The sequence below is a fragment of the Camelus ferus genome, chromosome 20, assembly GCF_009834535.1.
Source record: "Camelus ferus isolate YT-003-E chromosome 20, BCGSAC_Cfer_1.0, whole genome shotgun sequence".
Taxonomy (NCBI): domain Eukaryota; kingdom Metazoa; phylum Chordata; class Mammalia; order Artiodactyla; family Camelidae; genus Camelus; species Camelus ferus.
This window is the reverse complement of record NC_045715.1, coordinates 23862400-24110753: the sequence shown is the minus strand read 5'-3', so window position 1 is coordinate 24110753 and position 248354 is coordinate 23862400. Positions and strand designations below refer to the sequence as shown.

Below are 248354 nucleotides of genomic sequence, written 5' to 3'. Positions count from 1 at the left end.
TAATCATGAGGAAACATCAGGCGAACCCCAGCTGAGAGACATTTTACAAAATACCTGACCAGTACTCTTCAAAATGGTTGAAGTTACTGAAAACAAGGAAAGTCTGAGAAACTGTCCCAGACAAGAGGAGCCTATGAAGACATGTGGCATCCTGGATGGGATCCTGGAATAGCAAAGAATAGATAAAAACTAAGGAAATCTGAAAGTATGAATTTTAGTTAAAAATATATCAACATTGATTTATTAGTTATGACAAATGTACCATACTACTGTAAGATAATAATAAGGAAACTGGGTGTGGAGTACATGGAAATTTTCTATACTCTCTTTGCAGCTTTTCTGTAAATCTAAAATAAAAAGTTTATTTTATATATTTAAATAAATACATTTTAAGGTACAGCTTGATACTAGACAGAGAGAAGGATTTTTGGAATCATTTTATTCCTGATTCTGAAGGAGGTGGCTGAAATCGTGGTTTCACTGTAAAAAAAGGACGAGAAACAGGAGAGACAGGTGTGGACAAAGGCAGGCATACTCCTGGATGGGCAGAGAAGGGTGCCAATTAGTTGGAACAATGAAAAGGTCTCAGAGAGAGGCAGAGAGACCCGTATCTCATCTTACCTGTTTCTAAAAACTCATGCCTAAGCTGAACATACTAGAAGTAGTTGAACAGTGGGTAACTCTGGCTTTAAAAAGGAATGAAAAGAAGAAAGAAAGGAAGGAAGGAGGAGAGGAAGGGAGGGAGGGAGGAAGAAAGAGAAATAGGAAGAGAGAATTTCCATTTTACAAAATTCCTTACTTAAAACAACTTTGTGGAATGTTAGCAGTATTTCACAATGCAGTCATCTCATTTTGGCAGCTTGATTGATTTCCTGATTTCCAGGAAAACTGAGCCATCATCTGGTTCCTACTTGGCTGTTTACCAACATGAATACGCAGTTCTCACAAAATGTGAAATGGCTGCTGAAAAAGTGAAATTTAATTCTTTCTGACATATTGCTCCAAGCCCTCCACTGGCTCAAAGATGAAGAACCCAGTGGAGAAACTTTGCTCCTCTCCCCATGAAAAAGAGAGCGAAGGTTCATTTCTGTGGGAGTTTTCACATAAACTGAAGGTTCTGAGCCAGTCTGTTGGGTAGTAGCAGATGCGAATAAGCACAGTGCCCCTCCGGGGTTTTGTATGATTCCTCCACAACTCAGCCACGAGCTTGAGAGCAGCCACCATGGTGTGTACTTCCCGGTACTCCCAAGAGGACTGTCGTTGTCAATATGTGTTCTGGGGTACCTCCTGGTACAACAGCTAGCATTTACTGTGCACTTTGTGTGCATTACCTCTCACCAGGCTCTTCTATTATTCTGTTTTAGAGAAAGAAAATGAGGCTTAGAGGAGTAAATACCCTGACTCCAAACACACGGTGTGATGGTTAATTTTATGTGTCATCTTGGGTGGGGCTGTGTGCCCAGTTGTATCATTAGCCACGAGTCTAGGTGATGCTGGAAAGAAATTTTGTAGATATGATTAACATTTGCAATCAGTTGACTTTATATAAAGCAGATTACCCTCTGTAAAGTAGTTCTTATTCAATCAGTTGAAGGCCTTAAGAGCAAAAACTGAGGTTTCTTAGAAAAGAAGGAATCTGCCTCAAGAATGTAGTATGTATAGAAATTGTGCCTGAACTTCCAACTTGCTAACCTGCCCTACAGATTTCAGACTTTCCAACAACTCCCCACCCAGTCACACGAGCCAGTTCCTTAAGTCTATCCTCCTCCTCTCTCAACCCCATGTCTTTTTGCATGCAAAGCCCACATTCTCAACTCCACACTCTGCTGCTTCCCAGACCCTGCATGAGAAGTTGCAGATACTGGAGTTGAAATATAAGCTGTAATGTAAGTGACTGGGACTAGATCCCTTGAGGACTTATCAAGAGATTTAACATGAAGGAGACCAGGTGAGTGGAGAAAACTGCTGTTGAGGAAGAGGAAGTGAAGATGTCAGGAAGATTGGGTAATCAAGGAGAGAAAAGGATGTGGTAGAGAAAATAATTTAAAATAACAGTTAATGCTTGGTGAGCACTTCCCATGTGCCAGGCACTGTTCTCAGTTCTTTCCTTATATTAATTTCTTTATTATTACTATCCTCATTTTATAGACAAGGAAACTGAGACCCAAGGTCACATGGCTGGTGAGTAGCAAAGCAGCAGGCAGTGTGCCTGCAGAGCCCAACACTTAACTACCTTAGTATACCACACAGGGAAAGAACAGGGTGAGGCAGAGGTGCCAGTCCACTGATGGAGAATAAAAAGGAGGGGCTGGATTAAACCAGAGTTTCTAAAGCCAAGGCTCCTCCTGCTTGGCTGGAGGAGATTCAGCAAGGGTCTTTACTAGGGTTCCTCCTTGGAATTACATAAAAGTTCTGGGATCTTATGGACCACACAATATGAAGAAAGCCCCCTCCCTGATCAGTCAGTCTATACCTAAAACCACTGAGATGCTGCATCAGTTAAGAATGTGAGGGTCATCCTTGGGGGAAACCCTGAATAATAGTGGCTTAAGCTGTAAAAGTATTTAGTTATTTCACATAACAAGGAGTCTGGAGGCAGGCAGTCCCCGGAGTGGTTTCACAGCTTCTTGATGTCTCCAAGGAGTCAGGATCTTTCCATCCTTACATTCTATCATCCTCCGTGTGTGGACTTTTTATCTTTAGGTTTGTTTCCTCATGGTCACCAAATGGCTGCCAGAGCTGCAGTGCTCACAAAACCATCTTCAGGGCAGTATCAGGTACAGACCGCTTGGATCTCCTTCCAGACTTCCCCCAAGTCCTCTTGGTCATACTGAGTCCTAAACCAATCACTGGCAAAGGGAACTTGAGCTCACTTGGTTTAGAACAGTCATGGGTCTCCACCTTGAGTTACAAGAGAGACCTACCTTCCTAGGCGAGGTGTGGCCTGAACAAATTTGGGTTATTTAAGGAAGAAGGGAGAATGGCTGATGAGTAGGAACCAACTGTGTCTGTCACAGAAGACCACTGTCCCAGTGCACAGGGCTCTTTCAGGTGCATGGTTCTGCTGCCCCAGAACACACTTAGGATACAGAATTTCAGCCAAGACCAGGAGCCCTGTGCTTAGGGTCCAGTTTTCTTGAGTGTACCCAGCAGCCTTTTCTTGAATTTTTCCAGAGTGTTGACAGGCAGCTGGACACAGTCCCAACAGAATGTGGGCACTAATGTTCTTCTACTTCCTTCTGGTCAGGAGAAACCACCTAGCTTCTCAAATGCACCTCCCCCTCTCCCAACTTTTTTCTCTCCTAGTGTTCTAGCAAAATATTCTCAAGAGACATTTGGGAAAACCGAGAGAAACAAATGTCTTTCTGGAAGTTTCTTCTCTTGGCCAGTTAACACAAACCTGTCACAAAGGCCCAGCTACCTTTGTACCTGTGGTGGTTGAGGGGACAGGGGCAGTAATGTTGGGAGAAAAGCACACATTGATCTCAGTATGTGATCATGCCACTGTTGCAGTGGGAAGAACAGTGTGGTGGTAAATAGGAGACTTGGGCCCCAGTCTCTAACTCTGGGCCCAAATGTCTTCATCGGTAAAATGGTTTAGAGGTAACACTGTGGAGTAGGGAAGGGAGGATTCCACCTAGTTGAAAACTAGACATAGAAGCCTCAGCAAATTCCCTAGCAAAATGCCCCAGTTTGACCTATTCCTACCTGGATAGCGAGGTTGGGAAACACAGGGGAATGGTGGATAATATATGTTGTAGGTGTCCAGGTACAGATCTGAGCATTTCCAGCCTGTCTCTATCATCATACAAGGTGGGGGATATGGGCACAGATTATGGTGCAGTGAGGGTTGGTTAAGAAGTAGCAGAGATAGCAGCACTATTTGCAATAGCCAAGACATGGAAACAGCCTAGATGTCCATCAACAGATGACTGGATAAAGAAGATGTGGTATATTTATACAATGGAATACTATTCAGCCATAAAAACCAACAACATAACGCCATTTGCAGCAACATGGATTTTCCTGGAGAATGTCATTCTAAGTGAAGTAAGCCAGAAAGAGAAAGAAAAATACCATATGAGATCGCTCACATGTGGAATCTAAAAAAAAAAATAAATAAATAAATAAATACAAAACAGAAACAGACTCATAGACATAGAATACAAACTTGTGGTTGCCAAGGGGGTTGCGGGTGGGAAGGGACAGACTGGGATTTCAAAATGTAGAATAGATAAACAAGATTATACTGTATAGCACAGGGAAATATATACAAGATCTTATGGTAACTCACAGTGAAAAAAATGTGACAATATATATATGTTCATGTATAACTGAAAAATTGTGCTCTACACTGGAATTTGACACAACATTGTAAAATGACTATAACTCAATAAAAAAGTGTAAAAAAAAAAAAAAAAAAAAAAGAAGTAGTAGCAGAGGATCCCTAAGGTCACATTTTAGTATCTGAGACAAGGGTTTTTAACTGGGGTCCATAAACCATAGACTGTACATTGGAATGTCTAAGTTCAAGGTCCATGAACTTGAATTGGAAAATACTACAACTTTAATTCCACTCGCCTCCATTTCCTCAGTTATGAATAAAGGCAGCAAACTACAGTTGCATTCACAGGGCCAGTAGAAAGCAGGGCTTTTCATTTCCCTTCACAGTTGATGCAGATATCTTGAAACATTGTTTATGCTCATTTCTACTTAAAGTTCACAGTAGTTTATTAGGCTCACCCCTTGATCTTGTTATTTTAATGTGTTAGTAAAGAAACCCATGTATTGCAACATCACACACTTAAATATTTTCACAACTGTATTTCAACATAACTAGCTTCCTTTGTGATCCTGTGTTTTTTTTGTTTGTTTGTTTTTAATGCATAAGAAAATATTTTGAGAAGAGATCCATGGCACCAAAAATTTCAGGAGCCCATAGCCCAGGGGGGCCTTGTTGACACTCTGGCCCAGTGTGAGGGCAGCTGCCCAGCTGAGCACATGGCCCCACAGGAGGAACCAGGTGAGAATCCTACCAGGCACCACTCTTACCTTAAATCACAGGGTGGTTTAGGGATAATAAGGACAGAGGACTGAGCTCACTGTAGAATAAAGGGAGGGGAGCACCCAGCATTGGTTCTTAGAGAATTGTTTCAGCTGAATTTAAGGACAGAAAAGCCAAGTGTGGGGAGAAGAGGCACAGAGGGATTCCTCCCTCCCCAGCTCTGGCTGTAGCATGGCTCAGGGACACCCACACCGTCCTGGAGAACAAAAGCTATTTCAATGCTCCAGGTGAAAGTTGAGCCAAGCCCTCTTTTAACGGAGCCTCTAGCCTCTCAGGCTCTGATAGCCATGCCTCTCTTTTGTGGGCATTTCCTCCATCTCTACCCTCCTGTGTGCTGCCCCTCACTGGGAGCAGCGCTGCCCCCATTTCATACCAGTCTAGCCCTGCCCCAGGTGAGCTCAGAGAGACCGGCTAGAAGTGTGGGAAGGCAACCCTTGAATCCAAGTTTGGGTTGAGAGCCTTCGGCACAGAGGCTGCTCTGGTTCCAATCCTGACTTCACCACTTTGTAACTGTTGGTGTCTGCCATGTCTCTGTGGGGCCTCAAGCTTTTTCTTTTTCTTCTTTTTTTTAAATAGGCATTATTTTTTAGAGCAGGTGTATAGAAAAGTTGTGCCAAAAGTACAGAAGTTTCCATATACTCTCTCCCTCCCAACCTCCACCTCATGGTTCCCCTAATATTAAATATTAACACCTTGCATTAATATGGCACATTTGTTAAAATCGATGAACCAATATTGGCACATTATTATTCAAGAAAGTCCATGGTTTACTTGAGGGTTCACTCTTTGTGTTGTAAGTTCCACTAGTTTTGACAAATGCATAATGTCATGTATCCACCACTACATCATTCAGAATAGTTTCACTGGCCTAAAAATGCTCTGACAGCCTCAGTTTTAACGTCTCTAAAATGAGAGTGTGAAGCTCATCTGAAGCCCCTCAGTCTCCCATTGTAGGTTTCTAATTTAGGCCTCTTGACAAATTAAGTGGTACTGAAGTCCACTAAATGTTTCTCTAAATGTGGTTTGATATTAGAGTCACTGGGCTTGTGTTGAGGTGAGGAGGGAGGTCCTCATTCAAACATTCTAGGGTCTCAACCCCAGACCTGCTAAATCAGAATCTCAGGGGTGGGGCCAGGAATCTGCATTTTAACCAGAGCCTGGTGCACAGGGAAGATTGAGACCCACCATGTGCTCAGGGCAGGGACAACCAGGCCAGGCTCCTGACTGCTTGTGCACAAGAATTTGTTCTACTAAAGTTTTCAAACCTAAACCAAAGGATCCAATCCATTGTCAGGTTAAACCTCAGGAGAGATGTACAATTCCCAAAAGGGAAAGGAGCAGAACCGTTTTCCTGGAAAAAGCCTATTTCTGCCTTCTGCAGCTCCCAGTTAACAAGCCTGCTGTTGTTTCATATCTTGATTGCTGATCACTCACCCAAAATAACCTGCATGCAGTGTCTCACCAGCTGCAGCTCTCTCTGCAACTCCCTTAATTTAGCAGTCAAACCCATTTGGCTCCACAACAAAGAGGCCCTGGGAAAAGGCCCCTCCCTCATGGCCATCTGTAGTGGGTTGAATAGTGTGCCCTTAACATATACGTCCACCCAGAACCCCAGAATGTGACTTTACCTGAAAATAAGGTACTTGCAGATGTAATTAGTAAGAACTGAGATTATACTGGATTAGGGTGGACCTAAATTCAGTGACTAATGTTCTTATAAGACAGAGATACACACAGAAAAGGCTGGCCATGTGAAGACAGAGGCAGAGGTTGGGGTGAAGCAACCATAAACCAAAAAACACCAAAGATTGCAGGAGCCACCAGAAGCTAAAAAGAAGTCAGGTGGCAGAAGACCTAAACAGACATTTCGCCAGTGAAGACATACAGATGGCCAAAAGGCACATGAAAAGATGCTCAATATCATTAATTATCAGAGAAATGCAAATCAAAAATACAATGAGGTATCACCTCAAACCTGTCAGAATGGCCATCATTTAAAAATCCACAAATGATAAATACAGGAGAGGGTGTGAAGAAAAGGGAACCCTCCTACACTGTTGGTGGGAATGAAATTTGGTACAGCCACTATGGAAAACAGTATGAAGATTCCTTTAAAAACTAAAAATAGACTTTCCATATGGTCCAGCAATTCCACTCCTGGGTATGTATCTGGAGGAAACTCTTAATTTGAAAAGATACATGCACCCCAGTATTCATAGCAGCACTATGTACAATAGCTAAGACATGGAAGCAACTTAAATGTCCATCTACAGATGGCTGGATAAAGAAGTTGTGGTATATTTATACAATGGAATACTACTCAGCCATAAAAAAGAATTAAATAATGCCATTTGCAGGAACATGGATAAACCTAGAGATTATTATACTAAGTGAAGTCAGACAGAGAAAGACAAATACCATATATCACTTATATGTGGAATCTAAAAACATGACACAAATGAACTCATTTAGAAAATAGAAACAGATTCACGGACATAAAAAACAAACTTATGGTCACCAAAGGGGAAAGGGTAGGGGAGAGATAAATTAGGAGTTTGGGATTAGCACAAACTACTATATACAAAACAGATGAACAACTAGGTCCTACCGTATAGCGCAGTGAACTATATTCAATAGCTTATAATAACCTGTAGTAGAAACCTATAAAACTGAATCACTGTGCTGTACACCAGAAACTAGCACTACATTGTAAATCAACTATACTTCAATTAAAAAAAGAGAGACCAGGAGGGATTCTTCCCTAGAATCTTAAGAGGGAACATGGCCCTGCCAACACTTTTATTTCAGACTTCCAGCATCCAGAACGGAAGGAATAAATTTCTGTTATTTTAAGCCACCCAGTTTGTGGTGATTTGTTACAGCAGCCCTAGCAAATGAATACACCATCATTGCCAGAGACCCCTATCCCGCTTTAGCCCACTCCTCAGCCCCACTACCAGCATGAAGGAAAGGACCCCACACACGTGCTTTTCTCCAGATGGGTGCTTTAATGTGGCTGGTTATGATTAGAGCTATTTTCTCCCAATCAACAACTCTGAATTCTGCCTGTTTCCTGCACAAGGACAAGGGCCTTCTGTCCTCTGCTTGGAAGGCTACAATCCAAAACGGGTTGAAACTTTAGTAGCAACAAATAAATACTGGTCCCAGAGGCAGTGCCTGGCAGGTAGTGCCATGTGGTCATTGCCGGGCTCAGCGAGGGTCACTGTAGCTTCATGCCACTCCGGCGCCGAGAGTCCTTCCGGGCGATGGGGCTGAAGTTCACAACCTCCTTGTAGATGTGCTCTAAGAAAGGCAGGGTGGCTCAAGGTGGGTAGGAACTGGTGAGGGCAAGAGAGAGACCTCCCACCTCAAACATAGTGTGGAACAGGAATTCAGCTCAGCTCAGGAAGAAAAAAGTACACACAAGAGACAGTATCGGCTCAGAGAAGGAGGCGATAGTTTCCAGGAGAGCAGTGGGGCCGGCTGAGGCCAGGCAGGAAAAGGAAGGAGGCAGAGGAGAGGGAGGCTGCAGACAGAGAGAGGAAGGAGCCTGAGACCCCCAGCTCTTACGCTTCCATTCATCAACTGTGAGTTTCTCATGTTCTAAGGAATCATCAAGTGGCTGCTGAGCCTCTGTCTCCTCCTCAGGGTCCCGGAAGGGTTCAAAGAAGGGGTGGGTGAGGGCCTGCGAGGCCGTCAGGCGCTTGTCCACATCCAGCTCCAGCATTTTCTCCAGCAGATCTACAGCTGCAGTAACAGCGTGTAAGCCTCACATTGGAAATGGGAGAGCCTACCCGCTGGGACAGACTGCAGGCCCCAAGACTCACCCTGGGGGCTGGCACGTGGGAAGAGCTGAGAGAAATCCTTCTTGGGGCTCTGTGGCAGGGACTGGATATAGGATTTGGCCTGGAAGACGGAAAAGCATTGAATAATCCCCAGTTGTCAGCCCCTCAGGCCATGGGGTATAAAGCAGGGATTCCCCCAGAGCGGGGCAGATGGCTCAGGTCAGAATCCAAAGTGAGATGAAGGCAAGAGCCCTTGCCAGGGCAGAGGGGAGGTGCAGGTGGACCCACCGCCCCAAAGGTCTACAGCCCACCTGACCCTGATCAGCCTGGGCCCAGCTGCCACTCACTGCTTTGTCATTCAGCTTCTGCACAAACTCAGCACCCGGCACCCCGGTCACTTTTAGGATCTGGGTCAGCTGGTCCAGGTCTTGACATCAGGTTAAGGCTCAGCCTTACTCCTTGGGGGCAGGTCTGAAGGTGCCCTTCCTGCTGCCCCTCAATCAGGCCCACCCAGCACCGTGGACCATCCAGGCTGCAGACACTCACCTCCCCCTTCTTTCAGGAGGGGAGGTTCATCCTTCAGGACTCAGATCTCTGGAAGGCTTCCCACCTGCCAAGCTGGGTTAAGGGTCCCTCCCCACAAATGCTCCTGGACGTGCTGCCTTCCCAGCCTCATCTCACTCAGTCACTTCCATCCATTTCTTCGCATCTTGCCCCTCACATTCTGAGTTTGGCAGGGCAGACCCCACATCTTCTCAATCCCTGTGCAGCACACACAGGTGCTCAATGCCTATATGTGGTGCTAAAACTTCAAGTATTTTCTACATAGTGGTGGAATGACAGGTGACTTGTTTTCATGATTTTGCTTCTCTGCATTTTAAAATTGTTCCACAGAGAGCAAGTATCACTTTCACATTAAGGGAAAAAGAGATTTAAATAATAAAGTGTCTGTTGAAGGAATGAATCCCTGGATGGAGTATGGCTTTTGTAGCAAAGGATACAATCTTTCCCCTTGAACAGAGTTTTCCCTGTCAGCATCTCTGCCATGATACAGCCCACAGACCAGATGTCCACTGCAGAGGGAGGGGGAAGAAGTGTCATCTGGACCAGCTGACCAGGACCCAGCAGTCAGTCAACCCAGAATCACCAAGACGGCCTTGCGGAAGCTGTCAAAGAAGACCCCCCTCCCCCGGGCAGCTGACCACTGACCAGTCTGGTTGTAGCGCATCCAGCTGAGGATCACCTCAGGGGCCCGGTACCAGCGGGTCACCACGTAGCCAGTCATCTCCGCGTCTGCATGCCGCGCCAGCCCAAAATCCAAGATCTACGACTCGGGGGACATAGGGAGAAGGAGCTTGCTGAGGAGAGGAGGCTCCCGGAGAAGCTTCTGGGGCTCCCACAGAGAGGGGCCCACCCCATGCCCAGGCTAACCTGCCTGGGCCCGCTCACCTTCAGCTCACAGTCCTCATTCACAGCGAGGTTGCCTGGCTTCAGGTCCTAAATGAGAGGAGAGAGCGAGCACTGGGCAGAGGCAGAGATGGGAGCTGTCCCAATCGGCTGCCACCCAGTGTGGGACCTCAGCTGGCCCCTTTCCCTCTTTCTAGGTGTCAGTCTCCTGTGCAGAATGACGGTTGGACTAGGTGTCCTTCAGGGCCCATCCATGTTGCTGACTCTTGGAGCCTGAAATACCCAGCTCAGGGCTTTGTTTGCAACATTTTCCCAGAAAGTTCCCCAGAACACTGCAATTCTTCTGAGTAGACCTTCCTAAGCCAAGGTGGAGCCTGGAAAATCCACATTCCCTCCATTTCTCCCTGCCCCTGTGATGTGGAGAACCCTTCTAGGGGTGGGTGGGGCCTCTGAGGATGTAGCAGAGAAAGCACTCACCCTGTGGATGACCCCAGCTGAGTGGATGTACTGTGTTGGGGAGAGAGAGAGAAGGGTGAGTCCAGGTGAGCACCAGGTGTTGCAGGCTGACCCAGAGAGCTTCTCTGCCCTGTCACAGTGTGCTCTCCAGCCTTCAAGGCCTGGCCTCCCCAGACCCCAGATCTCAACACCAAGCCCCCATTCTCTGCCATCTTCCAGGGTCCCACCCACCTTAAGACCCTTGAGCATCTGATACACCAGGTACTGAATCTTGTCCTCACTAAACTCCATCCCCATGATCTTCTGCAGGTCCGTCTGCATGAAGGGCATCACCAGGTAGCTGCAAGACACAAGGGCTTCTTGAACAGTCCCAGCCCTACCCAGCCCCAGGTCGGAGCTCAGAGGAGGGGTGAGGGCCTTAGAGATGACCTCTATATATGAGAAGAACCAGCCCCACCACCAGCAGCCAGACTCCCATGCAGCGGGCCTCCTGGCTCCTGGCTCTCAGCCTGGCCCCAGAAGCCTCCCAGTTGGCAGAGCTTAGAGTATTTCAGCTGGAGCATGCTCAGGAAGACCAAATGGAGCAGTGTTCATCTCTTCAAAGGTGCCCTCTCCTTGCCCTCCTCCAAGCCCCACGGAAAGCCATGCTGTGAGTTAGAAACATCTGCCAGTATTTCTGCTTCTATACAAATATTTTCTCTCCCAGAGGGTCATGCCCCACTGAGATGGCTCCTCGACCATCTAAAAATGTCTTCCTCCACCCCTCGACCCCCCCGCCCCGCCACGAAAAAGGTCTTCCTTCCAAGAAGGAAACAATAAAACAGTTTCCAGGAGGGTGCAAGAAGGAAGGAGATAGCTGAACCACTGCACCCTCTTAATAGGATTGCAAAACAGATCAAGGTCAGCAAAATGTAACTGTTACTCAAAGCAGTAACAGCAAAGTCCAGAACAAAAAAGATAATGATTTTTAAAGGAATTTAAAAAAAAAAAAAGGATATGGAGACCATCTCTATGAGCCTGTCACTTTTGAAGTCTTCTTCCACCTGACCTCACCCTGTCCCCGATGGACCCTGTTCAGTCCCCTCTCCACCTCTGAGTTTCACCTTTACATGGACCCTGATTCTTTCCTCAGTTGACAAACTTGCTGAAGTCTCATGGCGCTATAACTACCTTCCTTTGACTTTGTTTCTTCAAGTAATCACTCCTTCTCCCTTTCCCTCCCTGATCAAACTCCTAGAAAGAATGCTCCTCACCTGTGACCCCACTGCCTTAACTTCCAGTCCCAGTCCTGACAATTGGTGTCTGCTCCTGCCCCACCGCCAGCGCTGCTCAACTAAGGTCACACACATGCACACACATGGCTCTCTTTCTACTGAACCTTTTGCAAAGTCTGACAGTCCCTCAAGATTCTCTGCTCTGCCACTTCTACCACTGATCAGGCCCTCTCACCTCTCCACCTGTTCGTCCTCTTGTATTTTCTCTTAAATATTGTTGTCTTACAACAGTATAGCATCATGTTCTATACTAACCTGTTCCTGGGCTTCGGCTATCATCCGTGGGTGATTATTCCAGCCCAGACCCACATCCCTAGCCCAGACCTTCCTTAGCTCCAGATTTATTTGCAATTGCTGATTAAACACTTGAATGTTCATAAGCTCTTCAAAAATGAAGTGTCCAAAATGGAGTTCATTATCTTTCTCTCAGGATCTGTTTGCCCTCCACCTAGTATTCCAAGCAGGAACCTGGCATCCCCTGTTCTAAGTCACCCCTCCCAGCCACTGCATCCCAAGGGATACAACATTCTGACAGTCCTGCCTCTCAATGGGTCTCAAGTCTGCTCTTGGTGTCCCATCACCTCTGCTTTATTTAGATCAAGGTTTGGGTCTCAAACACTACTCTCCATGTTCCCCACCTCCCAGAGTTGCTCCCCACCCCTTTCTCACTGCTGCCAGAGTGCATCCCCAAAATCTAATCTGACTACATCAGCTCCCTGCTCAAAACCTCTGTGGACTTAAGGCTGCCTGTAGGACCAAGTCCGGACTCAGCCTGACCAAACCAGCTGCTGGCCTCCACTAGCCACACTGAACTTCTCAGGATTGCCCAAATGGTCCAGTCTCTTTCATGCATCATGGTCTTTGTCCATGCAGTTCCTTCCACAGAATGCCGTTAGCCCCTTCTACCTCAGGCAAATGTCTACTCATCCATCAGGACTGAGTTCTGAGTTGCCTCCTCTCTGAAGCCCACTGAGGCAGCTTGCAATTCACAGCTCTCCACCCAGACCCAAAGCACTGACCACCAGTGTCGTTATTCACCACTGCCAGCCTCTAAAGGGCTGGTCCACTTTAAATTTCCAATGCTAAGCACAGCAGCTGGCATCATAGGAAAAATCTCCATTTAAAATCATTGCATTATATTGTGTGTGTGGGGTGGGTGGGGGGTGCATCCTAACAAAGAGACCTGCAGCTGCATTTGAAATAGGATTGGAAAAAAAAAAAGCCACCTTCCCAAAGGTTCCTAAATTTTAGACCACGTACTGCACTAGCAAAGCCATGGAACTAAAATTTTCCTTTCTTTGTGGCTCTGTCAAATATCACATCAGCCAGAGGCAGCCAAGGCTTCCTGATCCTCACTTTATGCTAGGGAAAGCCCAAGGTCCAGACCCACACCTGCGCCCCCAGGGAATGGTGTGGTAAGTTGACGCAAACCCTGTGGGGACTGGCAATAATATCTGGGCAATAAAGCTGGGTAAAGCAAAGCAGATGACAGACAGCTCCGTATCAGGCAAGCACCCCACAAGCCCCTCCCACTTCTTCCTCCCTCCATTTCTCTCCACCCTTGGCTTAAAGAATCTCTCCACAGCCCAAAGGCACAGGGACTCCTGGGGCAGGAAGCACCTTTACCCAGAAAAGAGAATCTGGACCCTCTCCTTACTTGCTCCCCAGTGGCAAGTAAGGCCTGCAAATGTCCTGGAACCCACGGCAGCCCGACTCACAAGTCATGGAAGTTGCGCAAGGAGGAGGCTGGGGTAAAGACATCCAGAAGCCCGATGACCTGGGGAGAGGTTGCCAGTGAGGGCTAGGCAGCTGCTGCTGCCCTCTGCTCCCCTCCTCTGGGGCCACAGCCCTGCACCTGTCCTTTCCAAAACACCATCTCCAGCAGGAAGCAGGTTCCCAGCCTTGGAAGCAATAAAAGGGGCAGAGGTGGAAGAGGAATTCCCCAAATTGGGAGGGAGTTTGCAGGGCACAGTGATGGAGAGTCAGGCTGGGGAGAGAGGGAGGTGGACATTCCTGTGCTTACTACACCCAAGTCTGGTGGTCAGGACAAGCAGCACAAACCCACTCTCAACTCAGGCTGAGAACCACAAGTGAAGAAGGGAAACAAGGAGGGGCTTTCCAGTCAGCAGGCTGCCTGCTCTGGACCTTGGGTATCCCACCATATCCAACCATGCCTGACAAAGGGCTGGTTTGGAGCTGGGGGCAAAATTGCCCCTGGCTGGAGGACATGGAGAGGGGTTTGCTGAAGAGCAATGGGACTTAAAATGTACACAATATTTTGAAATCATTATTTTGAATGTTTGCCTTCCAATCTAGGTATCCTGGAACAAAGCCTGGGTGCCAGGCCCAGCACTGGGTCTCTAGTTTTCCTGGCTGTTTCAATCAGATGGGACAGTCTAGAGGTTAGGCACTGAGGCTTGCTGCCATCTCTGCCACTGACTAACCATATAACCTGTGAGTCTTTTTGTGCCTCAGTTTCCCTATTGAAGTAATAGTACTTATCTTATGTGATATTGTGAGGATTAAACAAGTTCGTTTATGCAAAGTTCTTAGAATTGTGCCTGGCACAAAGTAAGTGCTCAATAAGTATCACTGTATTATTATTGTTGTTAACATTAACAGGGCCACATGTGAAAACAATATTAACTAGGATTCCAGCTCTTAGATCTAGAACAACTACAAAGTTCTTCTGTATCCATTTCCTCATAACAGTGAGACGGTAAGTTTGCACCTCACAAAGCTTGTTCTGCTCTCTTGCCAAAAATTCCCTTTGCACCCTTTCAGGTCCTGGCACCTGATTGTAATAATTAGGTGAGGAACAAGGGCCAGAGGAACAGGGAGGAGACTCCCCTTCTGCTGGCCCTGTCAGGAGCTCCCTGTACCCTTTCAGGCCATTTCCCACACATACGGAGGGGCCTGGTCAGGACCCTTTCTGGGGCCACCCTCGGCTCCCTGCCTCCCCAGAGCAGCTCCCAGGCCCAGCCTACATTCTCATGCTGCATGTGTTTCAGCAGCAGCAGCTCTCGATAGGCACGCTTGGCAAAGATCTCAGACTGGAAGGGCCGGCTCAGCTTCTTGATGGCCACCTTCTCCCCTGACCGCTTGTCGATGGCAGAGCTGTAGGGGCATAGGCAGGTCAGCAGGCAGCGGCTTCCTCCCTGGCAGCCCAGACTCCAGATCCTGGGTGGTATCTCCCAGGCCATCTGGGGAGTCACGGCCACCCTTACCCCAATCCCTCTTGGCCAGTCGGCTAGGCTAGGAAGAACTGATGCCCACCACCTGAAAAGTGAGGGAGAAGCTGAAAGCACAGTGGGGGGAGGAGGTGGCAGAACCTGAGAGACGTGCAGTGCACCAGGATCAGACACAGGTTAATGCCAACAGGATCCAGAGTCCAGAGGGAGTCTCACTCTATGCAACTTGGTGAATCACTTCTCCCTGTTTGGGCCTCAGTGTACCCATTTGTAACAAAAGGGATTCACCCGCATGAACTCTGGGGTCCCTTGTAAGATTCAAGTCCTGGAGAACCAGATCCAGTCCTAATTCAACCCACAGAGATCCTACCAAGCCGGTGAGAAAAGTGAGATCGCGCCTGGAGCGGCCCTGGGCCAGCCTGCACAGTCTGAGGCTTCTCGCTCCTACTCTACTTCGATGCCCAGCTTGCCGCCTCCTCCCAGCTCCAGGGCTCATCCCGGAAAAGCCTCGCGAAGTTCTTCCAAGCCCGCAGGGCTCTGGGCCTTAGGGTCCTCGATCAACGTGGGAGGCGCACGGCCCCGAGCGCCCAGTAGGAGAGGGGACACCGGAGGCGGGTCTGGGAAGGGGGCATTAATCGGGCCCCAGATCTCCGGGAGGCTCCACCGGCGTCCCGCCAGTGGTCCGACCCGACGCCCCGGGCGTCCCCCCGCCATCCCCAGCGGGCGCGCAGGCCCGGGGGTCTCACCACACGGCGCCGTAGGCCCCACTGCCTACGTGGGTCAGGGACACGTAGGTCTTGGGCAGCTCCCAGGCGGTCTTGTTGACGTCCTGCTTGTAGAAACCCCTTTTCCGGGTGAGGCTCATCCCGGGCACCCAACCTTGGCGGCCCCAGCACAGTGGCCGCGTTCGAGGCCCGCCGCGCTCCCAGCACCCGACCCCCGCCCGCGGTCCCCGCAGAGCCCGCCCCGCGCCGCGCTCCTCCCCCGCGCGAGGGCGGGGCCCCCGGCCGGCAGCGCGTCCCACCTGCCGGCTCGCCCAGGTGCGCCGCGTGGCCACGCCCAGGCCTGCCCAAAGGCCCGCGCTGGGGAGCCCCAGATTTCCGCCAGCCCTGGAGTGTGGGGCCCGGCCACAGACCAGCCAGCAGCGGCAGGTGCGCTGCCCTGCAGGAAGGGGTGCTTCCCTCCCAGTGCTAGAGTGGGGCTGGGGGCTGATAGACCCGAGGGGCTCCCGCTGAAGGCGGAGGACTAGAAGACAGGGCCTCCTAGCTCCCTCCTGAGAGGGACTCAGTAGGAAGAGCTCCTGGAGATTTTGAAGACAATTCTGGGAAAACAAAACAAAACCCCACAACCTTTGGATTATGGAAAACTTCAAACATGTACAAAAGGAGACAAAACAGCCCAGCGCTTCTCAATTTGGATGTGCATACGAATCCCCTGGGGATTTTATTTTATTAAATGCAGATTCTGATTCAGTAGGTCTGGGGTGGAGCCAAGATTCTGCATTTATAGCCATCTCCCAGGTCCAGAGGATCACACTTTTATAGGGAGGTTCTAATGACCCTGCATGGTTCCAATCCCACAGCTTCAACAACAGTATCAACTCTTGGTCAATTTTGTTTCATCTACATCCTTCTTCTCCCATTATTTTAAAGCAAAGCCAGGTATCAAATCATTTCATCCATAAATATTTTTGTATCTCTAAAAGATAAGCATTATTTTAAAAACATAACCACAATATCATTAAACCTAAAATTAATAACAGTAATTATGTAATAGCAACTATCCAGTCTAGGTTCAGATTTCCAATTTTGAACATAGTGCTTGCTGCTGGCTTCCTAATGCCTCATGAGGGCAATGACAAGCCAAAGCCTTCTGCCACCTGTTTCTGGTGACTTGTGCAATCTGAAGAAGATTCTGTGCTAAAATTGAGTCACAGATTCCCCCCCAGGAACAGGGTTGGGGGCAGAGAAGGGCCGCAGGAGGTCCAGATGCCTGGCCTGGTTTTCTGACCCCTAGCTGGCCTGGGAATGGGTTTATGAAAGGAGTGGGGACTACTTGCTTCACTTTGTCAGCAGGAGAGGGTGTCTTCAATAAGGAAAGGAACTTGCCTGTGGCCTACAGAAAGCTGGGGGCCCTCACTAGGGAGTGTCTGGAACCCGAATCCTGTGCCACAGCCCCTCCCATGCTGTGCTGCAGCATCAGGCACAGACTAGAAGATCACTGGGGGATGGGGGTCCAGGGACCCCACAGAAATGCCCAACAGGCATTGTAGGCAGGGAATCTGTCATATTCATATCTGGCAGGCAGTAGGATATCAAAAACTGCATGGAGAATGAATAGAAGAGTCTGCCCATTAGAAGTGAAAAATTCTTATTCAATGAGCACTTGTGTTTGCCATGTGCCGGTCATTATTCCCAGTGTTTTACATGTACTACTCCCCTAATCCTAGTAAGAGGTAGTAAGAGGCCTCTGAGTCAGTAGTAGTATTATCCTCATTTTAGAGATGAGGAACCTGAGGTACAGAGACGTTAAGTAACTTGCTGAAGGTCACACTGCTGGTTAGGGGCAGAGCTGGGTTGAAGAAGCTAGTACAGCCTGGTTCTAGAGTCCGCTCCCTCTGCTCTGAGGCTATGCAGCGTCTCAGGGTTGAGAGACATTGCTCCTCAAAGGAAGTAGCCTCCGTTTCATCTGCCTCACCCATCGTGAGGACATGACTACTGATCAAACCATGTCTCCCTCAGTACATCCTGCCCTGGGGATCTGACATATTCTCCACCCTCTCCCCGTCCCACCCCCTACTCCAGCCCTGAGACCCTGTGGGAGGAAAAGGGAAAGGACTACAAGCCTGGGAGGGTTGCAGGAGTTTTCGACCTTTAGGGTTGAAGGTGCCAGTGGAAGGCACTTGGATTCTGAAGTTGGGGTGGGATCCTGGAAGCCAGAGTCTAGGGCTGGGCACAGGCAAGAGAGTGGTGTCCAGGAGAGTCAGATTTCCTTCAGGGTTGAAGATCCAGTTCTCCAGGGTAGGGTCGGGACTTGAGCCTTTGTGTTGTGTCTCAAAAACCTGAGTGTGGCAGAGGTGAGCCCAGAAAGGTGAGAAATACCAGGGAAATGCTCATTGCCCAAGTGGGTGCAATCCTGCGAGGGCATGAGCTGGCCACTCAGGCTGTGGCTCTGGATGCCTCTTAAGCAACGGTCAGGAAGTGACTCAGGCCTCAGACTCTGCTGACATTGACCCCCTCCTCAGGCCTCAGCTGGACTGGTATTTACTCAGCAGCCAGGCAGCTTTGGAGAGATGTGCCATGGACGATCCTTTCTAGGGAGTCATTAATGGGAGAGAAAGAGGAAGGGGTCACTGAGGACATCCTAGGTGCTCCCCTCCCACAGCCCCAGGGTTCTCTTCTCTGAGCTCCAGGGCCCCTGAGCTCTTCTCCTGCCAGACACTGGCGTAATATTGTGGTGTTGGTTTCTGCCCTATTAACATCGAGTCAGGGGGTTAAACCAACTTTGGAAGGAGACCTGAATTTCCATCCTGCCTCTGCAGTACCAGTGTATGACCCAGGGCAAAGTTCCTTGCCCTCTCTGAGTTTCAGTGTCCTCCTTGTAAAATGGAAATGACATTAAAGCATGACGAGTATATTTGAAGAGTCTTGGGAATGTATCGTTCCAAGTGCAGTATAACAACAACACAGAGGTAGGGACTGTCAATGCCTCCAGCCAAAGATCCTCAGAAACACACCTGTGGGGAAACGAACTGGGTTTGTCATTCGTTGCACGGAGAAGAACATGCACACAGGAATCAGGGCACGTCTCGGTAAGAGGGTGTTGGAACGCACATATTATTAGATTTGGGCTTATGTTAGGTGACTTCGTGGAGGATATAAGGAAGCTGGACTTTGTTCTGGATTAGGTGCCATCAGGAAGTAGAGGTGATTCTCTGATTAGGTATCTTAATATATCTTACCTGGAAGGAGGGCCAACTAGAATGAGGAGAGAACCATAATTGGTAAAGTAGCAGCCTTCACTCAGAGTAGCTGCATGGGGGTGTTTGGTCATGTTTGTGGTCTGGACAATACTCATATTTTCTCTGTGCTCAGATGTGATTACAGAGTGTCTTGTTTTTGTCTTGATCTGTTGTGGTCACAGATGGTTTGTCTGCATTTAGCAGGAGCACGTAACATGAGCTGGGCCGGGCCAGCTCCGAGCAACAACAAGGTCCAGCTGATGGGACTGGGCAGTTCCTGGGTGTCAGGATACCACTGTTATCCTAGCACAGATGGAGACGCTGAGGCCCAGAGGCAATGACTAATTTGCCCAAAGTCATACATGACCAAGAAGGTGGTGGACACAGTCTTCAAACCTGGTGTCCTGCTCTAGAGTCTGACTGTTTAACCACCAGCCAGGCTGTCTGGGGCCCAGCAAGTGCCTGAGAAGTGGCTGTTCTTATAAGGTTGTCTTCCGAGTGAGGCTGTGAGCCTCTAGAGGGCAGGGACATGGTTCTGAGGATGGCTAACTAGCTTCTTAGAAACTGAGGCAAAAGCCCTACATGATGATGAGGCTGGCTGCCCATAATCCTGGCCACTGAGGTGCCATCTGGCCTCAGAAATCTGGCAGTTCCTCAAACACCACAGCCCTCTCTGTGCCAAACAGCCGGGCCAGCAACTCAAACTCGCATCTTCACTGGCTGTGAGACCTCTACAAAAGGAGAAATTATGACCTGCCTGGGGTCTCCTAGGGATGAAACAGCAAGGGAGCCCAAGAGCTCTGGCCCCAACTCTTGAGAGGTTCTCATGCTCCTTAGGGGTTTTCAAGACTCCACAAAACAATCAAAATTGTAAGGAGATGGAGAGATGCAGAGTGAGGGCATGTGGGGGCTGCTCTGTGGCTTGTTAGCCTCAGACAAGTTAGTTAGCCTCTCTAAGCCTCAGTTTCCCCATCTGTAAAATGAGAGTAAGTAACATTACCCACCTCATGGGGCTGTCATGAGGACTAAAAGAGATGACAGGAGAAGTGTCTGAGATTCAGGGCCTGGCACACAGTAGGTGCTCACCCAAGCTCCTTCCTCAGTGCTGTCCAGCTTTGCCCCCCAGGCCCGGGTATCCTGGCTGCTCTGCCCTCAGCCCCAGCCTTTTTGCTGTTCAGTCCCTGCCACAGCAGGAGCCCCTTAGTTGACTCCAACTCACATCAAACTCCTTTATCAAGTTTTTGCCAAATTCCCAGCCCAAGCATTCATCCACCCATTTATTCAACATTTACTGTGTGCCAGGGACTGATCTAGGTGCTGAAGATGTAGCAGAAATGCAACAGATAAAAATCGCTGCTGTGTGGAGCTGACATTCTAGTGGAGGAGGCAGATGAAAGACCAGTGAACAAACATAGTATTGGGTTGAACCCTCTGAAATTGCTGACATTTGACAATTTTATATGATTCAACCAAAGGTAATGTCAGGTAGTGTTAAGTGCTATGGAGAAAATACTGCTGAGTAAGGATATAAAGAAGGACTGTGAGTATGGTTTTAGGTGGGGGTGGCGTAGCAGGGAGGCAGGGAAGGTCTGTCTGAGGAGGCGACATTGGAGCATCTGAATTCAGGGCAAGGGAACTCTGGGGGATGAGCAGGTGTCTGCCTTCCAAACTTGTCCACTCTGTTCCCACATCTGACCTGCCTTCCAGTCTCATTCCTCCCATGCCACCCCCTCCCCCCAACTCCAACAGTCTCTGCTAAGTCCTCCAGCTCAGAACACCTGGGGCGGCTTACTGGGTCCATTTTTCCCCAGAACACCTTCCCCTTCCAGGGGACTCAGGGCCTGAACAGAACATCCATCCCAAGAGCAGAGTTATCAGGCGCCCTTCACCCTTCAGCTGTTCCCTCAGCCTCCCCGCCCTTTGCCTTGACCTGGTCCTCCCTGCCTGCCCTCAGAGTTAGCACCCCCTGGTGGAGGATAGGGGTAGGGACAGCTCTGCTAGAGCAGTACCTCCCAGCCAGCCTTCTTGGGACTCAGAATGTAGACCCCTCTTCCTCACATCCTACACCACCCCATCCTTCACACCCTCGCTACTCCTCCTCAAGACCCACCTCCTTCAACCGGCCTGCAGGACAGGCCCTCTGTCCTTGACCCAACCCTGTGAAGATGTGGCCAGGGATCCGTCTGGTGGAATATTCCAGCGATGTTGAGGCCTCTGCCCCCCTTTGATCTCTGCACTGTCCTTTGTAGCAATCAGCACGCTTTTAACTAGTCTGCGTTGCCCTCTGTGAGATGCCCATCTCCACCAATGAAGAAACCAGCTCCGTGAGGGCAAGGATAGTACCTTGGTCACTGCTGAGCCCCCGGCACTATTCTGGCTCACGCTGGGTGCTCAGCAAATATTTAGTGTGACCAAAGATTTTTGTGTCTCTTGTGGGTACAAGGGACAGTGCGGGGATGTGGTTTGAAGACACAAATGGTGGAAGTACAGGAACATCAGTGGGGGAATATGCTTGGAACCAGCCTCCTGGGAGGTGTCTGGGTTGTGTGGTCTTTGTCAGGTGGGCACCATCTGGCCTGGAGGTGTGGCTTCCACTTTCTCTCCCTGTTCCCTGAGGCAAGGCCCATGGGTATATGCTGTGTGTGCAAGTCTGGACCTGTGTGTGGTGGTAAAAGGCTCTTGGTTAAGAACCAGGGTGCACAACCAGAATTTGGGGAACTTTTTTCTCGCCAAGAGGTTGCACCAAACTTCATTACAAACAGGCCCCTCCCTGTCTACGGCCCTCACTGCTCCCACTGAGGTTCTGGATAAGCCAGACGCGCCACGCTTTGGAACTGCCCTTTCTTCCTGGTCTTTAAAGTTCAGCTCCAAACTCACCTCTTCAAGGAGGTGTTCCTGAGTGAACTGCAGACCTGCTCCCCTCAGGAACCCTGTACATACCCTCCCGACCCCAAGATCTTGGCTGCCTGCAGCCATACACCCCCAGGCTATGTGACATCCACGTTCTTGGATGGACTAGTACTTTGGTGAGCCAGAGGAGAGTAGCCGAGGACTGCGGGGCAGAACTGGGTTTGACTCTCACGCCAACACTTAGAGCTGTGTGACCTTGCACAGGTGAGTGCATGTCTCTGAGCTTCCTCATCAGTACAATAGGACAGCAACACCCACCTGGCAATGAGACTGTGGAAGCAAGGTTGCAGGCCTTGTGCATGGTGCTCCTTCCTGCCCTTCAGGACTGCCACACATCACCTCCTCTGAGAGTCCTCCCTGACCCATCACAAGCCCGGGCCCACCAGACTTTCCCGGCCTCACTTTCCTTCAAGCCATTGTGTATCTTATATATACACTTAACAAATGTCAGCTCTACAAAGGTAGGCATTTTGTCTATTTTGTTCGTTGCTGAATCCCAAGTTCCTAGAGCACTGCCTGGCATCCAGTGACTGATCGAATGGCAGGTACGTAGTAGGGGCTTTATAAACAGGAGCTACTATTATTACCGTACGTCTCTGTCTTGTTTGTTTGCAACTGATAGTTTGGTGGAAGTCACCTTCATGCCTGGGGCAGTGCTGGCTCAAATGACCTGCCAAACCTCGGTAATAGGGTCACTGTGCTGCCTGGGCTCCTGAGTGACCTGCCCCAGGCAGAGGCAGCTCTGTACCTGGAGGACACCTCAACAACCAGCAGTTCCAGGCCAGAGGCCACTGGGTCAGCCTTCTATGTACACAGCCAACACCAAGACACATGGATCAACCCCAGGAGTCCCATGACCTTTGTCAGGTCAAAGAAATCCAGACAAGACTAGTGGGGCTACCTGCCATGGCAGAGGCGTGGGCTCTGAGTCCAGCTCTGCCTCAACTCCCTGGGTGACCTGAAGTCACATTGCCTCCCTGCGTACTTCAGTTTTCTATTTTACGTGTTTAACAACTATTGACAGAGCACTAGTTACTTGTCAAAAGTTGTTCTAAGAGCTTATGTACATGTAACTCATTTAATCCTCTCAAGAACCCTTTGAGATGGGCTAATAATATCCTTCATTTTACATAGGACAAACATAAGTCACAGAGAGGTGAAGTGACTTGCCCAAGGTCACACAGCTAGTAAATAAATAGCAGAGCCAGGATTCAAGCCCAGGAGTCTCGCTGCAGAGTCAGTGTTGGTAACCGCTATGCTCAGCTGCACTGAATGGTGCCTGTGAAGGGCCAGTCTTTGCCTCTTAGGAATCTGGGTTTACTTCAGATGGTGGGTCCATTATTTGGCACACACTCATTTTCTTAAAGGTTCCAGTTAGCTTCCCTAAACAAGAATCTCCCCTCCTGCTCTTCTCCAAATTGAGTAACTGATTTCCCCTTACTTCCAGAAGAAAACAGCCAGTAGTGTGCCAGAAAACAGGGCTGGGGGACAGAAGACCCGATGCGTAGTTTGTCGATCTCTGTGGCATAAATACCCCCACCGTGGCCAAGTTCATGCTACCAATCTGATGTCACGGAACACGGAGTTGAGAAGAGGTGCACAAAATCAGCTCCCAAGAGCCACCACGTGCAGGCTCCAGCACGCCTCTGGAGCCAAGGTGCAGCACAGGAAGAAGTAAGGGCTCCTTGGGTACAAGCCACCAGCTGGTCCCCTTCACCCTGCCTCACAGGCCCTGCCGCCTTCCCTAACGCCACCCTTCCGCCCTTCCTAACCTGCAGGGGGCTGGGATTTAGCCATGGTTCCCTGGAGAGGGCGCACCAGCGGGGCACTTTGAGAGCAGAACTGGACAGGTGTGATGGGTGAACCAGCAGTGATTAATCTTCCTGGTTAGCGCAGCCTTGCCTCCTTGTCTTTTCGCTCCCGGCTGCCTGGGGGGTAAAGTTTAAACTTCTCAGCCTGTTGGACAAGGCTTGCTTTTCTTGCTAATCAGATCCTCCACGGAGTCTATGCACAAATGACCTCCATTCTAACCATCTCGCAAACATGCCTTACTCACCCCTGTCACCACACCTTTGAGCTGTTGCCCATCTGGAATGCCATTCCTCTGCTTTGCCAAGGATGGGGAGGACTCTCATGCCTCAAGACCTGGCTCAGTAGCACTTCCTGGGATCGGCTTTGCCAGGCTGCTCCTCCCCAAGTGCCCTCTCCGTCCTTTGAGTCCTGCAGGATCATAGCTCAGCAGTTGATTTTCTAACAAAACTAAACTAACTGTAGGTTTCTTGAGGGATGAGTGCCTTCTTTCTCTCCGTCCTCCATACCTCAGCAACGTGTTGTAAAGCTGTAATCCATTCAACCAAATTTTGCTGAGCACCTATCAAGACACTGAAGATACAAGGACAGATGTCATGTCCCATACCCTATGTCCCCAGGAAGCTCATGCCCTAGCGAGGGAGGCAGAGCAAACAAAGAAATCACAACATACTGTCACCTGCGGCTAGGAGTGTAAGTTGGTACGAGCTTTTAGGAGAACTGTTCGGGAATTTGTTATCAAAACGGTGAAAATGTGCCCCTCATTTCTCCTGATAATTCCATAGCTGTATATTTAGTCTACATAAAACAGCCACAGGGGGACACACTGTCACCGTATTGTTTATCTTTTGTATCAATAAAGAGGCAGTTCCAACATCATGAGAAATAAGTAAAAGAAAAAAAATAATGCCTGAATTCCAGATTTGGGAAATTGGTGCATATTATTCCCATATGTGCTTTTTACTTGTGCTACATATGCATGTATCTGTAGAAATGTCAAACTAGGTAATTCTGCGGTTTCCTTTGTCACTCAAGATTGTTGAGATCTGCCTGCGTTGATTTAGTCTAGCACAGGTTCCTCCGTCTGAGCACCAGTGACATTCACGTTTGGGGCCTGATAATTCTTTGCTTTGTGGGGAGGGGGATGCTGGGCTGTCCAGTGCATCACAGCAGCGTCCCCGGCCTCCACCCACTAGGGGCCAGTTGCTCACCGCCCCCTCTCCAGGTGTGAGAACCAAGAATGTCTCCAGACCCTGCCAAATGTCCCTGGGACACAGACAAAATCTGGGGGGAGGCAAAGTCATTCTACTTTATTTGTTCTCCCTGCTATGTACTATTTCGTCATATGAATGCACTACAATTTATCTTCCTATTCTCCTAATAATGGACTTTGAGGTTTGTTCCAGTTTTTTTTTTCTTCTTCTGCTATTACAAATAATGCTGAGAGAAAAGTCCCGGTATTCATTTCCTTAAGCCCATCTAGGAAAATTTCTCTAGAATAATTACCTAGAAGGAGAATGCAAGGTCATAGGGGTATATAGCTTCCACCCTTACTAAATCCTGCCTAACTGCTTCCAGTAAAGAAAGCTTTATCATTTTTGTGTAGTCAAATTCATCAGCCTTTCCGTTACGGTTTCCAGGCTTTGCAACATGCTTCAAGTGCCCTTTTCCATTTAAACCGTTGATTTGTCTGGAAAGGACTTTGGCTACAAGTGAAAAACAGATGTCCAGTTGTTTCAACACCATTTATTGACACAGATGAGTGAATAATAAGCATCTGTTTTTATAAAAGTTATGCATTTTTACAGATTTAGGAAATTTTCTGGGAGTTAAACCAACCTGTCAAGAGCTATTATTTCCAGGTAGTGGGACAGTGGATGTTACCTAGCTACACTGAACATTTTTTTCAACAATAAACACATTTTATTTGTATCATGAAAGAAGAGTAATATGTAGTTAGAAAAAGTAATGTAGTAATTGCTTTGACCCCAGTAATCTTGGTGCAAGTTACAGAAATACCCGGAGTGGGCACCTGACTCCAGCTGAGGCTGGGGAGAGGCTGGGTGGGGTGGGGGTGTATCCTAACTAGGGATCAGGATGAGGCTTGTTGGGGGCAGAACAGCCTCCTGTTGGGGACACTCCCCACCACAAGCACTTTGTCAGCAGCCATTATCAAATAGTCACTGCCTGTCACCCGGCAGAGCTGTGGGTGTGACCCTTCCGTCTAGGGCTCAGACCATCAGCTGTGTCATGCCTGAGCAGTGATGGGGCAGGAACAAGCCTTTGTGTAGTGGCAGCAGACGATGATTTCACACCTTACAATCAGAAACAGACGGCTAGTCGGCAGCCCTGCAAGTGGAGCCAGCTGATCAGGTCAAGGTAACACCTGGCAGGACACACAGGCCTAGGACTCCCACAAAAAATCCCACTCCCTCTCTGCCAGGCACCAGGGAGGTGAATCATGGGTGCATGTGAAATGGCCACCAGCACCGTTTGCTGAGGTTCTGCCCTACAGTGCCAGGGAAACAGCAGTCACCATTTACAACTGTCTCCCCCTATTAGAACATCAACTCCAAGAGGGCAGGGATCTTTTATGTTTTTTTCCCATGTTCCTGGTGTCTGACACATAGAAGTTACCCAATAGCTATATGTGGAACAGCTGAATGAGGCTGCAAGCTACCCTAGTGATTTCCAATTCACCTTTGTTTTCCCTGGTAGTTCCACTTTAAAATGGCAGATGGATGGGGGAACAGTAGGAACTATCTGGATCATGGCCATCAGCCACCATTGATAATCTTTTGACCCTTGTTTCAATTCATTAAATTGCTGTGCATCCAACTTGAATCACACAGCAAGATGGAGCCAAGAGATTCAACCTCTTAACACTTGTCTCTTCTTAAACTGGGAGCTTTCACACAACACCTTATTCTATAGGGTGGATAACCTGTACATATTTGGTTACTTTCTTTCTTTAGATGGTCTTTGCTTCTAAAGATTGTCGACTGTAAAAACAGGAAGCAGAGGACAAGATGATCTGCCAGTGATTAAAAGATGATAGTCACTCACTGACTCAGTCAATAAAGGTTGGATGCACGTGTGCCAGGTAGGTACCATGCTAGGTGATGGGGACAGGATAGTGCACAAGACAGTCTGTGCCTTCAAGGACGTACAGCCCTGAGCTAACACTTATCGAGCACTTACTGTATGCCACAGGCTTTACGTACGTTGACTCATTTAATTCTCACAACGACCCTGTGAGGTAAGTTCAGAGAGATAATTTGCCCAAGATTGTATCACTGGGAGATAGGCTAGGATTTGACTCAGATTGGTTCCTGAGCCTGCATTCTTAGCCTTCATGTTTTTTCTCTTGAGCAGGTGATAACAAACACCAGGCAATGACAAAGCAATGTGATAGGTGCCGCCTCTGGTCAACGCCAGCGGGTGAAAGCAGCACACAGGAGGCGCACCTAAAGCAAGCTTGGGGATGCTCGGGGAGGGTTTACAGAGTGACACTGGAACTTAGCCCAGAGGAGTGGGGGAGGAGAGGCAGGGCATCCTAGGCAGAGGGAATGTCACGCACAAAGACCAGGAGAGTGAGAAAGCAAGAGCACGGGGAGACACGGTGCATTTAGAGCCGAGCCATGGAGAGGGAGAGGAAGGGACGTGAAACTGCGGAGGGAAGCACTGAAGGGAGAAAAGGTGGCTGCCGCAGCCCCTCATCAGCCTGCTTCTCTCCAGAGGCCTGGAGGTGCATTTCTACCCCACATGATAAGGAAGCGGGGGGTGGGGGGATGCTGGGACCTGGGCAAGAGGCCCAGCGTGCGCTGAGCGAGACAAGGCACTAAGTGCCCAGTGGAGGCTGATTTGGACTTTGGTGCCCTTTTGACCCCTCTTCCTTGGCCAGCAGCAGCCAGCAAGTCCTTAGGGAAATGATGCAAAATAAATTGTTCAGCGTTTTTAAAAAAAGAGATCTATCAGAAATTACACAAAAAGTCAGAGCCTCCTATAATCTATCACTACCCAGAGATGGTTGCTAAGAGTTGGCCACCTTATTCAATCAAGTCCTTGTTGACACATACATGGGCTACTTCCAATGTTTTGCTATTACAAAGAATGATACTGAATAGTCTTACTTTTTCGTTGTGTACTTGTGAGGCCTCTAAGTTCTGAGAAGTATAGATGCTAAGTTCAAAGAGTATGTATATTAAAACATACCTGAACTATAAGTTAAAAGGTCTTCATTATTTGCATGTTCATTAGCCAAGTCCTGTCGCCATGAGACTGCATTGAGAAGTGAAAGTCATCACGTGGAAACCTTCATTAATGGACAGACTACTTATAAAAGTAGCCCCTCCTTGCTTCGTAAGTATCTGAACCCAGAGTGTCTGTCCTACCCATTCTAGGCTTCTGTTAGTCTCTAACTGATTATATTGTAAACATATGACAAATGACACATATATAATGCAGATTAATTGCAAATCTTGCAAGACAGTGGATCTCAAACTTGACAAATAATGCTATAAAAAACTGCTCAAATCTCAAGCAAACACACTGAAAAATGTGGACCTGGCAGACTCAGACGTTAACAATAAAGGGAGATGTGATAAGGTGGTCACCTAGAGATACTTATAAAAAAGAACAATGTGAATATCAAAAGGCTGAGGTCCATAAAGAAACTGAGGAAGATCTCAAATATTTCTGCAAAAATTCCCTCTAGATTATACTGCAAAAATCAAACAGTAAGGATACCATAGGATACTAAACATGGTTTCACTCAAAAGGCAAACGTGATTTTTTCTTTGTTCATTATAAGAATATATTGAAATTATGAATAAGCTTTTATAATTTCATTCAGTTTTCATGATTAAAGTCCCCATCAGACTTCCTCTCTCCCCAAATCCCCAACACACCCAATCAGATTCTGGTCCCCATTTTAAGTGGATTCACTTCAGGTGAGCTTTTCCTGGTGTCAACTCTCTCCTTGAGCTGAGCAGGCCCTCTGCTCTCTGAAGCCAGGTGGAAGGTTGCATCATGGCGCTGACTCCGTATGTGGAGGCAAACTATCTCCTACAATTGTCTGATCCCGACAGGGGCTGGTGTACACACATGACTGGCTCCCTTTTCGCTCATCCCCTTAAGAAGTCACCGAGGACAGGATGAAGAGCCTGTGCCTGGTTTGCCCCTATCCCTGCCATCACTCCCAGCTGCCAGCCGGAGACCAGACAACACAGGATGAAAACCCCCGCCGCACACTCCCTATACCCACAGGCGGGGGGCCTCACCACCCCCAGACACCTGTCAGCATGCCTGGGCCACAGAGAAAGGAAGGACACCAACACTGGCCCCAGAAACAACCGTGAGACCTTGTGGCTCTTTAACCTTGTGATGCAATGCAGTAGTTTTGAAGACGATTGCAAGGGTCATATGATAAAAGAGTCACCAGATACGTTTGCTCAGAGGTCTATAAACCACATACACAATCCAACCTTGTCTCCACAATTTTAACATAAAAGTCTAACTTTCTACACATAGTCTTAGAATGTCAAAGCTGAAAAGGACGCACATATATTTAAACAAACTTCATTTTTCAGATGAGTAAATTGAAATCTGAGGCCAGGGGTTGGCAAACTATTTCTGCCCCACCATAAAGTGTACAACTAAGGGGCTCTACAAATGTTTTCCAAATTTTAGGAGTAATATTAAGATCTGTCAGAAATGTATGCCAGGCCACAGCCCAAAGACCATTAGTATAATGCCATATTGTGCAGTAGATAAAAACAATAAAGAGAAAAATATAACAAATTTGAGAAACTCAATACTTTGAAAAATAGGCTTTATTTTACCCAGTGGTATTGTATGACATCCTATATGGCATAACTGATTACAGCCAAGTTCATGAATACAAATAAAATAGCATTTTCCCTCATTCTCTCTCTCGTTTTCTGTTCAGAGAAATCAGGAAATGGGAGCATTATGGTCAGAAACCAGGAAGCTCTTCCACAGGCTCCAGCTGAGTCCGGGCTCCTGGAGCATTAGGCCTCCTAACACGTATATGGTCTCATGTGCAAAGAAGACCTTTATGAAAAAAATATTCAGAGCAATATTTCTGTAGGAAATCACACTAGCATTTACAACAAAACATGGCTGATCAAATTCATCTTGCTGTGGATTATGAGGATGTGAACTGCATATAAAGGAGATGAGGCCTTTGTGTTCAGTTTCCTTTAAAGAGGGGGCAAATCTTGGGTGATGTGTGATCACCATCAGCTGCCTCCTTCCTTCTCGCTCCAGTTGACTTGGGGGTCCTACCCTGTCCCTCTGGAGTGCACATATCACTGCACTGTGACAGAGAAATGGAAACACCTTGGCCCAAATACAAGACTTGGACACACAGCCAACACTGGACGTGGCTCTATGCTTTCTTATTTCACAAAAGGTTTAACTATACGGGCCCTTATGTAGCACAAGATGCCTGAAATTCAGAAAATTATGAAAACAACTCTTCTCCACCCCTGAGGATATTTCATCTTTATAAAGTTGAAAATACAAAATATTAAAATAACTTGCCCTTTCTCCCCATCAAAAAGAATCACATTCTCATACGATTCCTGCATTATACAAAATTCTGAAATAAAATTTATTTCTCCCCAAACCAAGACCAAGAAGTCAATGTTAAGCTGCCAAGAAGACCCTTTTCCAAAGGGTGGAAAAAAATACCTCATTACTTCTTCTTCTTTTTTCTTTTTAATAACTATATTTAGACAAAGATGGCAAAAGGAGTTTCTGGCCTCATGAGCTTTTTATTTTTCACTTTGATTTTCAGCATTTCTTAGCATTGGTTATTGGACGTGACGAGAACTTGTTTTCCAAAGTCTGCGATATTCCTGGGAAAAACCCTGATCTTTTCCGGTTGACGGCTCCCCCAAAATAGTTTGTTGAAAACCAGATGGCAAGAATGAAAATGCTATACATCCATCTGTTTAATTTCTTCATAGTTTTCACATCAAAAGCACCTTGAATATCAATTGTGTTCAACACAAAATAGCACTGGGGGCTGAAGAGAGGGTGGCATCACCTGCCCACAACATCTGCCGAGGTGACATGGGTCCTGAACTACCCACGAAGTCTCCACTGGCAAACTCGCCTGGCACCAGGGCCTCCCGAAGGAAACAGGACAAGCAGCTGTGCATGCTCAAATAGCAAGACGTGCAAAACACATCCTCATTCTGCTGGGAATAAAGAACACACAGGAAGTACACAGACAGCAAGAACCAGCCTCCGACTATGCCAATACTGAAGGAACCTCTGCACTGAAGTGGGTGAGCAGAGAAATGGCAATGACACCTGGGGGTCGGGGCGTGAGGAAGAGAGAGAAGTACATATACGCATGCTCAGACATGCACACACGGTGCCTCCGAAGGCTCGCTGGTGACTTCGGCTTCACAAGTGGCCGTCCGACAACTGACAACTTGCCTGCCTCAGAACTTCATCTGCTGTACCCTCCTAACTAACCACACCTTCTTCTCTCTTTTAAGGCACAAACATATTTATAGTTTCAGGTACACCTGTTGAGTTCTGAGAGTCACGCTTAGCAGGTTCATCATGGACTAGTGCACAGAAGCCAGTTGGTCCTTTTTGGCTGATGCGTCACTGAGGGACGGCTTCAGATGTGAAGCAGCCAGAATGGGTGAGCCTTCTCCCTGTGCCACTCAGGGATGTGGTCAAGACTAACCCCCACCTTCAAGGTGGGGCCACAGGAGAGGCCAAAACGGCCAAAGCATGACTGGGGTCTGGGATGTTTAATAGCTTTTACTTTGCATTTAACAAACCCTAACACGATGGCAGCTCCTGCCTGCCCAGCCGACTCACACAAAGAGCAAGCACAGACTGCCACACAGAGACCTGTGACTCCAAGTACGGTCACCGTGATCACAGTCCGCTCATGTTCTCCTGCCCGCCTGCAAAGTCAGACACACACACGAACACACAAGAACACACACGCATCCACACACACACACACCCCTTCCACCACGGAGGAAATCTTTGCAACAAGAGGCACTTGGGCACTTGAATGATATTTGGAGAGTTCCCATGAAAAGGCCTTCCCCTCACAGTGAAGTGGGATCAACAGAACAGAAACCAGATACTCAAGACTCCATCTCTTCTTGGTCAAGGGGTGGCGGCACAAAGCTGATGACTTCATCATAGGTCAGGCCTAGAAATTGGGAAGGAGAAGCAGGATGTGAGCATTTATACACTTTGCTGGCAAGCACCCTAACTTCTAAGCTCAAGATCCTTCCTCCCTGTCTGGGCTAGTGGTTCGAGGGGCTACTTCAAATAACTGCCTCATTGCTTGTATGTGATGATGCCCTAATGAAACATGTGATTACAGAGATGTTCAAGGATACATGTAAGAGGGGAGGTACAGCTCAATGGTAGAGCATGCTTAGCATACACGTGGTCCTGGGTTGAATCCCCGGTATCTCCATGGATACATATAAAAGAACCATTTTTTCTTATTTCTTTCATCACTCAGGGCCTCCTCTACAAGCTCTCTGGAGAAGATGCTCAAGAGAAACAGCATTCCCATGCATTATAGCAACAGATAATCCTGGTTTTGGGGATTTAACTGGAATTCTAAATTTGCATTTTATGGAAAGAATATAAGATTGGGCCTGAGTTCCATTTCTGGCTGTGTCCTTAACTAGGTCTGAAGGAAAAATAGGTAAGATACAAACTCCCTTTGCCCCAGTTCTATCAATTATAAAACTGTAAAGATACCCTATTCCCTACTTATCTCAGACAGATGAAGTAAATGCAAAGATTCTGCGAACCTCAAAGCTCTATGCAGGCATGAGGGGCTATGCACTAAATCAGACCAGACAGAAGCATCTCAAAGGTCCAGAGTGTCATCATCTACAACAGACAGTTTTCATCAGATGAACATATTCATTCTGCATTAGAGACCCTAATTACAAGTTTTAATTTTTTCCCCCCACGGCTTCTGGTTAGTGGCTCACTCAGGGAAGATTTTAAAATCTAAGTTCTCAAGCTAGATGTTAATTCTGCCCTTATGACTTACTTTTCCACTCATCTATAAGGAGGTCCCTGCTTTCAAAAGACTGATCATAAGGATCAGCCACGGGTTCATCGTCAGGATCGTGGTACTGAGCAAAGTAGGCATGTGCCAGGGCTTGGGCTGCGGTAATCCTCTTATCTGAGTCCAATACGAGCATCTTCTCCAGCAAGTCGACAGCTATCAGCACCACAAGTTGGAAGGAAAAAGAAGAGTTTTTAACATGTTACCAAAAATTTAGGCCGTACTAACAGCAAACACACAGATTTGACCCTTCATACCCAAAGAACTCTCCACCAGAGCATGTGCGCTAGGCTACGTTACTCCTTTCCTCTTTTACACGTATACGTGTGTGTGTACGTGCAAGCCTGTGTGTGTGTATGCATGGATGGATGGATGGATGGATGGATTGATTTTGTATTTTTTAAGAATACATTACTAAAGAAGAATTTTTAAAAATAACTGAGATTGTGTTTGAACAAGCTTTTGTGGAATGTCAGTGTCAAACTGCTACCACTGCAGTCAAACTGTCAAAACGAAAGCTCGTAAGTAAAACGATCTAGAAGAGAAAGTAGAGCTGAGTTTTTTCGTTGTTGTTTTTTACCTTTTTGTCCCCCTTCACTGTTTACTGACTAACATAAGGCAAATAAATATTCATCAAATGGATCTTCAAATAATGAACTGAGGGTTTTATATGGGTGTGTGGGTGAGACATGGTATCTGCATAAAAGAATGAAAAATGTCAGTATACAGAACAATAGGACAGTGAATATGCATATGCCTACCATCCATATCCAATAGTTAATCTTCTATATTTATGTATATATTTTTTGCTGTCTATAATTAAAATTACAGACATGACACTTTACTGCTAAATATTTCAGCATAAAGGCAGCTTCCTATACAATCATAAAACTACTACTATATCTGACAAGTATGTAATTCCCAAAAATCATCTAAAATCCAGTTCATGTTAACATTTCACCGATTGTCCCAAAGTTGTCTTTTATACCTAGTTTGGTCAACCCAGGATCCAATCAAGGGCTATGCACAACATCTGACTGAGTTTCCTTAGTATCTCTTAATTCTAGAATAACCCCCCAACCTCTGGATGCTATTTTCCCCTAACTTTAACCTGAAAAGACCCTCCAGTGGTCTTGAAAACACTCATCATTAGGGATTTGTCTGATTGTTTCTCTGTGCTATTGTGTTATCTCTGCCCTTGTTTTCCTCTATCCCATGTATCTTCTGTAAACCATGTTGGATCTAAAAATTTTGGCAAGAATATTTCACAGGTGATGCTGTGTACTTTATGGCAAATTAAGGCCATCTGTCCCATTAATAATGATACTGAATTTGACCACTGGGTTAAGATGTTTCTTTTTTATCCCAAACAAGTAGCCTGTGGGAGACTTCAGCACTATGGTGAGTATCAGTTTCTTTCACTTATGGCTTTTACCATCCACTGGCTTTCCTTCCTAGCAAGTACTTCATTAGGGGTCACAAAATAGTGTTTTTTCTAATTCTATCTTATAAATGCTCTGAGTTTCAGAATGGTGGCACTTTGGGAAGACAAATACTGCCATGACCACAGTTATCACTTTGCTGAAACAAAGGCATCTGAGGCTTTACAAACAGTTCCTTAAAAGTGGAAGAGGGCAGGGATGGGTGGTGAAGGGGAAGACTGTTTCCTGAAAAGATCTATGCTGCATACACTGCAGGCTGTAAGAGACCCTTGTCCTGCAGCCTGAAATCCAGAGTAATCCAAAGGAGAGATGTAGGTTTCAGAGAGATACAGAAACAAAGTGAATATTTATGTGTCAAGTCAAGTACGTAAGTTTACACTTTAAAGCACTGGGAAAATCGCCTAGATGTACATTCTTCTCTTCATGAAAAAATAACCTTATCAGGTGTTGTTTGGATCATATGATGGGTCTTTGCCATCCCCAGGGTAAAAAGGACCATGTCCTTATATCCAATACCTTGATTAAAAAATAAGATCAGGGTAAGAAAAAGATTCCTCTAAGATCCTGACAGATACAAATACACAACATCAAAGGGCAATTTAAGTTTTATTTCATATCTTAAGAACAATGGTGAAACATGAAGTGAGTGACGGACAAAACAGAGCCATCAGTATTTACATCGTTGGTGCATTCCTGCTCAGTTAATATGCTGGGCACAAGTTCTTGGTCAGTAACACTGTGTTCTGCCTGCAAGAAGTGACTCTTTGTACATCACTGTCAGGCCTGTTTAAATTCTGAGAACTGCCGTGCTGAGCAGCAGATAGCCCAAAACCTCCTTCAGCTCACTCGCAGCCTATATTGCCAAGTGGTATCCAGTTCTTTTGAATGTTTACAGGTCATAATTCCAAAGAAGGGGGACATCTATCAGGATGGATGTGACCTAAATCAGCTGCTGGGACACACACATATTTCCCCTTCCCCAGAAAAATGTATGAACAAATCTCTCTGAGTTGGCTATCAGGAAGTCAGACAGTGAGCACTGCCATGTCTAAAACATGAGCTGATATGATAAAAAAAATTCATAACAGAATGACAGACAAGAAAGCTACCAGCATACAACCTAATTTCCCAACATCCTATAGTACCTACGATGCAAAGAATGCTTCTCACAGACCCCTGAACTAGATAATACGGCACAAATACATCACACAAAATCAATGAGAACATACCAGGGCAGATGCGAACCTAAACCAACCCCAGTAGAATTCTGTACTCCTCTGATGAGTTTGTGGATTTATTCTTAGATGTGAGAGTGACCCAGCTGAGATCTGACATACTCTCCACCTCCAAGGCCAGCATGGACTCATACATAAATGCCCTACACTTCAAAGAACGTGAGTGTGAGCATCTCTGCCATTGTAAGAATTATCACAGTAACACTGAAACCGCTCTCAGCAATCACTATGGATGAAGTACTCAAAAAGGTAAAGCCACTTGGCCCTCACTCCAACTTCTGAAGAGGCTGTCATGGCTGTCAGCTCTCAGGAGGATAAAACTAAACCTGGAGCACAGCTGCTGGGACCCTTCAGCAGAGGGATGATCCAAACTGGGATTTAAAAACATACCACTAAGATACAACCTTCAAAAAAGTGAGAAGGTTGATGGTACCATTACCATAGTGCTGTTCCCCTCCCCATCACAGGGAGGTCCTGTTCTGATTTTTCTGTCTCCCATGAAATAGCACTGTCCCTTGTGTTCTCCTAGAGTCAGGGAATTAGAGCCTCAGGCAATGCCACTTTTGGGGGACCAAATGAAGTACACATCAGCCCCCAGTTTTAAGGGATAAAGCAACTCCTTTTTTAGCCCAGGCAATACACCACCGAAGCTGCCACTGTCACGTCCCTTTGCCAAAGACCCTGGAAGTGATGGTGGGGGAAGGAATATGGAGCCATCCTTAAAGTCTGACCTGCCAAATTAGCTCCACAAAGAAGAGAGGATGGCTAAGTCTCTGAAGGGCCCAAGGAGAAGAAGCAGAGGGAGAAGTACATGAGGATGACAGGACCTGGGCACTGGGAAGCGCACTGCAGGGAGTGCCCCGGTGGGTCCACTGAATACCCACCTGTGCTTCAGTGGTTTTCACCCTCAGCTGGGACAAGGTACGAGTGAATGAGTCACAGGCTTTCCTCTGCACCTCTTTCTTCCTGTGCCCCTCAATCATTTCTCCAACATTCCCATTACTTTCTCCCCTGTACCAGCCTATGTCCCTATCAAATTCTGTGATCATAGAAATACATAAGTAGGTCATGAGATTAATGAACATGGATATTAAATGGCATTACTTACTACCTTCCAACATTTAATTAATGGCACTATATTTAGGGATAAAATATAGGGACTAAATAAGGGAAAAACTTCCTCAAATCCCTAGTTTATGTCATAACCAATTCAATATCCACTGAGATGAGGATATGGTCAACTTACCCAAGGGATTGGCACCAATAAATACATTTGCAAAGTTCATCTTCGGCATCTGAGTCAATGATTGAATGTAGTTTCTTGCCTACAAAACAAAGGGTTTTCAAAATGGCTCTTTTCAATAATATTACTGCTGTCAAAGAGTCTTGGTCCTGTCCAGGAGCAAGTGTTAACTGACAGAGTCCTGCAGCTTCAGTGTCTATGAATGTCTGATATTCATTAAAGACTCCTCTCTGACTGCCATCCTAACTGCCTCATTTCTGATCATCACCATTACTTACCCCTGCCGTTCTTCTCTCACAGTTACATCTCAAGTGAATGAGAATGCAAATCAATTAAGTTCCCTTTCATTGGCATTCTAGTCATAGGATCAGAAGTTTAAAAAAATGAGGCCAAGATATCTAAGGAGTAGCCCTTTCTGAGACAGCCTTCCTAAAAAAGCTGAAATTGGCATAGGGACTGGTGTTCCTAAACAAAGTCTAGGACCAACAATCTTTTTATGGTGCTAATCTCAGTAGGTGTTCTTAGTGTATCAAAAGGATATCAGTATTAAACCTTGCTAACAAAATGCTCTTGGTAACAAGAAAGTAAACATAAGCTTAGTATATTATTCTGAGAGGTTCGAACACATTTTTAAAAATACTAAACTAACTTAATAAGAGTAATTAAGAAGAGTGGATTATAAGTTACATGGCCTAGACAGAAATCCTTCCCCTATCACTTATAAGCTACATCTTCTTGGGCAAGTCTTAACTAGCATATCAATGACCTAACTGGTAAAGTATTAGTATTAGATCTTAGTATTTGGCTTGCCTATATCATCTGGTTATTGTGATATTCAGGTAGATAAAAATCATCAAAGAGTTTCCAACTAAAATTTTGAAACAAAAAACATTTATACTGCCAAAATAGTTTTTATAAGTTGGATCCCTGGGGTGGGACAGGCTTGAGTTTGAATCTTGACTCTATCACTTTGGGTAAGTTACTTATTTTAAGTCTTGAGTTTTTCATCTGAAAAAAGGGCTTTATCTATCTACAGGGCTGGAGTGAGGATTAGAGAAACAAACCAATACCTCCTTAGGACAGTACTTGGTTCAGAGCGAGATCAAGCCGCTATCTAGCTTCTATTACTGTTGCCTTTAGAAAGGGAAGCCTGCTCTCATTTTCTAAGGATGTTTCAACTTGATTATTTCTGAACTTCATTCTAAGGAACTTACAGTGCTAAACACTTTCAAGGACTGATAACTCTAACCAAGGCAAAAACAAAAAATGGTCTTGAGAATAATTGTATAAACACAAATGTAACTCATACATGCATGCTTCAGATATTAGGTATTAAACCATGTCTATGTGACCTTCCCTGTTTCAAAGAATAAACCCCACTATCAGTCCATCTGAGTAGTTGAGATAAAACTTCTTTGAATCTATCTTAACTACCTCTTTAAAATTCCTGTTTTTAATACAGCTCGATGGTAAAGATATGCATGTGTGTATATGTATGTATGTATGTATATATACACACATACAAGGTTAGGAAAAGTTATGGCTGCTAGGGCAACTTTACCTTCTTTATCCTTTATTTATATAAATTCATAAATGTATGTAATATAAATTTATATAAATTTTTATATAAATTTCTGATCTGAAAAGAAAGCTCTAGGAATTGAGTATCAGTATGGCTGTAATCCCTTCTTATTTGAGAACATAGATAAGAGAATGAAAGGAAAACAGAGGTAAGAGAGACCTGTCTCATGCAGAGAACAGTCATCCCTCTAATAAGGTAAATAAAAAGACTAGCTGAATACAGCTGACATAGAAACAAAGCTGCTGGGAAGGGCCTCTGTGTTGCCAACCTGATTCCCAAAAAGATTAAAGGCACCTTAAAAAGAAGTGCCCCAATCATCTCTGATGATAAAACTAGAGTTAGATTAAGTAGTTAATCACTGGTAAAGAAGGCACCTAACCTTACCTAAGTGTTCTTATGTCTCTTATATTATTTGTGTATTTTAAATACAGTACTAATAGCTTTGGATATTTTAATAGTTTTTTTTTTTTTTTAAATGAAGACTCCTCTTTGGTCATTAAAAAAAATGGCTGAATAGTAAAGCAAGATAAAGGCCATCAGCTAATCCAAGTCCAGCCAAAGGTGATTCGACGGTAGCATACCCTAACTGCAGGCATAGAACCTTAGGAAAACACGAAACTCCTCTTGAGCACTAAATTCATAAAGCTCACATATAAAAGTAACATCATTTCCTATGTACAAGCCTATAAATTAAACTCTCAATCCACAGGATTGGATGACATTTTATCCCAAATGTCAACGTCTTGTAATAGCACATAGGCAGTAACTGCCTTAGTAGCCCCCAAGGCACATGCAAGCATTCGGTGACATTAAAAACTGTGTTGGTTATACAGTGACAATAAAATGAGAATGTGGCCTTCTCAGTTAGATATCCCTGTACAGTCTATTTGTTCTCACCTCATGGCTTGGCATCCTGTTAATGAGATAAGCAGGGGGAGTCCCCGTCAGACGCATAATCTGCTGAAGCTGGTTAATATCTTTAGATGCCTAGTCAAGGGCATTGTTAAACACACAGTGCAAAATATAACTTTCAACTCAAGTTTTTAAAGAGGCCAAAAAGCCACCCCCAAAACAAACAAACAAAAGAACCCGACTCCCCACCCATCCCACCCACCCCAGGCCAGAGCCCAAGGCCACATGTTAAAGCATGCTTCTGAGAATGGCATGAAAGTTAGTAGGCATATAGCCAGTAAACGACCATGCAGAGAGGAAAAATTTTCTTTGGTTTTAGCATCATCTTTAACATTAAATATTTTAGGCTCCCTGGAAAGAGACTGCCCCTTGATCCAGGATGCCAGCCAGAGAACTGTTTTCAAGCACTGATGGCCAAAATCTGTTTGTTTGTGGGGTAAATGGAGATAATTCAGGAAATTTTGACTCAACTGTGGACAAAATAAAATGTCCAGTATATTCATTCAAAGGTACAGGTTAAATTTTTGTAGCACAGATTCTGGTGATTCCCCAAAGTACCACCCCTTCTAATGTGAGACCTAGGTGGGTGTGTGGGTTGATAAGACATTAGTAGCAGTACATTTAAAATACATGCCACAAACACGCAACGATAAGTGAAGAAAGGGGAGATGGGGGGAAAGTTAGACGCTAATGGCAAAGACAAAATAGAAGTCACCGGCTGCTGACTGTATTATTGCATGCCACAGTGATTTCTACCACAAGTCTCTTTAATGAGTTAACAGACTGACTCCACTTAACAACAGGTGGGAGGAAGCTGGCAAAACACCCTGCAAGATCTGACAAGGGCAGAACTATGAGGTCTTCCAAATATACAAGCATATAAGGAAGCTGTACTCCAAACCCCTCTTTTATAGCTGTCCCATCAATTTGAACACATCCCCCTTCTCAAACATTACAAGAGCTGTTAGTTTATTATGTGTTCCTATTAAAGCAGAAGTAACTGGATTTTTAAAATCCTCAACACAAGAACCTTTTCATACTCCTTCTTGTTACCTATTAATCCCTCCTTCAGTTGTAGATTCATCTTCAGTAAGTACCCTAATCAAGCAGTTCCACTAGTTTGTGGCTCCCCACAATAATCTTTCTACTTAGCTCATCCCCTGAATGCAAATTTCCTAGAGGCCAGATTACTACAAACACATGTTTAAGGCTGGCTCTGAGGAAAGGGTAGGGACCATGAGCTCCTCCCAGCCTTTCATGCTCCCTGGGCCCAAAGACAGAGCCCAGCAAATGCAAAAGGTGGTATAAAGTTTTTTTTTAACATTCTCACAAAAAAGTTTAGATTTACCTCTATGTAAATTACATAACAAACAGTACTTAGCATGCCCAGAGAGAGAACAAAAAGGGGTCACCAAGTAAACCAGCAATAGCTGAATACCAGTTGGGTTTTAAAATGTTAAAAATCCTGCCACCTCTCTCTTCTTTCCTGTGAACAATACCTTGGCTGGTACACTTTCTGTTATTGTCTCCTTCAGTCAAATAGATTACTATATCCCCTTCTTGTCAGGAGGTTAGGAAGAATATATTTCTAGAGAAGAATGTAAGAGTGGGTCAGTGAAAGGGCTTTTGCTTTCTTAATATGATTTTTTTTTTGTCCTTTCACTGATTACTATAGGTACTGAGTAACCAACCTAAAGAAAAAAAAAGTTCTCTCTCCTTACCCATCCATCATGACCCATTTATGCCCTTTCTCATGGCACATGGTAACTTGTTCTCAGTCTGTCCATCTATTACTGCAATCTATTACTCAGAACGTCCTACTGTTTTTACTGACTGAGTTTCTATCAATCAATAAATAATGGCATCACTTCTTCACTACTTCCCAGGAGTAACGAAGCCTACTGGCTTCCTCTGTTTACTACATTCTTTCACTAATGAATTTTTGTTTTAATTTTTAAAAGCTTTAAACAATTTTAATCATCTGGCTTTGCTATTTACACATCATGTGTTCCACACATCATGTGCTTCAAGATAAACTGGTATTTGGTATTTCACTAACATGAAATCAATTTTGTCTACCCCTTTGACTGTTTAAACTACTTTTATGCACTTGCCATAACTATGTAGGGGGGGAAATAAAACTCTTTTTCCCATACTCAAAACAATGTTATGTGAGTAAGTTCTGTATGCTGGTACTCAATTTTATTATGCCCAACTCGATACTAGAGCTGTTGAAATAGGTGATGTGCCTTATTTCACATAAGATATAGACATTTTATTATAAGGTCAGGCAGTTAGTGTTGTTTCTTTCTTAAAAATAAATGATGGATTAATGATAGGTAAATACTATCCTTTTACCCATACTTCTCCTTTTAGAAATTCTTGTGACTAACACACATATCTACAGGGCAGATGGTTGAGGGTGGGTGAGAAGACTGAGAAAGAGCTGCTAGTAGCCATCCCAGTCAGGGAATGGAGTTTCTATCTTGGTCTCATAAGCACCATCCATTATATTCATTACTAAACTGAGCTCCTTCCCAGCCCCACTATCTTGCCCCCATGTCCTCTCTATCAACCAATCTTTCTAAGCAAATGGATTTAAAACAAAAAAGCACTGTATTCTCTAGGCATCACCCCACATCTTCCTTGATTCACCCCAACTCAGCTTCTGCATTTCATAAAGCAAAAGAAAACACTCCTTCAGGCTGACATTGTGGTCAATAACTCTGACAATGACTTTCCAAACAGTGTGCGATCGCATCAGATTAACGTTTACCCCATATTATCAGAACATCTGGGATCTATGCTCAGCTCTGCCAAGTGACTCAGTCCATGACTCGGGCAAGTCACAGCCTTTCTGTGCCTTTGCTTCCTCATCTTAAATAAGCAAAGAAACAAAACAAAATAGAGCCAGCACATTTTCTTACATCTGCCAGAGTGGAAATTCCTAAGTATACTGGGTTTTGTGGTGCTTTTAAGGAAAGTATGTAACAAGATGACAATAATCTTTATTTTGTCAAAGAGATTATGAACTGTTCAAACTCACCTGCTCAAGCCTGCTTCTGGCTACTGGGCAAAGGGACCCCTTCAGTCAGAAATGCTGGGAGGAGAATCCAGGAATGCACAACTGGAGCTTGGCTCCAGAGCTCCTTTTCCCTTTTATCCAACTGCCTGGCAGCAGACAGAAGGGAAAAGGGAGAAAGACTGGGCTATTATGATCTCAGGTCTCTGGCTCAAGAAAATGACCAACAGCAGGAAATAAGAACCAGAGTAAACCAGAGTCACATTCCCATGGCTTTACAGGGATTTACAGTCCCACTCCCCTGGATCTGAGATATCAGGAGAGTGGGGCTGTTACCTGCAATAGTCTGGAGACTGGTAGGAGGGGCCCCTGCTAGGACTAGACACCTTACACAGGATGTGTGAGCTGTCTATTCTAAAACAATAAAAGGCAAGTAACTTCTGGAAAGGGCACTAGAGTGCAAACAACGCACATTTCATTCTTCTGGCGATAAAGCTTATACATGGTGAAGCTCATGCTCTGAGAACAAACACTAACCAAAAAGTGAAAAGAGCCTTTGAGCTTATGTGAAACTTTGAGAAAGATGAAGTCAGGGCTGGAGGATAGAGACAAGAAATTTTCCATTAATCTCTTGGAATGAATTAGAATCTCAAATCTCATTTATTAGAATACTATAACCCAGTACAAGCTCCATGATCTAGTATTACACACCCAGATAGAGAGGAAACAAAACACACTCATGCATGTGAGCAGGCAGGTAAACACACACACACGCACACACATACTCTTACACTTCATCCTGGAGGTCAGCACACAAAGGGCACACATGCTTACAAACATACCCAGGCCAAAGTACAGACTGACGGAAGGCAAGTGGCAGAGGCTCCCAACAGGGCAGATAATTACAATCAAAGCATTAACTCACAGACTCTGAGGAGATTTTCTTCAAAAGCTCAGCCCCTGGGGTTCCAACGAGTCTTAAAATGAGCTTCAACTGATCAATATCTAATGGTGGACTATAAAGGAAAATGTTGGGACAAAATAAAAATGAAAAACAACAACAAACAAAACAAACAAACAAAAGTACCCCAATAACAAAAATTAAAAACCCCAAACCAAGCCAAAATGGTGAATTCATCTAGGTCAAGGCTTCTGCAGGACGGTCACTTCAAGTAGAACATGCTCCTCCTGTACAAAGATTCAAAATGCTACCACACACATGTCTGGCTTATATTCATTTTGTGCATCTATCAACACCCCCTATCAGTAAAGTATAGCAACTGTAGCTGGGTACTTAGCTGCCAAAGACAGCGTGTGAAAACACAAAAGCTTCACACAGTCCATATGCTCAGCTCGCACCTACCTCCTCACCATCCACCAAAGCATCAGTAGCCAGTCAAGCAAAGAACACTGGTCAGCAGAGGGCCACAGAGAAGAAAAGAAGCAGAGAGCACAGGAGCCAAGGATGTACAAGCCTACCCGTGAATGTTCTCCTAATGCCTGACCTTAGGAGCCTGTAATATGACAGGAGTCTGCGAAGATCCCGGGGCCCAACCACTTGAGCATGTCCTCCAGAAAACCTCTCCATCTAAACTGGCTATGTAGGCAGAGAACTGTGAGCGACAGCCAGCCAGCAGAGGGCCCCACTACCCACTGCATCTGCACATTCTTTAGGAGCTCCATAGTAACACAGTTTGCATGCGGCTTCAACCTTATAAATGCACTGACAAACCTCACATATCCCCAAAGCTCTAAATAACAGGCCACGATGCCCAAACCTTTATTGTGGTAGTCAACGCTTCTATGTATATTAAATATGTGCATGTATTAACCAGAAGACACAAACTTTCAATTTGTTCTTACTGCTTTTAGACTTGCCTAAAAAGCTAAGAGAAAAAAATCTTATCAAATAGCTTTCAATATTCTCTGTGAAAATATGAATAGTTTGTCCTTGTCTGTATTGATATTCAGAGGGAAAAGGAGGAGAGGATGACTATCTTCTGATTCCTGAAGGATCAGATCCTTCTCAATGTCAGGTCTCAGCTTAAACTTCACCTCCTCAGAAGGGCTTCCCCACGACACTCTACAGAAGCACTGCCCTCCGGCTTGGCTTCCCTGCTGTTCTCTATCGCCACACGATGCTGGAAAACATCACCGTGCTCATCACAATCTATAATTACTTGGTTTGCTTTACTGTCTGTCACCTCTACGAGGAGACAGGCCACTCTGCCTGGTCACCACTTACCCTCAGTGTTTAGCCTAACATCTGGTACATGGTGGGCACTCAAAATATTTGAGAAGGTACAGCAGGATAGAGAGGGGAGAGAATGGAAGAACATATTTCTGTTTATGATTATACATACGAAGGCAGGACAGTGTAACTTAAAAATAATGGCCTCTGGAAGCCATAGTTGACTTAGTTACAGGAATTAGTTATGCAATAGTATCTTGCCCCAGATGAAATTGGCTTAAATGGAAGAAAATTCTAGACAGGAGTCAGCAAACCCCAACCTGCCGCCCATTTTGAAGATAAAGTTGTACTGGAACACAGCCACGCCCACTCGTCTACGTGCTGTCTGTGGCCGCTTCCATCCTACACCACAGAAATCTTATGGTTCCCAAAGCCTAAGATTTACTATCTGGCCCTTTAAGAAAAGGTTTGCAGAACCCCATCCTAGACCCAAACAACTTAGGCTCTACAGGAAACAAGGATAAACTAAAGCAAGTCCACTCACAGAACTTACTTCTGAATCAATAGTAGAGAATTTTGTCATCTGCAAATGGCAAAAATCAACGTGTCCTGGAGGTTAAAATGTCAATTTTAGTTCAAGGTGTTGTCAAAAAAAAGTTTTAAACTGGACCACTGAAATTCTCAAATATGTAGTTTGACAATATATATATCAAATCTAATCTCCTAGAAATAATGCTGTTGAGATTGGTACTCTTGAAGAGACTTCTGACTGCTGAAAATGAGACTCAAGTTTTATACTCCCTCTGAGGAAGACAGAAGACTCTGGGCTGTGAGTTTCTCAACTGCCTTTCTCAACTTTACCCCAACATACCCGAAAAGTATGCTACCCACCCGGGTCACAGTGGGCACTACAGCAATGATTTGGGGTACCCCATGTCTTTCTCCCACCTTAGCCAGTATGAAACAATCTCAGGCCTGAAGAATAAAGCACCAGTTCCTGAGCCTCACATTCATGGTCTTCCCTGATTTGGCATCAAGTCTCTTTTCTGACTCTCTCTCAGACTAGTATTCCTTAATGCACTCAGTCCTTCAACTCACACCAGATAATGCAGACAATTTTAAGCTTCCAACTTCTTATTTATTCAAGCAACAAACAGGAATACCCTCCATCCTCCCCTCCTACCAAATCTTTTCTCTTCTTCTTTATTCCTCAATGTTCTGTTCAAACAAGAACTCTCTCATGAAGTCTTCCTGGATATCTTGAGTTTGAATTATTCTCTGCTTCTTCTCAATAATCTATTTACACCTCTATTATAGTATTTTTATCACTCCATCTTGTTTTATGATCAGAGAGTAGACACTTGTTTAAGTAACTCCTAAAACACTTTCCACTGAGTATGATCATTCTGGTTTGGAGGACAGGTACCATCTTATCTCCAGTACCTTCCACTGAGTAGCTCAATAAATGCTGATTAATTTGAAAAGACTTCCGGTAATATGTGCTTTTCAACTCAGCTCCACCCCTCCGCCTTGCCCTCAAAAATCTAGAATGACTATATTGGAAAGTCTACATACAAAAAGAGAAGTCAAGAAAAGTTGTTTCATTTCATATGCAAACACTCCATTTGAAGTATTTACGCCATAAAGAGTGTACAAAATAGTGCAATGAGTGTGTAAGGGCTATAGATAAAGAGAGTTGGTACAGCATGACAGCCAATACTTAGGAGATTAGTAAACACACAATGCAAAATAAAAATCTACTCAGTAGTTAAAAGCACTTGCATGAAGGAAGTCAAAGCATGCAAACCTCAGAAGAAATCACCATAGGTTCTCCAAGAGCTGGCAAATCCATTGAAATACAGGTCAGTCTTCCAATAATACCAGCTACTGTAAGGCCACTACAATTTGTCCAGGCAGTTAAGGCCAGAAGGAGCTTCAAGTAGCTATATAAGCAGAGCAAAGCAAAATTTACCACATTATGACAATTAGTTATTTCCACAGCAAGCCATCGTTCTTTACAGGTTTAACCCTGTTTTTTCCTAGATAGCATATATTTTTACTGTTAGCTAAAAATGTGTTTTAATGATCACAATGTCAAAATTAAAATCATAAATCTCCTGATTCTTCCTAAAACAACAACTTAGGCCTAAGATTACTCTACAGATTAGGTCTTTTGTAACAAAAAAAGGTAGCCAGAAGGAGTTAGATGAGGAAAAAAACTTAAAGGTAATGGGTATTTAGAGGGAAAGTGAAAGAGGGATATTCTATTCACTTCTAAGTGCTCTAGGCAACTCCTAGAAAACCCCTGCAGGCTGGAGGGCTGAACATGGACAAAAAAACCATATGCAGAACCTGCCTGTGACCAATGCTGCCTGTGTGCAGCAGTTCTCAATTTAAAAAACCTACATGGGGCAAAGCTGGAACACTGACCTGTGGAGGGTTAGTAGACCTTCCTGGTGACAGACAGGATGGACTAGAATGGGACTCAGCCTACTTCCTTCTCTTTTTGCTCATTAAAACAGTCATTTTCACTGTCACACACAAAAAGATTTCTTAAGGTACTTTAGGTTTGTGGACAATCCTGAGATTTCTAGCCTTTTCTGGGGAAATATACTGTCAAGTTAGAGAAGAAAAGGCAAACGATCTAATAAAATATTTTTCTTCTCCAACATTTATTAGGACACTTGCTTTTAATGTGTGGAGTATGACTGATTTTTAAAAATAAGAAGAAATGGATAAAGTAGAATTAAGGAGCAAATTTAATACACAAAGAAAATTCCTATGGAGTAGGACAACAAGCTGATGGCAAGCGCCTCATGATCTTCTAGTTAATATCTCAGGAGTACTATTGCTATTAAAATGAAAGGAAAAAAATTTACACAAGAAGGAAATTCATTTGATTACCTAGAAAAGGAAAATAACAGTGAGCCAAGGCTGAGAACTCTGGAGGAGAAAACAGTATTTGATGTGTAACAGGGCTACAAAGCTCATTTTCTCTCTTCCTTAGCCTGCAGACTGTTAATTGTTAGTAATAACATTATCTAATTGGCTCATTCTTTTCAAAACCAACAGTTTTTGAAATAAGTTAGCACTGTACCTGAAGAGACATTCTGTATCCTCACTCTCTTCGAATGTAAAGCTCTCTCTGATGTGTCCACTTGATACACACACCCTGTCAACCAGACTTATAAGGAAGGGGTCTACTTCAAAAAAAAAAAAAAAAAAGTACTATTTTTGAGCTATGTGGAAGGTTTTTGCAAAGTTGCAAACAAGAATAATTTCTAACTTTAATAAATATAATTGGCTTTAAGACAAAAGAGTGTATCTCCAGGGGAACTCCAGGGATTGTTAACAACTGGTTAACAAAAGATTCCCTCGGGAAGACTAATCACAAAAAAATAAGACAAAGGTAGAATAAGAAGGTTGCAGAGATTAAAACTGCATGGTCTAATACCATACCAGTAATCACATGAGATTAAATTTAAATGAAATCTAAAGAATATGTAATAAAATTTAAAATTCAGACAAACACATGACAAGGCTGCCCACTTTCACCGCTGCTAATCAGCAATGAGCTGGAAGTTCTAACCAGAGCAATTAGATAAGAAAAAATAAATAAAGAGAAGCATCTAAATTGGGAAGACTTTCTCTATTTGCAGATGACATGATCCTACATACAGAAAATACCAAAGAATCCACAAGAAAGCTACTAGAGCTAATAAACAAATTGAGCAAAGTTGCAGGGTATAAAGTCAACAAACAAAAAATCAGTTGTGTTTCTACACACTAACAATGAACAAACCAAAAAGGAAATTAAGAAAGCAATTCCATTTAAAATAGCATCTTAAAGATGTTACGAAAATACCTAGGATATTATTTAACCAAGGAGGTGAAAAACTTGTCCATTTAAAATTATAAAATATTGCTAAGAGAAATTAAAGGAGACCTAAATAAATGGAAAGACGTCTCATATTCATGGATAGGAAGTCTTAATATTGTTAAGATGTCAATATTATCCAAAGTAATCTAAAACTTCAATGCAATCTTGATCAAAATTTCAACAGCCTTCTTTGCAGAAATGGAAAAGCCCATCCTCAGATTCACATGGAATTACAAGGGAGTCCAAAGAGAAAAAAAAAATCTTGAAAATGAGAACAAAGTTGAAGAACTTACACTTCTTGATTTCAAAACTTAAAATAAAGCTACAATAATCAAAGCAGTGTGGTACTGCTATAGGGATAGCTATATAGACCAATGGGATAGAACTGATCTTTGACAGGAGTGCCAAATCCATTCAGTGGGGAAAGGACAGTCTCTGCAATAAATGATGCTGGGACAACTTAACTTCCACATGCAAAAGCATTAAGTTGGACCCTTAATTTCATATCGCATACAAAAATTAACTCAAAATGGATCAAAGACTTAAGTATAAATGATACATCCATAAAACTCTTAGTAGAAAATACAATAAATTTTCATGACCTTAAATTTGGTAATACTTTCTTAGAAATGACACCAAAAACATGAACAACAAGAGAAAAAAAAACAGATAAACTAGAATTTCATCAAAATTAAAACTTTTGTGTATCAAAGGACATTAACAAAAAAGGAAACAGAGAGCCCACTGATTGGGAGAAGATATTTTGCAAATCATATATCTGATAAAGGCTTAATAACCAGAATATATAAAGAACACCTAAAACTCAGCAACAAAAAGACAACCAATTAAAAGATGGGTAAAGTATGGACAGAGGAAGGAAGGAGGAAAAAGAGAAGAGAAGAGAAGAGAAGAGAAGAGAAGAGAAGAGAGAAGAGAAGAGAAGAGAAGAGAAGAGAAAGGAACAAGTGTTACCAAAGCTGTGAAGAAATTGCTCATGTATCACTGGTGGGCATGTAAAATTTGAGAAACTGCTAAACAAAACAGTGACTGCTTCTCAAAAAGTTAAAGATAATAATATGATCCAGCAATTCCACTTCTAAATATATACCCACTAGAAGTTAAAATAGATACTTGTAGGCTAGTGTTCACTGTAGCACTATTCACAATAGTCAAATGGTGGGACAACACTCCCAGTATCTACGAACAGGAGAATCTATAAACAAAATGTGGTTTTCCCATACAGTGGAATAGTATTCAGCCACAAAAAAAGGAATGAAGTTCTGATACATGTTACAACATGGATGAACCTTGAAAACATGCTAAGTGAAATAATCCAGACACAGTAGCACAAATATTGTGTTATCCTACTTAACAAGAATAAGCAAATTCATAGAGACAGAAAGTAGAAGAGAGATAACCAGAGGCTGTGGGAGGGAAGAATGAGGAGTTTTTGTTTAATGGGTACAGTTTCTGTTTAGGGTGATGAAAATGTTTGGGATATACTCTGATAGTGGTTGCAAAATTTTATGAATGTAATAGTGCCACTGGACTGTATACTTTAAAAAGGTTAAAATGGTAAATTTCATGTTATGTTTATTTAACCACAATGAAAAAACAAAGTTAAAAATGGCAAATTTTATGTTAATACACTTTACCACAAAAATATTTTTAATTCAGTTTCTAAGTTCCACAGGCCACTTTTATTTTAAGTGCTCAATAGCCATATGTGGCTGGTAGCTACCAATCACCATATTGGACAGTACATACATAAACCATTTGCCAGACCACAGAAAGTTCTTATCTGAAGCTAAAACCACCAGTTTCAAATGCAAGATGAATAATAAATCAGGAGAAAAGGGAGAAAACTGTCCACTCAAATAGAGCCTGCAGCTGCATTTTTAACCATAAATAAGCAGTAGCTGCACGCCTTTCTGGGCAAAGGAAGACTGTGTGGGGCCAGCACATACTCCAGAGGTTTTAAGAAAAGGAGATTCAGAAATAGGAATTGGCAATATAGATATTGGAAAGAAACGTGACCTGGGTCACAGATAGTAGGCTTGTATCCATCTTTTCTGGGTTCTTACCTTCCTCATCTATAAAAACAGGGAGCTCGATTAGATGTTTTCTAATGTTTTTTTTAGGTCCCCAAGTGGATAGTTCTAGATTCTTAATTTTTCTGATCTCACTGCTACCTTTAAAAAAAAAAAAAAAGGAAAAATTGCTAACTACCTTTCCAGAATCAGCCTGAAAGGTTAAAACTAAAAGTCAACCAGGTTAGATTCTAGTTGTACTCAACATCAGGTGCACACTAGACTCAGTGGAGGATTTGAATACATCAAAGCCTGTGCTCTTGACACACAACCAACTGAGGCTGAGTCTCTGGGGTGGTACCCAGGCATTTGGAGTTTTTAAAGGTTCCCCAGAGTATTCTGATGCACAATGAGGGCTAAGAACCAATATGCTAGAATATAAGCACTTGTACACTTCAGGCAAGAAAAATATAGAAAACACTTTCCTCTCCCCTTGTCAGGCAATCAAAGCTACAGCCACACAGATGGCAACTGACAAGAAGAGAGTTATGTATAATACAAATACAAATCCTTGGAATTTGAGTTTTCTGATCCAGGAGAACATCTGTCTGAAAAAGAGCCAAGTAGAAAAGAAATGGTGTATTACTAAAATAAGAAGTTTGACATGAATTCTCATATATTAAAAAAAGAATCCCTCAGTAAAAAGTTTAAATGCTATTTTCTATCTAAAGCTCATAGAAGGAAAAGAAGTACACATAAAAGGGAAGAACTCTTAGAGGCTGAGAGTTGGCATTTTAAAAGGGCCAAATCATCTGTAGGCAGTTATCTTTGAGACAGGACCAGAGAGCACACACAATTGCTTTGAAACCTTTCTACCAGTAGCCTGCCAAGGGGATTCACCCTTTACTACCTGTTACAAAATTTAAATAAAACAAAAACCAGCCTTTATTGATTCATAAGTAGACAATAAAGTGGGAAGATGAAGGGAGAAACAGCTTCCCAAAGATCACTGACGAAGATGATGGTTAACATTTGCTGGCAGGCTCTGTTCTAAGATATCATCTCACTGAATTCTCATAACCACCTTGTGAGGTATGTACTGTTATAGTATTTTATAGTTAAGGAAATCAGAGACAGAAGTTAGACAACTTGCTCAAAGTCACACAGGTGGGAGTAAAAGAGCTAAGTCGGATCTAAACCCAGGAAGTCTGATTCCAGAGCATGTGCTCTGAAGCAGTATGCTCTACTGTCTGTCTCTCTCTCTGTGTCTATGTGGGTATGAATATCTATGACTGACTGAAGGCAGATGGAGGTACGGAAGAGGCAGGGGCAGGGGAGCAGAGGATAGCATCAGAGCAGTGTGCCCAGGAGGACAGACTAAAGAATGGGACTCTAAGGTATGCACCTGAAAAGAAAAAGGGAAATTACAGATTTCCTCTAATTCTCTTAGCTTGGACTGTTATGCATATGCCAAATTTCCAAGAAACAGGTATAAGGTAAAGGAAGCAAAGGACAAAGGAGAAACACTAGGCATTAAAATTAGAATCTGGGGATGAGGAGGAATAAGGTGAGCTAAGTATAAGGAGACTGTACTCCACATCAATCTGGGAATGTTCAGAGGGAAATACATGGCTTTCCCTGAGGGAAGAGGTTTTCAGTTCATTAAGAAAGTACATTTTCTCTAGTGGAAGATAGTTAGAATATGTGGATAGACAACATGAAAATCAGTCACCACTCAACTGTAAGTAAGTAAACTGACATTCAGATTTATAAACTCAGTGAGTTTGCTTAGGTGAAGGGCTAAAACAGCATTCAGGTCTCTGACCATGATAGAACACAGGCACTTGTGGCATCTCTAACAGCTTAACCAAACCCACTGAGGGCTAGTCAAATGACTTAAAAAACTCTTCACATCTAATTATAGACATATATTTCAAAATTATTTCTTGCCCAAACATCTTCCTCAAGTGGAACTGATGGGAGTTACAACAAACCACATTTTGATGGTATTATTACTAAAATGTGAAATAGGCATGCAGCAGACAGGAAAGGGCCATGAAAAAACTAAGAACTCGACAATAAATCTGAAAGTAAATTAAGGTCTGGCTACCATCTGGGATAAAAATAAAGTTGTGCTGAGGGGGAAAAAAGGTAAGCGACGGGGTAACCTTATCACTTCTTGCTTTTATTACATGTTGTTAAACAACAAACATAACAAGTCAGCAGGTATATCATTACAAGGTCCAAATACAGCCTTTTTAATATGTAAACTAAACATAAAAGCAAGATATCCTTGATTTATAAATGGGCTTCTTGTGCTCACTGAGATCAGTCATGGAGATCTAGAACTTCTCAGGAAGACATTCAGGTCACAGAACGGCTGTGGGAAGTTAATATAAGGGATTTGCTGCAAAAAAGATGGCATATGAAAGATTTAAAGGGTTTTCCAGATTGCAAGGAATTTTTCTGACTCACAAAAGTAAACTGAAGCCTCTCTCTTGGCAAGGCAAGATACTCAGCAAGAGGGCAGATCTCACATTGCATATCTGGACTCTAAAAGCAAGTAACTGAAAGCCTTCCTAGAGAAAGGTAAAAGTAATATACTTCCATGGACACTAAAATACAGACAAGAAACGGGAATCCAAAACTTTTTAAAGGATACGGTCTGTACCAGGAAACAATGTTCTTCCAGTCAACAGCTCAGCCATGATACATCCAACTGACCAAATATCAACTGGCAAAATTAAAGAGAAATAAAAGTGCACACAGTGTCACTATAATCAGACTTGGCTACAAATCAAACTATAACTAGGGGTGAAATACTCAATTAATATTTAAGGCATCTGAAGTTCAACAAACATACGCATTTTTATAGAAATACATAAGCTTATTAACACCTTCACCCCATTAAAGGGCTTCACAGGTGGGCTAAGTCAGAATAGTTATGCTGAGAGAAAGAAGCTGTTCACAAAGGGGCAAAGGTTTCTTATCAGTACAAATGGTGGATTCTCCCAAGCAATATTGAGAGGTTAGGCTCACGAACCCAATGTCTTCAGGTAAAAGTACTTGGAGAATATGTTGAAAATATGAATAAGTATAAAGCCGATTGCTAAATCACAAAATCTGAAAGCTGTACACAAAAACCCCATTTCTCTATCTGAGCAACTGACATATTTCCCATTTGTGGACTTCAAAAGGATCACTGAGGGAAGAAAAAAATGTTTCTTCCCACTCCTACCATCTCTACTTCTGAGAATCCCAAATACACCCAACACAGTATTAGTAAGGCCCTAAACAACAAATGCAAGTAGTACCTGTCTGGTTGTAATGCATCCAGTTCAGCATGATCTCAGGAGCCCTGTACCACCTAGTGGCCACATAGCCTGTCATTTCATCATCTGTATGCCGAGCCAGTCCAAAATCCAAGATCTAAGGGAGAGAAGAGAAATCAGGCTCTGGAATAGTCAACCTCCTAAGACTTACCAAGCAGGAGACAAAAAACTCTAGTGTCTTACAAAACAAGAGAACAACATAGCACTTTCATAAACATATTTCCTGGTCCATGCTTAGCATGCACACTGAACACAGCGAGAACTTTAAAAAATAAAATTACAGAAAGGAAAACAAAAGTGCCACTGCTAGACATTAACCCAAGAGCAATGAAAATACGTGTTCCACACAAAGGCCTGCACGTGAATGCTCAGAGCAGCTTTATCTAGCCCCAAACTGGAATTGAAGCACATGTCTATCAACAGATAGATGGATAAATAAACTGTGGTATAGTCATAAAATAGATCTACTCAGCAATAAAACAGAGTGAACTATTGATACATATAATACAAATGGAACTCAATATTATATTAAGCAAAGTCAGATATACATACAAAAATACTTTATGAGTCTATTTATATGAAATGCCAGAAAAGATAAATCTACTCTAAAGTGTCAGAAAGCAGATCAGTGGTTGTCTAAAGCCAGGGTTAGGACTAGAGGGGTAAGGACTGGCTAGGAAGGGGCACAAGGGAACTTTCCAGAGTGAGGGAAATATTTTTTATCATAATTGTATTGATGGTTACATAGATATATAAATTTGTCAAATGTACACTTAAAATGATGCATTTTATTATATGTAAATTATGTTCCCAAACACAGCCACACAAATTCTATAGGATGCAGCAAAAGTAGTCCTAAGAGGGAAGTTCATAGGACTTCCTTAAATTATGTTTCCAAAAAGTTGAGTAAAAAAATGAAATGAAACAAAGAGAAAGTTGCAGAGCTGCTTGCTCTTTTATAGACAATTATCTCTTATTTGAATTATTCTGAATGAGTGGGTTTCTGCCCTTTTTTTCTCCTAGAAATCAATTTAAACTAGTGATTATCTCTTGAAGAGGATTGCTTGATATTTATACTGTAATTTTCCTTTATTATGCCTAACATATTAAATTTTTAACTTAACTTTTAGAATGAAAACAAGACCCCTGATGCTACTACCTTCAATGTCAAACTAAAGCTTGCTAAATCTATGGTTTAAATTTCAAAGTCTGATGATATTCCTAAGGACAACATGAATTTTTAGATAAAAAAGTCATGGCTTTATAAACCCATTCCCTATATAAATTTGCCTGGTTAGTCAAACATAATTACATGGTGAAACAAACAATTACCACTGTCACTTCATCCTACCTTCAGCTCACAGTCTTCATTCACAGCTAGATTACTAGGTTTTAGGTCCTAGGAAGCAAGTACAGAGAGAATAGGATCAGCTTTATGGTGCCTGGTAAATCCTTCCCCTAAAGGTAATGATGAAGATCCAAACATCAAAGTAAGACTTCATCCAGCTATAAACAGACAATCTCCAACCTACAGTCACTGTCTAGTCCTAATTAACCTTAAATAGGTAAAAACTATACATCTTCTTTCTTTAACTGGTTTAAACCTAGAGCAAAGCTGCAATCAATCAATATTTCAATGGCTAAAATTAGCTTAGATTAGGATCTTGGCTAAATGCCAGTCTCCCCACCTTCACCCTCCCCAAAATAATTCAATAGAAACACAAAACATACCCTGTGAATTATGTCAGCTGAATGTATATACTGTGAAAGAGAAAAATGTCAGTTAAATAAAGTTATCTCCAACCTCCTATTGTCATATTATATGACATATTTGAAGTACATTTTCATGCATCACTAAGAAATGCTAGTATTAACAGTGTTAGAAATCATAACAAGTGATCATCAGTAGTCTGTACATTTATCATAACTATGATTTCCATACCATCAACTCTATTCATAGAGCTGGAGTATGAGTGAAATAGAGCTTTTAACCTATTTTCTGGTTGATGCTCTGGAGCACCAATAAGGACTCAAAGCTGCAAAATATCAAAGGTGGTTTCATTATAAAACACTATTTATTTGCCCCTGCCACAAATAAATTAGCCTCCTTGAGGATGTTTTTAAAGTTTCAACATGACAATGACCAGATATGAGACTATATCAAGAAATTATTATTGTGTAGACGTAACAATGAAGAGTCCTTAACTCTCAGATATGCATACAGAAGTATCAATGGGTAGAATGATAATGATGTCTAGACTTGCCTTAAAATAATCTAGGGTTTGGAGGAATACGAAAGAAACATGATTAGCCATGTATTGGTAAATGTGGTTGCTGAGTAAACACAGGGGTTCATTATACTATGGTTGTACTTGTGGTTTTGTGAGTACTTGAAATTTTCCATACGAAAAGTTTTGTTTTGTTTTTCCTTAAGCCCTAAATCTGAAGGGAAAGATGGGGAGAGAGAGGGAATTTATTCCTCGAAATTATTACTAATACTGTCTGTACCTTGAGACCTCGGAGAATTTGGTAGATGAGGAACTGAACGTGGTCATCCGTAAGCTTCTGACATTTCACAATGTTGTTCAGATCTGCCCCCATGAGATGGGTCACCAGATACCTAGAAATTAATGGAGAGTTACAAAATAATCCAGAACCCCTGAGAAAGCTCTGATCTTCCTAAGACTTTTAAAAGTTTTTAAGAAAAGGCCACTCAGTAAGTACCAAAGTGACAGCTAAAAGCTTAATAACTACTCATGGGGGGGGCCCTCATATAATCACTATTACAACTTTAGCATTTGCCATCTATTTTTCTAAAAGTTTTTATACTTGTTCCTACTTGACATCTTTTCTTAGATTCTCTAGAGAAAAGAAAAAAAAGCAAAGATGGAGATTAGACTGATACATGTGTTCATATCAGTTTTCTAAAAAATGTTATTGCATACGAAGTATACAGTATAACTAAATGCATGGCCATATTTTTAAATCCACTAATATAATTTCACCTCATTTTATACCCTCCAAGTTGTAGGTTCTACAATAGGAGTATCTTTAAATTTTCAAATTATAACTCTCTTTTCAGAAATGACTGGTAAAAGGATACACTTCACTGACAATATTCCTGCATTTGCTTTAAAGGAAGGAGGAACATATTTTATCTGTAAGCATGATGAGCAATTCTAGAACTTCCCCTCACAGGTGTGGTGCTGGTTACTTATCCTGTCCTTACATCGTAAGATTAGGGAATGATTGCATTCAAGTCCAACAGGTTCACCATGGATATTCTAGATGCAATGCCTTACCCACTTATTACTGTATTACATGGCTATGGGAACATAGAAACCACAATCAGTACTAAAGAGTGCGCAGTTTTAAAAATTAGGTTAGGTTTTATCTGCTGTAAGAATCATTACCCATTCCTGAGCCTGAATAATGCATATCAGCTTAGCTATATAAAATGCTGATTTCACTTCATTTCTATTTTTTTATAAATTTGGAGGAAAAGAAACCAAGACAGTAAATTTAAATATACTAGTATATATGTGTATGACCTCTCTTTATACATACACATCACTATATTTATTACTTTCTTTCCTCAAAGAAGAATTAAAATTTGTTTCTGTTTCCTAATTTTCCTTTTTGGCTGCTATGGCCAGTTCTCAATTTCACGAAGATCAATAGGACTTAGCCTAGATGTAACCATAAATGAGATTTTAGCACTTCCTATTTTTAAAACTTGCATGTTTATACTGCCTTGAGGAAAGGGTAAGCTCTAAATGTCATTTAGAGAGTATACCGGACTTGTTGAAATGTTTTCATAAGGGTTGTTCTGATTTAAGAGATTTTTCCAAGCTCAACATAGCATAACCATAGGCATTAGTGCTTATTCAATGCCATGCACTGTCTCCTATGCCCACGTCTCATATACTCTTCCCAACAAGTCTATAACATAAGTCCCATTAGTATTCCCATTTCATTGATGGGGAAACACAGAAAAAGGATATGTAACCTGCTCAAGGTTAAAACAGTGATAATGTCAGGGGTTGAATCCAAAACTGTTTGATCTCAGAGACCATGATCTTAAATCACAGCCTATACTGCCTCCAAATTCTTCCAGCTGACACAGAATTTAAATCAAGAGAATTAATTTTTTTTAATTTTATAAATGTTGCAATATTCCATCCTAATCACAGTCACTGTATTTTTTTTAACCCCAAACTGATACATAATCTGACAAATATGAGAATGTTGTGAATAACTGGTTGATACTGTGAAATGAGGACTTCCCCCAGAAAATCTGGGATAATGGTCGCCATATCCATTATACCAATTATGACAATTTGCAAGGATCGGGCTTGATGAAGATGAGGAAAGAATCCAACTTCTGTCTTTTAAGACTTCTTTGGAAATAATTACATTTTACGACACTGAATAGTAAAAGGATTATTCTCTCAAATTTCAAAAATATTTTTAAGGAGAAAAGGTAAACAAAGGAAAAATTGTTCTGGATGATTCTACCTAGAACCTATCTTGATTTGTCTTTGAAAGAAAACCTAAAAATCTTAACCCTCTAATGTCTGTGCTAGTTCACAAAGCTGTTAATAGTATTACAAAGGCAAACATATGAATTTCAAGACTAAGTATTGTGTTTAAATGGTTACCAGTAACTTAGGAAATCCTATACTGCCAGAAGACTACTGACTGCACGGCCCGAGAGTAAGCATGCTTTTAGTTAGAATTCTCCACAATGTGCAATCCCTTTCAAATCCCCTCCCCACCAGAGACCACAACCATTTTATCACTAAAATTTCCAGACACAGAGAGAGACTGGTAAGACATTATGTAAGTACATAAGATCAATCAGTCTATATAGTAATAACTATTGAGCATTGCTGCTAGGCCCCAATTAAGTCAACTGCACCACTACCATTATTCATGGCAGAACTAACCTAATCACTGTATGTTGTTTCCATGCAGCCCAAAGACCAATCCACGATAACTAATTGTCACTCAACACATAAAGAATTCTAAATAAATCTCGCAACAGCAGACAAAAGCAAGTATTGTGCAAAGTTACTGAATGCTTATGGAAGATATGTAACTTTTAAAAGTACTGAACAAAGGAGTGAGAGGAAAATGTACATGGGCACATTTTAAATAAGTCAGTCCCAAAAGGAGCATTAATAGATAGCCATGTAATTTCTACAGTATTAGTCTCTGGAAAGCAAATTTAATTACATTTCAGTAAAGACATGCCTATAATTGTATTCTTAACACTTCAAATAATTAAATCTGAGAACAGCTAGAAAGCTACCCAGTTCCTCCTTCTTTAAAAAGGAGTTAAGTAAGTAGGACTTTATTAGGCTAAAGGCTGAAAAGATGATTCCATAGCCTGATGATATAAATCCTGGTTTTCACTCTTCTTGTGAAGATGGTCTCCTTTAAATTTAATCAAACTGTAAAGGGCATAAATCATCATTACTCAGAGTGACTTCTATAAGTAAAACGGCAGTTTTATAAATGTACAGCAAAAAGGCAATAAGTGGTTTTCAGTACTCTACACAGTGCCCAATGTAGAGCCTCATTTATTAAGCACTTCTTGGATAATACCCAATTGTCAAGACTCCTACCTACTATACTGATTTCTTTTTTTAAGCATAATAAAATCAGAAAGAACCTATAGAGAGAAAAAAAAATCTCTTCTATATCTACAGTTTGGCATCTCTACTACTGTCAGTCCTATTTGATAAAGTAATTATCAAAAAAAGGCAAAAAATATTTCCATATTTAAAAAAAGTATTTTAAATAATCACAGGGATTGACAATTTGTAACCACACGTTTCTGAAATACATCCAGTGATCCTTGGGACTCACTACAGCCTATTCTGAAAACAGCAGACAGAGTGATTCTTTAAAAATGAAAAACAGATCATGTCACTCCTTGTCTTTGACAATGAAGACTTCTCATTTATCTTAAAGAAAAAAAACCCTTTAGTGGCAGATAAAGCCCTACATAATCCAGTATCCTGTGCCCAATTATTTCTCCCATTTCATCATCCATTTTTTTCTTCCCTGCTTTCACTTAGCTCCATACTGGCCTCCTTACTCCAGCCACACAGGCCTGCTTGCTGCAATTCCAATACAGCATGCAGTCTTCTGCCTCAGGACCTTTGCACTGGCTGTTCCTTCTGGCTGGAATGCTCTTCCCCAGATATCCACAAGTCTAACTCTTCTACTCCTTCAAATTTTTGCTTAAAATTCACCTTCTCAATAAGGCCTATCCTTAACCACTCTGTTTAAAATTGCATCTCTCCTCCTGCCTCCACACTCCCAACTCCCCTTCACTGCTCTACTTTTTCTTCTTGTCCATAGCATTATTGCCTGCTAACATACTATCTAATTTCCTTTTTTATATGCTTATTGTTTATTGCTATCTATCTGTACAATGTTCAGGAAAACAGGGTTCTTTTTTCTCTCTGTAGTATCTAAAGTACCCAGAACATTGTCTGGCAGATAGTAGGCATTCAATTACCACTGAATTGAATGACCCAGAACAACTCATATAGCATTACCAGTAAGACCAGGCAGGGATATACCTTATTGAAATACTCATGCCAAAAACGTTATCTGGTAAGCAGACCACTGTTCTAATGTAAGGGGTAAAAACACCATTCAGCAGCCAGGTAGGCAGCTTAGATGAGAGGAGGGCATATATCAACGTATAAACATAACAGAGCATGATTAGAGTTATAAAAGGGAACATCAAGGTGCCAGAGAACATAAGGCAAGGGCTCCAACCCAGACTTAGGAAGGAGTTAATCAAGGAAAGATTTCTTGAGGAACTCAAACTGGAAAGAGTCCCTGAAGCTTCTTTGTCTTTTTACATCAATTAACCTGAGAAAAGGGAGGCATCTGATTGATCACATTAGACAAAAACTGAATGGTATTTTCTTAAAAGATGTGTAATTTGTTTAGATTCTGAATATGAGTCAGTGACAACACCTACAAGCTTTAACAAGTCCCTATCCTCATTTCATCAGACCTCTCTGATAAGGAAATAAATTGAAAATTATAACTGTTAATAGTTAACTCATATATCTTTCAGCTAGACTGCTTCTCTTCCTGTATTACCTATTTTGAACACTCAACCTATTTCCAAAGAATTAGTGTTTCTGTAAGTCCAAACAAATGAGCTGGGAATTTCTTTCAGTGATGGAGGAAAGCATTATTTCCAAGCAGATAATGTCTCTTAAGAAAACAACTTTCCTCCACCCCCGCCCCCCAAATCATAACTTACTAACAAATTTTATCCAAGTACAAAAGAAAAATCAAGGGTTATCTACTCCTTTAATATTTTTCATTCCACACAAATCTCTTTCTCTGTATACTTTACACATTTCCTTCATTTCTTTGATTGTCTGAAATACATTTCAATCTCTACACCCCACCTTTATTTATGTTTTTCCCTTAGAAGCTTTCCTCCACTAAGCTCTTACATTCTGAGATCACTTAATACCCTGTGTATTGCTTTGACATTGCAAATTTGACTTAGTCCTTTAAGTTGTTTTAGGTAAGCATTTATGTTTCATCTCATTAATAAGACCATATGCAACTGAGGGCCTTTAGTTTTGATATCTTATGTAGAACTTATCAGTATTTACCCAATAAAAAGGATTAGTAAACTTTCAAGTAATAGTCATAGCTCTGGATCAAGAAAAATGTGATTAGAAATAAAGCCAAAAAAGAACTAAGATGTGGGCAATTTTCTATGTGGTATTATACGATTCAGTTCATCTCTCTTGACTTCTGAAAATTTCTAACTACTAAGGACTCAACAAGGAAGAAAACAAACTCCCTGCTCTAATAGAGCTTGCAAGCTAGAAGGAGAAGGTAGACTCAGTAACTGCACATTGTTTCTAATGATCAAAACTCACCACCTCTTTTTTGTTCCTTTTTCAAAAGTATAGTCTTACAATGAAGTATGCAGGATGCCTATTAATCGAGAAATGTAAAGTTCAGTAAAAACTTAAATTGTATGATAAATGAAAAGTGCTAACAGAAGCATAAAGGCACAAATACACATAACATTAAAAGCCAACTATAAATATGAAAAGCAATTAGGGATTTTGTTCATTAGCACAGAAAATTCCTGTTTAAAATTACTGTCTGCTCCAAACCTGGCAGCCTATGGATCGACACTAGTCTTCAGCTCATTTGATTTGGCCAGAACTAGTGGGTTTTTGTTTGTTTGCTTATTTTGTTTTAATGTGAATTTGAATACTTTTAGGAAGTGCAGGTATTCTACTGTATCACACTGAGCCTAGTTTATGTCATTTGTCTGGCCCTAAAGGTATTTAAATTCGCAAACCCTGCAATTGTAGCTAAAGATCTTTGATCTCTTAAGTAAATTCTAAGATGACTTTGGAAAACACTGAAATAACCATGGTCCTGGACAAGCACTACTTTTCTCTTAGTGATACATACCATAAAAAATAAACAATGAAACATTTTCCAAAAGGTAAACTTAGATTTATCATTCTATATTCATAGATTCTCTGGGATTGAAAACCACCTCAAACTTCGTCATTTTACAGGGAAGTTAACTGGGGCCCAGAGAGGCAAAGTGACCTGTCCAAGGTCACACGGCCAACTGGTAATTTGGTTACAAAAGTGCTCTGAATTATTTCCCCTAAAAAGATTTTTATTTCATCAGGGGGAAAGACCAGTGTTTCTGGTCATTCTGAGCCTGTTCTAACACTCTGCTCAGCAAGCATTCAGTAAGTAGTTACTGAGATTTGTTCCCAAGAAGTGAAGTAAGCTCTGGCTTATAAACAATCAGAACCCAAATTACACAGTGTTGTATGTCAGTTATAGCCCATTAAGCTGGAAATAAATAAGTAAATAAATAGTCAGAAGCCAGCTATAGTTAAGCAGAAAGAATAGATTCCTGCTTAGCAGTCATGGTATCTGTTGAATGAATGCAGAAATAAATGCAACTTCAGTTCAGTGAGTATGCTTGTAGTCGGGTCCCTTCAAATGGGTAAAAGGGGCAAAAGCGCTACAATGGATAAAACTTAACCTCTCAAAAGACACTGGCCTTAAATAAGGTCTTTTTATAAAAGATAAACAGGTTCATAATCCACGTCCGTATGACTGCTTAAGGCAAAATACAGCATCTGCTCAGGTCAGCAAATCATCAATTCCTTTCTTAAATAAATCCACCCTCGTTACACCTAAAATTTTGGGATATAGCTCAGACTTGATTCAAGTGTTTTCCAAAATAATTTACAAACCAATAACATCAGCATTTTCCCTACATTTAGGCAGAATATCAAAACCCATCATTCTTAGGGCAGTGAAAATATACTGTAAATATTATCATGATATTATGTCATTATCCATTTGTCTAAACCCATAGAATGTACAACATTATGGGTGAACACTAAGGTAAACTATGGACTTTGGGTAATTACGATGTGTCAATGTACGTCATTCTTGGTAAAAAAATATACCATTCTGGTGAGTGATGTTGATAACTGGGGAAGCTATGCACATATAGGGGGCAGGGGGTAAGCAGGAAACCCCTGTACCTCCCTCTCAATTTTGCTCTAAGCTCAAAGCTGCTCCAAACAAATAAAATCCTTAAAAAAATAAAAATTAATGAATTAATTTTAAAGAAAAAAAGCATTATTCTGCAATATTCCAAGTACAGCCTACAGTAGGGCTCAACAACTTGCCTGCCTGGGTAGCATCCAGTAATCTCTGAAAGCCTCCACATTATTGTGCCAAGTGGGGCTCAGGAAGCACAGCTGTTCTTAGTTATTGCCTTTTTTTTTTTTTTTTTTTTTTCTCTTTGCTTGTTTCTTAAACTTTCCTTAACAGGATCAAGGCTAATGTGGGTGGGAGTTCTTGCACTTAGACCAGATTCTCCTCTCTCATCTTCTACTCTCAGTCATATCATGTTCCAACTAAGTTCAAATGGTGGGGAAAATTTTGCTGCCTTTCCTCTTTCTCTTTCCATTTCATAGCCTGCATTTCTTTTTCTGTTCCCCTTTCATTAGACAGAAGGTACAAGTTCAAACAACCCTCCTGCTTGTTCTCTGGGAAAGGAGTAAATGGTGCTTGCACTTGGCCAAGGATAAGAGTAGGAGAAAATGAACCCAGGATAAGGGTGGGGAGAAACTGATTAAGTTCAGCACTGGGGACAACGGGGAGTAGAGGTTTAGGAAGAGCAGCCATAATCTGCAATTCTGTTCTGATTTTCACAACAGTCATCCTTTCCAGTTAGGAATGCCAAAATTTCAACAGGACACAATGTATCACTCTAAATTTAAGGTGTTCTGTCTCTCTTATGGTATGACGTATCTGTGAGTTGAGGATGGGAGGGAGCTATGCTAATTCAGACACCGGGAAAGCTACAGTAGAGCACTCATACATGCACAACACGTGCACAACATCCAGAACATTTGCTGGAATTTACCTTGTACTCACACATGTGCACCTGGGCATGTGAGGACATTAATCCCCCATGGGGCAACCCTTGCCAATGAAGTCAGGAGCCAGCGGATAAATGTTAGAACAGGCTCAGATAAATGAGGTGCATTCTGTACAGCTTCCTAGAAGATCCTGGCGGTTTTCAGACCAGCTGCCCACAAGGTGACCAACTTAATAACGCACCCTTGTAGCAACTTTCTCTCCCTCCCTGTTTCACTTTCCCGAGCCCCTGATTCTTGGTTCCTGAGAATCTCAGACTCTGCTTTCCAGGGGGGTTCCCAGGCTAAAACAATAGAGATGGTCACAAACCTAGAGAATTAACACTATCTGTCAGCTTTCTAAACATGTGAGGCCTTCCCCTTGTCACAGAACAGAAATCCAATACTTGGAGGCTCATAATACAGTTCTAGTACCATTTCCCACACACAGGTAGGATAAGAGAAAGGGAAGAACCCATGTGGAACCATGGCTCCATTACATTTCTCCATTTTAAAGTAACAATTTGAGAATAAAAATCACGGTCAAAACTCCCTATACTCTTCTCTATGGAACTAAGGACCAAGCACTGTCTCTCCAAATAGGAGACAAATGTGCCTGAGACAATGAAAATACTAATATACACCACACAGAATATACACCTTTGTTTGGTATCCATCCCCAATCCCCAGAAGAGTTGATGACAGGAATAAAGAATCTAAGTAGGATACTGCTAAGTGGTTCAGGAGTAGAAATGGGCTGCTAATCTTCAACCTCTAGCTGAAGAAGGCAAAGACAAATTTACTTACACATCATTGAATTCCTCCAAAGACCTTGCAGGTGTGAAAACATCCAACAGACCAATCACCTATATGAAAACAAAAATCAAATGATAAAAAAATACTGAACTTACTATAGGACCCATCAGGTCTTAGTCATTTTAATAGGAACTAATTCCAAATCCTGCTACCTTATTTCAATAACATTACATTATCATATACTTAATAATAACTCCAACTTGTTTTTACCCAAATTATGTTTTTGTTTTTTACTTGTTAAACATCACCTTCCATAATTACCTATTTTACTATTAAAATCTTACTAAATACCCTGTCAAATTTTAATTTCTTTAAAAGGGACACTTTTTATGAGATTAAAGCTACCCGTGTTACATCAAAGTATTTTTAATGTTTTATGGGCTTTTCCAAATATCCCTTCTCTATTGATTCTATTTATGGAGTACTAGTCATAAATATTGCAAGACAAAAAGTTTCCTAGCATTAAAATAGATCTGGGGAACATTCTACAATCTATTCATCTCTCATTTCTTAAATGGAAATATCCTTTTAATTCAAGTCATATTTTAGCCTATTTCCTTACTTCTTCTGCCATTATATGATTTCAGACATTTAAAAGTAACCCAAGAATTAAATATTTAGAAAAGACATTTACAATACAAATAATCAGCAAATCTCTCTGATGACTGTTCTACAATGATCCAAAAGCTGACAGACAGAAGTAATACATCTTTATTAAATTGGTATACACTCAAAAAAACCCTTTAACTCAGTGACCAGTCAAAGACAATATTTAATATATTTAACCCAAGTAAACCAAAACAATCACTTGGTCTATCATGGTAAGATTGAATCTAAGACTCTCAAGTAAAATTTATGAAAGGGTTCCCTTAATTATTTTAAAACTTTAAAATGTACAGATCTCTAGGCCCTTAACTAGGCAATATTTGTGGTACCTATTCAGACAACAAAAGGATGCAGCTAGCAGGCTGCTTCCCTTTAATCTTTCCTTAGAGCAGCTATTAATAAGATTAAGGTCAAAAGTTCAATCAGCAATGGACCGGACCAGCTAAGTTTGTTCAGAGAATAATTCTTACAGTCACAGAGGACATCCCCTAGCTCCTGTAACACATAGGAAAGTTATATATGTTATTTATTATCACTAATAAAAAAAATAACTTAAGATGAACGATGGATTATGAATCAGAGGAAATTTTTAGGTAAAAGATCACATGTGCATTCTGGCACCTAAAAAATCAATTTTTTTTACCAATTACTTACTTAAATTTTTCAAGAGTTTTAAGCTCCTGCTGTTGTCTTTGGAGGCCTGGCTGCAAGGTAAAAATTGGATAGTAGCCCAAAAGGAAAGAAGGAAGGAAAGGAAAGGAAAGGGGAAAGAAAAGAAAGAAAGGAAGGAAAGAATGAAGGAAGGAAGGAAGGAAGGAAAGAAGGAAAGAAGGAAGGAAGGAAGGAAGGAAGGAAGGAAGGAAGGAAGGAAGGAAAGAGGAGAGGAATTCCTCTTAAAATCCTCGGTCAAGCTTACTTGGAAGCCTTGGTTCTTCACCTGGCAAAAGTATTCTGACATTGTGTGAACCTAACAAGCATTTGTAGAATCAACCAAAATTCCAGAAATTTTCTACATTAAGTCTTTTGGCCCCGTTCCCTCTTCAAACATTTGCCAACACAAAACTATGAAACATTCAGCCACGTGCCTTCTTTTGTTCCAACAATAAATCACCAATATCTAAGTATAAGTGACTTTCTACATGGATACTGCGAAAACCTAAACATCTTAATATAGAAGAGGGGCTGCTACTTAGCAAGCTGCTTATAAAACAACTTATATAAAGTGAAATCCTGTTTTCCTTTTACTGTCAGTCCTCTTTTTATTTTTTTAAAGTCCTGCAGCCTTGCCTAAATTAAAACAATTGCATCCCATCACTGTGGCCTCTTGACTTCTACACATAAAGAATGGCCCAGATGTAAGCAGCCCAATATCATGTAAGACATATTTCAAAGTACCTCATCACAGAAAATTTAAATATGAAATACTAAAGAAGGTTGTTTCTGTGGTAGCTCACAGAGAAAAAAATGTGACAATGAATATACATATGTTCATGTATAACTGAAAAATTGTGTTCTACACTGAAATTTGACACAACATTGTAAAATGATTATAAATCAATAAAAAATGTTAAAAAAAAAAAGGTTGTTTCTTATGATTGCTAGAAAAGCCAAGGCATAGATTCAGATAATCTAAAATAATTTTTGCCCTAAATGTTGGCTTAAATTGACTATGAAATAAAAAAGCAAAACAATAAATTACAGTGTTAGTAACCTTCTAAACTACATGCTCTTAAATTGGCATAGGTAACATCAGGGGGACCCTGGGGCCTCCTGAAGGTGCTTTGGGGTTCCATAAATGTTTGGTTTGCATTCCATTTTCAAAATACTCTTTATATTTAAAAAGCTATAACAATGTCTCTGTCACATTTATTAATGTATAATGAAAAACAGCATACACACTCAACTGTGTTAAAAACCAAATGTAAACTATCAGTTAAGCTGACAGGCCATTGATTTTATGCAGACTTTGGAAGAAAAGTTTCTCCTGCCAGCTTTTCCCACATATCTCAACTTCTTATAAACATGTCACTGATTAGAAGCCTGCAGCTCTGCACTGAGATTTTAAAAATTCAGGTTTGCACATGAATGCTTAAATAAAATTACACCTAGGAATAGATGTTATCTGTGGAAAACAGGATTTTCTCAACAGTACGCAATTAAAACATGAAAATAAATAAGATGCTGCAGCTGTGATTACAACAGCGTGCATAACCCGATTCCAAATTTAAACTGCAATGCTATCAATTTAGAAGAAATCTGTACTTTGTGAAACAAATGAATGCTAATAAAGTATCACATATCTGTGACTTTTTTCTTACTATGAAGAAAAAAAGTTTAATTATTGAAACAAAGTCTAAATAGCCAAGTAATATATTTACAGATTTTTTTTTATCCACTCATCTTGGACTGCACTATCTTTATTTATTTTTATTTTTGTTTTTTGTATTTATAGATTTTTGAATTTTTTTCTAGACAGTAACCATTAATAGGGTCAAGTGACTAAAATCTCTATGGCCATTGTTTCTACAGTGCTACAAATTTTACAGTTCGTTTCATACAGCAGTAACATAAATCCTTTTTAACCTGATTTTGAAATTCAGGAAAATAAGTGTCCTCAGTCAATTGTTTTTTCACTTTCAGTTAATATTTCAACCGCATCCATTTACTTATGGTATTAGGATGTTTAAGCACTCCTTTGCAGGATGGCATTGTCTTAAATTTCCAAACTGATAGAAAAGAAAACATTGTATTTAACTTAAACAATGCCTTTGTCACATTTATTAAAATACCTGAATCTGGCAAAGCTGTCTTTTGAAAATTAAAAAGAAAAGTTGTAATATTAAATTATACATAAAATAATAGCCATCTTTGAAGGACATTCAGTGAATCTAAGGCACTCTTCCTCTAACTTCTCCACTGAACCCATAACACAAAATACCTTAGATTCCTATATTCTGATAATACAGCCTTAAGTAAACCAGGTAAAGAATATAAAATTTCTTTGTAATATTTTCTGTTAAAAATCCTCGCAGAGTTTGTATTGTATCTCATAATATATTCTTTTTTATTATAAAAAAAAAGTTTATATGCTTTCCCTCCGAAAATCTTTAAGTAAAACTTGAACTCCAGGAAGATGTACCAATTTCATCCTAAGCCTTTGCGTGGCTACCTGACATAACACAGCGGCCACTAGCACCCCAGTATGAGAAGGATGGTCCAAAGTTTGATGTACTCTAATGCATTTCCATTTGTAGTAATTACAACACAATTTTTTCCAGTCTATTCAACAGCAGAATTTATTCTTCCTTGAATTCATAACTTACATTTTCATGTTTCATATGTTTAAGTAACCGCAGTTCTCTGTAGGTCCTTTTGGCATGAATAATGGACTGAAATGGTCTTGATAACTTCTTCACTGCGACACGTAACCCAGTTTTTGTGTCAAAAGCAGCACTAAGGAAAAAAACATTAAAAGCCCATCATTAAATGTGCTCTAAATACATCAAAATTAGTATTTATAAGGCTATTTCATTTCCAAATTAAATGGGTCTATAACAAAATACAAAAAAGTATAAAGATAAAAAATAAAATGACCTATAATACCACTATCCAAAGTAATCGTCTGTTATTATTTTTGGTATTTTCTTCTTGTCTTTTTTTTTTTTTTTTAATGCATCTAAATCTAAGATCAGCAAACTTTTTCTGTGAAGGGCTGGATAGTAAGTATTTTAGACTTTGTAAGGCTTAGGATCTGTCTCAACCATTCAACTCTCTGGCTGGAGGTGATAAGCAGAAGATAATAAATTTTTAAGTGGATGTGACTGTGTCCCAATAACACAAAAACAGGCAGCCACCTGCTCTAGATGAGCCAATAGGCTGGTACACAAAAAGCTGGATTCTGTCTGTCTTCTCTGCCCAGGCCTCCCTGCCACCTTGCCACCATATGCTGTCTGATCAGAGTAGAGGCTTTGAAAACCACCATGTTTTCAGGACAATGAGTTGGCACAAAAATTTCTTGAGCATCTACAAATTTTCTATCACTTTCTAGAAGCTGAGATACAGTATGGAGTAAGTCAACATATGACTGCCCACAGGGGATGGGGGAAGAGGGCAAGAGCAAAATAATAAAATGATTTCAAATAGTGATGATTGCTATGACTAAATAAAACAGAATAATGGGCAAAAGAGAAAGCTGGTGGAGTTATGTTACATTAGCTAGGATGTCTGAGGAAGCACATTTGAGCTGAGACAACTGAATGATGAGAAAATAGCACCACTAAAGATAGAGGGGAAAAGAGCTTCAAGCAGAAAAAAAAAATTCATCAACATTTATTGAATCTTTACCGCATACCAGGAACTGTTCTAAGCCCTTTACATTAATTTTTTTAGTTAACTCTTTTATTCCCCAACACCCCTAAGAAGTAAGTATTATCATTCCCCAATTTACAAATGAAGAAACTGAAGCACAGAGAGGTTAAGTAACTTGCCCGTGGTCACAAAGCTAGAAAGTGGCAGAGCAAGGAGTCTGGATCCTGAGCTCATGCTTTTAACCACTTTGCAATGCTGCCTCTCAGAAGAGCAGGTGCAAACCAAGGGGGAAAGAAATGGAAGTAGAAAAAATAAGGCATGCTGGATTAACAGAAGAAACATGGTCTGTGTAGGTGAAGCATGGGGAGCAAGGGGAGAGTGGAAAAGAAAGGGGTCAGAGATAGAGGCTGAGGCTAGATCATACAGGACACGTACAGCAAGAAACTTGATGTGTATTTTAATTATGTTTAGAGACTGGGCTAATTCCATTATGCCTCATCCTCCTGTTTATCTTGGTCTCTAAAGGGCACATTCAAGACTTTCAGATCATCCATTATGACCAAACTATCTTCCCCATATGACTGTATTTGCTCCAGAAGTTCCCTTCCCTTTACCCCCAAATCCTTAAACTATGTTTCTGCTCTTCAACTCCTTTTCTGAAACTTTCCTCCACCTCTTTGCTTTAACAGAAACTAGCCTGTACCTTGAAGACACTACTTCTCTTATAGCCCTGCCATGAGAGTGGATATTCTCTCTCATATCCCAAGTACCTCATGGCTAGCAGGTGGGGTAGATGTCCTTCTTGCCAACCATTTCCACTTCCAGACCATCACTTTCCCCTTGATTTACAAAAGCTCCTGCTCATGACTGTTTCTGCCTCTTTGTGGCTGTTATCCACTGACCTGGAATTTTCCACCATTCACTGAAAAGTTAGTTTCTATCTCAAAGTCTCTCTCCATTCCCAACTTCTGTCATCATTCTTGGCAACTTCAACATCCAGGTGGAGGATACGTCCAACTTCCTGGCCTCTCAGTTTCCTGACCTCTCCAGGAAACTCCACCTTATCCAACCACCTCCATGGTCACACCCTGCACCTCTACCACCACCAGGAGCTGCCTGCTTACAAAACTGTGAATGCCAGCACTGGTTTTCCATCACAAACCTCCTATGCCTTTTAGTTTACTTCTAGCTTCCCTGTACCCTGACTACAACACTTCATTGACTGTTTCTATCCTTCAGCCCTCCCCTGTCCTCATTTCCGTTCTAGCCTGTGTGGGGGCTTCCTTATGCCCTCCCACCCTCTCTCTCTGATGTACTTACGTGGATAAAGTCCAAGTTTGGATGATCCCAACTATTTGATTCTCTTTGTCTGAATCTAAGAACTAACTCTGAAGAAAAAAGAATGCACAGTCATACAGGCTGGTTTCACTCTTAATTTCTGAACTTAACCTCAAATGCTCTCAATACTGCCACTTTTTTTTTCTATTAAGTTCACTTTCCTACTCAAAGTCATCATTTGACACCATCTCTTTCCTCAAACTTCCATTTGTACACCCTCCTTCTTCAGGAGCTGCCCTTGTCTTCACTGAGAAGAAAGAAACCATCAAAAAGGAGCTCCACCTGCCTCCCACTAAATCTGCAAACCCATGTGCACTTCGACCCATCTTCTCTGCTTTCTCTATTGCTGTAACTGAGGACACATGCCCTTTCCTTTAAAAATTCAATACCTCAATCCATGCTTTAGTGTCATCCTCCCTCATCTTCTCAATGACTTCACTCCTTTGTTCCCCTTCTCTCTTCTTTCTCAGCTTCTCCCTATTTCCTGGATTGTTCTCATCTAATTAAGTATGCTCTAGTTAGTTCCCACCCTCAAAAAAAACAAAACATTTCCCTTGAAAGCTCCCCATCACAGTTAAAATTCTCTACTGGTTCTCAAAGTGTGGTCCCTAGACCAGCAGCATCGATGTCATCTTGGGATTTATAAGGAATGCAAATTCTCGGTTGCCATCCCAGAGCTACTGATTCAGAAACTCTAAACTCTGTATTTTATCAAGCCCATCACATAATTCTAACACACAGTGAAGTTTGAGGACCACTAATCTATATCTCTGCTCCTCTGTAGACCAACAGCATTGGCATTATCTGGGGGCTCCTTAGAAGTGCAGAATTTCAGGCCCTAAAGTAGACTCTACTTTTTGAGATCTCCAGGTAATTCACATTTGTCTTAAGGTTTGAGAAGCACAGAACTACAAGATCCACACAACTGACTCATTTCCTCTGCTCCATTCTTTCCTCAATCCATTCCACTGAAGCTGTTCTTTTCGGGTCATTATTAACCTCTATTACCAAATTCAAATGGCCACTTTTCTGGATTAGCCACCGACATGGTTAACACTTCCCCTTTCTCTAAACACTTTCCAAATTGCAGTCCACATCAGCACATTCTACTGGTTCTCTATGACCTTCATGGCAGCTCCTTTTCTGTCTCCATCGCACGTGGTTCCTCTACTTGTGCTCTGTATGCTGGAGTTCTACAGGGCATGGTGCTGGGCCCTCTTTTCTCCTCTCTCCTGCATTCTCCTAGATGATCTCATCTGTACGCATGACTTTTAGTTAAATGCCATCTATATATTGAAAACTCCCAAATCTTTGTGTCTCACTGAAATCTCTTCTCAGAATCTGACTGCGTACATAGCATCTCTGTATCAAAAACATATAAGCAGCTTAAAATGAGCAAGTTAGGCCACCCAGAACTATTCCTCTCCCTGTCTCCTTTATCTCAAGAAATGGACATTTTATTCAGTTACTTAAGCTAGATATTTGAGTGTCATCCCTTATTTTTCCTTTTCTTCCAGCCTCCTGGAACCATCCAAATCTATCAGAAAGTCTTGTGGTTTCCACCTCCAAAATAGATCTCAAATTCAACTTCTCTTCACTTCACTGCTACCATACTAGTCTATGTCACCCTCATCGCCAGCCTGTTTTCTAAGACTGGTCTCCCTGCTTCCTGTTTTGTTCCCTTTTAATATACTCTCCACAAGCATTCAATATAATCCTTTAAAACTATAAATTACATGACACCACTCCCTTGTTTCAAATCCTTCAAGGAATTTCCTTAGCACATAAAATAGAATACACATCTCCTACCGCAGCCTACAAGGCTCAGGTGATCCGACCACCATGACCACTCCACCCTGCTCCTGTGCTACTCCTTCCCTCCCCTCAGCCACTATGTTCTGAATGTGCTGGTTCTTTTCTGTTCCTTAAACTTTTCAGTTTACAGGTAGTTCCTGGTTCCTGAGACGCTCTTCTGCCCCACTTCCATCTCTACTCCACCCCACAGATGAATCCTTATCCAAGCCTGGGCTTAGTCACCCCCTTCAGAAGTGCATTGAAGGGTTATTATAACTGCCTCAAGCTGTTATTCTGTCGTCATTTCCTTCCTCATCCTACATAAAGGGGTTCTCTCCCACTCCCCTTGTTCCTATAAGCCCATGAAATAGTAACTTCTTCCCTCTTGGAAGTACCAAGTACGTTCATATTCTTCTCTGAACCTCTCACTGCTCTAGTGAGTCTGGGAAACTGGCCACTGCTCCTGTGTGACCCATCCCCTTCAGCTCTCCACCTCACATTCTGCCTACCTCCTCCGCTGGTGAGCCTGCTGGGGTCTCCTGGAGCAAGGAATGTCAACCGGTTTCTAACTGACCTGCCTGTGACTGAGTGTGCAAGTCCAATTCAGTGTTGAAGAAAGAAGCAGCCTACTTGAGCCACCTGTCCAAGTCATTCTCCATGCCAGCTTTACAGTAATAAAGTACATATTTCACCTGTATTTGACCCCTGTATCTATTCAGCAAAAGCAGGCTAGGATTAATCAGTACCCTACAGATCCCAATAATCACAATTTATTACTATATGTTTATCTACTATTCAGCAGTGGTTAAATAAGGACTGAGGCTTTGGTGTTAGACTGTCTGGATTTTAATTCCAGTTCTGCCACTTAGCAGCTGTATAATCTTGAGGAAGTTAATTAAATTTGCTCACCCTCATATATAAAATGAGAATAATGTTTATATTTAATCTGTAGGATGTTTGTTAGGATTAAATGCAGTAACGTCTGTAGTAGGTTTACCAAAGGGCCTGTGGTCCATGGTAAAGCTCAAATATTTGACATTAATAATACCTGCCTTTCCCACTCATCATAAGCACCTTGAAGGCAGGAAGTGTCTTTTGTTTTATTCACTATTATATTACATAAGACTTAGCTTAATGCCTGGCACATGGCACATTCCTAATAAATTCTTAACAAAAGGAAAAAAGACTATTTTATAATGCAGTTTTCTGAAATATGAAAGAAAAAACTTCAGCTTTACCATTTGGCTCTCAACTTTTATAAATTCAACAGCATCAAACAAGAAAATGATATTAATGTTAAAAACTTACATTTGTTAAGTGCTTTTTATGGCTAAGCATTGGTTTTAGATCTTTACATCAATGAACATCTTTATCATAACTTTACAAGAAGACATTATTATTACTAGTTTATAGATGAGAGAACTAAGGCACAAAGTGGTTAACTAATGGGCTCACATACAGAAAATGGCAGAGCTGGCATTCAAATCCATGTGGTATGTTTCACAACTGAATTCTTTAACCACTAAACCATAACAGAAAATCAAGTTCAACTTAGCTAAAAGTTCAGCCCATTTTAAATATATTCTAATTGTATAGACCCTGCTTTTCTAAAATGTTTCCTACTATAATTATTTTTTATATGGAAAAAACTTTTTCCTGTAATCTTACACCAAACTGGGATAATATTAATGAAAAGTATTTCATGAGAGGTAACTTTCACTCAACATAAATTACTTTATTAATGGGAAGTTTCCAATCCCTGAAGTTCTACTACTGCCTATGAATCTAAAACACTAAAGGATTCAATGATGTAGTATCTCACAAATACCAAAATAACCACTTCCTTAGTACTTACTGAAATACCTTCCTCATGAGACTCTTTGTGGATACAAAAGAAACAGTAGACATAGTACCTGATGCCACAGAACTTACCATCTAACTGGGATGATGAAATACACATATATGAAAGCAAAGAATGCCCAATAATACCCTGCAACTACTATAGTTGGACACTTTTTTAAAAGTTGGGCTCAAAAATATATAAACTAAGTTTAAAAATATAAAAAATATATAAAGTTGGGTTCAAAATACATAAATGTTCACTGTAGCCTGTTCACAAGAACAAAACCAGAAACTGCCTTAATACCCAATACGGCAGAGTTTAAATTATGGTACATTCTCATGTACCATGTATCGCAGCCATTAACAAGAATCTCTACATACTAATATGTACATCTTATACTGTTGATGGGAAAGAGAACAAGTTTCAGAAGTAAAGAATGGTCCCATCTGTGGGGAAAAAAAAGTATACTCATCCAGGTATACACACATAAGCAGAAAAGAAATGTCTAGCATACTCAGGACTCTTAACATTTTTGCTTTTTTTATATTTTCCTATCCTGATTTTTTTTTTAAAAGTGAGTTTATATCTTTTAAAAAGTCACTAGTAAAGTCATAATCATAAGTCATCTGTGCTCTTCTGTTACCCTATAACAAACAAAAAGAGGCATGCTTTCTAACTTTAATAAAACCTCTATTAACAATTATATTTCCTTCAACTGATACTTACATGGCTATACTCAGAGTATATAAATTTGTATCCTCCATACCTAAGCCACAAGCATTTTCCATTCTACTAAACAATCATTTACAAAAATTTCATTAAATATCTGAACCACTATCTATACTCATTCTCACTGATGGACTTTAAAGCTATTCCATTCATTTACACAAATAATACAAATACTACTACAATGGACATCTTAATTCACATTGCTTCCTCCGTAATTGCATGGTTTCCTTAGAACACACTAAAAATTTTTACTTCAAAGTAGAAGTACACTCCCACCTTTTAAAACATATTTTACTTACCAAAGAGAACAAGCACGAATTGTTCAGAAAAACTGCTTTTTGCTTATTAGTTAGTAATCCTCATGGCAAAAACTGCTGAGGCAAAGAATATACGTTCCATCACTGCCCCCACCTCTTCATGTATTTAACTTGCTCCGATCTAGCCTCCTGTTTCTATCACTAATCAAAGCAGTTTTTGGAGAAGAAATTGTATATTTCATCCTAAATTGAACACTGTAATTATCAAAACAGAAATTCCTAATAATTTTTTAAAGATCACCTGATAAAACCAATTAAGGAGAAGAAACTTAACTTCATTAAACTACCTGATATTATGCCACATTATGTGAAATGTTTCATTTAATCCTTGTAATAACTTTGTGAGATAGTTATATTTGCTTTCCCAAATAAGAAACTAATGGTCAGAAACCTTATTAGCAAGTCACCGAAGGGCATATAACTCGTATATAGTGGGAGGCAAACCCAGATCTGTTTAATTTCAATGCTCACTCTTTTTCCAAGATACCAACCTGGAACAACCCCAGGACAACCCCAGGATCAGCTACTGGCTTTGCCTTTATTATTGTACTTACTAGTATTACCAGTTGGGAAGATTCCTCTTAATCACATTTTAAAAATTGTAACTACAAATTAAACCTTGTTTTCATGAACAACATCATGAAATGGAATTATCTTTATGATGATCAGGTTCTCCAAACTAAAATCCAGGACACATTGCTTAATAAGTTTTTCCCCTCAATTGTAAATTCACAAAGTTATAAAATTAATTCATGTTTTATAAAAACATTGCTATGGTAAAAAAAAAATTAAAGGGAAAGATAAAATTCATTAAAAGCAGATATTATATGTCAGAATGTCATTGTCACTAATTGATGCTGAATGTGAGTCCACTGCTTAGGACACCATAATATTCACTAAATAAAATTTAGTGTTTTGTTACACATTCACACTTTCCTTCCCTCTCCCCTGTCCTGAAAAAATTTGGTATACTAGATTCTTAACACCTTAATTTTAATTTCTAAGTTTACTTATATATACCCTGTTTTACTTCACAATGTATTTAAAGTAACTGAGAACTGTATATATACAATTTGACATAAGAGTAACTGATTAGGGGGAAATAAATAAGTAAGAAATTCTGTATGGGTGAGGATAGCACACAAATGCATATCATGAGGTCCTTTCTGAACACCCGTTAGAGGTGGGTCCCAAATTTGGCTCTGAGTCCACTAAAGCCAACACAAAGAGAACATAACCAGTTAAGACATGAGTCACAGGAACCATAAAATAAAAACAAACCAGGTACTCGGAGAACTGAAGAGAGGCATAATTATTTCTGTAGTAAAACTCTTCTGTAGAAGAGTTCCTCCTGTGTATGTTTATGAAGGAGACACTGTATAATGCAGTAAAAATGTCCTAATCAACATCCTTACACAATTATAATAGTGGGTTTCAGATGGTTCTTTTCTTAGAGCATCCATCAGTGGAGACTGTTTCCTAAGGCCAAAATACAATTCATTACTAGCAAAGGCAGGAGAAGACAAAACAGCATGGTGTGCTGCTCTCTGACACTTCTCATCCAAGAGGAAATCTCACGTGTTTTTAGAAAAATAGATAATAAGCTCCATATTTCTCAGACAATCCTCCAAAGGTGGTTTCCACCAACTGAGCTTTTGGTACGTATAGAGACATAGGGGCTTTGTGTTTATGTGCCATGACTGGCACCTTGCTTGGAGAGTGCTTATGTTGCAAGGTAGAAGCAAATCAGTATGCTTTAATAGCCAGCAGACTTGGTAGGAAACAGAAGAGAGAGAACTTCTTAAGAAAGGTGAGATGCTGCCTAACGAGGTCAACTGCCCACGTCCACAGAGCATAAGAGTACAAATGACTGCACCCACCAGGATTTTCATCAAAAAAAAAAAATTAGGTTTTCTCCAATAGAATGAAGAATGAGCAAACACCTGGCAATTAGCTGAGTAATTTCTGGGGGTCGTAAATGGCTTCACAATTTCTTTTAATGGTCATAGATGACTTCTCTAATCCCTGAATGATGTTAAGGAAAAATGAACCTTTAATAATGGTTAAGAAGACAATACAATTTTACTTATTTTTGGAAATTAATGAAAATATTTTAATGTATTAAAATCAGTAGTTACACTGAATTAACAAATTCTCATTAACACATCAAACTCATTTACATATCTACTTGGAGAGAAATAATCTGCAAAAGATGAAATCTGTTTTCCATATAATTTTAAGCTTTTTTACAATTGAATTCAGGTTAATTGATAACGGTTTTCAAAATGTGCCTTCTAAATAACTAATTCAGATGACTAACTTGGAACTTTCTCTCTACCCATAATACTTAATACAAATTTCAATAAATACCATACTGGAAATATTTTTGGCATACATCTCTACCACAGAAACCTACTTTTTCTTCCTTCTAAATTCAGACAAATGTGCAAGTATCACTGTAGTTTTGATGCTATGCTCTGCACTTCCATTTTGGAAATAATGTCATGAAAATAAAGGCAAAAACTAGAACTCAAGTTTTGACTTGGGAATTTCAAAAAATATGTTTCAGAGTAGCAAGGGACTTAAAATTGACTTTAAAAACTCAATATTTGAAATATTGGCAGCTTTCTTTTGGTATCTTCACTAACTCTCAAATACCTTGCTTAAGTATCTACTTAACAATTTGATTTTTAAATCAAAATGATCTGTTTGCACAATATAGTATTTAAAAACAGAATTCAGTTTCTTACAATAACTTTCATACTGATAGAAAGAACATCAGAAGGTATTGTTACAAGTATGTGCAATATGACCAATCCTCAGTTTCAGTTTCCAAAAATTCCTCTCAAAGAGGCTTAAAACATAAATGACACATGAAAAACCTTATCAATAGTTAAGTAGTCCAGAATGGAAAAATAGGAGTCACTTAATTGAAAACTTGCCTTGCAGAACTTAAAGTTCAAGAACTTTTATGCAAATTCAATATTTTCACAAAAACCTCATTCAGATAGGAAAATGTATTTGTGATAGCATTTATTAGGGACATTAGCCATGGGGTTGGGACTCAGAAGGACAACATATATGCTAAAACTTGTCATTCCTAGTCTGGTCCAATTCCTGCAGCAAAAGCTTCTAAGCTACTGGGACAAAAATCTTTTTCACAACTGCTTCAATTTTTACAAGGCTGATGAAAACTAACATTCAATAATGTAGAAATTTACTTGGTTTGCAATCTGAAAATCCAAAACCATCTGTGATCAAAATGCAATCAACCTTCATTTTCTGCAAGCTCCATTTGAAAAAAGAATGATTTTGTACACTTCTTCATTGAAGCTTTAAAAGCTACAGTGGTGTCAGTTAACACATTTCTTCGATTGCAAATGGAAGTATATATCTGCATCAAGAACAATGGTTTTCCCATATTGATTGCAAAAATATTATGCATGGATTATTTTATTTATCTTACAGGGGATTATTTTCTAAAGCCTTATTAGAATGTTTCCACCAGGGGTATATATCTTCTCTACTTTTATGTGTTTGAAAATTTCAATAAAAAAATGTTTCAGAATTAAATAATTTTTAACTCCCTTCAAGCAAACCTGAAATATTAAATAGACTAATCATATATTACATTCTAACTACTTAGTATTACCATCCATCAACTCTGCCTTGCTGCTACAATTAAAACTCTTTTACAGTAATAGTGTTCATAGAATTCATATCCAGAAAAGCACCCTACAAATATATGCTGTGAACATGACTATAAATGTACATAACAGGCATTAACATGTCTTCACCTGTTTTGGGTTTTGCTCAGTCTGCGACTCTCCATTTTATATGACATATATACATATACATATATTTTTTTTTTACAGTAACACATAGGATGATTAGTTATCTATTGTTAGATAATAAATTACCCCCAATTGTGGGTTAAACAAGATTTAGCATCTCATAGTTTTTGTGAGTCAGGAATTTGGGAGCAGCTTAGCTGGGTGGTTCTGGCTCATGGTCTCTCCTGAAGTTGCAGTCAAGACGCTGGCCCCAGCTAGAGTCATCTGAAGACTTTGACTGAGGCTGGAAGATCCACTTCCAAGACGGCTCGCTCACTTGGTGTTGGCAGGCCTTGGTTCTTTGCAATGTGGACCTCTCCATAGGGCTGCTTCAGTTGTCCTCTCAACATAGCAGCTGGTTTCCCCTAAGGCAGTGGTTCTCAACAGAGGGCAGTTTTACCCTCCAGGGGACATCTGACAATGTCTAAGATGTTTTTGGCTATCACAATTGCGAGTGTGTGGTGAGGGTGGGGGATGCTACAAGCATCTAGTGGGTAGAGAACAAGGATACTGCTAAATATCCTTCACAACAAATAACTATCTGGCCCAAAATGCCAACAGTAGCAAGACTGAGAAAATGTCCTAGAGCAGCTGATCTCAGAGAAGGAGCAAGGCAGAGGCCACAATGTCTTTTATGATCTACTCTCAGAGGTCATACTCCATCATCCTGCCACATTCTATACTTTAGAGAAGTGAGTCACTAAGTAGAGCCTTCACTCAAGGGGAGGAGAATAAAGCTCCACCTCTTCAAAGGAGGAGTATCAAATAATTTATGGCCATATGTTACATCATTACACTTAGCAACTTCATTTTTTTCAAACGTTTAAAACATCTTGCTCACTTTTAGGAATACTAAGTAAGAACTTTTTCAGTGCCCTAGGGAAAAAAGTCACTGAATTCCATCTAACAAAGCTGCATTAACAAGGCTACCGAATAGTCTTTGTCTGCAATATTTTGATAACCTGATCTCAAAAAACTCTGTTAAGCATAAACATAAGCCATCTGATATAGAGAAAAGTAAACTAGTAGACAACAAATTTGAGTTCTGGTTTCGGTTCTGGCACTTCTTGGCCAAAGCTTCTAAGAGTCTGTTTCCAAATCAATAAAATGGGGGTGTCACTAGCCTTTTTTATCTTACAATGTTGTTCTGAGGCTCAAATAAGATAACTACGTGAAAGTACTTTACAAACTGTAAAAAGCAGGTAGTAAATGTTCCAAGTGGAAATGAGTATGCTATTATATAATAGTTTCATGATCAGCTTTCAGCATGGGATTTATCACACAGTAAATTCTCAATATATATATTTTAGGTCTCTTGTTCTCAAATTTGAGGTTGAGTGTATGTTTGAAATAACAGTAAAATATGGCAGATTATTAAAATATAACCGAGGGTCCAAATCCTTGATCATCTGTTGTCATGCTATGGATAACTAAAATATAGTTTCTACAAGTTAAAGTGCACATTTATTCAGCAATTATTAGACAGGATTTAAGAACTACTATAATCAGGAAAATAATGTAGCCCATACTTTTAAACAATGAACTGAAAAAAAGGTATTCCTTTATATATTTGTTTCCCAATGTAGACTGTGAGGGAGAGCAGAAACTATAATTTATCTGTTTATCCTCAGAATCTAGCCCTGTGCTCAGAACATAATGCAAGACTAATAAATACACACAAAAGCAGATAGTTTCTGACCTCAAGGAACTGAGAAATCTAGCTGGGGAGTCAGAATGAATAGATATGCACATAAATTACTAGACTTTTTACAAAGGAACACATTTGCTTCCTCCAATCCATTCTGAAACACTCCAGTCAGACCAATTTTAAAACATTTTTCCTTGCTACTTTACAACTCAAGAAATTATAACAGCTTTCTATTGCCTAGAAAAATGCAGTTGCCTTAATCCTACCCCAGACCTAATTCTTAACTTCTGGGGGTAGGACCCAAGCACTTGTAGGTTTAAAATCTCCCCACAAGTGATTCTGAAGCACAACCAGACTGAGAACCACAATTGGGTTCACCTTATCTGAGATATTCCTCTTGTCAGGCCAGTCCATTTATATCTAATTCTCTTAGTTTTCTCATTATCTCAAAATATTCCCTTCTTTAAAAATGTTCCAAATACTACTCATCCTTCAAAATAATCTTCAAATTCTTCTTCCTCCATAGAATATTCTAACTACTACAGCCCACAATGCCCCCACGTCTCTATATACATCAGTACCTTTACATACATAGTTCATTAGTATTTTATGTCTATTTCTTTTATACACTGGTGGGCACTGAACACTGTCTGATGGATGGCCAACAGATTTCTTTCACTATAGCAAATCCAAAACATATGAAAATATACACACATTTCCAACTTTCAAAATTATGTTGCCTTAATACCTAGAGTTATAGAAATCTCCAGGCAATTGGCTCACTCGCTGATTATAATTTCCATGACCACTGTTATTCATCAGTGCTAATGATAAGCTTCCTTCAAATATCAGCTCCACATACTTAAGACTGAAGTACACAAGGTTATAACTACATACGGTAGTTAGTGCTACGTCTCTGAGATCCTCCTCTAGAAGTGTGTAGAAAAATAATCAGGAGAAAGCATGAAACATTACATTTCAGTAGACTTGAAATCCAAAAGGTTAGACATTCTTGACGTTAGCTTTGGAAGTACAAATGTGGATGTACAGTATATCAATGAGGCCACAGTTGACATTGTATTAGAAAATGAATTCAAAAGTAACATGCACAGAAAAGTACAGTGTTTCCTTTTGGAGGTGGAAGGTTCAAGTTATCCTATCTTGTTTTTACTCAGGACCAATCAATCCAAATATATAGGATTGTATAAGCAGTTCTCAACCAGGGGTGATTTTGTCCGCAGAGGACATGTAGCAATGTCTAGAGACATTTTTGGTTGTCACAACTGCTGGCACCTAGTGGGTAGGGTAAAGGGATGCTGCTAAATATCCTATAATGCACCAGACAGTCCCCTGCCCCCCCCAAAAAAAAAAAAAATATATATATATATATATCTCCACCGAAAATGTCCATAGAATAAGTAATCTGAGGTTATACTGCATTCGGGAATGTAAACACAGCTTGATAACACGTACTGTCTGCTTTCTTAAATTTGCTGTTTTTTCCCTTTTGCTTCCTTTGGCATCACTATCATTTAATTTATTGAGATTGCTAATTTCAAAACGGATCATTTGAAGCGTAAGGCATTTAGGACAATAACTGAAGAAACAGAAAATGAAACAAGCCAAACTTATAATGTCAAATGAGGAAATTATTAGAAGTACATCAGTATAAGATACCAACATCGATATTTCACTTCAATTTAATACTAAGATCATTAAGGAGTCATATTTTATTATACCAAATGAGAAAGATAACTAAGATTTTCACCAGCAGTGGGTAGCCTGGAGAAGAAAACATAAATAGAAACTACTTTTCAAAAGTCTAAGTTCGAGAAGGTTCAAGCTAGTTAAAGCCCTTGATGAAGGATTTGATGGAAGCAGGGGGAAAGAATTAGCTACTGGGGATATTAAGGATAAAGTAATTATTTCTGGGTATAAAGTTTTATCTACTACATGGATAAGGAAATATGAGAAAGAAGAGTTCAATTTACACTTGCATAAACCAGACACCTCAAACTGAGTGTCACAAGACAGACTAAGGGTATAATTATTAGGGGCACATAACTTGTAGGTGAGAAGACTGTCACAGCAGAGACACTACCCCACATGGAAGTTTAAGGCTGGTTTATGCCTGGATCCTTAACCCTCACAGTCCCTTTCTTCCCCTAAAACATAGCCTCCCTGAGCCCTCAGCAGATCAAAAGAAGTTCTGACCTCTTGTGGGCACATGCTGATGTCATCACTTTCTAGATCTGAATCAAATGGAAAGGCCTCTCTGATACAGATTTCAAATATATATCCTCCTACAAAGTGCTCTAGATGTAAAAAATGACCCGTATGTCACTAGATTCAAGAAAGAGACAGAAGAATCTAACAGACGATTTCAAGGGAAGTGCTAGAAATATATATGTAGATTTGAGATGGCAACTTAAGCTGAAAGAATGGAGAAGAGAAAAGCTACAGGGGACTTCGAAAGCAATCTCTGAGAAAGCAACATAAATATGTCCCTTCCAAACTGATATTTTCAAAAGCAGGAACCCTTCCTGCTTTTTTTGTTTTTTCAATCTTTGTAAACAAAACACCTACTACAATGCCTAGCACTGGCATTACCGAATTACGGAATTTAAGAAAACAAAGAGGGAAGTTGGTTTGGTTTGGTGTTTTTTTGTTTTTTGGTTTTTGCATAATGATGTGTAATGCCTGAACCATAAGCTTGGAAAAGCAATCAATGCATACTTGTGGGTAGACTGACAGTAAGACACACGCACTCACATACCTTCCTTCATGTCACAGGCACAGTGACAATACCACCAAGGCCTGAGAGGAGAAGGCTCTGAGGAAAACAAGGGAATCTGTAACAACATCACTCAAAGTAACAGGAGCCAGCATGCTCAGGATCTAAAGTTACTTAGGCAGCGGGCCTAGACAAAATAAACATTTGTTCTTTTACCTTTTTGTTATGTTGTCATGGGAATCTGTGTTTAGGAACACTTATTTTCTGCAACTAGATGATAGAGCAGTAAAAGGGGGGGTCACTTTCACAAAAGAGAGAAGCTTGTCTCTGAAAAGGCAGGGAAGACAATCCTACAGATTTTTATAAGGTTGCTTATGTGTAGAATCATTCAATCTATAAGATTTATTCAAGTTAACAGAGAAGTCATTGGGGGCTAACAGCCAAAACACTAATCATCCAACTGCTACTAAAATTACTGTAATGGGGGAAAAGTAGAGGAATGTAAAGCACTTATGGGGTCAAACAAAACAGAAAATAAATGAGATCTTAAATGTTGAAAAGAAGGTAAAAATGACTTTTTAAAAATGACCCAATAGTAAGAAAAAACCTAGAAGCCCAAAGAAGTTAGAAAACATCCAACCTGCCAGCAGGCTAATCTTCTTTTGTCAGCAGAAGTCTACAGCTAATCTCTTTGCTCCCTTCCTTTTGGCAACAGAAACTTGAAAAGTGAAGTAAGCTTCACATGTTATTTAAAGAGCTGGAGTACCCTGAATTTCTAGGGCCCACCAAAAGTACTGGCTCTAGTACTCTAAGCCTTCTGGAATGAGTGGTGAGCATGGGTCAAGGCTGTGCAATTCATCTGACTCCCTCACCCTACCCTCAACTACAGTTAGCACCACTAATGGGTAAGGAGCAGAAATGAAAAAACAGGGACCCCAGAGTAGAGTGATCTGTGAAAACATAAGTTAGATCACATCTCTCCTCCTCATAACCCTCCATAGCCTCCTCCCTCACTCAGAGTAAAAGGCACCATTCTGACAAAAACAAGTAAGATCTTTTATAATCCCAGGACCTCTGCAGCCCTCCACCCCCTTCTCCTACTATTATTTGCCGCTGCTTCATTCATTTTGAGCCATACTGGTCTCTGAGCTATGCTGGAGAACAAGGCCTTTGCCTTAGGGCCTTTGCACATGCTGATACCTCAGCATGGAATATTCTTCCCTCCCCATCCATGTCCAACCAGTGTTCTACATCACTTCCTTCAGGTCTTTGCTCAACTGTCACTTTATCGCTAAGACCCTGTTTACGCTGCTTAAAAGTACAACACAGTCATCCCAGTATTCCCTCTCCTTGCCTTACTTTATTTTCCCCATAGCACTTCTCAGCTGACACACAATAAATTTTAATTATTTGTTTACTGTCTGCTTCTCCTCGTCCACCCTTAGACTACAGTTTCTTATGGGCAGAAAATTGTGTCTGTTTTGTTCATACTCCATCTCCAGCACCTAAAGAGTGATCCACACACAGAGGTGCTCAAAGTATCAATATAACACACAGAGTCCTATCCTCAAGGAGATTAGCATGAACCCATCCTCCTCTCCCTTTGTCTCCACAATCTTACACCCTATAAGACTCCAAAGTCCAGATCTACCAATTGTCTGAGGCCGAAACTTAGGGGACATTCTAGACTCCTCTCTCTTCTGTACCTCTTCCTCCCCCACATCCAGCTTAGGAGCCAAGCATATCAGAATCCAGGATCTATTTGTCAAAAATGCAGAATTTACAGACCACCGCCTACTTCTTCCCCAGAATATATTATTAAAAGTCTAAAATGCTGGGAAACTGATTAATTTTATAAATCTTTAATACATATGCACTTAATTTATGCAAGCACAATGCAAAGACAAACTACTTCTAATACCAAAAGCTTCATTTATTAAAAAAAAAAAAAAAGGTTTAAAGAGATTTTGTTTTTGTTTGTCCTGAAGAAATAAAGCATGAGCACCACTTCCAAGTACATGGCAGCCACGAAATGAAATTCCTAGGTTTCAAAAATCAGGGGAACCCATTTTATAATATAGTTTTTTTAAGCATTACAGTAATAATACCTCTTGGATAAGAACAAATCAGTACCAAATTTCACAGTAAAGAGCAAGAATCCAATGTATTTTCAAAGGCCTACAGAGGCAGTTATTTCCACTTATATCCTAAACTAACATAACAGAATCACATATAGTCCCAAGTTTATAAAATGTGGACTGAAGAATTTCAAATCAACAGGATTCAAAAATTCAAGAATTAACTATTTACACTGTCTGATAATTCTTTGGGAAAAAATTTAATCTGGGCAATGAGTCCATTTTTGATTTGTCAATTCTGAGGAAGAGATGTGACTTTAAGAAGTCATTACCTCTCACATTAGCTAGGCTGACACTGGTGGGATTGGTTTCATGGAGTCATAGCTCTATGCTTTCAAGTGACCCAGCAATCCCTTCCTTCACAAAAGGAGGGAAAAAGAGAGGCAAACAGCACAAGAGAAAGTGCCCCGACACAATCCAGCAGCCTACGTGTACAGGAAAGGAGAATTCTAAAATGCTGAAACCCCAGGTCCAAAGCAGCACTGACAAGTATGCCATCCCTTTAATGAATGAGTCTGGCTCCTCATGTATACAACTAGGTTAATAATACCAGCCTTCATATACCCAGTGAAAATGGAATGACAATGATTTGAATGCAGGTACATTATAAAGGGTAAAATCTCATGAAAATGTCAGTTAATACTAAAGTGAGGCGGATCCAGCAGTGTATTCTTCTACCTTTGAATCCTAAGCCCCAGGGGCTCAGCATCCTCTGTACTGTTGCCCATGAAAGACAAAGTCAACACAGATCATCTTTGAGGCTGAGTTAGAGGAAAATCAAAAGCAGAGTAATCCTGAGTATCAAGAACTTAAACTGGCAGACCTGAAAAGCTAGAGGTTCAGAATATTCTTATTTTAAAATGGAAGCCAGTGGAGAAGTATCAGTGGAAAATGGGATCTGATAAAGTGTGACTTGATAGCTGACTTGACTCAAACTTTCTTAAAAGTCTCTATATATCAGTAATACAAACATTTGCCGTAGTTTTTAAATATTTATTGGTTGGCACTGATAACATGCAGCTAATCATCTTGCTTTTGGTTACAAATAAAAGCAAATGGGAAGAAAGATCAGCATGGGCCTATTATCAATACTAGAAAAACAAAGGGCACACCCCTCTCACTGATTAGGAGTCAAGAAAGTCATCTCTGCATAGTCAGTAATGACGCATTTTTATTTATTCCTGCCTGGCTCATGCTTAAAAAAAAAAAAAAACCCACACGAAAAAAAAAACCAGAAAAGAAAAGAAAAAAGAAAAGAAAAAGAAAAGAAAGAAAAAAATGATTTTAAATGGTGAATGGCCATTAATACTAAAAAAAATTTAGCATCACTTATTTTCATTATATTTATTTACATACAATCTTGTTCCACAAAGCATTTAGGAAGTTGGATTTGATTTCTTAGTAAATTTTGTCACCTTCTTACTAAAAGTCTTGTTATATGCTTTATATAACGATGATAAATAGAAACTGCACAGCACAATGCCTAGAACATAGAAAGCAACTCATAAAATGCAGTTATTATTCGCATTACGCTATAAATCGTATCAGGGAATGGACTGTCTTGCTAAGTCTTGTTTAGCACTCTATCGCAAGAAACCTCGCCTGCTATCTGGTCCACAGCAGGTATTCAATAAATACTGTTTAATCAATGATTGGATATGATTTAAGAATAATTCTCAACTCTCACCTATTTTATGGTTCCCAGAGCCCCACCTCCTGTAATCAATGGCAAGGGTCTGGAAAACTGATAACCCAGAGGAAAGGCATTTAAGTTCCTGTTTATATTTCCTTAAACTCACCACAAAGATTCTCCGCCCCTTTTGTCCCACAACCACAAAATCAATGCTTTGCAACAACGTATTCTCAAACGATTTTGCTTCATTTCCCCTCACAGACAGTGCACAAAGTTCCTTAAAATTGCAAGACTTAGTTTAGTTCCCTTTACACCTTAAAAAGGAAAGGCATATTTGCAAAACTATCAATTCCCAAATTTCTGGTCTGATTTCTTGATCTTTGATTCACAGTTGGTTATCCCACAGGTTACTACATTTTTGCTTTCCTACTATATATTCAGTACAAATTAAAATACTGAAAATCAGCTTAATATTTTTAAAATTTTGTAAGTTACACATCAAAGTGTATCACACTTCAGAACAAATTAGGAAACTGACACATTATTTCAGTAATGTTGTATTCCTTGAAATAATTTTCAGAGCTTTTTACAGAACAGACTTCAGATCCAGTTCTACAAGTCACACAAGAAATTCTGTGTCACTACTTTATAGTTACAACTCCTATCTGACCTAAAACGGTATCACCAACCTGACTGCCTAACCTTTTCCACCAGACTTGAGTCCAGATTCTGTAAATTATTTGGATTCAATTTGATTTTGTTATTTCCGGAAATTGAATCTGCTCTCAAAAAAATGAAGATGGTGAAAAATAACAGAGGTTACTGAATGGATTCTAAGAGAAATTAGAAAAAAAGTTTTTTACCACACCTGAAAACTACTACGTGAAAGAACTTCAAGTAACTACTCTGAATGAGAAAACACTTGTAAATCTAAATTCTGATATTTTCAATCCAACATGTTACATTTGTTTACTGTCAATTGTCAGATATCGGTTGTTACTTTACTCCATCGATATTAAAACAATCTCTGCCTGCATAGAAAGATACGAGAAACTTAACAGTGGTTGTCTCTGAGGAAAGGAATAGCAAGGCTGGAGACTAAGGAAAGACTTTTCACTGACTATCCTTGTATACTTTTTGAATTTTACACAATGTGAATGCATTATCTACTTTTAAAAACCTGTTTTAACAAAATCACTTCTAAGTGTCAGATACTGCTGAAGTCTATAAACCAGAAAAGTATAGTAGTAAAAAAAAACCAAAAAAAGTCATGTTCATTTTAATGGCAGTTTGCTGTAAATGTGGGTCTCCAGTGCCAGGGCAGTGTTTCACACCAGCAGCAGGAAATCTTGCAAGCAGTTCTTTTCAAGTTCACTAAGCTCCCCATAGTTGAGCTATTCTGCTGTATCACTCCATTAAAGTTTAAACATCATTGGAAATAAAAACTTAAGACTACAAAAATTAAAGTGTCAACTCAAGAATGAAAAATGGAGGTGAACTAATGAGCTATTAAAGAAGCAATGATCCAAGCACATTTTCCAAAACTAGTAAATCAACAGCACATGTACATATATGTATGGTAAAATGCTGCAAATTCCCTTGAAATATATAAACTGCCATACTATAAAAACGGGAAAAAGATGTCAAGCATAGTGCCATCAGCAACATAACTCAAGCAGCCTGAACTAGAAAATGCAACATGATCTGCTGCTGGACACAATTGCACAATCTCAATTACCCAGAAGATTCTACCAAACAGGAAATTCATGCTGGGACTTTAAGAAACACAGGAATTATATTTAAAGATTAACGCATCTAAAAGCCTGGAATTTGTGCCAGAACAAAAAAATAATATTGTAGACCTCTTCAAACAATGCAGGCACATGAATTATATGAATTAGCTTCAGATCAGGAGCTTTCAAATGACAGTAAACCTAAAATACAGTGTATAAAACTTTGGAAGTTACAGAAGTTAGTGAACTATTTCACGTCCAGAAGTTTTATGGTATCATTTAATTTAAAACACATTCACAGTGTGAATTAAAGCTGAGAGCGTCTCTTCCTTCCTTTCCTATATACTCCATATCCTTACGAAAACCACTGTGTACCTCAGCTTAAGTGTAAATTAAGTCCCCTGCAAACTCTCTAAGGGACTTTAAACACACGGTATTTCACAAGAATTATCGCAATTAAAAAATATTTACAATTCCTCCCAGCATTGTTAACTTTTTGATCTTGAGGGCGTCCAACGGATCTGAATCTCACTTGCTCCAAAGGAGAAAATTGTTTTGTCAAACAATACTTAAATGAGCAGTGGTATGTGACTAATCAGTGAGGCCGCCAGTTTCTCAAGCTGCCGTGTGTTTGCAGGCATTAACACCCACCCCCCACTCTATGAAAAGGAAATACGCTTTCAACTGAATCGGAAACACACCACTCAAACTGGCACAGTGCGCACCGAGATAAAGTCGGTATTTTAAGCCCTACGGATAGCTGCTAACTCAAGTGCGAATTCAAAAAGAACGCTTCTTAAAATGGGATTTCGACAGAGGTTTGCAAAAAAAAAAAAAAAAAAAAAAAAAAAGTCCAGACAGAACGCCCTTCGTCCTCAGTTCTGTTTAGATGACCGCAGTCTCCCAGTCGAGCTTTGCCCTTCTGCTTCTCCCGGTAGCTCCCCGGGCTTGTCTGCGCCGAAGGCAGGCTCCGGCGCCCAGGGTGGACGCATCTCGACAGTCTTTCTGCTTCATGCCAGCAGGGAGACCCTCAAAGAGAGCCCCCCGTTCTTGCCCCCGGAGCAGCAAACCCCACCTCCCAAGAAGGGAATGCGCAGGGTGCGAGCCAGGGCCGGGCTCCAACACCATCACCCACCGCCCACCGTGGACCTGAGTCCTGCACACAGCTGACCGTCGACATGGGTGTGCAGGGTGAGGCGTGCAAAGGGTACCTGGAGTGTAGCACAGGGGTCCTAGGCGCAGGGATGCCCTACCCCAAGGAAAATTCCTGCCGCTTGGTGCATTGCTGAGCCATGGGGGCAGGCCTGGCTCTGGGGTACGAAGGACCATCCAGTCAACCGAGGCCCCAGGCCCGATGACACTCACCACACGGAGCCATAGGCGCCGGAGCCCACCGGGGACAGGTTCTGGTAACGCTCGGGCACCTCCCAGATTGTCTTGTTCAGCTCCTGCCGGTAGAACGTGGGCCTCTCCTGAGACATCTTCCAGCGGCGGCCGTAGGGCAAGGAGGTGGCCCTGCGGGGCCCCGCCTGCGCCCGCAGCCGCTCCTCAGCCCTCGTCGCCCGCCGGGCCGGGCGGGGACCCCGCGCTGGCCGCCCGCGCAGGTGCGGCTGCCGCGACCCCGATGACTCCCGCGCGCGCGGCCCCTGTCAGCCTCAGTGGCTTGGGGCGAGCCCTGCTAAGAGGAGGGACACGCTCCGGGGCTCAAGGCTGCGCCCTCCAAGCTCTTCCTGCACCCTCTCCAGACCAGGCCGACTCCGGACTGCGCGGCGGGACTACGGCTCCAGCTGCAGCGCCCGCGGAGGTTCCAGTGGTCGCAGTACCAGAGCCAGCGAACTGGAGCCTCCCGCCGTACTCTCGCGAGAACAGCTCCCGAGACTCTCCGCGAGGCGAGATTTTACCCAATATGGAACCTGCCCAGGGGAGGGGGTTGATGAAGGGAGAGGACGGGAGGAGCAATTCTCGCGAGAAGAGAGCAACAGCTGGTGACCAGAGGTAGGAACGCCCAGGGACGCTCTTCTTCAGGGCGCGAAGGCAGACCCGGGAAGAAGAGGATAAGCAGACAACACATGCCGCTTGCGCCCCACCGTGGTCGGCGGGGCGAATGACTGGCTCGCTGGTGGAAAGTGACAGTGACAAATAGGGTGTCGGGAAAAGAGCCAACAGATCTTTGAACTGTGGGTGGTCACCGGCAGCCGAGCACCTGCTCAGCGGAACCCCCAATTTCTAAGAAATGCTTTCCTAAAAAAGAGAAAATTCCCTGCCAGAAAGTCGTTGCGGTCCCATCTGCTCAAGGACATATGGCTTACTCTTTGGAATTCTGACGAAGTCTGTCCCAAAGGTAAATATTAGCCCTGCATTAAGGTTGAGGTTTTCCACCCAAACTCTACTAGTAGTTCTCAAACTTTTCTAAGCAGAAGAATCCCCCGGAGAATTTAAAAATACAGATTCCCAGAATCCACAGCGAGTTTAATTGGATAGATCCGTGTTGGGCACCAAGAATGTGCATTTTTACAACACGCCCAGGTAATTCAGATTCAGGAAAATCCCTCATATCTCCCTTTGAGAAGCGTTTTTAAAACCATTACTCTGAAGATTTGAAATTGACTCCTACGTTGAAGAGCTTCCAGCGACGAGGATTTTAAGCATTTAAGTCATGCCTCTTGGAGTAAGGACAGTGCAGGCAGTGGTCTTCTGGCAGTGTCACATTGGGCAAGTCAACTGACCTTTCTTAGATCTTAGTTCCAGTTAATGCAAAAGAGGATTCCTGCCCTACATCCCACCTGAAAGCTGAACAAGATAATAAATATGAATGCGCAATGTATTATAACCCATACGTTCCTCCCCCCTCCACTCTTAACCTATTCCTGTGCTAAAGTTTGTTACAATAAGGAGAAGAATTTGATCCTATCTCATTCTTACTCATTTCTTTTAGAAATAGCTAAGTTCAAGCCAGGACACTTCTCGTTACTATCCGTAATTATTTTCTTTTGTGTTATGCAGCCCTTGGAGCACTCAAACTTTGCCTGTCTTGGTCCAGCATCTAGCATAGTGCCTTAAATATGAAAGGTACCCCATAAATATTTGTTGAACAAATTATGAACAATGACCACGATCTCAATTTAGGAGGTGGTGCCAGATCCTCAGTTCTCCTCAAGGATAATTAAAGCCCCAAACCAGGGCCATGGGTGATTCGTGGAATGCTTTCTTTGGATTCAATGTGGCTTAGCGTGGATTCTCTTGCCTATGAAGACATGTTGCTTGAAAATGTTCTAAGCCAACCTGCAGATTTAGGAGCTTTCTAGAAGTAATGGAGGTTGAAGGAGGAAGTGAGACCAAAAATACAACTCATTTTGCACAAATGAGGGGTGGAATGGGGAATCAAAGTGATGAGTCAATGGAAACAAGGACGGAAACTTGGAAATAAGAATTCTAAGAAATTCATATATTTATCCAACAAATTGGGATGATGAAGTGAGAGTGACCAAGGGGATAAAGATGAAGTAAGCAATAATTCACTCACTCATTCAACAAATATGTATTGAATGCCTACTAGGCACTTCTGATGGAAAGGTGATTAAAAAGCAGACAGTTGCTGCCTACCTGGAGCTTACATTAACAGAGGGGCAATCATTCAATTATTCAACGCAAATTTATTGAGCACTTACTATATATACCACATTACTCTAGGCACTCATGGTACAGCAGTTAATAAAAGAGATAAAAATCCCTGCCCTTGTGGAGATGAGACAAATTTTAAAAAGGAATAGGTAAAGTGAATAATATATTAGACGTTAATACAGTAATCAAGCGAGTGGAAAATTGCAACTGGGCCAAGTAGGTCTACAAGGCATAGTGAGACAGTGACAGGAATTGAGCTTCAGAAGGAGGTTAAAGGGTCTTGGCGGGGAGAGGGCCAGAGAGGAGATCTCGCCGGGAGAATGCCCTTCAGTGGGAGGAGCCAGGCTTGTGGGGTTGAGAGCTAGGGGCTCCTTCAGCTTCCAGTTTCCTCCGCACCGTCTGTCCCAAAGGGGTCGTCGGGAGTATGTGAAGTGCGGGGCGCGAGGCTGGCCTCGAGTAGGCCGTCAACTGAGAGTGGTCAAGTGGAGGGCTGGGCGACACAGGTAGGGGGCTTCCACGCCCAGGGACCCCTCTCCCCGCTCTTGTCCCCCGCCCGCCCGCCGGAACGCCCGCGGGTTCGGCCGCAACGGCTCGGAACCGCCGGCGTCCGCGTCCACAGCGCCGCCAGCCCGGCCGGAGCTGCGTCCGACTCCAACGGCTGCCCTCCCGCCCCAGCCCAGGAGCCAGGTGAACCCGGGAACCAGGGGAGCCGCTGCCGTCAGCCCCAGGTGACGAGCGGCGAGGCCGCGGCGGGCCCCGGCTCCGGCGTCGGATGCGAGGAACCAGTCCCTCGTTACCCTTGGGAGTCCCCAGGCGGAGGCTGCGGCCGTCACCGCAGGGCCAGGATCGTTGTGGGCGCTCAGTATGTGTTTGTGGAATGAATGAATGACGGTCGTCCCTGGGAGCTTCCCTCTCAGAGGTGTGGTCTCTACTTTTGAAATGCCGCGTGGAATGGCAATGACAAGAGATTGTGTGTACGTTTGGCAAGCTGAATCCTTCCACACTCTTCCTGTGGGTTGTTGGGAGCCCAGAGCTGGTCTGCTGCCCAAGCCTCACCTGACCACCCCATCCATCTCCTCCTGAGGCCCGACTGCCCAGACGCGCCTCTTCTTTTCAGACATCACTGCTTTTGTTCTTTCAGTTCCTTGTGACGCAGCCTCTTCTCCCACCTCTCTTGGCCCCTTTCTTTTCCTATCAAGTCCTGTTTATTTATCCATGTCCCCCGTGAAGCCACCTTCAACATCCCCACCCCAATAATGAGTTTCTCTCCAAGACGGCTCATTGGTAATACTCTTACCAGGTCGCATTAAAGGTAGTTGTCTGTGTGTCTCCTTGAGGGCTGTCCTCTGATTATTCATCCCCAGCCACCAGACAGAGTGACTGAAAGTTACTGAAAGCAATGCGCTTTTGCAGTGCCTTTTCTTTTTCCACATACATTCACCACAAAAACATAGGTAGTAAGGGGCAAAGGGTTGTTGCTTCTGATGGAATTAAAAATATCTATTTTGAAATTTTGGAAGTGAATTTTACCTTCCCATGATTATCATGATTATAGAGAACATATGAAAGACATATGAGGGGAAAGAGAGTCTTGAAACTAAGGTTCAGGATTTCACATCTATTGGGTTAGTAGTCATAAAATTGGGTTGTATTTAAATTTTTTATTCTATGCTTTTTAAATACTTTCAAAACATGATGTAAATGAATCAGTGGATGACTGAATAAATAGGGGTAGTATGGGGGATGAAGGAGCTGGGTCAAAAGTGCCCATATTAATAGTGCCCCCTAAGTTAGATCTGAAAGACTGACTCAACAAAGATAATTGGCTACATTTACAGTGGTCCAAATGCTTCACTGTGTATCAGAATCACCTGGAGGGCTTCTTAAACCAGACTACTGGCCCATCCTCAGAGTTTCTGATTAATTATGTCTTATTAATGGGGCATGAGTATTTGCATTTCTAACAAATTCCTTCATTATGCTGATGCTGTTTGTACAAGGACCAGATGTGGGCTCCAGAGATTAATTTTTATTAGTAAGTAGTGAATCCAGATGCCCCAAATTATATCACACTTGTAGAATAAGAAAATGAAACTTTAAGTTCTTCAGGCCATGGCCCACCCACCTAAATATTTTGTCTCATGGCAAGAAACATCAGGGAATTTGTAGGAGCTAGTAACAGATTCCCGCTTGGGTTGTATGTCAGCTGAAAGGTCATTATCCCATCAGTGTAGTTTGGATTACTTTTTTGGGAAATGCACCATCTTCTCCACGTTAAAGTACATCTACCGTAGCTTGTCAGTAGCAGCTTCTGATCATCATACCTTATAGAAAAGTGTCCTGCTAGTGCGTGAAAACGAATGACTGGGGTTTCTGAGAAGTCAAGAAAGACATAATGGAGCTAGAGAAATTCCAGAGATGACTACTAAAAACAAACCAAAACAATAATGAAATCATGTTTTTCCTTGCTGCCTTTAGCCAGTCATATGATGAACTCTTTGAAGGCAGCTTTCCACCTGCCCCTCCTAGCCATCCTCACTGTGGTACCATGAGTTATGACTTGATTGCCTCTACCCTAGACAACCATAATAGCAATGGGCTCCAGTTGATCATTTTGCCTCAGTCTCTCCCATCTCCAGCACTGTCCAAAAGTACTTTCTGTGACAATGCCAGTGTTTTATACCTGCCCTGCCCAGTATGGTAGCCCCTGCCACACGTGGCTGTTGAGCACTTGAAATGTAGCTAATGTGACTAAGGAACTGAATTTTTCATTTTATTTTAATTTAGTTAAATTTAAATAGCCACCGGTAGCCAGTGGCTACCATACTGGACAGCACAGCTCAAGACCATACCACTGACATGTATTATCTTGCCAAAGCACATCTCTATGCATATTACTACTCCTTGAACATTTTAAATAGTTTAAAAAAATCCACGTTCAACCCAACATTCAAGACCCTCCGGGAGTAGGCTTCAACCTACTTTTTGGGCTTGACACAGGCTTTACTCAGACCTATTAATTACTTGCCTTATATTATCTCTGTAATGTTATCCTGTTCTCTTCCTGAATATCTTTTATTTAAACCTTTTAACTCTTTAAAAATTTTTAATTATTTATTTCGTTAGGATTTTTTAGGGGGGAGGTAATTAGGTTATTTAACATTTTTTTATAGAGGTACTGGGGATTGAACCCAGGACCTCATGTATGTTAAGCATGCAGTGTACCACTGAGCTATACTCTTCCCCCTAATACTGAATATCTTATTCTCCTCCCTGCCTCTAGTTTAGCCAGAGGAGAGTTCAGATTATATCTCTCCCAGGAGGCCATCCTCATCCCTCTAGGTTGGGACTATTATTCCCGTTCTATAGGAGATCCCATGGCATTAGGATGTGGCATCTATTTTGGAATCAGAAAGACCAGGTTCAGATTCTGGCTCTGCCTTTTATTGTATGACTCTGAGGAACTCAACGCACCAGTAAAATGAGTATAATCATTATTGGGAAAATAATACCTATCTCTTGAGATGATGTGTGTGAAGAAGCTGGCATATGGCAGGCCAGTAATACATGTTAATTCCTGTCTTTCCCACCTCTAAACTCTTACAGCACCATATTTTGGTATTTTTATTCTACTAAATTGTAGAGTCTTTGTTCTTTTGTATCCTCAGAGCATCTAGAATTCAGCAAATTTTGTGGAACACTAAATTAATTGACCACAGATGAAATAGCATTCTTCAGTCAGAAGTGAATGAAGGCCAAGAGTGCATATGGTAGAAATTTGTAAAATTGTGAAAATAAAAGCAGACAGACTTATCAAATTCTAGTCTAAGAGATGGTGGCCACCTCTTGAAATTTAAATGATGCAGACTGAAGATAGTAAAATGAAATGCTTCTTTCGAAACGCAAACAGATGAGATACAATACCTCCAAAGGGTGTGACAACAGGAAATATAAAATGCTTTAGCTTTGAAAAAGAGTTAGAGAAATTCTTGGAGCATAAACTATAATTTGTGATGGAAGAAAATGAGGATATTTTGTGTCCTCAACAACAAGGCTCTTGGGACAGAGGTCACACACTAGTGGTTCACAAGTTGAATCTGGCCTGCAGAGATGTTTTGTTAGACGTGTACTGTGTTTTTAAAAATATGTAATGTAACTGACAACATTTAAAAGTCAGAAGATTGCACATAAAAATCTAGAATTTTGGCTTCTCTTGGAAAAGATCAGATCTGGCCACGCTGGGCCCTGCAAGACCCATGGCAATAATTGCTGCAGCTGAGCAGCTGCAGCTGCCTTTCCCAGTCCCGCTGTTCCCACCATGCCGTGATGTTCATAGGTTGCCTGCTTCATGCCATCCCTCCTTTAGTGCCACTTTCAGAAACAGAATGCTGGATTCTAGACCTCAGATCTAACCCAGGATGGCATCTTTTATAATTGGAATATAATAAGCAGGTTAATTAGGCTCTTTCAGTCGCCAGAAACATATACTCTAGTAATGGAAGTTTATTGTAAGATTACAGAGGAAAAGTAAGGCAGTCTGGATCAGTATTCCTATGAGTTGGGGAAAGAAAGCAAAAAATATTACTTATGTTTTAGTGTACAGTTCTACCTGTGGTTTTTTTTTTTCTGTAAAAGACACAAAGTACTATTTCTCTTCAGTAATACACTGCAAAATACCTCTTCCATCCTGTTCTATATTCCCCAACTACATTCTCACTTCTTTATTGAATTTGTGATCGTTAGTTCTTAAGTGTTATATAGCACATTTCTGCTACCCAATGCTTTGAGGATAAAAATACATTATATAACAATGGCCCAGTTACCTAACTTTTCTGAAGCCTCAGTCATATCGCCTGATGGGATAATAGTGGTACTAGAATTGCTGTCGGAATTAAATGAAATAACTCATGAAAAATACCCAGTGCAATGCTTAGTATACAGTAAGTGCTCTATAAATGTTAGTGGTGAAATGATGCTTGCTGCTTCTGATACATTATAATTCTGAAGGAAAACAATGTTGCTGATACATTTAACTTGTTTGCAACCTCACCTATTTGTGAAAGAACTATTTGTGTCATCTACAGAATTTGAATGTTTACCTGTATATGTACTGCATACACTTTTTCACATTTATGTGGAAGAATATTAGCGTTCATGCCTTTTTATTATCCAAAAACACAGATGATCAAAAGTGGTTATACTTTCTCCAGAGATGGATAAATCTCCATTCTCATTAACTCCTCCTTCTCAGTCTCTTTAAGAGCAGGATGATACAACAGATTTTTAAAGCTTGATGTGACCCTTAGAGGTAATATGGTCAAACCATGTCATTTTATGGACAAGGAAAGTGAAACTCAGTTCCTAAGAAATTTGCCCCCAGTCATACAGCTAGTTAGAGAAATAGCCAGAGCTGGAGCCACAGTCTCCTGATATCCTGTGCAGTGCTTTTTCTGCTGCATCATGATGCCACTAACTAGATACCTGACCATCATTTAAGAGATATTGAAGGCCTGCTAAGTGTCAGGCATTATTTTGGGTGGTGAGGACATAGCTGTGAACAAAGTCTTTCCCCTTGGACTTAAATTTTAGTGTGTGAAACAGACAATGAACAAATAGACAAATACTGGCAAGTGCTATAAAGAAAAGGAAAGGGTGAAAGGATAATGATGGAAGCTATTTTAGATAGAGAAGTTAGAAGACGCTGTGTTGACCCCTTAACCCTTAGCATTTTCAGTGAAAATTGGTGGTTATACTTTTACCCCTTAATCCTTCCCTGCAACATAGCAACATAATTGAGTATAAAGAAAACTAGGCTTCCTAGCCAGACGCTTGGGTTCTAGTCCCAACTCTAATGATTCAACAGCCAAGGCTTTTTAAACTTGTGGGCTTTAGTTTCTCCACTTGTAACATGAGAATAGTATATACTTTGCTTTCTTTTATAAGGTTGTTTCAAGTGTAAAATTATACAATAAATGAGAAAGCTTTATAAAACTGCAATGTGTTATGCAAATGTAAGATACCATTATATGGAAATTTTATTTCCATAAAAATGTGCCAAGGATCTAGATTTTATTTAAATTCTTTCTATTCATCCAGGAATGATGCAACCAGAGAGAAGCTTCCAGGGTTTTGGCTCTAGATTTAGGCAGAATTCTTTCCCATATGATGTGAAGCGAGATGTGTACAATGAGGAGAACTTCCAGCAGGAGCACAGAAGGAAGACTGCTTCCTCTGGAAACGTGGACATTGACATCACCACCTTCAGTCACCATGTCCAGTGCAGGTGCGTATGTGCCATCATTCAGCTGTCACCAGGCTGGCAGCCCCCAAACTCTACTTGATGCTTTTAGTGCCTACTCCTGTCTTCCTCTTTTGAATTCCTGTCATCAGAACCCTTAGCTTATTGTGTAATTTCCCTTCAGATTTTTTGTGTGTGTGTGGTTTGTCTTGCAGCATCTTCTTGATTGTAAACTTCTTGGGCATAAAGACCTTAGATGTCCCCCCACAATGATACTTAGTTAATACATTGTTTGATTAACCAACATTATGGTCTTCTAACGACACCAACAAAAAGCAACCGTGGTGGACTATTTAAAGAGCAGAATGACCATGCAGGTCCTGCAGTACAGGGGCTGTAACTTGTTTTTGTGCTGTGAACCTTTTAGCAGTCTGATAAAGCTTCTGAACCTCTTTTCAGAACATTTTTTATTGTGGTAAAATATATGTAACATAAAATCAGCCATTTTAACCATTTTTAGAGTGTACAAATCAGTAGCATTAATGACATTTATGATGTTGTGCAACCATTACCACTATCTGTTTCTAAAACGTTTTCATCACCCCAAACAGTAACTCTGTACCCATTAAGCAATAATGCCCCATTTCCCCCTCTCCCAGCCCCTGGTTACCTCTCTTCTACTTCTATCTCTATGAATTGCCTATTCTAGAGATTTCATATAAGTGGAATCATACAATATTTGTCTTTTATGTCTGGCTTATTTTACCTCGCATAATGTTTTCAAAGTTCACCCATGTTGTAGCATGGGTCAGTACTTCATTTCATTTTATGGCTGATGATACTCCATTGTATGGATATACCACGTTTTGTTGTCTGTTCATCTCTTGATGGACACTTGGGTTGTTTCCATTTTTTGGCTGTTGTAAATAATACTGCCATGAATTTTGGCATAGGAGTATCTGAGTTCTTTTAGGTATACACCTGAGAGTGGAATTGTTGGATCATACTGTAATTCTGTATTTAACTTTTTGAGCAACTGCCAAAATTTTCATAGAAGTTGCACCTTTGTGCATTCACATCAGCAGTGTACAAGTGTTCCAATTTATCCATATCCTCTCCAACATTTGTCATTATCCATTTTTTGGATTATAGCCATACTATTAGGTGTAAAATGGTGTTGCATTGTAGGTTGATTTTTGTTCTTTTTGTGTGTGTGTGTGTTTCCCTAATAACTAAATTTTTTTGATTTGTTTTGAACATTTATCTTCTTATTGCAGCATTTTTTTTTACAGGCCAGGCACTGTATTTAACCACTCTTTTTTTCCCCTGCTCTTAATTGTCTGTTTTAATGTGAACACTTCATTGATGACAATGTTCTCTAAACACATACTTGTATTAAAGATGATGAGCATCTTTTCATGTGCTTATTGTTCACTTGTATATCTTTTTTGGAGAGATATCTACTTCCTTTGCCCTTTTAAAAACTAGGTTGTTTGGCTTTTTGTTGTTGAGTTATAGGAGTTCTTTATAAATTCTGGATATTAAGCCCTTATGAAGTATATTACGTGCAAATATTTTCTCTCATTCTGTCTTTTCACCCTGTTGATAGTGTCCTTGGTGCACAACAGTTTTCTTTTGTCACTTGTCATTCTGGTATCATATTTAAGAAACTATTGTGAAATGTAAGATCATAGAGATTTCCCCCTATGTTTTCTTCTAAGAGTTTTATAGTTTTAGCTTTTAAATTTAGCTCCTTGATCCATTCTTAATTTTGTACATGGTGTAAAGTAAGAGTCCAACTTCATTTTTTTCCATGTGGATATCCCATTTTCTCAGCACTATATGTTGAAGAGTCAGTTCTTTCCCCATTGAATGGTCTTTGCCAGAATACTTTTAAATGCCTAAAATACATAGTATTATAAAGGAAATTAGTTATATTGGAATATAGTTATCAAAATATGAAAAAATCCCCAAATTATGATTTTTTTGAGTATCTGGAAATTGATTGCTTTTATTTTTTTAACATTTTTATTGATTTATAATCATTTTACAATGTTGTATCAAAATCCAGTGTTCAGCACAATTTTTCAGTCATACATGGACATATACACACTCACTGTCACATTTTTTTCTCTGTGAGCTACCGTAAGATTTTGTGTATACTTCCCTGTGCTATACAGTATAATCTTGTTTATCTATTCTACAATTTTGAAATCCCAGTCTATCCCTTCCAAAATTATGATATTTAATAATTGTAGGTCTAATAACTACCATAATTTGTAAGTACTGATGAATATAAGTGCTATTTTAAGATATCTGCAGCAGTTTTAATATAATGTGAAAATATTTATGATTTCTGTTGGTGACAAAGTCAAGCTCTGCTGATACTATCGTGGTTTGTTATCAATGTTCATGACAGAAGGAAATGCTAAATTTCAGTTAGGAGGTTAATAAAAATAAAGATATAATTTCCCTTAAGTTTATATAATCCCATGAATTCTATCTATAGACCCCTGGGTCATCCATAGACTTTAGGGTAAAAACCCTTTGTGACCTACATCATGATAGTAACCCTAATGACTCAAATTATCCTCACTTATGATCTGGATTTATTAGTCCCTGTCATCCTTTGACTTTATCACCCACAGTTGGCATGTGTTGGGTGACAAGTGAGGAAGGCCTCCTCATGGCCCTGTTGCAGGCCTTCCTCCCTCTGAGCCATCTCCTTTGTCCATATCCTGCCTTTTGCAAGCTGTGGTCTTGGATGTCCCTCCCCAGTCCTATATTACTACTCTCATTTTTTCTGCTCCAGGATGGGTCAGAGGTCATATGTCAAAGAGGGCATTTGGGGGCCACTTTGGCTTTGTCTCTACAAAAGGATAATCTTTTCCTGGCTTATACCTCATCATAAACAGGTACCACCAAAGAAATTTCAACTTACCTCCCCTCCACCTGCCCCACCCTTAGACACAAATCTGACCTCTGCTGCCTCCCATGGGCTTTTACAGCAGTTCTTATTCCCTGCTTCCAAACATACAGTTATATCCATTTCTGAATTTTACCCTGAAAGGTAGCACAGCACTGTGGTTAAGACTGAGACTCAGAAGCCAGATTGCCTGGTTCCAAATCCCAGTTCTGCTGCTTCCCAACTGTGTGACCCTAGGTAAGCTATTCCACCCTACTGTGCCTCAGTTTCCTCATCTATAAAATGGGGATGATAATAGCACCTACCTCTTAAAGTGGCTGTGAGAATTTAAAGAGCATTTGTAAAGCACCTAGCAAATAGAAAGCACTCTATAAGTGGGATTATTTTAGTAAAAAAAAAAAATCATAATCTTTTAACTCCATCTCTTTCTTTCTGCAGAAAACCTCATCTTTTTCCTCATTTTCTCCCTTTTAGTTAGCAACTGCAAATACTCCCTTTCTTGTAAAAAATCTCTCCTGTGCTTTCACACCAACTCTTATGTTCCTCACTTTTAAGACGTCTTAACCTAAAATCAAGATTCATGGTGAAGTGCCTATACTCTTCCCCTACCAGCTTCAATTTCTATCCCTCTAACTCCTTCCTTGATTCCCATCAGTCTTAAATCCTCATTATTCCATATCCATTTTTATTTATTTATTTATTTATTTATTTATTTATTTATTTATTTATTTATTTATTTATTGCCATGCTAAAGAGCTTTGATGACTCTCCTTAGGGTGGATTGTCATCCACCAGATGGAAAGGAGGGGACCCTGGACTGGATACAGGAACAAATTGTCCCAATGCCATGCTCACCCCTCCCCCGTAGAGAACCATAATTGGAGAGAGCACATTCTCTACACCTGCCTTACACCCAGGGACTCTCATAAAAATAGCCATGTGGTGCTATTTCCAAACCTATGGTCTTGCTCCTGGCCCCTGAGCAGCATTTGACAGCTGCCAATAGGAACTGTGGCAGTAATAGAGTGGATAGAACACTGAACTAAACATCAGGAGATCTGGTTTCTAGCCCCAGCTCTGCCCACTCTTACTACTCTGACCTTGACGAAGACATTTACACTTATCTGGCCTTAGTTACCTTAGGGAGAGTAATGTTCATAGCTGTGAGAGTCAAACATGTTGAAATTACTTCTTTTCTGAGCATACATTTTAGCCTTGCATACCCTGAAGTTATATTTGTTGCTATAGTCAAATCCCAATTATTCAGCTACAGCTCATACATGAAAAATCTCCATACTCTTTGCTTTCAGCCCATACTAAGATATAAATAGCAAACAGCAATTTAAAACCAAATTAATTTTATTGATTAATTAACCGATTGATTGGTTTACAATGATTCTGCTCTTTTAGATGATCTAAAGTTTAGGTTTTCTCAATCTCAGTACTGTTGACAGTTTAGACCATAAAATCATTTTTTGTGGCTGTCCTGTGCATTGTAGGATGTTTAGTGGCATCCCTGGCCTCTATCCACCAGATGCTAGTCGTGATAATCAAAAATGTCTCCAGATATTGCCAAATGTCTCTTGGGGAACACAGTTGCTTCCGGTTGTTATATGCTGCATAAAAGGATAATGAAAGCCTTATTTTTTTTAATCTTATTGCCTTTTTTTTTTTAACATGGCTAACTCCTTAAGCACAGGACCCATATTCTATATCTTCTATAAATTTCTTCTTGTTATAGGTCAAAGCCACATAGAGTTAATAATACTCAGTAAAAATTTTAGTATACAGGAATGATGTGAATGTGTTAACTCCCTGCCACCCACCAGTATCACATCTCAAAAAACTGTTCTTACCAAGAGAAAGTAGTAACAGTCCATTTTTCTACTGGAAAATTTTGGTAGGTTGAATTCTTTTCAAATTTCTGTTAAAACACAGACCTGATTTGTATGCTGACTTACAAGACTTACTTCTTGTCCTATATATGGCACTGGTTCTCAACTGGAGGCAATGTTGTCCCCCAGGAAATATTTGGCAATGTCTGGAGACATTTTGGTTGTCACAACTTGGTAAGGACATCTGCTTACTACTGGCATCTATTGGGTAGAGACCAGAGATGCTTCTAAACAGCCTACAATGCAGAGGGGAGCCCCACAACAAAGCGTCCAATGTGTCAAAATGTCAATAGTGCTGACAAGAAACTCTGCTGTATGGGAAGAAGGATGTGCTGTGCCTTTTCTTGACTACAGGTTTGTGGGTTGTGTTTTTGTTTTTGGAGAACCTTATCAAGTCTCTTCCTCTTTCTCACAGCTGCTCATGGCACAAGTTCCGAAGATGCATGCTTACGGTTTTTCCCTTCCTAGAGTGGATGTGTTTTTATCGTTTCAAGGACTGGCTTCTTGGAGACTTACTTGCTGGTATAAGTGTTGGCCTTGTGCAACTTCCCCAAGGTAAGGAAGATACGAAGGCTTTTCACCCACAGACAATATACATCATGCCTGGTCCACTTGTCTAGAGTAAACAATTGCTTGTACTAGATGAATAGAAAAAAGTGTGAATTCTATTTATATCACTACCATTTGTTTCCTTACCTGCCAAATTTCTAACTCTTGCTTGAGTGTCCTCACAATACGGCAACTGGCAGGACAAACTACATGTGTGGCACCCGGTGCAAAATGAAAATGCAGAGTCCCTAGTTCAAGAACTATCCAGAATTTCAAAATAGTCAGAGTGGAGCATTAAGTCAAGCACGGAGCCTTCTAAGCCCAGGGCTCTGCGTGAGTGCTGAGGTCACATGTCCTTGAAGCTAACTCTGATAGCTGGTGACCTGAATGAAAGAGACAGAGAGCCAGAGAGCAACCAAGGCAGAAGCCACAGTCTTCTGGCAACCTAACCTCAAAAGTGACATCTTAGCCTTTTTGTTGTAGTCTATTTATTAGAAGTAAGCTACCAGGTCCATCCTACACTTAAGGTTAGGGCTCACGCAAGGGCATGAATAGTAATTAGCCATTGCAGATCATCTTAGAGGCCCTCCAGCACTACAACCATTTATGAGAAATCAGGGAAACTTGAACATTGACTGGATATTTGATGATGTCAAAGAACCATTATTAATTTCTTAGGTGTGATGATGGTATTGTAGTTAAAAGAGGGTCTTAAAGATATATACTGAAATATCTACAGATGAAATGATTTAACATTTTGGATTTGCTTCAAGACTGGAGACTGGAGTGATTGGCAAGAGAGACCACATGCACCAATTTGGAGTCAAGTCAGTTGAGTGTGATTCTTACCTTGCTCTGCAGCTTTATCTCCAGTCCTGGAGGATTCCTAGGGCCTTCTTGTGCTAGACTGAGGGCGGAAGTGCTGCTGCCTCTGAGCTGTTGGAATTAAAGCTTTTACTGCTGTGATGTTTGCTTTCACTCACAGTGAAAGGTGTTTGAGCCTTTGGTTTAGAATTGAGGTATAAAAACATGTGATGAAATAGGAAGAGAAGCTGGAAATCAAAGGAGAGAGTAAAAAGTACGAATTAAGGGCTGTACACCTAGGGATACTGTTACCATATTCAGTCAACTGTGTACATGGATCATTTTTACTTTAGTCTTTACAGCTTTACAGTTTTTAATTTAAGGTGGCTTTTAAAAGCCAGGCCACTTTTGCTTACTTTAATTATCTTACTTTTCAGACCTGATGCTTAGTTTGCTGGCAAGGCAACTGATTCCTCCTCTCAATGTTTCTTATGCAGCTTTCTGTTCTTCAGTAATTTATGCAGTTTTTGGATCATGTCATCAAATGTCCATTGGTGAGTTCAGTGCTAGAACCACAGGAGGTGGATGAGGTCTCCATTCCAATCATTTGCTTATTACAGGAACCCAAGTTAAAGCTATGTTTAAGGCAGAAAGAAACGAGGCAAAAGAATCATATTCTATCTGTAGGGTTGGTGTTCAGATTTTAGAAATTGAACACTTCTTGTGTGTCATTAATAATGTCACCACCAGGCAAATAGGTCACCAAGCTGTTGCCCAAAGGAATTAAAGGACAAGAGAAATTACCACACATTAGATTCTGATGATCCTCAACCCAGAAAATCCAAAAATGATTTTGCCCAGACTCCCAGAATGGATGCACCTTTCAGCTGGACCCATAATAACAAAACTCCATGGGCCTGATTTATAATAATCATGTCAGCTTATTAGTTTGCAATGAGAAAATGCTGTCATAGTCATCAGAGTGCTCAAATCCACAGGATAAGCACTTTCCTTCCCTGAGTCAAAAGTCTATCTACTAATTCATAAATAGAAATGACTGTTAGAGGGACCATACTAGCTGAAGTTCGTGTTGTCAGCACAATTACTTCACCTAGGTGAACCCATATAGAGATCAAATCACAAAATGCCCTGACAGCTTTAAAAGAGCATCACCAACACTTATGCAGTCAAGTGCCTTTTCCTGAGCTTCCCCACTGAACAACAGATCAAGCAACCAACATAGACCATTCTGACTGGCACATGCTTCCTCCAGAAATGTTTGCATGTTCAGTCCGGTTGCCATCCCATTCTGCTAGACATGGAGGGCCCCTGTGCCTTTTTAAAAGGCAATATTGCATATCTTTACTAAAATCTATTATGCATTGATTCTACATTTGAACACCGAGAGAACTATTTTATTCCCATATTTCCAAGTTCCTGAAGCACATTCCAGTCATTTCCAAATACGGATAACAAGGGCTAGTAGAGTTTTGTTTGTCAGGTAATTTAAAGGTCAGATTTGCCTTTGCTCTCATGTATGAGTATGCCGACTTGAGGATGAAATTAAATTATGTTTGAAACCAGTTTAGCTCAGTGTCACTTTGCACCTAGTAAATCCTTTATAGGTATTGGGTATTATTTTTCTTCTTATTATTATTGATCAGCTTTGTTTTCTGATCCTTTCACCAGCACTTCATTTTTCACTGTTCTAAGAGCAGGCACAGTGGCTGAGCTTGATACACATTTCCAGTCAATTTCTCTTCACTCCTACTCTATAAGCCCAGGATGCAGACAGGTTAATACCTGGACCCCCATGACTAAATTTTGCGAACTGGTTACAGTATGTGGAGCCAGAGTTCTTTCCTCTGCTCTTTCTTACTTCTCAGTGGCCACTTTGAGATGAGAAAAGTTTGTCGGATCAAGGAGAAAACATTAGACCATGCCTTGCTTTTGTCAGGAACTGTCGGTTTACCTGGACTTAAAACCTCATCTTCTACCTACATGTTTTCTTTGACAGGTTCCTTCTTCCTTGTGAGTGCTCTGATGATCAATGTCCTCAGGATATACCCATTCAACAGTGGCCGCCTAGTGCTGGGAACTTTCATCAGGGACGATTTTTCTAACTTATCCTTCTTTGAGGGCTATAACAAGTCCTTGAGTGTGGTGGCGTCTACGACTTTGCTGACTGGGATTATTCAGGTAGGACCTGAGTCTCTGAAGAAGTAACAAACAAACCAAGGGCTACAAGTGGAACCTTTCCTTTAATTGCTCCTGTTATCTGTTGTGATATATCTGGAACTCTAGTGATTTATTTTTTGAAAACTTATGGGATGTGTGGATAGGCCATCTCCTCAGTGACAAAACTTCTGTCTCTTCAGAAATCCACCACCATTGTTTTAGGATGAGATACTGAACATTTTCATCAGTCCCTTCTGCTTGAAGACTAAAGAATGGTCCCAGAAACTATGGCCTAGACTTATACTCATGATTTCACATTTTTTTTAAAATTTTCTTTGTGTTCTTTTAAAAAGAACAGCACTCATGGACTCACATACTGTATTTTTGGTTAGTGATCATTAGAGTCAGACCTGGGATCCTTTTTCTGCAATGACAGGACCACAGCTAAAGGTAATATCAATGACTTGTTAATAATATCAAAACTTATTTTGGGCAGTGTCTTTCATTTCCTCTGAGAGTCTACCAGCTAAAGCTTCAACCACTGAACCAAAGTCACATATTTTAGGTCTATTTCTCTTTCTTCTCAACTAACCCACTCTCGAGCTAATTTCCACTGATCTCCCCTGGGATCATTTTTCATTAGGTAAGGATTTATTGGGAGCCCACAAAGGCAGGCTTTCATGGTAGGCTGACCCCAGCCCTGACAGTTACCAGCTGTATGAACTTCCTTAAATTATCTTAACTTTGTGGGCTTTGGTTTCCTCATATTTAAATGTGAATAATAATATTTGTTTTGCAGAGTTCTTGTGAGGATTAGTGAGAAAATGCACGTAAAGCATTCAGCCTAGAGCCTGTCACATAGTAGGCATTAGTAAGTTATAATTACTGGGTACAGAGAAATGAAATTAGTATTTTAACAGAGACCAAAATTTTGAAAAAATATAATACCCATGGTTAAAAAATTCAATCTTGTAGGAGAAGACAAAATAACAGGCAGTAAGTCAGCAACCTGTTAATCATCTAAGTGGCCTTGGCATGTTCTTTCCCCTCGCTTGGGTCTCCCTCTCTTTTTTTTTTTCCACATAATAAAGGAGGAGACATTCCATTTCCAGGAAGGTGGAATAGATGTACTTTTCCCTATTACTCTTGCTAAGTACAGCTGAAAACCTTGGAACGGTATATATAAAACAAACATAAAAAGACTCTGAAAGGTGGAGAGAAGACAAACAGGCTTAGGATCCAAGGAACAACACAGTGGTGACTTCCTTGGGTTTTCTTTTTGCCTCATATATCTCCAACTTGGTGTTGGAGAAGCCAGAAATCCAAAATGCCAACAGGTACAGGCTAAAAAAGAGGCCTAACAAAAATCTGCTCTTTAGAGCCCCAAGACAAGGAAAGGCTAGCAAGACTGAACACTTTTACCTGGTAACTTCTCTACTCCGGGCACCACCAGGAAAAACAAACCAAGACTGTGGTGTCATCCCTACTATGCCAGCAAAGGCCAAGTGGGGAGCCCAGACTTCTACCCTCACCCACTTGTAAGGAGGTACCCACCCACCCCGACCTGGGGTGTTATGAGAGAAGGCCAAGTAGGGAGTCAGGACTTTTCACCTGCACTGGGCAATAATGAGACGCCCTTCCTACTCCTTGCTGGGGTGGTGTCCGAGAAAGCCTAGTGAAAAGCCAGGTCTTTCACCACAACGTGGCAGTGGTGATGACAACCCCCTCTGTGGCAATGTCAGTGGAGGCCATATGGGGAGAAATAAAGGCATTCTTGTCTCTTCCAGCCAGGATGGTCTCAGTGGAGGCCTAGTGGGGAGTTAGAACTTCCATCCCTCCCCAGCTATAATGAAGAGTCCTTACTGCCTCAGGTGTCAGTGGATTTTTGAGAGGAGAACCTTGACTTCTGCCTTACCAGGCAGTAACAAGGTGGCACCCTCCCCTTCCCTTGTCTGCATTTTATCAAAATAAGCTAGCTAAAACAGAAGTTTTAAATAAGATCCAGAGTCTGATATCATAGTACCAAAATGTCAACAATTCAACTGAAAATCACTTGTCATACCAAGAACCAAGAAAGTCTCAACTTAAATGAAAAAAGACAGTACAAAGATATCTACACTGAGATGATAGAGATGTTAGAATTATCTGGCATAGATTTTAAAGCAGCCATCCTAAAAATGCTTCAGCAACCAATTATGAACATGCTGAGAAGGAAATTTATAGCACTAAAATGCATACAGTAGAAGAAAGGAAAAGTCTCAAATTAATAATCTAAGTTCCCATTTCAAGAACCTAGAAAAGTAAGAGCAAATTAAATCCAAAATAAGCAGAAGGAAGGAAATAATAAGGAGCAAAAGTAAAATTGAAATTTGGAAAGTTTACATCCTGATGACTCCATTTATGTAAAATCCCTGAAGTGACAAAATTATAGAAATGGAGAACAGATTAGTTGTTGCCAGGGATTAAAGATGGGGTGAAGGTTGGAGAATGGAGGTTGGGGTAGAGATGGGAGGTGAGAAGCAAGTGAGGTGGCTATAAAAGCACAATAGAAGAGATCCTTGTGCTTATGGAATTATTTTGTATCTTGGCTGTACTGATGTCAATATCCTAATTGTGGCATTGTATTAAAGGTGTGTAAGATGTTACATTGGGGGAAATTGGGCACACTGGATCTCTTTGTATTGTTTTTTTACTACTGCATGCCAACCTACAATTATTTAAATTTAAAAGTTTAAATTAAAAAAATTTCTGAATGTGATAATGTAGCTAACATTTATTGCTATGTGCTAGTGACTGTTCAAAGCACTTTACATGTTTTAGCTCATTTGATCCTCACAACACCCCCCTGTATGAGGATAGGTATTACTATGGTCCTTATTTTAAGGAAACAAAGGTATAGAGAGGTTAAGTGAGATGCCCAAGGTCATATAACTAGTAAGATCCCAAACTGGAATTGAGGCTCAGGTTGTCTACCTCTAGAATCTGTGCACTAGACAATTGTAAAGTGCAAGCTAGTATTATTAAAAGTGAAGAATTCATTGTCAAAAGAATATGAAGTAAAGGAATAACTTTTAGTTGGGTTGGAGTTGCCTGGGGAGGAATCAACCATTTATTGAGCCTTTCTTTCGTTCATTAAATACTTGGTACAGAACTTCCTCACTTCCTCGACTTATGATTGGGTTACATCCTGATTAAACCCATGGTAAGTTGAAGTCAAAAATAGATTTAATACACCTAACCTACCAATCATCATAGCTTAGCCTGGCCTACTTTAAATGCGTTCAGAACACTTACCTTAGCCTACAGTTGGACAAAATCATCTAACACAAAGCCTATTTTATAACAAAGGGTTGAATATCTCATGTAATTTATTAAATACTGTCTTGAAAATGAAACACAGAATAGTTACAGGTGTATTAGTTGTTTATCCTCGTGATCATGCGGCTGACTGGGTGCTATGGCTCACTGCTGCTGCCCAGCATCAGAAAAGAGCATCGTACTGCATGTGGCTAGCCCAAGAAAGAAATAAAAATTCAAAGTATGGTTTCTACTGAGCGCATATTCTTTTGCACTATTGTAAAGTTGAAAAATTATACGTTGAACCATCATAATTTGGGGACCATCTGTTCTTGCTTTCAATAAGGTTGACAGATAGGTTTCATGTCACAGACCAATTCTGATTGACGATTGATGCCTAGAAAATTATGTTAACACAGATTCTGATGCCACATCACAGCTGGGTAAGAAAGAGTTCTATGGTTAATTATACGTATCTGCCATTTACAAGGTGGAAGGAAGGGGTGGCGTGAAGAATGAATGATATGTATTTGCATCTGTCACTGTTTTCGGATTTGAGCTAAGTGTTTTACATATATTATGTAATGTAATCCATACGAAACACTGCAGGTTGAGTATTATTCATTTTATAGGTAAGAAAACTGAAGTTCAGAGAGTTTAGTAAGCTTGTTCGAACTCACACAGCAAGTGAATGGCAGAGCCAGCATTGAAATCAAGTTCTCCATCCCCAGGAATCATGCTCTTTTCACCACACCTACTGAAGGAGGGAAGTTTTATTGAGCTCTTGAAAGAGATGACAAACATGGATTGGCAGAGATTAAAAAAAAACCAAAAAAAGGGTTTGTACTTGAGCACAGGACTAGACATCAGCCAGTCACACAAAAGACAGGAAGCAGAGTGGCCTGACTAGAATAAAGAAGCATATTGGGCAGTAATGATAGAGGATGAAGGGAGACACCATGTCCAATTAACTGAAAGCTTTGAAACAAAAAGCTTTTAAAAGCTAACAGATTTATTCTTCCAAGTTTATTTTTCTAAGAGTGTCTACTGCAGTAGAAGATGAGGTGGTGACAAGACTTTTGTTTTTCTTTCCCTGTCTTCTTCAGTGGGTTGTGTCATTTTTGTTAACCTACCCTCTTAAGAGGATTGGGGTTCCCCCTCTATCCATAATCTTCTAATTGTTTTTCATTATAAAAGATAAACATGTATATTGCAAAAAAAAAAAAAATCTCAAATAATAAGAAAGTGTATGAATTATAAAATAGTGACCTCAACCTTTAATCCCATTCCCCAAAGGTAACTTCTGTTAATAGTTTAGCATCTATCCTTTTAGATCTTTTGTTTATTATGTAACGTTTAAAATATATATTTATATGTTATATATGTGGATATACATGCAAAATACTATGTTTTACATGCATTTAATCCTGAAGACATAAATTCAGTTTAATCTTTCTTCATAAAGATAAGAGTCAAAAGCCAAAAAGTTTAAGCTGGAACCCAGGTTGTTTTAATTTTTTCCTTTGTGAAAAACTGCATTCCTCCCAGGGATGTTAACATTTCCTGAAGAGAGCTATCAAAGCTTCTAATGAAAGGGCCTTTAAAAAGGCAGAGTCTTGTTCTGATCACTTTGTCATTGTTAACCCCACATCAACAAGGTCAGAAGATTCTAGGGCAAGGACTTAAGCTTATGTACTCATGAAGAAAGAAAGAATTGTAGTCTTGTGCCTGTAGGGGGTCTCTGAATCAACACCAAGGACCTACTTTATCTCATCAATTTCAGTTGATTAACAGAAGAATTATCAAAGGGGTCTAACCTAACTTTTTTTGTTGGAACCCCTCAGGAGATTGCCAAATTGGTGCCATTGCTGGTTTGATGACAGTCCTCCTCACTCTGGTTTTCTTTTCCATCTGAACACCCTACAGCTATCAATGGGCATGTTAGGTTTTGGCTTCATTGTCACTTACCTTCCGGAGGCTGTAATCAGTGCTTACCTGGCTGCCACGGCACTACACATTATGCTGTCTCAGTTGACTTGCATCTTCGGGATTATGATTAGTTTCAATTCTGGTCCTGTCTCCTTCGTCTATGTGAGTAATTTCTACCCTCACCCAGAGTTACAATTGCCCGCTCCCCTTACCTCCAAGAAGAAGTGGACCCCAGTGGAGAGACTTCTGCATAGGCAGCTGGGTCAGTCAAGAGGGTCCTAGAAATAATTCCATCTCTTCTAGATGTATAGTCCTGGTTAATTGCAGGTGCCAGTTGTTCCATGTTCTCAGTTACATTAACCACTTCACCCAGCCTTTTAAACTAACATGATTTACATTAAAATTTTGTCTTTAAGATACTGTATGTATCATAATTCTTCCTATTACATGCCTCATAACAGACATGTATCCTAAAACATCTAAATAATATAAAATGCAGAGTAGTCCCTGAATGCAAGAATGGTGTAGGAGCCAAGCTAAACATACATGGTCGGGGAAAATTGATAAAGAGGAAGCTAATAAACAGAACTCCTGGGTCCTTTCCATTACACTGAAACATACAACGTGTATTCTCTTCTGATTGGACATTATTGTCTTTCAAAATATCTTTTTCAACTTAAGGAAAAATCTATATACACCTCACTGTTGCTCTCATGTTCTAGTACTGCTCCTAAAGACCTCTGTGCCTAGGAGCACTGCCTTGGGGCTTACTTCCTTTTGAACTAATTTAGAGTGTCATTTTCTAGATTTAGGCAATTATTACGTCCCTTTCTAAGCCTCTGTAATTTTGTTTTCTTTCAGAACATTATTAACTACTGCATAGGTCTCCCAAAAGCTAATTCCACCAGCATCCTACTATTTCTAACTGCTGTTGTTGCTCTGAGAATCAACCGATGTATCAGAATTTCTGTCAATCAGTACCCCATCGAGTTTCCTATGGAAGTTTTTCTGGTAGGTGTTTTGATGTTACAAAGTCATGGTTCAAATCATTTTAAATACCCACCTTTTAAAATGAATGAATGAATGAATGAATGAATGAATAAATAAATAATAAATGGGATGTAACCTAAGAAGGGAAAGTTTCATGGGAGAATTGTAGAAATAATATTTTTAAAACATATATTGAATTGTGACAAAGCTGAACACAATGCATATAGTTTCACATGCTAGCTTATATTTGCAAAACATACTTATTTTTCAAAGTGCTTTTATCTATTGCTTCTTTTTCATGCTATTCGAAAAATAGGTGTTTTTTTCCCTCATAAAAGCAATACAGGCTCATTCTAGCAATTTTGGAAAACATAAAGAAGAACAAAAAGGAGGAAAAGAAATTCCTATAGCTGCACCATCCAAAGTCAACCACGGTTGATATTTTTGTATTTTCAGTTATTTGCACTTTGCTTCTTTCAAACAAACATATGACAGGCCTATGCTCAGTGTTGGTGAATTTCTGTGTTTTTCCATGTAGAAGTTTCATTTCTATTTTAATATAGCTGCAACCATACTGTTATTCAGTCTCCTTTCATCCTGACTGTGCTACAGTAAAGAAATTCAGGGACGAGATGTTAAACATATTACCTAATCCATGTCACTAAGGGGCAGAGCTGGGTTTGAGGCAGGGTGGGGAAGGTGCGTGCTTATGTATATGTCCTAAGTTTTCTTTTGACATCTTTTTCTCTAGATCAGTGGAAATGTTAAACTAAATAAATATGATTGTTTTTTCCTTTTTGAGAATATTTTTAAATGCTGTCTAATGATAACATTTCTTGTTTCTTTTAAGAAATCTGATAAAAATATATCTTTTGTAGTTATAGTTAACAGTTTTACAATAATAAAGACATTTTCATAAACAAAGCTCAGGTTTTTAAAGTCAGCATTTCTCTTATCAGGATAACTGAATCTTTGCGTGTCCATGAGAATTATTTTCCCTTTCAGAAGTGTTCTGTGGCAGAGATACTTAAAGCTCACCATGTGCTCCCCTGTTACTTCCCAGCTGGCCTTGTAGTTAGGCAGGACCATGTGAATTGGTGGCCAAAGCATAGGAGAACAGATTTGAGTTCTTTCTTCCCCTGCTGTAGTAATTACAGGGGCTATGTGTTGAGATGACAGAGTCTCTAGGTAGAATTAGCCTGCATCCCCAAGGCACTGTTTGCAAAAAAGCTGCCCTGAAGAGACACTGACCCATAGTGGACTTTGTGTGGGGAAAAAATAAACTTTCATATGTTAGGACACTAAGATCTCATGGTTTGTATGTTGCCACAGCATAACCCATCCTATGCTGACTAATCCAGGTCCATACTCCTCATGATTGAAAGTGTATGGGCGTTGCTCTGGAAACCGAGAGCAAGCTCTGTCTCCTAACTATTGTCTACTTCTTGTGGAGGTGCATATCCTTTCTTCCCTGGAGTAGTTCAAAAAGCTATCAATTCATAAAGGCCAGAAGGTGAAAGGCTGCTTTTACAAAAGACTTTCCAAAACACTATACACAAATAGTGGAGCCCTAGAGCCCAGGGACAATATGCATATGGAGTTTGGGGAGTGGTGTCAGAGGCACCCTCTCCTCATGGACCCCAGTCCAGCTCTGGCGTCCTAGGAAGCTGAGGCTCTAGAGTCACCAGCAGGTGGCATCAGCGCACTCAGATATCAGCACGCTGTCTCTGTCCCTGTCTCTCTCCTTGATTTTAGTTTTATTCAGGTATAATTAACATATAAAATTGTAAGCTATTTAAAACGTACACTGTGATGATTTGATATATGTATACATTGTGAAAGGATTTCCCCCATCTAGTTAACTAACACATCCATCACCTCATATATTTACCTCTCTTTCTTTTTTTTCCCCAGTAGGAACATTTAAATTGTGCTCTCTTGGCAAATTTCAATTATATAATACAATGTTATCAACTATGATCACCATGTTTTACAGTAGATCCTCAGACTCTATTCATCTTATAGCTGGAAGTTTGTACTGTTTTACCAATTTTTCTCAATTCCCCCATCTCCCAGTCCCTGGCAACCACTTTTCTACTCTCTGTTTCTGTAAGTGTGACTGTTTGGGGGGGGTTTTGTTGTTTTAAATTTTTTAGATTCCATGTACAAGTGATACTATGCAGTATTTGTCTTCCTTTGTGTGGCTTATTTCACTTAGCACAATGCCCTCAAGGTCCATCTGTGTTGTCATAAACCAACCCTCTCTTAAGAGCTACCAGCAGCAGGGATCATAGTGATGTTCCTTTAAGCAACCTCAAAGGTAATGAAAATTAACCAAGGGTTGCTCGGAAAGGAGAGGAGTAAGAGTTCAGAGGATCCTGTGGGTTGACTTATGGCTGACAGATTGGTTTGTGAGCCACAGTTAAGACATTCCTTTGAGAATGCTATAAATAATTAAGATGCACTGGAGCAGCCATGGTACAGCCCTCGCAACTGGCCTGTGAATAGTCCACTCCCACCCACCCTGTCAGCGTGCTGGCCCTGGCCGGCCAGCCGCAGGCAAGCTGTTCCTAGAACCAGAATCTATAAAGAGAGCTAATGATAATAATAGTAATAATGGTAATAATAATAATAATAAATAATAAATAATAATAATTAAGATACATCATGGAGTGAAGTTGGGGAGGAAACTGAGGTCCAGCAATGAAAGTAGATGGAGGCTTAGAATTATTGCAAATTAGGCATCAAACTTTCTTGTGACGTAATTTATTCTCAAGGGTTGTTGAAGCCTGAAATACATTGCTTATACCCATGTCAAGTCGAGTGATTCGGAACCCTTTCTGCCATGTAGCAGGGGTTAGAGGTGTAGTTTAGACCTGGAAAAAGACCTCCATGTTTGCCCTGGCAGAGAAGAAAGTGGTAGAGGGAGAATGAGAGCTGTTATGGTGTAGGAAGCAAAAAGCTGCTCACAGCAGCCCCAGAAAGCTACTGCTAACATGTGCTTGAGGGAACTGCACACAACTACCAGTCTGTCCTTTAGTGGTAGTCTCAAATATTAAAGGAAGTTTTCAAGGCAATATCTGGGATCCAGGTAAAATAAACTGACAAATAATTCAAGTTCGACAGATACGAAAACTTTTTTACATATTGTATGTTCACAGTTTATGTGTGTGTATGTGTATTTGTATATGTGTATATTTAAGCTGTAGAGCAAACACCTAAAAAGTGTCAACAGTAGTTGTCTTTAGGTGATTCATTTCTGCTTTTTAATTTTTCATATTTCGTTTATTTTCCTTTATGAGCAAGCATTGCCCTTATACTGGAAATAAGAGTTACTTGGCCACTTGCCACACTTCTTGTCCCTTAACTATACAAAGATCACAACTCTTCTCTGTTCATCCAGATCTTCCTTCCATTCTGATCTGTAGGCTTCCCAGGGGTCTTCATCTGATCACAGCATCACAGGTAAATGAACTGCTGTCCTGCTCAGTGTCTGGCTCAACTCTTAGAGTAGATGCTGGGAAACGACTTACATGTCAGTAGGGAGAATGGGATATAGCAACTATATAATTATTATTTTAAAACCTGGGCATTGAGTTCTCTTATCTCTGTTTAATTTGCTTTGGTGTAAGGTCTTTATAAGCTGCTAGGTTGTCTATTTTCCCTCTAGTTGAAATGGAAGAAGAGATTTCATTTTAAAAGGAAATGAAAGGGGGGAAAATAAAAGCAAGTAATTGCTTTGCTAAAGACCTTTTTTTGTGTGTGCTATCAAATGCTGTTCCATCTTATTAAGGTTATACCTCAACAATTCCCCAAAAGGCTTATTTATATTGGGACAGTGTACCTAGATTTTAAAACTTTTAAAACTGAGGCCTTGGCATAGCTATTATCCGAAAACATGTTTATATTTGGTCCAGATGTTTAAAGTTGGTGAGGAAAGAAAAGTCCAGGGCATCCATTTGTTCGTATTACTATGTCAGAGAGCAAGTCTGAAGTTGCTTTTCACTCTGGTTACAATGATAAAAAGAGCTTAGGGAACCAAAAGAGGACTTCTACATTTCTTGCTGCACTGAGCTGGCCCTGCCTCTTTCTCCGGGCTTCATGCATAAGGACTATCACATATTCCATTTCCTGTCCTGCTAGAGGCTATGGGCACCTCTGCTCTTGGAAGCAACACAAAATATTTAGATGATCATGTGCCTTTTCTTTTTAAACCCCTACAGATCCTTGGCTTCACTGCATTTGCAAGCAAGATAAACATGGCCACAGAAAACAGCAAGATGCTCATTGATATGATTCCTTATAGGTTGGTAATTCCACTTTTCAAGACTACTTTTCCCTTTTTGTTACTTTATCTTAGCCTCTGATGTCACAGCCTGATTGATATTGTTGACCAAAACAAATAGACTGCCGGTTATTGTTCCCAGAAAAGTGGGTTTTATTTGGGATCAGCAGACAATTGCAATTTGGGGTCTGCAATCATGACGAACCACATGCAAGTCCTCCCACAGCAAGAAAAGGAGTTTTTATAGAGGGGAACAGGAAATTGGAGGAAGAGGGGATATAATAAACAAAGAGTCCATAGCTTTTCATTGGCTGAGTCCTTTGCCAGGAAAGGAGTCTTTCTTCTTCCTGTTGGGCTCTGCAAAGGTCACAGGGCATGAGAGCTCCCCATCCTGGTCTCCTGAGTCTACTTAATTAGTTTCTGTTTATTAATTTTTTAACGATATTGTCTACTAACAGTCTCTAGCCACAGCCAAATTTGGGTCATGGGCTCAAATTCATTTTAGAACACAAGAGGTTCTGAAGGACAAAGCCTAGGACAACCCCTTGTTTCTTCTCTGGTCAGCCTCTGACTCTTTTCCCATGATTGAACTGGTCTCCTTACCCAAGTAAACTGTTGGATGCACTGAATACCAGAGAGACTCATGAATTTTTTTTCATGCACATTATGGACCTTCTCAACCTCCATACCTGTCTGATTAACTTCTGTCTGATGGGGCAAGAGATCTCTCTGTTTTCCTAGCCTCTCTCCTGGCGTTCAATGATCAGGAGATGAGCATTCCTTCCGTTTTCAACTACTTAGACTGAATTGGTGTCCTTGAGCAACATTATTTTCTTACTCCAAGTAAAAAGCTTTCTTCAAGTAGTCTGGCATATGGAGTTCTAAAGGACTTGTAATTAATTTGTATTATGATTCCTACCAGTGACTATGTGGCATCACTCTTGCTTCTGTTAGGGAATTATAATTTCTTTAACCTTGACCGGATGAATCACGTTAGCTAAGACAGGCAATATACTGAAGTTTCTTGATTCATGAGCATGCTTTTGAAGAGCATTGTTCATTTCCTCATGCTGTTCGATAGGAAATACTGCAAAGAGTCAATGGTATTGGATAGCCCTCACAAAACAGAGGCTGCTTTGATGCAACCAGATTGAATTAATCTCATATCCTACCAGTTCTCAGTGAAATCTGATGATGGCAAAATACACTTGAAATTCTGTTCAATTTTTTTGAAAGTGTAAGCAGACAACCTAGGTACCAGGGAATACAATGGTAAATAAGACTTGGTCTCTGTCCACAGGAAAAAATAACAAGAGCAACAATGGGATTGATGCTTTACATAATTATTTTATTTCATTTGTTTCTCGCAGTTAATACTATAAGGTAGATATTATCTTCTTCTTATGACCGAGGACAGTAAGGCTTACCAAGCTTAAATTACTTATCCAAGGTCATTCAGCTGGTCAGTGGCAGAGCTACTATTTGAACCCATTTCTATTTAATTCCAAAATCTATTATGATAACTCCACTATTATATTTACTCAATATGCTTCTGTTATCAAGGCTTAAAAACCACACAGTCAACCTTTGCTTGTACTTTATCACAAGATTCAAGGGTATAGATAGAGAAATAAACATTTCAAAAATATAATTAGGTATTGCATTGCACTTTTTTTATTATGTGTTTATCCATGGTTGCTAGGGATTAGAAAAATTGAACAATTTAGGTCAGTCCCTTCCACACTCATATCCCCTTTTAACCTAAACTGATAACAAAGAATTGAATGTTACAGAAAACAGCGGGAAGGAAAACAGAAGTTTGTGTTGTTACCATATTAAATGTTTAAGGTTTACTAACATAGATTTGGGCAATAAATTCAAATTCATAATAATGATGAGGAATGGGAATGTGTGTGGAACTATATCAAACTAAAAAACTTTCACACAGCAAAGGAAACCATCAACAAAATGAAAAAAACAGTCTACTAAATGGGAAAATATTTGCAAATGATATGACCAATAAGGGGTTAATATCCAAAATATATACACAGTTCATACAACTCAATATATTAAAAAAAAAAAAGCAAACAAACACAACCCAATTAAAAAATGGGCAAGAGACCTGAATAGACATCTTTCCAAAGAAGATACACAGATATCCAAGAGGTACATGAAAAGATGCTCAATACAGCTAATCATCAGAGAAATGCACATCAAAACAATGAGATATGGCCTCACACCTGTCAGAATGGCTATTATAAAAAAGACCACAAATAACAAATGTTGGCAAGGATGTAGAAAAAAGGGAAAGCTAGTACACTGTTGGTGGGAATGTGAATTGGTGCAGATACTGTGGAAAACAGTATGTACGTTCCTCAAAAACCTAAAAGTAGAACTACCATATGATCCAGCAATTCCACTCCTGGAAATATATCTGAAGAAAATGAAAACACTAATTTGAAAAGATACATGCACCCCAATGTAGCAACATTATTTGCAATAGCCAAGACATAAAAGCAACCTAAGTGTTCATCAACAGATGAGTGGATAAAGAAGATATGGTATATAAACACAATGGAATATTACTCAGCTATAAAAAAGAATGAAATCTTGCCATTTGCAACAACATGGATGGATCTAGAGGATGCTATGCTTAGTGAAATAAGTTAGACAGAGAATGACAGATACTCTATGTTATCACCTATATTTGGAATCTAAAAATAAAACAAACAAATGAATATAACACAATAGAAATAGACTCTGAGAGAGAACAAACTAATGGTTACCAGTGAGGAGAGGGAAGTGAAGGGCAAAGTAGGGGTATGGTATTAAGAGATGCAAACTACTATGCATAAAACAGATAAGCAACAAAGATATATTGTACAGCACAGGGAAATACAGCAATTATTTTGTTATAACTTTAAAAGGAGTATGATGTGTAAAAAAATATTGAATCACTATGTTGTACACCTGATCTAACACTGTAAATCAACTATACTTCAATTTAAAAAAGAGAGAGAATAGGAACGGATATACCAATAGTAGCCGAAATAAACTTTAAATTTAAAAAGAGACAAAGAAGGCTATTATATGTTGTAAAATGTCCAATGCAGCAAGAAGATGTAACAGTTATAAACATTTACACACCTGATGATAGACCATCAAAATATATGAAGCAAAACTTACAGAATTGAAGGGAGAAGTAGACAGTTCTATTAGTTGGCAGCTTCAGTATTCCACTCTCAGTAATGAACAGAACAACCACGCGAAAGATAAGTAAGGAAATACAGGACTTAACTAACATGATAGACCAGCTGGACCTAATAGACACATACAGAATACTCTGCTCAACTACAGCACACACGTTCTTCTCAAGTACACATGGGATATTTTCCAGGATGGACCACATGTTAGGGCACAGATCAAGTTTTCAATAGATTTAAAAAGACAGGTATCATACAAAATATCTTCTCTGACCACAATGGGATGAAGTTATAAATTAACAGAAATAAAAATTCACAAATCTATGGAAATTAACACACTCTTACTAAATGACCAATGGATCAAAGAAGAAATGACAAGAGAAATAAGGAAATACAAAGAGATGAATGAAAACAAAACCACAGCATGCCAAAATCTATGGGACCCAGCAAAAGTAGTGCTAAGGGGTAAATTTATCATCAAAAACATTTACATTAAAAAACAAGAAAGATCTCAAATCAACAACCTAACTTTACAACTCTAAGGAACTAGAAAAAGAACAAACTCAACCTGAAGGAAAGCAGAAGGAAATAAAGATTTAGAGCAGAGATAAATAAAGTAGAGAATAAAAAAACAACAGAGAAAATCAATGACAGTAAAAGTTGGTTCATTGAAAAGATCAACAAAACTGACCTTTAAGTAGATGGATTGAGACAAAAAGAGAGATGACCAACTCAGAAATGAAAGTGAGGATATTACTACCAATTCTACAGAAGTAAAAAGGATTATAAGAGAAATAAAAAGGATTTTACTATAAGAAACCTCCTCCTCCTCCTATAAGCAACCATATGCAACAAATTTGATAACCTAGATGAAATGGAAAAGTTCCTAGAAACTCAAAACCTATTAAGACTAAATCATAAAGAAACAGAAAATCTAAATAAACCTAAAGTTAGTAAGGAGATTGAATCGATAATCAAATATCTCTTGACAAAGAAAAGTCCTCAGGTGATGGTTTCACAGGTGAATTTTACCAAGCATTTGAAGGACTAATGCCAGTTCTTCTTAAACTTTTCCCAAAAATTGAAGAAGAGGAAACACCTCCCAACTTATTCTATGAGGCCAGCATTACCCTGATACTAAAGTAAGGCAAAAATACTACAACAAAAGAAAACTCACAAACACTGACACAGAAATCCTCAAAAATAACCAGGAAACCAAATTAAGCAGCATATTAGAAGTATTTTACACCGTAAATAAGTGGGTTTTATTCCTGGAATGCAAAAACAGATCAATGCAATATACCACATTAACAGAATGAATAGAAAAACAATCATTTCAACTGATGCATAAAAAGCATGTGACAAAATTCAACACCCTTTCATGACAAAAATGCTCAAGAAACTAGGAATATAAGGAAACTGCCTTGACAAATGAAACTCCTATATGAAAAATCCACAGCAAACACATTCAATAGTGAAAGCCTGAAAGACTTTTCCTCTAAGGTCAGGAACAAGGCAAGGATGCCCACTTTCACCCCTTATATTTAACATAGTGCTGGAAATTCTGGCCAGAGCAATTAAGCATAAATAAGAAATAAAAGGCATCCAAACAGGAAAGGAAGACATAAAATTATTCCTGTTTGCAGATGATTATTTCGTATGTAGAAAACCCTAAAGATTACACACACACAGATACACACACACACAAACTGTTGGAATTAAATTCAGCAAAGTAGCAGGATACAATGTCAACACACAAGTCAGTTGCTTTTCTATACATTAACAGTGAACAATCTGAAAAAGAAATTATGAAAAAAATTCCATTCACAATAGCATCAAAAGGAATTAAATACTTAATAATTAACCAAGGAGGCGAAAGACTTGTACGACGAAAGCTACAAAACACTGATGAAAGAAGGAAATAAATGGAAATACTTTCCATGTTCATAGACTGGAAAACGTAATATTGTTAAGATGTTAATACTACCCAAAGAAGTCTATGGATTCAGTTCAATCCCTGTCAAATTCCCAATGATTTTTTTTTGCAGAAATATTAAAACCCATCCTAAAATTCATATGGAATTTCAAGGAACTCTGAATAGCCAAAGCAATCTTGCAAAAGAATGAAGTTAGAGGACTCATACTTACTAATTTCAAAACTTACTACAAATCTACAGTAATCAAAACAGTGTGGTATAGGCATAAAGACAGACATAAACCAATAGAATGGAATGAAGATCCAGAAATGAATCCTTGCATACATAGTCAAATGACAAGGATGCCAAGACCTTTCAATGAGAAGAAGACAATCTTTTCAACAGATGGTGCTAGGAAAACTGGATATCCACGTGCAAAAGAATGAAGTTGGACTCTTATCTAACACCATATACAAAAATTAACTCAAAATGGATCAAAACCTAAATGTAAGACCTAAAACTATAAAACTCTTAGGAGAAAACATAGGACAAGAACTTCATGGCATTGGATTTGGCAATAATTTCTTGGCTATGACTTCAAAGGAACAGGCAAAAAATAGACAAATTGGACTTCATGAAAATTAAAATCTTTTGTGCATCAAAAGACACTATCAACAGAGAAAAACGACAACTCACAGAATAGGAGAAAATATTTGCAAATCACCTATGATAAGGGATCAGTATCCAAAATATATAGAGATTTCCCAAAATGCAGCAACAAAAAACAAACAACCTGACTCAAAAAGTGGGGAAATGACGATATAGGAGGATGATATAGGAGTGGCCAAGAAGCACATAAAATGCTCGACATCACTGATCATTTGGGGAATGCAATTCAAAACTAGAAGATACCACCTCACATCCATTAGAATGGCTACTATTTTTTTTTAAAGACAGAAAATAGCAAGTGTTGGTTAGGATGTGGAGAAAATGGAACTTTGGGCACTGTTAGAGGAAATGTAAAATGTACAGCCACTGTGGAAAGTAGTACATTGGTTCCTCAAAAAATTAAAAAGAGAACTACCATATGACCCAGAAATTCTACTTCTGGATATAATACCCCCCACCAAATTAACAGCAGCATCTTGAAGAGACATTTGTGCACCCACGTTCATAGCAACATTATTCGCAATAGCTAAAAACTGGAAGAAACTGTTAAGTGTCCATCAATGGATGAATGGATAAGTAAAATGTAATCTATATATACACTAAAATATTATTCAGCCTTAAAAAGGAAGGAAAATCTGACATATACTACAATACAGATGAAGCTTGAGAATATTTTGTTAAGTGAAATAAGCCAATCACAAAAAGACAAATACAATATGATTCCACTTATTGAGGTATTTAATCAAAATCATCAAGGCACAAAGTGGAATGGTGGTTGTCAGGGCTGGGTGAAGGGGGAAATGGAGAGTTATTGATTAATGGGTATAGAGTTTCAGCTTTATAACATGAAAGAATTATGGAGTAGATGGTTTTGATGGTTGAACATTATGAATATATTTAATACCACTGAACTGTACAGTATGGAATGGGTAAGATGGTAAATTTCATTTCATGTATATTTCACCACAAAAAAATTGAGGGAAAAAAGATGTGGATAGAATCAGTTATAATTTGTATAAAGGACAAGGACTGAAATTATATACCCTGAGAGAGTTGAGTGTGACTAGAAGGGATATATTGAGCTTTTTAGCTCTAAACCATCTTAGATGTCTGCCTATTGCTTATCCCCTGGTGTGGTCTTGAACACTGTAAATAAACCATTTTTCCTCAGCTTTTATTGTTTTGCCTGTTCTATTTGCTGCCATTGGCACATGGCAGAAACCTTGAACTAGAAGATAGCAGAGCATGCTCTCTTAATGGCTTCTGTAACTTGCCTTGGTTTGCTGGCAATTTTGGCAAGCTACTGCTTCAGTGACTGCTCTTATCTCTTATTTTTATTAAAAAAAAAAAAAGTCAGGCCTGACCCACATATGATAAGTCAGGGGAGGTGCCAATAAATGATTCCTGTGCTCTAGGAATAATTCTACCATTTTATTCCAGCTTCCTGTTTCCTGAAACACCAGATTTGAGCATGCTTACTGCAGTTATATTAGAATCTTTCTCCTTAGCCGTGGTGAGCTCATCTCTGCTCGTATTTCTGGGCAGGAAGATTGCCATCTTCCATAACTACGACGTCAATTCCAACCAGGTGAGAGGACAGGCCTGTCTATTACTTTCTCTGAACTTTTAGTCTTTGTTCTCTAACTTGAGCCTCCTGCTAACATGAAAACTGGATTCTTCTCTAACCAGAGAGTCCCTGGGACCAAAATTTGAACTATAATTACCAAAGGGTTTTTGAGAAGTGTGGCATACTTAGCTTTGAAGCCACCTGAGTTAATGTGAGTATTGTTACTCTAGAACAGACATGGTATAGGGAGGCAGGGAGATAACCTATGGCATCATGTTAAGCTAGCAGAACTCCTTTTACCTTCCTTTCCAGCAAGTTCTCAGAGGTCAATGCAGTGGAATATCAAAACTAAGCTAATAATATAACTAAGTTGCTATCCCAGAAATTGTCTTTGTCATTTTTTTAAATTGAAAGAGAATTTTTTTATTGTAGTTGGTTTATAATGTGTTAGTTCCTGGTGTACAGCATAATGATTCAGCTATACATATATATGTTCCTTTTCATATTCTTTTTCATTATAGGTTATTACAAGGTATTGAATTTAGTTCCCTGTGCTATACAGTAGGGTCTTGCTGTTTACCTATTTTATAAGTAGTAGTTAGTATCTGCAAATCCCAAACTCCCATTTTATCCCTCCACACCACCCCCTTCCACCGGTGGTAACCACACGTTTTCTGTCTGTGAGTCAGCTTCTGTTTTATAAATAAGTTCATTTGTCTCATTTCTTTAGATTCCACACATAAGTGATATCATATGGTATTTTTATTTTTCTTTCTGGCTTACTTCACTTAGTATTTGTCATTGCAAAAAAAAATCTCCAACTACTCTGAGCTTGGCCCTTTCCCTAGAAATCAAAAAGGATATGTGAAAGCAAGAAGTGTCCTGCTTTGACTTTAGGATACTATAGAAGGAAGTAAGAAAAATAATACTATGTTTCCTTCTGTTATTCTAAGTCTTAGCGATCATGTAAGGGAGAATAATAAGGCAAAAGTCTCATTTTCTCACCTGGAAAAAGTGCTTTCCTCATGATTGCTAGCTAAAATGTAAAAATGAGATTTGCCATCTTTCAGTTGTTTCTAATATTTCAGTATTACTTGAAGTGATATAAACAACCCTATCTTCATACACAAGAAATAACAGTATACCTTTAGTTCAAAGTCAAATCAGCCTTCTTCAACACATAAAGGGTCTAAGATGTTTGCTATTTCTTTACAGGATTTAATAGCCATTGGCCTTTGCAATGTCGTCAGTTCATTTTTCAGATCCTATGTGTTTACTGGTGCTGTTATCAGGACTGTTATCCAGGATAAATCTGGAGGAAGACAACAGGTGTGTGAAATAGAATTTGACCTTTAATATATAAAGGCATATATGTCCATTCACATGTATGTTCACAGAAGGTGATTATATTAGTTTAACCATGTTGCTATTTTAATATTATCCTTTTGGGAAGAATTTGGATTTCATACTCACCTTAATTTTTGCTTAGATTTTTGTCTTAAAACCTATCAATGCTGTCAGTGTGGAACTTGATAGTCATTTTCTATAGAAATATTATTCTATGTAAGAGGCTTCTACATATTAGCCCACAAAAAGCCACTTTCCATGTAACGTACCTGAAAGATAATATTTCAGGTAAACTAACCATCACCAATAAACATTTTTTTCCCCACAGGGAGATATATTCTCAGCCCTAGTCTGGGAAAGCACTAATACAACTCTCTCCTTCCTGGCAGCAGAACTAACATTATGGCTTCCTCAAAAGGCATAACAAGAGGCTTTCGTGATAAAGGGTAAAGTCTTTGTCTAGGTGAACCTGGGGAATTTATGACCATTCTGCCTTTGTATAAGAGAAAATTATCTAGGTCAGACTCTCTTCAGTTATCCTGAATTAGAAAACTTAAAAGACAGGTGTATGGAAGAGAAGAGGTGAAGGGACAATGGTGGTAGAGAAGGCTCTAAAGGTGAGCTCTCTAACTGCAGGCATGAGATTTCTTAAGTCCAGTGATCATGAGTTTTAAAATGACCAGATAAGTTACAACTTTACAACATGAGGGATGGGACATCTCTTGTCCCATCTCTCATTTATTTTATTTTTATTTTATCTCTCATTTATGTAGCATGAACAAATGCCAAAGAACTATCAGAATTGAAACCAGAGTAAGCTCAGGGAATGAGTCAAGGTTCAGAAGGCAGAGAAGCAGTGACAGAATTCAAAGACAAGCTTCGTCCACAAAAGCACAGTAGGAAGGTATAGCCGTGGACAAAAAGTAAAGCATCAAAAGAATGGACACTAAATTTGAATGGGAAAGATAAAGTGTCACAGTCTATGGGTAAATATAGGGTGAAAGCTAATAAAAGTCATAAGGTTAGGCAGGGGTGAGAGCATGGGTCTAGAGTAACACCATGTCATATTTTATGTGGACTGGGTTTGTTGTTATTGAGCTTCTACCAGACACACTGGCCTTTAAGGTGTAGCTCTTTTGCACTACTATTTGGCAAAAAGAAGGAAGATGAGTCATGTTAAAAAGACGGATGTTCTTTGCAAGTGTGCAAAAACTTTGAAGCCAAAATGAGAAGATTTTATGATAAGAAGAAATGGAAGTGGAGTGGGGGTATAGCTCAGTGGCAGAGCATGTGCTTAACATGCTCAAGGTCCTAGGTTCAATCCCCAGTACCTTCATAAAATAAATAAATAATTTTAAAAATTAAATTTGAAAATACAATAAAAGAAGAAATGGTAATGGCAGTTCCAGACATTAGTTCTTGCCAACTTTTGTTAACACACTTTGCTTATTTAGTATACAAGTATAACAAATTTGGGGAGAAAAGATGCATGCACCTGGATAAAACTAAATCACAGTGAAAGAAAAATTAAGTGCAGAATAAATACAGTCAGTAAAAAATGCCATAATATTGCAGGAAGGAGAATGATGGAGGAAGTGGGACTTTCATGGCTCATCGAAAAAGGGTTAGGTTATGTATAAATTGATGGAGGGAAGGAAGAAGGATTTCCATTCAGCCTCAGAGTTGCCTTTAGCCTGTTGGACAGTGCCTGCCTCAGAGGCAGCCTGTGGTTCTCATTCTGTTTTCTGCTGCTGCATTGTTCTCCCATACAACACACTCCCCTATCAATGACATCTCTCTCTGTGGTGCAGTGACCCTTCACAGAGAAGCATGTCCCTAGGGATGCTGGTAAACCGTTCCCCAAGATGATGATTTATCCAGGGCAAATTGCTGGTTCAAGCAGAGAATGCCACTGGCCCCTGGCCCTACACATTGGAGCTACCCAGTCTCCAATCTGAGTTGATGATCTGGACCAGCAAAGGTCTCTGAGTCTCATTCAGCTTTCTTCATCCCACAGCAGGGGTTGTACTCTCCACCCTTTTTCTCTGGAGATTTTTGATTCACTCTGCCTGAGAACACCCCCACTTTTTCAAAGCTCCCCAGGACTACAGGAAAGGGAAGCCACGGGGATGGCTCTGAACCTCTCAGATACGACCTGCCACCAAGGGCCACTTTTATTTATCTATCTATCTATCTATCTATCTATCTATCTATCTATCTATTTACTTACTTACTTACTTACTTACTTATTTACGTACTTACTTACTTACTTATAACCATAAATACAAACTGTATATAATGTATCTGTATTTCACTTTAATTTTTCCCTGTGTAGAACCCACTTGTCTTCACTGGTTGCAGCAACACCTATTAACCATTCTTCCATGGCCTGGGCTTGAGTTGCTGGCAGGCCCAGTTTAACTGTTCCCACTACACCTTCCAGCTTGTCCAGTTCTGACCACTGTGCTTCCCTCTTCTCTGTGATTGGGTTCATTTCCTGGTTCTCTGCTTTCCAAGGACCAGCCTTCCTGCCTTGTCCCCAGGTTCCCAAAACTGCTTAAAAATGAGTTATTATTTGGGGGGGGAAAGAACGAAAGAAAGAAATTATAAAAGAAAGAAGTGAATTGTATTATTTCTAGAGGAAGCAGCTGGGGTCGTGGGGAGAGCCTGGATTTTGAAGTCAAGCCAGTCAGGTGGATTGAAACCTGACTTAGTGGTTCCTGGATGTGTGACTCTGGGCAAGTTACTTTTGCTTTCTGAGGCTGTCATCTATAAAAATGGAGATAAGGATAACCTTTCAGTTGTGAGGATTAAACTGGATGATAATAATGCCCATCATAGTGCCTGTCACTTAAGATGTTCAAAAATTAGAGCTTCTATCCCAGGCCGCTGGTGCCCTGACTGGTGCATGGTAGGTAATATACTGTCCACTACTTACGGAACAGTGGGTATCTGAAGGTCTGCATGTCGTTTGTGGCTGTGGTCTGCGGGAACTCGTATTGCCTTAAATTCTCGGAAAGAAGGCAGAATCAGTCTTTGTTCAAGAAAGCCTGGAAAAGTGATGGTAAGTCAGAGCAGAAAAGCAAAACATGCATGAGATGTAAAGTTACACATGCTTGCTGTCTCTAGACCCTGTCAAGGCACTGAGTCTGGGATTCTGAGAGCCATCAAGCATCCTCCTAAGGCACAATGCCACTAAGGATGGCCCTCTAATCCCAAAGCCCACTCCCCTGCATGTGCAGCCATGGGGGACACAATTATTGGCAGGCCTCCTAACCCTCTCTGAGCAGCAAGTTTTATGGGATTCAGTATCTGGTTTGTACTCATTTTAAACTAAGTTTTATATAACTTATTTTGGTATCTGTATGTCTTTGTTTCCTTAAAAATAATCAGAAGAATTTTTGAGGAAAGGAGTGGTAGGAAGGAAAAGTCCTGATATATGTTCCTATGCTAATTAAAGCAGTTTCTTTGTATAGTGCCAAACAAGAATGCCTGAAGCCAGATCCTGAAATTAGGTGCAGCATCAGGCTAGCTTGTACATTGGCTGGAGAAGTTTATGGCTCTTAGTTGCCTGTTTTAAGTTCCACAGTGTATGAAATGTTTGCCATGACAACTTCCCGAGTTTCAGGTGTAGTGATCCATTTTCTTGAATCCTTCCTACAGCTTTTCCATGCTGAGTTGCTCCCGTAGCTGTGAATCATCTAGGACGGGGAAAGGAGGAAGTAGGACGTTGATTTCATTGCTACTATTTTCAGTGTTGCATTTATATGGCAAATAGCAATGAGCAGTGAGAGGGAATCCAGTAGGGAGCAATTTTTTTCACACCTAAGAAATAAAGAGAATAAATTAGAGAATTATTGCTGAGTGGTCATTTAATGGTTTAGATATAAGCTTGCTTGTTCTTGCTTATATATGCCATTGTTTTAACTTGAGGTTACAGTTTCATCCTCTCCCCCCATCACAGTGGGTAATTATACTGCCTTGTATTATTTTTTTATTAGCAGGGGCTTAAACAATGGAAATTTATCAATAGGGGATATAATGCGTTCAAGACTATGTCCAGAGAGCCTTGAGATTATAAAGGGAACTATGCTTCTTAGCTTTCTACCTGTATTGGACAGTCTGAATCACTGCTTACCAAGTAGTACTGAGCCCAGAGTAGCCAGGCCAGCTGGGGTAGGATCCAGAGCTGCTATATACAGCCCTGACTCATGTTCGTAACTTTTTTTGATGGCAGCGAGGCAGAGAGAACCTAAAGTCAGAAAATTGGAAGTGAATATCGTGGTATTTTTAAGATGAAGCCCCACTGAAGCCGTTAGATGCAAAGCTATCCAAGCTCCAAAAGAGCGAGGTGGAAAAGTTGGGATTTCAGGGCTGACAGTGGTGAGTCTACTAGAGCTCTCCTAAACTGTTCAAAGAGAGGTTAAAGTTAGAAGGAGATGCAGGTCAGATTTTAGGAGACTTCAGATTCGTAGCACAAAGCTATTGCAAGAAAGAATCAAATACCCAAGACAATTTGTGGCAGGAAGACTTCATGCACTTAGTCAAGTATTTATTGAGTACCTAGTTTGTGTTTGGCACTTTAACAAGACCTAAAAAATGTTCACCAAAAAATGCACTTATGCTAGATGGTTATACTCAACACCTTTTAAGAGAAAATGACACGCTTCTCACAAAGCAGAAGGCCTCAGTTACAGACAGGGACCAGTACATTCCTGATGGTCTCTCTCCAACCGGCTCTGTCTCCTCAGTTTGCATCTCTGGTAGGCGCAGGTGTGATGCTGCTCCTGATGGTGAAGGTGGGACGCTTCTTCTATGAGCTGCCAAATGTAAGTAGGACTGAGCAGATAACTAAGTCAATAAAGAATGGATCTCCAGATAGCATCTTCGTAGGGCATCTCTGAGAAGAACTGCATTCAGCTTGTCCCCAGCGATTGCCCCAACCTATTTCTAGTTGCTTTCCTTTAAAATTATAGCATCTACCACATGGAATTGGGAATCAAATAAGATAATATGTAAAATATATAAAGAATGGTGTTGAACAAATAATAAGCACTCAAGAAAAAATTGTTATTCTCAATAAACTTTTTTTTAAATTGCTCAAGTTAAAAAGTAAACTTCAGAAGTAAGGATTCAGTTAAACATGACCAAAATAGACTTCAAATGCCAGAACGCCCATTACCAGCACAGGCTTGGAAGCTCATTGTGCATTCATGCCATCTGTTTTCCTAAACAGTCTCCAGAAGGCCTTGTTCTGCATTCATGTGAACTCCTTCCCCCTACTGCTGCCACACTGCCTCTGGTTAGTTCACAACAGTAGGAGGCAAGGTATAGAAATTGAGGTTTAACTCTGTTCAGCTAGGATGCCTCTTATGTGCCATTTCTTCCTTTTGTGTGAGACTGATGACCTTACTTTTAGAGATGCCAGGTGTATTAATTACTGGCTATAATCAATCTAAGTTACAATATAGATCAATGTCCAGTGACCATAATTTCCTTTTAAATTTCCATAACGTTCCCTTTAGCTATTTTTAGATAGTACTAAGGAGAGGGAGAGATTTTATTCCAGGTGCAGCAGCCTGGATACACACTGAGGTGGCAGTCCCTGAAGCTGAAGTGGTTGTAAATATTATCCTCATTCTTTTGAACACATCTATTCCACCTGGAGAATCAGGTTTCAGTAGAGCAGGACCATCTCAAGGCTGTGGCTGCCTTCTGCTCCTGTGGTTCAGGGACCTTCGAAACCACCCATGGAATATATGCATGGTGGGCGGGATTAAGCTTGTGTTTATCCCACAAGCTGTCCTCTGATTCCCAGCAGAAGCCATCTCCAGAATTTAGTTTATATAGCACCTCTGGTGCTATAACTCTTGGGAGTCTATTTTAGGAGGGCCACCCACTAATTTACTTTGAACAATGATTTTTTTTCTTTATAGCTTTATAGAAGAATCAGAATTTTAAAAAATCTCAAATAAAAAAATCTATCAGAATTCACTGAAGGGTAGTGGTAAAAGTAGGTAAGCACTCCCTTAACTATAAATATGTTGGGGATAGAACAGCCCTTGCTTTTGGCTAACCATGTATGGCACATTATTTTCACAGCATCTAGCTAGGATGTTTCTGGGTGAGAAAATGTGAACACAATCTGATCAGTGGAATATCGGAATTTCTATAAAATGGGGCTCTGCAAGTATTAAACTATGAATGATTCTTTCCTTCTTTGAGCTACCATTTGCTTGTTGCAAAATCCTTAGGAGAGTAATTGGTGGAGCATCCTGGCTAGGATCTCAACTAGTTAGCAAGGAAATCAACATCAACTTTTAAAAAACATGATTTAATAGTATATTCAATATTGTTCCAATTTAGTATGAAAAATACATACAATATACCAAAATGTTAACAGTGGTTATCTCTCAGATGATGGAAATTATATATAAATTTAATTCTTCTTTATACATGAGCATCTTTTATCTTAATATTCAGAAAGGTAAAATGTTCATTATACATTGTTTTACAAAGATTTGTTTCCTCTTCATACTCCATACCTCAAGCCAAAAATCTTGTAAAAGCCCAAGAAGTTGGATTTCTTATCTTTCCTACTACATCTCCCTGCAAATTGCAGAAATTTTTGGAGATTCTTGATTGAAAAGAAGATGAAGATGAGGAAGAAGTTATTTCTGATGACTCCATCTTTGTTTGCCCTTCCCTCCTCTACCAACCTGTTGAGTCCAACTGGTCACTGAGTAACCTCAGAAAACCAGAGTAATCTTGGACCGATGCCATCCTCGTGGTAGGATTAGTTCTAATTCCCAGGCAGAGTATATAGAGGAGAGGCTGGCTAGGAAGAGGCTAAGAAATGTTAAGCTAATGCAGGGCCTTCATGAACATAAGAAAATGTTTCTTAAAATAGGTTAGATTCTATGTTGAGGCTCTGATTTTACATCCCTATGAGTATAGATCTTCATTTTCTTATATTTAAGAAACATTCCTTCCATTACAAAAGGAGACATGCCTACTTTTAAAACTTTGGAAAATCCATAGTAGATAAAAATATCATCCACAATCACAAATAAACCACTATTAACCTTTTGGCATATGTCTCACCAATATTGTTTTCTATGTATGGATAGTACTTTGTATAATTGTGATCTAACTCTACACACAATCTGGTATTCTTGTTTTAATTTAACATATAGCACAATAGTCCATACTATAACTTATTTAATCACTTTCCTATTATTGGAATATTAAGTTGTCTGAATTTTTGTTACTATAAATAACACAACAATGAGTAATTTTGTAGTCTACCCTTTCTACATTTAGGATAGATTTCTAAAAGTAAAACAGAATGTCTGTGTGGAAGTATAGCAGCATTTCTTGATATATTGCCAAGTTATTTTCCAAAAGTACCATACTCAACAGCCATTTTTATGGGGCATCTTCAATGTTTTTAATTTGCTGGTTTAATTTGATGGACTGAAAAATGGTATCTCATTGTTGAGATAATTAAAGTGCATCATGATTAGACCGGAAAAAAAAGCCCACTTGAAACTATTTTAGAGTTTCTGTGAGTGGAAATTCCCTTAATTTGTCATCCCATCTGAGGATGGTTTCTAGGTAACATTGGTAACATAGATGATGTCAAGCCAAGTAGACAAAGATAAGACAAATGGCCAAAGGTGCCAGCCTCCCTGTAGGTCTTGCCTCATACACCGAAAGAGACAATACTGAAACAGAAGGAGCTAGATGGTCACAACCAGTGGCTACTCTTCCTTTCCCTTGGTAATCAGTGATCTGATTGTGGCTTGTGGTAGCTCTACCAGCCGAATCAGTCACTTGGCCTTGCCTCGTCTTGTGTGTTTGACAAATCATGGAGGCGAGCAGAGAAAAATGTGGAGAATATGTATTTGACTAGACAGTGAGCTGAAGCTCGGACATGGTATTTTTATGAACTGTCAGTGCGTAATATCTCTGGCTGGCGAGGCTGACTCTGTAGTTCCTTTGTGGAGACTTGAAAGTTTTACCCCTGAAAGGAAAGTGAAGCAGGGTTTATCTTTTCCCCACAGGCTGTGCTGGCTGGTATTGTTCTGAGCAACGCCCTACCGTACCTTGAAACTGTTTACAACCTACCAAATCTGTGGAGGCAGAACCAATATGACTGTGTGAGTGTAGATGCACTGGCTGAGGTCAGGGAGGACGGAGGGGAAGGCTGCAGAGAGGGGAAGAGAACAGACGAAGGAGATCAGTGTGAAGGACACTAGGCACTCTTTGATGCCTAGTACTATATTTGTGCTTAAAAAAAGGAGTCAAGGTTATTGGTGCATGGAAGTACTGACTCCATTCCAATGATGCAAAGTTCAATCAAATAAAATTAATTAAGTAGCAACAGTTACATACAGATCTGGTAAAAAGGGTTTCTCATACATTGCATATTTGAATGACTTTTAATCCAGCTAATAGAAATACATCCTAGGAGAGGAGACACGAATCCTAATAAGACACGGAAGTCTTGCCAGGAAGAGTGATGGAGCACCTTCCTTCTCTCTAGAGCACAAAACTAGAGCTATAAAGGGGAAACAGCAAGAAATAAAAGATGGGGAATGTCATACAATGAGAGGAGAAGGAGCTAGTAAAGGGAAAGTGATGCAAAAGGGAATCATTTTTGGATCCATGTCCCTGAGATTTAAGAAGGGATGTGGTCCAGTGCACAGGGAGAGCTTCTGAGTAGGAGGGACAGCACTTCCAAAAGAATCGGGGAGAAGGTTGAGTGCAGATGTTAACTAACAAGTGGCAGGTGGAGGGGGAAGTAAACATTTAAGGGGGTTTCAGCCTATCTTCTTTGTAAAGATGAAAGTCAAGTCATCTGCTGAAAGTGATGGAAAAGGTGGTGGGAAAGGGGCTTGGAAGGGATGTTAAGGATTCCCAGCAACTATTATAGGTCTTAAAATTGCAATCACTAATTTGGGGAGTGTTCTGGGTTGCTTTACAAATAGGACTTTTAATCTCAACAAAACCTATAAAATCAATATTACTATCCCTATTTTGCACGTGAGGAAACTGATGTTTCAAGAGAGATGAAGAAAGAAGTGACCAGGGATGCATAAAAGAATTGCTAGCACCCCTGGGACCCAATTATTTGTGATGGCACCAGTCCCTATGGCTGTAGGATTTGTTGTCTAAATCCCAGGTGTTGGGAGGGAGAGAGTAAAGGTGAGTTGAGAAATAGGACTTGGGATTTTCTCAATTCTGCTTGTTATCATGGTCTTTCTTTTCCCTTCTTCCTCTTTTCCATAAGATTGCTTGGATGGTGACATTCATATCTGCAATTTTCCTGGGACTGGATGTTGGACTACTGGTTTCAGTAGCTTTTACCTTTTTCATCATCACTGTTCAGTCACACAGGTACTTTGTCTTGGGTAATAGGAAGCTGGCCATAGCAAGGCAAGGCAACTTTGACCTAAAGGCAAATGCATTTACTTTCAGAACTAAGATTCTCCTCCTGGGTCAGATCCCCAACACCAATATTTATAGAAGCATCCATGACTATCGAGAGGTAAGAATCCACATCACCCCCACTCCTTTGCCCAAAAGATGGGGTGGACCAGGCCCGCTGCTTTGTTTTTCTACAAAATCCCTTCGTTCTTGTTTGCTGCACTACAGATACGCATTTACGGAGATGGGGAAAATGATGCAGCCAGTTAAGGATAATTTTGAAATGAACTTTACGGGGAGGATGGCCAAGTAAAAGAGGAGTGAGGAAATGGAGGGGAAAGAGGAAAGCAGGAAAAGCAGGGGGGTGAAAATGGGAGGAAGGAATTTTCTCCTTCTTGCCTCTATAAAGAAGAATATAGATTCTCTAGGAGGTTCTAAAGATTTTTTTTCCCCCTACTCCATAAAAGAGCTGAGACATTTCCTTCAAATTTCCATTTGTCTTGCAGGTTACAAACATTCCTGGGGTGAAGATCTTCCAGTGCTGCAATTCCATCACATTTGTAAACGTTTACTACCTAAAGCACAAGTTGTTAAGTGAGGTGATGGCCTTCCTCCCCTGCCTTTCTCCACCTGTTCTCCTCCCTGTCCTGGCTCTCCCCCTCTCCCCCATACACCATCTGCAAGAGACCCCTCCTATACCTTTCAGATTGAAATGGTAAGGGTGCCTCTTACAGAAGAAGAAGTTTACGCCCTGTTTAGTCAAAGTGAAGATGGCTCACAGCAACAGAAGATTTGTCGGTGTTTCTGCAACTGTGATGAACTGGAGCCACGGCCCAGGGTTAGAAACACCTCTTCTTTTCTGCATTTTTCTCCACATTTGATAAAGAAGTGCAGTCATAGTTTAAAAAAATAAAAAGGAAAAGAAAAGAAAACCCCCTCAGGGATTTTAACTCTTAGACCCACCACAGGTAATTGGAAATCAGAGATTTCTACCCAAAAAATGGAGACACTGGTTTTTAAGGTTCAGATCTTGCCCTGAAAGGAAGTAGGAGGAGATATTCTGACTCTTGAGTCACTACTCAATGGCCAGCAGCTTATCTGGACACAGAGTACAGTTTGCCTATTGAGACCATTGTACCTATTTCCTCAACTTCCACTTTAGCTACCTAGCTTTAGATTTCTGAAAATAAATGACTTAAAGATTGTTTTCTGATTCCAGCTAGGGCAGGGTCAAGGTGGCTGGGCCTCCCAAGGATCTGTCAGCATCTCCTGAAGTCTGCCAGGGACCAGGAAAATGATAGGGGTGTGGAGGGCAGATAAATACAGATGGTGATTTTACAGCATCTGAAGAGTATTTTTTGGCTGATGAATTACAATGCTCATTAATTTCCAACTCAGATTTGGTCTCAATATTCCCTTTCCCCAGAGCAGGACTACTCATTTCTAGCTTTGGGGACTTTCACCCAGTCCATACCTACACCCTGGAGGGGCAACTGTACCTATAAACATGCACGCACGCACAGATTTAGTCTCCCACACACAGACGCTCCCACCCCCCTCCTCACATGGGCACCTACAAACACCAAACACCCACTCTAATTCCCACACACCCTAATGGAGCATCAGTTCTACTGATCTCCCGGAAAATACCAACTTCCCTGCCAAGATGACAGAATTAACTCTATCTCTAATTTTTATTTTGTATCCACACTGAGCATTGTACCACACTGAGCATTGTAGAGGGTATTCATAGGACATCAGCAAATACATTTTAGAGTAGAATATGATCATCTAGTATTTATTGGCTCATACTATGTGCCCAGACCTATGACACTATGAGAAAGGAAAAAAGAATTTTAAGGGTCTCTGTCTTCAGGTAGTTTTTGTTTTTTTCTTTTTTTTTTTAATTGTGATATAAAGCATATAACATAAAATCTAGCATCTTAACTGTTTTGAAGTGTACAGTTTAGTAGTGTTAAATTTATCCACATTGTTGTGCAGTCACTACCAGCATCTATCTCAAGAACTTTTTCATCTCACAAAACTGAAACCCTGACCCATTAAACAACAACTCCCCAGTTCCTCCTCCTTCCAGTCCCATTTTACTTTCTATTTCTATGAATCTGGCTATTCCAGATACCTCATACAGTATTTGTCTTTTTGTGACTGGCTAATTTCACTAAGCATATTGCCTCAAGTTGCATCCAGGTTGTTCTTTAAAAAAAAAAGTTTTTTCACAGAAAAATTTGAATACATACAAAAGTATAATGAGCCTCTATGTACCCATCATCCACTTGAAGATTTATCAACTTATAGCCAATCTCATTTCATCTATACCCCTAGCCACCTAAATCTCCTCAAAATCACAAGATTATTTTGAAGCAATTCATAGAGTTTTAAATCAGACTAGGGAGATAACTTTCTATTAATGTGACATTTAAAGCTATTATTTGTATTTTTGTATGTGTTCAAAATTTTTTAAAAAAGGAAAAAAGGGACTGATGGAAGAAATACTTCAAAGTATTAGTAGGTACTGGAGACTAATTAGAATCCAGGGATGAGCGAAAGGAATAAATCAAAGATGGTTATAAGTCTGACTCACTAGGACAATGTCATTGATGCGTGTGGGGATGTTGAGAGGGGTATGCTCTGAGTGGTGACGATAAGGAAAGATGAATTAAGTTGGGAGTGACGGATATCTAAGTAAAAATGCGCGTAGCCTGTGGAGAAGTTTTCTAAGAGGGAAGACGGTGGATAGAAACAGCATTGTGGCGAGTACACCCAGCCCTTGCTTGATTCTCATCATTGTCCTCCCCTAACTGTGTTGTCCCAGGTTGTTTACACAGAACGATTTGAAAGTAAACGAGACAAGTACTCATCCTCCATTAACCTGATCCGCTGCTCACGTTTTGAGAGCATGAACACAAACCAAAGTATGTCTGATGAACAAGTACCGTACACAACATCTTCCATATCTCAGGAAAACCCAATACCAAACTATGAGGATGTGGAGAAAGTTTGGCCTTCTGATAATTCCTCCAGACTCTTCTCAACACTCCCTGAAGCTTCCGAATCTCAGGTCAGGGATAGACCACCCATGCCTTACTTGGCCTCATCTCTTCAACCCCTCATCCACACCATCATCCTGGACTTCTCCATGGTACATTTGGTGGATTCACAGGCTTCGGTCGTATTAAGACAGGTACGTACTAAGGAGGCTTTCACAAGAGCTCTGATTCCTTCCTACCACCACCACCCCAGCCCTGATCCTGATTGAATCCTCTTAGTCACCAATCAGCTGCTCTCTGACTCCTAGGCCACTGGAAACAAGAATACAGAAGACAGTTTAAGGTCAGCCAGAATAAAAAGAAAATAAAGCAACTCTGATTTACTGAACTGGGGTTGGTTCCATATGCATGGCATATTATTTCTCAGTGACTGAAAAATAGAAAATTCTTAACACCATTGAAACAGCAATCTGTGCCCCATCCTGCAACCCCAGCACATCCTGGAAGTTAGCTACAGAATTTTTCAAGGAATAGGTTCAAATACTATAGAAAAAAGCTCACCAGGAATTCTCCACTCTTCAGCTGCTCAGAGTTAGGCACTGTAAAAGGCACTCAGATGTGAGGAAGTTGTGATGAAATCACAAGCGTGGGGCTGCCTGATCTAGTACCTTTAGGGTCCTCCCCAGTTCCCTCTTCACTGCCTGCATCTTTGGGCGAAAAGGGCAGGGAAGATTTTTCCTTCCAAAGCTGTATTCCCTGAATCATGGCTTCTCTCCCACTTTCTGGTTTCTTAGGCAGTTTTCATTTCTCTCCTTCTTGTACAATATGGACACTTTAGGTGCACAACTAACCGTGTTGGCTTTACTGTTTAATGTCTCATAAGTACAATATCTTTTTTTCAGCCAGCTTATCTCAGTTCTCAGTCCTCTGTCTCACTCTTGTTCCTGTTGGCAATGGCTCAGCTTACGCATCCTAAACCCACTTACTTCCTAGCTCTGACTGCACCCACCTTTTTTTGAGATACGCTGGCTTTCCTTCTTATTCTCAGATCCTATTCTATCAAAATATTCATGAATATTTTATCTTACATCTTATTCCTAAGGGAATGTGATTCTGTCTTAAGTGGGTTGAGCTCCTCTTTGGTCTAAGGCAATAGGAAGCTTCTCGTGGCAGAAAGAACATTGGTTAGTGATCTGTGGATATGTGCTCTGCCCTGGCTTTACTGCTGCTCACTGTCCATCAGACAGTGGTAACTTAGTAAACTGCACTGGGTCTTGGTTTTCTCATCTATAAAATTAGAAGCATGGAAGAGATTAATGTTAAGGGCTTTCCTATCCACAAGGTCCTCTTTCCACCAACCCCTCCCCCCTCATTTTCAGACTCAAATATACTCAATCGTGTCTTGTCTTTGAGGCTTTTCCATCTTAGGTCATACTACTGGGCTGTGTTCTTGTCTCCCAGTCTCACACTGTAGCTGTAACTTCAGATTTCATTGAACCTACATTATTGAATGCCTACTCCCTGCCAGACTGAGTTGAGCACATTTATGTACACTGTCTCATTTAGTTCCCACAACAGGCCTGAGAGACAAGCTGTATTTCCCTGGAAGAGTCCTAGGCTCACAGCTGGTAAGTGGCCTGTCCAGCGCTGGAACTTAACATCTGACTTTATATTGCTCTTCTCCCTGCTCTTTAGTACAATTGTGCCATCCTCACCTCCTCTTGTGTCTTCCTTTTTTGTGGAAGCACCATATGTCCTGGTCCTTGGCATGACCCAGCCACATCTGCCCTATGATGACTTTCTGCTCCAGCCCCATCACTGAGGCAGTGTCCAGCACCTTAACTCTACACCCCTCAGAGATCCATGGTACACACTCATACTTTAAAAATACAGGTTTCTTCATTCCTTTTGCAGTTGTTATATACCGTCTTGTTGGAGGTAATAGTTATATTTTGTTTACTTTATAATTGAAAACTGAAACTCACTAAGAAAATTCCCAGGAGTCATTCTTATTAGAGACAACCACTCAATTTAGACTTCTTAATTCATGAGATTTCACAAATTGAAGTTGCTTTTCATTTAGAGTGTACCTATAGTAGCTCTTTACCAAATGACTTAATGATTTACCATATAATCAGGAATGACTTTCTTGTGTCCTTTGGTAATTAAAGAAGTCTAGTCTGTCTGTTTTACTTGTTTTTTTTTTTTTTTTTTTGACACTTTAACTTAGTGCTCAGGGATGGAATCTGCTCAGTCTTAGAGTACTATGGTTAACATTGACTTGCTTTGAATTGAACATAAGGATTTATTGCCCCAGAGCACATACACTGGCTGAGGTATACTTGAGGTCGACATCTGATGTTTATTAATCTTATATTAAATATCTAACGTTTTACTAAAGTCAAATATAACTTTGCAGAGCAGCTCTGAGTATGACCCTCAGGGTTCCTGAATACCATTCCCAGCTATATCACTTGACCACCTCTGGGCCACATTTTACTGCTTCTCCTTAGTGAACTCCAGAGAGATGGGGGTCACATGCAAACACTAAGCAATAATGCCACGATATGGTTGTTCATGAGGACCGTCCAGTGTGTTCCCATCACACTGTACCTGTCTCTCTCCTAGCAAGTCCTCTCATGAACAATTATCTCTTTATGTGAACTGATTCCCCCCTGCTTAAGACCATGGGCAACCCTCCCTCTTACTCCCCACCCCGTGAGAGACCATCTAATTCTCTTCTGTATTCTTGCCACTTTAGACATTTCCTGGCATATAGCAGTTCACTCATCAAATGCTTATACAGCTGAATGGGGTTGCAGAGGTACATTTACCCCGGAAGAGTGAATGACCAAAGAGGTTTTAAAATTCAGCTAATTAGTGAGTGTGAGATCTCTAACACTGATTTACTCTCTCCCCACAGATGTGCAATGCTTTCCAAAATGCCAACATCTTGGTGCTCATTGCAGGATGTCACTGTGAGTATCCTTCACCCTATGAAGAGGTCTGTGTTTCCCACCCTGAGTGCTCTCCTTCCCAGGTGTCTGACCCTGTGTGTGTTCTGGGTTTGATTTGTAGCTTCTGTGGTCAGGGCATTTGAGAAGAATGATTTCTTTGACGCTAGCATCACCAAGGCCCAGCTGTTCCTCACCCTCCACGATGCTGTGCTATTTGCTTTGTCAAGGAAGTTGCCAGAGCCCTCTGAGTTAAGCATGGATGAATCTGAGACAGTGATACAAGAAACCCACTCAGAAACAGACAAGGTTGGATGATGTGAAGCACTGGGGTAGAGGGGGTGAAGTGGGGGTGAGGTGGGGGAAACACTTGATCAGATAGAGATGAGCAAAGTCCAGGAAATGTTTTTGAGTGTGGCTGTGTCAGAGTTTGAGATGTTGAAAGGCACTCTTACCAGCTGTTAAATAGCAGTAGACCTGAGTCCCAAGTTCCCACACTGCTATGGTATCTGGGTGTCATTCAGGATCCTTTTCCAACTGAAGGGAGGGTTATCCAAGCCAGCAGAGACCTCAAAGATCCTTTCACAGCAAGCTCAGTTAGTGCCAGTTCCATACCAGTGAATAACTGTTTTAAATATTTCCCTTAGCTATCCCTTTAGAATCCACCCCTGGGGTGGATTGAATGAATAACAGAACTGATGAACTAGCAGAGGTAAAGATCTGCCAGTCTAACTTTATAACTAGAGCAAAAGAATGGAGATAAAGCTAAAGAAGACAGCAGGAGACCAGATTACCAAGGATCTTGCATGTCCTGCCAAGGCTTCCGTTGAGGGCTTGGAAAGACAAGTAAAATCAAGAAGACAGGATGTTTGCAAATGCTGCCAAGACCATTGCTGCTTAAATGGCTGACCATAAAATCCAGGCTAGCTAGAAAAGCCAGAGAAATTGGAAGTTATGGATTGATTGAGCCTGAAGAATGGTAACTGAGGAACCAGAGGGTATAAGGAAGACAGAAAGCAAATTTAGACCAGATATATTCTCTGCTTTGTCAGGAGCCCATGATTTTCTGGTACCTATTTATTCTGAGATTCCCTGACTGTTCAAAAATTAAATAAAATTGGAAAGTTTTAATCCACCTAATTGTGTGTATTTCAGAATGGAGAATCAAGGCATAAAATGAGCAGCAGTTTTATCGAAATCCCCAAAAATAAAAGTCCAGGTTTCTCTACACTCCAGGATCCAGTAAGAGAGGAGGAATCAGAGCTAGACTTGGAGCTGGATCGCATTCTGGAGTCAGAACAAGAGCCTGGGCTAGATCTGGACCTAGACCTGGATCACGAGATGGAGCCTGAGTCAGAGCTGGAGCCTGAATCTGAGATGGATCCAGAGACTGAGCCAGAACCTGAGCTCGAATCCAGGCCAAGGGCTCAGACTTACCCTCAGCAGCAGTACTGGCCTCTGTATCAGTCTTTGGCTCCCAACTCCGCACCTCAGACTTAGCCTAGGACACAGTCAGAAGACACATCAGCATATGAATTCGTAGACATCCGAGGGCAAACCACTGAGGATCCCTTGGAGATGAACTAGGAGTAAGGGCTCAGATTCCCTTGGCAAATCCTCCCCACCCACTTAGTCTGGAGACCTCAACTAGTTACAACTAGTAGGACTTGCTTTGGGATTCTTCCACCTGCTGGCCTTCTTCTGCTCAGCACTGGGATCCCACTCCCAGATCACAATACTCAGCACGAAGAATTGTCTCTGAATTCCTTATCCAGGCTCACTTCATTTCACTTTCAGCAGGTATTCCAGTGAAGGATTTCCTTCTTCACACACCACACTTCTTTTGTTGTTTTTTTTTTAGACCATCTCTCACTTACTTTTTTCATCTCTGTTCCCCCTTCTACAAAGAGATGAGGCTCAAATAAAATATATAACTCTAGTTACATTTGGACCCCTCCTGCTTCTTCTCCCTTCTTTGCATTCTGCAGGGAAATGTCAGGTGGGAGAAATTCCAGAAGTAGGTAGACATGGTGGGAAAGAGATGAGCAAGACAAAAAAAAAAAACCAGATAGCATTTGTATTTTATCTGCAAGTTATCTTCACTGCATTGACACAGCGGGAAATAGGGGTAAATAGGCAGGTGAAGTTAGATCAGCCTGTGAGGCTTGTAGTACAAAGAAGTGTTAGGCTGAAAGCGCTTTTGCCATCACTCCAAGGTCAGGATCTTATCCTGCCACTGTTTCAGAAGGCCAGTGAGCTGTACCAACCAATGAGACTTGTTAGCTCTAAAGAATTCTCCTTGGCCTTCAGATTCACAATCGCCATCTTCTTTCTTATAGGTTTTTAAGATATGGGTAATCTAGAATCTGTACTCTCGGTAGACCAAACTTAGTTAAAAATCTGTGACATACACAAAACCCTTAGGAATCAAAGAGGTCAGTCAGTACTGGTTTGGTCCAAATCCATTTTTTAAATTTCCCTCTTATCCATTAAAAAAGTATCTAGTATTAAGGTACAATCTGAAGAGAAAATAAACCCCTGGGCAAAAGTATATGGAATCCTGAACTTTATTTCCCACTTAGTAAACAAGATTCCTCTTGCCTGGGCAATCAATTTCTCTCATCTGTTAGATGAAAGAAATCCTTGTTAAAATATAAATATCTCTTATCACAGAGATAGTGTGTGCATTCACTCACTCTCCATTTACTAAGTGACTGCTACATATGTAGCACTTGGGTTGTTTCCAGTTTTGGGCTGTTATAAGTAAGGACGCTATGAACAGCAATGTAACAGTCTTTGTATGAACACTTCATTTCTCTTAGGAATAGAATGGCTGAGACATATGGTAAGTGTATAATTAACATTTAAAGAATTTTCCAAACTATTTTCAAAATGTTTGTATTATTTTGTATTCCTACCAACAGTGTGTGAGAATTTAGTTCCTCCATATTTTGTCAACACTTGTTATGATCAGTCTTTTTAATTTGAAACCTAATCAGTATGCAGTTATATCTCACTGTAGTTTATCTCTAGCTGCTTTTAAAGTTTGCTCTTTATTACCAGTTTGAAATGATTGGATTATGGTAGACTTTGGTGTCTTTGATCACTTATGCTTTGTTAGGTGAGATGAGAGCATCACTTAGCGTAGGGCTAATTTTTCCCCAAAACCGAAACAAATTCTTTCTGAAAACTCTATCCAATTCTCCGAATATTGGACTTAACATAATCAGAGGAGCCTCATGCTTTAATTAATTTTGTGTTATTTTATAAATCTGCGGATGGAAACTTTTTTGAACTCGTGGTATAAATTTGTTAAAGTACAGTTTTTTGTTGTAAGAATAACACTGCTCTTTAATGAAAATCTATAAAACACAGAAAAGCAGGGGGAAAAAAGAATATCCTGTACTTCCATTTCCTAGAGATAAATTCTGTTAACATTCTGGGGTATTTCTTTTACTTTACTAGAAAGCATACTAATGAAGTGATTCTTCCCTCCCAAAGTTATAGAACTTCTTAAAACTTCAGCAAATTAGGGGGTGCTTTGAATAAATCTAAAAGAAAATACCTCCTCTTTTTAGTTTTTAAAAAATTTTTTATTGACATATAATCAGTTTACAATGCTGTGTTAATTTCTGATGTACAGCATAGTGATTCAGTTATACATACATATATGTTCCTTTTCATATTCTTTTTCATTATAGGCTATTACGAGGTATTGAATATAGTTTCCTATGCTATATAGTGGGATCTTGCTGTTTACCTATTTTATATGTAGTAGTTAGTATCTGCAGATCCTAAAAATACTCCCTCTTAACATGCATGTCTTGTTCTTAAGGAGACTAATATAAACAACCTGGAACCTGGGAACCCTGCTGGATGCCCATACCTGGCCCCAGCCCTCTAGGCAACTCCAGGCCTACAAGTTTGCTTCCAGCATCCTTTCCTCAGATTTAGTAAATTTAAGGAAATGCCAGGGAGTTGGCAGAAATTCCCTCACCCCTTCCAGTTTTTTAGGAAGCCTTGGTTCACAGCTGCCCCTCTAGGCTCAGGGTGGGTGTCCTTGGCCAAGGTGTGAGGGTAGCAGTTTCCTTCCAGATTTTTTCACTTAAGGAACACTTAAGTGGTTTCCATGTGCTGAGCCTTATGCTTGTCTGGGGTTTTACAGAATGACCCCCTACTCTGGAGGAAACCATAGGCTGGATGGAGAGATACCATATAACCCAGGGACTGTGATGCTGAGTACACTGATCCCATGTTGTCTTAAGATGCTGCAGGGCTTTGAGGGCAAGGAGGCGGGGCAGGACTCTACCTCGCACTCTGCTGGGGGCATTGGGAAAGTTTTCTCATTTTGTTTCTTTTGTGTGTGTGTGTTTGTTTTTATTTTTATAAGGAGAACACCAAACATACTTTATTAGCACAAAAAGATCAACTATGAAAAGGCACAGCAAGCAGAAACAAAATTTAGCAGTCAAAGGGTTAGTGTTGCATACAAATATAGCTTTTCTTTTTTGTAGCCTTGTCAATAGCCATCAGGATGTAAAATAATATGCTGTTGCAGCAGGTTAGGAAAGTAAGGAGCACTCACCAGTGGTACAGGGCACACTGACAAAGAGACACACAAATGGATTTGATTACTTTAGTGAAAAACATTTAGGACAGAAGTGTAAATACAGTTCAATACTTGCAGCAAACACTAGAATTTGATATTATTTACAAAATATTCGTTCACTTAGTACTGCATACTATTCTAAGTGACAAAGAGCTGCTAATTAAAGTTATTTACAGATACAATGGTTATAAGTACCTTTTAAATATGCAATTTAGGTTTCAGATTTTCCATTAAAAATGAACTGCACTGAGATTCCATAAATTGTACTTAAGCAATTCAGCTATGAGAGTTGATAACAAGGAGATAAATTCTGCCATGCAAATTATGAATTACAGTTTACCAATAATCTCAACATCAGTAACCACTGTAGTTACTGTTATCTGACTTGCTTGGCTATCTTCTAGTCTCATTTTCTTTGTGGACCACAAACTCACCACGGGCACAGGAAAAGATCCAACTTTACAGATTAGATTGCACATGTCAACTTAAAAGCATCACACAGAGGACTGCATTTCAGCAGCTATTTCAAAGGTCTGCTTTTAGTTAAAGCACTCATTTTAAAAATTAGTACCTGCAGCCTTTAAATAAAATTCCACTATCAACTTTATAAATCTGAAGTTTTAAGAACTACTATTTAGAAAACCCAGTTTACTTAACAGTGGAGACTGAGTATAAACTATAGCAACACTTACGTGAAATGCACCATGCCCTCATGTCAGAAAATTGCATTTTTTCTTCCTAAAAGGAAAGCAGTCTTTTGGGGGGGGGGGCTTCCAAAGCTTGATTTATAGCAACTACAAACATTGCAACTTATGAAAGTTTGTAGAAAAGTTCTTAGGAAAAATAATTTCAAACATCAGTCACACTGTTGAAATACTCATCCAATATTAATAATTCATTCTTCAGTAAGAAATAGAATTCTTCAAAGCAAGTGCCCTAGAGTGTCCTCACTCAATTACTACAGCCATTGAAAACCAAACTGTTAACTAAGTCGGCTGTGTTTTTGTAGGCTAAGTGTTTTTGTAGCCTTACTGAACACCTGTAGCTCTAGCCTCTGTTGTCTCAGTAGGCACCACGCTTGTCTAAGTAACAGCAGATCACATCTGACAGATACTAACTCTAAGCTTACTCACAGTACTCAAAAACCTTAACACTGATATGCGTGCTTGCTAAAGGTGGACTGTCTGATGCACATAAAAGCAAAGCTAGGTAATGCCCTTTGGGGACAGGTGAGTTTACTTTGCCTTGACTGGTTCTCATTCTAACCAGTGAACTCTAACTTTTTTGTTTATAATGACATTCTTTCTTAAAACCCTGTAACATTGGTGGTAAAGGGAGCCCACCAATTCCATCATATATGGCGCACCTGCAGGTGACTGCATGAAAGATATATTGCAGACCAAAAGGGAATGTACTATTTAGTGATACAGTAAGCGATGGTTCAAAAAAAAACATGCAATAGCTGGGATCTTTATAATGTTCTGAAAGTCCTGTAACAGTGGAGGAGTGAATCATATAAGTGTTGTGAGCATTAAAACTAAACTTGATTCCACTGCTCAATTCAGGCAGGCAGGGATCTGCTGTTATGATGGAAGCTCACAGAGGACTCTTGCACCCAGTCCCTAAGCTAAAAAGTGCATTCAGCTTTCTCTTCAAGAGCAGCTTCAGCTTCGTAATGTCCATCATTCCCCATTAACAGGGATTCCCTATAATCGGGCCGAGACAGTGTATGTAATCAATCTGTGTCCGGGCTTTCCAAGCTCCCTGACTGCTAACATGGGCATGGCTGTCTCCAGACACCTGACATTGCTTCTGCCTACGTGACTGCAAACAGGGTAGTTATGTCCTCTTCTGAGTCACAATTAGCTTGTGAAATTGCAGAACTGTCCTGATTTATTTCAGTCATTCCAGGAGCTAACTTTGGTCCCAGTTTATATAACAAATTACCCTACACAGTGTCTTCAAATGTATGTATTTGTGTATTGGGAAGGGGATCAATCCCCTTTCCAATACCAAGCTGTCCTCTCTCTCTAAACTTATCTACTCATCTTCTATAGAAGCCAAGTATGAATCAAATGTATCAAAAAATGTTGAATGTGGACTCACAGGGACTATAAACTGTTTAATCAAATGCCATTTGGGGGATAAATCTGAGTCAGCAGGAGAAGGACATTTCTCAATTATTCAGGAAAAGGACACTTCTCATTAATTCAGAAAAGTATATTTTTCTTTGAATAGGAAAGAGGGGTTTTGACTGCTTGTTATAAGTTCTCATGGAAAACATAAGCCCACAGTATCCTGCAACCTCGGTCTCAGTAAGGTCCTAGAATGCTGCCAGAAATGATGTTCACACCATATATAGCGCTTACACTGTTTTGCCTCTCCTTTGAAGTCCACTTCCAGTTCTACCAAACTTTTTTATCAGCATCCAGTGAACTTTGTGTCTTTGTAGAACAGGAACATTTTTTCTTTCCACCCCAAGGATCATGTCAAGAGTAGGAATCTCTTCTTGCAAGTCTTGTTTCTGGGGTAACATGTAAATCACTATCCATTTCAATGCTTATTTCAACAATCTGAGGAGTTTCAGTCACACAATTTTGCTTCCTCCTTGAAGAAATCTTGGAAGGCCTTAATCCCATTTGTAAGGCAACATTTTTCTCTCAAGGGACTGACTGCTTGGTTGCTGAGGAGCTGTCTCCTATACTGATTTTTTTTGTCTTTGACAGACAAACGTCTACTGGAGTTCATGTCCACATTTTCACTACGGCTTCCTCCTTCATGGCTGAAGAGACTCTGGCACCTGTATTTGAAGCTATTCCATGTTTTCCCCACTTTATCCATTGATTATAAAATCATGACCAATAGCAGGCAGGGCTTTGGAGGGGTAGGAGCCTTGAAGGAAATGTGTGGTTCTTCTGGCCACAGATACTCATGGTGGCCACTTACACTCACTGAAACTTGCCCACTGGTGTTCATTCCTCCCCAGAACGTGGCCCTCTGTGACACCTTGATATAGCTTATAAATGCCGTGTGGGAGACAGAGCAACTGAGAGGATCCCCACTCTCCCATTCCACTGTCACCCTGGGTGTCCCTTCTCTTCCTGGAAGCACTCATCTATTAACCCTTTGCTGGGTGTCAGGCTCCATCCTAAGCACTTCACAAAAGTTAACGCACTGTTCTGCACATCAACCCTATGAGGTAGGGCTTTATTACTCCTGTTTCCTAGACAAGGAAACTGAGGCCCAGGAGGTTCCGCTGCCCTGGATCCAACCTGAGGCCCCTAAATCTATATTTTGTCTACTGCTTAGTATCTGCCACAGTGAAGGGGCAGAATAAATCCAATAGGGCAAATTTCTGGCCTAGAGGGAAAGGTAATGCCAACAAAAGGAAAAGAAGCAGGGTCCAAATGAAGGACAATTCATACTTACTGAGTGCATACAATGGTGCCAATACTTTGCAGACATTATCATATTTAATTGTCACTTCCTCCAGCATTGTACTAAGTGAAATAAGTCAGACAGAGAAAGACAAATACTGTATGATATCACTTATAGTTAGAATCTAAAAAATATAACAAACTAAAAAAAGAAGCAGACTCACAGAACAAACTAGTAGTTACCAGTGGGGAGAGGGAAGGGGGCGGGGCAAGATAGGGGTAGGGGATTAAGAGGTACAAACTATTAGGCATAAAATAAGGTACAAGGATGTATTGTACAACATGGGGAATATAGCCAGTATTTTATAATAACTATAAGTGGAGTATAAACTTTAAAAATTATTAAAAAATAGTAGTCACTTCCTCCAATGCCTCTTGAGAGGGATAAGTATTGTTTTTAACAGGGTAAGACTCTTTAACACCAAGGGTATGGCCAAAGTCGCAGCTATTCAATGTCAATGTCAGAATTCAAACCCAGGTTAGATGTCAAAGATTAGGCCTTTTCTTTACTGCTTTGATTTGGGGAAAGGTGGCTTTTCAGTGCCTTTGAACTGAAAAACTCAAATCAGTGCACTCGTGCCTCTTGTCTGTCCCTGTCCCCCTACACACACACACACCCAGACACCCATGGTTTTTACATTCTTTCATAACATCCCACACATATTCACTGAGCATCTACTATGTATCTGACATTTTTCTTTTAGGTGCTGGACATACAGCAGTGAACAAAAGTCACTATCATTCTAAGGAGCAGACAAAACAAATAAACAAAAACAAAGACCTCTCCCTCCCCCAAAAATCATTCTCAGGTGCACTGCCAGAGGGTGTATAAACCTTTCAGGGGTCCAAACAAAGGAACATATTGAAATACTGGTTTTGGATTGAGAGAGACAATAATTTTAATGACTGTGTAACATCTTTTTGCAAGTCAGATGGTTTCCAATTACGTGCTTTCAACAAAATTGAATAAGGACCTCCTGCAGTTATCAGCTGTTGGTTGTTAAAATAAGTTTTGATGATGATTACTACGTGATTCTGGGCACATTTGGAAGGAGTTTTTAAAAACTGACTAATATTGCTATGCAAAACCCTTTCCATTCCCAGAGACTTGTTTTATGTGAACAAGTTTTCTTAACCATTACCAAAAAAAAAAAATAGAGTCATTGGGAAAAATCGCCTACCTTTGCACTACATATTTGCAATAAAATTTTCTATCACAAAAATGGTCCTATGTTATTTTGCACTTGATCTTAGCCAAAAGGCCGAGAAGCGATGATCCTGTTATTTTGATTAATCATTGCAATAATAATACTCGTAATGATAGGTAAGAAAGTTTTCAGAGGATCATGATCCCGGATGTTTTTACAAATTAAATTGCAATGTAAATTCACATTCATGTGGTATAGTGTGATAAGTGATCAATAAAATATTTTAAGCATAAAATTGCATTACTTAAGGGTAAACTTCTGTGAGAGTAAAATGAAATAGAAATACAAGTTCAAGGAGAAAAGGGAGTAATGCAAAATTTCTTATAGTTAACAAAGTGATTTTACTTTTTTTACATATAAAATAAAACGAATGACAGTGGGTATCAAGTTGCTATTGTATTTAAATTCCATTGGAAGGCATCTAAATCTGTGATACAACACTTAAAGTGTCAATTTCCTTTCCACTTTGTATGCCTTTTATCTAGTTTTCTTGCCTAATGACCCTGGCTAGAACCTCCAGTACAAGACTAAATAGAAGTGGTGAGAGTGGACAACTTTGTCTTGTTCCTGATCTTAGGGAAAGTTTTCAGTCTTTCACCGTTAAATATGATGACAGTCTCCTATTTCAAGTTTCTTGAGTGTTTTGCAAGGGGGTACTTTCAGAAAGTTATTTTAATGAGTAAGGGAGCAAAATGAAAGCTCCGGCTCAGGTTCCGTAGGGGCTCCAACCCTGCTGTACCTACAGCACCAAGCACAGTGCCTGCACGTAGATGGGGCCCAGTAAGCATTTGTGGAGCCAACTGTCTCACACTTTCCCCCTTGCAATTTATACTCCAGGGATACTATGCTTTTTATGGTTCTCCCACATACCTTGCTGTCTTTTCTGGCTGGAGTTTTTTTCCCTCCCTTCTATTCCCAACTGACACCTATTCAATGCTTTCCAATGCTGCTCAGGTGTCATCTCACTCAAGAGTTGCCCCTCTCCTTACCCCTTCTCAAATTGAGCTGAATGGGCCTCTTTGTTTGTGGTCCTTTGGCACTTTGTACATCTACTGTATTTATAATCCCCCAATAAACTAGACAGGTGATATGGTGTGTGGTTAAGAGTAGGAATTTGAGAGCCTGGCTGCCCAGATTCAAAACACTGACTCCTCCTAGTTTGTGTCACTTTGGTTGTGCCTCAGCTTCCTCATCTGTCCAGCAGAGATGATAATAATAGTACCTACTTCACAGGGTTGTTTGAGAGTTGAGGGACGACAGTATTTAGTAAATAGTCATTACTGTTAGCTATTAAGTCCTATAGGGCAAGGCCTATATTTTCTTCTTCTCTGCTCACAGCCCTTAGTCTAATGCCTGGGCTGCAGTGGGTACTCGACAAATGTCTGTTGTGAGTGTGAGCCTGGTGGAAAGTATCTGAAAGAAGGAAAAGAAAAATGGGTTTGACACTGCACATCAGGTAGAAATTGGAACTCAAATGTTGCCCATTTTTATGTTATTTCCTAAGCTGTCTTCACTCTGGCCCTGAGATTGCCAAACTGGAGAAATTGATCCTGTGGCCAGAGAAACCTCAAAGAATGTACATAGGTCACAGGAGCTATTCTGTGCCTGCCTGCTAATGAATGTCAACAAATATGTGTGTGGCAGATTTTAGTCAAAATTTGTTTTCTTTATAGCCGGGGAATGAGGAAGTGGGGCAGACAAACCCTCATCACATTAAACTTTGGTAGCTATCATTACCAAGAATAAGGAACTAAGAGTCGAACACGATCAGCATAGGTCAGTTTTGCAACACCCTGCTGCCTCCCCAGAGCACCTCCAGGAAGCAGAGCAAGGGCTCCACCTGCCTCCACCACCACCAGTCTCGGTAACCTCCTCATTGCCAATCTCCTCCACTCCTCTAGCCTTCATGCTGTGGCCAGAGCATCCAAAAGGACAAGGAGTTGAGACCTCAAAGAACTTTCATAGTTTCCCAAGTCAAGGCTTTTATTCTTATATCTCATCCACCTACTTCCCTCAACCCTTCATCCCGGCACAATTTCCTTGTGAAGTTCAAACTTTTATATAACAAAGTCAGAAAAGGGGTTATCTCCAAGTAACTTCTGTTCCCAAGCCTCTCTAGGGATCAGAAGCCCAAGAGGCTGACTTACTTGCTTGGAAAGTGCTAGCTGCTCTGGGTGTATCCTATAGACTGCCCAGACAGGCTGTGCTGGATATTCTGTTGGCCCCTCCAGAAGCACCCTCCACCCTTCTCCACCCGGATCTGTGGAGGCTGGCTTGCATGGACTGCATCACCTAGGCAACCCTGCCTTCTAATTTCCAGTTGGGTTTTGTCAATGGGAGGCACAAGCCTGAGACGATGATTGGAGAAAGAAGTTGGGCATTTACTTCTCTGTGGGTCCATGGTTATATCCCTTTATGAAGGGGAACAGCAGCTGTTAGGCAGCTCTTTCTACAGCTCTGTTATGGGTTGAATTGTTATCTCCTTCTCCGAAAAAAGATATATTGGGGTCCTAACCCCCAGTACCTCAGATGGTGAGCTTACTTGAAGATAGGGACTTTACAGAGGTAATCAAGTTAAAATGAGGTCATTAGGAGGAGACCTAATCATGAAATACGGCTGATGTCCTCATGAAAAGAGGAAATTTGGACACAGATTGAGACATACATAGAGGGAAGATGATATGAAGAGCCATGGAGAAGACAGTCACCTACAAGCCAAGGAAAGAGAACAAAGCCTTCCCTCACAGTCCTCAGAAGGAGTCAACCCTGCTGACACCTTGATTTCAGACTTCTAGCCTCCAGAGCTGTGAGACAATACATTTTTGTTGTTTAAGCCACCCAGTTTGTGGTACTTTGTCAAGGCAACCCTAGCAGACTAATAAAGGTTCTCATTGGGTTCTGGTAACACCTCCACCCCTTGTCCCTTCAGGCCTAGGGTGGTAAAGATGCTGGCTATTGCTAGTCCCAGGATGCTTCCCCATCCCTAGTTGGTTTCCCTTAACCCTGTCCACCCCTCAATCCCTTTGTTCAATTATTTTCAATTATTCTGTTGAATGTGCCTTCTGTTTCCTGATACAGAAGTCTAAATAGAATTATGTTTTCCCAATATACTTCACAAAACTATCAGAAAGGAAAGATAAAATTATACTGGGGCACTCTAATTATGTAGACATCTACTGGGAATCTTATTCAAGATAAAGCATCTGATATATTTTCACTTTCTTCTGTTGTCCATTTTATTTCACAGGACATAGGAGAAGCCATAAGGGGAAGTGACACTTTGGATTTAACTCAGATCAAAACTTTGGACAAAGTGTGAGAATTCATGGTAGTCAAGGCTGGGAATGTTGGATGTGATCAAACATGTATCCTACACTTTAGGTGCTCATATTTCAAAAATTTCAAAGAAGCATTAGGGAAGATCCCAGGGCACTCTTAAAAAGCAGCTCAAGAGGAATGGGATTTCTGCAGAAATCAAATTCTGACACTGCTTATGAGCAGTAAAAAACACAATGGCTCATGTCTTCTGAATACTTCTACTTTTACAAGCACTTGCAGCAGTCATGGGAGAAGGGGTATCCATTTAACTGAGAAAGAATACCAAAGAATGGCCACCACTTTTAAGAACAATTTCTGGAAGGGTAAAATCCAGAATAGAAGAAGTCCTGTGAGATTGTAGGGGAGTGGGGAGAGGTGAAGTGGTTTTTTCTTTAAGAAATACATATATACTTCTTAATATATTAAATTTTTTATATATTATACTTTTATATATAACATATATAAATATTTTTATATTATTTATATATGCTCATTTATTCAATACTAATCTTCTAATAGAGGTGAAGTGATTTTTAAAGCTACATTTAAAGCAACAAGCACAAAAAAGATACAGGCTTTAGAATAGTGGGAAAAATCCAAAGTAGCTTATAGGAACAATTATAGAGGTTTTTAGAAAAAGTGTAAAGAAATTGAAGCATGCTGGGAAGATGGGGGAAAATAGATGAAACAAAAAAGGAAAAATGGTCAATTCTGGGAACTCAGTCCAGTGACCTCGACACTGAATCTGGAAAAATTCTCAAATGAATTATTAAACAGATGGCTGGTAAGCACTTAGAGAAGCAACAGTCACTCAGAGTCAAAATACGTATGACTGATTCATGCCAAGCTAAACATATTTTCTTTTTGATGGATCTGCACCAACCCACTTGGGTTTCGGCTTAACAATCCTGTTGTTCCTCTCTGTTTTCTCTCTTTCATCCAGATCCAGACCTTTCTCATAAACTGCACATGATTTATTCTTTGATCACACAAACATCTGAGCACCTAGTAAGTGCTGGACACTGTGCTAGGCACTGAGGATACAGCAAGGAAAGCCCAAACAGGGTCCCTACCCTCATAGAGTTTACTTTCTGGTGGAGAGTAATTTCCTGATTCTGGGACTTTCCTCAGCCACCAGCTCGCTCCTGTCTTTTCTAAACTACATGTAGTTTTCCTGAGCTGGCAGAATCCTCAGACTCCAGGGCTTCACTCTCTGCCCCAACTTTCCTTTTGTTTTCAAGTATAGTTGGGAGGAAACTGGGTTGCAGTTTTCTTTGGCCAACAGGTGCTGTCCTCTTTTGCAATATGCCCAGAAATGCTATCATTCAGGTTCCATGCAACAGATATTAATTATCTGTATTTCAAAGTTGGCAAACCTACGCTTCCAGCCTCATGTTCCACTTCATCCCTTCAGTCATTACCATCCCCAGTCCCCGCCTATAAGTTTCCAGGTCTGTGCCTTTTTGCTCAATTGATTTTCTTATTCAGGAATGCCTGTCATGTCCTTCTCCACCTATGGAAATCATACACATTTCCTAGACCCAGCCTAAAAGCTGCCTCCTCCCTGGCTGGACTACGCTGCTCAGTAAAATCCTGCCCGAGCCCCCATGCTCGACTTGTGTGGCACTCTTGCACTTTCAGCTTCCTTTCTCAACTAATTACTTGTCTGTCTTCCCCACTAGAGCCTAACTTCTTTAAGGGCACGGGTCTACAGAGGTTCCACCCTGTCCAGCTGCAGAACTTTACAACACGGGTAGGCAAACTAAGGCTTGAGCCAAGGGTGGTTTAAATAGTGGGAAGAAGATCAGCAGAATATTTCCTGATCCATGAACATTACATGAAATTCAAATTGCAGGGACCATAAATAAAGCTTTTTTGAAACACTGACAGCCCCTATTTTCTATGACTGCTTTTGAGCTCCAGTGTCAGGGCTGAATAGTTAAGAGAGCTTATGGCCCACAAGCCTTAATGTCTACTGTATGGCCCTTTAGAGAAAAACTCTGCCAACCCTGCTTTACAACACTGATTTGATGATTGAATCATTGTGTCTGAACACCAAGTTCTGAGTACATGTCCCCTCCAAATTTTTGTTTCTTTGTGTAGTGGAAGTAGTACCTACCTTGCCTTTACAGTGTCAAGAACATCAAATGAGACAATGCACTCAGAAATGTATAAAAACATTCTATAAATAAAGACAACTGAAAAAAAAATAAAGACAACTGTGTTTATCATGTACTACAAAGATGATTAAGTGGTAAAATAAGAAAACATGATTAGTTTTTATTCTCCCCCTTCCTTTATAGCCTTCATTTGAATTTGAAATTTTAAGAGAAAACTCACTTTTAGTTTTTACTTTTTTAAGCAATGATAAGGTCACTGGTTCCTTCCTTCCAGTCTTTCTTTTGTGTTGCTCCCACTTCTTTTCTTTCTCACTTGTAATCCTCCCCCATCTCCACTTTATATATAGTATCTCATTTGGCCCTCAATAACTCAGTGAAGGAACTGGAACACAACTGACTCTCCCATTTTACAGACCAGGAAACTGAGGCAGATTACAGTTGGCTGCGGAGCTCTGATTCATCAAGCAGGGAACCTTCAATGCCACGCTCTTCGTTATTCCTCATGGGTAACCGCCCGGCAAACAGAACAAAGATGACCCTGCCAGGCTTCCAACCTTGGTTCTCAAACACCCCTTCAATTTTCACACTCGAACATTTCCCCCTACTCCCGCATTCTTTACTGCCCCCGCACCTCGGGAGCAGGTGGTAGGCTCCGAGCCCAACGCGCAGGCGCGCGCCGTCGCGGACGGGGGCGGGGCGGGAACCGGGGGGCGGGGAGTGCGCGGGCTTGGATTGGGGCCGCGGCGGGAGCGGGAGTCACCGCCACTCGAGTGCGCAGGCGCCTGGCGGTTACCGGTCTCGCCATGGAGCGGAAAGGTGAGCGGTGGAGCGGCCTCAGCCACGAGGGGCAACGGCCGCCAGGGCGAGGCCCAGGTCAACGCCGGGAGCTTCGCCTAACCGCCGCCGTCCGGTCCCCGGGCGTGCGGCGCCCTCCACTGAGGTGGCGCTGCCCCTCACCCCCCGCCTCTGGGCTGCGGGTCCGCGCCCCTCAGTCCGGGAGTCCTTACGCGCCGGCAGTCATCGCCCCTTGTTCCCTGCCAGGCAGGCCCGCGCCTTGGGGCCGCTCCAGGGCCCGGCCCTCGGCGGGCGAGGCTGACCCTCGCCCGCCGGCCCCCTGACCCGGCCCGAGCCCCCTCCGGCGCGCCCCGCCTGGGCGCTGCTCTGCGCCCCGTGGGCCGCCAGCCCCATGAGCCGCCGCCTCGCCGAAGCCGCGGCGCTCGCCCGGGAGCCGCCCGTCAGGCAGGCCCCGAACCCGTGCCTCGCGTCCCTGCTGGGTCTCCACCCTCACCTTGGTCGCCTTCTTTCCTCCTCGCCCTTCATCCATCCCTCTCTCCTGCAGTGCTTGCGCTCCAGGCCCGAAAGAAAAGGACCAAGGCCAAGAAGGACAAAGCCCAAAGGAAGTGAGTCTCGCACCCCAACATTTCATTCTTTGGATTTCTTCCCGCACCTCCTCTGCGCTGGTTTCACGCCATCATCGTGTACCGGGTTTGGGCTTCTTGCGGCCTCAGCCACATGGCCTCCGGGCGGCCGAAGAGGGTAGCTCCCCTGAACCTTGTGCAAGGGAGCTTCTGTTGCTGAAGGCCGAGTCTGGGTCTTAGCAGCCCCGCGCCTGCTGGAAAGGGCCGTTGGGGGAGGAGCCGAGCTCTACCGGTACATTACCTTCCCAACTCCAGAGAGGAGGCACACGCTCCCCGAGTTTGGGCCTCCCCACCGAACTGGTAGATCATTATCAGTTTGTGAACTCTGCTGTCTTTCCCATACCTACTTCTCAGCTTCTTAACTTGCCTCCTACGTCTGCAGGGTAGGCGGTCACAGAATTGAATTTTCCTTGTTTTTGTCTGCTAGCCACACGCTCCCTTTTATACGGGATGGCAGGGAGCTTTCCTCTGGGTTAGGCAGCTTCCTGAGCCTGCAGGGCTCATCGCCTTCCTTACAGTGTGCAGGCAGACCACTGGGTATACAGCCAGTTTCTGTTACTGCTTCTCTTCTTCTCAAGTCCTTGCCCTGAATGCTGATAGATAACTTCTGGAGTGGGCATCACGGTGACGAGGAAGTTCTTTAGCCAGCGCAGTTGGTGATTCTGGTTTGGTGTATTAAGTGCCACATGTCCGTTTTTATCAGCAGGATGCATAATCGTGGTGTTAGCGCTATTGTGGGAAACACAAAAGTTGGTCACAGCTTCACAAACACGTCCAGTAGAGGGCTTCTGCAAGTGAGGCTTAGTCTGAAGAACTTTTATCTTGTACTCACTTTTAATTGCAAAGGGTCTTGGAAATTCTTTTAGACAATTTGTGTTCAGAAGAAAAGTGCATTTTTGGACACTTCCCCATTTACTTGGTGTTCTGTGGAATTGTATACCATCTAAGCCCTTCTGAGCTGATAAAACACATTTCAGAGGCTTTCCTAGGTTTCCTTTCTGAATGACAGTACCAGGTAGGGTCTTGTATGTGTGTATGGCTTTTGGTGACTACCTAATGTTTCAGGAGAGCCATAAGGACTTCTGTCAATAGAGCTGAAGTGGTGTGACCACACGTCTTGATTCCTTTCTATTAACTGTCTTAAGAAATTTTTTATTTTGTAATGTGCTTGATAACCAAGGCATTTAAATGTGATTTTATCAGTAAATGTTTGGGTGTGTATTTATTTGCCTCTTGTTTATCTTTGTGTGGATGATTCGAAAACCAGTTTTTACTCCCGGTTGGGTTTAATGGAAACAACAAGGAGCTAACCCGGTTCCTCTGTGCAGTGGAAATGAAATTTAAATCTTACTAGTGTGTGTGCGTGTGCGCGCGCGCGCGCGTGTGCACCTTAGTGTCATTATTCCCTGTTGAGCTGATATGAATGTGTTATAAAAAGATACATTTTCTGCTGATATAAGGAGGTGGTGATTTTATTTTTACTGTTTAGAATTCATCTGTCCTGATCTCTCCATGTCTCCACGTGGAAATGAACCTCCATATTAGCCTAAATAAACCTAGAAATTGGGAGGTAAATATGTATGGATAATCGTATAATTTATTTGTAACTTCAGATATTCATTACTTTGGATTATCCTTTTAGGCCATATACTTTATTTCTAAAGCCAAGTGTGTGTATTTTGGATTATCTGTGACTCCTCCATTCACTACTGTGGGTAGAGTTATTTGTATTCTTAATTTTTTCTGTACTTGTACAAAAGTAAGAGAATAGTACGGATAATTAGCTGTTATTTTACTGACTATTTCATCTTGTACAACTTTGACTCCTTGAATCACTCCTCATTTACTTGTAGTTTTCAGAGGTGCTTTATTTTCATTTTTATCTTCAATTAATGGTTTTTCTTAATAATTTTACCCCCCCCCTTTTTTTTTTTTGTTTCTCCAGCCTTCTTTTAAGTAGATGATATGTCTAATTAATTAACTTGGTTAGAGTCCTGTGTCAGAAGTTCAGGCTCCACCTGACTCAGGTAACTTGACTCTGTTCCATGACTGCTAACTGCACTCCTGACTTCCAGTCATTTTGCAAAGCCAAGCTGCTAGGTACAGGAGATTGATTAGTCAGGGAGAAGGTCTGAGGAAGAAGCATGCTGTAGTTTGGTCTTTGGAGTGAGTCAGATCTGGTTTGAATTCTAATTTTACCACTTTTTTGCAATCTGACCTTGGATGACTTAGTTAACTAAACTGTCTTACATGTTATGACTGGTTAATCAGTCATAATGAAAACTGATCAGGATTTGAAGTTTAAAAAAACCCAAACATTTAAATGAAAAATGTTAGAAACTTTTGGAGGTATAACAGTAAACAGCATCCTAGTAATTTAGTCATGATGTGGTACAGGTGGAAAGGATTTTTAGTCCTCTGATTTTGTAGATCTTAAAACTAGAACCTACATATTTTAAATAATATGCCCATGGAGCTGTTTATAGCAGGGTCAAACCTAGAATCCAGCAACCTGCTTTCCAGCTCAGTACTCTTTAGGATTTGTTTCCTTTGGGTTCTTTTTCTGTGGCTGGAAGATCTGACTTTGGGGATTTTTAGTTATCTTATTTGAAGAATTCCCTCTCCATTTTACTTTTCAGACACTGTACTTTTACTTACTAACATTAACTAGTTGGTGATCATCTCTATTTTGCTTTACAGATAAGGGATTTGAGATTTGTCAAATTACTCCCCTAGAAGATTTAAAGCTATGATTCTAACCCAGATCTGACACACTCCAAAGCCTGGTTACTAACCATTGCTATCTCCAAGTGACAATTCCTTTTGGTCTTTCTGAGGACAAATGAGGTAGAGGCTGAGTGAACAGAGGCTTCCGATTAAGGGACCTCAGGATGCTGGGTGTTTAGGGACACATTCGTGGCCCACTGGGGTATGGCTGTAAAAGGATACAATGTTCTGTCTCCCTTTCAGTATTCAGTTTTCAATATATGTATCAATAGCTGTGTACCTTTATCTGTTTATTATAAGCTTTTATAATTTGACGCAATTTATGTCTGCTTTTGAAATTGTTTCCATGGACTATAATTCCAGAATGGATTTCATTTCTAATAATTTCATTAGTTATCTTAGGAAGTTAGTTTGAAGAGTAATTTTCATTTTTATGCTATTAAAGAACTTTATGGAGTTAGTATAAATTTGGTAGTAAAATTATTTGAGGTGGTGAAGTGCTTTTGTTCTTTCTAGCACCCATTCATCTATGGAGTCAGAGGGGAGATGGTTTTATTTCTTAATTTTCCAAAAATGTAGTTGTTAGATTGAAAACTTTGAAGGGACAATACTTAAAAATTTCCAACATTTTTTTCCAGTGAAGAGTAGAGTACATAAACTTGAAACCATTTTAAAAAATTACATTGGATGCTTTTTACACTTAACAGTGTACCTTGGAAATTGGTTCTTTATCAGTTCCATAGAGGGCAGCCTCAATATTTTTTTAAGGTCTGCCTTTTTCACTGTATCTTAGAAATGCTTCCATAGCAAGATACAGAGTAGCTTCATCTAGCATTCCATTAAATGAATGTACCATAATTTATTTTGGTTCCTATTAATAAGTATGTATATACTTTTTAAGACAAAAATAGAATCATTGGTGCTTTTCCCGAGTTAATGTTACCAGGAACATTTTCCATAGCATTAAATATTTCACATCGTTTTAAATGTTCCACTGTAGGCTGTTTACAGTTTTTCACAATTCACAGCTAAGGTGAGTAATCTTTTGGATAACCATTGCTCACATCAGTGATTATTTCCTCAGGATAAATTCTTAGAAGTGATATTACTTGTATGCACATTTTAAAGATTTTTAATTCATATTGTCACAGTTTTCTTCAGAAAAAGTTAGCCAGTTTAACTCCTATTTGTTAAACACTGAGAAGCAGTTTTTTATTTTAATGGAGATAGAATAAACAATAGACATCATAGGTAAGTTACAAAGTATATTAGGTGATAAGGTGGAAAAATAAAGAAAGATAAGGGATATTCAGAAGTGGAGATTGGGGGTATAGTTTTAAATAGAGTGATCTGATGGAGGCTACGTTTAGAAGGTGACACTTGAAGGAGGTGAGTGAAAGAAGTCTGCTCAAGTCACAGTATTAGGAGTAGGAATATTCTTCTAGCTCCTGCTAAGCTACCAGAACTGGACAGTATTTAAAAAAACTCCCCAAAGCTGGTCATCTGTAAGGTATCTTGTTTTAATTTCTTTAATTACTAACAAGATTGACCTTTTGGAGGATATTTTTATTGGCCTACTCTTATCTTTTGTCCATTTTTATATTTGACTGTTGATTATTTTCTTGATCTTAAAAGCCATTTATTACGAATATATCTTTTGTTATGTCAAAGATTTGTATTTCTCAGCTTGTTGTTAGCCTTTTAGATTTCATTTATAGTGTTTTTGACATTAAGTGATTTTTTAAAAAATGGCTAATCCATATTTTTCTTTGCTTTTTATCTTTGAGTTTTCAGTGTCAAATATCATATGTTTAAAAAACAGTTGCATTTTTAATTGTGTGATTTCGTTGAAGTATGTACTTGCCAAACTGCACTTCTGGAATCGCTCTTGTTAGAAATATTTTCTTGTCCTCTTTTCTTCCTCAGTAAGTTTATATATGTTAGTAAATTTTGTTCGCGTAAGTGTATCTACTACGGTGAGGCCCAGAGGCTTGCCAGGTTTACCATGTTCCTTTAGATTACTTGAAACCAGCAACTTGTTGAAGTGCTTAAACTGATGGGTGCTTAGGGATTCCTTTATTAAAAGTGAAGGAAAGACAGATTGGTCAACTAGAATCCATTTTTACTATATTTTTTAGACTTGGTAGAATAACTGCAGTAATAAACTTTTTTCTTTGTTTTCCGCCTTAGGTAGGCTTTTCCCTAATGTTCCCCAGATCCTGTCTACTACTAATGTTGGTTTGGGGACTAAGATCATTTTTGTATTGGCTAAAGTATTATTTTAATGCTTCTCTCACTGTAACTGAATTAATCCCAAGCAAGTAAGAAAATTCTGATAGCCAGGAGTGTTTTTTGAACTCTTCCTTCCCAGGAGCAATGTAAATAATGGTATGGGTAAGAAGAAATAGGAATATATTTATACTCTTACAGTTATTTTTATTGGATTTAAGATGTTATCATTCTCTTAGTTCACCATTTTATGTACCACTAAGGAAAAAATACTGCCAATTAACCTGATACACCATTCACTGTAAGATGTGTCTTCTTTTCAGAGGTGTGAAATGGTGGGAGACATTTTCATGTTTGAATTTGTGAAATGCAGTAATTCTGAGGATGTGCAGAATTGACAGCATGATTGTCTTTTTTAAAGCTTTTTTGTGGAAAATTTCAAATATATATAAAATGAGAGAAGATGGCAAAATAAACTTTCGTATATCCCTCTCAACTTTAACGATTGTCAGCTGTGGCTAATGTTTCATCTACATCTTCTGCTCTCCTCTATCTTATTTTAAAGCAAATCCCAGACATCATATTGTTTTGTGAGATATGGACTCTTAATTTTTTAAAAGACGACTACAGTACTGTTATCACACATAACATTTTTTAAAAACAAGTTCAAATATCCAACAAGTATTCAAATTTCCCTGCTAATTTTAAGTTTGTTTGAGTCCTTACCTTGCCATTGTTTTAAAAGTCTCTCTGGTCTTTTTATTTATAGGTTCTCCTTTTTTTTTTTCTTTGCAAATTTGTTTTTGCTATACTGCTTCATTGGTGGTGGTGTATACTTCTATATGATGGCACCTGCTGTCTTGTTGACTCTTGTGTGTGTGATGTTAGTGGCCTTTAATCATTGCCTGGATCCATTTTATTTAGGTCTTCAAAGTGGTAATGTTCTACTATCCTTTAATTTATTAATTGTTATACTTTTATAAAGAGATACTTCACCTCATCTCTTTGGTTAACCAGAGAGACACTTCATATATATGACAGACTGGATAAATTCTTTCCAGTTTTCAGAATAATAAGCTGGATTCCTACCATCCTCCAAAATGACTGATAAAGATTTACTTGATTATGAACTCACAGATTTAAACATATTTTTGGTTCAATCCGGTTTGGTTTTGTTATGTGCAGCTTGCATAGTTTTTGTTTTGTATAGCTTTATAGAAGTATAATTTATACACCATAAAATTCACCTGTTTAAAGTGTACAATTCAGTGGTTTTCAGTATGGTCACAGAGTCTTGCATCTTGCATTACCACGATCTAGTAATTTTGAAATGTTTCCATTACCTCAGAAAGAAACTCTGTACCCATTAGCAGTGACTCTTCCTTACCCCCCATGCTACCTGACCTCCAGTCATAGGCAACCACTAATCTTTCTGTCTCCATGGATTTTCCTAGGCTGGACATTTCATATACATGGAATCATACAGTATATGGTCTTTGTGACTGGCTTCTTTAACTTAGAATGTTTTCAAAGTTCATGCATTTTATAGCATGTATAGTTATTTTTATTGATAGTCCTATCTTTGGCCAATCAGAGTCCCTTCATGATGGTCCCTGAGTCCTTTTGACTCAGCCTGAAGCATCTTTGATAGCTTTTTGCTTTCTGGTGTAACAGTTTGTCCAGACTTGTACATTTTATGCCCCAGACAGGAAATAGCCCTTCCTCTAAGAATCCCTTTAGTGGGAAATGGCGTTTGTAGATCACAATCTGGGCACTTAAGGTGCTTATTTCTACTGAGTTAGTCATTGTTTCTAGGCCTTTTCTGTGGTTAGAGTTAGGAAATAAGTTGTGTTTTTTCTCTTTAAAAAAAAAATGAGTTATACTTAAAAATCAAATTAAATGACCCAGGGGCTTTTCCTTTCCTTCTTTGATTTTACATCTCTGCCTCCTTTATCCCACACTGAAAACCCCAGTTCTCAACAGTATCAACATGATTATTCACTTTCTTTTCCCACAGTGTAAATACAAAATACTTTCAGAATGACAGTGTCAACACTACCATCACCAATATGATTAATGAAGAAAGTTAATGATTTCTTTTTGATGTTATTCTTTGGGTATAGTATTTCACTAGAGATATAGAGTCAAATTACTGAGTTTTAAAGTTAAGTGGGCTAGTTCTTTGCTGTGTGATTATGTTACCACTTGGTACACAGATTAATTTGTTTCATTTTTGCTTTCATTTTACATCATCTTTGGCTTTTTTAAGTCTTGTAGAACTTGGGTCATTGTGTTCTTAGTTTAAAATGAATATTATGTACAGTAATTTGTGGTTATGTTTATTTAGAGTGTGGTTTCTGAAGCATACTGTCATAAGCCAAAGGGTAATGGTGATTGTCAGAATGTATGGAGTAGGCTTTCTTCTTTGTCCTGTAAAAAGATCAGTCGTATTACCAGTCCTTCAGATTTTTCAAGAGACCCTGAAAATCTTTTTTTAAATTGTGATTCTCAAACTATTTTGATTTTTTTTCCTAACTTGATAAACAAAGGTTTCAGGGCAGGATTTGGCTTACAGCCTGCAGTTTGTAATCTCTGCCATAGAATCTTCAGGGTGAAGGTTAGTCGTCAATTGGCCTAATTAATAGGCTTAATACTGTCTCCAGCACTGTCTCCTAAAGTTATAGTAAGTACAGTTGCGGAGGAGCCCTGTGGTCTGTGTGCCTCTTACTGGAGGATTAACTTTGGGAATTTGGAAAAGATCCATGAGATTAGCTATGAAGACCGGAGTATCTAGTTTTTCAACAACTTTAACAAGGAATGGTTTCAGAAAGTTGTCAGAAACCACAGAATAAGTTAAATATACTTTGTTCGTTTTCAGGAAAGTATAGAAGCACTGGATACAAAAGTTAATTGGCAAGAGCTAGATAAATAAAAATCATATTCATTTGTACCATGTTGTACCTTTGGTTATATAGATGAAGATTAAGGCCAGATGTAATTCATTGCTGTTGGGTGACAAGTTTATTGGTGGCTTAAATGCCTTGGGCAGTTTTTATAGGTATTTTAGGATAGCTTATCAAAAAGTTTGAGAACATTTAATATATGTGTTAATCAGCATATGAGACTTGTCACTAGTAGTGGTGAACAGTTATCAATGGCATGAAGTTTGGTCTTGGTATTATGTGTCATGTTGATAACCTATATGTATGAAATTTACTCAAATTCTAAATTCTTTGTTCTGAGTGAGTAGGCATTTTAAACAAGGCTAACTGTCCTTTTGGGCGTGGCCTTATGAATTTTTGTCTCCTGAAATACTAAGATAGTCCTATTTTGTAACTAATTATAAGTGTAATTTAGGGACAACTGTATCTTACTCACTTTGCTCTTGTTGTGGTACTGCCCTTCTGCCTGTGAATGTCATTTCAACCAAGCAGTTTGTCAGAGATGTCAGGTTCTGTCTACACATGAGCTTGGTGGCAAGCTCCCTTGATACTCTTTTTCTCTTCTATGACTGCCTGTGCCTTTGAGAATAGATTTTGCAGGAATTGTATTTTGCCTATTTCTTTCTTTACTAGTATTAAGAATATAATAAGATAAATTAGGTAACTTATGCTCATGTTTCTAGGTGGAAGGATCATATAGGTATATGCTCATATACTGTTTACCAAAAAGAGCTTGTCTTTTTGAATCACTTAGTCCTAGGTTCCACCTTGCCTCTAACAAAGTTGTTGGATGAACTTGGACAATGTATTTTTTGAGTTCGTTGAGTCTGAGTTGCCTTGTCTATGGCAAGGTTCTGATGATGAAATTGTGTATTAGTGCCTAGCCCAGTACTGAGCTGGAGTAAAGTGCTTTGGTGACTACTCCCATCCTCCTGCTTTCTTCCTCTTAGAAGGGCACAAAGAGCTTCTTGAATTGGCAGTTTATCCGAAGTCATGGAGCCCTGGTAAACTATAGAGTTTGGGGTCAAGCTTAAGTCTCCTGACACCAGAGACTTTGGCTGTAACTAATACCTCTGCCGTATCTCCTGCATCTTTGCTTTCCAGTCCTCCTACATTTTTACCACCTTCTTGCTAAAGGAATTTTCCTAAAACACTGCTTTTGTAGAGTCACTCTGCTGCTTAAATTTCTTGATGATTTCCTTCCACATGAGATACTTCAACACTTGACATACAATGCTCTTCACAGCTCCAGAGTCTAGTTCCATTAGGGAATTGGGTGGGGTATAATGGTCTTCAATTGAAGAATGGTGAGTAACAGCTGAAAATGAAAGAGAAGATACTTGTTTGTATGTATCTCTTTTCTAGGCATTTGGAATACAGGCAGTGAGCAAAATAAAGTCTGTCCTCATGAAACTTACGTTCTGGGAGTGTGGGAAGGAAGAAGTGTCAGGTGCTGAAGAAGAATAAAGCAGGGTAAAGAGGTAGGGGAGGGCATGCCTCTGACTGCTGTTTTATATAGGAGAGTCAAGGAGGTTCTCTGAAAAGGCAACACTTTCACATAGACCTAAGGAGACAAAGTCAGAGATGGGGTGGGGACGGGCAATGAAAAAGTTAGATCATGTAAGGCCTTATAGGCTATTGTGAAAGCATCTATTTTGAGTGTAGTGGTTGCTTAATAAATAATGTTATTATATATTAATGGTTTATTAAAGATTGCCACTATAGTTGAGTCTAAAATATTGTCTGTGGAAACCAAGGCTGCAGGAGTTAGGAGATCACAGATTGCCATCTAGTGGCTATTTATAAATGTGGATAAGCCTTCTAGAAAATAATCATAATCTTTACAGAAGTTTGTGTTGCCAGCTTAGTCTTAGAGTACAAAGTGTGGATGCCTGAAACAAGCCTTTATTTATGAATAATTTGAGAGTAAGTTACAGACATTGTACACCTTTACCCCTCAATACTTCACATTCCTTTAGGAAAAGGACTTTCACTTACATAATCACAGTAGAATTATCAAAATAGAAAATAAAACATTTATAAAATATTTAATTTAGATCTTATTCAAATTTTGCCAGTTGTCCCAGTGTCCTTTCTAGAAAAAAAAGTTTTTTTCTAGTCTAGTATCTAACCCAGGATCATGCATTGCATTTAGTTTTTGTGTCTCTTAAATCTAGAACAGTTCCTTGCCTACCTTTGTCTTTCCTGACATTAATATTAAGAATTCAAGCCATTAATTTTCTAGAAAGTCTCTCAGTTTAAATTTTTCTGTTTCCTCATGATTCAGGTTATGCATGTTGGTACTGTGTAAGTGAAATATATCTTCCTTGGTGCATCACATCAAGAGACTCATTATATGCATCCCAATATTGGTAATGTTACCTTTGACTGCTTAGTTAAGGTAGTGACTGCCAAATTTCTCTACCATAAAACTGTGACTTTTCTTTTTCCCTTTGCAATTCATAAGTTATTTGTGGGGAGATACTTTGACCTATGTAAATAACTTTCCTCTTTGAAATTTCACTATTTTAGCATTCATCACTGATTCTTACCTAGATCAGTTATTTTTTTTTAAACATTTTTATTAATTTATAATCATTTTACAATGTTGTGTCAAATTCCAGTGTTCAGCACAATTTTTCAGTTATTCATGGACATATACACACTCATTGTCACATTTTTTTCTCTGTGAGTTATCATAACATTTTGTGTATATTTCCCTGTGCTATACAGTGTAGTCTATTCTACAATTTTGAAACCCCAGTCTATCTCTTCCCACCCTCCACCCCCCTGGTAACCACAAGTCTGTATTCTCTGTCTGTGAGTCTATTTCTGTCCTTTATTTATGCTTTGTTTTTGTTTGTTTGTTGCTTGTTTTTGTTTTTTAGATTCCACATATGAGCGATCTCATATGGTATTTTTCTTTCTCTTTCTGGCTTACTTCACTTAGAATGACATTCTCCAGGAGCATCCATGTTGCTGCAAATGGCATTATGTTGTCTGTTTTTATGGCTGAGTAGTATTCCATTGTATAAATATACCACATCTTCTTTATCCAGTCACCTGTTGATGGACATTTAGGCTGTTTCCATGTTTTGGCTATTGTAAATAGTGCTGCAATGAACATTGGGGTGCAGGTGTCATCCTGAAGTAGATTTCCTTCTGGATACAAGCCCAGGAGTGGGATTCCTGGGTCATATGGTAAGTCTATTCCTAGTCTTTTGAGGAATCTCCACACTGTTTTCCATAGTAGCTACACCAAACTGCATTCCCACCAGCAGTGTAGGAGGGCTCCCCTTTCTCCACAGCCTCTCCAGCATTTGTCATTTGTGGATTTTTGAATGACGGCCATTCTGACTGGTGTGAGGTGATACCTCATTGTAGTTTTGATTTGCATTTCTCTGATAATTAGTGATATTGAGCATTTTTTCATGTGCCTGTTGATCATTTGTATTTCTTCCTTGGAGAATTGCTTGTTTAGGTCTTCTGCCCATTTTTGGATTGGGTTGTTTATTTTTTTCTTATTGAGTCGTATGAGCTGCTTATATATTCTGGAGATCAAGCCTTTGTCGGTTTCACTTGCAAAAATTTTCTCCCATTCCGTACGTTTTCTTCTTGTTTTACTTCTGGTTTCCTTTGCTGTGCAGAAGCTTGTAAGTTTCATTAGGTCCCATTTGTTTATTCTTGCTTTTATTTCTTCTAGGAGAAAATTTTTGAGATGTATGTCAGATAATGTTTTGCCTATGTTTTCCTCTAGGAGGTTTATTGTATCTTGTCTTATGTTTAAGTCTTTAATCCATTTTGAGTTGATTTTTGTATATGGTGTAAGGGAGTGTTCTAGCTTCATTGTTTTACATGCTGCTGTCCAGTTTTCCCAACACCATTTGCTGAAGAGACTGTCTTTATTCCAATGTATATTCTTGCCTCCTTTGTCAAAGATGAGTTGACCAAAAGTTTGTGGGTTCATTTCTGGGCTCTCTATTCTGTTCCATTGGTCTATATGTCTGTTTTGGTACCAATACCATGCTGTCTTGATGACTGTAGCTCTATAGTATTGTCTGAAGTCTGGGAGAGTTATTCCTCCAGCCTCTTTCTTTCTCTTCAGTAATGCTTTGGCAATTCTAGGTCTTTGATGGTTCCATATGAATTTTATTATGATTTTTTCTAGTTCTGTGAAATATGTCCTGGGTAATTGGATAGGGATTGCATTAAATCTGTAGATTGCCTTGGGCAGTGTGACCATTTTAACAATATTGATTCTTCCAATCCAAGAGCATGGAATATCTTTCCATTTTTTGAAGTCTTCTTTAATTTCCTTCATCAATGGTTTATAGTTTTCTGTGTATAATTCTTTCACCTCTTTGGTTAGATTTATTCCCAGATATTTTATTACTTTGGGTGCTATTTTAAAGGGGATTGTTTCTTTACTTTCTTCTTCTGTTGATTTATCGTTAGTGTAAAGAAATGCAACTGATTTTTGAACGTTAATTTTGTAACCTGCTACCTTGCTGAATTCTTCAATCAGCTCTAGTAGCTTTTGTGTGGACCTTTTAGGGTTTTCTATATATAGTAACATGTCATCAGCATATAATGACACTTTTACCTCTTCTTTTCCAATTTGGATCCCTTTTATTTCTTTCTCTTGCCTGACTGCTGTGGCTAGGACTTCCAGGACTATGTTGAATAGGAGTGGTGATAGTGGGCATCCTTGTCTTGTCCCAGATTTTAGTGGGAAGCTTTTGAGTTTTTCACCGTTGAGTACTATGCTGGCTGTAGGTTTGTCATATATAGCTTTTATTATGTTGAGATATGTTCCCTCTATACCCACTTTGGCGAGAGTTTTTATCATAAATGGGTGTTGAATTTTATCAAATGCTTTTTCTGCATCGATTGAGATGATCATGTGGTTTTTGTCCTTTCTCTTGTTGATGTGATGTATTACACTGATTGATTTGCGTATGTTGAACCAGCCTTGTGTCCCTGGGATGAACCCCACTTGGTCATGATGTATAATCTTTTTTATGTGTTGTTGGATTCTATTTGCTAAAATTTTGGTGAGGATTTTGGCGTCTATGTTCATCAGTGATATTGGCCTATAATTCTCTTTGTTTGTAGTGTCTTTGCCTGGTTTTGGTATCAGGGTGATGGTGGCTTCATAGAATGAGTTTGGGAGTATTCCCTCCTTTTCAATCGTCTGGAAGAGTTTGAGAAGGACTGGTATGAGTTCTTCTTTGTATGTTTGGTAGAATTCCCCGGTGAAGCCGTCCGGTCCTGGACTTTTATTTGTAGGGAGGTTTTTAATGGCTATTTCTATTTCCTTTCTAGTGATCGGATTGTTCAAGTGTTCAGATTCTTCTTGATTCAGTTTTGGTGGACAGTATGTTTCCAGAAACTTGTCCATCTCCTCTAGGTTATCCAGTTTGGTTCCATATAGTTTTTCATAATATTCTCGTATGATATTCTGTATTTCTATTTTGTTTGTTGTAATTTCTCCATTTTCCTTTCTTATTTTGCTAATTTGTGCTCTCTCTTTTTTCTTCTTTGTGAGTTTGGCCAGAGGTTTGTCGATTTTATTTACTTTTTCAAAAAACCAGCTTTTGGTTTGGTTGATTTTTTCTATGGTCTTGTTAATCTCTATTGTATTTAATTCCTCTCTGATCTTTATTATTTCCTTCCTTTTGCTGCTTTTTGGGGCTTTTTGTTCTTCTTTTTCTAATTCATTCAGGTGGTGGGTTAAATTGTTTGTTTGAGATTGTTCTTCTTTTTTGAGGAAGGCCTGTATCGCTGTAAACTTCCCTCTTAGGACTGCCTTTGCTGTGTCCCATAGGTTTTGAGTGGTTGTGCTTTCATTATCATTTGTCTCAAGGTATTTTTTAATTTCAGCTTTGATTTCCTCATTGATCCATTGTTTTTTCAATAACATATTGTTTAATCTCCATGCTTTCCTTTTTTTCTCCTTTGTTTCTCTGTTGTTGATTTCCAGTTTCATGGCATTGTGGTCAGTAAAGATGCTTGAGATAATTTCTATCTTCTTAAAATTGTTGAGGTTTCTTTTGTGCCCAAGTACATGATCGATCCTGGAAAATGTTCCATGTGCACTTGAAAAGAATGTGTATCCTATTTTTGGGGGGTCTAATGCTCTGAAAATATCCACCAAATCTAGTTTTTCTATTGTAGTATTTAATTTCTCTGTTGCCTTGTTTATTTTCTGTCTGGAAGATCTGTCTAGTGATGTTAATGCAGTGTTAAAATCTCCAACTATGATTGTATTCCCATCAATATCCCCCTTTATCTCTGTTAGTAATTCTTGTATGTACTTAGGTGCTCCTATATTGGGTGCATATATATTAACGAGTGTAATATCCTCATCTTGTATCACTCCTTTAATCATTATAAAATGTCCTTCTTTATCTTTCTTTATGGCCTTTTTTTAAAGTCTATTTTGTCTGAAATCAGTACTGCAACACCTGCTTTTTTGGCTTTTCCATTTGCATGGAATATCCTTTTCCATCCTTTCACTCTCAATCTATATGTGTCCTTCTCCCTAAAGTGGGTCTCTTGTATGCAGCATATTGAAGGTTCTTGCTTTATTATCCAGTCTGCCACTCTGTGTCTTTTGACTGGAGCATTTAGTCCATTAACATTTACAGTAATTAATGATAGATGTGTGTTTATTGCCATTTTGAACTTACCTTTGCAGTTGAATTGGTATATCCTCTTTGTTCCTTTCTTCTTCCTTTTGTGGTTTGGTAATTTTCCTTTGTATTATCGAGGATTTTATTTAATTTTTGTGACTCCTTTGTAAATTTTTGGCTTGTGGTTACCCTTTTTTGTAAATCTATCAACCCATTACTATAACTGTTTTTATTAAACTGATAGTAACATGATCTCAAACCCATCCTACTGTTAAAAAAATTTAAAAAAGAAAGAAAAAAAATTCTATATTTCCCTGCCTCCCTCTCCCACTCTCAGTGATTTGTATGTCTCCTTTTATAATTTCATGTTTACTTTATTTGTAATTCATGAGTTATCGCCTTTCCAGTTGTGTGTTTCTCATTTCTGTAGCATCCTGCTGCTTTTCTATTTAGAATAGCCCTTTCAATATTTCTTTTAGCATGGGTTTAGTGTTACTAAACTCCTGCAGCTTTTTTTTTGTCTGTGAAACTCTTTATTTCTCCTTCTATCCTCAAGGATAGCCTTGCTGGATAAAGGATCCTAGGCTGCATCTTTTTTTCATTCAGGGCTTTGAATATATCTTGCCACTCCCTTCTGGCCTGTAGTGTTTGTGTAGAGAAATCAGCTGAGAGCCTTATGGGGGTTCCCTTGTAACTTACTCTTTGCTTTTCTCTTGCTGCCTTTAGAATCATTTCTTTATCCTTGACTCTGGCCATCTTGATTATGATATGTCTTGGTGTGGGTCTATTTGGGTTCTTCCTGTTTGGGACCCTCTGAGCTTCCTGTACTTGGATATCTGATTCCTTCTTTAAGTTTGGGAAGTTTTCAGTCATGATTTCTTCAAAAACCTTTTCAATCCCCTTTGATCTTTCTTCTTCTGGGACCCCTATTATGCGAAGATTGGGACGCTTTATATTATCCCATAGGTCCCTTATGCTATTTTCATTATTTTTTATTTGCTTCTCTTGTAGTTCTTCTGAATGGGTGCTTTCTATTGCCCTGTCTTCTAGATCACTAATTCGTTTCTCTGCATTATCTAGTAGGCTTTGCACAGCTATTAGATCTTTCCTCATCTCTGTCAATGAGTTTATCCATTCTACTTGGCTCTTCTTTATAGCTTCAATTTCATTTTTGACATATTTTATATCTCTAAACACTATCTCTTTTAATTCCTTCAGCAATTCGATCACTCCTTTTTTGAAATCTTGATCTAGTAGGCTATAGATGTCTATTTCGTTGATCTTTCTTTCAGGGGATTTCTCTTGTTCTTTTAATTGGGAAAGGTTTTTCTGCTTCTTCATCTTGCTCATACCTCTTTGGCACTGTGGTTTATGGAGTATCAGTTGTTTATTTTGGTCCTTAAGGATTTTATTATCTAATGCCTATTTAGGAATAGAACTTAGGAAGAGAAGAAAAAAAATAGAGAGAGAGAAAGAATTTTAAAAGAAGGGAGAAAGGGTTTGAAAACAGTGTATAATGAATAATAGAAGAGTGAGTTGAAGCAGAGTATTAATCTGGTTGAGACGTCCTTTTAAAACCTTTACAAAAAAGGGGGGGGGGAGATGAATAGATGTATTCGAAACCTGTGTCTAATCAATAAAAGGACATCAAAACCCGAGAGAAATAGAAATGAATTAAGAAGTAAAAATTAAGAGAGTAATAGAAAATAGAACAGGTAAAAACAGATTTAAAAAAAAGGGGGGGGTGTTGTTGGTGTTCTCCTGGAGTCTGTGTGCTTTTAATGTGAAGTCTTTCTGTCTTCGTCCTGTTTTGGAAGCTCAGCTTGCTGTTTTCAGAGGCCCTCCGTTGGCGCCCTCTTCTGTGCTGCTTCCAGCACCTGTCGGCAAGCAGATCGCGCCTCCTCCTAACACTGGGTCAGGTGCAGCTCTCTGCTGCGGGCGGGCGGGTCGCTGCCCCTCCGGATGCCGCAGTCAGATGTTGCAGACTGGCCAGGTAGGAGGGCGGGTCGTGCCCCCTCCCAGCACCTCGGTCAGGGGCTGTGTTCCTGCCCGAAAGGCGGAGGGGGGGGGGCGCTCTCCCTCTACCTGCGCCGGTAGCTCCGCTCTCTGTGCGGCTGCGCGCTCCGCCCTGGTCTGCGCTCCGCAGGTGGGCTCGGGGAAGACCGAGGGACAGCCCTGTCCCTGCTCCGAGCCAAAACCCAGCTCCTTGTTTGTCTTTGTGGAGCAGGTTCTCTGAGGGACCAGGATGGAAGGATCCTATCTGCCCCGGGCTGCAGGCCAGTCTCAGTCTGGCTTTTGAGGCTGCTAAGCCCTTCGGTGCGGATGCAGGTTTCGCCCCCGCCCCCGCCCCCGCCCCCGCCTGAGTGCTAAGCGCGGAGGATATGGCGGCTGTGCCTGAGCCCCGCCTCTCTTCCCCGGAAAACTTTCCGCGGGTTTTCAGAGATGGGGGTGTGCACCCTTCCCCCGAGAGCACATCAACCTCGCTGTTTTATGGAGGGCCCAGTTTGTTCTGCCCTGTGCACCCACAGCCACGGCGCACAGCCCCTTGCGTTCCCCCGGGGCTGCCTACGTGCAGCCACTTCCGTCCTCCGCCCGGCTTGTGCAGCCTGGCCCTGCCCGCCGCTGCCGGCCCCGTGTCTCAGGCTGCGTGTCGGGGGGACGCTCTGTGCCCGTTTAACTTAGTTCTGTGAGTCAAGGGCTGCTCTGTACAGATCCGAGCCTCGGAGGTTCCCCCTCCGTCCCGCTGGCCTCTCAGTTGGAGAGGGGAGACCCAGCGAGCGAGCGCCAGTCCTCCTTTGCCGCTCCCTCCCCGCGGGACCCGTCCCGCGCTGCTTTGCCTTTTGTTCTTTCTTTTTTCCTTTTCTCCTACCAGATTTTTGGCGTCTTTATCTTTTGAAGAGGGCGATGTGCTGTCGGAGTTCCACAGGTGCTCTGGTTGGCTGAGTGGGTCTGTAGATGTGGGTCTTGGTGTATTTGTGGGAGAGGGTGACCTGCGAGCGTCCTTCTACTCCGCCATCTTCGTCTCTCTCTAGATCAGTTATTAATATAATGGTTACAAAATGGTAATTATCTAATTCTACCATTTCCTTCTGTAGTTATTGGTCAGCATACTGTTATTAGAAAATGCGCTTATCATTGATTTGTTCATTGTCATAGTCATCATCTTGGCATGAACATATGAAGTCCCTTTTATTCAGTGAGTTTTAATACATTACTCTCATTATTTCAAATTCTTTCATATTTAGCCGTTGGGAGCCCCTTAAAGCTGGCTTCTTGTCCTTTGACGTGTTTCCTTTATAATTTGAGCAGTTTTATACTTTATGGCACGAGATATTCTAGATTCATCTTGTACTTTTCCTGCCCCAACCCTGGTGTCACTCAATTTTGAGGAACTCTGGTTCCTTATAGTGATACTTATTTAGGAAACAAGACTTGGCTATGATTATAAGTTCTTAAAAATTTTTATATTGGACAGTATGTTGGCATAGTAGGTTTCTGTGACATCACTGTCCTTTATTTCTGTTGAAAATCTTACATGGCAGAACCAGTGATTATTATTATTCTTGGGTGCATTCTTTGACATTGCCATATACTAAGGCTACTGGAACAATGATAATTAATACTGTAATTAAAGCTCCATATTTCCACTTTTTAAATAATACCATTTTAGAATGCGTGATTAATAAGTAATCTCAAATACTGAATACATGAAGACATGTATTAGTTTAGAAGACTCAGATTTAAATAATAATTAGTTCTTCCTAAATTAATATATAAATTTTCTACTCCTGTTAAGAACTAAACAATATTCTGTTAAGAACTAAAGCCAGTTCCAAACTTTATGGAAAATATAAATGTAAGAATAATAAAAAAAAAATCCAGAAAAGTGTAATCCATTTTGAGTTTTTTTTAATATGGTATGAGAAAATGTTCTAATTTAATTCTTCTATACGTAGCTGTCCAATTTTTCTAGCACCACTTATGGAAGAGGCTGTCTTTTCCATTGTGTATTCTTGCCTCCTTTGTCATGGATTAATTAACCGTAAGTGCATGGGTTTATTTCTGGGCTCTTTATTTATGTGTTTGTTTTTGTGCCAGTACCATACTTCGTTTGTTTTTAATGTTTGTATATATATATTTTTTATTGACGTATAGTCAGTTTACAATGTTGTGTCAATTTCTACCATACTGTTTCGATTACTGTACCTTTGTAGTAGTGTGAAGTCAGGAAATGTGATACCTCTAGCTCTCTTCTTTCTCAAGATTGTTTTAGCAACTCAGGGTTTTTTGTGTGTGTGTGTTCATACACATTTTAGAATTACTTGTTTTAGTTCTGTGAAAAATGCCATTGGGGTTTTAATAGGGATTACATTGAATCTGTAGATTGCCTTGGATAATATGGTAATTTGAACAATATTAAGTCTTCTAATCTGTGAACATAGTATATATTTTTCCATCTGTGTTGTCTTCAGTTTCTTTCATCAGTGTATTGTCTGAGTACAGATCTTCTACCTCCTTAGTTAAATTTACTCTTAGGTATTTTATTCTTTTTTTTAAAATTTTATTTTATTGAGTTATGGTCAGTTTACAATGTTGTGTCAATTTCCAGTGTAGAGCACAATGTTTTAGTTATACATGAACATACGTATATTCATTGTTGCATTCTTTTTCACGGCGAGCTACCACAAGATCTTGTATGTATTTCCCTGTGCTATACAATATAATCTTGTTTATCTATTCTATATGTACCTGTCAGTATCTACAGATTTTGAGCTCCCAGTCTGTCCCTTCCCAGCCCCCTCCCCCATTTTATTCTTTTTGATATGATGGTCAGTTGGATCGTTTTTTAATTTTTCTGATAGTTCATTATTAGTGTATAGAATGCAATAGATTTCTGTATATTAATTTTGTATCCTGCAGCTTTACCAAATTCATTGATGAACTCCAGTAGTTTTTTGGTGGTGTCTTTAGGATTTTGCATGTGTAGTGTCATCTGCAAACAATGACTGTTTTACTTCTTTCTTTAGGATTTGGATCCTTTTTCTTTCTTTTTATTGTCTGATTGCTGTGGCTAGGACTTCAAATACTATGTTGAATAAAAGTGGTGAGAATGGGCATCCTTGGCTTGTTTCTGATTTTAGAGGACATACATTCAAGTTTCCACTGTTGAGTATGATGTTAACTGTGGGTTTATTATTTATGGTATTTATTTATGTTGAGGTATGTTCCCTTTATGCCCGCTCTGTGGAGTTTGTGTCATAAATGGATGTTGAGTTTTTTGTCAGAAGCTTTTTATGCATCTATTGAGATGATCATACGGTTTTTATTCTTCAGTGTGTTAATGTGGTGTATCACATCTGTTGATTTGTGGATATTGAACTGTCCTTTCATCCCTGAGATGAATTCTGCTTGGTCATGGTGTATGATCCTTTTAATGTATTATTGAATTTGGTTTGCTAATTTTTTGTTGAGAATTTTTGAATCTGTATTCATCAGTGATATTGGCCTGTAGTTTACTTTTTTGTGTGATATCTTTGGTTTTGATATCAGGTTGATGCTGGCCTCATAGAATGAGTTTCGAAGCATCCTTCCTCTGAAATTTTTTGGAATTGTTTGACAAGAATAGGTATTAACTCTTCTCTAAACATTTGGTAGAATTTACCTGTGAAGCCATTTGGTCCTGGACTTTTGTTTGTTGGGTTTTTTTGGTTTTTGTGGGTTTTTTTTTTTAATTGCTGATTTGGTTTCTTTACTGGTAATTGGTCTGTTTATATTTTCTATTTCATCCGGATTCAGGCTTGGGAAATTGTACATTTCTAGGAACTTGTCCATGTCTGCTAAGTTGTCTGTTTTATTGGCGTTTAATTGTTTGTAGTAGTCTCTTATGATCCTTTGTATTTCTGTGGTGTTGGTTGTAACTCCCTTTTTCATTTCTGATTTTATTGATTTGGCCCCTCTTTTTTTCTTGATAAGTCTGGCTACAGGTTTATGAATTTTGTTTATCTTCCCCCCTCCCAAGAGCTCTTAGTTTTATTGATCTTTTTTTTTTATTGTTTTTAAGTCTATTTCATTTATTTCTGCTCTAATATTTATGATTTATTTCCTTCTATTAACTTTGGGTTTGATTACTTTTTTGTTTTTCTAGTTCCTTTTAGGTATAAGATAAGGTTGTTTATTTGAGATTTTTCTTGTTTCCTGAAGTAGGCTTTTTTCACAGTAAACTTCCCTCTTAGAACTACTTTTACTGCATACCATATATTTTGGATTGTGGTGTTTTCATTTTCATTTATCTCCAGGTATTTTTAATTTCTGCTTTGATTTCTTCAGTGATCCATTGATTGTTTAGTAGCGTATTGCTTAGCTTCCACATGTTTGTGGTTTTTGCAGTCTTTTTCTTATAGTTGATTTCTGGTCTCAGCATTGTGGCTAGAAAAGATGCTTGATAGTACATCAATTTTCTCAAATTTGCTGACTTGTTCTGTGGTGTAGTGTGTGATCTATCCTGATAACTGTTCCATGTGCACCTGAAGAGAACGTGTATTCTACTTTTGGATGAAATGTTCTATATAGATCTATTTAGTTCATTTGGCAGCATATACGTGAACCTTGTTTTTATATTCATTCAGCTCTTCTGTGTCTTTTGACTGGGATAGTTAGTCCATTTACATTCAAAGTAATTATTGTTAGATATGAACTTACTGCCATTTTGTTAATTGTTTTTCAGTTTTGTTCTTTTCTTCTTTTGTTCTCTTCCCTTACGCTTTGATGACTGTCTTTAGTGTTATTTGGACTCCTTTTTCTTTTTGTGTGTGTGTATCTATTATAAATTTTTGTTTGTGGTTACCATAGGTTTGCATATAGCAATCCATATATATTTTTGTACTCCCTCCCCCCATGATTACAATTTTTGACATTTTTTACTTCTTTTTGTTTTGTGTATCCCTTAACTACCTGTTGTGTTTATTACTTTGTCTTTTAACCTTCCTACTAGCTTTGTATTTGGTTGATTTACTACCTTTAGTGTATATTTGCTTTTACCAGTGAGATTTTTCCCTTCCATAATTTTCATACTTCTAGTTGTGGCTTTTTTTATTTCTACATGGAGAAGTTCATTTGACATTTCTTACAAAGCTGGTTTCATGGTGGTGAACCCTTTTAGCTTTTGCTTGTCTTTAAAACTTTTGATCTCTCCTTCAAATCTGAATAACAGCCTTGCTAGGTAGAGTATTCTTGGTTGTAGGTTTTTCCCTTTCATCACTTTAAATATATGGTGCCACTCCCTTTTGGCCTGCAGAGTTTCTGCTGAAAAGTTAGTTGGCAGCCTTACGGGAGTTCACTTGTATTTAACTTGTTTTTACCTTACTACTTTTAATATTCTCTTTATCTTTAGATTTTTGCCATTTTAATTATAGTGTTTCTTGGAGTGGTCTTCTTTGGGTTGATCCTGCTTGGGACTCTGTGCTTCTTGGACCTGGATGTCTGTTTCCTTTCCCAGTTTAGGGAAATTTACAGCTATTATGCCTTCAAACACATTCTCTGCCCCTTTCTCTCTCCTCCTTCTGGGATCCCTATCATGTGTTAGTATGCTTGATGTTGTCTTAGAGGTCTCATCTAGTTTAGTATTAATTCCTCCTAGTGTACTTTTTAATTTCAGCTGTATTTTTCATCACTGTTAGGTTCTTTTTTATATTTTCTAATTCTCTATTACAAAGTTCTAATTTCTCATTCTGTTCATTCTTCTCCTGAGTTCCTCAATCATTATATTCATTACCTTGAATTCTTTATTGGGTAGATTGCCCAACTCTACTTCACTTAGTTCTTCCGGGGTTTTATCTTGTTCTTCATTTGGAAGTTGTTCCTCTGTTGCCTCATTTTATCTAACTTGCTGTTTTTCTATGTATCTGGTAGCTTGTTTATGTTTCCCAACCTTGGAGAAGTAGCATTTTATAGGAGATGTCTTATGTGCCCCAGCAGTGCTCTCTCCCCTCTGGTCACCGGAGTATGTCTTCTAGGGGTTCCCCCTATGTGGGCTGTATAGGTCCTTCTGTTGTGGCAGGCTGACTACTGTGGGCAGTCTGGTTGGTGGGGCTGGGTCATAAGGTGGCTGGCTGCAGAGCCCCGGGAGTCCCAGGGCTAATGCTGGCTTACTGTGGGCAGAGTCAGGTTCTGGGGTTAGGGGGTAGGGTTCACTGATCTAGTGTCAGTCTGCTGGTGGGTGGGGCCAGTTTCTGACATGGCTGGCTATGGGTTCTGGGGTATTCTAAAGCTGGTCCTGGCCCTCTGGTGCATGGGGCTGGATCCTGAGGTAGTTGGCTGGGGAGTCTAGGGTATCTTGGAACTGGTGTTAGCCTGCTGGTGAGTGGGGCTGGGGCCCAGGGCAGCTGCCTGAGGGTCCCAAGGTGTCTCAGAGCTGATGTTGGCCTGCCAGTGGGTGTGTTGAATCTTGCCACGGCAGGCTCTGGGGCTGTGGTGGTCCTGAGGCTGGTGTCGGCCCCCTGGTGGGCAGAGCTGAGTTCTGGCTACAGGATACTGGGGTTCTGGGGGTTAATGCTTTTGCACTGGTGTGTGGGGCCAGATCCTGGGCCCTCTGGTGGACAGGGCCATGTCCAGGATGGCTGTGGACTCAAAGGGTCTTAAGGCAGCCTACCTGCTGGTGGGTGAGTCCGTGTCCTTACCCAGCTAGATTGCTTGGTTAAAGCCGCCTAGTACTGGAGACTTGTGGGTGGGGCTAGGTCCCCTGCTAATAAGCTAGAGGTAAGATTCTAAAGTGGTGGTTGCCCTGTTGGTGGGAATGCAGTTTGGTGTAGCCATTGTGGAAAACAGTATGGAGATTCCTCAAAAGACTAAAAATAGACTTGCCATATGACCCAGCAATCCCACTCCTGGACATATATCCAGAAGGAACCCTAATTCAAAAAGACACCTGTACCCCAGTGTTCATAGCAGCACTATTTACAATAGCCAGGACATGGAAACAACCTAAATGTCCATCAACAGATGACTGGATAAAGAAATGGTAATATATTTATACAATGGAATACTATTCAGCCATAAAAATGACAACATAATGCCATTAGCAGCAACATGGATGTCCCTGGAGAACGTCATTCTAAGTGAAGTTAGCCAGAAAGAGAAAGAAAAATACCATATATCACTCATATGTGGAATATTAAAAAAAAAAAAAAAAAGCCCAGAGGCAGGTATAGCTCAAGTGGTAGAGTGCATGCTTAGCATGCACAAGGACCTGGGTTCAATCGCCAGGGCCTCCTCTGAAAATATATAAACCTAACCCCCCCCTCCAAAAAAAAGCCCACAAATTGAATATAAAACAGAAACAGACTCACAGACATAGAATACAAACTTGTGATTGCCAGTGGGAGGAAGGTGGGTAGGGACAGACTGGGAGTTTGAGATTTATAGATACTGACGGGTATATATAGAATAGATAAACAAGTTTATACTGTATAGCACAGGGAAATATTTTCAAGATCTTGCAGTAACTCACAGTGAAAAAGAATATGAAAACAAATATATGTATATTCATGTTTGACTGAAAAACTGCTGTATGCCAGAAATTGACACAACATTGTAAACTGACTATAATTCAATAAAAATAAAAATAAATAAAAATAAAATGGTGCTTGCCAACACCAGTGTCCACGTGGTAGAATGAGCTCCCAAAAATGGCAGCTGCCAGTGTCTTTGTTCCCAGGGTGAGCTTCAGTTACCTCCTGCCTCTCCAGGAGACTCTCCAAAATCAGCAGATGGGTCTGACCCAGGCTCCTTTCAAATTACTGCTTTTGCCCTGAGTCCCAGAGAACATGAAATTTTGTGTATGCCATTTTAAGAGTGGAGTCTCTATTTCCTGAAACCTTCTGGGTCTCCTGAAAGTAAGCCTCCACTGGCCTTCAAAGCTAAACATTCTGGGGACTGGTCTTTCTAATGCTGGACCTCCTGGGTTGAGGAGCCCAGTGTGGGGCTCAGACGCATTGCTCCTTGGAGAAAACGTTTGCAGTTGTATTTATCCTCCTGTTTGTGGGTTGCCCATCCAGGGGTATAGGTCTTGACAATACCACAGCTCTGCCCCTCCTACTCAATTTGGTGTGGTTCCTTCTTTATACCTTTAGTTGTAGATGATCTTTTCTGCTTGATTCTAGTCTTTCTCATCAATATTTGCTCTGTAAATAGTTGTAATTTTGGTTTACCTATAAGAGGAGGTGAGTCAGTGTCTTCCTACTTCGCCATCTTGGCCAAACTCCTTACCATTTTTCCCTCTCATTTTAGTCATTAAAACATTGTACATGTTTCAGGAAGTTTGTTCCTGTTCTTCTTCCCTTTACCCTGTTCCCATCCACTGCCTGAATGTAACCATTTCACTCATTTCTGATGTATCCTTTTTTGTAAAAATGAGAAAATATATATGTATTATTTGTTTCTCCATCTGTCTTAACACATGTGTAAAATAACAAAAGTATACGTTCTTTTGCACTGTACATTTTCCCCCAAATACTGTATCTTAGAAATCATTCCATATCACTTCTTAGAGATCCTTTGCATTCTTTTTATGGATTCCCAGATATTTTCAAGTTCTTACTTCACTTAAAGAAACCCCAGCCAGAAATTATAGTTGATACATATGGGTATACATAAGGGTGTAGTTGCTACAAGAAAGGTGACTGGGAACATGAGTTAGTATATCCATATGCAAAGAAGTGGCCTCTTCACTTCTATGTTTTAGGTTATAGTAACTACTTGAGTGTATGTGTGTGTATGCCAGTGTATGTATTTTTCTGTTTTACCCAGCTTTTTCACTTGAAAAACTACCAGTGTGAGCACCTTGAATTACAGAGTTTTCAACATTTTTTGAGATTCTGTGTTTCCCCATAGGGTGAGTACAGAACAAAAAGTTAATGATACATAATATTGGAAAGGAAATGACAAAGCAGGCTAAATTGCTAATAGCAGTCTAATAAATTTGACACACCATCTATGAAGGGTGATGAATTTAGCAGTATGTATCACAAAATAAGTTGCACATACACTTAGACCTGGCATTTCCTCTTCCAGGAATGTTACTCTGGTATACATCACATGTGTTAACAAATATAAGTAAAAAGTTACCATAGTATTTAAGTAAGCCAGGTGGCACAATGCATTTTAGTAGTAAAATAGTATAATAAAGCTTAGTTTACCTTAAAAATCAAGAAATAAATTAGTTTCTTTGATTTACTGCTGTTTGAATTCATCTGAGATCACAAGGGATTTCAAGTGACCACGAGACATTAAACTAAATTTTAAAAAAGTGTTAAGTGTAGAAAATTTTTCAGTTAGGTGTTATTAAAAGGAACCCCTGAGGTCATAGAAATTCAGTAGAATTTCAGACTTAGGAATTTTTCAAAACTATAGTATGGAAAATTGTTCTGTGATGTATCCTCCTGAAAGTGTATGTTTTGTAGGGTCTTAAGATGACCCAAGATGACCCACGTTTTTGCTCTTGTAGTTAGCACCCCGTTTTTTGTGGGGCCCCTTGCAAATTAAGGGGCTCCTGATCTGCTGCTGTTACTGTGCTTTGTCTCCATTGCTGCTGGTGTCTATTATCACTCCACACCAAGACCTTTCTTTGTGAAAAGCTATGAGTTGGCTGCCAGTGACCAGATGGCAAGAACTCTCAGTAAGCAAGGAGAATCTTAATTCCTTGGTTTTGGGTTAACCTAGGGATAGCTTTAATTTATGTTAGAAATGGAAAGGAGGGAATACTCTGCCTATATTTTAAAATCACCCTATTGAGGTACAATTTACAAATAATAAAATGAGCTCATTCTAAGAGTATAGTTCAGTATATTTTGACAAAGGCAAGAACCAGTCAAGACTAGAACATTTTCATCATTGCAGAAACTTCAGTGTGTTGGTTCAATCGCTCCCTCCTAATCCTGGCCTTAGGCAACACCAGGCTTCTTTCTGTCACTATAGATTAGTTTGGCTGATCAACAGTTTCATATAAACGGAATCATGTAGTGTGTACCCTTTAGTGTCAAGCTTCTGCTCAGCATAATGCTTTTAAGTTTCCTCCGTGTTTCTTGCATGTATTAGTAGTTTGTTCCTTTTTATTGCTGAATACTAATCTGTTGTGTGAATACACCTCAGTTTGTTCATCTCTTCTGCACTGATGGACATTTATGTTATTTTCTGTTTGGAGCTATTATGTAAAGTTTCTATAAATTCATGTACAAATTTTTGAGTAGATGTATCTTTTCATTTCTCTTAGTATTTGAATTGCTGAAATACAGTTAATATCTGTTTAATTTTATGTGAAACTGCCAAATTTTTCATTTGTGTTTTGAGTGTTTTAGGAAGTAATTGCCTACACTAAGGGTGAGAAGATACTCACATTTAGTTCTGGGGCAAGAGAGGGGAGTAATATGTCTTTTTTTTCTTCCTCCATAAAAATACAGGGACGTATATAAAGATATTTTTAAAATCTTCAACCCCATCTGCACTCCCTTGAGAAACCACAGATTGGCTAACAGACATTGTGTACTTTCTATGTACAGTTGACGCTTGAACAGTGTCAGGGTTAGGAATAAGAATCCACCCCTCCTTCCCTGCCAGTTGAAAATTTGCTTTAACTTTTTTTTTTAAATTGAGTTGTAGTCGGTTTACAATGTGTCAGTTTCTGGTATACAGCACAATTCTTCAGTCATATATGGATATACATATATTCATTTTCATATTCTTTTCCACCATGAGCTACTATAAGATATTGAATATATTTCCCTGTGTTATACAGTATAAACTTGTATATCTATTTTATACATACCAGTCAATGTCTGCAAATCTTGAACTCCCAGTTTATCCCTTCCCACACCCTTCCCCACTGGCAACCACAAGTCTGTATTCTATGTCTGTTAGTCTGTTTCTGTTTTATATGTAAGTTCGTCTTTTTTTTTTTTTAGATTCCACATATGAATGATATCATATGGTATTCTTCGTTCTCTTTCTGGCTTACTTCACTTAGAATGACATTCTCCAGGGACTTCCATGTTGCTGCAAATGGCATGTTATCATTTTTATGGCTGAGTAGTATTTCATTGTATAAATACATCACAATTTCCTTATCAGGTCATCTGTTGATGGACATTTAGGTTGTTTTCCATGTCTTGGCTATTGTAAATAGTGCTGCTATGAATGCTTTAACTTATGACTCCTCAAAAACTTAACTACTGATAGCCTACTGTTGACTGGAAGCCTTACTGATAAGACAAACAGTTGATTAACATGTATTTTGTATGTTATATGTATTATATACTGTATTCTTAAAGTAAGCTAAGAGAAAAGAAAAATGTTATTGAGAGAGAAACTGTTATTAAAATCATAAGGAACAGAAAAGACATTTACAGTACTGTACTATATTTATCGATACCATAAGTTTACATCATCCATTTATGAAATGAATTGTCTGTCATACCTATACCAGTATTATATGATACACAACACTGTAGATGTTGTACATATTACTAACATTTACATCAAAAGTGGAAAAAATGTGAAAAAGAAGTTCATGTGTATTTACAGGTATAATGTTTCATGTATTGATAACAAAATAATATGATTGCTTTATGGTAGCCTAGTGTAGTCAATACAGTTGCTTAGTGGTAGCCTGGCCTATACACTAATGAATGAATTGTTATAAAATTTTAATGACTTACAGTATTACATTATAGTCACATTCATAACATGGTATTGGAAACATTGTTGCATTAAAAAATTTACTTGTAATAGATGATACACAGTTTTCTCCAATTAAGAGGGCAGCTGCATACTGTAGGGTAGTGTAATTCTTATGCCTATGTAAGGATAGGCTATCCACTTCAAGTCTTGCACACAATGTCTACACAGTGAATACTTTGGTGATGATGACAAAAAATATCCCATATGGTTCTTGCTGTACAACTATTAGATTTTCACACAGATACACACATACACAACAGATAAGTTTAACTGTACAGCATGATACTTACTAATTAAGTGGAAGTGCAATATCATAAAGGTCTTCATCCTTGTCTTCACACTGAATAGGCTGAGGCAGAGGAGAGGTTGGTCTTGCTGTCTCAGGTGGCAGAGGTGGAGGAGGTGGAAAGAGGAGGCAGGAGGGGAATGCATGCTTGGTCTAACTTTATAGAAATACCTGGCCATTTCTGTCTAACTTTTTTGATTTTTCATTTCTCTAAATGTGGTTTCTATATGGTACCAATCTTTTTTCCACCGTTTGCTTTAGTTTTGGTTTCAGTGATACATAGAGGAATCCATGTCATAAAAAGTCAAAAGTAGTCTTGAATAATCAGAACCCTTCTGCCAGATGATCTAATGTCAATTTGTTTTCTGGTACTGCTTCTTCTATGTCTTCTTCCTCATCATCTGCCACTTTTTTGGAAGCACTCATCTCCATCAAGTCATCTTTTGTTAATTCCTCTGTTATGTCTACTAGCTGTTGAATTTCTCCAAAATCCATGTCTTAAAACCCTTCACCCCCTTACTTTGCTGCCATATCCACAGTCTTTCATGATTTCCTTGATTGGCTCTGTCATAAATCCTGTGAACTCATGCACAACAACTGAACACAATTTTCTCCAACAGAAATTTATTGTTCAGGTTTGATTTTTTTTCATGGCTTTTTTTTTTTTTTTAAATAACAATGATGGCATCTTCAGTGGCCTAATCCTTCTAGACTTTCATGATGTTCTCTCTTTCGAGGTTCTCTTCCATAGCATTGACAGTTCTTTCCATAGAGCACTGTGTGTAATGAACCTTTAAGGTCTTTATGACCCCCTGATCTAGAGGTTAAATTAGAGATGACACGTTTGGGAGCAAGGAGACCACTTGGAAGCCATTCATCAGTCGATGGATTTTTGAGTTGTTTCCACTTTTGGCTATTATGAATAATACTGTCATGAACATTCATGGGAAATTTTTTGTGTGGGCACATGTTTTTATTTCTCTTGGATAAATACCTGGAAGTAGAAGAGCTTAGTCATATGGTAAATCTATTCAACATTTTGAGGAACTGACAAACTGTTTTTTAAAGTAGTTATACCATTTCACATTTCCACCAGCAATGTATGAGGGTTCCTGTTTTTCCACATCCTTATTTTTTATTTTCTGTCTAGACCCACTTTTGATTACTTCATAACTTCGAGGTACCTCAGCCTCTATTTTTGGTTTCATCAACTCTAGGCAAGCTTTAACTTCCCACTTTGTTAAATAAGAATGCTGGTAGACCTTTTCTTTGCCTCTTCTGTTTCACCTCTGTCCTTTGCCTCTGTCTTTACCATCTTAGGATGATTACCTTACATTCTATCCTATAACCATAATTATTTTGTGTTTTACCTATAGGGGCTTTTTTAACTATAAAGATTTGTTTATTTATTTGTTTTCTTGGTAGCACAATGGAAAAAGCATTTGGCTGAAATGCAAAATTTCATTTTCTAGGTTCTAGTCTATGACTTCCTACACCTGGGATACTTCCTTAACTTAGTTCTGAGTCTGAATGTTCATCTGTGAAATGGGGCTTAGGATAGAGTTCTAAAGATTTTTGTTAACTCTAAGATTCATTAATTCTATGAAAGAATAAGCAGCCTCACTGTATGCATATAATAATTCATGTTATCAACTTATTTTACACAATTTTAGGACTCTATTCATGGTATAAAATACATACATATTTCCCACAAAGTACATATACTTTAAAACTAAAATAGGAACTTGATCAGCAGATCAGAGCTAGTTTTTCCCAGATCCTGCAAAATTATCTAAAAGAGTTTCTTTAAAATTCAGCATATTGTCAAGCTTGTCTCTTTATTGAAAGTGTCGCTCCCCTAACTACTCAGTGAGTTATGTTAGTAAGTAAAAAGCATGTTGCTTTTTAAAAAGAGGTAATCCTTCCTAAAACAGATGGTAGTAGAGCATGAACCATTCTGTGCCATTCTGTAGTTTTGTGATCTATCAAGATAGCAACAATTACACTTATTCCTTTCCAGTTAGGATGCGTTTTCTTTCTTTCTTTTTTTTTTTTTTCTTGCCTAATTGCCCTGACTAGGACTTTAATATTATATTGAACACAGGTGGTAAGAATGGACATCCTTGTCTCATCCCTGATCTTAGAGGAAATGCTTTCAGCTTTTCACTGTTGAGTATGATGGTCATTGTGGGCTTGTCATATATGGCCTTAATTATGTTGAAATACATTTCCTCTGTATCCACTTTGTTGGGAGTTTTCAATCATAAATGGATGTTGAATTTTGTCAAATGCTTTTTCCCATCAACTGAGATTATTACTTTTATCCTTCATTTTGTTAATGTGGTGTATCATATTGACTGATTTGCAGATGTTGAACAATTCTTGCATCCCTGGAAACAAACCTCACTTGATCATGGGATATGACCCTTTTAATTTATTGTTGTGGATGTCTGTTTCCTCCTGAGGTTAGGGAAATTTTCAGCCATTGTTTCTCCAAACAAGATTTCTGCCTTTCTTTCTTCTGGTATCCCTGTAATGAAGTGTGATGTTAGTCTGTTTGATGTCCCGTAAGCCCCGGAAGCTATCTGCACTTCTTACTCTTTTTAATTTTTGCTACTCTGATTTGGGTGAGTTCCACTACTTGCTTTGAAATAACTGATTATTCTGCTTACTCTAGTCTGCTGTTGAACCCCTCTAGTCTCTTCTTCCATTCAGTTCTTCAGCTCTGTGACTTCTGTTTGGTACTTTTTTATCTCTCCCATTTCTCTTCTTTGTTGAAGTTCCCACTGTGTTCATCCATTGCAGCTCAGTGAGTATCTTTATGACCATTACTTTGAACTCTTTATCAGATAAATTACTTACCTTCATTTCATTAAGGTTTTTTTCTGAGCTCTTATCTTATTCTTTCATTTGGAACATATTCCTGTTTCTTCATTCTGCTTTACTCTCTGTTGGTTGGTTGAAAACAAACTCCTGTCCCAATCTTGGAGCCTACATAGTTGAACCTTGTCTTTTAACTGTGCCTCAACTCTTTGTCGTGTTTCAAACCTTTGTGGTTGTTCAAGCAGCCTATTAGATTTTTTAAATGGCTCCCAGTAGTTGAGGAGGTACCAAGTTCTGTCTCTGTCCCTAAGGGGAGGATCTCAGCACCTCCATTCAGGCTGTTTGGAAGCTTGACCCCCAGGCAGCTTTTTAAGTTACAAAATTGATACAGTCTTACGGTGTGTCTTAGTTTTCTTTGATAGCACTTCTCCATTATATGGATATGCCATGAATTACTCAACTCCTGCTACTTATTACAAATTGTGTTCATTTATTTTATACTAACAATAACATGATGACCATCTTTTTGTTTGTTTGCTTGCTTTATTTCCTGCTTAATTATAAGATCCTAGAATCTAGATATTGTGTGACATCACAGCAGCATGCCAAGGCACTGTTACAAGTTCAGTCATAGTGTTTTGGGGTTTTTTTTTTTCTATGTTGATTTTTTTTTTCCAAATTGTGGTAAAATACACATAACAAAATTTCCCATCTTATAACCATTTTTAAGTGTACAGTTCAGTGGTATTAAATACATTTACATTGTTATACAACCATCACCTCATCCATCCCCATGACACTTTCCATCTTGTAGAACTGAAACTCTTTATCCTTTAAAATTTTGAGTTCTTGCTTTCAATTCTTTAGGTATATACCCAGAAGTAGAATTGGTGAATATGGTGACTCTATTTTTAATGTTTTGAGGACCCACCATACTCTTTTTCATAACAGCTGCATCATTACTTTCTCACCAAAAATGCACAGAGTTTCCAATTTCCCCACATTCGTGTGAACACAGTTATTTTAGATGTGTACGTGTACTTTATAATGCGTTAACAATAGGTAATGTATATCAAGCACTACCTATGGACTAATAAGCATTATGCTAATTACATTAAATGTCAAAATTTCACAGCAACTACTATCCTCATTTTGTAGATAAATCATTAGAGAAGCTTGGGGTGTTAAGTGACTCCTAATCAAACATCTTGTGGATGGCAGGAAAGAGATTCATATTCAAGCAGCCACCCCTCAATAGTATCTGTGCTCTTAACTATTCCATAATTATTACCTCCCAGAAGTAGACTTAGTTTGTCGAAGGATATATAAACTGCCAAATTACCTTCCAAAAAGGCTTTACCAGTTTTAATCCCATCAACAGTATAAAAGAATGCCTATTCACTCCCTCCAAATCCTTGTCATACGAAATTATGCTTTTTAATTTCTGCCAAGTCAGTGGGCAAAAAAATTATCTTTTAATTTTTTCCTGTTACTATTGGTTTTGAAATCTTTTCACATATTTATAGAGCATTTGAATGCTTTCTTGAACTGGCATGTTACTAGTTTGAGTAATGCTAGACTGCTGTATTAGTTTCCTACAGCTGCTGTGAATTTAGTAGCTTAAAGCAATGCAAAGTTATTATCTTACAGTTCTAAGGTTGTAAGTCTAAAATGGGTCAGCAGGACAGTGTTCCTTCTGGAGGCTCTAGGGAAGAATCCATTTCCTTGTCTTTTCCAGCTTCTAGAGGTCCCCAGCATTCCTTGGCTCATGGCTCCTTCCTCGCACTGTCATCATATCTCCTCACTCTGATATTCCTGCCTCCCTCTTAGAAGGATCAGCTTTCCCAAATAGGCTGGTTTTCCCAGTGATTATAATAAATAGTTAATGTTTTTTTCATTGTTTTGAAATGCCATATTTATCTAATATTAAATTCCCATATTTACTTGAGTCCGTGACTAGATTTCATTCTAATCAGTACCAGTGCTCCCAGGATTAATTACTATAGCTGTTTATTATATTTTGTTATCTGGAGAACAAGTTCCCATATCATTTCTCCTTTTTGAAAAATTTTTGGCTATTTTTGCTTATTTCCTTTTTCAAGATTTTACAGTCACGCTCTACAAAATCACACTCTTCAAAATACCATGTTGCTTTCTATTGGAATTGTTTTGAATTTATAGATTACTTTCTGGAAAATTAACATGTTTACAATTTTGAGTCTTCCCATCTAGAAATATTCTGTAGTTTGTTTTTGTTTGTTTGTTAAGGCATCATATATCCTTCAGACATGTGTGTTTCTAGATTTTAGAGCTGTTGCTATTGCTTTTGTAAATACATTGCTTTTTATCTGTTACATTTTTTATTGGTTATTGCTGGCATGTAGAAATACTGTTGCTTTTGTAATTTGTATTATAATTTGTTTTCTCCTTCCCTAAAACCCTTTATTGGATGTACTGATTTTTCAGTGACTTTTCTCCAATTTCCTAGGTAAATAGACACTTTGTAATGAGGACAGTTTTGGTTCTTTTTCTTGCCTTAAATTATCATCTAAGATTGCCAGTACAACTTTGAAAAGTATCCATAAAATTGTGTAATTGTAATGAAGATCTTGTATAATGTGGAACACTTGTATAATGTTTCTATTATTTTCTAATAGACATCTTTAACTGAGTTGAGTTTCTCTCCAGTTTATTCCTAGTTAAGTGTTTCAATCTCAAATTCATCTTGAATTTTATCAAATGTCTTTGTAGTTTTTGTATTTTTCTTCTGTATGTGTATTAAATAGTGAATAACAATAAGTTTCCTGTTTGAATGATACTTTTTTGTCTGCTTGTGAATATTGAGTATTCAGTAGTTGTGTGTGAAGTTCATTGGTGAGATTGACCAGTAGTTTTCTACTTGTGTGTGCATGGATACATGTGTGTTAATCTTTTCTGCTTTGAATGTCAGGGTTATGCTAGTGCTCTCAAATTAATTGGAAAACTTTTCCAACTATATTTCTTTTGTGTTGTTGTTCCTTTTTTCATTCTTTCTTCTCAGCTTTTTAAAAAACTGAGGTATAATTAAAATATTGTTTAAGTTTAAATTGTACAATACATTGATTTGATAAATTTATATTTCAGTATGATTGCCAGTGTAGTGTCAGCTAACACTTTTGTTGCATATCATAGTTATTATTTCTAGTGGTGGGAACAGTTAAGATCTAGTCTCTTAGAAAGTTTTATGTTTGTTACACAACAGCTTTTTTGTCTGTAATCACTGTGCTGTGTGTTAGATCTCTGGGAATTATTTACCTACTAGTTGCTGTTCTGTAATTCTTTACATTTTAACTATGTATTGGCTATTTTGTATGTTTTAAACATTTGATTGAAAGTGATGCATTGTATATATTCTACAGCTTGCTATTTGTACTCCATATAAGTTTGTGCAGTTCATTCATGCTGATGTGTGTAGCTTATTTGTTTTCACTGTTAGATATATTTTATTGTATCAGAACACCATAATTTGGTTACCTGTTCTTCTCTTGATGGACATTTAGTTGTTTCCTGCTTTTTGTTATTACAAACAGTGCTGCTGTGAACATGCTTGCACATACTTTTTCTAGGGCATTCATATCAGCAAGATTCATAATAGTCAAAGAGTAGAAACAACCCAAATGGCCATCAGCTGACCAATGGATAAATTTAAATGTGGTATATCCATACAATGGAATATTATTCACCCATAAAAAGTGAGGAAGTATGCATACATCCTACAACATGGATGAACCTTAATAACGTTATGCCAAGTGAAAGAAGTCAGTCACGAAAGACCACATAGTATATGATTCCATTTATACGAAGGGTCCAGAATAAGCAAATTCACAGAGACAGAAAGTAGATTAGTGGTTTCTAGAGTCTGGGGGAAGACTGTGATGGTGAGTGACTGCTAATGGGTTTGGATTTGGGAGGGCTGTGAGGGATTAAAATATTCTAAATTTAAATTGTGATGAGATTACACAACTCTGCGAATACACTAAAACAACTGAACTGTACACTTTAGATTGGTGAACTTATGGATGTGAATTAAATCTCAGTAAAGAAGTTAATTTCTAGGATAGTGTTCTTCAAACCCTAGTAGGTTATAAAACAATTTGGTGAGTCAGTAATAGACTTTGTAGTAGTGCTTTTGTTTTTGTTTTTGTTTTGAACTACAAGAATTTCTTCATTACTTATTATTTAGAAAACAAGGGAGCAGGGGAGCACATGTGGCTAATTTGAATTTATAAATTCATGAAATGTTAAGTGAAAACTCATAAATAGCATATTCTTTATGGTGATTATGAATATATAGTATTTGGCTACAAAAGACTCAGTAAATTTTGCTTGGTACTTTGGTTTTACTATTTATTTGGGTGGTTAGTGATGATTTACCAGAAATGGAATCTTGAGCTGAAAGGATCCTTAGAAGAGAAAATGCTCTTGGGCTTTTATCATCTCTGTTCACACTCGAGTTTCTGTGTCAAGTCTAGCTTGGAAATATAAGCAAGAGCAAAACTGTCAAGTTTTCCACTACTTTTTGCCTTCCTCCCAGAATTTTGCTTTGGCTCTGTTCTGTACCACAGCCAGCTATATTTCTGTTTCTAGCATTACTGGTGTTTTGATCAGGTTATAAATTATTTAACTCCTTTAAAAGCATACTGCTATTAAAATTTGATCTGTTGTCCATTTCCGTTTATATTAAGTGATTTGTAGACGTACTGGGTTAAACTTGATGTGCTTTGAGAGCTTTAAAGTACTGACATAGTTTTTTTTCTTCTAACGTGAATAGCAAATACTTAAGGCATGAAATAGATATGAAGAGTGTAAAAGAACAGACTATATTTTATAACTCTTTTTGTCCTAGGAAGAAGGTTTTTAGTTTCAAATGTCAATAAGCTGAAATTCCTTTCTGTAGCATTTCTTCACATTTTTTATACTGTTTTCTTATAACACCCATCAATCACAGTTACAGTGATTTTTGAGCTCTTTAATCGTGTTCATCTTATCCTCATTATCTAATAGTAACTGTCTCTCTTTCCTCAAAATTTCTCTTTTCTTTTTGTTTTGGATTTTTATCTTTTTCTGACACGGGCTTTTTTAATTTGTCTGAAGTTTGTTGAGGAACATCATGTGTAAAAGTATGGCATTAGTAAAACATGGGCAGTTTGAGAAAGTCAAGACAATACAAAGATCAGAAGGAAACTTAAAACTATAAATCGTATCCTTAAGAGAAAAGAAGACAGTGCATCATTGAAACATTGCAGGAGTGTGTAGAAAAGGAATTGTTCAAGAGCAAAAATAAAATACAAAATGTGGGAAATTAAAATACAAAATTTAAAAGACAACACAAGTTAGGAAGATACATCTAGAATGTAGAACAAAAAACTAGAGTCATAAAATAAGAGAAAATATGAGAAAATTAATGAAGTAAGCCAGTAGATCCAGTATCTTTAAAAAAAAATAGTTCTAGAGAGAGTAGAGGAGAGAATATGAAGGGGATTAAATTTTCAGTGAAATACAGGAAATTCAGAACTGAATGAATCTCTAGTTTGCAAGAACACAGAAAACACTTAGCAAGGTGAATTTTATAAACACCACTCAGAAAATTAAAGGACATGAGGGTCAAAATAAAAAATAAAAAACAAAAAAGCACCTTCCAGGTAGAAAAGCGAGCCCTGTTTTAAGGCTCAGAAGCTGTTGATGGACTTGTCAACAGCACCACTGAAAGCTAGAAGGCAAGAGAGCAGTTTATTTTATATGCAGGCTAGCAGTCAAGGATACCTCCCATGCACTCATTCTCCAGAAGTTACTGATAAATGTGCACTCTGAAAATGAAGTAAATGGAGTAAATCAAGATGGAGGAAGACTGTGGGTTTGAGGAAACAGGCCATCTAACACAGAGATGACAGAACACTTAAGACATATGTGTATTTAAAATTGATACTTAAATATAAATTAAGTATATGTTTAAATGAAATTTGAAAGTTAAAAAGTAGGATTTTTCCCCCTTACATGATCTATTTCTCTATCAGTGTAGAATAAGATGAGATTTTCTTCTTTACCAGTCATAGTCAAGGTGAAGACTTTTATCTTACATTGTGACTTGCAATTTATAATTCAGTTTTGAATCCTTGAACTGGGAATGATACTTATAATGTTCAGTTTTATAACTAAAAACAACTCTTTACAAATATATTTGCTTCCAAATATATTTTGAATCTTTAAAAAATAAATTTTTAACTTTACTACTCTTATGGTACTTGTGGAATTGTAATCCAGCATTTTCATGTCTGGTTTTTGCTACTTATATTTCACTACTTTTCAAATTTTTCAGAATTCTAGTTCTTACAATCAATTTTAATTGTAAAAGGCAACAAGTTTGAAATCAGCCTTTGTTTTAGAAACCTGTCTTAATCATAAATTTGGGAATATTCATTCAGACTCATTATTTCCACTTAGAAAAGTAGGCCAGGTAGTTCCATAGTAAATAAGTTTACCAAAGACATGTTTTCACTAAGAATGAACACATTGAATCAGGCAGTTTTGTAGCTCCTTTGGTCTCCTCTGGGGGACAAAAAAGTACCAAGAATTGAGGCAGGTTGGAATGGCCACCAGAAATCTAAATCTGAGTCATTAGTTAATGCTTTCCAAGGTATTTCTTATGTCTCAGTAGCCCATGTAACTGGTTTTACTATTAAAATTTTTTCTGTTAAATTGAATCTTTTGAAAAACAATCTGATGAAACAGGTTGAAGAAAACGCAAATACAGTACTGAAAAATGGGAATCAAAATTCTTTTGAGTGCTGCGTACTTTTCTTCCTTTGCTTAAAGCTTTATGAAGCAGGCAGCTAATAAATGTCAGAGCCTGAATGCAAATCTAAGTCTTTCTGCCTCCTGAATGAACTTCTTAGTGCTCAAATATTTGGTATAAGGTGTGAAGAGAAAGGAAATTAATTTAAAAGTTTTTAATGCATTATAAAATGAGATAGCATTTTTACCTATCAAATAAGCTTAAGTTTTCTGAACTTAGTAATACTTAAATACCAGAAGCCTGTATGTGGCTGGAGATGAAATTCACCACAACCCTTTCAGAAAAGTCATACATAATAGTCCTAAAAACTATTCATGGACACAGACTGGAAGGAAATAGTCCAAATTGTTAATATGTTCAGAATAGAGGTATTTTAAAACAAAATAATTATTTTCCAAATTTCCTACATTTCACATGTTATTTTTATAAGTAGAGAAAATATTTCTATCTTTATCTGGTAGTTTAACTTTAGGGAAATAATTCTAAGTCCAGACCAAAGATTCTCCAAAAATACTCGGCAGCTTTATTTTTCAGTTGTGAAAAATTAGAAACAAATTAAATGTATAACTTAGTAGAATGTACCAGAGTAAGTGGTGATACTTCAAAGGGAACATGTAAAATTTAAGAGACTGCATAAGGATGAGGGGAAAAGTTTGTAATATAATAAGAAAAACAGGATACAGATTTGTTTATGAAGTATGTGTTTACCAATATATAGTTTTATAAAAACACGGCAAAATACTGGAGGAAGTTGTAATAGTTTTATCAGCAGTTTTGTTTGGATACTGAGATTCCAGTAATTTTTTCCCTTTGTTCTTTTATGTATTTTCTGGATTTTATTTAATCGTGTACTGACTTTTTAAAAACTGATATTTTCCTACCTGAGATAAAGTGGTAGTTAATGTTTTGCTAGTCTACCACTAATAACATTCTGTTTATATTATCTGTTACTTGTTCCTGTTTTCTTCTGTCCATGTGGAATGAACATGTTTCTCTTATTTCTTAGATCTGAAACTCAGCACCGAGGCTCTGCTCCCCACTCTGAGAGTGATCTACCAGAGCAGGAAGAGGAAATTCTGGGATCTGATGATGATGAGCAAGAAGATCCCAATGATTATTGTAAAGGTAAGGTTTTCAATAAGGAGATGCTAAGTAAGACATTCATGTATATGCAGTTTTTCATTTGAATGTTTGATCTACCAGTGTAACCAGTTATAATGCTTTCTGCTTATCGTGTCATTTTCTCTAAATATAGGAATTAGTATTTCCTTTTTGTTTGACTTAATTAAAGCTTAGTTTTATATTAAATCTGTTTTTAACCCCTTTTCTCCTTAAAAAATGATAGTGCATATTTACATTAGAAAATTTCAGAAATATATTAAGCAAAAAGAATATGAAGGCCATCTGTAACACTATCACACAGAAGTAACCAGTAAGATTTGGTATGGTAGGCTTTTGAAAAACACCTTTTCATTACTTGAATTTTCTCAAAGTGATGATTGCTAAGACATACTGAACTGAAATTACAGATACTTAAACTGTGTCATAAGGTTGCCTGGTATCTTTTCTGTTTCTTTGTGAAACTTTCTGGGATTCTTGGGTAGGATACTATAACAATGTATTTTAACTATGAAGGAGAACCTGGTTCTTCTTCTCAGTAGGCAAAGATGGATGTTAAAATCCTTTGATTTCTGCCACTGTTGGCAGCCTTTTTAGACCTTTGTGGTTTTTGTTTTGTTGGGTTGTGTTTTAGAAAAGCAGTTCCTTTTTTTTTCTTTTTTTAAAAGTTAAATAAATGGAATTCATTAATCTCCCTCCTAAAAAACATCCTGAAACTACAACTATAAATAGATTTCTGTATCTAGATTAACCTGTTGGATTATTGAGGGGCAAAAATATTATGATATATAACCTTATTTTTGTTTGAGGATGACTTACTGTTCTCAGTAAGTGTTAGGTTCTACAAAGCATCACTTGCTTCACTCTAAATCATTAATCTTATTCTCTTAAGGTATTATTTTATAATATGAGCTCAATAGTACTGTGTTGCTGACTGAAAATTTTATTTTGTTGAATTGATTGTATTAGAAGAAACCATTTTTACTTGATAAAAGGTGTATTGATACTGAAAAATGGGATGTGAGATACCTTTTCTTTCTAATTAAGTAACTATTTCCCTCCTGTTGTTTCTTCCAGGAGGTTATCATCTTGTGAAAATTGGAGATCTATTCAATGGGAGATACCATGTGATCCGAAAGTTGGGCTGGGGACACTTTTCAACAGTGTGGTTATCATGGGATATTCAGTAAGTTTTAGTGGTCCTGCAAGAGAATTAGGTGATTCCTTAATGTTTGTGTCTGATTTTCCACCTTCAGTCTAGATCTAGACTGATTTCTTGATTAGAATCTTGTTTGTTGATAATCTTTATGTTCTTGGGCAAATGACTTTCATGAAGAAACACTTTAGAGACACGAGGCTGATTAAATTAATATCGGTAAGGTGTTTGGAACTCCCAAGTTCAAAACGTTACAGAACGTATGGTATGTGCATTCATAGTTTTTTCTCATGGAGTAGAGTTAAATTTTTAGCTGATATCCTAGACCAACCTAGGTGAAATTATTTTCTTGTCCCCCTCCCCTCCCCAACAGATTTGCTCAGCCATATAGTCTAAAACTTTTCTTTACATAAAAACCACAGGCAGTTAATGTTGGACATTTACCTACTATCTTTGATGAGACAGCAATTGCTTCCTTTGCACTAAATTTTTTTTATCAGTTTTCAACAAGTATTTCTTCTGGCTTCTTAGAAGAAAGTATTATAGCTTTTAATCTTTTAGCTTTTGCCATACAAATATACAGGATACTTGTGGTTTGGTAGCGTTTACCCCCTTTATTTATCCCCATTTCATGGTTTTACTTGGATTCAGGGAGACATTCCAAAGGTAGATTTTAACTTAGAGAAAGTGTTTGGTGAGTGACTTTACCCAAGAACAGATTTTCTTCTTCCTGTAAATAAAATTTGGGCAGTTAGTGCCATTAACAGGTACAGGTGATCCCACAGAAGCAGTTTGTGTTTGGGTACAGGGAAACATGAAATTAATATTTGTACTTTTGTCATCGTCTACCAGTTATAGTTAAATCTTAGCTTCCTAAAGTAAGGGTAGGACACTTAATCTTAATTTCCTATGTTTGTTTCCTAGGGGGAAGAAGTTTGTGGCAATGAAAGTAGTTAAAAGTGCTGAGCATTATACCGAAACAGCACTAGATGAAATCCGGTTGCTGAAATCAGTAAGTATTAGATTGTATGTGTGAACTGCAAAGCTTTATATGAAGATTAAAGTTTTATTGTTAAAATTAAGACATATCAAGTAAACATTCTGTTGCATGTCTAGTTTTTACTGTGAAGCTCCAATATCCTTAAAGAGGTAGAAGATGGCAATACTTACACATTCTGTGCATGTGGTAGGGACCTGGTGGAATATGCTGTGATGGGAATTCTCCCTACACACACTAAAAAAAACCTTGCAAATAAATAAAAATGTTTATCAAGTATGTTTATGTGCCAGACAGCACAAAGAATGATTTTCTTTCCTGCTGTGGTTAAAAGAAAAATTGTGTGAATAAATACATAACATCTGTTTTGCTTTTTTTAATGTTGTAAAATATATAATATAAAAATAAGTACTTTATTAATTCCCTTTATTACCTAGAAACTTCAGTAAATTTTATCAAAAACTTTTCAGTTTTACTATAAATTAGGAGATGTCAGTGTAGTAGAAGGAGCTTAAACTCAGAGTTAAAAAACATGAGTTTTAGGACCAGCTCTATCCCAATATATCCTTCAACTCATCATTTTATTTTTTCTGAGCCTTAAACTTTCCATTTGTAAAGTGAGGATATTAGACCAGGAGAGCTCCAAGGAAGTACTTTTCAAAGTGCCAGACTGTGACAGGATAAGGAGCTTATGCCCAAAAGTAAATCAGTGTACTTCCTTCACTGAGAAAGTTTTTCTATGAAAAACCTTCACCAAAAGTTCAGTTTGGGCTGAATAAACAGTGTGGTTAGTGCTGTAGTTGACTTGCATCCTGCTAAAGCTCCTTAATTCCTCCTAGCCTCGTAACTCACAGTTAGTTAATTTGGGAGTCACTTTGAGCAGCAAAATGATGGAATTAGAACAATAGTCTTTGTTGATTGTATTTTATTTTGTGAACTGCTTATATTAAGTTCTTTGCGTATTTGAGCTATGAAGTGTTTTTATGTTTTTCTCATAGATTTGTATTAGCTCTTTCTTGGAGTAATCCTTTGTTATATTTGCTGCAGGTGTCCCCTCCCCCACCACTTGGTTTATTTCTATGCTTTCTCTTTTGCTAAATACTTTCTCATCCCTATTACAGGTTCGCAATTCAGATCCTAATGATCCAAATAGAGAAATGGTTGTTCAACTACTAGATGACTTTAAAATATCAGGAGTTAATGGAACACGTATCCTTTTAAGAACCTATTTGAAAACAAATCATGAAATAACTATCTCAAAGAAAGCAATTAGATTTGTGCAGATAGCTTTGGTCTCTTTTCTCAAGATAAACTATAATCAAATTACTTTTATTGTAAACTTTTGAACACAGATGTCTGTCTTTGTTGTGATTTTTCAGGCTGTGGCTTTAGACTTTTCCCCTTTTCAGGCTAATTAAAACCAAAGTCAAAAGAAACTTTTAGAAAATAGCCTTGTATTAAGTGAAGTTTCTACTGATTTTTATCAATTAGCACAGAAATTTTAATTGAATTAATTTTTTGTAATAAATACTGGGTAAACAAGAATTTAATGCATTTTATTATTTCAACTCTGAAGAGGTTGTGCGTGTAGGTTTTGCTTAGAATCTAAACAGGTATGATTACTCATATTCTGTCATAATGAAAAAACTGACTTGTTTTGTGTTTTGATGTAGAATTTTAGAATTTTAAAATTGGAAGGAATGTTAGCTTTTTTCCCCCCACAAGTTAGTATCAGAGTGATATGCATTGGAACAGCTGTGCTTATAAATAAGGCCTATCAGATTTTTTCAGAATAAAAGATGAAGATGACTCCCACTTGAATTAGAGACTCTAAAACTACCTGTTCATAAACTATTTTAAAAAGTATAAAGAAAGGCATTTCGTATATGATTTTACTTTCTCTGCATGTTTCACTTCTCTTAACACACATTCTGAATTGCCAGTGATGATCTTCTTTTAGGGAGGCAGGCTCCACAGGGCTCTTTAGTGTCATATGGACTATGGTAAGAGATTTGAACAGAGAAGCAAGGAGAGAGGATGAGAGAGGAGACAGAACAGGTAATAACATGAAGCTTCTATCATTCTGAAGTTAGTTGTGAGTTATTTTGTGGGAGAGATACAAATCATATATCCCTGATCTCTAAGGAAGATTTGTATAAGAATCATTGCATTATAAACGATCATTTTCTCTCTGTTGTGGTCATTTCATAGATGACTTACTCTGTTGGGGGGAGGGCGTGTGTGCACATGTTTTCAAAGTATTAAGAGAGTAAGGCTAACCAAGAAATGAAAACGTTTGGCGTATCATGATGGCCATTAGGTTCTGTTTCTCTATTACTTGATCTTTTAATGTTTGTCATTGTGCCAAATTTCTGTATTAATTTGAGAAGGTTATAATAAAACTGTAGAAATATTCTGAATAGTCTCCTCAGTAATGCTGAGTACCTTTATTTGACCCTAAGCAAGAAGGCTTTTTTTTTTCCTTTTAACTATTAAAATACCTTAGTAGATTTGAATTTCAAGTTCCAGGATATTCTCCAGACGTTACCAGGTGGTTTTTCTGTAGTTTCTATCCACTGAGGTCCTGTTTTATTCATTTGTCCCTTTGTCCTTAGCCATTTCTCTCTGGCCTTCCTCCTACATGTCTCCTAGCTATCTTGGCTCCTGCAGTATTTGTTGCTACTAGAGATTGAAAAGGATAAAACTCAGAGCACTGAGTTAAGGTTCAGTGGGTTATGTTATTCTCCTGCCCCTCACCTCTTTTCACAACACAGGCATAGCTGCTTGGAGCTGTGTGTCCATATTTTTCTTTTTGTTTTTGTTGTTGTTGTTGTTGATTTATTTATTTTTTTATGTCTGTATTTTTCTTTGTATCTAGGCATACTACCATTTCTCTAGAGCACTGTCCTTTCTCACATTGAAGTATCAGAAGGACCCTGAACTAGAGAGTTCCATACATAGACTTCAGTTTAAATTGGTTCATTCTGCCTCTGTGAGTGGTAAGGAGAGAGGAAGGATTAAGAAAGACAGCTGGTCTATATATGATACTGACATTAGCCAGTGAGTGTCATTGGCTGCTTGTGTGACCTGCTATGTCTTTAGGATACATTTGCTAGCGCTTCTTGTTTGTAAGTCACTCTAAATGTGGCTCTTAATTAGTTTTCAGCCCTTTGATTTCTTTTTTTTTTTTAACATGATCTCCCACAAAATTTTTTTGCATGTATCCTTTTAGTATTTTACCCAATTCTTTTTGTTTTTTAAGCTACTAAATGTTTGGTCATTTTTATATCACTGTTTACAAATTAAAACAACATTGTTGTCAAATTGTAATGCTTCTCAACAAGTAAAAGTTAATATTGAAGCTAGGAACATGAGAATAACTTTAAAATTCTGTTTTCTGGTGGAGGGGGTTGTTTGTTTAAGCAGTCTGCATTCTGAAATACCTTGTTTTGGTACATTTCGTATGTGCAGAAGTAGAATAATAATTTGATGAATCCTCACACGTCCATTATCCATTTCAGGAGATAGCACCTCGTAACCAATCTTGTCTATGGCTCTTGACAATTTTGTGGCTAATCTTAGATATATTATTTCATCCATAATTATTTTAGAATGTATCTCCAAAAGACATGGATTCTTTTAAAGTACAGCCCCAATGCAATTATTAATCCTAAAAAATTGAGGACCATTTCCTTAGTCTCTGTATCTAGTCATTGTTTCAGTCTTTACAAATGTCTCGTACTTTTTTTTCTTTTTTTTTTTTTTTTTTTTTTATTATTTCAGTCGGGAGCCACATTAGGTCTTTGACAGTTCCTTTGTTATTTGGCACATCAAGATGTTCCAGGCTCATCTTGTACATTTCCTGTCCAAACCTGGAAGCCCTAATTCCTTTTAGTGGGAAATGGTGCACAGAACCTAAGCACTAAGGGTAGTACGTTTATTGATTATTGGCATTAGGTTGATTATTGGTGTCACTTTTATGATTTGTTGATCCATTGCAAAAAGCAGATACCTTCATTCATTTACACTTCTGCTAGCATAATATGAGTTCCAGTTGCTCCACATACTCACATGCATTTGGTCACGTTAGTATTTTTACTTAAGTCATTCTAGTGACTTTGAAATGGTATTTTATTGTAATTTTGATTTGTATTTTCTGAGGTAGTCACATCTCTTTAATCTTCTTTAATTTGTAACGGTTCCTTTCATGGCATTCGTTTTTTTCTTCCCCTCCAAAGAATCCAGGCCAGTTGTTTTGTTCCTTAATTTGGATTCTTCTGTTTCCTCATGATTAAGTTCATTAAATTTTGTCAAGTATACTACATGCATGATATTTTATTCTCAGTGTGTTGCATCAGAGGGCACATGACATGAGTTCATGCTTATCATTGGTGGTGATAAGTTTATTCACTTGGTTAAGGCAGTATCTTCTAGATTTCCCTGTTTAAATTCCTTTTATAATTAATAAGCAATAATATAATCTATGGCTTTCCTTTTATAATTAATAAGCAATCTGTGGGGTGATAGTGTGACACTGTGACGGTTATTTTTCCCAGCCATCTTTTACTCAGTTTTAGTATTCATTGATTCTTACTTGAATCAGTTATTACTAAAGTGATTGTAAAATGGTGATTTTTTATTTCTGTCATGCTTTGTATATTTATTGCTTGATTCTTCCTCTGAAGAAGACATTTTCCTCCCCCCAGCACAAACTTATTTTAGTATCCATTTGGACTCATTCTATTTTTAATTTATAAGCTAATTCATAATTTTACTCTAAAATGTTCTCAACTTCGAACCATGGCATCTTCTTTAGGCCAGTTCCTGTTTACTCCTTGACATGTTCCTTACTGTTGACACAGCATGGTATATTCTAAGCTTGCCCTGTATTTGGCCATTTTTTAAGGAGCCCAAGTTTTCCTTTAGTGGAGAATCTTATCTAAAACAAAAGTCTGAGCACTAGATCATTATTACCTATGTATGTCTAAACTTTCCAATTTTATGTAAAGCTCCTAGAGGTTGAAAGTATCTGTATCTTCCTACTAAAATCCCTGCAGTACCCTAGCCCTAGCACTACTAGGCCCAAAGAGTGGTGGTGTGGTTGGAACATTCATACATAGAGAGAACACATGGTGGCAGTAGAATCAAGATTAGTTTTGTAAACTACAGAGCATAGAGCAAATCAGTTCCCTATATATATTTTTTTAATGTTGGCATTTGCATTTTTTAGGTTAAGTTTTGGTACGTTGTCTTCTATAGCTAAAGTGGAATTGATTTGTCCTTGTTTTGATACTATGAGAGTAGGAGTTGTTACCCTAGACGTTAGTTTTGACATCAGGGAAGAGACTTGACTAATCAATAACTTAAGCCTAGTGCATTCACTAATTGCGTGCACGTCTTTCACTTTTCCTTTTATCACTGAGTATTTTAATGTGTATAATTTTATCAATAAGCCAACCCCTCAGTTTTCCATTTGGGGGGTTATATGCAATGACTAAAGCATTAGTTAACCTTTGGAATTTCAGAATATTAACAGCTAGATTTTTTTTCATTCAAGCTCTATAACTTTTTATACTGAGAGAATATAATAACGATTTCATTGGAGTGAAACAGCTTGTCTTGCCCCTTTCTTGTGTCTCTCTTTTCCTCCTTAACATACTTCTAGATATCTGCATGGTGTTTGAAGTTTTGGGGCATCATCTGCTCAAGTGGATCATCAAATCCAATTATCAAGGGCTTCCTCTGCCTTGTGTCAAAAAAATTATTCAGCAAGTATGTATCTTAATATTTTCTATGTGGTGATTTTTAAAGTTATACTCCATTTATAGATATTATAAAATATTGGCTATACTCCCAGTATTGTGCAATGTATCCTCATAGCTTATTTATTTTATACATAATAGTTTGTATGTGATGATTTCTTTTAGATTCTTAAAGTGTCAGGGGTTTCCTATTTCAAATAGGATTTTTGTTTTTAAAACTAGGATTTTTTAATTGCTGAAATTGTTCATTCAGCCCATAGGGTTTATTGTATTTATTCTGTTTTTAAATGTTTTAACATAACCATTTTTTCCCCAGGTTCATTTTCTGTTAATAATTATTAGCTGGGAAGCTATTTGTAGTGCCTGATTTTGGAAATTTAGAGCCCTTACCCAGAAGTTCTGGTTGCAAAGACTGATTATAAATTAATAGAGAACTGCTTTGTCAAATTATTACCATCTCTTTATATAGTATTATTATTCATTGGCGTTTTCTCATATTCTAAATAGGAGAAAATAGTAGTACTTCACAGGGCAAGTAATTTGTTTAGGTAGTATGTTTTGTTGGACAGAGCTCTAAACTGGGAAGCAAGAGACTTCAGTTCTTCATCAACAAGGAAATTTGAATTAAAAGATATCTAAATCTCTTTGATCATCTACATTTCAACAGTTAAAGGACATATTGACTCTTTATTCATGGTCTCTATAATTAGTTAAAGAATATTTCCAAATAAAATTAGCTTTGTAAAACTTGGAAGAATTTTTTATTATAAATAAACTCTTAGTTTTGTTCATAGTTTATAATTAATCTTTCCGGGAAAGTTTCTTGTGCTTTGAAAGGAAAAAGAAAAAAGGAAAAAAGCTTCTCTGTAGAAAATAACCATATCGTTTTTATATTTTTATTTTTTTAAATGTTGTATTGTGATTTCTTCCTTCTCCGGAAAGTCTCGGTATTCTATATTCGCAAGTCTATTGCTCTATTTCCATTCAGGTGTTACAGGGTCTGGATTATTTACACACCAAGTGCCGTATCATCCACACTGACATTAAACCAGAAAACATCTTGTTGTCAGTGAATGAACAGTACATCCGGAGGCTGGCTGCAGAAGCAACAGAATGGCAGCGATCTGGAGCTCCTCCACCTTCCGGATCTGCAGGTAAATTTTCTTTGGGGACTTTACTTTCATTAGAAGTTAAGAGAAGTTCCTATTTTTATTCTATTACCTGGCAGTTAACTAAAGCACCAGTAATTCATTTAACAATAAGATTCTTATCTATAAGATTCTTATCTGTAAGTACTTATCTATAAGGAAATAGTCCTAGCCTTAAAAAGACTTTTTATTCTCAGTATTGTTCCCATAGGGGAAGAAGACTGTGTCTTTTAAGTAAACATATGTTATATATTATAAAAGCTGATTCGTGTTGTTGTTAAAATGTGTTCTCTTGTGACTTGATGGTCATATTCGATGTGTATACCTCTTAGCATGATAGTACACATTCACGTATGTGGATCAGTGATCCTTGTGCAGTATCAAGATAACATTGCTGATTAAGAGCTTAGATTTAATCACTGGAGTGGACATATCCTTGCTTCATTGGCTGAGTGACCTTGGGCGAGTGACTTGAGTTCATCATTTGGATCAGTTTCATGTTAAAGCAGTTAGTAGTCTGCCACACATTATTATGTGCTAAATAAATGGTGGCTGCTGTGGTTATGATGATTTTTTTTTCCATTTGTGGCACAGATTTTTTTTTAAGTATTTTTTTAAATTGAAGTATAGTTGATTTACAATGTTGTATTAGTTTCTGGTGTACAGCACCGTGATCTAGTTATATATATGTGTGTGTGTGTGTGTGTGTGTATAGTATATATGTTCTTCTTCACTTTATGTTATTACAAGTTATTGACTATAGTTCCCTGTGCTATATAGTAGTACCTTGTTGTTTATACATTCTGTATATGGTAGTTTGGTGTGGCACAGATTTTAATTTTGGTAATTTAATTATATTTCTCTTGATTTTCAAGTTTAAATATCAATTATCTGTAGATTTTTTTTTTTAAAAAGGAAGACTGAAGAAAGGGGAAAAGGAAAGTTGTTCAGTGGGCACAAGAGTTTCATTTTTGCAAAATGAAAAAGTTCTAGAAATGTTATACAACTATGTGAAATTAAAACTACTGAACTGTACGCTTAAGAATGATTAAGATGGAAATTTTGTATTATGAGGATTTTTTTAAAAGGAAAACTGAAGGTTCTACCTCCTACCTAAGCTAACCTAACATCCATAATATGGTACATAACAAATTGCTGTAGCTCTTGATGCCACTCTTTTAAAACTGACAAGTGTCAAGAGGAAGAATTAGTCCTAGGTGGGAATGAGGGTGTTGTTGCCTGTCATTTTCTACTTTAAACAGTACATGGAAATGAGATTTTAGCAGCATTAATAGTGGAAATCAGAAACGGGGGCTTGGCTCTTTGCATATCGATGCTTTCTGGGGAAGAATTTATTTAAACTTACATTAAGTTTGTCAGCTTTTGTATGCACTGTTTGTTCTTTCTTTAAAAAGAAAAATAATGTTGTTTCTACCAAAATTGCTTTAAAACGGTAGTTTTCTCTACAGTATAAACTGTACAAGAAAGGCTTTTTGTTCTGGTAGAGTGTCTTTTATGAGTCTTAGTTTATATTGCCTGCTGAATGCCAAGATTCTTACTTTTCTTTTCTTTTTCCTTTTCAGTCAGTACTGCACCCCAGCCTAAACCAGTAAGTATAAGGTGTTTCTGTATTTAATTTTGATCCTTGGGCAATAAACAGGGGTTCTTCTGTTATGGATCACAGTTTGTAGTGTTTAGAAACCAAAGGAAAAATATACCTGTGCTTCTATAATTTCTCCAGTGAATCTCATGCATCTTCAGCAAGTTTGTACCGGTGAGGCTTCTGTAAATTTGAGTGTGTCTGAAAGTAGACCAGCCCCACAGACTGCTCAGAGGACCAAGAATTGTTGTTAATTTTGTTTTTTATTTGGTTTCATAAGAGTATCCACGTTTTTAAAGTTAATGAAAAACGTTAAGTGCTGTTTTAGGGAAAGAGTGGAATAAGGAAGTAATTAAAATTAACAGTTATCTCCAACTGGGGGTAATGGATTAGCCACCTGAAGGCTTTATCTGTTTGTAATCTCCGCCCAGGCTGACAAAATGTCAAAGAATAAGAAGAAGAAATTGAAGAAGAAGCAGAAGCGCCAGGCAGAATTACTAGAGAAGCGAATGCAGGAAATTGAGGAAATGGAGAAAGAGTCGGGCCCTGGGCAAAAAAGACCAAACAAGCAAGAAGAATCAGAGAGTCCTGTTGAAAGACCCTTGAAAGAGAACCCACCTAATAAAATGACCCAAGAAAAACTTGGTATAAATAGAACATCACAAAAATTACTTTATAGCAAACTTTAACATTAATTTATCGTTGTTATATAACATAGTGGTTTCATGCATACAACACATCTATTGTCCTTATACAATAAGAATTCAGAACTTGTCATAAATGATAGGTAGGTAATATTCAAATGTAATTTCTCACTTTTCTCAGGAAATGCAACATAGACTTCATTTAGCAATTGGGTAAAGATAAGAAGATCTTTGTCCTTCCATAAATAGGTTTTAGATGTTCAGTCATGTTTTATGTCGCCCTTTATAAGTTCTACAGAATGTTTTAACCTTGTGGAGAAATTTTTTTGTTCTTTCACGCATACGCATACATACACATCCTTTTTGTCTGTTTGTTCCCTAGAAGAATCAAGTACCATTCACCAGGATCAAACACTTACGGAACGTGGTATAGAGGGTGGTGCAGCAGAAATTAATTGCAATGGAGTAATTGAAATCGTTAATTATACTGAGAACAGTAATAAAGAAACATTGAGGCTTAAAGAGGATCTACATAATGCTAATGACTGTGATGTCCAAAATTTGAAGCAGGAACCTAGTTTCCTAAATTCCCAAAATGGAGACAGCAGCACATCTCAAGAAACAGACTCTTGTACACCTGTAACTTCTGAGGTGTCAGATACTGTGATGTGCCAGTCTTCATCAAATGTAGAGCAGTCATTTAATGAGCAGGACATCAGCCAACTTCAAGAAAGTATTCGGGCAGATATGCCCTGTGAAGACGAGCAAGAGCAAGAACATAATGGACCACTGGACAACAAAGGTACCCATGCAGACGTACTTCCCCAGTACACCTTCCCTGCCTAAGATATTCATGAATTTCTCATAAGTCAGACAGACAGACAAGTAATACATGTTATCATTTACATGTGAAACTTAAAAAGTTAAATGAAAAAATATAGCAAAACAGAAACAGACTCACAGGTGTAGAGAACAGACAGGTGGCTACCAGTGGGGAGAGGGAGTCAGGGAATGGCAGGATGGGGGTAGGGGACTGAGAGGTACAAACTACTATGTATAATAAAATGGATAGGCTACAGGGATGTACTGCACACCACAGGGAAATAAAGCCATTATTTTGTGGTGACTTCAAATGGAGTATAAGCTATAAAAATATTGAGTCCCCGTGTTGTACATCTGAAACTAGTATGTTGTAAATCGATTACACTTCAATTTTTTTAAAAAATCACCACATAGAAAAAAATTACATATTCATAAATTTGTAGACTAAATTACCATTGTTTTTATAAATACAGCTTTATAGCAGTTGTCCATATTACTTCCAGTATGTAAATCTGTGGTTCATTTTAAATTTTTTTGGTTATATAGTGAGTGCACAGCATTTCACTTGTTGCTGTGAAAGCAGAGGTTTTAATTCTGGAAATTCAGTGTGTTGCTATACTCATTTTATCTTAGAAAATTTATTGTAGGTTGCCAATTGGGGGCCTCAGTGTATTACCTTGTAGAGTTTTATTAACCTTTGGGTATTTCTGTGTTTATTGAACAGTCTTATTGACGATGCCTGTTGTCTACAGGAAAATCCACTGCTGGCAATTTTCTTGTTAACCCCCTTGAGCCAAAAAATGCAGAAAAGCTTCAAGTGAAGATTGCTGATCTTGGAAATGCCTGTTGGGTGGTAAGTTAAACTTGTCTCAGTTCTGTGTTTTGAAGTAACTGGAAATGAATGAGAATTTGGGCTTTATTGTGCTAAAAGAAGAAAACATCTGCAGTTCTATACCCAAAATGCCAGTTAAAATTTTAGTGAATTTTTTTTTTTAATTTTAGCCTTTTATTATGGAAAAGTTCAAATATTTACACAAGTAGAGAGAGTGGTATATGAAGCAATCCCCCACCCTGCCCCACTCCAGGTACCTGTCACCCAGATTCAGTACTGTCAGCTCATGGCCAGTCTTTTTTATCTGTATCTTCATTGACTTTCATGCTCTCAGTGCCCACATTGATACTTTCCCTCTTGTTTTTAAAATTGGCATCTAACTTATTAATTGTAACCTTTTAATTCATTTAATATATTTTGGACACTTTTCTTTGTCAGCCAATTTTGAACACTTTTCTTTGTTAACCCAAAATTCAAATTCAACTGGTTATGTGGTATTCCCCAATATACTGTAATCTTCACACATTTTTGACAGTTCTTTGTGATTAGCATCTTTGCTCATGAGGCTTTCTGTATTTGTTCTTAGGACATGTCCTAGGCATGAAATTGCTAAGTCAAAAGTTGGGTGCTTTGTTAAAGGGGATTTTTTTATTTATAGTATCATATTAATACTGTTGTTTACTTAGTTAAGGATGTTTTTGTGTTATTTTTAATGAACATCTTTTAAAAATTTACAATAGAATTATTTGCATGAAATGATACTGCTCAAAGAGCCGTACGCTTTGTAAACAGGGATGTTGGAGATTATTGAGGCAAAACCCACTTTAATAGGTCTTATGTTTATTTTTTATTTTATTTTTTTGTTTTTGCATTTATATCAGTAAATATAGGTTTTGGGGTTTTTGTGTATTTTTTCTTAATCGAAGTATAATCCGTTTATAATGTGTCCATTTCTGGTGTATAACATACATGAACATACATATATTCGTGTTCATATTCTTTTTTAACCATAAGTTACTACAAAATATTGAATATAGTTCCCTGTGCTATACAGTATAAACTTGGTTATCTACTTTATATATATTAGTATCTGTAAATCTTGAACTCCCAATTTACCCCTTCCCACCCCTTTGCCCCGCTGGTAACGATAAGTTTGTTTTCTATGTCTGTGAATCTGTTTCTGTTTTCTAAATTAGTTCATTTGTCTCTTTTTTTTTTTTTAAGATTCCATATATAAGTGATACCATATGGTATTTTTCTTTCTCTTTCTGGCTTACTTCACTTAGAATGACAATCTCCAGGTCCATCCATGATGCTGCAAATGGCATTTTTTATGGCTGAGTAGTATTCCATTGTATAAATATACCACAACTTCTTTATCCAGTCATCTGTCGGTGGACATTTAGGTTGTTTCCATGTCTTGGCTGTTGTAAATAGTGCTGCTGTGAACATTCTTGTGTTTATTTTTGTACTTCAGATTCCCTATTCCACATGACATCCTATATATTATGGTTCAGAACTTAGAAGGATCTCGCTTTCAATATTCATTCTAGAATACTTTGGTAACTTTTTAGGAAAAAAAATGAAGTCAGAGCTTAGCACTGACTGATAGAAATGTGGAAAAGTTTTTCAGGTAATTAATTATTCCACCACACCACAAGATGGTCCAGGCCACCACATGTTTTCACCTGGGTGACTACAGTAACTTCCTTACTTTCTCTCTTCTGTTGCCTTGCCCCTTGCAGACTGTCCTCAACCCATCAAGCCAACAGCGTGATCCTTTAAAATGCAAGTTAAGTGAGACATTCTCAAAACCTCAGAATGAATGCCGAAGTCCTTACCATGGCCCACACACCACCAAGCAAAAAACACTATTTCTTCCGCCTGGAATTCTCTTACTGAGATAGTGTATACAACTCACTCCTTCATTTTCTTCATGTTACCATTCAGACATCACCTTACCAGGGAGATCTTCCCCTGAACACCTAACTTAATTAGCAAACTGCCGCTCTCCAAACCCATGTACCTTGATTATATTCATTCATATATTTTCTCTCTCTTCCTCTCCCCCCTCAATTTTTTTTTCCACAGCACTTAACCCAATTCGATACTGTATATTTTTTGCTTAATATCCCTCTCTCTGAAATGTATGTCCCATCATAGCAGAGATTTTTTTTCATTCACTGCTTTATCTGTGGTACGTAGAACAATTCCTAGTACATAGGAGGTGCTTATTAAATATTTATGTAAATAAATTATGGAGAAAATTATTGACTCTAATATCACATGGTATAAACTTCAGATGCTTGTCAGTTTTCTGCCCACACCATGTTTCAAGCTCATTTGCCCCTGGAATACCTTCCATCATACCTTCCTTAAGCATTGGGCATACTCCACTTTATACGGGTAGTCTTTCCTGTCATTTTTACTACAACAGAATTAATCTCTCTCGCCTTTTCTTCAACTATTACATGTGCATCTTTTTTTCTTTTTCTAATGTATCTCTATGATAAATGACTTCACATTTTTGTCATCCATTGTACTCATTCAGCAAACATTGGCACATGTTCTGACCTGGGCACTAGAACACAGTGGTGAACTAGGTACGGGCGCCTTGTCCTGCTGGATCCTGGTCAAATTTCACATCTTGTGGGTCTCTTCACAGCAGCATCTGGTGTTCAGTAATAGAATTTCACATGATTTTCAAAGAGCTGAATTTTTAAAAATACCTCATCACTTACTCACGTGCATGTATAGTTTGGAGACAGTTACGTAGATTTTGATTCAAAAATCTATCCCCTTTGCCAGTTTTTCACTCCTCACATAATGGTATTTACCTTCATATCATTATCAAGTAACCTAACTGGATTGCCCCCAATTCTGTTTTTCAACTTTAGGTATTATTTCTTCCTCCTAAAAAGTAGGATTTATCCCCTTCTTGTCAATTTGATAGGATTTTTGGCTAAGTAATCACTCCCCCTTTACATTATTAGGGCTCTGATACTGTCCTCAGCTGAACCGAGCATATGTTCTGCTACGATTCCTTTTTCCTTTCTGCCTAACACCGTGTTCCACTTACTTAGTCATCTTTGTAGTACTTGGAACTTGCTCAGCCCCACTCTTGTACCCAGTGCTGTAGGTACACACACTTTAGTACACACAGACACCTTGGGTGTTCATTCCTTTAGCTTTTCTTCCTGAAGATCTCTGTCCTGGAACCTGTAGTCTTCTCATCTGTGTTCATCTGTTGAGTTCCTCTGTAGGCCTGCTGCATCACTGCCGTTTGAGATTTCCTTTCCTCATCATCCTAGAGATTATTGTTTACTCTCTCTTTATATCCCATTTTCTGTCTCTCTGATCTTCTTTCTTAGCTTCCTCAGAAATGGTGTGTGTAATTGGGGCAGAGGGGGGTTCTTGCATGTCTAATAATGTCTTTATTCTGCTTTCACACTCAGTGGACTGCGTGTAGAATTCTAGGTTGAAAGTCATTTTCCTTCAGAGTGTTTGTCATTACTCCATCATCTTCCAGTTTCCCATTTTGTTGTTGCTAAAAGACCAAAATCATTCTGCCTCTTGGATCTTTGTGTGAATCTGTTTCCCCTATGGAAGTCTGTGTGATCGTCATTTCACAGCCATATGCCTCACTAGATCTATTTTCACCCATCAGCTAAAGATGCAGTGAATACTTCCAGTATTGAAACTCTGGTTCTTTCCTGTTGATGCAGTCTTGATTTTTCTTGTTTCTTTAATTCTCTTCTTCTTGATCTCTGTTCTCCAGCTCTAAAATCTCATTATTCAAATGTTAGCCCTCCTATGCAGGTCCTCTTACTTTTTTTTACCTTTGTCTCCTATTTTCTACATTTTATTTTTGCTTTATTTTCTGGGAGATCTGTCAGCTTGTTCTTTTAAACTTTATTTTTTCTTACTTCTCTTATTGTAGTCTCACTTTCCAAGAGTTCTTTAGTTCCCTGATAAGCTCTCAGAGGATATATTTTTTTCATTTTTAACATTTCCTTCTTATGTGGTGTTTCTTGCCTTCTTTGTTAGGATCACTAAACAAAAGACTCTGTGACCATATGAATGGGTTACCAGAAAGCTGTTTGGAAGTTCTGTGCCTGGGTGGGTCTTGCTGACTGTTACTCACTATAGAATGATCTGTCTGAGCTGTTTCATTTCATCCTCAGATGTCAGAATCTTTGGGTCTTTCCTCTTGGATTGGTTATATTTCCCATAGAAGTCTTCGTCAAATCTCATACCCAGGGAATAAATGCTTGGTTGCTAGTGTTCTGGGGGCTGAGTTAAGCAAGAAAACTGGGGGGTTCAACATATAATTACACATAGTCACTTAATTTCCCTCTTTTCAAAGTAGTTTTCTCCTCTCATCGGTGGGGATCATCCTCCAGAGACTCTGTTTTACCCACTCCGGAGAAAACCTCCCATTGTTTTGTTAGGCCAGAGAAGGGCTATTAGACTGCATCATGTCCTGTATTCTGGAGCTCTGTTTCTTTAAAAAATATTTAAAGCAGTATTCTTTTGTTGAACCCCACCCTCCCTGCTTCCAGAGATACCTGATACCACCAGATCCTGAGCCTTGGGAGGAGGAGGACTGTGGTGTACATCACGCTACTTACCAGCTTTCACCAGTGGCTTATTCAGCTGTCTTGGATCCGTTAAGACACTTACCAGTGATCTCTGCTTTCCAGCTTCTAAATTTTGTTGCTCTGACTTCTTTGTCATTCTTTGTGTTTGTCAGTTTATGCTTTAAAAGTTAGCACTGGATCCTCTGCTAAAGTAGAGTTTCAGGAGTTAGTGGATGTGTATATATCCAATCTACCTTTAGCTGATTCTTGATCTCATTTATCATTTACAGCATCTTTGTAAGGCAGTAGTGAGGCACAATGAGTAAAGACAACTCCCTCGAATAGCATGTCCATTTTTCTAAATGTATCACCTGCAGTACATTTCCACTTCAAGCTTGGTATCTGAACCCATTGTTTTCCTTTAAAACCACCTACCTCTCTACATCTCTCCATCCCTGTTTTTGTTGACAGCCTCTACCACAAAGTTCTTTTGACTCTTCCTACTGTCTTCCCACTTCTAGCCATTAAGTTTTTAAATTGTGCTTATTGCTTCTTTGACTGTCCTTCGTTTTAACTCTTTCCTATTTCATAACCATTGTTCATATGTTCAATATGAAGCCTAAATCTGGCCACCAACCAGAAGAAGATGGCTGGAATGGTGATCTCATTGTCCTATCAGTCTTCTTACAGCACACTCTCCTCTTCACTCTTACCTGCCAGATAAAATCTGAACTCTTCAACCTAGCAATTACCTGTGTTTGGCTCTAGCAGATGCCTTTCTGTACCTTATTTGTGATGTGTTTTTGCTCTTTTGGGGTCAGACTTAGTCCAGTACACTTCAGACCTCTGGTCAATGCTGGTTTTCTACATGAAGCTTTCTCTACCTAATTTCCCCTGTTCACAAATGCTGTTCCGTGTTTTTGAATTTTAATAGGGTTAGAAAATCATCCTTCATATTTGTACATGTTTTAATGTTATCTGAATTTTGTTTCTTATGTATGACTCATTTGAAGCTTCTTTTTTCTGTATTGTTTTTTATTATGGAAAATTTCAAACCTATACAAAAGTAAAACAGAATGAACTCCCATGCCATTATACTAATGTTACCCAGCAATTATCAACTCATTGCCTGTGTATTTTCACCTATATCCCCACTCTATTATCGCTGCGCGTTATTTTGAAGTATATTTTTAGGTAGCCATGACGCCATTGCTACACCTAAAAAAGTTGGCAATTCACTAATATCAAATATTTAGTCAGTTTTGCCAGTTCTCTCATAAACATTCTTCTCATTTTGTTTGTTTGAAACAAGATCCAAATAAAATCCATGAATGCAAAACTGGGTACTATGTCCACTGTGTCTCTTAAGATGCTTTTATGTAGAGATTTTTCCCCCATACAGTTTATGTGTTAAAAAAACTCCAGCTGTTTTGCTGATTGCATCCACATGGTGCTTAACATGATCTATTGTTTCTCCAAGATTCATGTTTGATGTTCTTAGAGGGGTGAGGGAAGCAGAGAATAAGGGCAAGAAATCTTTATAGGTGGTGTTTGTAAGGTTCTTAAAAAGACATGAAGCCTACGTCTTTTATTTGCTCATAATGTACACACAGCAAGGAAAAGTTTGAATGGGACCTAAATTGATGTCATTTATTTGTTGAAATACAAGTTATTAATTTTAGAAAAACGAACAACTTAATGTTGTTTGGGGTAATCATTTTCAATTTCTTAAAAAGTTGTTATTCCCTAATGTGTTTATCTATATTAAGTTTAGACTCATATGTTTGCAGAAATAATACGGAGTAGACAGTGTGTTAAGAAAAATGCTATTTGGCACTAATAGCATCAGAATGATACTTAAGAAATTGGCTGAATGAAAACTTTGGGGAAAACTTCCACAAATTCATTTTAATCTCCATTATTAAGCAATAATAATTATTACTTTTTAGAATAAATGAATTTTAAAATAACTGTTTCCTTCTTCATTTACTCAGCACAAACATTTCACTGAAGATATTCAAACAAGGCAGTATCGTTCCTTGGAAGTTCTTATAGGATCTGGCTATAATACCCCTGCTGACATTTGGAGCACAGCGTGCATGGTAAAGTTTTTCCCCTTGACTTTCACTTGTTTTGCCCTGTTTGTTAATTTCAGTAGACCAGCAAATTAACAAACAGAAAAGGAATTTTTTTTGTAACTTATCACTGGCCCTCTGAATCCTGTGTCTAGAGAGGTCTGAATGCAAAAACTCAGTTATAAACATCTAGGATTCATTTAGTTCCTGCCAAATTCCTGTTAGGTGAAGGAACCAAGTGTTTCTTACTACAGATTTGGGGGGCAGGGGTGGGGAAATCGAAAAAGACTGCTCAAAGGTGGTGTTGCTTTTGATCAGGAGGTTACAGGTACCCTTGCCCTTTTAGCTCTTACCTATTTTCAGATTAGGGGAACCCCTGGAAACTGCCTCATTTTGTACAGTTCAGCAGTTCCTCAGACATCTTTGTACCTCACAAGATGTGAAACTGAATCACCCTTGGGTTCATAAGTTGCTGTTTTGTCTCTGGCAAGCAGCTACTCAGTGGTCATTCAGCTGATATTAAATGCTTCCCACAGATAGCCTCATGTTGGAACTTACTGTTTTCTGAAGTAGAGTGTATTCTTCAATTTGTAATTGTGTGTTTACTTTTTTCTCATCTATTGGTTATAAGTGCCGTACTGGCAGGAACCATGTTTATTATGTATAGCTGAGTGTCTCATTTAGGGCCTGCAACATTTTGAGTGGGTGCTTACAGTGCACTTTTTTTTTTCTTAACGGAGGTACTAGGAATTGAACCTAGGACCTCATGCATGCTGAGCCTGCACTATACCACTGAGCTATGCCCTCGCCCCTTACAATGCACTTCTGATGCTAACTTCCAGAGTTAACACAGACTTCAGGTTAAACACATACATTCCTGCAAGACTAACTACCCTCACATCAGACACCAGCTGCAAGCTCTGGGGTCTACAGGGCACCTGCACTTCTGACCAACTGGCTACAAATTGGAGGTTTCCACTATCCTTCCATATTTAGTAGTTTGCTAGAATGACTTACAGACTTCAGGAAAGGGTTAAAATACTATAATTTTGTTATAAAGGATACAAACTGGGATGAGCCAGATGAAGACATGAATACAGTAAGACCTGAAAGGGTGCCAGAGGTGAAGCTTCTGTGTCAGGACACATCTCTTTCCCAGCACATCAGTGTGTATCACCAACCAGGGAAGTTTATCCAAGCTTTAGGTGCCCAAAGTTTTTATTGAGAATTCATTACTTAGGCATGATTGATGGAATTGTTGGTCATGTGGTTGAACTCGATCTACAGCCTCCTTCCCTTCCTGGGAGGTTGGGAAGTCAGGATGATAACTCTTGACCAAAGCTTCAACCCTCTGATTGTGCAGTTGGTCTTGTCCATCTTGGGGGCACATCTAATCTCCCTGTTGAAACAATCTAGGGGTCCACTATGAGTCGCCTCTTTACTATAGACTTTAGTGTGGTCCAGAGGGGCCCACCGTGGATAACAAAAGGCACTTTTATCACTTGAAAATTCCAAGAGCCAGGAGGCTCCCTCCCAGGAAACGGGAACCAGATCAAACAAATTCTTTATTAAACAATAGTGCTTAATAAATATTTGTGGACCATCAAATGAGTGAACTAAACCAGAAACATGTTAAACTGGCATTTTAATTAACATTTAATATTTACAGTCAACTTTGGGGAAAACTTGAGAGAGAAAGAACAGACTAGAAGCCCCATCCTGTTTTGAGTCATAGATTTCTTGACTCTCACATTCCTGAAAAATTCTGTCTTCCAAAGGTAATAAAATTAAAACCATGCTGTTAACATGGCATGACCTTACAGATCATTTTCTTATGGCATATAAGTGGTTTTTTAAGATGGAGGACTGTCCAAAGTGATTATGGTCTGGTATTGTGTGCACAAGATAAAAGAACATTGGAATAAACTCATTTCTTTCTTGCTATACTTTAAAGTTATGTGTTAACTTGATTTGAACTGATTTGCTAGAGAAAATAACTGATGCCACCAAGTACAAAATAGCTCATTTGTAGGTGGCATCTGATTTATTAAGGTGTGATTATTAGTGGGTTAATTGCTTGAAGGCAGGTAGGTTCTGCTTGACATTTAACATAGTGTTTACAATATCAGACTTAAGAAGTAAGGCAAAAAGATGAAAGGGGGGAAAATTAACCTTGTCCCCTGTTTGGACCAGCTCATGTGCGGGAATTTTCTTGATCAGGAAGGGAAAGCACTTATTTGACTTGAAACAATATCATGAAAACTTGAGCCACATTTGTTCCCCCCAATTTTTCTAATAGACATAGAAATGTTACTTTAAATTTGGCCAGTAAAAATAAATCTTGTAACATCAGAAGTGCCTGGCGAGATGGATCATTCTTCATCCAGTGTAATTAATTGATGGAAAGATTGGGACCCTTTCAGTCTCACATGTTGTGAGATTGCGTGCCACATTAGTGATTGAGACTACAAAATTAGAAGGGCAGTTACAAGAATGGAATGTTTTGTGAATATTAAGAATTAATTTTCAAAAAGGTGTTTTTAAATTCTCCACATACCCTATGAATTTTGACAAATGTGTGATGACACGTATCTACCATCATAGTGTCATACAGAACAGTTTGACTGCCCTAAGGATCCTCTATGCTCTGCCTCTTCATCTCTCCCTCCCTCTTCCTAACCGTTACCTGGCCACCAGTGATCTTTTTATTGTCTCCATAGTTTTGCGTTTTCCAGAATGTCATATAGTTGGAATCATACAGTATGTGGCCGTTTCATGACTTGATAGGTCATTTCTTTTTAGCACTAACATTCCATTATCTGGATTTAATAACTGATGTTGCCTGTGTCTGTTAGCATGACCCTAACTGACATAGAATAGGCTCTTCGGTCAGTGTGAGACAAGCACAGGAGTGGGCATTAGGAGTCCTGGATTCTAGATTCTAGAATGGACTTTGCCTTTCCATTTTGATAATTTTTCTCATCTGTAAAGGAAGGGTGTTCAACTAGGTGTTTTGTAATCTAGAGTTCCTGTTAGTTCTCAGTTCTGATGTTGTGGTCTTTTGGTTTGGTTTGATTTTGGTTTGTTTGTTTTTGTCTTTCGTGGTTTTTTGTTTTGTTTTGTTTTGTTTTTGCTGTTACCTTATTTGTAAAATTATAAATACTAGCAACTACTTTATGTTCCAAAAATAAAGTTCTCTTGGAGAACTTTAACTGGTTGTAAGTATCTAGGTGGGAAAATTTAGAATATTTCAAAATTTTAGAAAATTTTCTACTTTTTAACTTTAATTTCAATATTTTCACTGAACCCCCACTATGAGACTGAAAAATTAAAGTACTGATTTCAGAAAAGATTGACAGACTTTGATGAATAGGAATCACAATTTGTTTCTGTTCTGCTTTGGGACTGTAAACGTCAGGATAATTAGAGGGTAAAATAAGCATCTGCTCTATCAGTGTGGTCCAGTTTCGTAACAAACTGCTGTCATGTAAAATAAGCTGTGCCTACCTAGCAAGAAGCCATAGCATCCCTGACATTTTAGAGACAGTCCTAAAACTTCTGCTTCTGTGGCCTTGCTCTGGGCAGTAGTACAGCCCAGGTAATACAGTTTTGAGACAGACCATTCTGTCATGAAACTGCAGGAAGTGACATTGGTAAGCCACCAAGATGGAAACCTGGGTCTAAACTGAGAATGTGCCCCAACGAAATACACTATACAGTCCTTGAGATTGTCTGGGCTACTTAGTACCATTGACTCACCAGAATTGATCCATGGCCAGTACTTGACTTGTAACTGTACTTTTTGTATCAGTAAGGTCCTTTTTAAAACTGCTGTTAGATTACTTGCTTTTTTTGAAATCTGTTTTTAATCCATGAAAAATTAATATAGAGCCATCACTCAGATGCTGTTCTTCCATACTGAATGACACTTATTCCTAAGGAAATCACTTTTTCAGACCTTCTCAAACACTGTTTACAAGAGGTTTTCTTTTTGTAGGAGATACGTGTCTTTTTCTGGTTGGTGAATGCTAACCTGCTAGTCAATATGAATGGCTCCTGACTCCATTTATACTCAATCTTTTTCTGATTTTCTATAGACCTAGGAGTTGGGAACTCTATCTGGGACAGTTCAGGGAGTGCTTTCCAAAGCAAAACTTAAAAATGTACTTTTTGCCAAATACTAAAGAGTCATAGGTGGAAAAGTATCTGAATTTTTTTTTTGGTTTTGATTTTGGGGACAGAATCTTAGTATCTAGCCATGTGAAATTATAACATAAGAAAAAAAAAGATCTGCTCATCTCATGAATAATTTAATAACTTAGAATCACCTTAGATATGCCCCTCTCTGAGCAAAAAGAGAAACTCAAGAGAGTTGAATTGCTCGTTGAGGGGCTGGGGGAGGGGCTTGGGATAATCCACATATTGATATTAACTGAGGTTCTGCAGTTTTCTTGCTCTTTTTTATTCATGTACAAGTGTGAAAGGAATGCTCTTTGGGAATAATCTTAAGACAATTTTTTTAATGATCATTTGCAGGTTTTTCCAAGAAGAAAAAATAACTGAATATTTAGCCACATAGCAATAAACTTCCCAAAGGCTTTTTTTTTTTTTTTTTTTTCTTTCATGAGCTTTCCTCTTTTTCTTAGGCCTTTGAACTGGCCACAGGGGACTATTTATTTGAACCTCATTCAGGGGAAGAGTACACTCGAGATGAAGGTAAGTACCCTCAACTAAGGATGTCTGTGTTCCGTGGATAACGTCAGCTTATTAGTACTGAAGAGCCTTAGTCTTTTTAGTGTCATAAGTGTATATAAATCCCAGAAAAGATAGAAATACAAGGTATTTTAGATTAAGTATTAGATATACTAGATATTTTTTAAATAGATGTTAAAGAATCCTATATAAGGATTAGAGAAAAGTTTAACAGTTAGTTAAACTAAAACCTGTATTTGCCAGGTATTTTTTCCTAAAACATCTAGTTATCTTCCTTATATAAATCAGTGATTCATTCTTTACCCAGTTTGGATCTGCCTGTTCATCAACTTGTTGCTCAGTTATGCCTCCAACTTTATTTGAAAGTCAGTAACTTTAATATATTAACACACTACTTGAATGCAGAGACTGTATCTTATTTGTCTATATAAATTCCAACATTTAACGTTATTTTTTCTCCTTTCTTTAAAAATTTAAGTTACATATATTTTTCTTTTTAAATGATACTAACATTTGGAATCCCATTTTAAAAACAAAATATTACTGATTTACAATTTGGAGTAGCCAGTGGGAAAAGCCCAAGCTGTCAGTTGCTCTATCCGAGAGGCTGTAAAAGCAGGCACTAAATATGTGATGATTTTTTTTTTTTAATCATGCTGGCATCCAAATAACTAGATGAGATAATGTGAAAGAAAAAAACTTTACTAAAGAAATGTCTTACCTTCTTTTTTTATACAGTTTTGGCACTTTTGTTTTCAGGATTAGTGGGAATTACTTTGAGAGAGCATTAGCAGTGTACCCTCCCAGTGTGGAAAATATGTCCTTTACTTCACTTGATTCTTTGGGACATCAAGTTTTGTGCTAGCTCTCAGACTGGTCCTCTGGGATGTTATAGGCAATGTTAGTAGGGCCTGCTGATATTCCTAATAAGTACTGTTTGAAAAATGCTCTGCTAACTAACTCCCATAGCCAAACGCCTATTTTATTGGGTACAGTTTGGACACATTTTCTGTACATAAGCCCCTTTTAAGAATATACTATAATTAGTACCTAGGTACACACTTGATTTTTCCTATTATCTGCTTTCTTTTTTTTTCTGGGTTATAAGTTTGGGGCTATAGACTTACATTGTTTTAGAAATGCCCTACTATATCCTTTTGTGAGGGTAATTAATTTTTTTCTCTTTATTCCCCTAGACTCACTATAAATAGTGTATAGTACAGAACTCATGTAGTGGCTAGAATTATATTGACCTTTCTGATTTGATTATATTGAGTGGGATCTTATGCTACCAATCTGAAAATTGAAATCAGTATGAAAAGTCCCAAGGAAGGGACAAGGGAGAACCATTTCTACCCTAAATATTTAGATCCTAATTTATTCCTTCCTATGCTGGTCAATATACTAATAAAACCTCAAACTTCCACTATTTGGCCCTAAAGAGCAGAAAAAGGCAAACCCTTTTCCCTGTCTAGTGTACACATACTATGTTACAAGTCATGGTAGGACTAGGGCCTAAGTAGCATGTCCTCTGTTATTAGTGACATTCCACAGCCCTAAATCTTGGAATAATACTTGATAATTTTGCCTAACAGGTATATTAATCCTGTGATTAATCGATAAGTCAAAGATAGGTTGCTGGAATTAAGTGTAAAATAACATTTTCAAGGGAAAAATAATTCCTTAGTATAGGGAAAATATTAAAAGAACCAGTACTTCACTTGGAAGTTTACAGTAAGACAAATTATAGTCTCATTTATAATTAATTTATACAAAGATGTTTATTTGCAAGTCCTGCCTAAAGTTGACAGAAATTTTTTGGCAGCCAAATGCTTGTTACCAAACTATAAATTCAGTCAAAACTGCCCAAAGGTTATAGTGAATTCATGAACATAAAGTCCCTTTAAAATGATACCACTGAGTCCTTTTCATGAGAAATAGATGTGACCTGAAACCTTCACAAATTCTCAGATGTATGGATGTCTCTAGCATATTATTCCCTTATATGATACATTATTGGAAGTTTTTAAGTGATTCCTTTTGACCTTGATGATTCTATAACTACAGGACTAAAGTCATTTTTTAAAAGCTTTTTTGTGCCTAAGAGACATCGCTTTTTAAAACCTCTTTGTATTCTTAGTTTCTGTCACCTGCAGAAAAAGTAGTAGATCTGCCTTTAAGTGTGGATACTGGCTGGTCCCAAACTCATCTGGTGACAGACTGCACACCTCCCTGGCAGTGCTCACAGTCCATATTAATGCTGTGACCGTTACAAGGCACTACATGACATTTTAGTGGCCTACAGATAGTCAAGTGACTGTATTTTTAAATATTTGTGCTATTTAAAAGTGTGACTTATTAAATTTAAAAAAACTCTGGACTAGACATGATGAGATACAGGTTTTTGTTTGAGTTGTAGCTCTTATTAGCCCTGTAGCTTTAAGTAGGCCAGTGTCTCTGAAGTTCCATTTTCTCACCTGTAAAATGGGGTATTCATCTTTGGCCTCTTTTACAAGGTGATTGTGAAAACTTGATCATAAATGAGTGCTTTAATTGTCATAAACATTCTGAAATAAACTGATATTATTACTGCTTGAAGCCCAGAGCAGTATTATAAATAAATAACTGTCCTAGAATGTCTAAAGCATATTGGTACAATTTTTTTTTTTAACCTTACCTGAAAAACCCACCTGAACCTAGGTATATAGACAAAATAGAAATTAAAATGTCGATAAGCCTCCAAACACCAGAATGGGACTTGCCAGCTACTATCAGGTAACCAACCACCTGAAATAATTCTTGATTTTCCCAGTCTCCCCTTGAGCATACTTGGTTTTATTTGTAATTACTGTTAAACAGCTAGTCCTGGAAAAAGCTATTGATAGAAAAACCTCTTTTACAGCTTGTCCTTGATCCTGTTCTTCTTACCCTTCTATTTTAGACCACATTGCGCACATTATAGAGCTGATAGGCAGAATTCCAAGACTCTTTGCCCTCAGTGGGAAATATTCACAGGACTTCTTCAATCGCAGAGGTAGTATTGTTAAAATGAGTTTTCATCTAGGCCCCAGGGATGCAACTTCAGGAAGCAGAGCATTCACACCAAGATTGTTTTCAGTTATCACTCAAGTCCCACTGGAGTGGCAACCTGACTTTTAATGGTTTTATGGATTCTCCATTAGATGGATAGAGTCCTCTTCTCACCATTTAGGACAGAAAGCAAGCTGAAATGCTTAACAAGGAGGTGTGCATGCTACTCTTTCTGCCAATGTCTAGAACTGCATTTGTTACTCCTGTTATGTATGTCTTTTTTCCCCCTCTTGAAATGTTTGAAACATGCAGATCACATTGCGTTGATCATAGAACTTCTGGGAAAGGTGCCTCGCAAGCTCATTGTGGCAGGAAAATATTCCAAGGAATTTTTCACCAAAAAAGGTAAAATAAATGTATTTGTTCCTGGACATTAAGGGAACAAAAGTGTTTAACAATGAAGAGGTAAGTACAGCTGGGTACACTTTTCCAACACCTATAGAAGGATGGTCCTACCTTAAATGCTGAGCTGTGATACAGCAGAGAGGTAAATAACGTGGTTAAGAGCAGAGACTGGAACCAGACTGTCTGTGTTCAAACCCACTATTCATGTGGTCTTTGCACAATCTCAGGTTGCTGATTTCTAAATGAGAACTGCTTTATATTAAATTAGTATGTTTATAGTAGCTGGCACAGTTTGACTCCTACTAAGCACTTTTGAAAAATGGGCAAATTTTGCTGAGGCAGTTCTAGCAAAGGGCAAGTGGTTTAGTTTAAGCTTTTTAAGGGGAGAACTACATCTCACTCACCTTGTCACCTTGTGATACCTAACACAGTCACTTTAACACATCTGTCATGTGAATTAACTTTCAGTTTCATAAGTTTACGTTACTATTTTATTAGTGAAGAAAACAAAGATAAAACTCTCACCTCAAATTTTTGACGTGGTAATATACTTTGACATATTTAGATATGTTTTTCTTATGCATACCAAATGAAATTTAAAAGATGAAATGTGAAAGCTTTACCTAGAAGGGTCTAGAAAACTAGCCTTTTTTTGCTGTGGTTCCCTTTTTCCTCACAACCTCTACACTACTGCTGAGAAAAATCGTTTTTCTCAACACTTGATAGCAACCATCCTCAGAAACATTTGTTAATGTTTCTGTTTGGAGCAGGAAAATGGTGAAGTGTTTCATAAAAGTTCTTTCTTTTGTGCAAAGTCAGAGTAATGGCGTGTGTGTACCAAATAGGTAATTAAATAGGCACTCACTGCCCACAGAAGAGACTTCAAATAAGTGTCATGTAAGAAAAAAATTTTAAAGCAGCATTTACTTTAATAAGTCATTGATAAGTGTGTTTTTTTTTTAAATTATCACTTCAGGAAGGCAAAAATTAGGCTGACATTCCAGAATACTAAAGTGTGATTGCAGCTGTATCCAAAAGCTTATTTGTTCTTTTAGTTTTCTTGCTTTTATACGTGTTCCATGTGGTTTTAGCTCTTTATTTTTAAATTACTGCTTTATTTTGAAGCAGTATTTATTAGATGATCAAGCACCAAAAAAGAGTACAAGCAAATTATTCTTGGTATGTAGTGATAAATTGCCCCTGAACACTGTATGAGGCCATGCTGAGTTTATAGGCATTTAATACTCATTTCAGTGAATACCTAGTTCCTGATACACCTGCCCAATTTGATTGGGACAAAAAAATCCTGGAATGGTGGGGCAAAAAATTATTTAAAATTTTTTGGCCCTTATGAAAAATAGAGACACTTTGTTCCAAGGAATGCATTAGAGAAGAGAGGTCTTTTGTGAATGGAGAAGGATTAGATTCTGATGGCAAAATTTGATTCTTTATAGACTCCCTGGATTAGTTCCTGGATTTCTACAAAAGGGTCTTGTCACTTGTCAATGTTGGTCAGTTTCTTTTGTACTGTCTTTACCCTAGGTGACCTGAAACACATCACGAAGCTGAAACCCTGGGGCCTTTTTGAGGTTCTAGTGGAGAAATATGAATGGTCTCAGGAAGAGGCAGCTGGCTTCACGGATTTCTTACTGCCAATGTTGGAGCTGATCCCCGAGAAGAGAGCCACTGCTGCCGATTGTCTCCGGCACCCTTGGCTCAATTCCTAAGCCCCAGCCCAGCACCACAGCAGAGATGATATGCTGGCCCTCCGCCCCTCCCCTTCAAGCATTTCCCTCTTCCCTTTTCAGGGTGACGCTCTTCGTTCAAGGGTTTCTAGGGTTGGTTTTTTTGTTTGTGTTTTTTGGTTTTTTTTTTTAATCCAACATGTTCATTTGGGTTTGCTTGCTTGACCCTGTGGAGATCCACACAGCTATTGGGCATCATAGGTGAATTTGGCCTTGATTGGGATCTGCCAAAGACTAATGGACTAAAATGTGAAACAGCCTCTTGCCCAGTACCCTTGTCTTTCCATTAGGACATCCTTTAAATTATAAGCATCCTATTTAAAAAGAGCTATGAAGATGTATGAGCGCATCCTTTTATTCACTGACTCTAAGAGTCAAATTTTCTAGTGCATTTCCTGTTGCCAGCATGAGGATGAGAAGGGGAAAGGATGTTACTTCAGCAGAGACATTAAACTTGCTGTATCCAGGCTGCATCATCTTCCTGGATTGTTTCTGTTGTTCTGTATGTTCACATTTTTTCCTGCGACTTTTAAGCTACTCTCGTTTATAAATGAGCTATATAAACACCAATTTTGGGTACCCTTTTATCACTGAACGTTCAAAGCACTGTCAAATTTCTTTCATCCTTTAATCACTCTAAGATCCTCGAATCTTCAGTCTGAGTTTTGATGGAAACAAAAATGGAACCATTGGCTAGTAATTTCTTCAGAACCACATATATTCTGCAAACTGCCCTTTCCTACATGTCTTCTATAGCCCAGCAACAAAGTTACTTTGATTGGCTGTTTGTTTTGTTTTTTGGTTTTTTAATCCCTGGCTGGCACTTTACTCATTGCACTTGAGTTTATTGCCCTCTAACTAAAGAGTTCAGGATGTCTCTAGAAAGGAGATCTGGGTTTCAGAGATTTCCCATTTGAGGAGAAACTGTCCTAGTGTTCTTGATTCTTTTCCAAACAATCCCCAAGTTTTATTTACAGCTTTTTCTTTGCCTTGTCCAGAATTTAGCCTTGAAGCCGTTTTCCCCTGTGGCTTTGCCATTCTCATTTTCTCAGAGGCTTCAGGTCATAAATGAAATCCCAGGACGTAAGAACCAGGGGGAGGGATGGGATGGCACTTTTTTCATTGTTGTTTATCTTGAGGGGTTTTTTCTTTTTTCTTTTCTTTTCTTTTTTTAAATTGGTTTAGGATTAGCCATTCTCTGCTGCTATTTCCTTATATAATGTAAGTTTTTAACTGTAATTTTGAAATGATTGAAATGTATTTGAGGCTTTTTTTTTTTTTAATGAGGAAAGACTTTGTGAATTTTATTTTAGGATGGGCCTCTCCTAGACTTGCCCTAGACATTACATATTCCTCAAGTCATATTGAAAAGCAAAAGAGGGGCAGGATTGGGGTCACAGCTGCTTGTTCAGCACGGACCAAGTGGGCCTTGGGGATTACAGTGTTCTCCGGAAGCGGCTACAGGACTCTGATTTACAGAAAGCCAAGGAAGTGCAACTTGAGGCTCTACTTGCAAAGCACCAATGAGACTGTTGGGTAGCCAACTTTCCACACAGGAAATTGGATCTAGATTCTGTCATTTATTTACCAACAATGGCAAAGGAAAAAGTGCTGCAATTATGCAATCCATTCAATTCATAAACATATTGCCCTGAATAACTGGCCAGCCATTCACCGGATCCTTGATGAGTAGTCCTGAAATCAGACATGTTCCTGTAGAAAGAATTTTAAATGAGGCTGTCTATGCACCTATCAAGAATAAATAGAATAGATTGTATCAAACAACGGCAGGGAAAATCCTTCAGCAATTCCAATCCATCCATCTAAACCCAAAAGTTGGGTTTTCAGCGGTATATACACCTAAAGCAATAGCAGACTAGAACTGAATTATTTTCTACACTGTAAAATCACAATTGTGGAATTACAGGAATTCTGGCAATGATATTAAGGTGAAATAACCAAAACACATACAAATAGAAGGCCTCATTTTAACAACTGACAAGAAATTTTAATAAGAGAGAACCTGTAACTTCCTTTTGGACACCAAATAAGGGCTTTTTCCGCTATCACTTAAGGAGTCAGATGAATTAGAAGCTGTAGAAAAGGCAGCTGTAGAATTTGATCTTCCATGTACCTTTACTGAACTTAATAATATTGTCAAATTGCCATGATCACACTAAAGGATTTCTACTTGCTGTCAGTAAAAAATAACCCCCAATACATTTTTATTCTTTCTACTGGATGCATTGTCTGTTTTCTTTGTAAATGCAGTACAATAAACAAATTATTTAATAACCTACATGTTTCCAGAAGATTTCTGTTCATTTGTTGCCCAAGTTGATCTGACCCAGCTTTAAAATGGAGGAAAGGATTAGTTGAGTTGCTTTTTGAATTTAAATATGCCATAAAAGTGTGTAACTTAAACATGTGCCATTTTGTGGGGTTTGCAGCTTTGCTTCTCTTTAAACTTGTGGTGCGGTGGGATTAACAAAAGTACATTTTGGAAAACATTCCCTACATTCAATACCATTGTCCCTGAATATTTGTAGTAGAGTTTTTTGTTTTTTGTTTTTACCTCCCCACAAAGTACAAAATGTCAAAAATTTGTGAACTCTAAGGCGCTGGCATGATGACTTCTCTTATACACAGGTTTTCATATACTTGCCTGATTCACTTCTTAGGATAAATTCTTAAAAATAGAATGTCTGAGCCAGAGAGTAAGCACATTTTTAAGGCTTTTTAATCAATGTTGTGTAACTTATGTGGAGAACAGTTGGACTGTTTTCCTGTGACCAAGTGTTTGAATGGGCTGCTTGTTCCTAGTAGCCAGTTTGATTGCCCAAAAAAGGGAGTGTCTTGTTTTAATTTGCATATTGGATGACTAGTGAAGTCAGAAACTTGTTTCATGGGTTTTGAAATTGGCCATTTGTATTTTTTGGTTATTTGCTTACATTACCCAGCTTGCTTTTGGCAAGCTTCTTTATTTGATGATTTGGTAAGCATGTGTTACATATTAAAGGTAAGGCATTTTTGTCATTTTTCCATCACATACTTTTCCAGTTTTTAATTTGTCTTTCATTTTTATTTATGGTATTTTTAATGTTACTCATTGAAAGTCCTTCCCCACCCCTGAACTATATAAACTGTAAACTGTTTTGTTTTAATTGAGCTGTTCTTAAAACATACGTAGTGTGTTCATATGGTAGTGTTGACCAGGATCTAACCTGTTTTAAAAAAAAAGAAAATTGAAGTTCATCAACTTCAGATTAACCAATCTAGCCAGTCCTTCTAAGCTGTGGTGGTAAATGTATTGACCTAGAACTCTGAAGGTTTTGGAAAACTTAAATTCTAGAAGAGCTTGTAGCTATGTCAAAAGAACCATCAAACTGAGGTGGAGTTACAGCTCTACCTTTTAAGTTTTCATTTGCCCTAAATGTCCACAGGGAAACCCTTAATTAATTAACTGCTCCAGAGTAGGCCCAGGTTATAAATCGGCTCCATTACTGCTCATTCTTTTATTTATGAAGCCTGTAGTCTTCCAGTAGCTCTTAGGCTACTATATCACAGAAGATTGATTTCAGGTTGGAATTTTAAAACTACCTGAATGATACACATTTATCTTTTAAGTTGCACAAATATTAATCCAAGTCCTTGTGATGTTAGAAATAGTTTAAAAAAAAAAAAACAAAATTTGAGATCATGCTTGTGTTTACAAGTTTTAACTGAGCAAGTTTACATTAGTGCCTAGTTCTATTACTGACTTTCTTATAAAGGGGTGAGGGTTTCTAATACATAGATAATCAGTCTGATTTTATATCCTTTTATATCCTTTTATATCTGATTTTATATCCTTTCTGTCATAATCTTCTCTTTTGTCCTTATTCCAGATCCTGGTTTTGCCTATTTTAATACAGTAACAAGGCTTGCCCTCCAGTTGGCAGAGCTGGACTGTGTTACAAAACTACATCAGCTGCCTGCTTTTTGAGCTATATTCTTAGAAGTTGTATCCTTAAGACATTGCAGTGGTTGCTTTGGATTTACTAAATGTAGGGGAGAGTATGGTCAGGGTTGGAAATTAATGGACCCTACTATATAGATCACTGAGGTTAAATAGCAGAAGCAGGATGAGCTTGAGGGTTTGGGCCCTTCATCTTTGGCAGCGTTATTACAAAACATGTATCCATCAGCATGTACACTTACTAGAATCTAATCTTTGTTTCAGTAAAGCATTCTGGTAAATGCCCATTTCAGCAGAAAATTAATTATGAATAACTGTGAGAAACAACTTTGAGGACCCTAATAGTTCCCATCTCCTGGTATTCACATACTTGTACAATTCCATCACCTTGAATGTGGGCTGGACTTTGTGACTGTTCTAATAATCAGATGAAGGCAAAAGTAACAGAATACCACTTCTGAGATGGGGTTACAAAGGGGCTGTGGCTTCTGTCTGTGCACCCTCTCTTGCTCTGTCTTGGAACCCTTGCTCTGAGGAAGTGAGCTGCCGTGTGAGTAGCCCTGAGAGGCCCTCAGCCAGCAAGGAACTCGGGCCTTTGTTCCAACAACCTGTGAGAAGTTGAATCCTGCAGACAACCACTGAGTTTGGAAGCAGATCCAAACACATTAACTGCAGCCCTGTGAGAAACCTTGAGGCAAGGACACTTAGCTGATCTTTGCCAATTCCTAACCCACAGAAACTGAAATGCTGTTTTAAGCCACTGAGTTCTGGAGTAATTTGTTATGCAGCAACAGGTAACTAATACAGAGATGTAAGATAATGAAAGCAATTAGGATGTCCTTCCAGTTTGCGTAAAATGAATGATAAGACCTTCCTCTCAACCTGCTCAGGGCTAGTCATTGTTGGTGAAGTTTAAGCATCACAACCATCCCTATGCCCCAGCCCAAGGCAGAGGATTAAGTCAACTTGGTTAGAGGAGTGCTGATTTTATTGATTTTCTGTATACTTTCAAAGATGAGATTTGAGGTGCCTTTAAGAATTTAAAGATAGAGCCACTTGAAAAGAGCTGATAAACAGTTACTAAGTATCAACCAAAAATCATTTATTGGAGAGGTTGAGTTCTGAGTTTCCTTAAAGATGAAGCATAAGATGAAATGCTGAGCCATGTGATTCAAACAGGTTTGCGGATCTTTCCCAGCACTGGTCGTTGGTAAACATCAACTGCTTTGATGAAACTCGCTGTTCTTGGCAAGAACAAGGTGTGAGCTATTGGCAGATGCATTTTAAGCCCCCTAAAAGCTTCTGTGGATCACCATGGTTGCCATTTCAGTGAGAAATACTTTGAAGGTAAGGAGACTTTAAGAAATTTTTCTTTTGTCTTTTATAAGAAGTAAAATTAAGAGAAATAACTAAACAAATATAGCTAGAAAAATCACTAAGCTATGGAATTTGCCAAATTCTGTTGTTCATCAAGCTTGCATAAAGTAGGTGCCTGATTAAAATATCAGTACAAGAAAATATGAATGTGATCATTCTTAAATCCCATTCTAATATTTCCCATTACCAACAACTGGGACAAATGCTCAGATGCTCATTCCTAGCCCATCTGAACTGGAGAAGAAACACTGCACTGACTGGGCAGGTTGTCAGCATGCATTGGTTAAAAAGCATACCCTGCAGCCCAGAAGAAAACTGTTTCCCCATGTCGCTGCTGCTTGATGAAGCAATGACAAGGTCCATTAGTTTTGTTCAGTATTTACCCACTTTCCACCTGTGAGAGCACAGCACCCACATCTCTTTACTGAAGAAATGGACAAAGATCAGGAAAAAACACCTATTCTTCCTGGATCATTCACTGCAGATAATCAACAAAACCTTGTTTCTAGGCACCAACCTCCAGGCAGAGAACAGCCTGAGGAACTTATCTTTGTCTTGGCATTTACTATAATGAAATATTACCTAAATTGAGTTCCACTCTGGAGGCTAGTGAAAGGTTCACCATTTAATGTACCAAATCCATTTTTTTTTTTTACAAAAAACATCATCAGTTACTATAACAAATTGCTTGGCCATAAGTAACAACTTTCTGAAGTTGGTAGCCAGTTGTGATTGGGTCAGAGTGGGCACATGAAGAGATGTGATTTTTGGTTCCAAAGGGTAAAGAGGTCAATTTAGTCTGGTAAGTTTTTAGATCCCATATTCACCCAATCTTTATAAGACTTCCTGATGGGTTCAGGTTCTGGTGGCCTCTCCATTCCTTACCTGCTTCTGAGCATCAATAAGAAAACAAAACATGAGAAAGAAAAGACCCCCTAAACCTCAACCTTAAATGATCCAGCACACTTACAGCCACCTCTTCTTCACTGCCCTCATAGAGCTGAGTGGCAATTTCTGGGTATTCTTGGTGAGTTAGGCTATCGGGAACTCAGACCTGGGAGGCCGCTGGATTCAGATTCATTCCGCTCTCATTTTACAAAGAGGCCTCAAGAGGCTAAAGCGATTTCCCGCTGTGGAGGGATAAGAAGAGAACATGGATCCCCAATTAGGAGAGTTACATCCATGTCTCTGAACATCATGGATGTGGTCACTGCAGTTCTGCTTCACTGAAGTTTTCCAGATACAGTATGAGGTCTTATCTCAGGGGACTATCAGGTTCTAATCCTATAATGAAAGGCTTCAGGATGTCCAGCCTACAGTAGCAGACACAGGGAAGCTTGGAAGGAACAAATTTTTTATTTCTGAAGAATATGATTCCCTCACTTTCCATTGTCAGGGAACTAGATGACCTGTGGTATTTAAAAAAAAAAAATTGCAAGATAATAGAATTTGATACTTTTTAAGACAATAAGAACACCCCCATGAACGCTCACATTTTGATTCAGTTCTAATCCAGACATGCAAATTCCTCATTAGTGTATAAGGTAGTATCAATATCCCTTAAGTAAAAACTCTTAAATGTCTTTTAAGATGTAGATAAAATGTAGTGCAAGAAAAAGAAAAAAGCAGATAGATGTATAATTACCTTTGATTCAGTAATTCTACTCCAGAATTTATCAACAGAAAGCAAAAAGTCATTATCTAGGATGGCAGTCCTAAATGGCTGTAATAACCAAGGTCTGATTTGGTCATGAAATGGTACACGAGTGCTGTGGAGTTTGTGGCTTTAAAAAACTTTAATAATGAACATTGCAAAAACATGAGAAAATGTTTATACTCTAATAGTTTGCTACTCAAAGTGTAACCCCTGTCCAGCAGCCCATCACCTAGGAGCTGGTTAGAAACACAGGTCTAGCCCCACTCCAACTGAATCAGTATGAATTTTAACAAGATCCACAGGTGATTGTGCATATTAAAGCTTGAGAATCATCTAATAAGTGTGTGGAGGGGCAGTACTAATTTAAAATTATCAAAAAAGTATGTCTATATGGTTAAGGACTGGGAGGTACTTAGCAAAAATTAAGATAGTTTAGATGGAGATACCCCTGCCTACCCACACAAAGTGCCTAGCCTGCTGTTAAGTCCTAGTAAGTGGCAGCTAATAGGGAGGTGTTACTGTTGCGGGATTTTCTTTTTCCTTCTTTTTCTCTCCCTTCCTTCCTTCCTTCCTTTCTTCCTAAATGTGTTCATGTTCCTCTTAAATCACATTTTGGAAACTTAAAAGACAATAAGGAAATTAATATGTCGTGTTTCCTTTTCAACCAGACCTTAAAACTGGTTAAAACGTATTTTGCTTTTTACTTCAGCTATCAGAAAACAAGGAGCTAAATTTAATACTCAATACACTAATTCTATTAGCCTAGCTTTCTGAAATATTTGTATTCTTCTCTATGACTTTTATTTTCTATGTTATTAGGTTTTCTAGTATGTTTCTTACGAATCACTTAAAATTCTTCCTGAAAATAAGGGTCCAAATTACAATAATGACTTCTAAAAACAGTCTGTTCTCGTTTGCCAGGCTCCACAAAAAGATGAGTTTATGAAACCACCTTCTTGTTTTAAATTTTTTCTTCTGTCCCTGTGCTTTTTCCACTTCCCAAAACACAAGTAAAACTAAAGGGTTCCTGTTTGCCCCTCAGTAAAAGTCTCAGATGCCAGCTAGCTCCTGCCCGCCCCTCTCATTGCTCCTCTTTCTGGCCCCTACAGTCCAGCCCCATGAGTCCTTCTGCCTGACGATTCAATAAGGAAGCAGAGAGGCCACAGCCCTTCCAAAAGCATGCAAATCACCCTCCAATGAAATTACTCACCAACACTACAGCTGCTTCATACTTCCTCTGCAATGAGAAAAAGACATGTATTAGCTTTAATAGTTTTTTAGTGAATTATTTAGGATTTTCCATATACTAAATCATGTCATCTGCTAATAGAGATAGTTGTACTTCTTCCTCTCCAAAGTAGATCTTTTCTTTCTTTCTCTTGCCTAACTTCCCTGGCTGTAATGTCCAGTATGTTCTTCAACAGAAGTGACAAGAGCAGACATCCTTATTCCTGAGTACAATCTTGTGAAGCAGGTTTTTTGTTGTTGTTGTTGTTCTTTTTTAATGCTGCATCTGATTGGTCTTGGTGTCCCCACCCCTGGGCCAGGGCCCAAACCTCAAGACTGGCTGTGAGGAAGCCCCACCTCCCTAGGGGAGAGATTTACCTTTCCCATCGGCCTTATAGTCATCAGGGAGCAGCTTGTCCTGCCGGTAGCCCAGCACGAAGGCCAGGAAGGAGAGGATGAGGGCATCTCCGATGCTGAGGATGGCCAGCATGAAGGCCCAGCGGATGGTGCAGTGGCCTAGTGTGTACTTGCCGGTCTGTTCCCCACACATGCGCCGCACTTCACTTGAGTCCCAACCATCCGGGTAGACCAGGCAGCCAATCATCAGGCCTGTGGCTGAGGGAGCAGGTGGGGTACAGATGGTATCGGGCTGGACGTGCTTAGCCTGCTACTTCCCACCTCGCACTGATGTTATCTTGTCACCTCCCTGCTTCTTGTGTTAACAGCCTTGAGAGTTACAAGGGGTAGCTCCTGCTCTGCTTGTTGAACACAGGGGAAGACTGAGGCTCTAAGAACTAAAGTGACTTGCCCCGGGAGCCGGTGGTCAGGGGTAGAGTCAGAGACCAGAGCTCCTCAGGCCAGGAAAGGATCTGTCATGGCACCTACTAGGCCCTCAGCCATGCCCCTCACTTTGGACTTGACAAGGCACTGCCTAACCTGGCTTCAAAGCCCTCCCAAAGACCAGAGGACTCATCACTTCTAACATGGACATTCGTTCATACTCCAGCATCTCTGAAATAAGTGTAATAACAAAGCTTTAGGCTACAATTTGATTAGAAGTATTTTTCCTTTTTATAGTACATAGAATAATGGTGTGTCCTACAACTCAGGTATCTTAGATTCAGTGAATACAGGAAGTTTTCCAGCCCCACCTCTGGCTGCTGCTTTCATGAACCTTCCATTCAGGCAAACAGTTCTCACCCCTACCCATTACAGCACAGTACAGTTGCCCAAACGTCACTGGATTTGTTTAAAGTGCTGATTCCCAGGTCAGGGTTGGGCTCAGGTATCCCTGTTTTTAAAAGCACTCCTCTGGGTGATTTTCTCAATAAGAGAAGCTGAGACCACTGGAGTAGGCTGCCTGGATCTGAAGCCCAGCTTTTTGCTAACTAGCTGTGTGACTCAGAGCAAGCTGCTTAAGCCTTTTTTTTTCTTCAGTTTCTTCATCTGTAAAAAAGGGATAATAGTATCTACCGTTTTGGACTGCGGTGAGTTTCAAGTGAGTTAATACTGGAAAAGTGCTCAGAACAATGCCTGGCACACATTTGGCACTGCATGAGTGTTAGCTATTATCCCACACTGTGCTTTCACTGATTTAGTATTTCCAGCCAAAAATTTCCTCACCTTGCCCCCACTTCACCCATGCCCTCCCACCAAACCACCATCTCACCTTAGCTGCCCAGACAGGTGATATAATCCTGGGATGTGACCAGGGCAACCCCAAGGACAACCACCAGGCAGGCATCTGTGTGGCTTTCCACCCCCAGCCCTCCCTCCAGAGGCTCTTTAGTCCCAAGGCTGTGTCTTACCAAGGAGCCCTGTGGAGAAGCACCTCGCAGGACCCAAAGTCACTTACCTGGGACTCAGCTTGTTCTTGCAAGGAAGATCAGCAGACCAAGAAAAGCACAGCAAAGTGTAAAGATCAGGTTCCCACCTCCCCACCTAAATGTGGGTCAAGTCTTCTTTGGTTTTTTCTAGGAGGAACTCATTTACATACTTTTCTTATAGATCACAAAATACTTCATGTACCGTTTTTCTCAGGATTCTGACTATAGTTCTGTGAAGTAGGCCATGTATTAATATCTCATTTTACAGGTTAGAAAACCGAGGACTCAGATAAACCAAGTGAGTTGCCTAGTCATCCAACTACAGCAGAATCAAGACCTGCACTGAAAGCTCCTGAGTTTCTTGACTTCAAAGTTAATTCCCCCAGATTCCCAGACTGACATCTCTCCAAAAAACTGAATGTATTTAATAATGACATTTCTGACTTAGTGAAACTGAGAAGCGTTTCAGGAAGCTACTTAGGGTGGAGGAGGGAGAACCTCCCAGAGCTCTTTCGTAAATCATGTGGTCTTTTCCACTTGGTGTATGACAAGTCCTCTGGTGCCTGGCATGGCCCTCTTCACCTTCCACAGCATCTCCCTACAGGGCTCCAGGAAAGAGCCCAGGGCCTCTGATTTGGGTTGTTACTGTGGGTGCCACAGCCCCCACCCATCCACTTGGGCACAGCAGGGGACAACCCCATTGTGGTGTCCCAGGGCTCTAAGTAGAGGCCAGCATGGTATAATCAGGTGAGTATACTTACCCTTTCTGACTTCCATACTCTCATCTGGAAGATAAGGATAATATCTGGCTCATAGCAAAGTTATGAGGATTAAGTGTGATCATGTATAGAAAATGGTCACTGCAATGTCTGGTACATGGTAAGTGGCCAGTTAACGTTAGTTGTTGCTATTACTATTGGCAGTGAAGTCAGGTGGAAGCAACCTCAGTGGATGTGGATGTCATTACAGCTGTTCACAAATATTCCAGGTACATAGTAGAATTATACTTCCTAGACTCCCTCCCTTGATGTTAGGCAAGGCCATAAGACTTCCTTCGGCCAATAAAATGTTAACAGAAATGCCATGTGCATTTCCAGGCCAGAGCATTTAACTGCTGTTGGAGATGTTCCAGAGCTCTCTTTCCCTCTGCAATGATGGCAGCCAGATGACAGCTGATGCTCCATCGGCCTGGCGTCTAGATGAGAACAGTGAGCGCAGAGCCCCACTCTGATCCTCAGCAAGCATGTGCCATGAACAAGAAATAAACCTTGCTTAAGCCACTAAGATTTGGGAATTGTTAGTATGACATCACCGCATCCATCCTGACTGATAAAGATGTTTTGTGTTTTTCACGTTTACTAAGCACCTACCATGTGTCAGGTACCGTGCGAGGTGTTTTTTATGCATTATATCACCTCATTTTCACGAGAACGCTGTGATGGGAGTACTATTGCTACCTTCTACAAATGAGGTTATGAAGATTCAGAGAGACAAGCAACTTGCCCCACCTGTGTTTCTAGGAGCTGGGACCCCACTCAGCCTACACTTGACATCCAGAAGCAGTTAACATTGTTAAGCCACAGCCCCACACTGTCCCATTCATCAGTCCTCTTTCCCTTCTGCTCCCTTCCCTGGTCCCAGGTTTCTTGTCAAGGTTGAGCTAACTGATTTAGGTCTTTTCAAATGGATGCATCTCCCAGCTGCTGGCTGTAGGACACACCCCTGACTTAAGCCCTCCCTTTGGCTCATCTTCCCTTTCCCAGCACCTAAGAATGGAACATGACACCACCTTTGCTCTCTCCCAACATAAATGTTTCATGGGATGGCAACTGACCACCTCTGCTATCGGTGTCTTCAGCTCCATGACCCAGAAAGGATCTGACTCAAATGGCCTGGTGACCCCTCCCCCACTCAAACCCTCCCAGCACCACCTGTTCAGCAAATGGCACCTGTTGCAGAAGGTTGGGGGAGTGTGACAGTGTAGAGAATGAAAGAGGGTGGGTTGTATTTCCAGTATCCCATAGCTCTGATATGGAGGACCAGCTAGCAAGCATACCAGGGTTCATTCTACTCCCTCTTTGTCACAAAACTGCTAAATCTTCATTCTCCCTTCTTTCTCCCCACTGCCCGCCAAGACTTGCCTCATCCCTACCTCAGCCTCTCCATCATCATATAGAGAGACTACAGAGGAAGAGAGATGGACAGGAAATTGGGGAAGCAGCATCTCTAGAGCCAGGTGAGTAGCCTGAGTACAAGATTTGGAGTCAAAGGTTCTGTTCTTCACTACCTGTGTGTTAAAAAACAGGTTACCCACTAGGAGCCTTATATATAAAATGGGAGGAATACCCACCTCACTGGGTCATGATGAGGCTCTGCCAGATGATACATGGGAAGTACTTTCCAAATCATCATACTTATGTAAATGTGTGCCTCAGTGTAAAAGGTCTTTGGAACACATCTAGTTTCCTGGAACCCACTGCCTTGATTTTCCCAGTTCCTCAATTGCCTGTTGATCTGCTATAGTCTTGACAAAGTCTTTTCTTCTCTCTCGGTCCCAGATTCCTCATCTATAGTTGGCAGGAACCCTACAGCTCTCTGGGGTCCCCTCCATCTCTGGCAGTCTTGAGTTTATGTGTTTGGTTGTCTGGGATTCTGATCTCTGTTCCATTCCCCCTGTTAAATATGACACTGCTTCTCATTCTGACTAATGATGTCCAGATGGTTTCATGCTAGTCTGCAGTCCTCAGAACTGCTCCTAGACATCTCCCTAGTATGAACAGTTTATGTGTGGTTCTTGGGGTGGGGAGGGACCAAGGGCTGCAAGACAGTCTTAGGCATCTCTTTCTGGGCTTTAGAGGAGAGCAGGACCAGCTGGCTCAAGGACTGAGAGGCCTGCCTGGGACAGGGGCAGGAAGACTTTGCCCCTGGACACCACAGGTAGGCACTTACCCCACAGTTTTAAAAGGTCCTAATCCCTCCCCCCACCCCCCCATCACAAAATATCACTCCCATTTGCTGCCTCAAGCATGGAATCCTATAATTAGGGAACAAAGACTTTCAGTCCACTATGAAACAGGAAACATGCAAGTTACCATGGGAGAGGTCACACCCAGCATAATAGTCCAAATCAGTGATGGACTTTAGAATCTCTCTGAGAACAGGCTGGGGTGGGAGGGAAGATCTGGGGATACATGAAGGAGAAATAATGCCAAGAAGTAGGAGATGGGGTCATGTAAAATGTACTTGACTGGCTGGCATGACTATTTTGCCCTGGGATGGGGAGGAGTGTCCTATTCCCACATGGCCAAAACAGAAACTTCCTTCCTTCTCCCTCTCAGAGCAACAACAATCTCTGGTGTGGTGTCCTGGGAGTCAGGACTCCTGATTTCTTCTACCAGCTGGAATGTGCTCCTAAGCAAGTCACTTCCCTTTTCTGGACCCCAGTTCCTTGTTAGCAAGATGAGGGGGTGGAACAATTTGATCTTTAAGGTTTTTTTGGTCTCAGCAATTCTACTTCTCAGAAGCATCTGCTGAGAATTGAGTAGGGCTGGGGTAAAGGAGGACAAATGAATAGGAGACTCAGCCTCCTAGACAGAGGATGGGACAGTGCAGCTGCCCTGTGGCCTGGGATGGGCCCTTGCCTGCCCTCCCAGTATCCTTGCTCACCTGCAGCCAGCTGCATCCATGCACAGATCTTGTAGACAGTGGCCGTGTTGCAGACAAAGAACAGGCTGAAGCAGATGATGGAGCCAATGATGAGGAACATGGCCAAGGCCACAAAGAACATGGCAGTCTTGAAGGCTCTAGAGGGGATGGAGGAGAAGTCCAGCGGTCCGCCCTTGCAGATAAGCTCAGAGGACAGCACGTTGCCCACGCAGTAGGAGAAAAGGCCAAAGTAGCCTGCCTGTGGTGTGTTGACGCTGTCACCAATCCAGTAGGGTTGGATGAAGAGCGCCATGACCAGCACGGAGAAGCAGATGGTGAGCGTGCCCCACATCACACCCACAGCCCTTGAGTTCCGCACGTAGTTGGTATGGTAGATCTTGGCTGCCTCCTGGGCAGGCAGCAACTTCACCATGGTGAGGGCGCTGGATCCCGGACTGGGGGCTGGTGGGCTGGAAATTGCTTTGCAGATGAATTGAGGCCCAGAAATAGGTCACCCCTCAGCTAGGTTTGGAGAGGAGGCCGAGGTCAGGGCACAAGGTGAAGCTCTAAGGTAGAGAAAAGAGGACTGATAGGACAAGGAAGATGACCTTGGCTTCTTCAGGGGAAGCTTGCTCAGGTACTTCTGCTCTAGCCCTGCTATCTCCCGTCTCCTGCCTCCTCTCAAGCCAGCCAGGGTCTCGGGCCTGCTGGCGCCGCCCTGCCCCTCCCCTCTTCCAGCTCAGAGCATCAGAGAGCTCCGCCCCCTTCGCCCGGCCTGGCTCCTCCTCCCTCCCTCCTCCGAGAGCGCTGATTTCAGCACCGCGGCCAGCGCCCCGGGACTCTGGCGGAGGAGTATGACAAGCAGCCAACCCACTCAACACACACCCCTGCCACTGGGACTCGAGACCCCTCTTCACCCTCCTGAGCGGGGATAACAAGAATTGGAAGGATGGGGCTGCGGCGCTTACATTCCTCCCGCTCAGTTCCTGCGGCAAAACCACGTCCTGAGTGCAGTCCCTATTCCATCCCACCCGTCCCTGGATCCTTGGTCGCCCTCCCGGAACCTCCAATCCTGCACAGTCATCCGGGTCACTGGTTTCTTGTCCTGATCATTCAGTCAACAATTACTAAGAGGCTACTATGTACTACGCACTATGTTGGAGGATAACTCCCTTAAGCAAGAACCACAGAACAAAAAGGGCAGGGCCCCTGCTCTCAAGGACAGTGAGATATTTACATAAATGGATGGATGGGTGGATGGATGGATGGATGGCTGAATGGATGGATAGGTAGGTAGGTAGGTAGGTAGGTAGGTAGATAGATAGATAGATAGATAGATAGATAGATAGATAGATAGATAGATAGATAATTTGCAATGAAGACTGATGGTGTGATAATAGAAGCAGCTGCAAACAGTAAGGAGCATTCCTTATGAGACTTCTCAGACCTTACTATCCTTTTTGTTCAATACAATGTCTTTCTCCTCTTTATATTTTTGTTGCATATTTTCCCCTTTTTCAAAATGTCTATATTTTTCCTGAATTTATAGGTAAACACATGACTAGTGTAGATATATAGGAAAATTCAAGAAAGTTACATAAAAGAATAAAAATCACTCATAACACCAAACTGGGAGCTAAGGAGAAACAAAATCATTCTAAAAACATGGACTTTGGATTTAGGCAGATCTGGATTTGAGTCGGCCACTTATTAGCTAAGGATTTAACCTTCCTGAGCCTCAGTTTATTCATCTATAAAATGGAGATAATAGTATCTATCATATAAGGGTTAGGTAAAATAAAGTATGTAAAATGTTTAGCCCATGGCCTCACATTAAAAAGTGCTCAAAAACGTGTATTTGTTATTGTTACTGTTATTTATTATTAGTACCTCTGTTAACATTTGGAAGTATTTCCCTCCTTCTGGAAATACAGCTTTATACAGTTGGATAATAATATATATATATTTAGTATCCAATTTTTTTTACTTAGCATCACACCACTAAAATTTTTTCCCATTACTAGCTTTTTTCAAAAACATGATTTTAATATTTGTGTAATAATTGTTTAATCATAGTTCCCTTTGGGGGTATTTTGACAGTTTCCAGTTTTTCACTATTTAAAAAAAAAAAAACCTGCCTTGAACATACTTGTGCTGTTACTTATGGTTCCTTTTTTCTTAAATTTCTTTGATTTTGTGACCAGTCTTCACGATCAGACTGGAAGTTCATTAAGGCATGGCCTGTGTCTCCACCATCAGACTGGGAGCTTCCCCAAAGCAGGGGCTATATGTTTCCACATTCAGAAAAGGCCCTAACCTGGGATCAAACTCTTAGGGGCTGGTGGACACCCTTTGTTGGCCTGAACAGCAGAGCTTCCCTCATCTCTGAGAGCAACCCTTCCTGCTTTCTGAGGTTCTAGTGGGAACAGCTAATCACAGGGGACACAGACCCTAGAGACAGGGCTGGGTGGGTGGCCCAAGGTAGGCCATCAGTCCTCCCTAAGGAATCTGGGGGGTGGTGGATTGACATGAGGTAAAAAGGTGTTGTTTTGTCAGGCCTTGGCAACATCCTTAGGAGACAATTTGTGAACAAGGAGCTTCAGAGCCACCCTAATTCCTGCCCTACCTAAGACAGATGGTCCTGTTCCTTCTTCAGCTGGTGATCCACTCAGTATTTTTCCATTTCCTTCCTTTTTGCTTTCATTAGCCTGAGTAGGTTTTGGCTCTTGGCACCAAAGAGCCCTAACCTGATCTAAATATTAGCACCAGAAAGAGGGTTTCAGGCCCAGGCTTCAGGGAAAAGGCTCTAGATTCCTGATTGTGTCTGGAATTGGGAAAACAGCAGCCCATGATACATAGAAGAGAAACAGCTAGTCAAATGATCATCTTCGAACACTATGGATCACGTGCCCTCTGAAAGTCAAGTTCTAGGGGAACTGAGTAGCTTTGGTCACAGACAGATTGAAAGAGAATGAAGAAATCAAGAACACAGTGTAGGGTGGCTGCTTATAACAGCAGTGAATAAAGTCAAGCAAGACAAGCTCAATTGTCTATGGAATCAAGGAATAAAATGAATTTCAAGACCTTTACGTGCTATGGTTCAAAAAATCTGTTAAATCTTGTTGCTAGAGAACATAAGTCCATTAAAATAAGATTAAGGGAATACAAGAGGACTGAACTGCAAGGCTTTGAACCCATCCCATGTTCCTGAATGGTTAGACCAAATCACCTCAGGAACTGGTAGAATCCCTCACGTTTGCCCCCTGACCTTGAGCTAAAGATTAATAAACTGTAAGAGCTAAGTCAGTGCCCCTGGTTCTCCCTCTCATTCTCCAAAAAATAAATCAAAATCAGTATTATATCCCCAGGGGAGCAGTAGAAATAAGTCACTATCAATGATTTGAAAGATGCAGGGGTTGTGATTCCTGTCTCTAGTGGACATTTGCCACTTTGTTTGTTTTTGTTTTTAGCTGACCAACATCCTAACTTGTGGGCTAATACCCAGCTGTGTGATTTCCTGAGGGGAAGTTGGGCCTCTTGTCTCACTGTGGAAGAGAAGCCCCTTCCTCTACCTGCTCTACAGAGAATTCTCAAGGCACCAAGTGTCAGTGGACTGCTGTAGTCATGACACCTCAACTCAGGATGGCTCTGAGGACAGCAGAGAGGGGAAATTTTCATGGAAGGTAGAACTTCAGGTGCTATAACTATCTACCCCAAAAAGATCTGCATCCCAAGCCCCAGAACCTGTGAATATTGTCTGATTTGGAAAAGGGTTCTTTGCATATGTAATTAAATTGAGGATTTTGAGAAAAGGAGATCCTACCAGATTATCTGGGCAGGTCCTAAAATCCAATGACAAGTGTCCCTCTAAGAGACACACAGAAGAGAAGACAAGAAGAAAATGTGATGTGATCATGGAGGCAGAGACTGGAATGATATGGCCACAGCCAAGGAAGCTGGCAACAACCAGAGGCTAAAAAAAGGTGGGGAACAGATTCTCCCCTAGAGCCTCTGTAGGGAGTGCAGCCCTGCTGACACCTTGATTTCAACTTCTGGCCACCAGTATTGTAAGAGAACAAATTTCTGTTGTTTCAAGCCACTATGTTTGTAATAATTTGTTATGGCATCCTCAGGACGTATAGTACCTCTCCTGTAAGGAGAGAGGGCCTACAGTACAGATGAACGCCACTTCATGGGCAGCAGCTAATGGACCAGCCAGGTGGTCATCATCTTGGACAGAGTAAATATGGAGAGTTAGTAAGAGTTTGGGGAAGGGGAGCCCTCAGAATAGGGGCAAAACCAGAGAGTATTTGGGTTTGATGAGAATGTATTCCAGAGACTTGCTGCTGCAGAGGCTTTTAACATCCGTTGGAGATGATGACTCACTCTATGAATGCTAGCCAGACTCCTTCCTCTGCACATCCACCCCAATCCCACCGTGCATTGGCTCAAAGACCCATAACAAGATGTCCATGGTGGGACAGATGGACACTGTGGATGGATCTTCCATCCAAGCTTATACAGCCAGTCATTACTGGCTCCCAACAATATCAACCATCTTTGAGCTCCCTGGTATGACATCTATAACTCTCGAAACTCAATAATAAGAAAACAAAAAACCCAATTAAAGATTGGATGGCAAAAGATTCAAACAAACGCTTCAGCAAAGAAGATATATGGATGGTAATTAAGCAAGCAGAGAAAAGCTCAACATCACCAGTGAGGAGGAAATGCAAATTAAACCACAAGGACATACCATTACACACCTGTTGGAAAGGCTCAGTTAAAAAATGAAAAACCCAAAAAACTGACAATGTCAAGTACTGGTGAGGATGTGCAGCAACTGAAACTTTTATACATTGCTGGTAGAAATGCATTTTGGTTCAGCCACTTTGGAAAACAGTTTGATATATCATCGAAATCAAAACACACATTTGCCATGAGACTCAGCCATCACACTCCTGGGTGTTTGTCTCGGAGAAATGAAAACTTGTGATTTCCCACACAAAAAAACTTGTACACGAACATGTGTGGCAGCTTTATCCATAACTGCCCAAAACTTTTCAGAAATAACCCAGATGTCCTTCAGGTAGAGAATGGATAAACACACTGTGCTTCCACCCCGACAACAGACAACCACTCAGCAATGAAAAGTAAGTAGCTATTGAATCCTGCAACAATGTGCATGAATCTCAAAGGTGTTATGCTAGGTAATAGAAGCCAGATACCCCATCCAAAAAGAAAAAGTACATGCTGTGTGATTTCATCTATATTACATATGGAAAAGGCAAAATTATAGGGAAACAACCCAGATTTGTGGTTGCTAGGATCTAGTGGTGGGGTTGATTACAAAGAAGCTGTATAGGAAGTTTTTTAGGGTGATGGAAGCATTCTGTATCTTGGTTGGAGTGGTGGTTCCATGACATATACATTTGTCAAAACTCATGGAACTGTATACTATAAAGGGTAAACTTTTCTCTGTCAATTATAATTTGATTTTTCAAAGGAGGAATTACTCATGTTGATAGGATGCCAAATCCTGACTGTCCAGGGGGTTCTCTCCTCTAACATACAGAGGGAGCAGAGAAGTATATGTAGTAGTTAGGAAATGCCTGGGCTGCTTCTTGCTACTGCCATGCCCAGTGTAAAAATTAATGAAAGGAAGAAACAAATTAAGGCTTCAGTAATCCAACACAAGGGCAGACACATGAAGGACCTAGATATCTCAGGAATAGGAAGTCTGGGTCACTGTACAGCATAAAGAGCCCTGATCAGCAGGGATGCTGGCTGAGAGCAAAAGGAGCAGGATGGGAATGAAGGGTTAAAGTCCTAAGAACTATCTGCAGCCAAGTGGTGTCTGCAGAAAGAAGGACTCTATTATCTACCTGGATATTCATCCTTGCCATGTCGTGTATACATTTGTATACCTTACTCTTTTCTTTCTTCTTTGATGGTGGCTAACTTTACAAGTTAGCCCCTAAGCTGCAGAATACTGAGATGTGATCGTGACCAAACTAAAAGAGGAGTGACATCATACAGATATCCAGAACTTAACGCTGGGGTGATAGCTGACTTTGGACCATCTCCCTAGGGTTTTGATCTTAAAGGATAGTTGTGATGTGTTTGAAGGGAACACTGGCAAGGAGTAGGGATTATAAATATGAAAGAAGAAGAGTTCATGTGGTTGTTGACCAGCTGAAGGGAGGGACTAAGAGGACAGAGCCCAAATTTCACCAGGACCAGAAGGATGCAGTGGGACAAGAGGTGTCCTCACAGCAGCCATCGAGGGCCCAGAGGGTCACAGAGACCTCTCCCCTCCTTCCTGAAGACACATAAGCTTCATCCTACACTCAATCCAATCTTGGTCAGGAGAATGGGGTGGTGAGAGGGATCCTAAAGGCTGAGTATTGAATTAAAAAAGACTGGGTAACCTGAAAGTCACTGTATGTCTCAATTTCAACTGCCACATAAACTAGACAGTCAGAGAAAATTTTAAAGTTACAGTTATTGCACATCTCAATTGTAATTTGAGCCTACTTCTTGGGGAATAAAGGTTATCTGTGGGCTGGGCAGCCACAGTGGAATGGAGGGGGTATCTATGGTTCTTGATTGCCCAGAATCCTTCTGCTTTCTTTTGTGACAAAAACCTTCTCTCTACTTGGTCAACTGCCCCTCCCCTTTCCACAAGGCCCAGGTGAGGCTGTCTCCTTAGGGCTCTACCCAGTGTGGATCATGGGTAGGGGCTGGGGAACCCAAACTAAGAGAACCTGAGTCTCTTGATGGGGAATTTGAATCTTGAGTGACTCCCTGTCTGCTCCCTGAGCTGACTCCAGGGTTGTCACACACCTGACCTTGACCCAGAGCTGTGGGCCCCTTCCCAGAACTGAGATGCCTGTGTCTGAGGCTTAAGCAAAAGGAATGTGTTATAGAGGAGTTTCAGGTACCACAGGGGCAGGAATGCAGCAGTCATGGGAAGGGTGTGTAGGGTGTGTGTGTAACCAGGACCTGGAAATCCATCAGAAGTCAGAGCATGGCTGCTGCTGCTTCTTCCTAAAAGGCTAATCGATTCTTTCTCCCCTCTGCAGACCAGCTTTCTCCAGTTCTTCATCAGCACATCAGAAAACTGCCTTCCTGGGCTTCTATAGTT

General features: G+C 39.6%; 5 protein-coding genes, 2 long non-coding RNA genes and 2 pseudogenes across 22 annotated transcripts; 3 read left to right on the top strand and 6 right to left on the bottom strand.

Moving 5' to 3' along the window:
• Nucleotides 1–8053: 8053 nt before the first annotated feature.
• Nucleotides 8054–16155, bottom strand: MAPK13 (mitogen-activated protein kinase 13). 6 transcript variants are annotated; one of them, XM_032462935.1, is made up of 12 exons: nucleotides 15925–16151; nucleotides 14975–15104; nucleotides 13706–13764; nucleotides 10945–11053; nucleotides 10735–10764; nucleotides 10300–10347; nucleotides 10060–10174; nucleotides 9852–9923; nucleotides 9162–9277; nucleotides 8893–8971; nucleotides 8636–8812; nucleotides 8054–8368 (listed from the first exon to the last, which is right to left on the bottom strand). In XM_032462935.1, exons 1-12 carry the CDS (start codon nucleotides 16041–16043, stop codon nucleotides 8286–8288), a joined length of 1137 nt encoding a protein of 378 aa, XP_032318826.1. In that variant the 5' UTR covers nucleotides 16044–16151; the 3' UTR covers nucleotides 8054–8285. The 6 variants fall into 6 exon arrangements, with proteins under 6 accessions (XP_032318826.1, XP_032318827.1, XP_032318831.1 ...); XM_032462936.1 differs by having other exon boundaries at nucleotides 9198–9277; nucleotides 15925–16148; XM_032462940.1 differs by lacking the exon at nucleotides 15925–16151 and adding an exon at nucleotides 15320–15537.
• Nucleotides 16156–29674: 13519 nt separating this feature from the next.
• MAPK14 (mitogen-activated protein kinase 14) lies at nucleotides 29675–91676 on the bottom strand. Of its 4 annotated transcripts, none has more exons than XM_014568240.2 (12): nucleotides 91135–91252; nucleotides 69045–69174; nucleotides 65107–65165; nucleotides 56336–56447; nucleotides 55559–55588; nucleotides 55179–55226; nucleotides 53810–53924; nucleotides 53158–53229; nucleotides 43320–43399; nucleotides 36882–36960; nucleotides 32941–33114; nucleotides 29675–32073 (listed from the first exon to the last, which is right to left on the bottom strand). In XM_014568240.2, the coding sequence occupies exons 1-12, from the start codon at nucleotides 91248–91250 to the stop codon at nucleotides 32006–32008; spliced, it is 1083 nt and encodes a 360-aa protein (XP_014423726.2). In that variant the 5' UTR covers nucleotides 91251–91252; the 3' UTR covers nucleotides 29675–32005. The 4 variants fall into 4 exon arrangements, with proteins under 4 accessions (XP_014423726.2, XP_032318823.1, XP_032318825.1 ...); XM_032462932.1 differs by lacking the exon at nucleotides 43320–43399 and adding an exon at nucleotides 39358–39437 and having other exon boundaries at nucleotides 30639–32073; nucleotides 91135–91676; XM_032462934.1 differs by lacking the exons at nucleotides 29675–32073; nucleotides 36882–36960 and having other exon boundaries at nucleotides 32953–33114; nucleotides 91135–91598.
• Nucleotides 45702–49162, bottom strand: LOC116658257. Its single transcript, XR_004313546.1, has 2 exons — nucleotides 47683–49162; nucleotides 45702–46528 (listed from the first exon to the last, which is right to left on the bottom strand). It is a non-coding gene; the product is annotated as an uncharacterized LOC116658257 (long non-coding RNA).
• A 60-nt stretch (nucleotides 91677–91736) lies between the features above and the next one.
• On the top strand, nucleotides 91737–144802 carry SLC26A8 (solute carrier family 26 member 8). Of its 8 annotated transcripts, XM_032462925.1 has the most exons (19): nucleotides 93608–93893; nucleotides 99487–99673; nucleotides 104865–105004; nucleotides 107820–108001; nucleotides 113204–113368; nucleotides 114068–114217; nucleotides 118420–118502; nucleotides 125710–125857; nucleotides 127052–127165; nucleotides 131935–132012; nucleotides 135250–135345; nucleotides 136479–136585; nucleotides 136667–136736; nucleotides 137122–137214; nucleotides 137322–137453; nucleotides 139449–139817; nucleotides 142547–142601; nucleotides 142702–142886; nucleotides 143733–144802. In XM_032462925.1, exons 2-19 carry the CDS (start codon nucleotides 99489–99491, stop codon nucleotides 144075–144077), a joined length of 2697 nt encoding a protein of 898 aa, XP_032318816.1. In that variant the 5' UTR covers nucleotides 93608–93893; nucleotides 99487–99488; the 3' UTR covers nucleotides 144078–144802. The 8 variants fall into 8 exon arrangements, with proteins under 8 accessions (XP_032318814.1, XP_032318816.1, XP_032318820.1 ...); XM_032462923.1 differs by lacking the exon at nucleotides 93608–93893 and adding an exon at nucleotides 91737–92110 and having other exon boundaries at nucleotides 136479–136736; XM_032462929.1 differs by lacking the exon at nucleotides 135250–135345.
• Nucleotides 144803–148421: 3619 nt separating this feature from the next.
• On the bottom strand, nucleotides 148422–150027 carry LOC102511550 (annotated as a pseudogene).
• A 1716-nt stretch (nucleotides 150028–151743) lies between these two features.
• LOC116658423 lies at nucleotides 151744–151897 on the bottom strand (annotated as a pseudogene).
• A 6160-nt stretch (nucleotides 151898–158057) lies between these two features.
• SRPK1 (SRSF protein kinase 1) lies at nucleotides 158058–229816 on the top strand. The gene is given in 17 exon segments (XM_032462931.1): nucleotides 158058–158199; nucleotides 158202–158576; nucleotides 158579–158669; nucleotides 197896–198014; nucleotides 199086–199194; nucleotides 200089–200176; nucleotides 201283–201370; nucleotides 205827–205933; nucleotides 206912–207077; nucleotides 208655–208680; nucleotides 209103–209316; nucleotides 209698–210117; nucleotides 210890–210990; nucleotides 217544–217651; nucleotides 222271–222340; nucleotides 225680–225772; nucleotides 227315–229816. Coding segments are annotated over 17 exon segments (2487 nt in total). The 5' UTR covers nucleotides 158058–158072; the 3' UTR covers nucleotides 227500–229816.
• LOC116658258 lies at nucleotides 179412–193947 on the top strand. The gene is made up of 3 exons (XR_004313547.1): nucleotides 179412–180025; nucleotides 192367–192370; nucleotides 193938–193947. It is a non-coding gene; the product is annotated as an uncharacterized LOC116658258 (long non-coding RNA).
• Nucleotides 229817–232433: 2617 nt separating the features above from the next.
• LHFPL5 (LHFPL tetraspan subfamily member 5) lies at nucleotides 232434–241990 on the bottom strand. The gene is made up of 4 exons (XM_006180527.3): nucleotides 241229–241990; nucleotides 236115–236351; nucleotides 235720–235746; nucleotides 232434–234261 (listed from the first exon to the last, which is right to left on the bottom strand). The coding sequence occupies exons 1-3, from the start codon at nucleotides 241638–241640 to the stop codon at nucleotides 235736–235738; spliced, it is 660 nt and encodes a 219-aa protein (XP_006180589.1). The 5' UTR covers nucleotides 241641–241990; the 3' UTR covers nucleotides 232434–234261; nucleotides 235720–235735.
• Nucleotides 241991–248354: the final 6364 nt, after the last annotated feature.

What these genes read in the sequence shown, in the direction of transcription:
- MAPK14 (XM_032462932.1), bottom strand. Translation starts at nt 91,250, where the DNA reads ATGTCTCAGGAGAGGCCCACGTTCTACCGGCAGGAGCTGAACAAGACA. An exon ending in AAATTCTCCGAGGTCTCAAG is followed by an intron (nt 55,589 to 56,335) that starts GTACAGACAGTA and finishes TCTCTTTCACAG; the next exon opens with TATATACATTCAGCTGACAT. An exon ending in TATTGGTGCCAATCCCTTGG is followed by an intron (nt 33,115 to 36,881) that starts GTAAGTTGACCA and finishes TGGTGCTGATAG; the next exon opens with CTGTCGACTTGCTGGAGAAG.
- SLC26A8 (XM_032462923.1), top strand. Translation starts at nt 99,489, where the DNA reads ATGATGCAACCAGAGAGAAGCTTCCAGGGTTTTGGCTCTAGATTTAGG. An exon ending in GTCCTGTCTCCTTCGTCTAT is followed by an intron (nt 113,369 to 114,067) that starts GTGAGTAATTTC and finishes GTTTTCTTTCAG; the next exon opens with AACATTATTAACTACTGCAT. An exon ending in CTTCGGTCGTATTAAGACAG is followed by an intron (nt 139,818 to 142,546) that starts GTACGTACTAAG and finishes CTCTCCCCACAG; the next exon opens with ATGTGCAATGCTTTCCAAAA.
- MAPK13 (XM_032462935.1), bottom strand. Translation starts at nt 16,043, where the DNA reads ATGAGCCTCACCCGGAAAAGGGGTTTCTACAAGCAGGACGTCAACAAG. An exon ending in GGGGCCTACGGCGCCGTGTG is followed by an intron (nt 15,105 to 15,924) that starts GTGAGACCCCCG and finishes ATGCCCCTACAG; the next exon opens with CTCTGCCATCGACAAGCGGT. An exon ending in AACACATGCAGCATGAGAAT is followed by an intron (nt 13,765 to 14,974) that starts GTAGGCTGGGCC and finishes ACCTCTCCCCAG; the next exon opens with GTCATCGGGCTTCTGGATGT.
- LHFPL5 (XM_006180527.3), bottom strand. Translation starts at nt 241,640, where the DNA reads ATGGTGAAGTTGCTGCCTGCCCAGGAGGCAGCCAAGATCTACCATACC. An exon ending in ATGGATGCAGCTGGCTGCAG is followed by an intron (nt 236,352 to 241,228) that starts GTGAGCAAGGAT and finishes CTGCTCCCTCAG; the next exon opens with CCACAGGCCTGATGATTGGC.